Source organism: Emys orbicularis, chromosome 14 (genome assembly GCF_028017835.1).
Source record: "Emys orbicularis isolate rEmyOrb1 chromosome 14, rEmyOrb1.hap1, whole genome shotgun sequence".
Taxonomy (NCBI): domain Eukaryota; kingdom Metazoa; phylum Chordata; order Testudines; family Emydidae; genus Emys; species Emys orbicularis.
This window is the reverse complement of record NC_088696.1, coordinates 38,689,516-38,976,993: the sequence shown is the minus strand read 5'-3', so window position 1 is coordinate 38,976,993 and position 287,478 is coordinate 38,689,516. Positions and strand designations below refer to the sequence as shown.

Here is a 287,478-nt window from a genome sequence, read left to right as displayed (position 1 = left end):
GAGACTGCAACCCACTGCCCCAACACCCATGAGACCGCACCCCATTCTACCCCCCGATACCCCGACCCACTGCCCCAATAACCCCGGGACCCTGACCCACTGCCCCAACACCCGTGAGATCCACAACAACCCTCCCCACACAAGAGCCTAACCCACTGCCCCAACACCCGCAGGAACCCCACCCACCCTTCCCCCCCGAGATCCCCACCCACTGCCCCAACACCCGTGAGACCGCACCCCATTCTACTCCGATACCCTGACCCACTGCCCCATTACCAGCGAGACACCCACCCACCCTACCGAGATCCCCACCCACTGCCCCAACACCCGCGAGAACCCCACACATCCTACCTCCCCCGAGACCCCCATCCACTGCCCCAACACCCTGACCCCCTGAGATCCCCACCCACTGCCCCACCACCCTGACCCCCGACCCACTGCCCCAACACCCGCGAGACCCCTACCCCCCTGAGATCTCCACCCACTGCCCCAACACCCTGACCCCCTGAGATCTCCACCCACTTCCCCAACACCCTGGCCCCCCACCCTTCCCCCCCGACCCAGACCCACTGCCCCAATACCCGCGAGACCCCCACCCACCCTACCCCCCTGAGATCTCCACCCACTGCCCCAACACCCTGACCCCCTGAGATCTCCACCCACTGCCCCACCACCCTGACCCCCCGACCCACTGCCCCAACACCCGTGAGACCCCCACCCACCCTACCCCCCTGAGATCTCCACCCACTGCCCCAACACCCTGACCCCCTGAGATCCCCACCCACTGCCCCAACACCCTGGCCCCGCACCCTTCCCCCCCGACCCCGACCCACTGCCCCAACACCCGCGAGACCCCCACCCACCCTACCCCCCTGAGATCTCCACCCACTGCCCCAACACCCTGACCCCCTGAGATCTCCACCCACTGCTCCACCACCCTGACCCCCCCGACCCAGACCCACTGCCCCAACACCCGCGAGACCCCCACACACCCTACCCCCCCTGAGATCCCAACCTACTGCCCCAACACCCTGACCCCCTGAGATCCCCACCCACTGCCCCACCACCCTGACCCCCCGACCCACTGCCCCAACACCCGCGAGACCCCCACCCACCCTACCCCCCTGAGATCTCCACCCACTGCCCCACCACCCTGACCCCCCGACCCACTGCCCCAACACCCGCGAGACCCCCACCCACCCTACCCCCCTGAGATCTCCACCCACTGCCCCAACACCCTGACCCCCTGAGATCCCCACCCACTTCCCCAACACCCTGGCCCCCCACCCTTCCCCCCCGACCCAGACCCACTGCCCCAACACCCGCGAGACCCCCACACACCCTACCCCCCTGAGACCCCCACCTACTGCCCCAACACCCTGACCCCCTGAGATCTCCACCCACTGCCCCAACATCCTGGCCCCCCCAGCCTTCCCCCCCAACCCAGACCCACTGCCCCAACACCCACGAGACCCCCACACACCCTACCGCCCTGAGATCTCCACCCACTGCCCCAACACCCTGACCCCCTGAGATCTCCACCCACTGCCCCAACACCCTGGCCCCCCCACCCTTCCCCCCCGACCCAGACCCACTGCCCCAACACCCGCGAGACCCCCACACACCCTACCCCCCCGACATCCCCACCCACTGCCCCAACATCCTGATCTCCACTGCCCCAACACCCTGACCCCCCCCACCCTTCCCCCCGACCCAGACCCACTGCCCCAACACCCGCGAGACCCCCACACACCCTACCCCTCCGACATCCCCACCCACTGCCCCAACATCCTGATCTCCACTGCCCCAACACCGTGACCCCCCCCACCCTTCCCCCCGACCCAGACCCACTGCCCCAACACCTGCGAGTCCCCCACCCACCCTACACCCCTGAGATCCCCACCTACTGCCCCAACACCCTGACCCCCTGAGATCTCCACCCACTGCCCCAACATCCTGGCCCCCCTAGCCTTCCCCCCCGACCCAGACCCACTGCCCCAACACCCACGAGACCCCCACACACCCTACCGCCCTGAGATCTCCACCCACTGCCCCAACACCCTGACCCTCGACCCACTGCCCCAACACCCGCAAGACCCCACCCACCCTACCCCCCGAGACCCCCACCCACTGCCCCAACACCCTTCCCCCTGACCCACTTCCCCAACACCTGCGAGACACCCCTCCCACCCTACCCCCCCGAAACTGCAACCCACTGCCCCAACGCCCGTGAGACCGCACCCCATTCTACCCCCCGAGACCCCAACCCACTGCCCCAACACCCTGATCACCTGAGATCTCCACCCACTGCCCCAACACCCTGACCCCAGACCCACTGCCCCAACACCCTGACCTCCTGAGATCTCCAACCACTGTCCCAACACCCTGACCCCAGACCCACTGCCCCAACACCCTGACCCCCCCCACTGCCCCAACACCCGCAGGACTCCTCCCACCCTACCTCCCCCCCCGAGACTGCAACCCACTGCCCCAACACCCATGAGACCGCACCCCATTCTACCCCCCGATACCCCGACCCACTGCCCCAATACCCCCGAGACCCTGACCCACTGCCCCAACACCCATGAGATCCACAACAACCCTCCCCACACAAGACCCTAACCCACTGCCCCAACACCCGCAGGACCCCCACCCACCCTTCCCCCCCGAGATCCCCACCCACTGCCCCAACACCCGTGAGACCGCACCCCATTCTACCCCGATACCCTGACCCACTGCCCCATTACCAGCGAGACCCCCACCCACCCTACCGAGATCCCCACCCACTGCCCCAACACCCGCGAGAACCCCACACATCCTACCTCCCCCGAGACCCCCATCCACTGCCCCAACACCCTGACCCCGACCCACTGCCCCAACACATGCGAGACACCCCCCCACCCACTGCCCCAACACCCTGACCCCCGACCCTCACCCACTGCCCCAACACCCACGACACCCCCACCCACCCTTCCCCCCCGAGACTCTGACCCACTGCCCCAACACCCTGACCCCCGACCCTCACCCACTGCCCCAACACCCACGACACCCCCACGCACCCTTCCCCCCCCGAGACCCTGACCCACTGCCCCCACACCCTGACCCCGACCCACTGCCCCAACAGTAACACCCGTGGGACCCCCCCCCACCCTTTCCCCCCCCGAGACCCCGACCCACTGCCCCAACACCCGCGGGACCCCCACCCACCCTTCCCCTCCGAGACCCCGACCCACTCCTCCAACACCCTGACCCCCACCTACTGCCCCAACAGTAACACCCGCGGGACCCCCACCCACCCTTCCCCCCAGACCCACTGCCCCAACACCCGCAAGACCCCCACCCACCCTACCTCCCTCCCTGAGACTGCAACCCACTGCCCCAAAACCCGTGAGACCACACCCCATTCTACCCCGATATTCCGACCCACTGCACCATTACCTGCGAGACCCCCACCCACCCTACCCCCCCGAGATCCCCACCTACTGCCCCAACACCCACGACACCCCACCCACCCTTCCCCCCAACCCAGACCCACTGCCCCAACACCTATGAGACCCCCACCCACCCTACCCCCCCAAAACCCCAACCCAGTGCCCCGAGACCCCGACCCACTGCCCCAACACCTGTGAGATCCACAACAACCCTCCCCACACGAGACCCTGACCCACTGCCCCAACACCCGTGGGACCCCCACCCACCCTTCCCCCCTGAGATCCCCACCCACTGCCCCAACACCCGTGAGACCACACCCCATTCTACCCTGCGATACCCCGACCCACTGCCCCAATACCCGCGAGACCCCCACCCACCCTACCCCACCTGAGATCCCCACCTACTGCCCCAATACCCGTGAGACCCCCACCCACCCTACCAACCTACTGCCCCAATACCCGCGAGACCCCCACCCACCCTACCCCCCCGAGATCCCCACCTACTACCCCAACATCTGCGAGACCCCCACCCACCCTTCCCCCCCGACACAGACCTACTGCCCCAACATCCGCGAGACCCCCACCCACCCACAGCCCCAGCACCCACGGGACCCCCACCCACCCTACCCCCCTGAGACCCCAACCCACTGCCCCAATACCCCCGAGACCCCGACCCACTGCCCCAACACCCGTGATATCCACAACAACCTTCCCCACACAAGACCCTAACCCACTGCCCCAACACCTGCGGGACCCCCACCCACCCTTCCCCCCCGAGATCCCCACCCACTGCCCCAACACCCAAGACACCCCCACCCACCCACTGCCCCAACACCCACGGGACCCCCACCCACCCTTCCCCCCTGAGATCCCCACCCACTGCCCCAACACCCGTGAGACCGCACCCACCCTACCCTCCCGAGATCCCCACCCACTGCCCCAACACCCAAGACACCCCCACCCACCCACTGCCCCAACACCCACGGGATCCCCACCCACTGCCCCAACACCCGTGAGACCGCACCCCATTCTACCCCGCGATACCCCGACCCACTGCCCCAACATCCGCGAGACCCCCACCCACCCTTCCCCCCGACACAGACCCACTGCCCCAACATCCGCGAGACCCCCACCCACCCACAGCCCCAACAACCACGGGACCCCCACCCACCCACTGCCCCAACACCTGCGAGACCCCAACCCACTGCCCCAATACCCCCGAGACCCCGACCCACTGCCCCAACACCCGTGAGATCCACAACAACCCTCCCCACACAAGACCCTAACCCACTGCCCCAACACCCGCGGGACCCCCACCCACCCTTCCCCCCCGAGATCCCCACCCAATGCCCCAACACCCGCGAGACCCAAACCCACCCTATCCTGCCGAAACCCCCACCCACTGCACCAACACCCGCGAGACCCAAACCCACCCTATCCCCCCGAAACCCCCACCCACTGCCCCAACACCCGCGAGACCCCTACCCACCCTTTCCCCCCGACCCAGACCCACTGCGCCAACACCCGCGAGACCCAAACCCACCCTACCCCGGCCGGGACCCCGACCCACTGCCCCAACACCCGCGAGACACCCACCCACCCTTCCCCCCAAGACCCCGACCCACTGCCCTAACACCCATGAGACCCCCACCCACCCTACCCCCTAAAACCCCGACCCACTGCCCCAACACCCGTGAGACCCCCACCCACCCTACCTCCCCCCCGAGACTGCAACCCACTGCCCCAACACCTTCCCTGGCCTATTATACCCACTGCCCATGGCCCTAGGCAAGGAGCGACTTCGGTGTCCCCCCGCATCCCCCAATTTGTTAAACTTTTGAATATCTTATTTTTATTGCGTTTATAGCCCATTTCACGACTTTGATGCATGATTTGCATGCATGATTTATCCCTGTCAGATAAGATGATTCATTTGCACACTAGGATCTGTCAATCTGTATTTATTCATGCCATATACAACCAAATAAAAAATGGGTTTCCTCTAAGCTTATAGAAACTCTCTCTCTAGGAATAAGCTATACCAATAGAAGCACTTCTCTACTGGTATAGCTGCATCCAGATCAGCGGTGTACTGTTTTAAGGCTATCAGTTTTCAACTGGATTTAGTTAAAGTTAAAGCAAAATACAAACTGGGTGTGGAGCAGCCCTAAGGGGTTTTGTTTAATTTTTAGCCACCAGAGGGTGTTTTCAAACTGTCTGACCCCTAACAAATTATTAATGAGGCAGGGATTTCAGAGAACAAACAGAAGCCTTGGCAAAAGGTAGGGTGACCAGATGTCCCAATTTTATAGGGACAGTCCCGATTTTGGGGTCTTTTTCTTATATAGGATCCTATTACGCCCCACCCCCGTCCCAATTTTTCACACTTGCTGTCTGGTCACCCTAGCAAAAGGCCTCCTGTACGTGATTAGCTGTGGGGGGCTATATGGGAATAGATTGTTACAGAAGCACCTCTGCTCATGAAAACCAGCCTCTGCCTTCCTCATGAGAGATGGTCAGTGATGTGTGAGAGATCTGTGCAGAGAAAGCATCAAGGCCACTTACTGTACCTACACGCATCTATAAAGCTGATTTCCAGCCTTGGTTGGAAAGATTTCAAGGCAGATTCGGAGGGGAATAAAAGCTGACAGGATGTGTGGAAAAATAAAGATACACAAAGCTCTTCCTCAGGGAGCTGAAAAACGGAAGTGGCAAGGATCTGATCATTCACCACTGCCCTGCACCTTGTGTCATTTATACCTGTGAAAAACAAGAGTAGAACAATTCCACTCTGAGCCAGTGGCATTCATAGGCGCCGACTCCGTGGGTGCTCCAGCCCCGGAGCACCCACGGGGAAAAATTGGTGGGTGCTCTGCACCCACCAGCAGCTCCCTGCTCCCCCACCCCAGCTCAACTCCGCCTCCGCCTCCTCCCCTGGGCGCGTCGTGTGCCCGCCTTTTTCCCCCTGGCTCCCAGCGCTTGCGCCGCGAAACAGCTGATTTGCGCAGCAAGCGCTGGGGGGAAGGAGGGGGAACACGGCATGCTCGGGGAAGAGGCGGGGCCGGGGCAGGGATTTGGGGAAGGGGTCCAGTAGGGGCAGGGAGGGGGCGGAGACTTTGGGGAAGGGGTTGGAATGGGGGAGGGTCAGGGGCGGGGAAAGGATGGAATCGGGGCGGGGCCAGGGGTGGGGGGGCCCGAGCACCCACCGGCACTGGGGAAAGTTGGCACCTATGGTGGCATTTTACACTCTGTGCTGGTGTAACGGGTCACATAAGCTGCAGGGGATCAGGCCCAGGGCCAGCTGCAACAGGAAAGGATAGAACAAACAAGAGGGCCAATGCCTGAGAGGTGCTGAGCACTTACCTCTGCCATGGCAGCCAATGGGAAATGCAGATGCTCAGCACTTAGGGCCTAATTCTGCACACATGAATAATTTGACTCGTGTGAGTCATTGCATTAAAGCCAGTGGATGCGTGTGATGAACGTTACATGTTTTAGGGCATGGCTACACTTGCACATGTAGAGCGTTGTGAGTTAAGCCAGCCCTCGGAGAGCGCAGCAGGGAAAGCGCTGCCGTGTGGTCACACTGTCAGCTGCAAGCGCGGTGGCGTGGCCACATTTGCGGCACTGGGAGCGGTGCCTTATGGGCAGCTATCCCACAGAGCGCCTCTTCCCATTCTGGTGCTGTGGCTTGTGGGAAGGGGGCAAGAGGTCGTGGGGCATTCTGGGTCCTGTCCCAACGCCCCGTGATGCATCGCTTCGCATCCCAGCAATCCCTGTGCTTCTGTCCACCTTTGGCGCCATCTTTCAATGTTTTTTGTACTGCGTGCTCTGTCTTCCCTTTCGGTCTGCGGGAATGGATCCTGAACTTGTGAGGAATATGCTCATGGGTCTCGCCAGCATGTCACGAATTGCAGTCAAGTTACTCCTTAAGCTGCAAAGTGACAGTGAGGAGTCCGACGACAGGGCTGGTGCAACCACTAAGCGAACTAGGCCCGCATAGGGCGCCTAGTGGTTGAGGGCGCCTAAAAGCCCGCTCAAGCGAGGAGGTGGAGTGGAGGTGAGCTGGGGCGGGGGGGCGCGGGGAGGGCTGCCCGCAGTAATGGGGGGGGGGTGCACAGGGGAACCACTCCCCGCCCCAGATCACCTCCACTCTGCCTCCTCCGCTGAGCACACAGCCCCTGTTCTAATTCTCCTCCAATCGGCGTCACAAGCCTGGGAGGGGAGGAGAATTAGAGTGGCCCCGGCATGCTCAGCGGAGGAGGCGGAGCGGAGGTGAGCTAGGGCGGGCTCCTCGGTTAGGGTTAGCTTCCGCGGGGGGGGAGGGGGGCTCCCCGGGCGGCGGGCGGGGTTAGCTGCCGTGGAGGGGGGCTCCCCGGGTGTGGCGGGTGGCGGCGGACAGGATTAGCTGCCCCAGGGGGGGGGCGGGCTCCTCTGGTGGGAGGGGCGGGGGGCGTGGTTAGCTGCCACGGGGGGGCAGGGAGTGGGATTAGCTGGGTGGGGGGGTGATGCAAGGTGGAAGTTTCGCCTAGGACGCGAAACTTCCTTGCACCGGCCCCGTCCGACAATAATGTCGACTCGCGTAACGCATACGAACGAGATTGCTTGTGGCATTCACAGACATGCTCACCACAGTGGAATGCCACTTTTGGGCTCGGGAAACAAGCACTGAGTGGTGGGATCACATCGTCATGCAAGTCTGGAATGACGAGCAGTGGCTGCAGAACTTTCGGATGAGGAAAGCCACTTGCATGAGACTGTGTGCTGAGCTTGTCCCCACCCTGCGGCACAAGGACACAAGATTGAGAGCTGCCCTGCTGGTGGAGAAGCGTGTGGCTATTGCAATCTGGAAGCTGGCAACTCCAGACAGCTACCGATTGGTCGCTAACCAGTTTGGAGTGGGAAAGTCGACCATTGGAATCGTGTTGATGCAAGTTTGCAGGGCCATTAATCGTATCCTGCTCAGAAGAACCGTGACTCTGGGCAATGTGCATGACATTGTGGCTGGCTTTGCACAAATGGCTTTCCCTAACTGCGGCACCAGCCCACCTAGCCTCCAAGTACATAAATTGGAAGGGGTATTTCGCTATGGTTCTCCAGGCGCTTGTGGGTCACCTGGGCGTTTCGTGGACATTAACACAGGCTGGTCTGGAAAGGTGCATGACACACGCATCTTTCGGAACACCAGCCTCTTCAGGAAGCTGCAGGCCGGGACTTTCTTCCCAGACCAGAAGATCACCGTAAGGGAAGTCGAAATGCCCATTGTGATCCTTGGAGATCCCGCTTACCCTTTAATGCTGTGGCTCACGAAACCCTACACAGGGAGCCTTGACAGCAGCAAGGAGCGGTTCAACAACAGGCTGAGTCAGTGCAGAATGACTGTTGGGTGTGCTTTTGGCCGTTTAAAGGGCTGCTGGCGCAGTCTGTATGGGAAGCTGGACCTGGCCAATGACAACATCCCCACGGGTATAGACGCGTGCTGTACCCTCCATAACATTTGTGAAGGGAAGGGTGAAAACTTCACTCAGGCATGGACCATGGCGCTTCAACACCTGGAGGCTGAATTTGAACAGCCAGAGAGCAGGGCTATGAGAGGGGCCCAGCACGGGGTTGCAAGGATTAGGGATGCCTTGAGGGAGCAATTTGATGCTGAAAGTCACCAGTAATGTTTAGTGCCCTGCATGGGAGGGCTAGTAGGCATCTGTGTTTGCCACATATGATGCACTGACTTGCAGTGCCTGTTGCTTTCCTGGGCTACGGTATCTTTTACTTAATGCAATAAAGAATGTTTTCAAGGCCAAAAAAAGTTATATATTGAAAAGAAACACAACTGCTTGGGAAACAGAAAGGACATGACACATCTGTGCTGTGTGGGAGGAGGGAAGGGGGCGGGGTGAGGAACGGGACAATCACAGATTTGCGTATGTCCTGTTATCATACTCAGCCTTCCTGTCTAGAGTGCCGTGCAATTAGTGCTGCACTTCAGGCTGGCTAAAACGCATGGTGATGGGGGCTGAGTGCAGTGGGTAAGGGTCATAGTTTGCAGGGCTGGGTGGTGAAGCTACAGGTGTTGGAGGCAGTTGGTGGCGATAAGAAACTAGATGTTGGGGGAAGTGGGTTGGCAGTGACATGGGGGCACAAGGGAAAGAGTTTTGGGACAAGGGCTAGAGGTGGGGCGGGCGAGGATGTGCTCCATCTGCATTGCTACGAGCACCTGTATCGAGTCCGCTTGGCGCTCCATTCTGCTTAGCAGCCGCTCAGTGCTTTGGTGCCGGTGATCTGCATTCTGCTGGCGGAGCCTCCTTTCAGTCTCCCACCACTCCTGCACTTTTTGATTTTCATTAAGGGACTGCTGCACTCTTTGCTGCTTCGGGGACACTTCCTGATTCTTTGGAGTCTTTCGGCCGTTGATAACAAGGACGGCTGGGATCTCAAGGTTGCATCTGTAAAGCCAAAATGCAACACTTAACAGAGGCAGCATTGTTCACACCAGACAGAGCAATGATTCGGCCGTACTTAAAGACAAGCACAGTGTACACAATAGCAGAAATTGCCCGTCCCAAAGCGAGCGCACATGACCCACAGGAGCCCCAAAATGGTGAGTAAGCACAGGGGCAAGGGGGACTGATTGTTTCACGGCCGTACTGTCCTCTGGGGTTCTGTGTCTTGGGGAGAGCCAACAGCTGCAGGGGGCCCCTATACTGAACACTGTCCCCGCATTTTCCACAGGATGAGTTCATCCTGGAAGATATCTCGCTGCTGAGGGTGACCTGGGAAGCAATGGAGGGTCTTCTACTACAATGCGGCTTCCGCCCTGGCCCATATGCAGCTTGCCTGTGTGCAGCAAGGTCCCCCTGCCCCTCACGGCACAGTGGCACGGACATGTTAGCCTTACTGGGACAAGGAGCACAGTAGCTCTGCCAAGGAACCTGCGCAAGCGGATTGCCCAGCTTCTGCATGAGACTTTTGAAGAGATCACTGAGGCGATGTGAAAAAGCACATCACCACCCTATTCCGCATCTAGGCATGCATGCAGCCCTAACCCTCCTCGCCCCAAGAGCCCACACTGAACAACTACCTTCCCAAAATAAAAGCCACTTACTGGGCACTTTCTCTGCTGTTTGTTCTTCCCCAAGCACAATCCACTGGGACTGGCTACCTACCAGGGCCGGCTCCAGGCACCAGCTTAACAAGCAGGTGCTTGGGGCGGGCAAGGGAGAGGGGCGGCACCTGCGGCAATTCGGGGGCGGCAGGTCCCTCACTCCCTCTAGAAGCGAAGGACCTGCCGCTGAACTGCCGCCGCCGATCGCGGCTTTTTTCTTTTTTTCTTTTTCCAATTGCCGCTGCCGATTGCTTGGGGTGGCAGAAATGCTGGAGCTGGCCCTGCTACCTACCTTCCTCCTGGCTTGAAAACAGCTCCTGGCTGCATGCATCTAGAGATGCCAGGCCGTCCTCTGGCTCTGGGCCCCCGTCCTCCTCAGCACCCTCGCTCCCACTGTCCTCCTCCTGTCTTGTTGAACTCTGTGCTGCTACGGTCTCTGAAGTGTCCATGGTGGTCTTCGTAGTGGAGGTGGGGTCGCCCCCAAGTATCACGTCCAGCTCTCTGTAGAAACGGCAGGTCGTGGGGGCATCACTGGAGTGGTGGTTTGCCATTGCCTCCCGCGCTTTGTGGTAGGCGTTCCGCAGCTCCTTCGTTTTAAGTCTGCACTGCAGTGTGTCCCGGTCATGGCCCCTTTCCATCATAGCTCTTGATATCTGCCCCAAGGTATCGTAATTCCTACGGCTGGAGCGCAACTGGGACTGGACAGCTTCCTCCCCCCAAACACTGATGAGGTCCAGCACCTCGCCATTGCTCCATACTGGGGATCGCCTGGCGCGGGGAGGCGTGGTCACCTGGAAAGGTGCGCTGAGAGCACTCCACGCCTGGCTGAGCAAACCGGAAGGGGGATTTCAAAATTCCCAGAGAATTTAAAGTGCAGGTCTGACGGTTGGTCACCTGAGGGCAGGGCAGTAGAGTTCAAAGTGATGACCAGAGTGGCTAGAACAGGCATTGTGGGACACTTCTGGAGCCGATCAGAGCGCATCAATAGACCAGGGTGTCCATACTGGCGCTGCGGTGCTCCAGCCGGGGCGCAGCAAGCGTTATGCTTCTCGTGGAGGTGGATTACCAGAGGCGCTCCAGCCGCGGAGTCTGGGCGCTCTACGTGCCTTGCCAGTGTGGGCATCTCAGGAGTTAGGGCGCCCGGGGCTGACTTAATGTGCTTTAACTTGCAAGCGTAGCCAAGCCCTAAGTGTGTGCAGGGTCAGTTACATATTTAAATATTTTACTTGGTCTGAAAAATAACCATCTTCTCCTCTCTCTCCCTCCCCCTCCCCCCCCCCCCCCCCCGCCGTGCCTCACAGATCAGCCTCTAGGCAAGGTGTTTGTCGGTAAGGAACTGGCCTACGCTAATTAGTCTCTTCCACCTCTGAAGAACCTGATCCTATGAATACAAAGCCCCAGCAAACAACTGTGTGGCAAGATCTGAAACCTGTTTTGCTGTGGTGCCTTGTTTATTGCCCTGGATGGAGGAAGCTAGGTTAGTAAGGTGGAAAACTTTGTACAATTGTGCTGACCTGGTGGGAACCCTCACGGCCTTGAAATGGAGAAGGAAAACCTAAATCTTGCTGAGTGTTAATGCTGGGTTACGAAACAGGAAATTACTCATAGAGGGAGCAAGCAGGCAGGCAGGCAGCTGGGACCCAGCTGTGGCTGGGAGAGAACTACAGTTCCCAGCCTGCTGTGCGCCGGGTGACGCCAGCTGGGTTGCACGTGGTGCTTAATCAGCTGCGTAAGGTGCTCGGAGCCGGTGCTCAGAGGCGGGAGTGGGACCGTGGGAGGCTTTTTGTTCCCGTTCCGCAGGTATGAGTAAGGGGCGGAGGCTGTGCGATTCCGGGGGGGGCTTTGTGGCTGGGCTTGGGGGGGCTGGTGGATTAATGAGCACAGGAGTCCCCGGCCCCAATGGCCAGCAGAGAGGGGTTCGGTGCCCGTATGCACCAACTCCCCGGTATGATAGAGCCCTCCTTTCCCTCCCGCTGCAGAGGTGGGTATCAAAACAGGCTCCCTAGCCCACCCCTTCTTCCCATTCCCTTGTAGGCATCAGTACAGGAGCCCTCAGGGAGTGGCCTCCTCCCCATCTGGGATGACTAAACAGGCTCTCTAGCAGCTATATGTTCATCCGTTCCCTTTCGGTACTGAAATAGAGCCCTGGGAACCCCCCACCCCCCACCCACTTCTGTGGATGCACCCATGTGACCCCTCCGCTGCCATGGATGCTGCTGCAGGGCCCATGGTGGAGCTGCCCGCTGTGGACATTGGATCTTAACCATCCCGGCACCCACCATAAAATGAGGATTACTGTTCCCTGTGAGGTGCTTGGGGCAGGCTCTCTGCTTGCCCTTCCCCATTCTTTTGTCCCCATTTTCTAGGCTAGTGGGTCTGCTCTTTTTTCAGGCTGGTGTGCGAAAGGTGGTTGCCTGAGGAGGTTGTGAAGGCTAGGACTATAACAGCGTTTCAAAGAGAACTGGATAAATTCATGGAGGTTAAGTCCATTAATGGCTATTAGCCAGGACGGGTAAGGAACGGTGTCCCTAGCCTCTGTCTGTCAGAGGGTGGAGATGGATGGCAGGAGAGAGATCACTTGATCATTACCTGTCAGGTTCACTCCCTCTGGGGCACCTGGCATTGACCACTGTCGGTAGACAGGATACTGGGCTAGATGGACCTTTGATCTGACCCGGTATGGCCGTTCTTATGTATGTTTGTGTTTTGCCTGGCTGGAGTTTTCCTACTGCAGGCTGCATGTGGCCTGGCTGTGCTGTGGCTGAGGGTCAGCAGTGGCAGAGGGTAGGGCATGGAGCTAAGAGTCTTTCTCCTGGTTACAGGGTCCCTGCTGTCAGCAGATTTCAGGGTTAGACTCCCCACAAGGAAGCTCTGCAGTGGAAGCAAGGGGTTAAAAGTTTCTGCAGGCAGTGTCGTTCTTCCAGATGGAGTCATAGGAATCATTCTGCGACTAGCCATCTAGGTTCAATGAAGTTTGAGCCTCCTGGCTGTAAGCAGAGACAGATGCCACCTGCTTCATAGAAAGGGCTGATACCCTCTACTACACCTGATGGACTGCGCCATGCTATTTGAGGGTTTAGTGTGAAATAAGTCGGGAATGGAGAACATTTATTCCTGACATTATGAAGTTTGCTGCCAGCATGGATATTGCAGTATGCAAGGCAAGGGAATCTGCTCTGCTAGTTCAACTCACTGGATGACTATTGCAATAACTGGAACCTGGCCCTGGGGGGAAATTTCATCCAGACCCTAGATGGCAATCTGTTTTATACCCATAAATGTTGACTGATAACCCTGTTGACTGATAACCCTTATTACTGCTTCCTAGTTACCCTACCCTGGTTCTTGTCCAGGTATGTATCTAGTTTAATAAGCTTCAGAAGAAAAATATCTATCTCAGTGCTGTCCTGTACATGTGAGTTACACTAGTTAACTACATAGTAGGTTAGAAGTTATTTATGAATTTGGATATGTGTGCCCTCAGCTGGCTTTCACCCTGGAAGGGTGACTTGCTCAGTAATCATACAGAGGTGTTTGACGTCAATCTCAGGACTGTGTGAGGAGATGCTGTTCTCAACCTGCTGCTCAAAAGTGCTCCACGCTGTATGTAGTGTTTGAAGACATCCACTTTCCTTGTTAACCAAGAAAACAATGGGAAGGTCATACAGAGCAACTCATACCTTCCCCCAGGTGTGGCTGCTCCTCAGGCTCCTCCCACAAGAATGCTCAGCCCACAACCAGGATCCTCTTTCCCCATAGAGCCCTTCCCGAGTCACTTATGTGGGTCTAACCTGACTCAGTACTTAACTGCTTCCCCAAGAGATCAGGTTTGAGGCAAATACTGCTGGCCTGTTAATTTTATGGTTTAGGTTTGTTTTCTCTAATCCCGTGCTATAATGCTGATGCTGCATGGCTGAGTTACACTTCGAGTAAGATGCTGGATGACAAAGCTGGTAGCTTATTTTACTAATGCTTGGGTCTTAGTTGATGATCCCATGATAGGGCAAACTCCAGTCTGCTCCTCATTCCTGTCTGCATGTTCCCTGCTTCCTGATCAGCACTAAAATGAGCTGAATAAATATACTGTGGAGCTCTGAATTGCACCAATTGGTGTCATTACTGTTGTGTGGTGGAAGGAGGGAAGTATCTCTTGCCTCATACTATAAGGGTTAATCCAGTAACTGTGCATAGTGGGGCTGATGAAGGACAGTATAAATGCCCTCGTTGCTGGGGAAGGGAGGAAAAATGCAGTCCAACTCCTAATTCAAGCTGCTTCTCTGCATCATGACCAGTTTGTAATTAGTGTAGCTCAGTTGTAAACAGAGCTTTGGGGACAAAGCAACCATTGCAGACATGTGAGTAATACTTCTGTGATTAAAAGTAACCTGGATTTGTGCCCTCTTGATTTTTTTTTTCTTTGTCTTTCCTGCTTTTTAACCCTTGGGGAGTTTTAATTTTTCTTTTCCTTGTTTTTGCTGGAGAGATCTTTGGAGGACCTACAGCAACAGACTGGCAGCTTTCTCAAGCCATGATTCAGGGGTTAGAGAAGTTGCATCTTGAACAAAGATGCCTTTCCTCCCAACTGTGTGTCGGGTATTTGACTTAGCGGTATTGGCGAAACCCAAAAGATTTTAAACAGTCTAAATAAAAATCACTTCCTCTTTCAATGAATCAAGTTTTACTTCCTTGGTACTTGGAGAGGACAAGTTCATAGAATCTTCCAAGAGAAATGGAAAACAAGATCTGCATTTCTAATGGAAAAATAGACCTTTTAGGCCTCCTTTCCTCAGCACACAGAAGCAAACAAGGGCATAATCTCTATTTATTATTCTTTTATTATTGTGAACTGGAGCACCTAGGAGCCCTAGACGTGAACTCAGGCCCCTTTGTGCTGGGTGCTGTACAAACACAGAACAAAAAGATGCTCCCTGCCCCAGAGAGCTTACAGTCTCCTCTCTTACCACTACCTTCTGCGTGTCCCCTTTAAGCACTGGCAGTAGCTCTTAGTGTAAGGGGAGGATTTCATAGACTTGTGCATCTCTGAGCTCCAGAGCTGAGGGTCTTACACAAAAGGGGGGATCCCCAACCTAGCAGTGACTTTGTGGTGTCCTTTTATGATGAGTGTGAGAAGCCATAGACGATGCCTGGGGGAGGGGGGAGGGGGAGCGAAGTGCCCCTCCAGATTTCTGCTTGGCCTGCCAGGGGTGAGGGAGAGGGTGAGTCCCGGGCAGCCGGGGCTAGGCACTTTTCATGCTGGCTGCCCTGGATCACAGCTCTGTTCAGCCTGATGGCTGCCTGAGAGAGAGGCTGGGGTGGGGGGGTGGGGGGGAAAGGGGGTGGCCTGCCCCGCCCCTTCTGCTTCCCACCCTGGCCTGGCTGCTGGGGACAGGGTCTGACTGAGCAGGAAATGTGCCGGGGGGAGGGGGAACTCCAGCTCGCTCTGTCCCTGTACCCAGCAGCCAGGCTCCGGTGGGCCAGGCCACTGCCCCAGCCAGGTGCTCTCTCAGGCCACTGCAGTGCACAGAGTCAGCAACCCGGAGTGGCCAGCTTCAGCCAGCGTGAAAAGTGGCTTCCTCCTGCTCCCTGCCCGGGCCTCGTTGCCAGAGAGAGCAGCCGAACATGCCGTGGGAGAGGCTCAGCGGGAGACGGACAGACCTCACCCCATGCGCCCCCCCCCCCCCCCCCCCCGCAGGTAACTCTGGTGGGGTGGGGAGAGCGCAGCAGCCCTGGGCGGTTGCTGAGCAGAGGAGACACGTGGGGCGTCCTGAGGTGCTCCCTCTGCTTGGTTCTGCGCTCCTGTCATTCCAACTGGCAGCTCTTTAAGTCTTGCCCTGAACTTTGTCCCAAAGGAGGACAAGGGCTTTTGCTGTGTTTGCAGAAATGTGGGTTGGAAATAAGGAAGTTGGCTTTGAAATACAGCCGTGTGTGTGTGTGCGTGCGTGTGTGTTTGAATTCATTTTAGTGACCAGGCACCAGTTTCACAGCCCTGAAGTTCTCTCGAGCCACACGGCGGGTGCAGCATAGACCACGCGAGCAGTGCAAGCGGCTCACCACTGTGCCTCAACTCTGACCTAGAGGGGCCAATTGTTCAGAGACAGGAGCTCTCTTTCTGTCTGTCCCACCCCTGGGTCTGTCAGCTGAGACAAAGATGACCAGTTGTGGTGACGGCGTGCAAAAATCCTTATCACAGGTGACAGTAGAGCTGGGCCGTCTAGCACAGGCAGCAGAAGCTCAAGCTGTAAGAACCGAAGGTCCCAGATTGGGTTCCCACTGCTTACGACCCACCCAGGATGCAGTGTCCTATTTAAATGAGAGGTTAAGTTGTGCAGCAGCAGGTAGAGTACAAGAGGAGTGTTGGTCCAGCAAGCCAGCTGTGTCTAGCCTTGATGGCGGTGTGGATTTGATTTAAATCACTAATCAGGAAGACTCGATTTAATCATGGATTTCTACATAAAAGTACATTTGTGTTGATTGTTATAACCTTGATACATATTCTTCACAACTCAGAGAGAGGTTTCATTTTTAGAAGGTACACCCTATACATTTTTTAAGTGATTTATTTTGAAAACTTTTCAGATTAATTTTACAGCTATATCAGAGAATGAATGATTATTTCATTTACCAAAAATAATTGAAGCAGATAGTTCACCTCCCAATGACTTCATACTTAGCTCCAATTCAACAGGTTAATCATTAATATTTGGAGGATTTTCTTGCCATGGTGTATTAGGAGGAGAACATCACCAGACAGACATTTAAATTGTTTTATTTAACAAAAACAACAACGTTCTGTATTCTGGATTTTTTTTTCTTCAACAGCAAACATATGCTTATTTTGTTAAAGTACTATATGAATTTTTGAATTTAGTTAAACATTCAAGTTTTTTAAAATCAGGTTTGTTTTTGTTAAAATTGTTTTTAACTAAAATAGGTAAATGAAATATTAAAACTTAAAAAAAAAAACCCAGCCATTTTTGCTATTAACAAGCATGTTCTCTCTGGAGACACAAATCCACAGTTTGAGAACTGCAAAACTAAGCATCTCTGATGTTATCTTCTACACTGAGCACTGAGTCCCATTGGGTCGATAGAAAGATTAACCTAAATCTATACAGAAGCCCCCGAAACCCCATAAGATTGGGTCCCTAATCCATGAACTATTGGAACTCATTTACAAAACTTTTCTTAAACATTACATGATACACCTCTACCCCGATATAACCCCCCCAAAATTTTACCGTGTTATAGGTGAAACTGCGTTATATCGAACTTGCTTTGATCCGCCGGAGTGCGCAGCCCCGCCCCCCTGGAGCGCTGCTTTACCGCGTTATATCCGAATTCATGTTATATCGGGCTGCGTTATATCGAGTAGAGGTGTATATTGTCTCGTACTATAGAATTAGAATTTATAATCCCTATTCCAGGATGAGATTCATTCTAGCTCAAAGATACCTTAATTAAAACTATCTTTAGATAGGTTTTTTCCTCAAAAAGCATTTTATCAAAAAAAAATCTGATTATTTATTTGTTTATTTTAATAACTGATTTTTATCCACCCTGCTTGATGGTGATGCTCCTCCTCTGCTCCTCTTCTAGGTGCAGTAAAGTAGCCTGAACTCTGTGCCTGGGGACCCCTGGACAAGGCCACCTGTGCCCGTAGCAGGAATATGGGTCTGCCTGCTTTGTGACCCCTTGGAGGCTGGGGCCGGATGGAGTCGATGTGGGCTGGTGTTTCCTTTGCCTGAGGTCTTGGCCTGGTGATGAGGCACTAGAGAGACGCAGAGAGCGGTCAGCGCGCGGCCGGACGGGGAAATGGCCCAGCACAATGTGGGGATCAACAGGGAGTACGGAGACTGGGACTGGAGCGCGGACGCCGGGGAGCGGGCAAGGCTGCTGCAGAGCCCCAATGTGGAGACCGGGCTGAAGAGCGACGAGGGGCAGAGACCCGGAGCGGGGACCACCTCCACCCTCGGGGCCGTCTTCATTGTGGTGAACGCTGCCCTCGGGGCTGGGCTGCTCAACTTCCCTGCAGCCTTCAGCACTGCGGGCGGCGTGGCCGCAGGGATCGCGCTGCAGATGGTGAGCCGGGCAGCCCTGGGGGAGGGGCTGTGGGGGCCTGGGGTTCCCTGCAGGAGACATCCTAGCAAATGATCCCACTCACTGCTCCAGAGCCAGGTGGTAGGCCCCGGGCTCGGCCTATCTGTCTGGGTGGGCTGGGCCATTGGCTTGAGGCACCAGAGCTCTGACTGCCCTGCTCTGCCCACAGTCCCTGCTGGTGTTCATTATCGGAGGGCTGGTGATCCTGGCTTACTGCTCGCGGGCCAGCAACGAGCGCACGTACCAGGAAGTGGTGTGGGCTGTGTGCGGCAAGGTCCCCGGCGTGCTCTGTGAGGTCGCCATCGCCGTCTACACCTTTGGCACCTGCATCGCCTTCCTCATCATCATCGGGGACCAGCAGGACAAGAGTGAGTGCTCAGGGCTGCCCCGGCCCTGGGCCAGCCCCCTGAGAGGGAGGGGAGGGTGTTACAGCTGGGGGAGGGCGTGGCGCAGAGGGGAGCCTGTTTCTCTGCAGGTGACGGGCATTTTCTGTGCCCCATCCTGGCAGCCTGTGCTGGGCCCGGCAGCCCTCAGGAGCCAGGTGGAGGGGATGCCCTGAATGACTACCACACAGACTTGCAGTCTGTCGGGTTCCTTTCGCTAAACCCTCCAGCGTCCCAGGGCTAGGGCCTCTGAGCTCCCTGCCTCTGATTCAGAGCAGCTTCCATTCCTCTTCCTCCTCCCCGTGTTCCCTGGCCCAGGTTTGAGATCTGCCCTCTAGCGAGAAGTTAGCATTGGGCTTGGTTGTGCCCCAACCACACTGTTCTACCCTTGTCTCCTCACCAGTCATTGCTGCGCTGGTGAAGGATCCCCAGGGGGCAGGGGGCAGCCACTGGTACGCAGACCGCAAGTTCACCATCAGCATCACGGCCTTCCTCCTAATCCTGCCCCTCTCCATCCCAAAGGAGATTGGCTTCCAGAAATACGCCAGGTGGGTGGCTGGGAAAAGCTGAACCGGAACTGTGGGTGGGAGGATGCTAAAGGGACAGGCAGGCAATTGAGCCTGACCAGAGTGTTCAGTTGTGTTCTAAGATGGCAGCAGAGCCCAATGAGTAGGGCACTGGACAGGGATCAAGGAGACCAGGGTTCTAGTCCCTGCTCCGCCAATAAACTCGGTGACATTCGGCAAGTCCCTTCACTGCTCTTTGCCTCGGTTTCCCCACCTGTAACATGGGGTGTAAAGTGCTTTCAGGGCCTCGTATGAAAAGCATTGTATAATTACGTCTCTGAGGCAATATATCACAAGCGCCCCTTTCTCCAGCTCTTCCATACCAAGTCGTAGTAGGAGAATGGGGTGGCGGGAGTGGGTTCCCTGTGTCTCTGGTTTCTCCCTGGGGACAATGAAGATGGTCCCATAGGTAAGCAGGTGTCATATGTCTCTGCTAACACTTTCCTTTGCATGTCACACTGTCCCCAGAGCGAGCAGTGGGAGCACAGGCGTATACAGGCGTCTGCTGCTTTAACCACCAGGTCCTCTAATTGCTTGGAGCAGGGCTAGACAACAGGAGATGTTCTGGTTAGAAAATCAGTGGCCATTGGTGGCTGGCTTATCCTAAGGCTACCACTGGAGGAGCTGGATTGATGGTAGTGGTGGTTGGAGATTGGAAGGAGCCAGGGTCCTGGAGAGAGAATTGGGTGGGGTGTAGTGGGATATCACAGCTGGGTCCCCTGGGAGAACCGTGGGAATGTACCAGGAAAAGGGAGATGCCGTTGGAAGATGTCCCTGTCCAGGCTCACCAGAGTCTCCCCAGCGAGGCTCTGAACAAGGAGTAAGAGTGAGCAGAGGCGAGGCACTGTCATCTGTCCAGTCTTTTCTTTCTTGCAGCTCCCTGAGCGTGATTGGCACCTGGTATGTCACCGCTGTCGTCATCATCAAATACATCTGGCCTGACAAGGAGATCACCCCAGGGCACATCCCCACGCGGTATGCGAAAGCGGCACGCGTGCATGCTTCAAAACCAGGCTGTATCGAGTCCCAAGTTAGATTAGGGAGATAAAGGGGTGGCCCTATACCGGAAATCCCTGCCCCTCCCGTCCCAGAGCAGCTGTCTGATTCTGATCAGCAGTGAAAGGGCTAATGATGCTGAAATGCAAACGGTCATACATTCCCACTCTGAATGAGTTCGGTCTACGTGTCTCCAAGAGCTGCTCTTTTGGTCTGGCTGCAGGCTCAGGCAGACAGTCCACCATTGGGGCTGCTTCTGGAGGGTTTGCTTTGCAACTGGATGGTTAAGAACTCTCTGAATTAAAACTTTTAAATGAATATATTTTAATTGAAGCTTCTTATTCCAATCCCCACAGGGAAATTAAATCCACTTTCATAATGTGTGTAAACGCTGACTCATGCCAGCCAGGTGCCTTCTCTGTCCCACTGTTCTACAGGATGGGAGAGTTGATTAGTTCCCTGTGGGTCTCCCAGTGCATTTTGTCCTGGAGGATTGTAAGATCCTTGGGGCAGGGACTGTGTCCATCTCTGATTTGTACAGCACAGAGCGCATTGTTGGTTCTTAAATGACACAGTCTGCAGAAACGTCCGGTACATCAGACAAGCACTGGCCTTGGGTGCCACCAAGTATCTATCCCCGTTATCACTGCTGCCTTGCTTGTATTTCCCCACTTGAAATCCAGCACAGTCTTTAGCAGTCAGTATTCTAGCTGGGCGATGAATACTTAAACTGGGAAGACGGGTTCTTAGCTGTTATACCCTGGTTCTTGCTCTGACAGCTTTTAAGGCAAGAGGCTAATGAGAATAATGTGGTTTTTGTTTTGTTTTTTTAAAGTCTGGTATCTTATGAGCCATCAGGGCTAGAAAGAGCTGCTATATGTTATGGGGAAGCTGGGATTTCCTCATGGTTAGAGAGGAAACCTTAACATAGTCACTCAGAACAGGCAAAAATATAGGGTGTTTTCCAGGCAGGTCAGCTTTGAATAATCTGGCAATGGACAAAATACCCAACAGGTCTCTTCTATAGTTATAAATCTTATACAACAAATAACATCAAATATCAATAATGAAGGAAAACAATGGAAGTATAATCCATTTGGCTAAAATGAAATGTAATGGATTATATTGTGCTGTACGGGGAGGCAAAGGCTGTTGGCCTTTGTTAAATTTATCTGTAGATACAAAGTGGTGTATTTTATGGCACATTTCTGGGAGAACAAGAGATTTGGTTCACTGGTCTCCAGTAGTGTTTCAAATTAGGTCCTCTTCTCTGCTAACGGGTCACTAGATGGCACTCTGCTCTTTTGAGTCAACGTCACGGCATTGTGTGTTAGAGCACTGTGCCATCTTCTGGATGAGACGTAAAACCGAGGCCTTGATCACTTGTTGCCATTTTAAAAATTCCCTCTCTTTGCAAGTGTCCTGGCCAATTTCATTTTAGGTGATTAAATTCTGTCCACCTCACCCTTGAGTATTCCCCTTTGTATGTGTGCCGCAAAAGAAGGCATCGCTATCCTTTTTATGTTGGTCAAATAATATGATGATTTTCTTATGTAGCATTGCACCCACCATCCATACTGTGGTCAAACAGATTTTAGATCTAGCCTGATAATCTAATCTCCCTTATATTTCCTTAGTACTTTATAGAGAATTTTCAGAACAAACTAAACAGGGATAAGAGGGAAACACAGGCCAAGATTTTCAACAGTAGCTGGTGACTTTCCAAGTACACCTCTACCTTGATATAACGCTGTCCTCAGAAGCCAAAAAAATCTTACCGCGTTATAGGTGAAACCGCGTTATATCGAACTTGCTTTGATCCACCGGAGTGCGCAGCCCTGCCCCCCGGAGCACTGCTTTACCGCGTTATATCCGAATTCGTTTTATATCGGGGTAGAGGTGTATCTCCGTTTTGGGGGTGCCTGACTTGAGATGACTTTTAGAGGGACCTGATTTTTGAGAGGGTGGATGCTCAGCACTTTGTGAAAATCGGGGCCCTTTAAGGTGTCCAGTGGGGCACCCCAAAAATCACTAGTGCCCTTTGAAAACATTGACCACTGCATGTGCGGGGAAGCCTCCAGTCACTGTGCAGAACTGCAGTGAAATGAGCATGCCCTGGTGCACCCCACAAATGCCCTCTGGAGGGTGACTGTACATGTGCTGTTGAGATCTGCTATTAACCCAAGTATCTGCGCTGGCAGCTAGATCTGAACTGGTTGTGATTTCCCTCTCCGCAGCCCCTCCTCCTGGATGGCCGTGTTCAACGCCATGCCCACCATCTGCTTCGGATTCCAGGTACAGCTGCTCCCAGGAAGACCTGGGCCGATGGAGATCTAAGACAAGTTAGGAGCAGGAAATGTCCATCTGTCTCATTTGCTGACCCTCTTTTGGATTCATTTTGGTCCCCCCTCTCCTTTGCTTTAATACCAAGGCTCCTACTGCCCCTGCCGGGGCCTCAGACTGATGTGGGGTAAAGCCCTAAAGTGAAGGATGCCAGCAAAACAACAGAGTCTTAACATGACCATTGAAGCTGAGGACAGAGATGACCTGTTGTGCTCCACTTAGTCCCTTTTTTGAGGCCAGAACTGGCTTGTTCCCTGCAAGACCTTGTCAAGTGTTGTGTCCAGTCTAGTTCTAACTGGCCCAAGTAACAGGATTTCCACCACTTCCTTGGGAGATTGTTCCCCAGCCAGAGAGAGAGATCTCTTGTGCTCAGGGTGTTTCCCTGGGAGTCCCTTTAATTTCACTTCAGTACTCTAAATTATGCCCCTACCTCAGGCTGAATAACACTTCTGAGCGCTCACACCCTTCCAGTGTTTGCAGATTGTTATTCTGTCGCTTAGCCACGCCATCTATATTCGCTGTTCTCCTGTCCTCCTCCATCAGTTCCCTGCCCCATCCCCTGGCCTGTTTTCCTTGCTGGGCAGTGTCATCCATCGGGCTGAGTAGGGAGAGGGATGCTTTCGCCATCCATGACATTTCCCATCATGTCAGTTTCATGGCCAAGCGTTTCCCTGCCAGCACACGGCCTGGCTTTCTGCTGGACGGATCCGGGGTGGGTAAATTAGACTGAACCCAAGGAACAGCTGGGAGGTGGGCTCCCCTTGTCCAGAAACAAATCCAGGTGTCTCTTAACTCAGTTACGGTCTCTGCTTCAGTTGCCTTCCCTGGTAACATGTTCCAGTGTGTGGAGGGGCTGCCTGCCTTTGTGTCCCCTTCCTCTCCCATGATCAGGCTGGTGTCGATGGGTCCCCCCGGAGCACAGAACGCCTGGCCCAGCAGCCCCTTGCATGCTCTCTTTCTCTCTCTGGCAGTGCCACGTGAGCAGCGTGCCCGTCTTCAACAGTATGAAGCGGCCCGAGGTGAAGCCGTGGGGAGCGGTGGTGACAGCAGCCATGGTTATCGCTCTCTCTGTCTACGCAGGGACAGGTAGGAGCAAGGCCCTTGTTCTCTGGCCAGCCCACGGGGCCCAGCCAGCAGCACGTTCTCTTGAAAGACTTTGGTTGGGGAAGCTGCGAGCTTCCCCTCGGGCACAGCTGCTGAGAGAGAGACCCCGCGGCTGGAGCCACTGTAAACTCTCCCGCAGCTACCGCGGCTGAAGAGCTGCTGTCATCTGTGTGCATTCGGCACTCTGACCCCAGGTCCAGCTAGAGCCTGGGCCCCAGGGACAAACCCAGCCACCTCCTCCGTCCAAATCCCTGTGCCCCATCTTTCCCCTAGCCCCTGCTGGCATCCTCCCCTGGCTTTCTCTTCCCCTCCAGGGATCTGCGGGTTCCTGACGTTTGGCGCGAGCGTGGACCAGGATGTGCTGCTGTCCTACCCCTCCGACGATGTCCCCGTTGCCATTGCACGGGCCTTCATCATCCTCTGCGTGCTGACGTCCTACCCCATCCTGCACTTCTGCGGCAGGTGAGAGGCGTGGGAGGTGGCCAGGAGTGGCGGAAGTGCCCTAAAAGTGTGTGTGTGTGTGGGGGGGGGCCATAGGCACTCAAACCGTGGCCCCCTGCTTGCTCGCCCTTACTATTGGTAAAAAATGGGGGGCATGGCCCCCTAGCCTCCCATTCCAGTGCCCCTGGAGGTGGCTCGTGGGGCGCTCCAGACTGAATGGATTGGTTCTTCCCTGGGCTGCCATGGTGTCTTCGAGGGGCAGGCTGGGCTGTGCCCAGGCCACTAGAGATCCTGCTGTTCTGAACGTACCTACGTCCCTGGTAACCGATCAATGGTGAGGGAATCCCGAAGCTGGGATCTGATACATGAGGTCTGGGATCACAGTAGGGAGCCCCCCAATTCTCCCATCTCTCTGCCTCCTGCGCAGGGCCGTGCTAGAGGGGCTCTGGCTACGCTACAAGGGGGAAACGGTGGAGGAAGATGTGGTCCGCGAGAGGCGCCGACGTGTGTTCCAGACAGTCTGCTGGTTTCTCCTGACTCTCCTCCTGGCCTTGTTCATCCCAGATATCGGCAAAGTCATCTCTCTCATCGGGGGCCTGGCTGCCTGCTTCATCTTCGTCTTCCCGGGTACGGCCCCCACTTTCCGTGGGTTGGAATGACACGGCAGCCAATCAGAAAGCAGCCAGCCTGTTGAACAATAAGCACGGCGTTTCATTGGGTGGCTGAATTAGGCCCTGGGGTCACACGTCACAGGAACGCTGGAGGTTTATGTGCCAGGAGTCCGTTCTCCTCCAGATCCGTTCCCACTAGGAGATCAGTACAGGCTGTCTGGCTCCATAGCCCATCCATCTCCATGGCGTGGGCGTGGATCAGAGGCAAGCCTCCCCAAACAGGATGCAGCGCACCTCCCTTTGGAGACCCGCTGGTGAGGTGAGGGGCTGGGGAGGGGGGAGTGAGGGCAGGCCTTGGGGCAGAGTGGGGGCAGGGCCATGGTCCAGGTGCCAATGCACTTCTAGGGAGCTTCAGGCGTTCACATCCAGCCTCCCCAAATCCAGGAGTCACGCGCCGCCCATGCGCCATAGTATGCTGAGCGCCGTACAGCCCCTTTGAGGCAAGGTTCCAGGAAAAGATCTCTCTCACACTCACTCACAGAAAACAAAACATTATCCCCCCCCCTCAAGGACAGGGAGACATCAAGGGCTGAATTCTCAGCAAAGGAGGCCCAAAGTCCATTCACACTGGCTTCCCCCTCTTCTCCCCCCCCCCCCCCCCCCCAAAAAAAAAAACATGGCCCCAAATCATTAGAAGTAGCATAGAGGAAAGGACTGGTCCTGTGCCCATGTGACGTTAACAGTGTACCACACACTGGTAAGTCACCGTGGAGCCAGAGTTGTGATTGTGGAATCTACATGGGGGGAGGGGGAGAGTGTCCTGAACTTAATACACTTGCTGGGTGAGAAAGGTGTGGGAGGAGCACTGAGTGCTCCCCCCCCCCCCCCCCCCTGGTTAGCAGGGCACTTAGCACACCTTTCTAAAGGGGGTGGAACTCTTCCCTTCCTAGGTCCCCTTTGAGAAGGCAATAAAATGCAACATTTTGGGACGGAGGGCAAGGCCTGGTGGTACTGATTGATTGTGCTGTCTCCTGCCATGCAAGGGAATCCGGTTCTTCTTCTTGTGTCATCCATGCTCTCGGACAGGAGAGGCTGCATGCTGAAGGGGGTGCAGAGGGAATTCCTCCATCCCTTTAATTAATTAGCAGAACTGATAGGACAGCTCTTCACAGTGTGGCTGCTCCTCCCAGGCTGGGAGGGTGATGGGTGTCTTATCTTCCCTCTCTCTCACTAGAACAAGTCAAGAAAAAACAGAGGGCTTGTCTGTCTCTCTCTCAAATCCCTGACTCCTCTGCCTTCTGGGTGTGGCTGTTTAATTCTCTACTCGGGAATCTTTTGACTGCTGATCACTACGATTATTCTGATGTTCAATGTTGTTTGCATTCCCTCTCTGCTAGGACTATGCCTGATTCAAGCCAAACTTTCTGAAATCCAGGAAACCAGGTCAACCAGGTAAAAAGCAAATTCGCCGTCCATTTCTCCCTCCCTTTTCGCAAGATGATTCAGACGTTGGTTCCCATTGGCGGGGTTCAGCCAGACACTGTATCAAGGTGGGCTCCCTTGCCTGACATTGCACACTGACCTGTCTTCTCTATTCACAGCTGGTGGGCGCTGGTCAGCTATGGGACGTTTATGGTCACGCTTGGAGCCTTCATCTTTGGACAAACCACTGCCAATGCCATCTTTGTGGATGTGATGGCCTGACTCGTTCCACAGGACTGGTTGATGCTGCCCTCCTTAGAAGTAGCTTTTCCTTTGGGACAGCCCGGGACTGAAGGAAAAAATTGCTTTGGCTTCTGATGTTTCCAAAAAGTTGGTTGGAGGGGAACACATTCCTCTCCTGCTGGGGATTTTGTTAGTCTGTTTCATTGGGAGAGTCCTACAGGGTTGTATGTTCATCGTCTAACGCACCAAGTCAGGGTTTTGTTTTAGCTTCTGGTTCCCAGGCCTTGGGAATTGCAGAGGCTCACTACAGAGAATTCAGACGCTGACCCAGTGGGCGTGCACAGCACGATGCCCTCCTGGAACGAGGTCAGGACGGAGGTCTTTGTGCAGAATGCCCCTGGAGCTCCACGCTGAATTCTTGTTACCCCTTTTGGGGGACAGATCTCTAAAGTGTGTCTGGGATTCACAGCGTGTAATAGGCAGTAGCCCCCCCCCCCCGCCCCAGGGTAGGAGACCATACTACATTGGACTGCATCTCGTCTCTGGCAAACCCTCTCTCCCAAACAAAAGGACCTTAAACTGCCTGTTCTAATAGTGAAATTACTGGTGAGATGTTTGTCGTATAAAGCAAACTGGTAACCTTGCTTTATGAACTTAGGAATTATTCATGTCCAGGTTTTTAGCTTCAGATGATAAAACCACAGGAAATTTTCCCTAAGAAACAATACTTGTATTGATGATCACTCCTTATGGCATGTGTGAGAATGAAGTACTCCATTCTTGCATGATGAGACCATTGTCTCTGTCATGGTAAGAGTGCTTGAAAGGTAAGGGAATAGATATCAGATAAGCTGAAGAAAGGAATGCTTTTTAATACACTTGAGTGCAATTCCTCAATCATGCTTCATGGAGAACTCTAGTAATTGCATTCCTTTCTTTGTACTAGGCTATCAAGTTAGTTTCTATAGAAAAATTTCTGCCATATCACTTTGTTTGGTTTGTTTTGTTTTTAAATGCTGGGCTTTCTTATCTCTCTCTCGCTCTCTCATCTAGTCAGTCTTTTCTGTTCTCACTTACCTCAACCAGGGGATTTCTTAACCTGCCTCTGATTGGTTTACATTTTTACTGGAAGGTGCTGCTGATTGGCTATTTTGTAACATGCACTTTTTTGCTTCTTTGTAATTGGGTGGAAACAGGGCCAGGGAAGAATCTAACAAAGCACATCTGTCCTGACATGCCACTGGGCACCAACAAAGCAGTGTGATGTTTACAAAACCGATGTTTCCCCCTTCATGCATTTGGGGGCTTGATGGCTATTTTGTTAAGGTGCTATGACTCTGTAACAATTTATTTATTGATTCTAGGGTTCAGAGTTTTCAAAGGCTCTTGTCATTTCAAATCCTGTTCTTCCAGGATGGCCGTTTGCTGGACGGGGCTGATAATCTTAGGTTTAAAGGGACACTGTGAGGGCAAAAATCATAACTTAAAAAGCCCTCCAGGTGGATTATATTAAACACCTACAATTATTAAAACTGAGAATTTCTAAATAGCCCAGAGTAAACTAACTACTCTATTCACTGTTTGCATTTCTCTGCACTTGGAGGAGGAGAAACAAGCTGGTCAGTTTCACTTTTGTTTTTAGTCAGTTTCACTCTGATGGCCTTAGAGGTTAGCATAGTATCTGGGTTGCAAACTCTGTAGGGGGGTAGTTAGATCTCAGTGGGAAACTGTTCTCATTGGAATTTAAAAACAAACTTTTCTGTTGGTCTGTTTTGTAAAATAAATAAAATAACTCTGGGTTTATGTTTTACCATAAAACCTAAACATTGAGCCTAAGTTGACTTGACCACTCTTCAATATAGACACATTCTCCATTCAGGGACAGAGGCAGGTCCCTTGTTTGTTCCTACTGCTGGAGAAGCACGTTCCCAGGAACACCAAACTTTACTGACACGGAGATTTGCACAGTGTTACCGACAATGTGGTGGTCAGTATATGAAATGTAACATTCTGTTTTCAATCACGCATTTCTGATCATGTTTCTCTTCTCCTGTGCATAGATGATGTGGGAGGCCTAAGGGGAATCTGTTTAATTCTTCATAAGGTTTGCTCTCTACAAACACTCTTGCCAATAAAACACTACAGTAGCACAGCTTCTGAGCATATCACACCCTTGCTCTGTATGCATGTTATCCTCCCTCCTCCTCCCCCCCCCATTCTGTGATACTAAAAATGTTCAGCTCCCAACGAGGGTGTCATTAAGCCGGTGCGCTCTCTGAACCAAAGTGGATGTGGTGTCAGCTAAATACTAATTTTAGGCACCCTAATTTTACTCTGTGAAATGGCGTGTGCTTTAGTATTGCACAGTATGGCTTTCTAGACTCCTGCATTCCAGTTTGAAAAGCCTCAACTCAGGCCAGGTCTACACCACAAAGTTTTGGTAGCAGAGCTGTGGCGGTCAGGGGTATGGAAAAACCACCTCTGTAGCTGACCCAGCTATGCCAGCAAAAGCCCCGCTGGAGACCCAGCTGTGCTACCAGAGGAGGGCTTCTGTCAGCACCATGAATGTTGTTCAGGGAGGTGGTGTTATTCTGGCTATGTCTACACTTCAACGACTGCAGCCGCCCTGCTGTAGTGCTTGCTACATGCTGTCATTTAGCTCCCGCTTCTCAGGGAGTGGTACCTGATGCCAGAACAAGGAGTAATGGTCTCAAATTGCAGTTGGGGAGGTTTAGGTTGGATATTAGGAAAAACTTTTTCACTAGGAGGGTGGTGAAGCACTGGAATGGGTTCCCTAGGGAGGTGGTGGAATCTCCTTCCTTAGAGGTTTTTAAGGTCAGGCTTGACAAAGCCCTGGCTGGGATGATTTAGGTGGTGTTGGTCCTGCTTTGAGCAGGGGGTTGGACTAGATACCTCCTGAGGTCCCTTCCAACCCTGATATTCTATGCTTAGTTCTTCCGTTCAGCTTAAGTTGGTTTAAGTATGTCACACGGTTGGATTTTTAACACGCTCGAGCGACATAGCTGCATGAATCGACCTAATGTTTTAGTGTCGACTGGCCTATGCTCACAGAAAAACTCCTGCTGTCAGTATAAGGTGCGTCTACAGGAGGGGGCTCTGCTAGGGTAGCTATATCGTACTGCCAAACCACACTCTGTTTCAGCCCAGTTTCTAGGGACCAGGGGCTCCTATCGCTCAAGGCCGCTGCAAATGAGCCCTGATTCTCAGCAGAGTCTCCAAGGGTTAAATAGGGCCTCGAAGTTGAGCTCCCTCCAGCTGAGGTTTGAGGCAGGTAGGTGGGGCTGCACGAGGAGGCCTGCACTGCTCCTAGCTGTGCTCTGCTGGTTTTGCGGCTGATCAAAGGCCATCAGCGTGGCAATCTGGTACCTTCCAGGAGTGCTAACTACATACCTATCCCATGAGTCATCCACTACTGGGCAAATGTTTGGCCCCTGACACACCAGCTGGGAAGTCCCTGGGAATTTTGGGCGACTTCCCCTGCCTGCCCATGGTCTCAGCTAACCCGGGTTAATGGGTCCAGCTGAGTCACATAGAGCTGAGAACTGGGACTGCTGATCATGTGGCAGACTTCAGTGAGTTGTCCATGGTAGTATGGTCGCTGGCCCTTCTGGACCCCAGAGCTGCTACACGCAATACCCTGCCTCAGCATTACAATCAAGCTGGTCCCTTTAGCAAGTCAGCTCTGTGACTGTTGGGAGAAGTGTGGTCTGAGCTCCAGGACTCCCTGACTACCATATCTGGCATTCCCACTTACCAGCTAGGTGACCTTGAGCAAGTTGTTTTGGCTGATATGTTCCAAAAGCCTGAGAGCATTTGTGCCCAAATCCCACAAATGCCTTTGACAGTCCCAGCCTCAATCGCTCTCAGCCTCAGTTTCCCCACTTGTGAAATGGAGATAATTGATTATAAAGTGCGAGAAGGGCTAGCTATTTCATTACAAGGGGGAAATGGTCCAACTCACTTTGTGGCTAATCCCTGGCTCCAAAATCAGACTAATTCAGTCTGGATTCAGGGTGCTGCTGTGTGTCGTGATAGCTCTGACCTTATCTCGACCCTCATTCGCTCACAGAAAAGCCCCACCTGCTCTCTCGCTCTGTTCCCTTTATTTCCATTGCCGAGAAGCATAGTAGAAGTACCTCATGTTTGCGTATCTAGAAGCATAAAGCCAGGTTACGGGTGTCCCAGTCTTTCTTAAGATCACAATGTTCTGGAAAAGTGAGCTGAAGTGAGCTGATCATGCATTGCGTGAGTGCCAGTTTATTCAAATCCCATTCGTGTGTGGCCAGCACTGGTCTGCAACTCATATGAGCCACCGTCTGCTTTCTATCCCTGCACATCCTGGGCCTTCTCTGGCACATCGGGAACCCCAGTGTGCGTCCAGTTCGAAGAACCCTTCCTCCCCGGCCCCACCCACCCTATCCCCACACCTTGAGCTATGGAAACAATGCATCCTGGGGAGAAAGCAGATGGACCGCTGTCTGCTTCTGCCACCCCTCATCCATCACCCCATTAGCATCTGAATCACTGGGCTTGAACAGACCCCCCCTCACTGAAGAACAGTAAAGGCCGAAGTTTCAGAAGTGCTGAGCATCCTCTACCCCCAAGGTCTCAGTGGGAGGTGCTCAGTAGGTGCTCGGTACTTCTCAGAAGCAGGAGCTAAAGGCTTTTGCTAACCACTGCCTGATGCTCTACTGCAGAGGTTCTCAGCCTTTTTCTTTCTGAGGCCCCTGCCACGCATGTGCTATAAAAACTCCACGGCCCACCTTTGCCGCAATAACTGTTTTTCTGCATCTAAAAGCCAGGGCGGGCATTGGGGGGTAGCAAGCAGGGCAATTGCCTGGGGTCCTATGCCACAGGGGCCCTCACAAAGCTACATTGCTCAGGCTTCAGCTTCAGCCCCGGGTGGTGGGGCTCAGGGCCCCAGGCTTCAGCCCCATGTGGTGGGGCTTCGGCTTTCTGCCCTGGGCCCCAGCAAGTAATGCTGGCCTTGCTTGGAGGCCCCACTGAAGCCTGCTTGGGGGCCCCGGAACCCTGGTTGAGAACCACTGGGCTTCTGGTGGGGAGGGGCAGGTCCCTTCTTTAGTACACCCCTCCATGACCCATAAACCAGGAGTTTCTTCTGGAGATGGATCATCTCCACTGCTGAGCCTCCTCCCTGTTAAGCTGCTGCCCCCAGGTCATGATCTCTAAAGGGGGAGTGGGCAGCTGACTGTATTCCACATTGCTGGAGTGTGCGCTGTGGAATGGCCATTTTGCCGTGCTAACAAACCGGGCTGCTGCCAAGTCACATGATCAGTCGGTTCCCCTCCCCAGCCCGGCTGTGGGTAGGTGGGTTGGGAGTAATTTTTAGGTGTTTTTGTTCCTGTCTCTGCCTCCCCTCACCGGGGGGTTTTAATATGGAAGGGTGGGGGGTCCCAAGCAGCAATGGTAGAAGGGAACCAACATGGGCCACTTTTCCAGAGCTGAGTCACGTGTGTTCGAGTGTAATAACAATCTTTGGTGGAGAGGCACCCAGAGTTTGCCCAAACAAGGGCCACCTTGGCCACTAGCCAGGGTTGGAGGGGCACAGACAGCAGCTGCCTCCCACTACAAGCAGGGCCGGCTCCAGGCACCAGCTTAACAAGCAGGTGCTTGGGGCGGCCAAGGGAGAGGGGCGGCACCTGCGGCAATTCGGGGGCGGCAGGTCCCTCACTCCCTCTAGGAGCAAAGGACCTGCCGCCGCCAATCGCGGCTTTTTTTTTTTTTTTTTTTTTTTGCTTGGGGCGGCAGAAATGCTGGAGCCGGCCCTGACTACAAGGAATTGTAGCTGATACCATCTCTAATTCAGAGAGGCAGCCTGGCACTGGAGACTACAGCTCCTTGGCTTGCCAGGAAGCTCAGGTCAAAGTACAGCGTTGAATGCTGGGACATGTAGTCTTTGCAGGACATATCTGTGAATTAAAGATGTGGGCTGTATTGTAGAATCTCCTGGACCATATTAGGGCTTCAAAGTTGACCTTCCCTGCTCCTGGTATAAAGGCTAAAGACTGGAGGCTGCTCTAGTTCTCTTAAAGGGACAGCGTGTTGGTAAAAGCAGACAGGAACACCGTGTCATAGGCCCATGACATAATAAGCATGATGTATCACTTTCCCTTATGCCTTATAATGGGGTGGGGTTTCTTAAAATGAATGTGTACGGATTTTCTATGTACAAAGCAATGAAGGCCTTTAACAACCTGAAGTTGTGTCGCTAGCCTAGGCTGAGTTGTGGCTAGCGTTGGGGGAGAGGTGAGCGCATGCTGCATGTGGCCGACTGCATATGGAAATACCAGCTCAGCCAAGCTCCGAGGACCCACTCGGCACCTGACTGTTTCTGGAGCTCAGTGCTTGGCCCAATGGATTAGGAAGCAGTGACATATGTTTCTTCTCTCTGGACCTGACCCCCTACCCCTTGCCTATGGTGACAGTACAAGGCAATCCTTGGTCCCCCCCACACGCTCCTCTACTCTAATTCCCATCTTCCCCATCTTCCCCACACCTCATCTCACCTCTTGTCCGTTTTCTCTGAGCAGCAGTGGTGCTGGCTGGGATACCATTTAGGAGGCATCCTGGCTGAAGCCCCAGATGCGTTATACACCCAGACAGGGTGGGGTTTGCAAGAGTGATTTAGGAATATAAGTCCCCTTGAAAATCAACAGAATTTATGGTCCTAAATCCCTTAGCCACACTCAAAAACCCAGCTACCTCCTGCTGCTTGGTTCCTGTGGCAGTCCCAGGGAGGCAGTTCCGGGTATACAATGGTGCCATGGAGCCGGGCCCATGCTCAGAAGGGGCCCTGGCCTACTCTGCTTACACTGTGCCCCGAGACCCCGCTGGCTCTCCCCCCGCCCACCACTTGCTCCTCTCGGCCTGCCCGCTGGTTAGCCGAGGGCTCTTCTCCGCCGGCTGGCCTCACCCCCCGCTCTTCTCTGCCCCCTGACCCGACCCCAGTGCACCCTGGCTCCGGGCAGTCTCTGCTTCCTACCACCTGTGGGGCCCTGCCTGTCTCCCTGGAGTTGAGCTGCCTGGGACTGGTGCAGAAGCCTGGCCAGTCTCGGGCAGTCAGGGGGGGATGGGGGACAGTGTGGGGAGCTTGGCTGGGCCCCTCCAGGCAAGTGGGTCCTGAGGGAGCCCGGCTGGGGCAGGCCCTGGCCTGGCTGATCGCGTCACTCCCAAGGGGCAGGAGCAATTCCCCGCCCCGGGACCAGCCCTGGCTGTGCCGGCGGCTCAGCCTGGCAGACACAGTCGCCTCCCAGCAGGACTGGTGAGTGCAGCCGGGAGGCAGGGCGTGGGAGGAGAGTGGGTCTGTGAAGAGCCTGGGGCGGTGCTGGGCTGTGAAGGGGCAGGAAGATGTGTGTGTTGGGGCACTAGGGAGTGGGGGTTCTGTGGGGGGTGCTGGGCAGTTGTGGTGGGGCTGTGAGCAGGGGGGGTGTTGTGCAGGGCGCTGTGCATTTGTGGAAGGGCCTGGGGGGCGCTGGGCATAGCGAGTGTTGCCATAGGGAGTTGGGGGGGGATGTTGGGCGGGGAGGGCTGTGTGGCACGGCATGGGCCCACCCCCGACAAGAAGGGGCGTGCTGACAGCACAGGGCTGGGCAGGATCCTGGCAGCACAGGGCCGAGCAGGACACTGTGCGTGTGACAACTACCGGTTAGTAAATAGTGCCCTCACAGTGGGTGGAGCGGGACCGCTGCTGCCATACCATGGCCCTTGCCCGCCCCTTGCTCTGGGGACCGATCTCCCCACATCATGCTCCATTGCCCCCAAGGGACCCACAAATATGTTTGGTGCTGAGTCCACAAAAGGTTAATCTGGCCCTGGCGGTTAGCAAAACTCCCTATGGGCTGCCACTTCCCCTTTCGGTGCCAGTGGGCGGTGGGAGGCTTTTTAAAATGCATCGCTAGTCCTAAGGGACAGGGGCCCGGTATCAGTGGTCTTACCTGCTTTAACAATGCAACAGCCATTCAAGCTGCAGCTGGATGGGGTGGAAAAGGGCCAAGAGCCTTTAAATTATTCTAAAGGGGGGGGGGGGGTGCAGTACCTTAAGCCAACACAGCCTTCTGGGACTAGAGCAGGGGTTCTCAAAGTGGGGGTTGCGAGGTTATTACAGGGGGGGTCACGAGCTGTCAGCCTCCACCCCAAACCCCGCTTCGCCTCCAGCATTTATAATGGTGTTAAATATATAAAAAAAGTGTTTGTAATGTATAAGGGGGGGTCACACTCAGAGGCTTGCTGTGTGAAAGGGGTCGCCAGGACAAACGTTTGAGAACCCCTGGACTAGAGGCTTTTTCTCGTAACTTACCCATTGCCCAGGGAGAGGGCCAGAGACTCCAGCACTTAGGGACTTTACAGTGAGAAAACAAGTACTTGTCTTCAATAATGCCATTAGCCTATAGATTTAAAGCCTAGAGTGAGCAGCTGCTCTGATTGGTGCATCTAAAACCCACTGGCTTGTCACACGGCTTCACGCGCGTGCCATCACCCTGTTTTCTTTGCCACTAACTTTCCGCTGCAACGTGCCAGCAACAGAACGAAACCAAGATGCCAATGTCTGGTTGCTGCGGCCTGAACAGCAGCATTCAGCTCTGCTTCTGAACTCCCCCAAGCGGCAGGGTCATTCTGATGTCAGAGGCATTGGGCCCGGCCAAGCAGAGGGGGTCATGTGCCTTTGTGTGAACGATGCGAAGCCAAGCCATTGTGAGAGGCTGGCGTGCCCCTTGCTGAGGCCATCTGTTTCCTTGCATTCAGAACAGGGCACCCACCCTGACTGAATGAGCAGGAACCACAGTCATGTGTTGCTGCGACAGAGAATGCAGAGCAGGGGGAAGGGGTGGAGCGTAACTGACAACATTGGACACTCCCAGTCTCTTTCCCCCACTGGGGGCCATTGCGGAATTCCTCCCTGCAATATAGTCCCATAGTGACCAGTCTGTCTGCCAACGGGGCTTTATCACTTCCCTTGGAAGCCATTCCACAGTCAAATGAAGCTCAGTTGTTAGCATATTTTTCCGTCCATCCAGGCTCAATTTACCTTTCATTCCAGGAATGAAGATCTGCATCTAATAATATCCTGCCTGCCTGTAGCACACCATGAGCATTAATATGTGAGGCCTCCCATTCCCTTATGGAAGCAGTACTGTACCATGTTCTTTTTTACAGCTGGGGAGACAGAGACCCAGACACCTCGCTGGCCTGATTTGCAGAAGTATTAAGCCACTTTTGTGAGCATAAGTGGTGGGTGCTCAATACGCCTGACAGCTGTCCCTAAGTGACTGCCCAAGGGCACATGGTAATTGGGTAGCAAGCCTGGGCCTCTGGCATCCTAAGCCATTCCCTGGTGTAACCGCTAGGCAATACTCCCTGACACCATCTGTGCTTACAAATTCTGATTGTAGATTTACATGAAATCCAAGCAGCTCAGACAAGCAGAGGTGGCAGGGATTTTGCTTTGAAGGGGTGGAGAGCAGAGGCACCGGAAGAGGAGCAGGGTGCGCTGCATAGGGAGTGAGGGGAGCCAGGGCTGGCTCTCGGCACCAGCAAACCAAGCATGTGCTTGGGGTGGCACATTTTCAGGGGCGGCATTCCGGCCATCTTTTTTTTTTATTTTTGTGTGTGTGTGCTTCTGGTGGCAAAAGCCTAGAGCTGGCGCTGGCAGCAGCAGCACGGGGGGTGCCCTGGGGCTGCTGCGGTTCCCGCCATGGGGGAGCAGCGCCCGCACCTTGTGGCTGGGCCGGGCAGGCTCTGAGCAGGGGACACTCGGGCTGGGGGCTGCCCCACAGGGCACACGGAGCCGCCTGCAGGTGTCGCAGGGTGGCGCCGAGTGCCGCAGCCGGAGCTGAGCAAAGCGGCCCGAGCTGCCCAGGGACTGCGGAAGGGCGGTCAGAAGCAGCAGCAGCAGCGGGGCCATAGAGGGCGGGGCACTGCCGTGCGGGGCCCGCATCCCACTCTCTGGGGCTCCGCTCCCTCTGGGGCTGCCCTGCCCCGGCTCCTCAACCCCCTGCCGGGGAGGTCCCCCGGCTCTGCCCTCCCGAGTCCCGGCCGGTCCTGAAGGCGGGAGCCCTGGCTGGAGGGACCCTGGGCTGAGGCGCAGCCTGGGAGCCCCGCTGCTTACCCCAACCCTGCCAGCGCTAGACCGGCTGGAGGCAAGGGGGGAGTGGGCGGAGTCAGCGCTGGTGAGGGGGAGACCAGGGCTGGGGCGCTGGGGGTGCAGGGGAGGAGAGAGCCCAGGGCTGGGGCAGCAGGGGGTGCGGGTGGGGGAAGGCACTGGTGGGGGGGGGGGGAGCCCAGGGCTGGGGTTGGGGGCCGGCAAAAAAATATTTTGCTTGGGGCGGCAAAAAACCTAGAGCCGGCCCTGAGGGGAGCTACTGAGACCTGGTGGGGGACATGGGCAGCTGGCTCCAGGCTGGGAAGGTGCGGTCCTGACAGTTCATGTCTCTCTTGCTGTCCACGAGGTGTAGCTGCTCCCAGATCTGGCCTGATCACCCCAGGTCCAACCTACTCCCTGGCCCAATTCCAGGCGCCGCTCTAGCCCCTCTGTGTCCTGCTCTTGCCTCTGCCCCCCAACATGTGCGCACAGTTTATAGGGAACATTAGTTCCCAGAATGTGTAGCAGAACGACCTATGGGAGTAGAAGCATAGATCAGATCTCCCCCTCTCCCCCCGCAGTATTTCTGTTCTGGGGGCACTAGCCCCCATTCCCCAGTTCCACTGCCCCTGCAGAGAAGACAGGGTGTAGTTGCCCAGAAAAAACTGACTGTGGGAGATGAGAAAAGCCGGCAGTAATACAGGAGAGGCAAGGTGGAGTGTGTCAGCCTGGGGCTGGAATAGCCAGGAACTCAGGGAGTTTTTCCTGGGAGGCCAACATATACTCCACCACTGAGTCCCCCTTGGGAGCAGCCGTACCTTCCCACTGCACCCTCATTAAGTCCAACCCCCCCCCAAACCGTCCCCCCACAGAGCAGTTCAAAGGGGACAATGCTGTGGGTTCCTGGGAGCCTCCTTATGGGCCAACAGCAGGTGAGGTAAACATTTAACCCATCCCTGGGGTGCTGGTCCACAAAAGTTTTCAATATTGTTTTAAGGTTCCATGAAATCTCTCAATCAGCCCATCAGCTTGGGGGTGGGAGGGAGACACCCTGACGTGTTGAACCCCACATTTCTCCCATAGCCCCTAGGGCAGACATAAAGTTCCCCCCCGCCCCCGATCAGCCAAAACCACGCAGGACAACCCCACCCCGCTGAATATCGCTAGCAAGGCATCAGCCACCATGTCTGCCTCTACAGAGGACAGCGCTACTGCTTCTGGGTAGCGGGTGGCATAAGCTACTACCAACCAACCAGACATTTTCCCCCCAGCCAGGTAACTTTGCTAAGGGGCCCCATGACGTCCATAGTGACCTCTGAAGAGATTCCTCTGTGATGATTAGCGGGCTCAGGGCAGCCTGGACCTACCTCACCCTCTGGCACGGGTCACAGGCCTTACAGTATTTTGGCATTGTCTCACACACTCCAGGCCAGTAGAAATTCTGGAGCAAGCTCTGTTTAATTTGCTGTATTCCCATGGCTCCTGAGAAGGGTATAACATGGGCCAGGCTGAGAAGCCGAAGTTAGTACTTTGTGGTACCACCAACGGTCTCTGTATTCCCCATGGCTCAGCGTTCCCAGGGAATCCACTCTGTCTAGAGTAGCCCCTGATCCCAGAGAAACCCTCTGGTTTCCTATCTGGGGGCACCTGGGGAGTCAGCTGCAGCTCTAGGTTTTTCTAGGGAAGGGTCAGTCAATTGTTCCTGTCTGAATTCCATAGCGGGAGCTGGGAGACTGAGCTCAGCCAGGGACCTGCTCCCGGCACCCTCCCCAGGTCAGCTCATCAGTTGGACTCTGCTCAGCCCTGGCCATGCAATCAGGGCCGCCTCCCAGCCTGCCCACTGAGGTTAGAGCCAAGGGCTGCTGCTTGCAGCCAAGTGGCTTGGGGCTAGGAGTCTAAGTCATTCCCCAGTGAGACTTCTCCTGGCAGCTGGGAGATAGCACATCCCAACATCCTTAGGCACCTGGGTGTCACCCCATTTTAGATGGATCTGACCATGAGGGAAAGTCCCTAAATGGTCAAGAGTCGATCAGGGATAATTCACGACCCCCAGAGTTCCTTGGGCCCTCCACCCCTGGGCCTTTTTCCATCCACAGCCACTGGGAAACAATGTTTTTGTCGATTCCTCTGCTGGGTCTGAAATGGTCAGGTTTACTGATTGGGCCATCGGGGAAGGATCCGGTTCTACCATTGGTGGGGTCACTGTCACCTGGACCTGCTGTGGGCTACCACTAGCCCTTGGCCTCCCCAGCACCAGGCAGTGCATCACCTTCTGACCTTTCTCATTGCAATAAAAGCATTTCAGATCCCTGGGCTCCTTGCATGGGCCCTGGTTAGGGTTTCCTCCTCACACCAATCTGGATTTGGCCTATTCCCTTCTGGGGAGGTCCTGGTTGGGGATCAGTATTATGCCACTGTCCCTTGAATTTATCAAACCCGATCCAATGATCTGCCTATTGGTCAGCCCATTTCCCAGTTATGGTCATGTCTCTAGGGTCCTTCTCCATTGACCATGATTTTAGGTCAGGGGGCAGAGTTTGTAGAATTGTTCTGAAACCCATTCATTCATAGGCCTCATCAACTGTGGATACCCCATCCCATTCCCCATTTTCTTACCTAACCTCTAATTTGAGTTGACACCTCAACATGGGCCGGATCCCCTGTTTTCTGAACTCCTCAGAACCTCCTACTGTACGCGTCAGGGGTCAATTTCCACTTTTGAAACCATGCTTGTTTGCACGGCCCATAATCTGCATAGTCCTCTCTGGCCATAGGGGTGAAAATGTCTAAGGCCTTTCCCGACAGCAGTGGAGCCAGATTCCCACGTTCTCCTGCCCCACCTTGTTCCATTCATATCTCATTTCAAAATCATTTAGAAACACACCTTGCCTGAAGGGAGGCAATAGCTTGGAGTCTATGCCCTCCACTGGGACAGGTACCTGGGGTCTGACTCCACCTCCCAGGTCAGGTTTTTGCTGACATTGTCCCTCCATATGGAACTGATGTTGATGCTCCCTCTCTCTCCTCTCGCCTCTTGTCCTCCTCTCTCTCCTCAAGCTGGCGCTGCTTCTCCTGGTCTGCTCACTCTTGCTCCTGGTCTGCAAGCAGCTGGGCTTCCAGAGGCAGTCTGGCCCTTCTCCTGCTCTACCAGTAGATCTGTCCACGCTCTCTCTGCAGGGGTGCATTCGGTCTGGATGGAGCATGGTTGCTGCCTCTGTCAACCTCTTCCCTCTAGGGAGGTGTCACCCAGATTTCCCCCACCTGCTGGACTCTCTGCCAGTAGCTGGGTGTTCCCTGCGATTCTGGACCATTGTTCCTTTCCCGGTCCTCAGAGTACAGCAGGTTGGCTAGCTGGGCCGTTGTCCGCTCCTCAGTGTTGAGCTGCCTTTCTCTGCATATCTCAGTTGCTGACTTTTTTTCTAGCTGTTCATAACTCACTTTCCTCTGTCTCTCTCTTCACTCTTCCTTTCGCCAAAAGACTACAAGACTTTTCTCTGTGCTTTGCCCTTCTGCAGCACTTGCTTTCACTGCTGTTGGCACTTCACTGGCCCTAGATTCCACTTCTGCTACCAGCTAGGTCATAGTTTCAGGATTGACTGCATTTTTGCCCTTCCCTCCTGGGCTTCCTTGAGGGCACCCACTTAAAGGTTTGAGACTTCCTAGCCGTCACCTATCTTGGGTGGAGACCCATGTCTCTCTCCCTCCAGACTGGAAGTTTACGCTTGCAGTGCCTCTGTACCTCACTGTGATTTCCCCAGCAGGTCAGATCACGGTCCAGCACCTGTGATTTACCTTTCTCCAGGGGCTACAACAGTGTATGCCAGCCACTAACCAGCCTTCACAAAGCAAACCATATTTTATTCTTCGGGTAAAAGCATTACAGAGAAAACATTTAAAAAACAACACAAGTTCCTATACTCATGCTAAAAGCTCATCAGCGATCACCCATCAGTCTTGTGGGGCCCTCATGGGCCAAAGTCTTGCCAACCCTTCCACAAGGGTTGGGGCTGCCCCTTGGACAGAAGATCCTGTCTGTTTGCTGAATCAAACAGAAGGTCTTGTGCCGTTTTAAACTCAGCCTTTTTATACCAAAAGCCCGTTCTTTGTCTGTTGATCTCTGGAAGACCAAGTTTGAACCAGCATATGCAAGCCTTCTCAGGGTGTGGTTCCTCTTCTAAGTTGTTTACTATTACTAGCCCTAACCACACCTCCCAGCCTCCCACCCACCCACTGTTTTTAATTCCTGGAGGAGCTGCGCTAACCCTTCCCCCATGCAGTGCATACAACACCCGGCCCACAATGATACATAAACTAATCATAAACCTCAAAGCTACTGCAGGCGGCTGCAATATAGATCACAAAAGCTACCTCCAGTAACAGTAGCAGTGACATCATTCACACGAGAGCCATGTGATTGTCTGGCACACCGTGTGCACTGGGAAGGATCCTCTTATGAAGATCTAGACCTTGGCTAGACTACAGATTACTTTGTTAAAAGCAACAGAGGGTCCTGTGGCACCTTTAAGACTAACAGAATTACTAACAGATTACTTTGTTATAATTTGTCGCTCAGGGGTATGAATAATCCACATCCCTGAGCAATGTAAGTTACCCCGACCTAAGCGCTGCTGTAGACGGGAGAGCTTCTCCCACTGACATAGCTACCGCTGCCTGTGGCGCCTTCTTGTTGGCGTAGAGTGTCTCCACCACAAGCGGTGCAGTTGCAAGTGCTATAGTGTAGTTGTAGTCCGACACTGGAATTTCCCCAAATCAGGCACGTGCAAAGGATCAACCAGGAAGGGGGACATTAAATATGTAGGTAGGCCTTTAACACATGGAAGTGGTGCACAGAGGAGACAGGTGATTGGTTTCATATTCCAGAGCGGGGGACTCCGCTTTCAAAAGTTTGGGAAACGCTGCACTACAGTAGTAGTATCATTCATTTACAAGGGTCCAACGTGCCTGGGGCTGTACAATGCGTGTAATAATAAAAAAGAGCCATAGTTTGAGCTCCCTCCTCTTATGGATTCATTGTAATTTGTGCCTGTTTTGTGGCCTTGACAGCACGAGGCCCAGTGGAATGTATTGGCAACTTTATCACAGAAGGATGAGTCAGTCACCAGTGCTAAGTAGTCCATTGCTATTGGATTCCTACTGAGTTACCACCAAACCCTACAATTACTTCTATGGGAACTCCCATGGTCCTGCTTCAGAGAGGTGAATTTCTCCCCCAGAACAGACTGGTAAACTCAAGGGACCCTTAGATCATCTGAATCAGTTTCAGATTCAAATTAAAAACCAGCCAGTTGAAAAAGTCAGCATAGACCACACAGTGGAAGAGTGGGGACTCCTCAGAGCTACGTATCTGAGTATAGGAATAAAACAAGTTTGGGCTTACCCAGCTCTGACTGTTTGAGGACTCTATGATAAAGCCTCACCTGCTGAAAGATCCACATTCTCTGGGCATCTTTTGAAGGGGTCACCATGTGTCAAAGGATCTGTCAGGATACTATCCTCCTCTCCCCCTGTGTGATATACAGGCAGGGGCGGCTCCAGGCACCAGCGCAGGAAGCGCGTGCCTGGGGCGGCAAGCCACAGGGGGTGGCCTGCTGGTCGCTGTGAGGGCGGCAAGCAGGCGGCTTTCGGCGGCGCGCCTGCGGGAGGTCCGCCGGTCTCACGGCTTCGGCGGCAATTCAGCGGCGGGTACGCCAATGGCGTGGCACCGGCAGACCTCCCGCAGGCATGCCGCCGAAAGCCGCCTGCCCGCCGTGCTTGGGGCGGCAAAAAACAGAGCCGCCCCTGCATACAGGGAAGAGCAATAAACATCTGCGCTCATGTGGCCAGGCCAGGCTTCTGTGAGGCCACCCAAGGCAGCAAGTACAGATTGGACAATCTGTGCAGCTATGAAATCTGTCAACAAACGTGCTGGAGCAGCAAAACCAGCCCCATACTGAAGAACACTTCTGTCTGGACAAGAACTGCTAGTGCTCTTTGTTAAGTAGTAGCAGTTTCTGAACGTGCTTTTGAAATCCTCCTTTCCACCACTAAATATAATATTTTGTTCTTGCCTCTCTAATGCACAGGGTGCTGGTCACATGGTTTCACAGGACAAGCCAGGTCAGGCTCAAAGACGTTTGGGTGCTTTCTTTCCAAAACTGCCTATATCTGACCTGCCTTGACCTGATTGGCTCCTTCCTGTCTGCGAGTAAATATAGCAGGAAGAGATGTCGGACAGAGTTGAAGCTGGAGTATCTGCTCTGCTTTGTATTATTCTTTTCAATCATTTTGTAAAACAGTGAAATTGATTTAAGACTTGTATAGATATGAACAAACTTATTGGTGAACAGATCATTGTGTGTTTATGCTTAGTCTCTGCTTAAAGGGGAATCACGCTATTTACTGGCTATCCAATAGGCACTAACCCTCTCTTCCTGTTTGGAGACATCATTCCGCAGTTAAAGGAGTTCATGTTAACAGTAAATGTACATTGGACCTAATCAATAAGCCCAATCAATGCTTTTCAGAAGCTTTGGGCTACTGGCTGAGGCTCAAGGGTGAGTTGAGAGCCATGGGGATTCTCAAAGCTGATGGGTGGTTGTGCCCAAGTTTTCTGAACAAACATTGGCATTAGTGCATCAAGGGGGTGGAGCAGGGGCATGGTTTGGGGATTGGGCACCTGTAACAGGGTGGTCTGCCTCTCTGAGGGCCAGGGAGCAGGTGGTCCTGTTCTGGAGGAAAGCCCAGCAGGCAGGTGCAGGGAAATCAGCCCCCCTACCTGGATAGCAGCTAATGATTCGGTCTGATTCCCATCTGGAGGATATACACGAGGGGCGGCTCCAGCTACGTGGGGAACCTGGGATTGCTGAGTACAGTCACCTCTGGCTGCAGCAGCAACCTGTGACAGGGTGGGCAGGCCCTGCAGACCCCCCTCCCTCCACAGCTGGGGAGGTCCCGACCTTTTAGGATATATCTATGCAGCAATAAAAGACCCATGGCACGGCCCTGGCTGGTCTGGGTCAGCTAACTTGGGCTCACAAGGTTTGAGCTGCATGGGTATAAAATGGCAGTGTAGACAGACTCGGGCTGGAGCTTGGCCTCGGAGACTCCAGGGCTCTTGCCCAAATCTGAACAGCTACCCTGCAATTTTATAGTCCCATGAGCCTGAGACAGCTGACCTGGGCTCTGAGACCTACTTTTAGTTACTGGAGGCCAGCGGGCTCCACAATCTCAGACAAAACCAAGGCTATTGCTTTTGTTTTGTGTTAGAGAATAAACCGAGCCCTGAACTAAGGGCTAGGAATGGAACCGGTGTGGCTGATTGATTGTCCCAGGCTGGTGATCAGGTCCACCAGCCACAGCCCCCAAGCAGTCTTTTCAGAAGGACTGCAAGGTAGTCAAAAGTTAGTCAAATCAGAGGCAGGAAGGGGCGGGTTAAGGGTGTGCAAGCAGCAGCCCCCTCATTGGCTGGTCTGCAACAGGATGTGGAATAAGGATGCTGTCACCCATGCACACTTTTGAGGGAGACGTGACTTATGGAGGGAGTACAGGGATGGAAGAGGAATGGTGGCTGGAAGAGGAGAAGGGTATAATTGTACCAGAGTTTCAGCAGAGGAGGTCACTGGGTAATTAAGGCACAGGATAGGGGACAGCACCGGGGATAGGCTGTGGTACAGCACCTGACCAGATACCACAGTGATGGGCATAGTCTAAGACTGTGAATTGAAGAGGTTATGTGAAATACGGGGCTGGTAGGTAGCTTCCTGTAATGGCCATGCATTCAAAAGCCCCTGTCAATAATAAAAGCAAGGAGCTGGTGGAGAACCCTTATGTAAATGTGACCCAAGTACTACTCATTTCTAAAGCAAACCCTGACAGGCTCAAATGAGAAATGCAATAGATCCACTCTTGCAACAGCTTGAAAGAGTGATTCTGTATTGATGGCCAAAAGCAAAATCCCAGGCACCTCCAAGCAAAAAACGTATTGAGACAACAGAGATCCATTTGCTGAATATGGAGTGGTGCTGTACAAAGACGACTGAGTCCTAATACAGACAGCATGAAGCTGGAAATGCGACGCATAAGCCACGGTGCCTATTGAGACAAGTAAGAACTGGGCTCAAGATGTCCAGGGATGAGTGCTGCTCATAGAGAGATGATAAAGAGAGAGCCCCTCAGTTGTGTTCAGTACGGTGGGTGGGCACAATGGAGCAATCGGGCTGGTTCTGACGCATGTGTTTTACATGGGTGTATTTTTATATGGATATATTTTTATGTACACAACTGTTTGCAAATATCAAACTTCACATGTGTAGAAATTAAGGCCATTAGGCCTTGAGTAAACTGGGGACATTTTCCCAAACATTCAAACTGGTTTACAGATTCCAAGTCTTTTGGAAAACTTGCCCAGTGTAGACAAAGGCGTATGGTTTACAAGAAGAAAAACAGGGCAACATAGGTGTGGCAGTGGAAGTGACAACAGGCAGAAGGTTCCTGCTTAGGACATGAAGCAAGGAATAGAGGCTGGCTGAGGGTCTTTGATCAGAGTTGGCTAGGGAAACTGGGAAGCCTGTGAAACAGCCACAGCTCTTCAGTTTAAAATGTTACACCCATGGCAGGGAAGGCTTTGACTGATGCCCAAGCATTCTCCTACTGGTGCTCAAAGCATTTCAGGAAGCCAAGTGCCTTTTGCGTCACATAAAAACTTTGAGCTCCATGCGTTGGAAGCTGGATTGTCAGTTGAAGCTTGGTCAACTGGGCATGCAGTTGTAAATGAAGGAGATGGAATTATTTAACTCCCCCGCTCCCCAGCTAACCCCTTTCTCCAGATAGTTAACTAGTCTCCAGCCCTGGGTCCTTAGCCGCATGATTACATAGAGGGTCCTGTGGCACCTTTAAGACTAACAGAAGTATTGGGAGCATAAGCTTTCGTGGGTAAGAACCTCACTTCTTCAGATGCAAGTAATGGAAATCTCCAGAGGCAGGTATAAATCAGTATGGAGATAACGAGGTTAGTTCAGTCAGGGAGGGTGAGGTGCTCTGCTAGCAGTTGAGGTGTGAACACCAAGGGAGGAGAAACTGCTTCTGTAGTTTCTCCTGTTACAGAAGCAGTTTCTCCTCCCTTGGTGTTCACACCTCAACTGCTAGCAGAGCACCTCAACCTCCCTGACTGAACTAACCTCGTTATCTCCATACTGATTTATACCTGCCTCTGGAGATTTCCATTACTTGCATCTGAAGAAGTGAGGTTCTTACCCACGAAAGCTTAAGCTCCCAATACTTCTGTTAGTCTTAAAGGTGCCACAGGACCCTCTGTTGCTTTTTACAGATTCAGACTAACACGGCTACCCCTCTGATACATGATTACATATATTAATTAATTTTAAAAAATGTAAGAATTCCCCCCCCAGCAAAAAAACCTCTTAATTAAGACTCAATACAGCACAAACATATTTCTTCATAATGCCTGTGGTAAAGAGCAAGGAAATAATAAGGTAACATTCGCACCCAATACAATACCATTCTCCAAGTGTTAGCCAGCTACTATCAGAACACCTATCTCAGCATGCTTATGCCCTTCAATTCAATGATTCTGCCAACCTCAGTGCACCCATCAAAGGCCCGAAATTCAAACTGCAATGCACTGCATGCTCCCACCTGTTTCTGTTACTTTATTGTATTGCTGATTCCAAATACATATTGTATTTGAGTTGCAGAACTCAGCTTTTTTTCTCCAGGCATTTGAAAATGGGGAGTGTAAAGGTAGACAACTGTTCAGGGGAGGTGGGTATTTAAGCTGCCCAGCTCCCCTGGCTGTGGCTATCTTAACTTGTACTGCTGTACTTCAGCTGTGCAAACTATTTCATGAGCAAATTGGGGCTTGAGGAGTTCAAAATATATCAAAAAGTTCAGAAAATTGAGCATCTCAAAATTACAGCAGGATCAGTGCACAAGATGCAGGATGTTGCCCTACATCAGCTTCTTCGTAGCCTTCAAAGCACTGCAAAGCTATTGTCAACGCACTGAAAGCATTGGAATGTGAAAGGACATCAACTTGTTCTTCATCGACATCACTTTTGTTACGTGATTTCCCCCCCATGAAAAATGGTTCATATAATTGGTTGTTGTTTGTAAGACAGACATGCATAATGTCAAGCTTCTCCTGTATTTGTAAGGCATGTCATGTCATGGGTGTCCTTGGTGGCATTTTGATTACACTATTTTTTTATTGAGGGAAATGTTAACAGGTTTACAAATGCTGGCAGAGTAAATAGAGAAAAAACAATAATCACAACAGTGAGCTTTGTTTGTTCAGAGAAACATTATACAGTAATATAATAAACAGATCTATTTAATAGGGTGTTGCAATATTACAGAGTGAGTACCCACAACATCTTGTTTTTAATGATTTTTTTTTAAATGGACTGAAATCTCTGATTACACATATTTAACAGAAGGGGCATGTCTCTTAAATGTTAATAGTCAAAAAACTGGACATATGTGCTGGGTTTTTTAGATGTGAATATACTTTGTGTGAGTAGTGAATAAATAGCAACAAATTTGTCCTCTATTTTGCTTGGTATGTAATTGGTGACCGCAACCTCCCATATTTTTGAACCATTCCTCTCGTGTTGGACTATTTTTTGTTTTCCTTGTTGGCATTTCCTCAACTAACGGAAAAATGTGACATGGCTGTGTCCAGGCGCCTGACTCTCCCCGGGACACGGGGCTGCCCTGTGCACTCGTTGTGGATCCATAGATGGCTTGGGAGTAGCCATGTTTCTGCCAAGAACAAGCCATGCGTGTCTGTGAACGGGGTAAGCCAGGCGGCAGGAGGTGCTGCTGCCTGCTTGGCTGTGGGCGGTTCTGGTCTCACACTGGTTTGATGGTGGCACATTCCCATTGACTTCAGGAGTGACTCCGTCCTGATTTGCAGAGGTGCAGAGCAGATACCGACTGTCTGATCCAAGCGAGCATCTGCCCTGGCTCACCAGGTCCTCCAGGCCTTTGCCATGTGCAGAGCAAATGGGCTGGGGCGTCATGTGACACTGGGGGGCGGGGCTGGAGCAAGGTGGACTGTACCATTGCATAACACCTCACGGGGAGGGGGTATGAAGAGGAAAAATGCAACTGAGCCATACCACTATGGAACAGTGTGGCGAGGGAGCGTGCGCATGTGTGGGGAAGAAAAGGGGTGGTGGACTGGACTGTACCATTGTGTCGCTGCTCGGGGGGGGGAGAATTCTACCCGTGTACCATTGGGCGCACTGCTTACACGTTACACCATGAAGCAGAGCCTCAAGGAGACGCGTGGACTGCACCATTAGGTAGCACCTGACGGGGGTATCGGGCAGGACATGTTGTCCCTCAAGTTGGGGCTGGGCAGCCCCCTCCCTTTCCAGCCACTCCTCTTCCCCAATGACTCCGCTCTCGCCCTTTGCGGCCGCCTTTACTTCCCCTTCCTCTTCGCACAGCCGCGCTCCTCTTCTATTGGCCGGACCCTGTGAGCTCAGCTGCCTTCACCGAACGCTGATTGGTCACATCTCCTAAGCGCAGGAGCCCTGACCTTTGATTTGCAGACGGGAGGGAGGAAGGCCTCCATCCCATTAACCAATCAGCGTCAAGCCCTTGTTTTGGGGCAGAAACTCAGCGCTCCCATTTCTTCCCCCAATGAATTCCAGTCGCTGATTGGGCGGATCCCACGAGCGCAGGCGCCCGTGCTGCCTGCCTGGATTGTGATTGGCTGGAATCCGCGTACGCAGGGGGGGGAGGGCCGCGGCCCCGCCCTGCGCCTGGCGTGCTGCGAGGGGACTGGGGAGGGGAAAGGCCGCGACGTGAGCGCGCGACCCCGTCCGCCATTTTGTATTGAAACCAGCGGAGGCGAGAAGCTGAGAGAGGATAAAAGCGCAAGAGGCTGAACGAGGCGCCTGCTCTGGCCCCGCGACCCCCAGCCCTGCCGTCTGAGGTGAGAGCCGCGACGGGGGCCTGGGCTGGACACCTGGGAGCAGGCCGCGGGTACTGAGGTCTGGGGCCGGGCACAGTCCTGGGCCTAGGGTATGTGGGGCCCGGAGCCCGGGCGAGCAGGAACCGACCGGAAGGATGAGGCTTGGGGTAGCCCCAGACTTGCGGGGGGCTCGGGGCGGTGCTGAGGCGCTCGGGGCCTAGGCTGGGACGTGACCCGGAATTTGGGGGAGTCGGGAGCCCGGGCCTGTAGAGGGGGCACCCCGCACGTCGGGAGCAGGAAAGCCCGGCACCCGCCCTGAGGGGGAAGCAGGAGCGGCGGCTGGGTTTGGGGTGGTGGGGCCCGTAAGCCCGGCCGGAAGTTCCCGGTAGGGGGAGCCCGAGTGGAGGCCCCGAGGCCCAGCCGTTTCCGGGGGTCGGCTGTGTGCAGGGCTGGGCGATCTGGGCTGGGCCAGTGGCCCTGGCTTCAGGGGCGCGGGCTGGGGCTCTCGGGAGGAGGGGAGTGGCTGGACTCCAGCTCCCTAGTCTTCCGTGGGGGGTGTGTGTCAAACTTATCCTTTCTCCTGGGGTATGGTTCTTTGCGACACCAGGGTTAAGGGGCTTTCTAGGAGGGAGCCCAGGACAACCTGCCTCTTCCCTGTTGGGTGAGGGAGGGATGGACTTAGGCTACCACATCCCCTTGGCCTCCTTTTGGATCCCCATGAGTTACTGGGTTTGAAGTGGGTTGAATCGGGTCTTTGAATACCTGTCCCTCATTGATTGATTCCAGCCAGCAATTACATTTGTTTTCTCCTTGGTAGAATACTTGTGATGTTGGCTAAATGTGGAAATAAAACTAGCTGGTACTCAGTTGCAACTCAAAACACTGAATTATTTTTTTGTCACTTGCCTCTTATGGTAAGTGCCTTATTAAAAAGCAGCTTTATCAAGGACCTTCTCCTCACTTAAACACACTTGAAATACACACATGGTGCTTGTTTATAACTTAGTGCCCTGGTTCTCAACCTGTGGGCTGCTTGTGGCCCAGTCAGCGCACAGCTGTGGCCCATGTGCATCCTCAGGGCCACACAAGTACACCTCTACCCCAATATAACACAAATTTGGATATAACCCGGTAAAGCAGTGCTCCAGGGGGGCGGGGCTGTGCACTCCGGTGGATCAAAGCAAACTTGAGAATGCGGTTTCACCTATAATGCAGTAAGATTTTTTTGGCTCTCGAGGACAGCATTATATCGGGGTAGAGGTGTAGTGTATATATATTGTGTGGATGTGATCCATATAACGCATAGAGAGCTGCATGTGCTGCCCACAATAATTCATAGGTTGAGCACCACTGCCCTAGTGTGAAGTAGAATGAAAGCCTTGAATATCTTAAATATGTCACAATATCCAAAGTGCAGTTCTGGCTTCAGAAAAGTTTTTCTTGGGCAAATTAAGTTAGAATTAAACTAAACCATTGGTCATTCTAAATTGAGGCCAGAATCTGTAGCATTTCCCCCCCTTGCTTCTGCTGTGTAGACTTGCTCAGTCACACTAAAACTTTGAAGATCTCTTGAAAGGCAAAATTGTTTGGAGTTTGCAAACAGAAAAGATGGTGTGCCCTGGGCATAACTTGAGTTTGTAACTCCTATATAGGGTTACCTATAGGCTGTTGGTTAACTTAAAGAGCCTGTTTACTGTCGGTAGGCCTGACCTGACATGGATTCTTGAAAAGCCAAGTAAAAGGTTTTGAAAATCCCAACATTTACAAGACAGGGTTATGTTACCTTGGCTGATGAAAAATAAATACATAAAAATGGAGTACATAGTCACACAGTAAGTACTGTGAAGACATGGTCTTTAATTATGAATTATTTCAGCATACCAGAAGTGGCTGTGCTATTCATTAGCAAGGAAGAAATATTTCTAAATGCTATCCTCCAGTTAACTTGAGTGATGAGCAGTTGCTAGTCTTTTTTAGTTTTTTAGTCCTAACAATAGTTCAAAACTAAAAAACTTAGTGTAATTATAGTAACGTAGTGTAAACTGTTTTTTAAAAATAGCTCTCTTGAAATGGGCATTCATTGCTTGCGTAATAGCCTCCCCTTCCTAGGTCTTGAAACTAAAAGGTGACTGCCAGCTAACTTTAACAAATTGCAAAAGATTTTGTTCGGTGCATACAACTGCAAAAGGAGTCAGAGGCGATGTGCAAGGGCCTTAAATATAATGAACAAATAAAAGTTGATACTGTGACAGACAAATATAGACTTAGTACAGGGAACATGCAACTTAGAGTTTAGAAGTCTCCAGTTTTGTCATGTGATCAGATAATGCAGATGCTTTCTGAGTTCAACTTCAAGGACTCTATGGTGGAAAGCATGAAAAGACAACAGCTGTCAAATCGTTAAGCCGGTAGTGAAATACAGGTATTTCTAAAGAGAACTGTACGACAATTCATTCTTGATACATATAAGTAACTTCAGGAGGCTTCCTGTTTCCAAGGTAACTATACCTTGGATTGAATAAAATGAAGGCAAAATTAGGCTGGATGAGGTAATTGCCTTGTAAACAGGAAGCAGCCTTTGATGGCTGTGCAGAAATGTGCTTTCCATCCCACTCCTGCATCTTGGTTTGGTATTGTCCTCCACTCCATATCCCTATAAATAAGGCTGTCTAATTTTCTGACCCTCATCCTGTTGCCAGACAACCCCAGTCTTGAGTCTCCCCTGTCCTCCTCACTAGAGAGACTTATTTCTGTCCATTCTTCTAGTCAGTATTTACTTTAAAATTATATTTAATATCTGGAGTTGAATAGAAATGAGATACTGAGTTGGCCACGTTTTAGCTATATGGATGGACTGTACTGAAGGGAGTAGAACAGAGATTTTATAACTACTGTTACTGAGGAAAAATAATTAATCAAAACCTTGTACTCTAGTGAATGCCCATCAATAAACCAAAGTGCAGGGGATTCCATAAATGAGAAATGTAGTTTGAGTACAGTATTCCTGTGTTCTAGTGAGATTCAGTTTGTGTTTTCTCAGTGTTACTTATTAACTAAATTGTGTATTCTAATTAATTACTCCAGTTCTCCTTTTAGGCTCTGGCATGTAACACTTATCAATAGTTTTAAACACTTTTTTTAGTAGAAAAAAATTAGTTCTAATCAGTCTTCACTCGTCAGTGAAGGTAGGTCCTACTTATTGTAAACTTAACTACACTGACTAGGGAGAACTTCAAACTGCATTGTTAAATTGGAGACAAATGTGTATCCTGGTTGCCCTACAGCAGTAGTCACCAACAGGTAGATCGTGATCGACTGGTTGATCCTGGAGCCTCTGACAGTCGATCGTGATCTCTGGCTGCTAAAAGTCCAGCGGGGCTAAGGCAGGCTCCTTGCCTGCCCTGGCCCCGCGCTGCCCCCGGAAGTGGCCAGCATGACCGGGAGGGGGAGGGGGCAGGGGTCTCCATGCCGCTCCTGCCTTCCTTCAAGTACTGCCCCTGCAGCTCCCATTGGCTGGGAATGGGGAACTGTCTCTAATGGGAGCTCTGGGGGCGGTGCCACTTCCCCCCTCCCCAGGGGCTGCGCCACCCGAGGTAAGTGCTGCCCGGTGGGAACCTGCACTCCAGCCCTGAGTCCCTCTCCTGGAGCCAGCACCCCCTACCCAAGTCCTGAGCCCCCTCCCAGAGCCAGCACCCCATACCCCTTACTGTACCCGAACACTCTGTCCTAGCCCGGAGCCCCCTCCTGTACCCAAACACCCTCCCAGAGCTTGCACCCCTCACCCCCTCCTGCACCCCAACCCCTTGCCCCAGGCTCAGCCCAGAGCACCCTCCCACACTCTGAACCCCAATCTGCTAACCTCAGCCTGCTGGAAGTGGGTGGGGGAGAGCGAGGGAGGATGGAATGAGTAGGATGGGGCCTTGGGGAAGGGAAGGGGTCTCAGGGAAGGGGCAGGGTAGATCCTGGTTTGCACTTAAATTCAAAAAGTGACCTTGTGCGTAAACAGGTTGAAGACCACTGCTCTACAGTATATACACTACCTAAATGTTTTTCACATTCTTGATTTGTGACACTAGCAAGAGGTGGTACTTGTGTTCCCCAGAGTACTTACCAGCATTCAACACTCGCAATGCAAAAGTGGCTGGAAACTGATATTTTTAACTAGTTATAATGCCCTGTAGCACAAAATTGCAAGGCAATGTATTTAGGAAAGTTTGTGGCTGAAATGTAAGTGTGGGGCTACATGTTGACTACTGAAATCATATTGACTAATTGGAGTTTATAACCTTAAAATAAGGGAAGGATGCCAAAGCTTGTTCAATATCTAATGAAACATTTAGTTGAGTACTGCTATGCCAGTTGAGTTAACAAACTGCTTTCTACAAATTGTTGTTCTCTAAAGTAAACGTAAACTCTTCTTGGAGAGTAGCTGTCTGGGGTTGTGGTGAGAGTTATTAGACAAAATATTAAGCTTGTTCCACGGTGTTTAAATCTCGAGTCAGGAAGACTCGATTTTAATCATGGATTTCTACATAAAAGTGCATTCTTGTTGGTTGTTATAACCTTAATACATATTCTTCACAACTCAGAGATGTCGGTTTCATTTTTAGAAGGTACACCCTATACATTTTTAAGTGATTTATTTCGAAAACTTTTCAGATTAGTTTTACAGCTATAATCAGAAAATGAATGATAGTTTGGTTATTTAATTGACCAAAAGTAATTGAAGCAGATGTTTATGAAGTCACTGGGAGGTGAATTATCTCCAATTCAACAGGTTGACCATTAATATTTGGAGGATTTTCTTGCCAGGCTGTATTAGGGGGAGAACATCACCAGACAGACATTTAAATTGTTTTAGTTAACTAAAACAACTTTATGTATTCTGGATTTTTTTTTCTTCAACAGCAAACATATAGTATTTTAACAAAACAAGCATATGAATTTTTGAATTTAGTTAAACATTCAAGTTTTTAAAATCAGGTTTGTTTTTGTTAAAATTGATTTTAACTCAAATAGTTAAATGAAATATTTAAAAATAAAAACAAAAATTAAATCAACTGTCAGCCAGGTCAACATGAGAAACTTAAAATATTGTCTTCTGCAGCTAACTCAGTCATCTTCACCTTCATTTTCCTGTTTGTTCATAATCTGGAAAAGAAAAGCTTTTTCAGGCCCCAAACGATTTCTCAGTTTGGAATGAATTGGTCCAAAGGAAGAAAATATTATTTCTGCACTGGCTAGGGTGACCAGATGTCCCAATAAAATTGGGACTGGCCCGATTTTAGGTGTCTGTCCCGCGTCCCGATCGATCTCTGCTCCGCCGGCAGCACTCCTCGGGGCCTTTTTTTTTTTTTTGCTCCGCTGGCGGATTCTTCCCCTCCCCCCCAATAGTTTCTTCCTCTCATCTGGTCATCCTGGCAGAAGAAGCTACTGCTGTTAAAAGTGAGATTATCACTTCAGCAGTCTCTGAATCCAGGTGCTTAAGTAACTTCCACCAGTTCACTGGTGTGACTTGCTTTAAAACATCAGCGGCAAACATATTTCTTGAATGGTTCTTATTCATGAACTGGGTCTCTTTTATGGTCTGCTGCCATTATAGGTTTTCCCTTCTAGTGAGAGAATGGTATGGTAGCTTTCACATCAATGAAGGCTACACTCAGACCTCAAGACTTCTGGAATATGCTGCTCAGTTTCACTTTTGTTTCTATTGACTGTCCCTCCCTTCTCACATTTATCTCCAGAATTCTTCTCCTTGTCCAGATCTATTCTGCCCCCTACAATCTTCTATTCATTGAACTTTTTGAAACTTTGCACTTTTAGAGAGAGGTAAGGGTTTGACACTCTACACAAATTTGCAGCGGGACAGTAGGGTTGAGGTCTGTTATTTCTCACCTCTATATATTTATTGAAAAACATTTTTGCGGTTAACAAGCATGTTATCTCTGGAGACACAAATCTACAGTTTGAGAACTGCAAAACTAAGCATCTCTGATGGTATCTTCTAGACTGAGCACTGAGTCCCATTGGGTCGATAGAAAGATTAACCTAAATAATCTATGCAGAAGCCCCTGGAACCCCATAAGATTGGGTCCCTAATCCATGAACTGTTGGAACTCATTTACAAAACTTTTCTTAAACATTACATGAATATATTGTCTCATACTATAGAATTAGAATTTATAATCCCTATTCCATGATGAGATCTCTTTGAGCTATAATGTATCTTAATTAAAACTATCTTTAGATCAGTTTTTTGATAAAATGTTTTGAGGAAAAAACCTTTTTTTTTTTTAAAAAAAATCATTGATTTTTATCCACCCTACTATATTGGAAAGAATGAGTAAAATTTCCCAGTAATGTAATTAAATTGTCATCCATGTGGCTTATGCAGTGAGTTTTCTCTTGCCATAAATGTTTAAGCAGTAACTATCTTGTAGTCTAAATTAGCTTGGAAGCATACCTCCAGTTTCTTCCCTAACTGAGTCTTTTGAGGCACTAGCAGAATGCTTCATAAACTCTACTTATATGTGGCTTTGATGGGAGGACAAGATGAAACTATTCCACCAGAAACTCGTTCAGTAATTTTGCTCTTCACTGTTTCCTTATGCAGTATCTTATAGAACTTGTATTCCTGTAATGGCCTCACATTTTTTGGCTCTGGTAAAATGCTAACATCCAAGTTGGAGGTTAGGTGTTGGTTTACTACTGCTTTTGAAACCCAATGGAAATGCATATCTAACACCTTGAAAAATTCCTAAAAAATTCAAATGAGCCATTTTAAGACCTCTTGTAGAGTCTCTCTTGTTTTGAAGTATTTTAAAGCACCTCAGAAGCATTACTTACACACACACACACACACACACACACACACACACACACACACACACACACACACACACACACACACACTGCCTACTGTATGCAGCTGAAGTGTCACAAAGTAACTGATAGTGCATTTCAATTTATTGGATTTATAGAATAGCTAAACCATTTCAATACTGAATACTAACTAATTTCTGTGGAGAATGAAGTTTTAGCTCTCACTGCTAAACTATTGGATTCTTGCCTAGAATTTTATTCTTGTATTTATAGCCCACCTGAATTCCACAATATTAGAGGCACTTCTGAAGTTGCATAGATTGCCAACTGAAACTTTACCTGCTATAGGAGATCCTTATGATATACCTGTCATTCTCTTTATAAAGTGTAATGATTCCATGCAAGAATTATAAGCAGACTAAAGTGGGTATTCTGTACCACTTGAAATAAAATTATATACTTTGTGTGTGAGTATAGGTAAGTGCTAGTACAGATTAAGGTAATCATTTAAAGGATGACTGAAGGGCTGAATCTGTTATATGAAAGTAGTGCCCCTTGTAACATAGGAACCTATATCTTTATAGAGCCCTGCGTGGATACGAAATTTGCATCTGTATCCGATCCGCAAACATGGCCTGCAGATTTTCAGGGCTCAAACTTTAAATATGCTAATAAAATTGACTTGTATCAAAATGTCTCCTGGGCTGAGCCTGTTTATCTTGAAGTAGACACAAGCAAGGTGTAGTGCATCTGGGATTATTTTAGTTACTGTAGGTGAAGGAGTGCAGTTTAATTGCCCTATTGGGGCACTGAGATTTGCAATGTAACATTCAAGGAGAATGGCTTTCCTTGCCTGTTAAATTCTAGCCAGTCTTGTTTTAAACATTACAGCTGAATAAAAACCACTTTGTCCCTGTTGATTGCTAGCTAAACCAATGCAGTATTCTAGAAGTCCATTCTTCATAACGTTCTGAAACTTTCATGTTTAACAGACTTGTAAGAAGACTGCTAATGAGGAAATTCCAAAACATCATTTGCATCAACGGTGACTTCTAATGCCTTGTTGTTCAGTTGCCATAAAGCTTTCAGCTTCATAGTTTAAAAGGTGTCATACATAATCTAACATGAAATTTACAATCAACAAATCTGACTTTTTTTCTGCCCTGTGAATGATTCTTCACTTTGGAATATGATCACTTCACCTGTGTTAGTCTAATTTGTAGAATAGGCCAAGTAGGTCATATCTGGGCTACAGAAAGAGAAAACTATTGAGACTTTTTTGGAGTGGTGGTGAGGAAAAGGCAGCTTTCCACATGCACTTAAGACCAGGGACTCTTACTGAATTTTTCCTTCTTTAGAAGATAAGGCACTCTTGATTAGTTAAAATGTCGTTTGGAGAACTTGTCTGTATTAGACTAGGATCAAGCTTAATATCTGTTGCCTGAACTCTGACACTTTGAAGTCTTTCAAGTGTGAAAAATTACTGGTTACATACCGTAACTGGTTGACATAATGAAAACCTTCTTTCTTGCTGAGTAAAGTGATGGACTTCTCAGGGTACGTCTTCCCTGCCGAGTTAACATAGGTGACTATCATTGAGATTGGCCTAGCCTGTCCAGGTGTGAGCAGCCATACTTGAGTTACTGTGTCCTGGTGCTGCGTCGCTCATCTGCATGTCAGGACTTCTATGGGCATGTCACAATGGCTCTTTGTGCTGTAGTAAGCTGAGCCACTCTGGTGAATTGTGGAAGAACTTGTCTGTCCTGCTGGGCACATGGGGAGTGGGAGGGATGGTGGGAAGGCATTGGAGGGCTATCAGCACTTGGGTGGCTTATCCTCTGGTCCTCATTGCAAAGTGGTTGGATACCAGCCCAAGTGAAAGCCTTTTGGGTGTTTGTGTACCCTTGGACAGCCCAGCTAGCACAGGTTGAAAGCAACACTAATCTTGGATCGGAGGAGAGTGTAGTGGTGATTGTCTTATGTCATCCACATAGTTGTTGGGGCATTTGATGCTCTGGATGAGCTATACCACATGTTGTGATAAGAATGTGTAGAAACAATGACTCTTAAAACGTGTGCTGTGTGGGGGGAGGGTATCACATGCTTATCACAACATGTGGTATACCTCATCCAGTGCATCAAATGCCCCAGTAACTGTGTGGGTGAAATCAGACCATCGTTATGCTCTCAAAGGAACTTAGTGTTTTTTTCTTCTGTCATATTTCTGTGCATCACCTGTGGGCAAATAATGCGATACCACAATGTGATAACTCCATATCTGATTTTTTTTTTTTTAGTACTCCCCCCCCCCCCCCTCCCCCCAAGGAAACCTGTACAGCACCTTCAAAAGGCAAGCCTGGGAACTTCAATTCATAACTCTGCTAGACACTAAGAGCTATGGACTTGACAGGGACACTAATCTTATGTATAGCTTGTTGCAACTTGTAACACATCTGCACTATCTGCTACCCTTAATCGCCTACTTCAAATCCTTTATGCATAACAATCTGACCCCCAATTGCCCACTTTATTTCAAGTGATGGCTTCCAATACGCATTACCTCTTCTGCTTACCAATCTGTCCCAACTTGTATTTAGTTCAGACACTGCTTTCTTCCCCCAAAGAAGAGTTCTGTGCATCTCTAAAGCTTCCATCAATGGAAGTTGGTCCAGTGAAAGATACTAGCTCACCTACCTTGTCTCAAGAATATACTTGTCTAAAATATCTACTTATTTTCCCCTGGAACTCACTACTACTCAAACTCACCCAAGTTTGATCATTCAGTGAATGGTGCAAGACATGTCAACTTGTGTAAGCTCTTTCCCGAGCACTGCATTAATTTTCCTAATCATCTTATCAACTGTCATTGTCCTTTATAAAGGCATAATGATGAAGGGTTTACAAGGTATTTTCTCAGTTGACATAGTTGTCTTAAAGTTCTCTGTACTGTGCCTTGTAATGGGAATAAGCACAAAAGCTTGTAACAAAAATACAAACCACCCTTCCTTACACATGCTTTATATCTTGATGTGTTTAGAGCACTGAGATGAGGCTCCTTCCTAGAACTGTGTGAGCCATTAGTACTGTATTTCATCCTTGAGCCACAGTATCACCTCAGGCATTTTCAAATCCTGCTGACTTTAAAATGAAAGCCAAATTTGAGATCCTAAGTTTGATTACTATATGGTACTGTCAGATGCTGCTGCTCAAGACTTGCAAGTAGGAATGCTTGTACTGGTGAGTGAGATGTTGGGGAAGGGGGTAAGTTATCAACTTCCGCATAAATTAAGCCCTTGTTTTCCTATTCCTTGTGTTGCTGCTAGCTTTTCTAAGCAGGGGGAAGCTAACAAAGCTGTGGTCAGTTTCACTGCTGTCCTCAGGAACTGCATAGTAGGTGATGAAAGCAAGAACCGTGTCACCTCATAGCTTTCCAAAGAGCAACCTATCCGCAACAGAACTAGTTGCTGGAGCCATGTGGTAAGAGGGCCCAAAAATACAAACTGGGTTTTGGGTGGTGGTGTGGCGACCACGCTACTTCTCACATCAGATACCTTGGCCTGAGGAAGAGTTCCTTTTCACTTTCCACAGGGGGATCTTTCAGATTTCTGTTTGGTACTAGCTACCCAAAAATAGAACCCATGAGCAAAATCTAGGTAGAGTGCTGTTCCTAGACCTTACCATAGCAATCACTGTGGAATCCAAGTATTCTTGTAAAGGGAGGGTGATCATTTCTTACTGGCATCTTGCTGAAGAGCTCGACTTCTTAACAAGGCACTGTGCTGGACCTTGCTGGTGGCCATTCCCTATCTGCTATACATCTACTAGGTTAGTATGAAACTTCTCAAACTGTACAGTTGTTGGGCCAGTAAGCTGCCTCTGTGTGCACAGTGAGAACTTTTGAAGAATATACATTTGACTTGTACAGGAAAACTAGTCATTAAAAAAAAAAATCTTTCAAACACACTACCTTTTTTTAAAGTACATATCTGCTGATGGTCTTTGTGGTCTTAGGTCACCTTTTGTTCCTTTTCTCTGCTGAGTGAAAGACCCCCAAATAAGGTAAATGGATTATACTTCTGTCAAATGCCCACTATAAAACTAAAGGGGCTTCTCTAATCTTTTAGACAGACATGTTAGATGTCTGAAATTTTTCCCTCTGCAGTACAGTTAACTGGCACTTTTATAAGTTGAAAGTCTCTTAGGATTCTGGAATCCTTTTAATTCTAGGGAATTTCTTTCCTCCCAACTTCTGAGCCCCCCTCCCCCCAAATAAATGGTGGCAATTGGGTCATACACACAGGCTTCAGCAATATTTATTTTTGTAGCATAAGGCAGTAGTAAAAATGTGGGCTTTTCTAATACAGCAGAAGAGTAGCTTTAAAAATCCAACAGTCTGTAGGTTGATAAATAACTTGTACAGTTTTTTTCCTCTAGTTAGCTAGTCCAGTTATAAGCTTTTACCAGAATACCAAAAAACTGATCTGTTGAATACAAAAACTAACTCTTTTTGTGAAATGTAATCAGCCCTTTTAATTTTGGGCATCATTGAGAAGCATGTCAGCTTCTTAGTTACGGAAGACTAACTTAGTTTTTGCTGGACAGTTGTTAGCTAGCTAATTGTGTCCCAGGAGCAAATGGGCTGCTTATATGACTAAAACGATCACCTGGTCAAGTCCTTTGGAGTGTCAGCTATCTGTGATACCAGAGAAGCACAAAATGCCTAACCATGTATACTCCTCCCACTCCAAGCATAAAGCCAATGTCAAATAAACATCATACACCTCTACCCCATGTTATATCGAATTTGGATATTGCGCGGTAAAGCAGCTTTCCGGGGGGCGGGGCTGCGCACTCCGGTGGATCAAAGCAAGTTCGATATAACGCGGTTTCACCTATAACGCGGTAAGCTTTTTTTTTTTTTTTGGCTTCCCGAGGACAGCATTATATCAGGGTAGAGGTGTAACTTGTAATCCTAATTGAAGGGGAGGAGATTCCTTTATATAAGTGTGGGAAAATTCTTGGTTAAATTTGAGATGGCAGAGGTGAAGAGCGCAGCTTTTTCAGCTTTGTTGATATTGTTGCCTATTGTCATAACTTTTGTTGAATCCAACTTTAAATTCTTGTGTGGCGGAAAAACCCTTCTGGATAAGGCCACATCTTTTAAAGTGGCTTCCTAAATTGAGTTGCCACAAGTATGGGAGTCAGAATATTAACATTCACCCTGTGTCTGCCCTCTTGGTGCTGAAACATAGCCCATGGAAACATGTCCCAGCATGTATGATCACATTGGTCAGAGTATATTCCTCAGTACCTTGTGGCAATATAATGTTTACTCTGAATAAGGTGAAGTCTTCCGATTCCTGGCAAGTTGCCAGCTTGTTTTCTGTTTTGTGTACTTTGGACAGATGGCATTTCAGTACAGTGACTCTCAAGAGCTAGAATGGTGCTTATTGATTACAATGTCTTTTATCAGTATAGCTTTCAATTTCCTATTTGTCTTAAAGAGCTAGAAGACTCTTCAGTATACATTCTTGTTTTGGGATGCAATTTTATCCCACTGGCAATCCTTAACTTGACAATCCAGATTTCATATTAAGTAAGATTTCATACTGTCATAGTAACTTGTTAAACTGTCAAGCTTTGCTTTTGTGGTTGGAAAGCTGGTTTATAGAAAATTTTAGGGTTAGTTTATTGCAGATCCTTGTATTTACTGTTTACAATTGCTTGGTGTGATCTATATGGCAAAGTAAGATTGCACACTGCAAAAACTTTCAAATAGTGAATTGTCCCCAAAACTGTTCTTGCTCTCTGTGGTATCTCATGTGTTATGTGTATCATTCCCCTTGTCTCTAGCACTGCTGACAGATTAGAGTTGTTGAAATATCTGCAGTGTCGCCTTTGTCTATTTTGAGCTTTTTTTTTTTTTTTTTCCTTTCTCTTCAAAGGTTGCTGGAGAGCTGCATAAACAAGGTTGGGTTGGGAGAAAATCTGTAACAGAACTTCCTTCTGTGGACACTACACTCTATTGGCACATGCACATAGGCTACCATGAGAAATGATCTAAACAATGTTCCATATATTATGCTAGGCCTTTACATCAAAGGGAAGCTATCAAGAAATCATAAAATTCCTTGTTACCAGTACCTCAGACTGTAAAACCTGGTTACTGATTCCTTTTCACCATTTATATTGCATTTCACTCGTCTTGGACAAAAACTAAATTGCCTTCTGGTTCTTATGCTGTCATAATGCTGAACTTCCATCACTGCAGGAAAATATATTTTCCCAACTCTGGTTTTAATAGAAATACCTAAAAACAAAAATGCAGGAAAACTTTTTTGTTAAGCTTGGTAGAGTTTTGGATGAACATTTACACTTGAAGTGATTCAGAAACTCTGTGAAACTTACAAGGCTAGTTAAATACTATACTAGTTTCAATGATAGACTTAAGTGAATTTCAGAAATCTCTAGAAGATATTTGTAAACTAAAACAAATTGAATCTAATGCAATGCTATTTTGTCTTCTAGGTGCCATGTTTCAGAACAGAATAAGACCACTTGGAAAGAAGAGCTGAAGAAATAGCACAGAACAGATATAGGCTAATTGGAAAAAAAATTAACCTGTCTCTGAGGTGACTAAAGGGGAATAATGGTGATTTTGCGCCGGGCTCGGCCGCCTGCTTCCGCCCCAACCAGCAATGAATCTTGACTCGCTCTCGCTGGCCTTGTCTCAAATCAGCTACCTGGTGGACAATTTAACCAAGAAAAACTACCGAGCCAGCCAGCAGGAAATACAGCATGTAAGTAAACTAACAGAAGAGAGTGCTGCAAAGGAAACTTTGAATGGAAGGATAGAAGCATAAAATGGGGTCTCTCCCTTTGAGTTATACCTCACAGCATTCATAGCATATTTCTACACATTTACTAACTTCTTTCTTCCCCCCACAAGATCCAGAATTGTAGCTCTAACCTTCTTGGAAACAAGTCTCATTGGAACTGTCACTCAGTGATAAGGCAATTCTCTTCTCTTATTCTATTCCCCAACTGTTAGCAGAGTCTGTTACTAACTTCAATTTTTTTTATAGCTACTGATTAGTTGTTCTAACAGCTTCTCTTGAGAGAATCTACTACACAAATAATTCTACCTAAATTCCTTCATATCAGGACCCTTAAGTTTATGTACCATTGTTAACTTACAAGGCTACTTGCCTGACACTTCCTGTTCAAAATGTCTCACTGAAACCTTGGATGTAATAAAAGATGGTAACTGTAATTCTAGAGTCACTGTTCAATTTCCTGGCAAAATCTAAACACTCCTTTAAATTTAAAATTGTAAGATTCAAGGAAAGTTAGAAGTATTTAAAATGTTAGTCCTTTTAATTAGCTAACTGTTTGATGCTTGTATAACATGAAAAATAAATCAAGTTCACTTTCTGGTTCTGGGTTGCCGATAACAGTGGACATTTTAAGCTTCCCTGTCTTAACACTTTTTTTTAATTTTTGAAATGTTTTGACAATTGTTAAGATTCAGGCTACGTCTTGAGTTCATAGCATTCTATTGTAAAGGGAGCCGTTGGGCTGAAAAGCCTTGTCCACCGTGGATTGCTGAGGAGGGAACACATGTTACTGAACCAGTTTCTAGAACTGGTTCGCCTAAAGCAACTGGTCTTCCAGACTTGTATGAAACCAGTTTAGTTAGTTCAGTTCCCAGCAGGCAGATGACCACATCAGTCTGCACTAGTCAGCCAGTTGAGCAATGTCAACAGAAAACCAAAGGATTGAATGAGTGTGGAGACAGAACTAACCTGTCACCTATAGAGGGCACATTCTAAGTCAGGGTTGAGACACAGTGGCAAAGCATAGTGGGTACTGTTGCCTTCTGTGAAGTCCTGCTTTTGTGGAAAACTTCATCCCCCCCCCCCCCGACCCCCCCCCCCGTTCTGTCAGCATGGTACCTTTTTGAGCAGTAAACTAAAATCTTTTCACAATTTTAGTGCAAATATTTAAGGAAACTTTTTTAGATAAGTACTTTGTTTTCATTTGAATCTGATTATATCTAGGCCATTGGCTGAAATGGAATGGCTTTAGTAAATCTGAGCAAATGAAAACTGATTGGAATTGGCTTTCAGAAACACCTAGGGTACAAATCTTACATCTTCCTTGCTACTGCTCTTGCCTATAGATCCTAACAAATAGGGCTGTTTCTCAGTTTGTCTAATGGCTAGATGTTTTGCATAAGTGTTAAATGTAGAAAGACCACTCCCTTTAAAAAACAAAAACAAAACCTGTATCTTGCCTCTAACTTATTTAGTCCAGGATATGGTTATTACCTTTCCAGTGAAGCTCCTTAAAGATGTCAGATTCATTTAAACATAAATCTTAGGCTGTTAAACACTTTGAAATCGAATCTTCTAATCCAAATTTCTATGGGACAACTTTATTTAATCCCTCTCCATTCTGATTTTTATGCAGTAGCACAGTACTGTTCTGGTTTACATCATTACAGGGGAATAGTTCTATTGACATGAAGGATGTTATCAGCTTAACTATTTTGAAATTGACAAACTTCAGTTTCTGATAACCCCTCCAAATTTTGTCATGAATTTTTTTAATGCATCTTAAATTATTTCTGCTCCTTGATCAGGATTTCTCTTCAAGAGTGGCTATGTAGGGGGTTCAGTGAAACTTAATTTAGAATACTATCACGAACAAGGTAAACTGAATATTTTGCAGCTTTTAGCTACAATAATCTTGTAACTAGTGGATAAAACACTTTCAGTCAAATGGCTTTCATGTTGATTTCTCACTAAAGACTAAATCCTTGAACCTCAACTGAAGCAGACCTGGCAGTTGCCTATAATTTCTAGTCTACTGGATTCCATAAAATTAGAGACCCATTTTAATCAGGTTTCAGAGTAGTGGCCGTGTTAGTCTGTATCCGCAAAAAGAACAGGAGTACTTGTGGCACCTTAGAGACTAACAAATTTATTTGAGCCCACGAAAGCTTATGCTCAAATAAATTTGTTAGTCTCTAAGGTGCCACAAGTACTCCTGTTCCATTTTAATCGCTCTTCAGATCAATTCTTGACTCGCCAACAAACTTGTTTTATGGCACTAAACCCATTAGCAGACTGTTTACTCTTTTATTCTTTATACACCTCTAACCCGATAAAACACAAATTTGGATATAACGTGGTAAAGCAGTGCTCCGGGGGGGTGGGGCTGCGCGCTCCGGCTGATCAAAGCAAGTTCGATATAACACGGTTTCACCTATAACGCTGTGAGATTTTGGGGGGGGGGGGCTCCGGAGGACAGCGTTCTTTTGGGGTAGAGGTGTACTTAACTTCTTACAAATCTCTCATGAAAAGCATTTGTGTGTGTGTGTGGTTGGAAGGGGGTCGGGGGAAAGGTATTCAACTACTTGGTCCGTTCAGGAGATGTGGATAATCTGCCTCTGAATTGACCTACAGTTCACTTTGTTTTGAATGCATCTCATGTTTGACTGGAGAGTCTTTAAGATTTGGATTGTGGTGGGGTGGTGAACCATTTTACAGGAGTTGTCTGGATTATGTAGATTGCAGTTTATTTGGGGCTATGAACATCCTACTTGAAAATCTAGTCTTGGAATCCTAACTCCGGTGATATCCAATGTTATGTCCAACACAAACTAATTTAGTATTACTTTACAGATGTGAGTGTTCAACACTGTTTCCTTCAATACAGCAGAGGGTAACTACATCCACGTGGTTTAGCAACTTTTTAATCTTGTAATATGCTGCTTGGTAAACTTCGTATTCAGACTTAGGAAGTTATCTAGTTATCTCACTTAGCAGCTACATCTAAATGTGTAGAGGATATTTGAAAAGTACACTGTTGTAGCTGTTTGTTCTTGTATTCAAAACTGGTTACCTAAAGTGTTCTGTAATACTGATTAAAACCTGCTTTAATTTAACCTGTTTTTCTATCTCTTGCAGCTGTTGTATTATGCCACACAAATGCATTCACAAACATAACTTTAGCAGTTCTTAAGCAATGGGTAGCCTTTCTGCTTTTGAACTTTAACATGTCTTTATGCCATTTAATAACACAAGAAACTTTCTTAAGACTTTGTCTCGAAAACTGGGAACTTATGTTGAGGCTTCCTGAACATCTCTCTCAAAGCTGAAATCTAGAGCACAGGCTCTGTGTGAGGTTGCAGTCAGGTATAAGGTGTTTCTGGCTGCCTGGCCAGTATTGTTAAAGGGAAGGGGGTCCTAGCTAGATGAGACCTTGATATGGGAAATTGAGATCCACTGAGTTAGGGGAACAAGGCGTTATCATCTTAATCTAGAAAAGGAAAATTACTCTTGACATACACTCAGTTTTCTCATAAGACACACAAATATATGTTATGATAACTGTTATCAGCAAACACTATATCATACTCCTGAAGAAAAGTATGTATGACAATATTCAAATAGAGTCAGTTGTCAAAACACTTCTGCACTGCACGATAAACTACAGTGGTGACTTTGAAAACACAAAAGCTTGCTAAGTTGCTGCTAGTCTAAAACTTCGATTTTTATCTAGGGGGCCTGTCTTTCATGTACTCAAATATTCATCAAGTGGTTTTTAAGGTTCCACCATAAACAACACCTTCTGTTTAATTGATATGAAAATGTGGTGCTACCAATCCTATTTCTAATGCAGATCACTTTAATTTTTCAAGCTGCATGCCACAAAGGAAAGCCTTTGAACTATTGAATGTGTCTGTGATCATTGTCCCTGGGATAGCTGGCTCCTAGAACATAGCTGTAGTGTTAAATTTTGGATTTTGCCAAAAAAGTGATTGTAATAACAATCTTAATGTTTCATATAACTTCCTTCAAATTCACCCAAATTAAATGTTGCTGTTACTTAAACAGTGCCCACCTCTTTTCCTGAAAATCCATCTGTAATCTGATTTAATGTCTACTTAGATATTTTTATTGCTGAACTATTTGTATAAGATGCTACAAAACAAAGCTCTACTCTAACCTATGTTGCTGAGTAGGCAGTAGTGAACTTGCCGCTGGCAGTCAGCCAGGCAGATACTTGATGTAGTACAGTGGTCTTCTGTTTTTATAAATTCACTGTATGAACAAGTAGACTGACTCTCTACTATAAATTGTCCTGTAACAGGAATCATTGACCCAAACTGGCAATTATTCTAAATTCTTTCTTGAGGAAAAATTTAAGTGAATGTAGTCCTGGTTGAAAGGTACTAGAATGCATTTAAGTCAGAGTTCTTCTCTCCATAGGCCGACACGGGGGGAGAAAGGAGAATAAATTTTCCTTTACCCTGCACAGAAATGTACCTCACAGTAGGAAATACAACATCTAAATGAGGGAACAGCCTAATTCTCATGCTGTCAGTTCATGGATGCTAGTTAGTATAGTGGTGAAATTGTAATGGTGACTTTAATATGGATACTCATAGGAAAAGCCAATCTTTAGTAACTCAGTTGAGTCCACAGGTTTATTTGGTATAGCACACTGAAGAGCCAGGGGATAGTAACTGCCTTCAAGTCTGGGACAGAGGCGTGGTAGCTATGGCCTTGGCTACACTGGCAATTCACAGCGCTGCACTTGCTGCGCTCAGGGGTGTGAAAAAACACCCCCCCTGAGTGCAGCGCTGTAAAGCGCCAGTGTAATCAGCGCCTGCAGCGCTGCACGCTCCCTCGCAGCGCTGCAAGCTATTCCCCTCGGAGAGATGGAGTACTTGCAGCGCTGCGAGAGAGCTCTCGCAGCGCTGGCGGCGCGACTACACTCGCGGATTCACAGCGCTGTGAATCCGCGACTGTAGCCAAGGCCTAAGTCTGAGTACCAATACTTAAGTGATTTGGATTGCCCAAAGTTCTAGATGCATTCTGAAGCCTGGATTGACCGATTCACTCTCAACAATTCATCTGAGGCTTTTGGTGTACTGTAAACACATCTGGACTTCTAATTCTCCTGTGTGAGCGTGACCTGCTGGGAGGTCCTCACAGTCATGGAGTGGGGTAATTACTCTTGAATAGATGGCAGTACTACTCTGTCCTATTGCATAAACAAAGAAACCTATTAAAAGAGAAGCATGTGGAAATAAGTAAAATGGGAGGGTAAGGAAATAGACCATGGAAACTGAGTAGGCTAGACTACTGAAATGTATTTATACACTATTTCTCTTTCATAATTTAGTGCTTGGAGGTAATGACAGGGTGATGGTGGTAGCAGATTCTGCTCATTCTATTACTGACTGGGCTTGTAATGGGGCAGGTGACTTTAGATAACTATGCCACTTTTTTTTTTAAACTTGGGGAAGGAAATAGTTATAAGTAGCAATAGCTAACAAATTATGTGTAAAAGAAGCTCAAGGTAGTTAAAACAGCAAGGGCCTGGACTTGAGCTGTTTAGTAGCCAAGACCTTAGAAACACAAGACAAGAGTAAGGTGGGCTTTAAAGACCGTATACCACAACCTTACTAAGTTGCTGTGATGGCTAGGAGACCTGTTGCAAAGTAGCTAATGAATTGATTATGATAATGAATGAACTATTGATGCTGTGCTTTTTGACAAATTTCAGAGTAGCAGCCGTGTTAGTCTGTATCCGCAAAAATAACAGGAGTACTTGTGGCACCTTAGAGACTAACAAATTTATTAGAGCATAAGCTTTCGTGGGCTACAACCCACTTCTTCGGATGCATATAGAGTGAACCATATATTGAGGAGATATATATACACACACATACAGAGAGCATGAACAGGTGGGAGTTGTCTTACCAACTCTGAGAGGCCAATTAAGTAAGAGAAAAAAAAAAAATCTTTTGAAGTGATAATCAAGATGGCTCAGTACAGACAGTTTGATAAGAAGCAAGTGTGCACTTGCACTTGCTTCTTATCAAACTGTCTGTACTGAGCCATCTTGATTATCACTTCAAAAGATTTTTTTTTTCTCTTACTTAATTGGCCTCTCAGAGTTGGTAAGACAACTCCCACCTGTTCATGCTCTCTGTATGTGTGTGTATATATATCTCCTCAATATATGGTTCACTCTATATGCATCCGAAGAAGTGGGTTGTAGCCCACGAAAGCTTATGCTCTAATAAATTTGTTAGTCTCTAAGGTGCCACAAGTACTCCTGTTCTTTTTGACAAACTAGTTTTAATTCTTCAGTTTAGGTATAAATGGATTAATATTGGAGGGGGAAATGTTGGTGCAGAGACCTCTGCCACAGCTGTCTGATATAAAATCTATGCCGAAAAGCTTGCTGATCAGTGAGAGCCTAACTCAGATTACAGAAAACCCTAGTATGTAGGGGTTTATTAAGGTAGTAGGGAGAACAGTGGGGCACTGATAACTTACACTCGTTCCAGTCTGTGTGTAGTTCAACACCATAGATATGGGTGTGTAGTGATAGTGAATCCAGAAGGGCTTTTGATCGGAAGGATGTGGTGCAGCATGCTGGCTTTATGGAGCTCAGTATATGGCTAGTAGTGCAAGGGCAGAGTTGACACTACAGAACTGTCCCTCTGTATGACTGTGCTGAGGGGAAGAGGCTAGAAGCTTGAACAGGTGTCAAGACAGCTGCAGTTTTATGGGATGTGGGGGTAAAGTGGGATGTAAGTGAGAGCTGAATCCCCAAGATTCCTCTTAACCCTGTGCTTTTAGATAGATTTCTTCTGTGTGTTATATAGATAATTCCCAAGTTAGTTTAAACTAAGGCCATGACTACACTTGCAGCTGTGGAGCGCTTTGGGTTAAACCCGCCTTCGGAGAGTGCACTACGGACAGCGCTCCAGTCTGTCCACACTGACAGCTGCAAGCGCACTGGCATGGCCACATTTGCAGCGCATTGGGAGCAGTGCATTATGGGCAGCTATTCCAGCGTTCAAGTGGCTGCAACACGCTTTTCAAATGAGGGGATGGGGTGAAGTGTGTTTGTATGTGGGGGGGGGAGAGGGTTTTTGGGGTGCTGAGTGTCAGCACGCTGTTTTGTAAGTTCAGATGCCCCTAGCCCCCCTGCCTTTCTCTCTCTCTCTCACTCCTTAAGCATTTGCTTTGCCCTGCTGCAGCAGCCATTGTCTGAAACGGAGCTCTGAAAAGGCACTTCCGCATTCCTCAGCTGATTTCACAACGAAGAGAAGAGAGGCCACTTGACTTAAGGGGATTATGGGACGTTTCTGGAGGTCGGTCAGTCAACGCTGTAACTTAACTCCCTGTTTACACTGGCCTTGGGGCGTCTCAGCCAATACACAACAGCTGTTATCCCTCTCCTGGAGGTGGAGTACCAGGAGCCCTCTAGCCAGGGAGTCAGAGTGCTCTGTGCCTTGCCAGTGTGGACGGGGAGTAAGGTAGAGCGCTCTGGGAGGCTTTATTGCGGTATAAAGTGCCGGTGTAGCCAAGCCCTAAGCTATTTAAAACAGGATGTGCAAAAGACCATGCTGAATGAGTATTTCCACGGTTTTAAGAACTATAGCAAGAAAAATAGTGGACTAGACTGAAGGACATGTCAAAGATCTGATGCTTGTTTACTTTCAAAATGGCCTATAATCTTGGCACCCTATCTTAATGAGTCAAAAATTCATTTTAGCACTTCCTGGAGTTAAGACTCTTACTTTGTTTCCTTGCTCCCTTGTATACTCCCTTTACCCTGATTTCCCCCTTCTTCCAAATAAAAGAATTGAGGTACTAGTGCATTGTCACAGGTTGGGGACCTCCTAGTGTTAACGGTCAAACCAGGTCAAATCTGGCTCTAGCATGCTACTAGATGAAACATTACAATTTAGGTGGGTCACTGACTGTCAAAAGTTCAATTAATTTGTAAAACAATCTTTTTGGTTTCCTGTGTTGGTATCTGACAGAATAAATATATGGAGATATACCTAGCTCATAGAGCTGGAAGGGACCCTGAAAGGTCATCGAGTCCAGCCCCCTGCCTTCACTAGCAGGACCAAGTACTGATTTTGCCCCAGACCCCTAAGTGGCCCCCTCCAGGATGGAACTCACAACCCTCGGTTTAGCAGGCTAATGCTCAAACCACTGAGCTATCCCTCTAAGTGCCAGAACACTTTTCAGTTCTGCAGACTGTCTAGATAACTGTAGAGATTCTCCCATGTGTTGGCGCTGAAACACTGCTCTCACCACCTTGGCTCTCCCAACTGTCACTTGGCACAGTGCAGATTAGTGGCATCAGGATAACTAAATACACCTCTACCCCGATATAACATGCATTCGGATATAACGCGGTAAAGCAGTGCTCCGGGGGGGCGGGGCTGTGCACTCCAGCGGATCAAAGCAAGTTCAATATAACTCAGTTTCACCTATAACGTGGTAAAAAATTTTGGCTCCCAAGGACAGCATTCTATCGGGGTAGAGGTTTTGGCACATTAGGATGTTAAGGGAATTCCCAGGGTGGATTTGATTTTAAATCATGATTTAAATCACTAGTCAGGAAGACTCGATTTAATCATGGATTTCTAAATAAAAGTGCATTCTTGTTTGTTATAACCTTAATACATATTCTTCACAAGATGTAGATTTCATTTTTAGAAGGTACACACTATACATTTTTAAAGTGATTTATTTTGAAAACTTTTCAGATTAGTTTTACAGCTATAATCAGAAAATGAATGATTTTGGTAAATGAAATAACCAAATAAGTAATTGAAGCAGATGTTTACGAAGTCATTCTGAGGTGAACTATCTCCAATTCAACAGGTTAATATTAATATTTGGAGGATTTTCTTGCCATGCTGTACTGGGAGGTGAACATCACCAGACAGACATTTAAATGGTTTTTTTTAACTAAAACAACATTATTATGTATTCTGGATTTTTTTCTTCATCAGCAAACATATTATTTTAACAAAACAAGCATATGAATTTTTGAATTTAGTTAAACTTTCAAGTTTTTAGAACTTTCAAGATTTGTTTTTGGTAAAATTGTTTTAACTCAAATAGTTAAATGAAATATTTTTAAAAAAACCCTAAAAATTAAATAGACTGTCAGCCAGGTCAACATGAGAAACTTAAAATACTGGCTTTTGCAGCTAACTCCGTCATCTTCACCTTCCTTTTCCTGTTTGTTCATAATCTGGAAAAGAAAAACAAGCTTTCCTGCTTTTTCAGGTCCCAAACGATTTCTCAATTTGGAATGAATTAGTCCAAAAGAAGAAAATATTCTTTCTGCTCTGGCAGAAGAAACTACTGCTGTTAAAAGTGAGATTATCACTTCAACAGTCTCTGAATCCAAGTGCTTACGTGACTTCCACCAGCTCACTGGTGTGACTTTCTTTGAAACATCAGCAAACATATATTTCTTGAACGGTTCACCCTTAGCGCTGAAGTTTATTATAGTTGGCATTATGGAGGGGTGATGGCTAGGATATGGACATCCAGCAAAGTCCTCTTCTTCAGCAGTTAAGGTTTGACCCTGGTACCGAGTATTGAGAATATTTGCAAGAAAATGAACTGGAGATGGTGCTTGTCTCATTCGTTCTTTTAATGCTTGTAATTTAATTGTCATTGCATATTTCTCTTTTTAAGATCTCACTCAGTTCCTTCCAAATTTCAACAGCGTCCGCAATAAAACAGTTATTTCCCTGCATTTTGTTCAACGCTACAGAAATAGGCTTCAGGGTACTCAGCATGTGTTCAACATTTCTCTGAAGCCCAATGTTGAGAACTTTGGCTATGACAGTGCAGTCTATTTTTTCATGATTTTGTTCACAAACTGTCATCAGATTAGGCCAGTTCTTGATATAGTTCTCAAAACAGTCCACAACTGAGTTCCATCGCACATCTTGTGGGAGAGTTAGCTTGGTTCCTCCCACTTTTTTTAGAGCAGCTGCTGCAGAGTGGTTGTTACAGAAGTATTTTGCAATTTCAACATTAGCCTTTATTTCTGGAACACTGAAGTCTTTGGCTAGGAGGTGGATCAAATGAGCACTGCAACCGTATGTTAGCTTGGGACTCTTCTAAATTTCTTCTCATCTTGGATACGTTTGCAACATTGTCTGTGACCAAGCTGCTTACTAGACATTTGCATTTTCCCCCAGTTTAAGGCTTTTACTGCTTCTACTTGTAAGTATTCTGCTGTGTGCATTTCCTGATGTCTTCCTTACAGAAACAAGAGATACATTCCCTTCCTCTGTCACACAAGCACATACAACAGGATCATTGTGTGACATTGCTCCACCCATCATGACTCAGGTTAACAATTTCACCCTCTAGACCTTTTGCACACTGCTCAATTTCTCTTTCATACACTTTATCCAGCAATTTGCCTGTGACATCTGCTCTGTTGGGTGGACTGTATCCTGGTCTTAATGACTGAACCATGTTAATGAAGTGTGGGTTCTCAGTCATACGGAAAGGAGAGTTTGTTGCATAAACAAACTGGGCAATTTTTTTCATCAATTACCTCTTTTTGTAATCTGCTGGTTCTTATCACAAACTTATCTATGGTTGTTTCTGGATGATGGAGACTTTTTTTCTTTTTGCTACAGGTGATATACTGTGGCTGTCAAGGCTCCTTCCCCACTCTGAACTTTAGGGTACAGATGTGGGGGCCTGCATGAAAACTTCTAAGCTTAACTACCAGCTTAGATCTGGTCCGCTGCCACCACTCCCAATGTGCTAATTCCCTTCCCTGGGTAGCCTTGAGAGACTCTTCACCAATTCCCTGGTGAATACAGATCCAAACCCCTTGGATCTTAAAACAAGGAGAAATTAACCATCCCCCCTCCTCTCTCCTACCAACTCCTGGTGGATCAAGATCCAACCCCCTTTGATTTTCCCTGTTTTTTAGATCCATCAGGTTCTTAAAAAGAAGGCTTTTAATTAAAGAAAAAGGTAAAAATCATCTCTGTAAAATCAGGATGGAAAATAACTTTATAGGGTAATCAAACTTAAAGAGCCCAGAGGACCCCCCTCTAGCCTTAGGTTCAAAGTTACAGCAAACAGAGGTAAACACCCTAGTAAAAGGTACATTTACAAGTTGAGAAAACAAAGATAAAACTACCACGCCTTGCCTGGCTGTACTTACAAGTTTGAAATAGGAGAGACTTGTTCAGAAAGATTTGGAGAGGCTGGATTGATGTCTGGTCCCTCTTAGTCCCAAGAGCGAACTCCACCAAAACAAAGAGCACAAACAAAAGCCTCCCCCCCCCCCCAAGATTTGAAAGTATCTTGTCCCCTTATTGGTCCTTTGGGTCGTGTGTCCGCCAGGTTACCTGAGCTTCTTAACCCTTTACAGGTAAAAGGATTTTGGAGTCTCTGGCCAGGAGGGATTTTATAGTATTGTACACAGGAGGGCTGTTACCCTTCCCTTTATAGTTATGACAGTGACTCAGTGACATACATGATGTGACTGAAACACTATCATTGGTGGATAACTCTGAAACTATAGAAAATGATGGTGACCTTGAAGGTGGATAGTCTTCAGAATCCTGTATGTAGAGGATGGATTCTCCTAAACAAAATAAGTCAATGCAGTTACTTAATTATTACCATACTGCTCATTTAGTATTACTCATTGCATTCATTGACACTCAGTACTACTTTAAAGGTGCTATTGTAAAAAGATCTGCGTATTTCAGCTATTTATTTTTATCACAACTGCATCTAAAATGGTAGTATCATAGAGTAACAACTATATATATATATTTTTTTTGTTCATGAGAATTCAAGAATAGTCCAGAAGGAAGACAGGCAGTCCTTAAGAAAGAAGTATGAAATAAAAAAGTTTACCAACCTGAAGATCCTGCATGTTCAGACATGTTCCTTTCATCATCTTCAATGCAGCTTCCTCCTGAGAAGGAACACTTCTCATGATGTTTCATTCGGGCAACCAGGCCTTGCATTTCTTGCATTGTTTGCATTTTGAACACATGCCTGTCTTACCCACAGGTAGAGGAACTTCATTAAAATATTCCCAAACTGGGTCTCTTTTATGGCCTGCTGCCATTATAGGTTTTCCCTTCGAGTGAGAGAATGGTATGGTAGATTTCAAATCAATGAAGGCTACACTCAGAAAGACCTCAAGACTTTTGGAATATGCTGCTCAAACAGTTTCACTTTTGTTTCTACTGCCTGTCCCTCCCGTCTCACATTTATCTCCAGACTTCTTCTCCTTGTCCAGATCTATTCTGCCTCAACAATCTTCTAAATCTATACAGAACCCCCTGGAACCCCATAAATTTGGGTCCCTAATCCATGAACTGTTGGAACTCATTTACAAAACTTTTCTTAACCATTACATGAATATATTGTTTCATACTATAGAATTAGAATTTATAATCCCTATTCCATGATGAGATACATTATAGCTCAAATATCTTAATTAAAACTATCTTTAGATAGATTCCGCCCCCCCCCAAAGCATTTTATCAAAAAAATCAAATTTAAATCAAAATCATTATCCACCACCCTGGGAATTCCCTTATGTACCGGTTCCTTTCTCAAAAACAAACAAGTTGAGTGCTTAAACTAGTGTGCCTTAATGTGGGCAGAAGCATGATCAAAGACTACAACTTGGAGTTAAGAGATTGGGGTTCTGTTCCTGTCATGATTTTACTGCTTTGATTCGGTCTTTCCATCCCCAATGGGGTTAACCCTTACTTCACGGGGTATTGAGAATTAATTACTAAACTCTTGGATCCTCTGCCTCCTATTTGAACTTGAGTATTCCGTTGTACAAAGTAGTGAAATTACTACAGTAACCAAAGTACTGGTGCCCCATCATTGTGTGACAACTTTCCATCAAAATTGTTGGATGTTTTCTAGATGGTTTGTTCTTGGTCTTTCAGATTGTGAATCGGCACGGTCCCGAGGCAGACAGGCATTTACTACGCTGTCTATTCTCGCATGTGGATTTCAGTGGCGATGGTAAAAGCAGTGGCAAAGATTTCCATCAGGTAAATTCTGCACTTGGACAATCACTAATTATACTTTTAATTGGCTTATTGCAAAGCTCTCAGGCCATTTTAAGCACAAAGGCAGGGTACAGGTTATAGTCTTCAGTTAATTGGTGGAAAATATCCATGCAGAGTTTTTGAATTACAGCTCCTTTTGTTGGCTCTCTAAACTAGCAAGAAGGTGGAATTACTGAGTGTCTCTTTTAAAGAATTGACTTAGAAAACCTGCTACTAAAGTGTGTTGTCCCCACTCTCTTTTTTTTTGCCCCAGGCAGTACCTTCTTAAAACATCCCTTACTTTTTTAAAGCTTAGTCCAAGCTAGTAATACAATGAGCAACTATCTTACACACTTCCAAACTATTTAGACTTTTGGGGCACACCTATTTCCTGGCTTAACCTCCATTCTTTTCTAAAATCTCTTGAGAAACATTGCTTAATTTAGCATACTATGCTCCTATTTGTTGTGCATACAGACACTATCTATGCTAACATCTGTAGGAGCCTAAGACAAGTGAAATAAAGTACCAGACTTGCACATCAAGTTTACTTTGCCAGGTGACTGAGAAACTGTGTTTGGCTAGCTTGTCTAGTCTGGCAAATATTAAAACCTAAACTTTAATGACAAGGAAACCGTCAAATTCTGATGGACACTAGTCTGTCCCCTTCTGTTTCTTGGTACAAAATACTGAATTCAAAATCTGAAGCACTCTAAAATCTGACTGGGTTATTGCTACTGTGGCTGTGGAGTGAAAAGTAAAGTGATAACTTAAATACAGATGCAATATGTCAAAGCAATAGCAGATTTACAGTTGCCTTGTTCTTTTCAGACTCAGTTTCTGATCCAGGAGTGTGCGTCGCTGATTACAAAGCCAAACTTTATCTCGACGCTGTCCTACGCCATTGACAATCCATTGCACTATCAGAAGGTTTGTATACCCTGTTTTAAAAGGGTCAGTCATGGAAAAATAAGTCTCTATTTTATTGTGGAATTATGTAGAATGTTTTCAATGAGTTATATTTAAAATGGCTTTTGAAACAGGAAAACTTGTCAAACAAGGCAGTAGCATTCATTCAGTGTGTAACTGCACTAGCAGACTAAAAATCCAGCACAAGAGGAGTGTGACAGAGGTTTTGCTAGAGTTGGAGGGGAAATGGATTAACCCATAGAAAGGAAATTATCTACTTTTACCCTTCAGGAGCTGCTATTTTCTAGACTTTGATGGGTGCTCGTGCACAAGGATTGAGGACAGTTTTTTAGCTTCAAGAACAGGATCCTTAACCAGAGTAGGACATGACATGCTTCCCTTGTTGCCTGAAATCCTCATTGGCCTTGCTTTTTTTATAGTTGTTTATACCCTCCGTGTTTGTATTTACTGGGATTTAATCTCTTAAAACAAACTCTTGTCTTTTCTAGTACCAAGAATTTTAAAAACTGAATAGTCTTACTCTCATCTATTGTCACTCCCTGTACTTCACTTAAGCTTCCACAATAAATATAAATTAGTCAATTTCAGCTTCTTACACATTCCATAATACAGCAATGTTTGGATTGCAAACACTTGATGGGAATACTTAAAACCAAGCAAGACTCATACCTCTACTTTCATGAAAAAATATTTACTGAGTTTAAGCCTTTCTTTATAAACCCTAAGGTTGGGTCTAAACTGTATTCCCTTGTGTTATGTATTCCCTTATGTGATATTAGCTAATGCTAGTTGTCCATGTGGAAGTCTGGGATTGCACTGTCTGCTATATCTAACTTTATTCTCATACTGCTCATCTCACTTTTCACAGAAGCACTGTAGTAGTGTCCAAGCCACTTTAGAAAGGGCCTTTCTCTTGATTAAACTAAGCTGGTTTAATAGTGTTAAACTTTTGTGATTTTGAACATTTTGTGTTAGACCTCAAAACAATCAAAATACAAAATAGGTCCCTAGTGCTTCTATATTTATGTTGACATGGGGGAGGTCCTGAGAACAACGGCTTAGTAACTGAACTAGTGGTAACTTGTGAGAAGTATGTGTGGATTTAATCTTTCTACCAAGCATGGGTCACCTTAATATGAACTCCTGAAAATGGCAGCTTTTGCTTGTGTGTGTGTGTGTGTGTGTGTGTGTGTGTGGTTTTTTTTTTTTTTTTTTTTTTTTTGACTGCCCTGTTCAGGCTTTGTGAGCTAGTCTACTGCAAAATGGCTTCCCTTCCTGCAAATAAATTTCCCTCTCCTGCAGGCTGTCTTTCACACTACAAGCTAGACCATCCGTATAAATAATTCATACTTTATTCTGTTTCAGAGTCTAAAGCCTTCACCCCATTTATTTGCCCAGCTGAGTAAAGTTATCAAATTAAGCAAAGTTCAAGAGGTGGGTAAACATTTGTTTCCCAAACTAGCTGGTTAAGTCTGTACAATACAAAGCTTGACTGAAATTAAATGCATGATAGACTCTTACTTTCCTCTCATTTGTTCACAGGTGATTTTTGGTCTTGCTTTACTGAACTCCTTCAGCTCAGATCTACGAGGTTTTGGTAAGTGAGGAGTTTGCAAAATACTACAGCAAAGACTTGTCAAACTTAAGAACAATCCTGACAATGCTTTAGGGTCTGGGTTACTTGAGTTTGCTTCTGCAGTTGAAATCAATAGGCACTGGAGCAGGAGTTGTTCCTCCCCCATTTCCCCAGTTCTGATTCACTATAGCCGTGTCTGTTCCAGACATACTGCAAAGTCTTTCTTGCCTACTAAAGGTGGGGCTGAGGGGTACAGAGCATGAAAAGGATATTGTTGTCTATCAATGGTAGACAACTATTTAGGTGGTGTGGTGTGTGTGTGTGTGTGTGTGTGTGTGTGTGTGTGTGTGTGTGTGTGTGTGTGTGTGTTAAATATGCCCAGAGCAATGGATGACCAACAGAACCAAATTAAGTCTTTGACTAAGGTACATTTTTACAGTAACTTTCAGGGCTTTAACTGTAGCCTCTCTTCTCCTCTTACAGCTGCCCAGTTTATCAAACAGAAACTTCCAGATCTGCTGCGTTCTTACATTGACGCAGACGTCAGTGGAAATCAAGAAGGTGGCTTCCAAGATATTGCAATAGAGGTCCTGCACCTCCTCCTCTCCCATCTCCTTTTTGGGCAGAAAGGAGCTTTTGGGGTTGGACAGGAACAGATTGACGCTTTCCTCAAAACATTACGTAGAGGTGAGTAGAACATCACCATTCAGGAAGCCTGTTTGAGTGCCTGTCATAATGTACCAGCAGCCTGTCATTCCAGTGGCAGCAGTGTGGTGGTGTAATAGGCTGCTTAGTGCATAAGGTTTCATGAGGCTAATTCCACTGAGAACAAATACTCTGTTGCAGTGTACCACTTAATAGTGCTGGTTTGAAATAGTTGGAATCTTCTTTCCATTGGTATGTGGTAACATAGTATTGCACTATACTAAAAAGAATCTGCAGAATTTGAGGGGTATGCAGCCTTTCTTTAGGGATACCCAAATGAACAGGCTTTAGATAGTGGAGAACTTCTGTCCTGTTGCAAAAGTTCATTTGTTGTATATTTTTCTTCTATTTGTAGCTTTGAACATCCATAGTACATGATCTTTCTAAAACAGGGAATTTTTCAGAATGCTAAATGAGGGGAAACTGGATTGACGGGATATAGTTAAGGCTTCACAATATTTACGTTAAATCAATGTCTGTTGCTGCAAGTCCTAGAATACATAAGTTCCAGGAACAAGTTTAGGGGAACTTTCATGGGAACTTTCAGGGAACATAGCTTTGTATATGAACTTTTTATTGATGCCATGTATGTTGTGGAGACTACCTCTTTCTGTGTGACGCTATGGCAGTTGAAATAATGTAGTATATGAAATAACATTTCCCTTGTCTTCAGTGGGTGAGGTCGTTTCTGGCAAAATATTCTTAATAAAGGGGCCATGCATTCCTGACTTGAACTCCTTTAATCTCCTCTTCTTCCCGGCCTTCCTCACTCCTCCTTAGTTTTAAGAAGAACTAGATATACAGTGTGTATAAACAGATAAATAGAGCAAGACAGCTGCTTTTTTTGCATTATAGTTTATGCTCTTAAGTATTGTCTGTTCTAGAGAATTTGTTCCCTTAATCAAGCCAATAACTTGCCCCACATGCTCCCAAAAGTACACAAGCAGTCAAACTAACTTGTTTTGAGGGAAGGCTAACCCCTAGGTGGCTCCCACTGGGCTAATCTGTCCTATTGTGGATGGGTTGCTGGCATAATAGCCCAAAACATAAAATTCGTCCTTCTCTTGTCCCATGGTGCATCTGTCTCTTGAAACCTGTCCCTGCTAGAATGGAGAGGAGCACCTCACACTGATCCCCCTATTCCCAATACTTTCTGGTGGAAGGGGACAGCTGCTCTCTCCTACTGTATTCTTCTTCAACCTGTGCTTTTTGGTTGGTTGTCCCCTCAGGAATAATTCTAGCACCTGTTTCTGCTGCAGTTAGTAGCTTTCCCAAGCCGCTGCAGTGAAACTGTAGAAGTCTTGTCAATTTCATGCTGCTCCTGCAGTTTGGGGAAGCTGTAAACAGCAATAGAGGACCTGGAGCTATGTTGGTAGGCTAGATGCAGTGATTTTTCTCAGCTTACATTTGGTAGCTTTTCTTTGCAACTGTAGTGGCTAAAAATTTAAAAGCTTCAATTCTTCAGGAATTGGAAGCTTTCCTGAGGGAGGCTCAAAGCCTTCATTTTACAGGGGCAATGTGTAATAGTATTTTTCAAGACAATCTTCATTTGAACATAAGCACTTAGAAACACAGAATCCTAATGGTCATTTGTGACTGGAAGTAGTATTGTAGAATTTCCTGTTTATTAGGCCATTATAATGCATCTTAATACATGCTCTTCATTCTCATTTTTAGATTTTCCCCAGGAGCGTTGCCCCGTGGTGCTTGCACCACTTCTATACCCTGAAAAACGGGACATCCTAATGGATAGGATCCTGCCTGATTCTGGAGGGATAGCCAAAACAATGATGGAGAGCTCTCTGGCAGACTTCATGCAAGAAGTAGGCTACGGCTTTTGTACAAGGTTTGTAGGAAAACTGTGTGTGGAGAGAGAGCGCGTGCACATCAGTCCTCTTGCCTGGGAATAGTCCCTTTTTCCCTGAGGTAAAGGAAAAGAGGGAGACCTAAAGTAACTACACTAATCTTTGTACACCAAGTAGTAACATAAGATCGCTTGTTCTTGGTTTATGGTATGTTGTGTATTTTCTGATTGTAAATGTAAACTACCTTCTGTTGAACATTCCCATCTAAGCAGTAGAGGTAAACTATTCACTTATCAATCCAGACGTATTTTCTTATTACAGAAAATACATAGATAATGCACTTTCTTCTAGTTCTTTGCTTCCAGTTCCACACATAGAGCCAGGTAGGCAGGCAGAGCTTCAGAGTCGCAATGCGTGGATGAGATGATGTTGTAGAGAGTAGGGGTTTAGATTTATTAGGAACTGGGGAAACTTTTGGGATGGGGGGAGCCTATACAGGAGAGATGGGCTCCACCTAAACCAAAGTGGATCCAGACTGCTGGCACTAAACATTAAAAAGGTTGCAGAACAGTTTTTAAACTAAGAGATGGAGGAAAGCCAATTGCTGCAGAGGAGCACGTGGATCGGACAGAGACTTCTCTTAGAGGAGAATCTATTGATAGAGAATCTCCAGGTTTTAGTCTCTGAGAGGATGGAAGAGGATAAAGGTTGGGCCAGATCAGACGAGAAATATTCACATAAAGAATCTGACACATCAGAAAAGGGCAGACAAATAAACAGTTACAAGTTTTTAAAGTGCTTGTAAACAAATGCTAGAAGTCTAAATAATATGGGTGAACTAGAGTGCCTCCTGTTAAAGGAGGATATTGATATAGTAGGCATCACAGAAACCTGGTGGAGTGTGGACAAGCAATGGAACAGTCATTCCGGGATACAAAATATATTGGAAGGACAGAACAGGTCATGCAGGGGCGGGGGGATGATTGGCACTGAATGTGAAAGAAAATGTAGAATCAAGTGAAGTAAAAATCTTAAGTGAATCCACGTGTTCTATGGAATCTCTATGGATGGTAATTCCATGCTCTAATAGAATATAACAGTAGGGATCTATTATTGACCACCTGACCAGGACAATGATAGTGACAATGAAATGCTAAGGGAGATTAGAGAGGCTATCAAAATAAAGAACTCAATAATAGTGGGGGATTTCAGTTATCCCCATATTGACTGGGAACATGTCACCTCAGGACGAAATGCAGAGAATTTCTCGATACTTTAACTGCTGCTTGGAGCAGCTGGTACAGGAACCCACAAGGAGAGAGGCAGTTCTCGATTTAGTCCTGAGTGGAGTGCAGGATCTGGTCCAAGAGGTAACTATAACAGGACCACTTGGAAATAGTGACCATAATAACATTTGACATTCCTGTGGTGGGAAGCATACCTCAACAGCCCAACACTGTGGCATTTAATTTCAGAAAGGGGAACTATGCAAAAATGAGGAGGTTAGTTAAACAAATTAAAAGGTACAGTGACTAGAGTGAAATCCCTGCAAGCTGCATGGACACTTTTCAAAGACCCAATAATAGAGGCCCAACTTAAATGTATTCCCCAAATTAAAAAACACAGTAAAAGAACTAAAGAGCCACCGTGGCTTAACAGCCATGTAAAAGAAGCAGTGAGAGATAGTCATCTTTTAAAAAGTGGAAGTCAAATCCTAGTGAGGTAAATAGAAAGGAGCATAAGCACTGCCAAATTAAGTGTAAAAATGTAATAAAGCCAAAAAGGAGTTTGAACAGCTAGCCAAAAACTCAAAGGGTGGTAATGTTTAAGTACATCAGAAGCAGGAAGCCTGCTAAACAACCAGTGGGCCCCTGGACGATCGAGGTACAAAAGGAGCACTTAAAGACGATAGTCATTGTGGAGAAACTAAATGAATTCTTTGCCTCAGTCTTCATGGCTGAAGATGTTAGGGAGATTCCCAAACCTGAGCTGTCCTTTGTAGGTGACACATCTGAAGGAATTGTCACAGTTTGAAGGGTCACTAGAGGTGGTTTTGGAATTAATTGATAAACTTAACAGTAACAAGTCACCGGGACCAGATGGCATTCACCCAAGAGTTCTGAAAGAACTCAAATATGAAATTGTGGAACTATTAACTATGGTTTGTAAACTGTCCTTTAAATCGTCTTCTGTACCCAATGACTGGAAGGTAGTTAATGTAACGCCAATATTTAAAAAGGGCTCGAGAGGTGATCCCAGCACTTAGACTGGTAAGTCTAAGGTCAGTATTGGGCAAATTAGTTGAAACAATAGTAAAGAATAAAATTGTCAGACACATAGAAGAACATAAATTGTTGGGCAAAAGTCAACATGATTTCTGTAAAGGGAAATCATGTCTTACTAATCTATTGGAGTTCTTTGAAGGGGTCAACAAACATGTGGACAAAGGGGATCTAGTGGACGTAGTGTACTTAGATTTCCAGAAAGCCTTTGACAAGGTCCCTCACCAAAGGCTCTTACGTAAATTTAAGTTGTCATGGGATAAGAGGGAAGGTCCTTCCATGGATTGAGAACTGATTTAAAAGACAGGGAACAAAGGGTAGGAATAAATGGTAAATTTTCAGAATGAAGAGGGGTGACTAGTGGTGTTCCCCAAGGGTCAGTCCTAGGACCAATCCTATTCAACTTATTCATAAATGATCTGGAGAAAGGGGGTAAACAGTGAGGTGGCAAAGTTTGCAGATGATACTAAACTGCTCAAGATAGTTAAGACCAAAGCAGACTGTGAAGAACTTCAAAAAGATCTCACAAAACTAAGTGATTGTGCAACAAAATGGCAAATGAAATTTAATGTGGATAAATGTAAAGTAATGCACATTTGGAAAAAATAACCCCAACTATACATATAATATGATTGGGGGGGGGGGGAGACCTAATTTAGCTACAACTAATCAGGAAAGAGATCTTGGAGTCATCGTGGATAGTTCTCTGAAGACGTCCACAGAGCGTGCAGCGGCAGTCAAAAAAGCAAACAGGATGTTAGGGATCATTAAAAAAGGGATAGAAAATAAGATCATGATTTAAAGACTTCAAGTCGCAGAGAATCCTCCAGCAAGCGACCCCTGCCCCATGCTGCGGAGGAAGGCGAAAAACCTCCAGGGCCTCTGCCAATCTACCCTGGAGGAAAATTCCTTCCCGACCCCAAATATGGCGATCAGCTGAACCCCGAGCATGCGAGCAAGATTCTCCAGCCAGACCCTCCGGAAAAAAGTTCTCTGTAGTAACTTTTAATATCCCATCATTGACCATTGTTACTAATTACCAGCGATGGCACGTTATTGACCTATTGGGAGAGAATTATTCCAGGAGTGGGTGGGTCAGCTTTTGTGGCCTGCATCATGCGGGAGGTCAGACTAGATGATCATAATGGTCCCTTCTGACCTTAAAGTCTATGAGTCTGAGTCTAAGATGGAGAATATCTTATTGCCCTTATATAAATCCATGGTACGCCCACATCTTGAATGTGGTCTCGTATATCTTTTTTTGAGATGACTGGCATTAGAAAAGGTTCAGAGAAGGGCAACTAAAATGATTAGGGGTTTGGAACGGGTCCCATATAAGGAGAGATTAAAGAGGCTAGGACTCTTCAGCTTGGAAAAGAGGAGACTAAGGGGGGATATGATAGAAGTATATAAAACCATGAATGGTGTGGAGAAAGTGAATAAGGAAAAGTTATTTACTTGTTCCCATAATACAAGAACTAGGGGCCATCAAATGAAATTAATGGGCAGCAGGTTTAAAACAAATAAAAGGAAGTTCTTCACACAGCGCAGTCAACCTGTGGAACTCCTTGCCTGAGGAGGCTGTGAAGGCTAGTACTATAACAGGGTTTAAAAGAGAACTGGATAAATTCATGGAGGTTAAGTCCATTAATGGCTATTAGCCAGGATGGGTAAGGAATGGTGTCCCTAGCCTCTGTTTGTCAGAGGGTGGAGATGGATGGCAGGAGAGAGATCACTTGATCATTACCTGTTAGGTTCACTCCCTCTGGGACACCTGGCATTGGTCACTGTCAGTAGACAGGACACTGGGCTGGATGGACCTTTGGTCTGACCCAGTATGGCCATTCTTATGTTCTTAGGTTTTTAGAATTTCCCTTTCATGCAAGTTGTCAAGCTTTAAACACAGGTGAGTGTTCAAATGAAGATCGGTATTGAAGATCGGTATTGAGTTTTAGAATGCTGGGCAGGAAGAGCTTCACAAACAGTTTAACTTGCTGCATGCATCAAGCTTTTAGTCATGCAACATTGTGAGCAGTAGTGTCAAGGAGTGGACTGTTTGACTATACTGCAGAACTTACTCAGCTTCCCTGCCAATACCTTATAGCATGATTATCCTTATAGCTGCCCCAGAACCAAGTACCTGCCAGGCTTCTTGTTTCTTACTGTAAGTGAAGAACTTGTATGGTCAATACTTGCTCTTGCCTTCAATTAACACATTAATGTGCCATACTTCACTTATGAACAAGTTCTGAGGGTACATCTGCATGGCAAGCAGAAAGTCTGAGTCCTGTTCTACAGACTTGGGCTCTCTACAGCACTTAAAAAATAGCTGTGTAGATGTTCAGGCTTGGGCTCTGAATCTCAGGGGTGGGATTGAGTCCAAGTTCTAGCTCACACCCAAGTGTCTACACAGCAATTTTTAGCACTATAGCATGAGCCCAGGTCTGTAGACTGTCTCTGAGACTTGCTGCTATGGGTTTCTGCTTGCTGTATAGACACACCCTAAGAGTCTGCCTGTGGTTCTTAGCCAGAAGTGGAACCTGCAGTTCTGATAATTAGAAACTCCAGAAGAACAGGTCAAAAGATTTGGTGAACCCACCCCAGAGGTGATGTAAGGTACACTGAAGATCTGTGTGTACAGCATCTAGTACAGTGCTGCTCCTCAGTGGTACTGTAATACAAATAACCCACCTAACCCCTCACCAGGAAGGTGGAAGAAGCAATTGGGATCTAGTTTGAAGTCTGTCAGATTTGAATGCTAAGTCTTTCTGTTCTCCTCCCTTACCATTATCTGTGCTCACTCACTTCAGTTTTTAAACCCATATTATTGCAGGATGGAAGATAGTGTGCAGTGATTACATGGGAGCCTGCAAATAACTTCAGCAAGATGGCCACTACCAGCAGTGTTCTCAAATGCCAGTTTTAAAGGGACACTTAGATTTGGCTCAGTCCAAATTTAATGTGTGGTTAGATGTTGATAAAAAGCCATAAGGCTCATATGATTCCACACCTAAGTTCCCTGTAAGCTGTATGGCTGCACAGCAGCCTATTCAGTGCTGCGCAGGCACTCAGGGAACCCGCCCAACCAGCCTGCTGGAGGAGGGGCATGCCATAGGTACCGACTTCCCCTCTAGCTGGGTGGGGGTGGGGGTGTGCGCACTAGAAACAGCTGTTTGTAGCAGGCGGGAGGCACTAGGGAGGAGGAGGAGTTGGTCAGCAGGTGAGAGGTGGTGGGTGGAGCTTGGCTGCCGGTAGGTGCTGCTCAGCAGCACCTGCTAATCTCTCTGTGGGTGCTCTAGCCCTGGAGCACCCACGGGGTCGGCACCTATGGGGGTGCCCCTCCCCGGGCCCCAACTCAGCCCTGGACTGGCTGGGGGAGGGGCAGCCCCAATTCAGCCCCAGACAGGACCTATCACAGCCCCAGCCCTGGAGCTGCTGCAGCAGGGAGAGGCGCCTTCCCCTCCCCCCCCTCCCCCCCCAAGCCCAGATGTTGCTGCGGGGGGAGAGAGCTGGGGGAGTCCTCTCTCCCCACTGGAGCATCCTCCTGCACCCCAAACCCCTGATCCCTGGCCCCACCCCAGAGCCTGCATCCCCAGCCGGAGCCCTCACACCCCTGCACACCAACCCTCTGCACCAGCCCTGAGCCCCCTCCCCATGCTGAACCCCTTGGCCCCACCCCCACCGCATGAATTTTATGTGCACCAATGTGAAGGTGATGTGTCACACCACTACCTTATTGGTGCACATAACAAAATTCATTCTGCACATGTGTGGGGGAAAAATTAGAGGGAACACCGTTCTACACTTTAAAAATTTCTTCTGAATACCTTAAACACCTCTCCGCAGTGTTTGAAACCCAGAGATGGGTGAAAATAACTTTGGTTTAAAAATACCTTAGTTTTAATAATTTAGATAAACTGCATAAATATAAGTATTTTCCCAGTTCAGATAAAAATCAAAGGTATTCATAGAGTCAGTCATAGATTAAAGATTTTCACTTGTGCTCCTATACACTAAGTAACTGTCTAAATTTTCACAGAGTAAAATGAACTTTGAAGGATATAAAGACCTGAGCTGTAGGAAACCATTTAATTTGCCTTTTGTATTTGGTTCCTGAAGTTAGGTCAACTGCTAAAATATTTCATGAGTTGAAATTCCATTGTGTAGTTATATTAAGATGATCTTGGTCTAATTGAGGAAAATTTGACAACTATAGAGTGAATTTATACATGTTAATTTCTCACAAAGCATGTAGTCATGGTCTCAAATACCCCTTGCAGATGGGTGGTACTTAACGAAGTTTCTGTAACGGTTGAGTACTCCAACTATGTCAGAACCTAAGATGGTGTTCATGAGTAATCTACCTGTAGTCTTTTGACCCCTTTCCTGTCTAATGGAGAGCTGAGAGTAGCAAAATCCTACAGTTTAATTTGCATGAATTATATGCAGTGGTCAAATACAGGTCACATGGTTATTACTTAGTGGAGATCTATGGTTTTGAGTTGAATATATGGCAATTTCCCAAAATATGTTTATGTATAAACTTACATAGAAATCCAGTGTTTGCAAGAGTCCTCTTGGCCTAACATAAATATAGACACTCCCCGGCAAGACCCGATTTACACAAATCCACACTTACGGAAAAAGTCCCATAAGCTAGAAATAGGAGGGGTTTTTTTCGTAATGGTCGGAGATACATTTCCGACTTATGCAAAATTCGAGTTACAGAAGGCGTTCCGGAACGGAACGCTTGTGTAAGTCGGGGAGTGTCTGTAGTGCGAATTAGAAAGCCAGAACCCTTCTAACTGAAAACATTGCAAAGCCAAGCAGTCTCGTACTCCTTATTGTAAGCTATTTCAACCTGATTTTGCAAACTTTTTGTCTCAATGTTTGTTACCTTTAATCAGAATATCGCACTCAAGTCCCTCTTGTGTTATGCTGGTTGTCATGGTGAAACCTGCTTTGGTACTGTGATCAATGTCTATTTCTTCTGGTTATATTTTTAGTGTTGAAGAATGTCGCAACATAATCATGCAGTTTGGTGTTCGGGAGGTCACAGCTGCCCAGGTTGCCAGGGTTTTGGGAATGATGGCTCGAACTCATTCGGGGTTGACAGAGGGTATTCCATTACAAGTGAGTAGTCTTATTGAAGAGTGGTAGTAAACAGTGTACATTTACATTTTAGTGAGAGGAGTGAACTTGTCACTAAAGCTGGGGACACTGGGAGTTGGTGCTCCAGGATTCCATTTCTGGCTCTGCCACTACTGTTACCTTAAGCAAATCACTTAACTTGTATTCTTCACTTCACATTTCATTCCTATTCTGCAGAGGGGTATTGCATCACAGTGAGGCATGTCTGTAAAATGCTTTGATTCTTAGGTGAAAGGTGCTATTAAAAGTGCAGAGCTCTTTCTTCCTAGCTTACTTAACGGCTTGATTTTGCTCATAATGCAGGATGTTCTGAAGCTGTGGTTTCTGGCGCTTGTTTAAGTTTAACTAGTATCTGATCAGATGCATTTAATTTGCAGTCTATTTCGGCTCCTGGCAGTGGGATCTGGAGTGATGGGAAAGATAAAAGCGATGGAACGCAAGCCCATACCTGGAATGTGGAGGTCTTGATTGATGTTCTTAAAGAGCTGGTAAGTTTGTGACTTCTTGCTTGTAATATATCAATATAGACTATTTGTAATTAGTATTCAGAGCAACCAGTAGTCAATTCTGGGATACTCTCCTCAGGAGTAGAATACCAGCATTTCTGAACTGAAATGTCTTTATTGCTTCACTTGAATAAAAATGTCTCAAAATAATACCACAGGAAACTAAAGGTGCAAAAATGGCTAACTTGAGTGTTTTTTTTTGTTTTTTTTTAAAAGACAATTCCATGCTGTTTATTCCGATCTTCCACACATCCTAATATGCCCTATTCCTCATCACAGAAACCTTTATAAGCACTTTTGCCTCAAGGACTATGCACCTTGCATGGAAGAGAGGAGCACCTAGCCAGAATTCAGAGCCTGTAATCTTTTCTGGTTCCGATGTCACTAGTTAAGTTTGTCTAACACTCTGTTGTAAGATCCTATTTTTAGTTAAATTACAGCTCAGCCAAACTATTAACTATTTGTGCTGAAATTTTTCCATTGAAATGCACTAATGATCATTGATGGCCTGGTGCACTTGGAGAAAGTATTGAGGAATGTTTATGGATGTTATCTTGATGCTGGGTAACCTGTTTTACTGGTTGCAGAATCCTAGCTTGAACTTCAAGGAAGTAACCTATGAACTGGACCACCCTGGGTTTCAACTTCGTGACAGCAAGGGTCTGCAGATTGTGGTGTACGGTATCCAAAGAGGGCTCGGCATGGAAGTCTTCCCAGTTGATCTCATATACAGACCTTGGAAACATGCCGAGGGCCAGGTAGGCTTATTTTGGAGCTGTTGCCAAATTAATTGTACTGGGCAGTTTATGTGCTTAACAGTTACAATTGTACTGGCTTAATATCTTTGTGTAGTAAGGAACATCATTCAGTAGTGAAACTAACGTAAATAGACTAATCCCAGAACTAAGAATGAATTTGCAAGACTGTCTGGGAGTGACTGCAGACCCCGAGCACACATCTTAAGTATAGTATAGTCTAGTCAACTGTATAACTGGTTTATCTGAAGGCTTAAGGGATATTAAAGCACATTGAGTTGAAGGGCACCACACATCCTTGTTCGGGAAAACAGTTACCAACACTATTCCTGTTTGTAGTCTAGATGGAACTGGAACTATGTTCAATAACTGTGTAGTGCCAAGGCTTTAACCTGGTTACACAATAAGATTAAAGTCCTGGATACAGTACAAACTGAGGTGCAAAACACACGCACTAACTTTTGAGCCCCTTCTGAAAATCTCTCTCCTGGTGGTTGAGGAAGAAAGAAGGTATGTAACTTTTGCTGAAGATCTAACCTGATTTTTCTGAACACTTGTTCTAGCTCTCCTTCATCCAGCATTCCCTCATAAACCCGGAGATCTTCTGTTTTGCTGACTATCCCTGTCACGCTGTTGCCACAGACATCCTGAAAGCACCACCAGAGGATGACAATCGAGAAATTGCCACATGGTAAACCTGGTCACATAGTTGGATTTATGTTCTCATAAGTGGAGGATAAGACTAATTTGACAGTTAAATGTGGGTTTTTCAAATGACTTGAGTTTTTAGCTGCGCACATATTTTAGCAGATGAGCCATTCAGTATCTTGTGTATAATTAGTGCTTGGTTCTTGCATTATCAGAGCACTTCCCACGTATGCCCATAGTAACACTTGTAAAGCATGCTGCCAGTTGATCCTTCCACTGGTGTCCTTAGCTGTCTGGGAGAGTTCCTACTAATGTGTTTTGGGAGTGCTTTTTCACTTCTAAAAATATATAGGTATTCTATTCAAGAACAGGGTTCTATGATGCAGTTCGGTGTGTTCTACAGAAGTAGAAATATCTGGGAAACACTAGACACAAATGCTGAGAGCCGACTACAGGCAATGGAGGAGATATATAATTTTCAGCTCTTCTTCTTTTCTTCTCTCTCTCCCCCCCCCCCCCCCCCCCGGACACTGGAGGAGCTTGCTCCAGGTACCTGAAATAAAACACGAGTTTTTAAAGTGTATACATATAGCCACAGTTTTCAGTTGTATATTCAACCTGAAATATCTCAGTTGGAGGTGGAGGTTTTTAATTCCTCTTCACCACAAGAGTAGTTGACTCTGACCTTTTTGAGCCTTTTATTAAATGCAGAGTTTAAATATTTAATGAAAATCAGATAGGAATATTCTCATTGCAGGCTCAATTGGGTTCAACAAAGCTGTAAAAGTTGTATGAAGTTTGCTTATTTAAAATTGGCATTTTAATAATGCTTAGCATTGCCTGCAGACCAGAATCCTGTTAGTCATCTAGTGTGTAACTTTGTGTTTTTGTTAGGAAGAGCCTGGATTTGATTGAGTCTCTGTTGCGGTTGGCAGAAGTGGGGCAGTATGAGCAAGTTAAGCAGCTCTTCAGTTTCCCTATCAAGCACTGCCCAGATATGTTGGTATTGGCCTTATTACAGATCAACACTTCCTGGCATACCTTGCGCCATGAACTCATCTCTACACTGATGCCAATTTTCCTTGGCAACCATCCCAACTCTGCCATCATTTTGCACTATGCGTGGCATGGACAGGTAAGTGTTTCAATTGAGTACTCAAAAGCTTTGATTACTTTTATTTTAGAAGCTTGTGTTGGATTGATTTGGCAGCTGGAACAGCAAAGCGTTGAAATGTCTTCATTTATGACCAGGGTAGTATAAAAACGCAATACTTTCTACGAAATATTGCAATTCACTGGTGATTGCTTACCACTCGGATCTTAAGGCAAACTGCTGAGACTTGGTCTCTCTTTTGCATTGTGTAAATAAGTACTCTTTAACAACAGATCAGCTTAGGAAACTCAAACTTGAATATAGGCTCAATCTAAGACCTTGTAAAACTGAAGTCTTGCTGGTTGGTACATGGAGTGTTTAAAACAAAACAAAAAATCTTCTATTACTCTGTCCCCTGTAAGAAGTACATTATCTTGGGATATAAACTGTCAGGTTCAGGCATAAGCCCAATTGTTAACTAGAGATTGGCTATTCCATAACTGTACATCCTGGGCTGAAGTATCTGTACGGCAGTATACTTGACAGATGTCACACTTGTCTGATGCAATACTACAATTCCTGTATTTGTTAAACTGAGAGCTGTCATGAAGTGGCTGCCTGTGTATCCTTTTAGTGTATGCAAATATGAGGCTTATGTACTCATTTAGCACAGGCTGTTTTGGGGTTACGTGCTGCCCTCTCCATGCTATAGCTTTCACCATTGCTACCAGTGATGGAGCTACCCAAATGGGAGAGGTAAGGAAAAGATGGCTGTAGTTGAGACCTGTGTCTTTTGGCTTATCTGCTTTAGAAGAATCTTGTTGTGCTCAAGTACATCTGAACAGTGAAGTTCAATGATACAAAACTGACCTGGTCCTGGTCTAAACTGACTGTGAAGTCATGGTCATTCAGCACTGTCATTCATTTCAAGCTCTCCCAGTTGTGTTGTGGTGGTTTTGTTTACATTAGGAAAATCTCTTAAATTGAAGGGTAGGGTTGTCTTTATTGCTTGATTGGAGAAAGCCTTCCGCAACAAAGCATGAGTTGAGTAAAGATCTTAACTGCAAGATCTGAAGTTTTCCACTGGCCCAGGTTGTGGCATAAATGCAGAACATTGATCTATCTTTCATGATGCAGTTCCATCAGCTGGTAAAATTAAGTGCTCCCAAGATGTGAACAGCTAGACTTTAAGACCCTTGATACCAATGAAAAGCTGAATTCTGTTTGTTTTTGGGATCTCACTCCCATTCTGTCTCCAAGAACATGTATTAAGCCATGAGATGTGGTATTCCATTACATAAGTGTAGATGGCATGCTACAATAGTTTATTCCAATCTCCATTCCTATGTGAATGGGAAAAGAATTAGACCGGTTTACTGGTGGAATAACATGGGATGTGAACTCAACTTGTTTTTCCATTAAAAGGAAATTCAAAGATGTAGAATCATTTCTAAGTGGTGATTTTAGGTTCTTACAGTAGATTATCTGAGTGAAATATAACTGGTATTAACTACAGAACTTGCATATAAACACCATTAAAACTGTGGCGTATAGGTGAAACATCCTGCATAAGTGTGTGAGCGAGCTATTCCAAATGTAAACTTCTGTAACAACCTAAAGTGCGGTGTTTTTTTAAAGGCAGCTCTGTACAAAGTGAAATCACAATTTAACTTTCCCTAGGGCCAGTCTCCTTCAATACGCCAACTTATCATGCATGCAATGGCTGAATGGTACATGAGAGGGGAGCAGTATGACCAGGCAAAATTGTCACGCATTCTCGATGTTGCCCAAGACTTGAAGGTGAGTTCTTTGAGAGGCATTTGTCACTTACTTAGTGTGTTGTGTATGAACTTCATGTTCCTTTTTATAAGGGAAACTAAACTAGCAAGTGATAGAAAGCTAGTAAGAACTGTATTGCTAGAATGTCTGGATTCAGATGTTGGCATAAGTGGGTATCAAGACTATAAAAATGATCTAGAACTAGAAGAATAGTTTCAACAGACTTACTTTTTTTGAAGATGCTGGAAGTGGGAGCATAAGAAACTTACTCTAGAAAATTAAACTTGTTTAAAGATAGCACCGTTGTACTTAAGTATGTTAAACAAGTGACAATAGTTCAGTAACTTTCCATACTAGTCCACTGAAATTGTATGTGCTGTACAGTTTCAGCTGACTTATTTTTGAGGTATTTATCACCTTTTTGAGGTATCTGTCACCTGTTAAAGTGGATGTAACAAATTTGGGGTGTCATTTGGTATAGCTGGACAGACTGCCTTCTGAAAAAAAATTTCTGTGCATCAACTACTGTTGACCATGAGGCACATTCAGAATGGATGTGAAATACTCCTGTGTTGTGCTCAGGGAGTGATGAGAGATTTTTGATTTGATTTCTGTGGTGTTGCGATAGAAACAGAGTAACTTTTTTTTTTATTATTCTGCCACTTATTGGTAAGGCTTCATATTAAGACTGTAAAAGCCCAAGCACAAGGTCAAGTCTAGTTGAAGGTAGTGTCATGCTTTCAGATCTAGAACCACTTGCTTAGTCTTATAAGCAAGACATAACTATGAAGCTAATAGTACCAAATTTTTTTGTTGACCAAGAAAGCAGTAGCAGCATGTTGTAGCAAAACTCGTCCAAAAAGTAGGTGGGGAGCAGAGATCGTGAAAGAATGGGCAGGGTAACCTGATATTTTGACTAGTAGTCTTATTTTTTTTTCTTTAGGCCTTGTCAATGCTGCTAAATGGTACTCCATTTGCCTTTGTTATTGACCTTGCTGCACTTGCCTCTCGACGGGAATACCTCAAACTTGACAAATGGCTCACAGATAAAATTCGGGAGCATGGGGTAAAGCAGGATTTTTATTTCATTTCTGCATTTTATTTTTGGTGACTTAAGTCACTATAATAGTTTTAAGTAGTATTGAAGTTGTGGAAAACTTCTTTAGTCTGTCAGTTCAGTGAAAATGTTGAACTATGTAATAGCTTAGTGCAATTCTTTCCACCTTGCAATTGCTAAATTTGAAATCATGGCTGATATGCAGTCTAAATAGAGATTAAAAGAATTTCTCTTCCCCAGGAGCCCTTCATCCAGGCCTGTATGACCTTCTTAAAGAGACGATGCCCATCTATTTTGGGGGGCCTTGCCCCAGAGAAAGACCAGCCCAAAAGTGCTCAGCTTCCTCCAGAAACACTGGCAACTATGCTGGCCTGCCTACAAGCTTGTGCTGGGTAAGAAAATTGCACGCTTATGGTAACTGCATATGCTTGAAGACTCAGCTGCAAGTGTCCTAGTTGCAAAACGATCTTAAAACTGAGGTTTGGAGTCCCTTGGTGCATATGAAACATGGGGCTGTACCATCTAGAGCCAGTCCTAGACTGAACACATGATTGGCTCTATCTTATTGCTAAACTCCTCTTGACAGTACTCGCAAGTATTAGGCATAAGCTATTAAAATCTTCTTTATCTCTGGATTTAGAAAGCTTTAGTCTGCATAGTGGTCACTAAGAACAAGCAATAACTTGGCTGTGCTCTGAACCCTGATGTTCCCTGGGGTGGAGAACTAGAAGGTCCAGAACAATCTTCTCAATCCTTTGTTACTTCCTCTTAATTTTTATCTAAGAATCTGAACCATTTGCACACTTTCAGCAAAATTACTAACGGAGACTAGATTGAGAAGAAAAGAGTCTTGTGTGCAGGCTTTCTTAATCACAATCACAGGTCTAAAATCTTGGATTTCAGCCCTATTTAGAAACAAGCATTTTAGTCAACTTTCTGGCTAGAAGTTAAGTTCAGATTTATTGTAATTTTATGGGGGAAGTTGTTTCCCGGTCATTTTACCTTGAAATTGCACCATGGTGCATCATGTATTTAGGAAGATACACCAGCACTTTAGTTATAGGGATGTCTAATTTCAACACATGATGTGCCAGGAACTTCTAGTGATGCTAGAAATGTCCTGGAAATCTTTGTTTGACCAAACCACTTTGTCCTTATGCTAGTAAACACAGCAATCTTGCTCTATAGCAATAAGTTTTAAACAGCTGTTTACTCTGAAGAACAGTTTGCAATGAAGTCAGATGAGCGTAGACACTGAAATCTGTTTAACTGCTAAGTGTCTGATAAACTCACAGACCACTAAGTTACTTGAAGGGGGGTGGGGAATCCTCTACTCAAGGAATATGTATGCAATGGGTCAAGTTGGTGGTAGCACCTTTTTTAAAGTACTTGTATTTATAGGGGTTTCATGACCCTAAAAAGCTGCCACAAGTGTCCCTCTAGGTGCAGTCACTGGGATGAAATAGATGTGCATGTTCTTTTCCCCCCCCCCCCGTGCTCCCAAACATACCTTCCCTGCTCTGTGTAGAGGGATAAAAATGGAAAAGGTTTCTTCTTTTTCCTCTTAATTCTCCCAAGACCACATCATTTTCTCTCTCCCTTACCCTTAGTTCCTGTTGGTGCTGACTCGCTCCTGAATCATTGTATCTGGCAGAGCCAGTGGGGGGAGGAGGAAGAACAGATATTGCCTCACTTCCTCCTCCTGCTCTACAACAGTTCCCATTCTCTGAGCAGGGCTAGACTCATCTTGAGGTTGAAGGGGCAAAGTAAGTGGAAGAACAAGAAGTGCAAGTGTGGGAATCAAAGGGCTTGGAGAGCGAATGGCCGCCTTTGTGCAAATGTAGGGGAAGGAACTACTGAGACTAGAGTAGAGAACAGAGGAGGAGGAGAGGCTGCTTGTGTGGGTGGGCATAAGGGAGTTGGGACATGCTTGGCACATGATACACAGACTGCCTATTTGAGCTTCTGGGAAGCTGCATGAGAGTGAATGTTTCTTGGGGTGGGGGGGAAGAAGGCGGAGGGTTCTCAATGTCTGTACACATGCTTGATTTTCGAGGAGAGGATGGTAGTGTTTGGACTTCAGAGGTATGAGGCTGGCTGGTGAACTTATGTCCTGGGAAGAAGTATAGGAGACAGTTTGGGGCGGGGGGGGGGGGGGTGGAAAGAGGAATGGAGATTTGGGAGAGTGTGGAGACTGAATAGTGAACACAGGAAAGGAGTGATAATGTGGAAAGGGGTAAACACAACATGGGAAAAGAGGACAAGAGGGAGAATATAGAAAAATGAGTGGAGGAGAGGAGAATTGAGTCAAGGAAAAGAGTAAATAGGTTTCACTTACTGGAAGGAATGATACCTAAATTTTTTTTTAAAAAAGTGTTACTGTATTTAACCGGTGGGGTCGAATGTTTATGGAGCCATACCTAACTGGCAATGCAGCCTCTCCTAATATTTTTTTATATTGATGAACAAAATTTTATGATCCTCTTTTCCTGTAGTTGCAGAGTAAGTAGGTGGGGCATCTTCCTGTATTTCTCAATAGGGCTGCTACGTTAAAAGCAAATGGGCTTCCATGTTTGTCATACCAATTCTAAATGATCCTTTGCAAAGTTAACATATGCAGAGATACTTAAATTTTAAACCTAGAATTTGTTACGTAATGTACTTCTGGGGGCAGTCTGCACCAAAACATTAAAAATTCCGCACACAATATTTAAGTTCTGCAAATTTTATTCGTCAAAATAACACACTGTATAATCATGCCAGTTTCAATTATTTTGGTAATTTATTTCAAAATACCTGTCAGCAAGTGTCTGTAACGATACAGAGACACACACAAAAATTTCCCCAGGAGTAGTTACAGAAATCCCTATCACAACCTAGTTCCTGTTTCTCTGCCCCCTTTGCCTCCCCCTCCTCCCCCAAGAGTCTAGCCACACGTGCCCCCCATATCCCACCTTAAGCCTAGGGATCTGGAGGGAGAAACTGCCTGATGCTCAATCCCAGGCTTGCACAGAGTTTTCTGTCCGCTGCCCTCTCCTTTTCTCAGGGCATGCTGGCAGCTGCCAGCTGCCAGGAATCTGCTGGGTCCAGTGGCGGCTAGCAGCACTGCAGCCCATTTCTGTGGGGGAAAGAAAATTCCACATGCACATTAATTTCCTCAAAATTCTGCATTGCGCAGTGGTGCAGAATTCCCCAAGGAGTAGTAATGTTATAAGATGAAAAATCGGAGTCTTCAATTTTTACCTATTTTGAGGTATATCCATTCTTTTTGCTGCCTAGATGTCAGGACATTAGTATGAGAGATTCTTGTAGAATTCATGGCATATTAGGTTAACATTGGAGTTTTCAAACAGGGTGTATTGACTTCAAATCACCATTAATAGGATTTAAATCAGCAAGTAGGAATCATTAATTGATTTTAATCATGTTTTGCACTTGTATTTTTTAGTTATTTTCCTAAAGAGAGGTTGATCCTCATTGGTTGATAGCCATTAAAACAGATTTAGTTACAAATTAACATAACGTTATGCTAACCCGGAGGATACATCATAACTGTACCCATTATTCAAGCCATTAAACCGCTTAATTGACACTTATTCAGTTTCTTAATTTGAAGTCTTTTAGTATTTTAGAAAATGGTGGATGATGCATTTCTCTTAGATAATTTTTTTGCTTGTGATTTGTCTATTTGTATTTCCATCTAAACTTAATTTTATTAAATAAAATTAAATGTGCTAGAAACGTACATGTTTCACTAAACTTTTTTTGCATTTAAAACTGATTAATGAGTAAAGGAACTATTCACTAGTTAGTGATCAGAAATCAGTTCAATTTACTGTGTCCTTCAAGATTATGGAACTAGTAGATCTCATCCTTGCATCTAGTGTGTATACATGTTTTTTCTTTTCCAATCTAAGTTTTCCTGCTTTTTTCCCCAACTCCCAATTGGCTCACCTTAGAAGGAATTAGTCATTGACCTGAAGTAGTTGAATAAACTGAAATGAAGAAAATATTCTCTACAGCTGCTTTAGCACTTCAACAAATTCTAGTTCCAGGTGGTTAACTAGTGACGTCCACCAATTCAGTTATTTGACTTTCTTTAAGACTTGGCATCAAATGTACTGCTTAATATTTTTTGTATTTCATTTAAATTATTTTAATCATTTAAGGCCTTAACATAGGGTGTCAACTTCGAATTTAATCTTAAATGGGTTTATTTTTTAAAAGAACCTGTATTTAATTTCAATAAAATATGAATTCTTTTTAGTTTTTATCCAAGCTGGCTTCAAACTTTCATAAGTGTGAGCCTTATTTAAATAGACTCCATAACGAACAATCTCATCCTCACATCCACATAGTATCCATGTAGCAATTACAGCAATGGCTTTCTTAAAAAGGATTGCTCAGAAAGCATTTAATGTAACTGACTCTCTTGATGTGACTTAACTGCTACAAATGAGTGCATAAGGAAGGATGGTCTAGTGGTTAGAATCATAGAATATCAGGGTTGGAAGGGACCTCAGGAGGTCATCTAGTCCAACCCCCTGCTCAAAGCAGGACCAATCCCCAAACAGACTTTTGCCCCAGTTCCCTACATGGCCACCTCAAGGATTGAACTCTCAACCCTGGGTTTAGCAGGCCAATGCTCAAACCATTGAGCTATCCCTCCCCCCTCTTAGCGGGGTTAGCCTCAGACTCTGGAGACTTAACAGAGTGGGGACTTGAACCCAGTTTACTTTGTGACCTTGAGCAAATCACTGTCTCTTTTCCTCAGTTCATCATCTGTAAAATGGGGATAATAGCACTTTCCCTACCACTTGGGTGGTGTGAGGATAAATATAGTAGGGATTGTGAGGTGCTCCTCCTACAGTAATAGCTGGTTACAGATGTACTATAGATGGAGAATAGGCAATACTTTGGGCTTGCCTACATGGGGGACATCCAGGAAAATTAATCCAAATTAACTAAAGGTGTGAATTGGAAGTGGATTAGTTGAACTGCGTGAAATCCCTGTGTGGATGCTTCTGTTCAGAATTGAAGTGACCATAATTCAGTTTAGTTTAATTAGTGAATTAAGAAACTGCATTAAGGCCACTTTAATTCTGATCAGTCTGTGGAAGGGGGGAGAAAGCACTCCTCCTACAAAATTCTGAGGTCTGCTTACTGGGTAGCTGCTCACTTTTCACAAAATGTGGGTGCTATAGCTAATGTAGAACAAGGGATTCTTTTTATAAAGACTTGTCTTAAGAGGCAAATGACAAGTCTAGCCTTGGATCTATTTCTATATGAGAAGGCCAGTTGTAATATTTCAGAGGATAACAAATTAATAGTTTTATCTTCTGACTACTTACTACTGTGTAAGGTCTAAGAGCCCACTGAAAGATGCCCTCATCTTGGGCAGCATGCACTTCTGACATTTACTTAAGGCTTTCTGAAGCAGTACAGCCCTTTTTGTTTTTTAGAGATCCCCGTGCCAAGAAATAGACTAGGGCTTCCTAGGAGTCTGTTCTTTTTTAACTCTGTTGTGGCAAAGATGCATATTCTGTTTTTAGGCGACCCAGTGTGTCTTAATCCTTGAAGTTATTCAGTAGTGTATCTAAGACATGAGTATTGACACAGGATAATAAAGTCTGGAAAACTAATTTCCCTATCAAGACTGTCCTTTTCCTATGTATGGAATGGAAATCAAATAAAATGTAGCTAAGATTCAATATAGTACAGTTACTTATGAGGAACGGCACTTATGAATTGATACCCTGATTTGACTTTACGACGCTCGGTCCTGCAATGTAGTGGATTGCAGTTCCAAGTTACGATGTTTCGACTTAAACGCGGTTTTCAGGAACCAGTTGTCGTAAGTGCGAAGACTGCCTGTACACCAGAGGGGGCAGGGTTTTGTTGCTTGCTTAGAGCTATAAGGTACTACTGATAATTACTCCTTATGTTCCAGTGCCTGATGAACTGTGGATCTGAAAACAAGCATCTTCTTAGCATGAGGGGGATAAGCATATTGACTTAACAATGTAACTTTTCACTAAAGATTGTATCTACAGTCACTCAGCCATCTGCTTTGGGTTTAAGGTCTAGCGTAAGTCTTTTAGAAAGACACGCTGCAGTTCGTAGGTTCTAGAAGTCTCTGGAGTGCTTCTCAAGTCACTTCTTAGTGAGTCTAACGAAGAGATACAACAGTAGGGATAGTCAAATTATTGTAAAGTAATTGCAAAATCTTAACTTTTATCTACTTCTCCAAAGCCACACTTATTGCCTGTCTTGAAATACATGGTCCTGCTTGCTAAAGAGAAACTGAACAGGCTGGATTGGCCAGCCTCAGGAATGCCATATGGCTTATCACCTAACTCTTCTCTGCTCAGGAGCGTTTCTCAGGAGCTGTCAGAGACCATCCTCACTATGGTAGCCAATTGCAGTAATGTCATGAACAAGGCTAGACAGCCACCACCTGGAGTCATGCCAAAGGGACGTCCACCAAGTGCTAGCAGCTTGGATGCCATCTCTCCTGTACAGGTAGATAAATGACATGCTACAGTTTCAGAACAGTGATAATTGGTATTTGTGTTTGCTGCATAAACTGAACTCTGGTAACGGAACTAAATAATATGTCAGTTGGCTCCCTTAAACTACTTGTACATGCATGTCTACATAATTTGCTTGTGTTTTAACTACAAAATAGTGTGTAATGGGTTTAGTTCAGAGCTAACTTTCACTTCTGGAATGTTTGTAACAAGTAACTGATGCTTAGAATGGGAGCAGTAAAAAGTGAAATACAAATTTGGCTTAATTAAAAATATAGTGAAGGTTTCTTTAAAGTGGTAAAGAATTTACTGAGACTTTTGAGGAATAAGCACTGCCTTTGAACCTGATGTGTCTTGTTTGTAGTTTCACGGGCCAAGCAACAGTGCTAGAGCATAAGGACTTGTTATAACTGGGGCTCTTCAGCTCTCAACTGAACTGCTCTTTTAAAAACAAGGTACATTTAAGTTACTCCCTGCCGCTCACCACCCCTTCCTCCTCTGGGAGCAACACATTCCAGACAGATTTTGCTTCTAGCAACTACATTCAATGGCACATTGAAATGTTAAGAAATTAACTTTTTCCCTATAAACTAGTGGCACTTCAGTATTTCTATAGATGTCAAAGGCATCAATATTTTGCAGGCTAAAGAAGTAAAGCAGTTTAACAGCTCTCAGAAGAGGTTTATCTAAGGAGTAGTTTTCCCAATTAAATAATATCCTGGGAACAATACAAACTTCTATTGTGAGCAATTAGAGCAGCAGAATGTTTTAGATAACTAGTCTGTAGCCTGGCCATCTTCTGGATAGATGGTGCAGTTCTAGAACTCTCACCTCCTAGAGTCAGGTTTCAGAGTGGTAGCCGTGTTAGTCTGTATCAGCAAAAAGAATGAGGAGTACTTGTGGCATGTTAGAGACTAACAAATGTATTTGAGCATAAGCTTTCGTGGGCTAGAACCCACTTCATCGGATGCATGCAGTGGAAAATATAGTAGGAAGATGCGCGCGCACACGAACAACATGAAAAAATGGGTGTTGCCATACCAACTATAATGGGAGGGATCAATTAAGGTGGGTTGTTATCAGCAGGAGGAAAAAAACTTTTGTAGTGATAATAGGGATAGCCCATTTCCAACAGTTGACAAGGTGTGAGTACAGAAGTTTGTTTTTTTTCTCCTGCTGATAATAGCCCACCTTAATTGATCACTCTCCTTATAGTTGGTGTGGCAACACCCATTTTTTTCATGGGTGTGTGTGTGTGTGTGTGTGTGTGTGTGCGCGCGCGCACACACCTTCCTACTGTATTTTCCATTGCATGCATCCGATGAAGTGGGTTTTAGCCCACGAAAGCTTATGCTCAAATAAATTTTAGTCTCTAAGGTGTCACAAGTACTCCTCGTTCTTTCTCCTAGAGTCAGCATCTCTAATAGTTGCTAATATTGTGGGATCTCTGAAGGCCTATGCAAAAGATCATGTTCCAGTTTTCTCTTAAAATTGGACACAATGGGATCCCTTATACAATGAGATCTATAAATAGTGTTGATCATGAAATTTCACTGCAGCCAATAACTTTTAATGTGACCTAAAACTGAAAGTCATAAGTTGCTGTAATAGCAGATATCTAAGTATTGGTTTTTAATCCAATTTTTGTTGTTCGAAGTCAAATGTGTAATACTAAGGTCTTGAATCTCCAAAAGCTTTTAATAGACTTGAATTTTACATCTCTAGGGTTGTAGCAGTCTTAGGTTAAATCTAAAAATGTGCTAAATGTCTAACATTTTGTAGATAAACAGGATCTTGTTGGGGTGACCTGTATGATGTCATAGGCTAAAGTTGCACCTATGTGTTAAAAATAGTCCCTAAGAAACTATTGGAGTGGTGTCTGTCAGTTATTGCTAAGAAGAGCTGATAAGTGTATATGGCTGTTTATAATCTGCATTTCTTTATTCAGATTGACCCGCTTGCTGGGATGGCATCTCTTAGTTTAGGTGGTTCAGCTGTTCCACATACCCCGAGTATGCAAGGCTTCCCTCCAAATTTGGGTTCTGCTTTCAGTACACCTCAGTCACCAGCAAAAGTATTTCCTCCCCTTTCCACCCAAAATCAGACAACTGCTTTCAGTGGCATTGGAGGACTCTCTTCACAACTTCCAGGTACTACTTGTTTGCATTTTGAGGTAACAGAATTGTTCAAGTACTGCTACAGTTGCCTTGGTCAGAGGTATTGGGCAAGAACAGCAGTATGCTTATATTTGCTAGGATTTAATTAAAATTACATAACCTTTGCTCCCACTTCCACACCAAAGTGCTCAGTGCAGCATAACAAATCAATATAATGTACTTCAATAAAGGGAGGGTCCCATTTAAAAAATAAAAATAAAAAATTGTGGGTATGCAGTTCTGACCTCCTTGGAATGTTTTGCCCATTGAAGACCATCTGAAGTATATTAAAGTGCTGCATTTGAATAAAAGGATGACATTTTGATTGGGAACAATCTGAGCCTTTTGACAGACTTCAGTAGACCGCTGGTAGTAGCGTAATATGGACTAAAAAGTTGCATATGAAATTGGATAACATGGGGATAGTTATTACGTGACCTAGCTGGTCAAGTTTGTGGGAATAAGCATTTTTTCTTACTACATGCAAGTAGCTGAGTACAAATGAGATGCCTGATACCTTGTTTGGCCCCAGTAGGTGGTCTTACTACGGGTAGCCTAACTGGTATAGGGACTGGGGCCCTTGGCCTCCCTGCAGTGAACAATGATCCATTCGCGCAAAGGAAACTGAGTACATCTGGACTGAACCAGCCTACATTCCAGCAGAGTAAGATGAAACCTTGTAAGTGGTAGTGTTGTCTGTGACTGAAGTGTGACTGTGGTCTGCAGTTAACCTGCATTTCCTCCAGGGCAGGCTTGTGGCCAGGAGACGGCAGAGCCCAGAAACGTGGCTCTGGTTTTCACTCTGCACCGTGAAACCGGCTACTTTAAAACTGCTGGCAGTAGAAGCTTGCCGAGTAGCCCTGAGGGAGTAGAAAGAAGCAGTTTTGTAGTAAAGTAAATAACTCCATGAAATGTTATAAACCCGCATGAACAGGGTTGCTCTGCTTCTTTTTTCTGCTGTATATGAACAAAATATGCCCCGTCTTTTTATAAGGGGGTTTATATATGTATGTGTGAGAGATATTAGTGTTACAAAAATGAAATTCTGTAGAGAACTAATAAACCAGAGGTGCTTTGAGTGGGATATTAGCAGTCAGAGGATTTAATAAAGGGAGGAAGTGGTGAATTAGAATGCTAAAACTGGGAAGAAAAATTAATTCAGGCTAGTTTGTTTCGGAGAATGGAATATTTGGTCTCCCCAGTCCAGCCAAGAGTCTAACTGGCACAGCTGTATCTCTTGACTGTGCATACAGTCAAATTTCACACTGTTTGCTTTGGTGACTAAGAGGTGCAATTGGATATTAAACCTTTCAGACATCAGTAAGTCCACTATCTGGCAGCTTGTCCATAAAACTGAATGTGTGAAAAGCTAAACTAATAGGTCCCCAGTGAACGTACAGCTGGAGGTTGATTTGACCCTCTGCAGTTTGGGCTGAGCATTCAGTGACTTGGCTTGAAGTGCACTGGTTGACCTGAAAGAGCTTGTGTGAAAGACTGTCTGCATGTTAGTGTTGTGTAGCATGCTCTTTTTATGTTCATTTGCACATTGGGTTAGGCCTCAATATAATAAACTTTAGAGGTGAAATTTATTCTAGGAGCACTAGCTTAACATTCAGTTTGTTTCAGATTGATCACTGTTGGCAAAACACAAATCTTACTAAGTTAACAGACCTGTGGTTTTAAATAAAACTTGTGCTCATTAAATGAACAAAAACTACTTAAAAGCATTTCAGCCCTGTCAAGAGAACTATGTAGGTTCTACATATGTTTGAACAGATATCTGAAAATGAATTGAAAAGAACAAGGAAAAAGGTCATTTGCTAATGAATTAACTCAAATGTTACTCTTTGTCCATTTTCCCAACAGCTGACTTATCTCAGGTGTGGCCAGAGGCAAATCAGCACTTTAGTAAAGAAATAGATGATGAAGCGAACAGCTACTTTCAGCGCATTTATAATCATCCACCACACCCCACCATGTCTGTAGATGAGGTGAGTTTCCTTCTGCAATGATCACATCACTTGTCCAGAGACCTGTTTTATGGTTGAAAGTAATTCTCCTTAATGTCTTTAATAAATATTGAGGCAATAGCAACATTGCTTTTTGTTTGGTTGCAGTTTGAGGAAGTAAATTGAGTGCACAAATTTTCAAGAACCTGTTTGTTGTACACAGGGTAAAAACACCCAGTTGCACTTGTGCATTAAGTGCAGTTTTAAGTTCTAGCTGCTGAAAACGTTAAATTGGGTGGACCTAGTCATGTGAAATCCAAGCACAAGTATTTAACATTGGTGCCAAAGCTTAAAGGGACACCGTTAACTTAATTCTTTTCAGATAAAAATATAATTTAACCTATGCAATTAACACCTAAAATTACTATAAATGACAAGTGAAAAATACTCTCTTCAGTTTTAGCGTATACCCTTGACAGTACTGTGTAGTGGTTTGGTTTACTTCTCCTGTCACTAGTCAATTTCACCTTTCTTGGGTGTCTCGCACAACAGGGAGAAGAAAACACTTTATTATCAAATTTTCTTTTTTTTTTAAGAGACAAAAATATCAGGGAGACTCAGTGGCAAGTATAATCCTGAGGCCAAGTTCAGTTTGCTTGTTGAAATAGACTATTTCAAGTTAACGATGTCCCTCTAAATATATTTGCACACTTACGGATTATTGAAAAGCACTGTTTAATGATCTCTACTTCCTGTATTTCAGAATCAAATTTAGGAGCAGTACAAAGAAAATTCTCATTTGACGACCATTGCAAATAAATCTGACAAATTTATAAATATAAACATGGCCTTTAATATTTGATAAAGGAAAAAATGAAATTATGAGCAATACTCTAGCAGGTCTAATCTACAGCAAATATTCTTGGGAACCTTCCCCCAATCAATTACTTCACAGTCCAAATACTGTGTAAAAAAAAAAAAAAAAATCTGGTGCTGAATTTCCAATTACTTCATGTATATTGAAGTGGGGGAAAATTAGAATGAAAGTATTTACTCTGCTAAAATGACATTCAAGGGATTGTCTTAACTCAGAAGCAAGCATGTCGGAAGTATTGATCTGACAAACTAGAATGTCTGAGGATTTTGAAGAAAATTGATAAACTGTCCATTTGACCTGAGTAAAATAGGATTTTGCTTATTTATTCCTTTCGCCAAGGCCATAGGTTTGAAGAAAAACTGCCTTTTTAAAAGCAGTTTACATGCATATGAGAGTACAGCTTAAGACAGTCTGACATTTTATTTGCACAGATGGGCATAATTGGAGTTATTGCTCAGGTGCACAATTGGTATGTAAAATACTTGCACACTCGTTCCTTACTGTGTGCTTGAAACCCTCCTGTTGTGAAGCCTTGAATGTTACTTTCATAACTATTTAGAGATTCCTGGGGAAGATTTAAAACTATTATACCAATTAAAATGACTTCTTGGGATTCCATGTTTTGATCAAACTCAATCAGTTTTACAGCTAAAGATCTGTATAACTGCCAGTCCTACAAACTCAACCTTAGAATGAAATTCAAATGAGGGGTGTGTGACTTGTGTATTATCCTAATGATTCTGCAATCAGAATTTACTCTGAACCAAATAAAATCTAGCTTTCTTTCTCATTTGTTAGCTGTACTGTGCTAACAAGAGATCTTTCTTAAAATAAGGCCTAAAGCAGACATCAGCTGGGATATGCGGAGAGCAGATCTGAGTGAGAGGTAGTGGGTGTTTTTTTAAACATGGTCCCTTTTCTGACCATAATTGCACTTTTCAGTGCTTTAAAAATGAATACTTTTGGGCTGATACTATGTACATAAACTTAGCCCAATTTGAATATGTACAGCTAAGATGAAGCCACATGACCTGTAAATGTAGCAGTGCTATCAGATTGACAAACTACTCAAAAGCTTTTGCAAAAAAGATACTGACCTGAACAATTGTAAGACAGCTACAGTACGAACAGATGAAGTTTCTAGCATCCACAGAATCTGTGGAACAGCTACACTAAAGCTAGTTGTCCTGCCATCTCTTGACAAGACTTTAAATAATAAAAAAAAGTTTGAGTTTTACATATAGATCCCTGCCCTCAGGTTTGGCAGTTTTGCACTGGGAATTGGGTTTTCCCAGTGCAATTTACATTAGTGACTAGTTGCAGGTGCTCTTGAACCCACTGGTGTGAAAGGGCTGAGATGAAATCAGTCTCTTGGTAACAGTTTCTATTTCTTTGCAGGTATTAGAAATGCTACAGAGGTTTAAGGACTCCAACATTAAGCGGGAACGAGAAGTGTTTAACTGTATGCTGAGGAACTTGTTTGAGGAGTACCGTTTTTTCCCCCAATACCCAGACAAAGAGCTGCACATAACAGCCTGCCTCTTTGGTGGGATAATAGAGAAAGGACTGGTTACTTACATGGCATTGGGCCTGGCCCTGCGCTATGTTCTTGAAGCCTTACGAAAGCCTTTTGCATCCAAAATGTACTATTTTGGTATTGCTGCACTAGATAGATTTAAAAATAGGTGAGTGATTTTTGTAATCTTTTTAAAAGAAAAAAATGCATGGGATATCTTATTAAACTTATGTCTGCTCTAGTCATATGCTTAGTAGTAGCAATACAGGATTAATGGTATGTCATCATACTTGCACATCTCACAACTGGAACATAATTAACCAATTCCAAGCTCACATATAAAACCCACCTAAGATAATCAGTTTTTGTGTTAAATATAGTCAACATGGGTTGAAACTACATTCAAACATCTCTACCTCTAAAATTCAACTGACCATATTTTATTAAATCTAATTCAGTCAAGTGTTAAGGCTTGACTTAATGGTATTTCAGTACTTTAGAGACTAAACTGGTAAAGCTTGATCCCCGGTTAAGAATTTTCTACATGTGCATCCTTATTCAAGAGTAACTTAAGTTACTTCTTAAATGTGAGATTGGTCAGACACTAAGTGCTGCTATAGAACACAAATTTTAGTCCCTCACTAAAGTGTTAAATCTTCTTGGATGAGCCATGTTGTGGAATGTTCTTCTTAACTGGCTATCTGTAGGGTTACAAGAAATACCCCTGTAGTAATACAGAGAAAATCTCCAAACTTCACTATTTGCATACGTTTCAGCTAGCAGATGCTTAATTTTTCCTCTTTCCACAAAATGCCTATGAAATATTGCCAGTGAGACCATTTCCTCAGACACTTGGAGACTTTCCCAGATATTTGGGGCAAGGAATATAGGCTGTTTGCAAATGGGGAAACTGTTCAGATAGTCTGGCTCTATTAGAAGTATCACTGGAGACACAAGGGAAAAGTCTTCCTTATGTTTAAGAAGACTTCCTTAATTAAAAGGTGCCAATTTAGCACCTTTAAATGTATGCTCTGAAAACATGATTCTACCTGAGATGCTCCTGCCCTTATTCTTCAATTTCTTCATCATCTTATCCAGCCTTGGAATATTTCAGGCTACATTTAAGATACAAACAGCTGTTTATTTTATATGGCTGGATGTCTTGTTACAGCTATTAACATTCTATAGCCTAGCAGGATAAAATGGCACTGTCAGGACTGACATACCCAATCCTTTAGCAGCCTCTGTTACTTCTCTCTTGGTAAAATGCACATACCATTATACATGGGATTTTAAAACTTAGTTTTCATCAATTTTAGTAGTGCTCTATCTTGCATTCGCAAATGCACAGAATAAAACCACTGTACATACAGGGAGAGGCTTCATTGTCAGGTATAGGGGTAGTTCTAAACATTAAACTAGAAGTATAATCAAGCTGCCATTGCTGCAAACACAAAATTTAGCATCTAGTAAGGTTGTTGCCTTGCTAAATAGTAAACTGTCTAGGTGTTAAATATTTGGGAATAGATGGGTTAATAGGACTTAATAGGAGTGCGATGCAAGGGTAACTGCTCTCAAATTATTTTGCAACAAATCCTCTTACAAAAATCACTTGTGTAGCACAGCTGGAAAGTTTAGAAGCAACTTTGATGTGTTAAGGGAGCAACATAGCCAGTAACCAGTTTATATTGCTCTGTGGTATGTTCTTGATCAGGGCTCTTGCTTTCTCTCTGACTAATGGATAGTTTTACTGTTGACAGATTGAAGGACTATCCCCAGTATTGTCAGCACTTGGCTTCTATTAGTCACTTTATACAGTTCCCTCATCACCTACAGGAGGTGAGTGTTTAAAAATGATAGAACTAATTCATTAATTTGAGAAACAATCGATTGAGTTGATTTCTATTTGCATTAAAAATGGCCTAAACCTTCATAAGTTTTGTATGACCGTACAAGTCCATAAAAACAAAATACAAACAATTTTTAATGTTTTGTGTGAGCAAATTCTAGACTTGAATGCATTTTCCTTGGGTTTGGGGGAATGGCAGTAGGGGTAGGGACCAGTGCCTTCCATTTTTCTGTAAGTTTATTTGGCTTGCTCGTTTGGAAAGAAGTGCCTAACCTATGTAGCCATGTGGCCATCCAGGGCATATTGCCACTTCAAAAGTGCTGTCATGTATTAATGTCTAAGATTTTATCCTTGCCATGAATCTTCTCTGGGTTTATATTCCTGTCTCCTTCAGAATTTTGGGCTTCCCTATTGAATAAATGCCCCTCTTCTGTGGTTAATGATCAAATTATGTGTTCAGACCTGCTAAAAGTAATCCAAACAAGGGACAGAAGAACTAGGTTCCTGAAGGTCTGATCAAAATAATGGGAATGCACTGTAGTCCAAACAGTAAAAGCAATGTTGATTATGGGTTTGTCTCAATGATCCTTCTGTTGGGGTGGGGGGAGGAATGCACAGAAGGTTATCCTAAGGCCACACTTTTGAATGTTTAGTTGTAGCTCAGTAAAAATAAAGGTCTGCCATGACATCAAGTAGACAATACCTTTACTCCACAAATAAAGCAAAATCTTGTAGCTGTCTCAACTATTTGATTATTGGTTTAAGTGATGTATCTGGCATCTGTGTACTTTTTGACCCGTGCATTGTAAATATCTAGGCCGTGGTTCTCAAACACTTGTATTGGTGACCCCTTTCACACAGCAAGCCTCTGAGTGTGACCCGCTTATAAATTAATAACACTTTAAAAATATTTAACACTATTATAAATGCTGGAGGCAAAGTGGGATTTGGGGTGGAGGCTGACAGCTCCTGACCCCCCACATAATAATCTTGAGACCCCTTGAGGGGTTGTGACCCCCAGTTTGAGAACCACTGATCTAGGCAAATGCACCACTATGGAAAGAAAATGTTAACCATTGCAGAATTACTTCTGTGGGTGCAGAAATTTAAGACTGATTATTGGAACTGGCTTTTTCCTTGATCACTGCATAGTTCAGCCTTCCTCTATCTTTATAGTGTCATTGAAGTCTTTGGGGAAGACTTTCTTGTCCACTCTGCATAGCAGGTCTTTTGATGTTCGCACATTCCCCTTATATTTTTCTCACTCCGCAGGCCAGCAGTGTGGGGAATGCTGTCTGTCTGTGGACTTGGAAGGGAGTCAAGCCTTGTGGCACTCAGCAGCAGCCTCTCTAGCTTGGGGATAGCATTCATGCCTTTGAAGGCCATACCATCCAGTCCTCCTTTACCATTAAATAAACAGGGACTGAAAAGAGGCTTCTCTGGTAGAACTTCTCTTAACAGGGAGTTCATCTCTAGGTTTTGCAAGTGAATTTACAAATGTCATACATCATACGGAGTGACTTAATTCTGGTTCTGCAATTACCCAGAAACTCTCCTACAAAATTTCCAGACTGCAACTTTCTGTAAAATTCGATGTGGTGAACTAGAGTTGGGAGGACTCGAGTATTAGGATGCAGTTTCATTGCTACCTGTGTGAATTTCAGTACGTCTCTTGTCTGCCTTACTCTAGTACATTGAATATGGACAGCAATCCAGAGATCCTCCTGTGAAGATGCAGGGTTCAATCACCACCCCTGGAAGTATTGCACTTGCCCAGGCTCAGGCCCAGGCCCAGGCCCCAGCAAAAGCTCCTCTTGCTGGCCAAGTCAGCACTATAGTAACCACCTCCACCACCACCACCACTGTGGCAAAAACCATTACAATCACCCGACCAACTGGAGTCAGCTTCAAAAAGGATGTGCCGGTAAGTTACCCCATCGCTTCATAGGGCTCTTATTGGGAGATCAACAGAATTATGGGAACGGCTGACTCTCAATGAGTACCTAGGGGTTAACCAGTCACGAGAAGTTCTTTATTTTAGGTTGTCAAGTTGTGATCCTGTTCATATTCATATTTGTAACTTAAAGCATTTCGTCTCTTACAAGCTTTTTTGATTGGTAGTAAGTAACCTTGTTCTTCGCAGGCCAGCCTTTTGCCAATGAGTCTTTGGCTAATTTTGCTTTTTGGCTAGAAAATATTAAGGGGGGGGGGTGTAACATGGCTTTTATGTTGCAGGTTCCCTCTTTAAAAAAGGCACCTATAGACCTAATGAATGGGGATTGGGTTGAATATTCACACTTCATAAACACTGCTTCTTTCCACTCTTTAGGTCACCTTTCTCAATAGAAGATCAAAGTGCTAACTTTACTATTAAACTGAACAAAAGTCCTCCTTGACCTTTTGCCTCTTAGTACTGTCCCTGTTTGCAATATGTTTTTCTTAATTGTCATTATCTTCCTACAGCCTTCCATTAATACTACCAACATCGATACCTTGCTAGTGGCAACAGATCAAACTGAGAGAATTGTGGAGCCCCCAGAAAATGTTCAGGAAAAAATTGCTTTCATATTCAATAATCTGTCTCAATCAAATATGACACAGAAGGCAAGTGTGGCAGAATGTTACCTTGTTTCATTTTATTACCTATTTGTAGCAGGAAGTAATCTGTTCTAATGTCATGGATGATGAAGGTGAATAGAAACTGTTGAAAAAACAAACCTTGTAGATCTTAACTACAACTATATTTTGTAAGAATATTAACTAATTTCTTCTCATCTCAGTCTGAGTTAGTAGCTCTTCTACTGTGGGACTAGAAGATGTATATTCCTACAGCACTGCATTGAATAATTCCCTCTTTTCTCCCCCCCCTTTAGGGGGATGTACTTGAAATCTCATTGCTTAATTTTTTTGGTCTTCTAAAAAATAGTTTTGGGTGCTACATCTGATGTACGGGGTTGGTCTGTCACACAGCAACACACTTCGTTTAAAAAAAAAAAAAATTGATGGCAAGTTCAGGGACCGCTCTAGTACTTGAAATCTAGTCCATTTAAAAAAGTTTCAAGTGTGCCCTTCTAAAAGAGATTCTTTGCATGCTATTTTCAACAATTCGCCCAAAGATAAGAGTAGCAAGATGAAATAGTAATGACCATGTTAGTGTTGCTATATTTCACATCAAAGAAATGTGGTATCCAGTAATCTTTGAATAGTTAACTGCTCTTGTTCAATGATGCTGCTTCATTCTCTTCACAAAGCAACATCCTTTGTCTAAACTAGAACTGTGTATTGTCACATTCTATTCCCCTCTGGTTTCAGGGGAACACTTCCTAGTAGGTAGCTGCTATAATAAAGAAGTTTTGTACTAGTCATATCACTGTTTGGACAATACTTTGATGGCTGTTTTTGGTGTGATCTAGACAAGTATTCACACTGCAGAAAACCCAACCACAACTGGTATCTGTTTGATAATCAGAGCTAAGGATTGTATAGTCAGAGATTAAGCTGCTCTCCTCTTCCACTAGAGTTTCTAGGTTAGAGTTTAGGTTCACACGAACAGTAGAAACCTGCTCCGGGACTGCCACCCATGGTCTCTGTTCTGTGAACAGACACCTTCAATGTCCAGGGCTGTCCTTCAGTAAATTATACTAAACTCTTTAATGATCTGTAATGCAGTAAATATCCAGCATTTCACAAAAGGTGGGGTTACTGCACTCAAGTGCTTGAAACAGTTTTAAGTTGATTCATTGGCTAAAGTAATCCTTGAATGACCAAAATGGTTCTGGAATCACTCAGTCAAAACAAACACTAAAATATTTAGTAAAATTTATCTCTACTAGTCAAATCATTTCCCCCCCCCCCATCTGTTTTCATCCTAATTTCTGTGACTTTGTTTTGTGGTGGAGCCAGGTTGAGGAGCTGAAGGAAACTGTGAAAGAAGAGTTCATGCCTTGGGTTTCACAATATCTTGTGATGAAGAGAGTCAGTATTGAGCCAAATTTTCACAGCCTATATTCAAATTTCCTTGACACTCTTAAGAATCCAGAGTTTAACAAGATGGTTCTGAATGAAACCTACAGAAATATCAAGGTGAGTAGTATGTTGCTTTTTCTTCTGACACTTAATTGCAGTTTTCAATAATAGACACTGCACTGCTATCCAAATATGGTGTGAAACTTCTAAATTATCCATAATTTACCAAGTTGACAAACAGGTTTTTATCATAATTTGGGTAGGAAAAGTGCCTTGAGTACTGTAATTGGCCTTTAGATAGTCCTTTCTAAACCTTGAGTAGGTTTGGTATCTACCTGTGCTACTTGCATCTGGAGAATACCTACCAGGGCTTTGGAGCGGAGCCCAGAGCTGGAGCGCGGAGCCGCTCCAGAGCAGTAGAACTACAGGTTTTTGCCTGGAGCTGAAGCGGAGCCGGAGCACAGCTCCAAAACCCCGCTAAAAACTTGTGAAAGATTAGAGGGGAAAATGTTTACATTTGACAGCATTCCGTATAGGTAACTTCTGTGTGTGGGAGGGGGAGTTCTTTATTTCAAACAGTAGCACAGGAAAGATTATTTCTTTAAAAGGAAAATGGGGCTATAAAACCAACAGCTTGGGAGACTCCAGGGCAGGTGTAGTGTTTTCAACTGCTGTTTACTTGTTTTTCTATAGACTAGTTAACTGTTTTGATAACATAGATAAATCCAGCAAAATTTGAAAAATGCTTTCTGAAACATTTGTATTAAATCTTTATATTAAACCATTCAGAATTACATATAAAATGGGAAGACCGTGTCCAAATGGTCATGATTTTAAAATCATAACTTTATAGAAAGGGGAGCAATCCCTTAATTTTATTAGTTCATTTAGAGTAAGTTTTTGACAGGACTACTAAATTCCAAAAAGTATGGTTCAGCAGACCTGGGGTAACTGAGCTTATGTCAGGAAATAGGATATATCTATCAACATTTTTTGGCTGCTAGTTATCTATTACGTTAGTTACAAACCTGTTTAGTAGTATAACAACGCTTTAGGTTTAGATAACTAGGTTTTGAATCTGACAACTAAGACTTCAGTGTGTAAATTGACTGGCTTGATATCAGCGTGGTGCCACTTTTTTTCCCCTCTATCAGTGACTTGTTAATTTTCAACTTCTTATAGTAATATTCTTGCAGTTGGGATAGACTTTAAATACTTGTGCTTGCAGACTGTAGTGAATGGTCAGATGAAATACTGTATCTATTTGTACCAAGAATCAGAGTTGCAGATAGAGCCTTCTTGAATGCATATCCAAGAAAATGTTGACCAGTTAATAGATGTCTTACAGATGTCATTCATTGTAATAAATTGAAGAAATGAAATTGTCCTGTTAGAACGGACTAGTTCACTATGTAGGATTTGTGAAACAAAACACACTAGTGCCAGAGTCCTTTTTAAATAAGACATGCAGTGACATGATGAATCTAGCAAGCTTCTAATAAAATTTATGAATTTGAGGGTTTGGGGAATACCATGTGCGTGTACAGTGCCCTACAAAACCATAGGGGTGTCAGTCCTTGATCCTACAGTTTACACCATTGAAGGACTTGTCTAAATGGCAAGAGTTCTGGCTGGTTTAAATTGTGATTAGAAATCAACTCACTTGTACTAGTGAAAAGGTTGTGTGGATGCTCTTGTTTTAAATCAGGCTTATTTTTGATTTAGCTTAAGTTGATTGGTATATGTTGAAGCTAAACTTGATAGTCTTAAACAGAAGTAAGTATCCACACAGAGGTTTGCAGTGGTTTAACTGTACCCTTGTAAATTGGTGTAGACAACCCCCTGAATTAAATGGGCAAAGCCACACAGATACACCTCTACCCCGATATAACTCAACCCAATATAACACACATTCAGATATAACGCGGTAAAGCAGTGCTCCAGGGGGGCGGGGCTGCACACTCCGGTGGATCAAAGCAAGTTCGATATAACGCGGTTTCACCTATAATGCGGTAAGATTCTTTTTTTGGCTCCCGAAGACAGCATTATATCGGGGTAGAGGTGTACATAGTATACTAGCATACTGCTGGATAAACTTAATCTCAAGGCAATCGTGGTTTTAAAAATGTCATCTTCTGCAAAGTATTTCATTGTTAATCCACAAGTCACATGCCTTAATTTTAAGGGTTTTCATGAATGATAGTGGCCATTTTTCTCAGAGGATTCTCAAGTGGAAAAGATTGCATGGATGGTGTGAAGGCAGTAGGAAAATACTGAAGGAGCACTTAAAGGCAGCTTGAGGGAAGCGTAGTCTGTGTACTGCTTTGGCAACAGAAGTATGAGGGAGAACAAAAGAACGGCCATACTGGGTCAGACCAAAGATCCATCTAGCCCAGTATCCGTTCTTCCGACAGTGGCCAATGCCAGGTGCTTCAGAGGGAATGAACAGAACAGGGAATAACCGTGTGATCCATCCCCTGTCGCCCATTCCCAGCTTCTGGCAAACAGGCTAGGAACACTATCCCTGCCCATCCTGGCTAATAGCCATTGACGGACCTATCCTCTTATCTAGTTCCTTTTTGAATCCTGTTAGTCTTGGCCTTCACAACATCCTCTGGCAAAGAGTTCTACAGTTTGACTGTGTGTTGTCTGAAGAAATACTTCCTTTTGTTTTAAACCTGCTGTCTATTAATTTCATTTGCTGACCCCTAGTTAGAAGGAAGTTAAAAATGAAAGTAGAAGTGCAGGCATGGGAAGATTAAATCCCAATTTTAACATAAGGAATTTTGTAGAAATGGCAAGGGGAAAATGAAAAACAGGAGTGAATTACCAGTATATGTCAATTAGCACTATTTTTTAAACCTGTGGATGGGATTTCTCTCCACTATAGGTTACGCTGTAGTGCAAAATAATTCCTTGGCACTCTTCTGAGCACAACTGACCACCTACCATTTGGTTGATGCTACTATAAGCTAAGGAACAGAACTACATGTTTAAAAGGTCTTCAGAGACCAGAACTGACTCGAACTATTTGGGAAACTAACTACTTATGCTTCACTGCTGATGGTTTACATGCCGTTATATGGGAGGTATGCAGTGTTTTTTGTAGCTGTTGTGTCCCAGGATATGAGACACACAAGGTGGGTGAAGTAATACCCTTTTTATTGGATAGACTTCTGTTGGTGAGAGAGACAAGCTTTCGAGGGCTTACACAGGGCTTCTTCACAGCTAGGAAATGTGCTCAGTGTCACAGCTAAATATGAAGTGAAACAAATTGTTAATCATAAGAAGCTAAGGCACATTTCCAGGGACCATTGAAGGTGGTGTTAACAGGCCACTTCACCTTGAATGGTCCCTGGAAATGTGCATTAGCTACTTACGCTAAACAATCCTTTTCACCTTGTATTTAGTGGTGACACCTAAGCTGCCTGGTGTAGACCAGCCCTTAACTCAACCTAACTGCATTTGCATCGACCTAGATGCCAAAGTGACTTCACTTAAACTTGTCTCCTCCAACAGAAGTGCCCCTCTACACTGATTTAGTAATACCACTCCCTGAGTGGCATAGAGTCACGGTTGATGTAATTAGGTCAACACAGTCTCAGTGTAGATACTGCATTGCTTATGTCAACTTGTTGGCCTCCAGGAGCCGTCCCACAATGCCCCACACTGACACAACAGCTAGAAATCCCTCCTATCTAGTGAGACGGGGTGTGGGTGAGGTGATATCTATTTTTATTAGGTCAGCTTCTGTTGGGGAGACACACAAGCTTCGAGCTTACAGAAAGCTCTTCAGGCCTGGGAAGAGTACTCGGGCCATGTCTGCACTACAAAATTACATTGACCTAACTTATGTCAGCATTGAGACATTAGTCAAACCACTTGTATGCACACTTGGCTCCTTGTAGTGTAGACATGGCCCGAGTACTCTTCCCAGGCCTGAAGAGCTTTCTGTAAGCTCGAAGCTTGTGTGTCTCCAACAGAAGTTGACCTAATAAAAATAGGTATCACCTCACCCATACCCCGTCTCACTAGATAGGAGGGATTTCTAGCTGTTGTGTGGAATTCTGGATTGCTGATTTTCAAGATACATAGGTGTGGTAGTCCTGGCATGGAGTTGTACTTTTCTGGATTTTGTCAGTTTACATTTTAAGGCTCCTTGAAGGAGAAGAACTTATTGTAGTTCTTCTTACAGGCTAGTAGGGGACTGTTCCTAGAAACTTGACAAACCATAGTTTCAGTGTATTAAAGTCAAAGGACTGTCTCCTTCATGGTTAAAGTGCAGCTAAATACTTCAGTGTTCTAGAACTCAAGACTTTCTAAAGTCCGTGTGTATTAAATGCTTAAATTGGCTTTGGATGTTTATCTCCTAGTTCTTTGTCTAAGTTGTTCTCCTTTTTAATCATCCATTAGGTGCTACTGACATCAGATAAAGCTGCAGCCAACTTCTCTGACCGTTCCCTTCTGAAGAACCTTGGCCACTGGTTGGGAATGATCACGTTGGCTAAAAATAAACCCATCTTGCACACGGTGAGCTCACATTTAATCTGTCCCAAAAAACCTGTTAAGCTTGTGACAGATTTGAAGTCCAGAAATTCAGCTGAACTTTAGCCTGGAACCTCTTACCTTTTGTACAATAAGCTTGCTGAAGTACAAAAATCTGATTCTGTGGTTTAAAAGTCTTATGAACATTTTAATACCTTATTTATCAAAGGTTCCAAAATCCATACTTTTGCGAGATTTAAGTAACTTTGTCCCCATAAATCCACATATTAGGTACATTTTGCAATGTTTACTATTTTGTGTGCAAAGTAATTTTGGGGGGAGGGATAGCTCAGTGGTTTGAGCATTGGCCTGCTAAACCCAGGGTTGTGAGTTCAATCCTTGAGGAGGCCACTTAGGGATCTGGGGCAAAATCAGTACTTGGTCCTGCTAGTGAAGGCAGGGGGCTGGACTCGATGACCTTTCAAGGTCCCTTCCAGTTCTAGGAGATGGGATATCTCCATTTAAAAAAAATAAAAATAAATAAAAAATAATTACTTCCCAGAAAAAGTAGCAGCTCCATAAAATTCTAAGACGGTTTTGATTCAGCAAATGTCAATGCTATAATGAAACTGTAGCCCTACAAGAAATAGGAGTGTGTATCTCGCCCCACACCCAAGTTTAATTGACACATTTTTGTGTTTTAGGATTTGGATGTGAAATCGTTACTTCTAGAGGCTTATGTTAAGGGGCAACAGGAGTTGCTTTATGTAGTACCATTTGTTGCCAAAGTCTTAGAATCCAGTGTCAGAAGTGTGGTAAGTGAACTCAAATCTGCTAACTGAGATGTAACTATTGAAGTGGCTCTCCAAACTAACTAGCAAATAAATATTGTAATGTAACAAATGTAAACGAACTGGATTTTTTTTAAACTATTCATTCAAAACTAAATATCTTATGTCAGGTGATTGGGAAGGAAATGCATGGAAACAAGGTGTGTAAAGAGATTGTGACCTGGGGAAAAGAGATCTTGTAGATGTTGCACTTTGTTCTGGAAGAATGGTTTGCTTGGAATATATGCTTAAACAGCTGTACATTGTTCCTCGGTTTGCCCACAAATGGGGAAGTCCCAGAGCCCAGTTTTCTTCTAAACCTCATTAGCTTTGTGTCCTTCTCCTTCCTGGATCAGCTTTTCTGTCTCCCCAGTTCTACTTCTGCAATGGCACTGTTGATCTGGCAAATGAAAACCACAATGAACTGGCTCCTTCTAATGTTCCAGTTTGGAATTAACGTCTCATTAAATTTTCTTTAATGCTAACCTGAGGTCTTCCCCCCCCAAACATACTGCTGGGGTAGGATATTGCTGTACTGTACATAAACACCATTATTGAAAAATGTCATCACTCTTTCACAGCCATACAAATGCAAATTGCTGTTAATGTGTTTTATGGTTTTAAAGTACATTTGTGCTGAGTTTTAATTTACACCTTTTGGAAAGGAATTGCTTTGTCTCACACCTCTCTCCAATTCTCTGGTAGGTTTTCAGGCCTCCAAACCCCTGGACGATGGCAATCATGAACGTTTTAGCTGAGCTGCATCAAGAACATGACTTAAAAGTAAGTTGCTTTTAACTTTTTTTTCTACACTTACTGAACATTAGTGGATTTTCTTGACTGATCAGTTTAGCAAAATGTAATGCAGGAATACTGTTGGACTTCCAAACTTCAGTCCTCAACTCCATTTTTAAAGTATTGCTGAATTTGCTGAATTTAGATGCCTCAGTTAGTCATGGTGCTAACTTCGGTGCTTCTAGACAGTCCCCTTACAGAATATTGGTCTAATGCCTTGAGTCTTAAGATATGAGGTAGAATGGGAAACATAGAGGGGTTCCCTTATTAGTGTAACCTAAAATGATCATCCTGGAATTTTGTGCAGCTAAATCTGAAATTTGAGATTGAGGTGCTCTGCAAGAACCTTGCACTAGACATCAATGAGCTGAAACCTGGAAACCTCCTGAAAGACAAGGATCGGTTGAAAAATTTGGATGAACAGCTGTCTGCTCCAAAGAAGGATGTAAAACAGCCGGAGGAGCTACCACCAATCACAACAACCAGTAAGTAGTTGAAGTTTCAGCTGTATTGCAAAAATACAATCTGCTGCTTTTGAAGTTAAAGTGAGGCTTGCTAAATTATTATAGCAGCAGTTTTTAGTGAGAGTTTATATTTGGCGAGAGCCCAGAATTTGGAGAAGGAATTGATTAGAAAGTTTCTAGACATGTTTGCATGTACCAAAAACGGAGTCCTTCCTGCATTGTCAGATATCACTTAGGGGACAAATAAGGCTCCCGTATTTGTCATGCTGGTTGCCAGAATGGCGCTCTCAATTTTTTTACAAGGATATGTTGTTTAGCCTATTCCCCCAATCTGGAGGACCAGTGGACTGCTTTTCATCTGGTCCCTATCCTTTGACCTATCTGACTTGGATGGCCCTACCAGGAGGTAAAACTCCCACTGGTAGAGCGCTTGGGTCATTCACATGTCATGGTGTCAAGGTGCAGTCCCCAGTGAAGGATGTACCAAAACTGTCCACGTACTCTGTGTCTGTACACACAATGGCTTTAAACTAAAAAGCAGGATAGTGAGGATTACTTATTGAGCTGCAGGATTGTTAAACTCTTCATATGTGTAATAGCATAAGCTACACAGGACTGCTTACTTTATCTCACAAAAGAATCTGATGATGTGGGGCTTGAATGAAAAGTGTACAATTACAAAGTCTCAGTGCTTGAACACAGACTGGGACATCACTGAAGTGAGAAGCCTAAACTATTGAAAAAGGTAAGTAATTTAGTCTAAAGAAATGAGTGGAAATGATGCTGTGGACTGTTCTTGCATGGAAAACCTGTAAATACTGAATGCTGGGGAGGGTGGCAAGGTGCACTTGCAGAAAGGCAGCCAAGGATTGCTATAATTGTGCATGACACAGTAAATAATGCTGTCTTTCTACAAACTAAGGTGGAGAGATGGTGTAAGCTGTTACTGGCTTATCACCCTGCTTTTTCAGAAGCGTTGCAATTAAATGGTAAACATTTTTCAAATGATGTACTCGCCAAGTGTATGAGGCAAACATAGAAGTTTAGTTTCTCAGTGAATTAGTTTTGAGTAAAGAAGCAACTCTAAAGAATTCTTACAACTTCTATGTTCTACAGCTGCTTCTACAACCCCAGCTACTAACACCACTTGTACAGCATCCGTCCCTCCACAACCTCAGTACAGTTACCATGACATCAACGTCTACTCTCTGGGAGGGCTGGCTCCGCACATTACTCTAAATCCCACTGTAAGTACTAGAGCTCATTGTGGTTTGTTACAGAAAGGTTTTGTAGTCCCAGAATAGACAATGGCCTGTAGGGACTCTCACTTTCACCAAAAAGCACTCTTCTGAAATTGAGGAACTAGTTAATGTTAACTGGAGTTAAGCACAATGTATACAGGTGGTCTGCTCTTTCACACAAGTATGTCAGTCCTCATATGTCCTGCCAGAACTGTTGTTTCTGCACTAAGCTACTCCTATGAGTGGTGTCAAATTGCCTTGAAACTTTTGTAGCCTACAGGACTCCAACGTGTGTGTGTGTATGTATAAAAAATTTTTCCGTTTATTGTAATAGGTGTATAGATTTATATTTAAAGTAAGTTTGGCTGTAATGCAAGAGATCTACAGGCCATATCCTGTACGTTAAGCTGAAGCATATCTATATTAAGACCTTTTACTCAGAAAGCAAAGTTGACCTATAGCTTGTTATCTAAATAGATGAGTACCCACGCCTATGTCTGACCTTTTATCTAGACCAATAGACAATGGCATAGGGGGCTTTTCAATGTTGTACCCACAGGCTTAACAAGTACACCACAAGAGACTGATGTGTGTACATACCTGTCATCAATACGCACATACATACTAGCCTATGGGGTAAGTGTACCCTAACATTTCTGTGGGTGAGGAATGAAATTTGGGCATAAGAGGAAGGATTTCCGGCATTTGCCCTATAAGAGGTAACCCACCTCAATAGAGCACTCCAGTTCTCACTTACTTCCTCCACTCTATCTATTCTATCTACGATGACTGCTACTATTCGTAGGCTATACTTGTTCTTCTTAAACTTTAAGTTTCAAAGGAACTAGGCTAAGCTCGGTTTCCCTAAGTTTTATTCTTAGTTTGTTTGTTAGGTTTTGGTTTAAGTTAGTCAAGTAAACCCTAGTCAGCTTTGATAGCTCTTAGCATTTTCTAAGCACTGCATCCCTTACTCAAGAATTGAGAAACCTGAACCACAAGGCTGGTCCTGTGTCTCTTGCCACCAGGTTACCAAGGAAAGGTGTCAGTATGTTAACTAAAGCTTTGTTGCATATAATACTATATTATCATATGTATCTTTTGAATAGCAGTAATGCAATTGTAACTTTGTAACTCTGGGTATTTTACCATTTACTTACTATTAATTTTAATAAGTCTTTAAGGCTATATCTGTCTCAGTGTGAGCTTCCTGTCATATCCCCGAGGGTCCTTTATAAATTCTGTGGAGCCTGATTCAGGACAAGAACTTTTATCTTCTGATCAAACAGATTGGCGAGCTTAAAACCCATACTAATTATTATTATTGTTAAAATCAAATAAAATTAAAGTAATAAACTAAATTCCCATATTATTCAAATTAATATTATCAGTACACCCTAAATCAGGCTACACTTTTTAGGCTAGCATCTACTAGAAACCAGAATGAGACCCACCCATCTGTACCTTGTGACTTGAACCAAATTTGAAATTGATTTTGTAGTAAGGGAGTGCAGTTGGCACCTCCGCATCTACTGGAGTAAGTCCAATCTGTGGTAAAGAGATTCAGTCTTTTACTTCTGAATGCCTGGTTGCTCTTCAGTTCCAGGTAGCAGCAGTAACTAAGAATGCTTTTCTGTTATTCGCTAGTAGTTATAGTCTAACCTTGCTAATGTAGAAGAGATGATGACATTTTTATCCACCACCAGGAACGACTATTGCAATAGGCTATATTTTATCCCACGCTTAAAGATCCTTTCAAAACTTCTGGCTCAGTAGAATGCAATCGATTAGAGTAAACACAATTTACAGAAGTACACAAAGCACAGGTGTGCCTAAAATTTTTTAGGTACAGTTTGAGTTCCTTTAATGTAGAAAGTCAATATAGTTTAGGATGGATTGATTGCATAAAAACCTCAGTTGTCATAACAGTAGTAACGCGATCAGCTGAGGCTGCTTAGCTGACTCAAGCTGCACCCTGCTTCTAGTCAAGAATGAACATGTGGGGTCTGTGAGCATAGAATTTACTCCATCAGGATGCTAACTTTCACTGATATGCAGAATCAGTCTCTTCAGCCAAACCTCTGTGGAATGGGTCAAAACTAAAATGTTCTGTGTTGTTAGAAGTGATACTTTTCTGTTGTCCACCAAATGCCACAGAAATTTGGTGAACTAAATGGAGTTACCTAAACAATTGTCTGTAGGAGTACCTCAATGCTAAGTCCTGAATAGATGCTTTCCCTGTACCTATCTGTGTGCACTAGACGAGAATTTAGAATGCTGGTATTGAATACTTAATTTCATATAATTTTCATCTGTATGTGAAGCTCTGCTTGAGAGGTTTAGTATTTTAAACTAACTGGTGGTGATGTCATGAATGAGGAGTGGACACCTGAACCTTTTTCAGTTAGCCTACGGTAAATTTTGGTTGCTTCACTTCTCTCAATTCCAAGGAGGAAGCTTTTTTGTAACCTCTTGTTTTAAGATTCCAGTTGATTCCACCAGCAATCTGACTGAAAGCTGTCCAGAACAAAGCCTGTTGAAGAATTTGTAGCTCTCATTTCACTCTTGTGCACACTGGAATGTGGGTGGACAACGGCACCAACAAAAATATTTTAAGGAGACTTAGTTTCTTTCAGTTAGTCTTGGGTTTTGCAAGTAACACTAGGAGGTTTAAAACAAACAAAAAAACCCACCTTAGAGCATTTTCTATTTTTGTGCATTGGGATAGCACTGCCGATCTTCCCTTTTGTATGGGTTTTTCAGAGCAACAGGTCAAAATCCGAGTTCGCAGGGGACTCAAAAGAAGGTGTACTACCTGATACTAACTTTCATTTTTAATCCAACTTTATTTTAAATTCCTTCAAGGGATGCCCTTTTGCAAGGTAAAATTGCAGCTTTTGTAGTTTTGCTGCCCTATCTCCTATATACCTCCCAGTTTTTGCCTCTTTGCCTCTTACCCTTTTTAATTGGCTTTCTGTTCATTTCCAGATTGTTTTTCGCTAGTTCTTTTTGGAAGGATTACTTCTGTTCTCTTGTAGCCAAAAGCACTCTGCTGCCAGTGCTGTCAAACAAGTATCTGTTGGCTGGCTGAGGAGTGTCTTGTGAGCTGAAAAGCTGTAATTCACAGTTAAAGCTGCTAATGTTTCTTGGCAATCCACATCTGATCTCTTTTTTTTTTTTTTTTTTTTTTTTTTTAAACAGAACTACGATTTTACTATTTTTTTTTTTTTTTAAAGTAGATGTAGGAGTACTTGTTCTTTGACCCTTCTGTTGCCTAATCACATAAAGTTGTTTTAATTTTCCCCTGTAGATTCCACTGTTCCAGGCCCACCCACAGCTAAAGCAGTGTGTGCGTCAAGCTATAGAGCGTGCAGTGCAAGAGCTTGTCCATCCAGTGGTAGACCGGTCCATTAAGATTGCCATGACTACCTGTGAACAGATAGTCAGAAAGGACTTTGCACTGGATTCAGAGGAGTCACGCATGCGTGTAGCGGCACACCACATGATGCGGAACCTGACTGCTGGTATGGCCATGATTACCTGCAGGGAACCTCTGATGATGAGCATTGCTACCAACTTGAAGAACAGTTTTGCTACTGCACTGCGGGTAAGATGGTGCAACTTATTGAACTCCACTCATTAGCATTGACTTCCTAATTAATTGCATTGCCATAAACTGAGTACTTGTCTATTGGAGTTATCTGGAATCATGAATATGGGGGTAGAGGATCTTAGGGACAAGAAATCTTTGTATGATTGGTGTGACAATATGGTTAGCTGAAGCGGAACTAAGTTTGCCTTAAAATAGTAGAGGAGGAGTTAGCCTTCAGTCTTTACAGACCGTTGAGATGCATCTTCTGGTGTCTTTGTATCATACTTCATAGAACCAAAACTTCCTGATTGCCTTCACCTTTCCTGTACTTGGAGTGCATGGGCCTGTTACCTTTAAAATAGAATCCAAAAGCAATGGGAGATTAGCCCTTAGTACTGAAAATTAAATTTCCTTGCAAAATATACAAGTTTGTCTTTGTATATGTGTGTATATGCTTCAGACCATCTATTCCATTCACTTAATTGTTCCATTAGCAAGTATAAAATTGAGAGATTATTCTGTACAATTAAACTGCTTGATTTATTGGCTTTTCTAGAGGCTGTTGTCAAGTCTTCTAACACATTATTTTAAAGCTTCTCCTGTGACTTTTCTCCATTGGCTAAACTAATGTAAAGATAATACAATTTTGTTTTTAAACAATTTATGAACTGCAAGCCCTTAACAAATCGTTTAGTAGATCATTATCCAGAAAACTTACAATACTCACCACCAGCACTCAAGTATATGAACCATTTTGGGTAGATATGAGGGTTGAAGCATCATGCAAGTTCAAGGTATAGCTGTTTTGAGGGGTAAAATTAGGGCTCCAGAAGAAATCTGTTTACATCTTGGTTAAGGGCAATCCCTTCCCCTTTTTCTATGGCTGAGAGGGGTCATGTTGTAATGGACTGACTCCATTGCATGGTAATGGGCTCAAGGCAAGATTTTGAGGATTGCAGGGAATATGAAAGGGTTAGTAAAGCTGACACCCAGCTCTCCATCGCATTTGACCTCTTGGGTGCAATGATATAGATTCTTTCTAAGACTGAAGACCAGGAGGAGAGTCAGTTGGCTGAGGCTCTTGCCATAGAGAGGAATGATGGTAGCTGGAGGGGGAGCAACAAGCCGCACCCGTTCATGTTGCGCCTCTGCTGAGAGAGGATTTCTCCTATTGATAGCATAGCTTCACAACTTCAGATTCTTATTTAGCTGCAAAGATGTTCAAGCAGTAACCTGTCTGCCTGGCAAGGATGAGCTGTGTAATCACTTCTCGGGTGTGAACTTCTGCTATAGTTACCCATAGCTCTGCCATCCTGATGGACTAATTTACTGTAATGCACTTTCCTTGAGGCTATTTCTTGAGACCTGGAAGCCTAAAGTAGTGCCAGATATAACTGCCTTCTTAATGATCAGAGCTTCATGTTGAGAACACTCAAAACCAGTGCGGCATGTTGGTTTGTAAGTGGTAGTTATTGGGGACGTGTGTGAGAATTTCTAAATCGTTGCATATAGGGGCCTGGTAATCTCAGACCACTGCTCCACGCAGTAGCTCAGCATTTAAGACCACCCGAGGTGCTTGAGCCCCCGGTTTAATTTGAGGGAACTGCTGGCACAGCTGCTTGACTCTGGAACTCCCCAATTCATCTGCGAGGGCTGAGGGGCATAGAGGGTAGATCAGACCTATTACTGCAGTGGGTGACAGAGGCATTAGTCAGTTAGATGTAATTGTCTTGATACGGTTTAAGCACTCAGAGCAATGGATGGAGGCTTCTACCTATCAGAAGAATCTGTTAAAATATACTAACGTAGACTACCACCTTGTATTTTTCCATTTCTGTTCTAACACAGCTTTAGCAGCTGAGATCTCATCAACTGATGGCATTGATGATAAAACACTCAGTGTAACTAGAAAAGCTTAGTGCATATCTACCATTGCAAATTTCTAGTCCTGGCAGCTCATGAAACTGTGACTAGGGGTCTCATTATAGCACTGTCTTGATGATGATGCATCCAGGACTGGATAGCAAATTTATAGCTAGTGTACTGTTTGACCTCTTGTCTCTTCTTTACTTACAGTACTATAATGGATTTTTATTTTGTTCTCTTCAAATGAACAGTGACGACATCTTAGGATCACACTGTCACCAAAATGCAGTCTGAATGTTGATCTAAGATGCCTGATCCTGTAAATCATTTGACAGATTTTTTGTTTTCCATTTCAGCAGTATGTGTAGAAACCCTGTTGCCAGGCCAAGGAGGACTGTGCAGTCCTCTTTTAGGGTGTTCATACGAAACCAGGAAAGCATTTTCAAAAATTTAGTGCTTTAGTTCTCTAACTAAAACAGAGTGAATACCCCTTTTGGCCTGGCATTTGTAGTTCAAAGGAATTTTGTCAGCCCATCACAAACAACATTTTGCTTCATCATAAATTGGCTTGAAGTGGCTTTGTGGAGGTAGGTAGGCATAGCACAGATCCTGTGCTATGCCCCAGCTTTTAAACAGTCCTTTGGAGGAACCCTTTCAGTGTGCCAGACCCCCAAGGGATCCCATTCTTAAAGGTAAGCCAAATGGCTTCAGCATCTCGAGACAGAGTCTCTGGGCTCCAGCACTCCTGTTTCACTCCATGAGCTCTGTCCAGCAAGTCCAAATAAGACTTCTGTTCCTAGACTTTTTTGTCTTCTTCAGGGATTAGTGCACCTCAGCAAGTATTTGCAGTGACACCAGGCAGCCTTTTCAAAACAGTAGGGTTTATTAGTCAACTGGAACACAGCATTGGGAAAGTCCTCAAGATAGAATAAAAAAGTAAAGGTGAAGACAATTCTGACTGGCCAACATCAGGGTTGTACCCAGCCAAGCTACTGAAGAATCCATTTTGGCTCTCTCCCCCTCTTGGCCTCTTTGACAGTCCTGGGTGAGATCCCTGTGTCTCTCAAAAAGCTGTTGCTTCTCCTAACCTTTGGTCAGCTCTTGATCCATTGTCTTGGTCCTCTTGCAGGACCCCTGCTCAATTTACATGTTCTGCCTGCCACAGTTTCCTACTGTTAGGTATCAGTTGTCCAGTTCTTGGGGCTCCCTAGTCTTTCTAGATTCTCCACTATTATGGGCATTTTCAGCCAGTCCTTAACCCATTTATACCTTTAGAGTCACATGACCTAAACACCACCCATCTCCTGCTTTACTCCAGGAGCAGCATTTTAACCCTACTAGTCTCACTAGGTAGCAATTCCTAGTCAAATAAATCACCTGCCATACATATCATTCATAAAAATATTACAGAAAATTCCCACTTCATCACAGAGGGAGTGAGCTTCTGTGCTTTGATTTCAGGCAAGATGCATTGTTAGAGGTAGAGAAACTTCACACAAAGGGTTGTGACGGGCTGTTGTCTTGTACAGCACCAGGCAGTGTCAGTCAGCTTTTAAATGTATAGCAAAATCTCCCTTGACAGCAAGTGGTCCATCCTTGTGATTCTTCAAGTGCTGGTCCCTATGGGCATTTGCTGTGGGTTCACATGAGTTCTGGTCATCTGAGACCAGAAGATTCTTCAATGCAGTGTCTGTTGGTCAGTGCCAGTGCACTATACCTTCCATGCTCTGAATTGAGGGCATGAGGGGTGGCATGGATTGACCGCCTCTCTAGTTCCTTTCTACCACTTTGAGTCTGCGACTGAACCCTTCTGTGATTGCTGCCTTCTCAGCATTCCTACTTGAACTGGCTCTGTAAATAGTCTTTGTAAGTAGCTTATCTTAGATATTTAGCTTAGTAAGCCTAGTTGGATAGTTCAGGGCGGTCCCCCAGTGCCTACTTTTCCAGGCATTAAGGATAGCCAAGATTCCAGGCTTCAGGCTCTGTGTGCTTTTTTCCAGGTCTTCCCAGTTAGTGACCCACTCGAGAGCTGCCTGTGCTGCATCAGGGGATTGCACCTTCCTTCAAAGTGTGACTGCCATTACTTCCCCCTCATACTAGGTATTCTCAGTAGTTGAGGCTCGTACACAATTAAAGGAACGCTCCATGAGGTCCCAGTGTGATCCTGGATCATCCTCCTCCTCCCCATCTTGTCAACCTGAGCCTCTAGGTAGTGCCATTCTGGCACCAGCGTGCTCTAGCTCAGAATCCTCTCCCTCTTGGCCCCAAGTGAGATGGTGTGCCCAGGGCTGGGTGCACCAAGAGCTCATGGGGAACAGCACCACTGCTATTGGGAAGTGCTACTGCTCCACAACTCTCTGAAAGGGACAGGACTGACCCCTGCACCACACCTGGATAGAGGGAGTGTTCATCCTCGGAACACACCATAAGAAAATTGCTGTGCCAAAACTCACACCAGTGGCTCCACCTGTACCCAAGACTCTCTCCAGCTCTCCTATTAGGCCAGTGGTTCTCAAACTTTTGTATTGGTGACTCCTTTCACACAGCAAGCCGGAGTGGCCCCCCCCCCCTGTAAATTAAAACCACTTTTAAAAAATATTTAGCATTATTATAAATGCTGGAGGTGAAGCGGGGCTTGGGGTGGAGCCTGGCAGCTCGCGATCACCCATGTAATAACCTCGCAACCCTCTGAGGGGTCCTGACCCCCAGTTTGAGAACCACTGTATTAGGCCTTAATATGCTCTTCCCGAGGACCTGGCAATTTTACACTGATCCCGAGTCGCTGATCCTTTCAGACCGGATAGTATCGAGGGACATCCCTAAATCATTAGCACATCATTTGCCAGTCCCAAGCACCAGCCATGCTGTGGGCACTTGGACGCTGTCAGTGCACTATTTGCTGATTACTCTGACAGTTTGGGTGGTCGCAAGATGCACACAGTACCTCTGGCTCCGCCAATAGTTGGATAACTCCTATTCCTCAGACGAGCACAAAGGGATACCAGTGGTTCCCCTGGGTGCTCGGAGTCCAGACATCAGCCCAGACAGAGCTTCCAGAGGCTCCTAGTTGCCTTCACCCCCTCGTGATCTGCAATGCTGGGCTAGTGACCAGTAGTACCCTCCTTGGGAACTGACTCGTATCCTTATGATTCCACCATTTGGGCTCCTGAGGTCTGTACTTTTGAGTCCCTGACTGAGGGCACTGGGACGTGATCTTTGACACTGGTGCCCAGAGAGGAGCCTCAGTCCTTCCCAGATTGCTTTGTTGAGCAGGAACAGCCAGTACAGCTGGACCTGTCGGCAGCACTTTCTTCCTCTCCAGATGAGGTGGTGGCATTGGCCTCTCCCTCGCAACTGGATGATCATAGGCAGTATCGGGACCTATTGCGGAGGATCACAAACTCTCCAGAACCCACTAGAAAAGGTTCAAGATCTTACTCATAAACTCCTGGATAGTCTCCAGACTGCAGCTCCTTCCAAATTGGCACTCCCTACAAATGAGGCCTGATTGGAGCCCACTAAGATGTGTTGGCATATACCAGCTACCTGTGCCTCAACCCCATTTTGTTCTTTCCAAGGGGGCAGAATATTTGTTTTCCTACCCTACCCAAGCTCCAGGCAGTCAGGGAGCAAACAGGATGCACTAGCCTAGGTCCACCCCTTTGGACAAAGATGCAAGGAGACTGGATCTCTTTGGCAAAAGAACTTTTCATCAGACAGCTTACTGTTCTGCATAGCAAATGTTCAGACATTAATGTCCAAATAAAATATTAATTACAATAAACTGTCAGAATTAGCTTGCTAATAAGCTAACACAGAAATGTAGGCCCCAATTCCAGGCCATCCTGGACAAAGGGAGACTAGTTGCCAGATCATCTCTCCGGGCATCACCCGATGCAGTGGATTTGGCTTTCTGCCCAATGGCCACCAGTGGTTGAGGCAAGCTTCTTGGTTGCAGTTGTCAGAATTCCCAAGGCGATCCAAGGAACAGTAGAGGATCTCCCCTTCAAGGGTAACAACCTATTTAGCAAGAAGACAGATGAGTAGCTTCACTCCCTCAAGGACTCACGCCACCCTCTGCTCTTCGAGAATATATACCCCGGCACTCCATAGGAAATGTTGCAGGCTGTCTTCTCATCGGTACCACCCAGCCCTATAGCCTGTGAGCCCCCTAGGAAGCACTAGAGGATATAGCAGAACAGAAGCTACAACCACTGCCTTCCCCTCTTCAGACTCACCTGCCTCCCGGGAAGGCAGTTACCACTACCCCCTTAGATGGCTGCCTGACACATTTCTCCTAATGTGGCAGCATATCACATTGGACAGATTACTGTTAGATGTTATATCAACTGGCTACCTGATAGAATTCCTTGCTGCTCCTTCTCCAAACCTCCCACCCCCATCTCTCTTCAAGGATCCCCTCTCATGAGAGCATTCTCAGACAAGAGGTGGACTCCCTAATCCAGTTAGGGGCAGGAGAGCCTGTACCACCCCCACATAGGGGGAAGAGCTTTTATTCCAAACATTTCTTCATCCCTAAAAAGAAGGGGGGCTGGAGAGCCATCCTGGACCTTGCAGCTAAATTCTTCTTTCGTCGTTCAAAATTTAGGATGACTACACTGGCCACTAATCCCCTCCCTGAGCAAAGGCATTCGGTATGTGCCTCTTGATTTGAAGGATGCTTATTTTCATGTAGACCTTCACCCCGCACACAGGAACTTCCTGTGCTTTAGTGGGCTTAGAGCACTTCCAACAGCGTGCCCATTCAGTCTCAAGTGATTGGCTGCTCATGGGACAGTCATATGAGAAAGCACGAGTGCCAGTTGCCTCCTTACTCAGCCTCTTTCCTTCCTTGGGATTTCAGGTAAATCCAGAGAAGTCTCCTTTAATCCCTGCACAAGTTATAGAATTTGTAAGAGCAAACCTGAATGTGCAAGCAGCCAAAGCTTGCTTACCTTGGGACAGAGGCCCAACTTTGGCTCAGCCCCCAGATGACAGTCCAATTCTACCTGGTCCTGGTATGCTATATGGCCTCATGCACCTACATGACCCCCTTTGCAAGGCTTCACTTATGGTGTCATCAGGCATGGTTGCAGGCAGTCCACACTTCGAGCAGGGTCTCCCTGGACAAATGAGTCTTGCTGCCGCAGAGCATCTGGCCATCACTCACCTGATCGGAAATGAAGGGCAGTGTCTGTGTAGGGGTTCACTTTGTTCTCACATCACTCATTACAGATGCCTCCCTGATGAGATAGGGAATACACACACATGACCAAACTGATCAGGGTCTCCAAACTCTGCGATAGTCCTGATTACATATCAGTTTTCTCAAGCTTCAGGCAATGCATAAAGTGTGCAAGATATTCCTACCCTTCATATGGTCCACGTGTGTCCAGATCAGGTGGGACAACATGACTGTTTTTATATAATAAACAAGGGGGAGTGAATTCTGCCCCACTCTGCCAGGAGGCAATCAAGCTCTGGAACTGGTGCATCACGAGTGGGAGCTGAACTCTTCAGGAGTGTTGTATAATTTTCAGCAGTAGGGATTCCCATCCTGGGACCTCTTTGCAACCCAAAGTAATACTTATGCAGCCTATTGCTCTCAAGCTGCCCAGAGGCACAATTCCAGAGGGGATGCCTTCCTGGTACAGTGGTTGGACTCAGGAAAATCAGGCAGGAAAAGGCAACAGTAATCTTGGTGGTGGCCAAGCCAGTTCTAGTTCACCACTGTCCTATAGATGATCTCTTGCCCATACATGCACCTAGTGCCCCAGAACAGAAACATCCATCCCATCCCAGCCTCTGTCCATCTGGAAGACTGGTTTTTGTACGTACAACAAATTTTTAGAGAGCATGTTCACAAGTACAGGCCATCCTCCGTGACAGCAGGAAACCCTCAACAAGGAAGGGCTATGCCGCCACGTGGAATGATTTTTCCATTTGGTATCAGCAGCCTCACTTATCTCCTGTGAGGAGTCTGCGGTGCCTCTTATCCTGGTGTATCTTCTCTCCTTGAAGACATTGGCTGTGTCCATTAGTTCATTACTTAGCAGCTATTAATGCCTTTCCTGCTTCAGTGGACTACTGCTTGGTTTTCATCATCCCACAACTGTGAAATTCCTAAAAGACATTATTAGAACATTCTCCCCGGTATTAAAACCTGGTGCTCTTGGCCCATATTGAACCTTCAGTTTGAACCCCTTCTCAGAGATTTGCAGGGCAGCATCTTGGGGCTCCATTCACACTTTTAGTAAGCATTTTTGTCCTAGTGCAAGCTTCTTCCAAGGATGCTTCCTTTGTTTCAGCATTCCCGCAATTGTGGTGTGGGAAATTTCCTCGAACCCTCCTCTATGAGCACTGTTTGGGAGTTCACCCACAGTGCCGGCCCAGCATGTGAAGGAAGGAAGGTTACTGCTCTTATTGTAATTGTAGTTCTTCAAGATGTGTGGTCCCTGTGGGTATTCACATCCCATCCTCCTTTTCCCTCTGCTCAGATTCTCACTTGATTCATGCTAGAGTAGGAACTGGAGAGGCAGTTGGTCTGCACCACCCTTTATACCCTCGGTTCAGAGCTTGGGGTGTAGGGCATAGGTGCGGGCCAACTTAATACTCTTCCGGTCTTAAATGCATAGAGCGTATGCCCGTGTACAGTGTGTCCCATGGGGACCACACATCTTGAAGATCTCCAGTTACTATAAGGTAAGTGATCTTCCTTTTCTGACAGTCTAGCCTTCTTAGAGGTGAGATCATCAATTTCTGTAGACTTGAGTCATAGAAAATTGGATATGATGCAAACATCCACCTTGAGTTTCATGCTTAAAATAGATGCATTGGATTTTTGCCTGCAGATGCTGACAACTCCCTTTTTGGGAGACTAACTACGTCAATCATGGCTAAAGCTATGATTATCAAAATAACATGAGCTGGAAAAAAGGATTAATAATCTCAGAATTTGTGGCAGTTTCCCAAAGAGTCAGAAGCAGGTAAATCTCTGCGTTTACATGGTTTTCTGAATTAAGGGACAGCCAAGGATTATTTCAGTTTTGCAGAGGCTTGCTGCTTATGCGACACTTTGTACTATCCTTGTTTGTAGAAATCTAAAAACAGCAGGGATTTCTCTACCCTTGAAGCTACAGGGTATTAAAGTAGAATTTTCCTGGATTACAAACTAGCTTTACTGTAAAGTTACGCTGTTAAAAAGATAATGCTGCAGAGAAAAAGGTACTGCAGAAGGTGAACCTTAAATCAGTTGTTAAATCCAGCTTGTGTCCCTAGAATGGGTTAATAAATACCAATTTTAATATCTACAAGAGGCAATCTGGTTTTCGGAAAATAATGGTAAAAAAGGAGTAGACTCTGATTGGGGGAGGGAAGACTAATGGTTCTGATAGCTTTGACATCTTGTGTGTGCTCCTAAAACACTGTTCCAAAATGTCTGGATTCATAATGCCTTTTTCTGTCTTTCTTGTCTGTCTCTGAATGTAGCATAGATTGTGCTGTTGCTGCACACTTCCCTTTGTAAATGCTAAGGGAAAAATACTGGCATTCTAGTTAAGGCTATATTGTATACGAAAATTTGACTGAACCATATTGACATGGTTTTCTGAGGTACTGGGCACCCACATCCTATTACTGCAATGCAAGTTCTGTACCCCTGAAAATAGGTCTGTCTGACCTGTATTTCCCATCAGGACTCATTTCCTAAAGTAGAGCAGTGGTCACGCAGTCTTTCTGGAGATGGAAGCTGTTGACAGATTTACTTGGAAGAAGTTTTTAGGGTCAGTGTTTGACATGCCATTGGAATAAATAGAGCAACTTACTCTGCTAGCTGCAGATGACTTTTCTTAGTTTGTGTGGGCCATAGACTGTTTAACATGAAGCTTGTTTTCTCCTGCATAGGAACCGACTGCTCTGTCAGCCTAGTACTGATGGGCTTTCTTCCTTAATTCCGCACACTGGAGGTACAGGAGATCCCTCTTGATTTTATTTCTTGATCAAGTTGCTTGTTAGCTCCCCTACCTGCATGGTTTACTGAAAGTTTTTGATATCAAATATAAAACATAAAGCATTTAACTTCATGCAAAGTGACTCATGTTCATGAGAACATCCCTGTTTGATACTGGCATTATGTATAGTCAGTGGCTCAGATTTCAAGATTAACTGATGCATTTTACAGTGGAAACTTACAGCCTTCATTAATATACTGTTTTTTAATAGGCAGCATCCCCACAGCAGAGGGAGATGATGGAGCAGGCAGCTGCACAGTTAGCTCAGGATAACTGTGAATTAGCATGTTGCTTCATTCAGAAGACAGCTGTGGAAAAAGCAGGCCCTGAAATGGACAAGAGGCTGGCAACTGTAAGTATAGAAGTGTCTATCCCTAGCCTCTGTCTGTCAGAGGGTGGAGATGGATGGCAGGAGAGAGATCACTTGATCATTGCCTGTTAGGTTCACTCCTCTGGGGCACCTGGCATTGGCCACTGTCAGTAGACAGGATACTGGGCTAGATGGACCTTTGGTCTGACCCGGTACGGCCTTTCTTATGTTCTTAGAGCAGGGGTAGGCAACCTATGGCACATGTGCCGAAGGCGGCACGCGAGTTGATTTTCAGTGGCAGTCACACTGCCCGGGTCCTGGCCACTGGTCCGGGGGGCTCTGCATTTTAATGTAATTTTAAATGAAGCTTCTTAAACATTTTAAAACCCTTATTTACTTTACATACAACAATAGTTTAGTTCTATATTATAGACTTATAGAAAGAGACCTTCTAAAAATGTTTAAATGTATTACTGGCACACGAAACCTTGAATTAGAGTGAATAAATGTAGACTCGGCACACCACTTCTGAAAGGTTGCCGACCCCTGTTCTAGAGGCTTCACATAAACAATACCTAGTGACAACTTCTCTATATTGCTTTTGCAGGAATTTGAGCTCAGAAAGCATGCTAGACAAGAGGGTCGTCGGTACTGTGATCCTGTTGTATTAACTTACCAGGCTGAACGGATGCCAGAGCAGATCAGATTGAAGGTGAGAACAGACTTGCTGAATTTTAATTTTTGGTGATGTTGTCTTCTCCCTCTCTTCCTAATCTTAAAACTGCAGGAGGAGGTGGCAACACTTAGCAGATGAGTATTTCTTTGCCTTGGTCTCATGGCTAATAATCCAGCTGCTTAGTAGCTGAAACATATACAACTTTGCTTGTGAAATAAGCTATTCAATGCTCCTCTTCCCTTCCTCTCAACTCTGAGGATATTGTATGTTCCTTCTAGAGCTTGTCTACAGTACTCCTTCAGTGGTGGTGGAGGAGGGTCACTAGAGTGTCTTCCATCTTTCTAATCTATTTTTGCTTCTCATCACCTTCTAAGGTGACATCTGCTTCACTAAAGCTGCAGACAATTTTCAGTGGCAGAAAGAAATCGATAGGCTGCATACTTAAGTGCAGCAGCATAGACTGTGGGATTTTCCTGCTTTGCAGTTAAGTAGGGTGTGGGGAATATAGGATTCCCGCCAACCCTGCACTGAACTCATACCCGGATGTGTACAGCTTTGAGTTTATGCTCTATAGGTCAGTGGCTCTCAACCTTCCAGATTACTGTAGCCCTTTCAGGAGTCTGATTTGTCTTGCATACCCCAAGTTTCACCTCACTTAAAAACTACTTGCTCACAAAATCAGACATAAAAATAGTGTCACAGCACACTAGCTGAAAAATTGCTTACTTTCTCATTTTTACCATACAATTATAAATCAATTGGAATATAAATATTGTACTTATTTCAGTATAAAGAGCAGTATAAAATTTTAGTTTGTACTGATTTCGCTAGTCCTTTTTATGTAGCCTGTTGTAAATCTAGGCAAATACCTAGATGAGTTGATGTACCCCCCGGAAGACCTGTGTACCCCCAGGGGTACGCATACTCTTGGTTGAGAACTATTGCTATAGGTCACTTATTAGAACTAATTGCACAACTTGCCCTTTAGTTTTTTCTTCACTGTCAGTGCCAAATAAAGGACGTGCCACTTTTTTTTCATTATAAAGGTTGGTGGTGTGGACCCAAAACAGCTGGCTGTTTATGAAGAGTTTGCACGCAATGTCCCCGGCTTCTTGCCTACCAATGACTTAACCCAGCCCACAGGATTCTTGGCTCAGCCTATGAAGGTACAGATTTCTGTAACTGTGTGTTGGCTTGAAAATATCAAAGCCATTTTGATGAACCTTGCAGAGTTTCACATAGAATACCAGTGGGTAATCAGGCTTTAATGGCACTCAGAAAACTATTTTTTTGAGGGATGTCGGTGGCCTCTACAGCCAGATTGAAGGAGACTTAACACCATCCTCGCATCGTGTATATTTTTGTGTTGAATTCTGAAGTGCTACTCATGGATCTGAGAGGACTAGATATGTAAACTTTTGAGAATGAAATGGATAACAATGCTGGTATTTCTGGGAGCTTGTTAATGGACCAACTTGTAACTAAAGTGGGATATTTGGATGGCCTCTGCCAATTACACAACTTAGTATGCTACCAATATCTGACTGTACATTCAAGTAAAATATCACTAATCAAGCATTAGCATTTGAGTTAAGAGTCTTCTTTACGATGCATTTTTCTGGTGCCAGAGGTTCTGCTGCAGTCAAAAGATTAATTGGTATTTAATGAATTCTACATACTTGTTTTACTCTTTAACACCCCTCCCCCCCCCACACACAATAATTTATAATTAATCCTTGCCAAGTCTTACTAAACACATACTTTTTTTTAAAACAGCAAGCTTGGGCTACAGATGATGTAGCACAGATCTATGATAAATGTATGACAGAACTGGAACAACACCTACAATCCATACCACATACCCTGGCCATGAACCCACAAGCTCAAGCCTTACGCAGCCTGTTGGAGGCTGTAGTAGTGGCTCGTAACTCCCGTGATGCCATAGCCGCGCTTGGACTGCTCCAGAAGGTTAGTGTCAAGTTCTCCTGTGTCAGCTCATATGCAGTTCAGTTTGCTTTTACTACTCCTTTTGCCAGTAGATTGCCTATTAGCTGGCAGATGCATAGTTAGAATTGAACAAATATTGTGGGGAACTACTCAGTGAATTGTATTGAAGGACCACTACTGCCTTTTTCAGATGTTAAGAAATGAAAGAAGCAAAAACAGATTACACACAAGATGCAGACACTTGGCATCATGCACTCTAGGATGCCAAACTTAGGCAAGTCACCAAGGGGAACAAATTTCAACACTATAGAGGTTCCTCACTGAGACCCTGTAGCTGGGAGAATTAAGTCTGTTGAACATAGTTAAGATCAACTGGGATGCTCTTGCACTTAAAGTGCAAGAGCCAGTCTCTTAATGTGCTTCCAGATCAACTTGGATTCCTTTAAATATGCTCATCAGTACCTTTGAATTGCACCTGGAAGTAGACAGAACTAATAGTGCTGAGCACAGGGGCTATACTGCAGTAATTGAAACATCAAGGATAACACGAAGTAGAGCATATTACAATACTCTTAACCTAGGGTCTGAGCATGGTATGTATGGCTTTATAGTGATGAGTGTCTAGAGATGACAAATGCAGAAGAATCTTGCAAGCTCTGTGAGGAAACTAGTATTAAGACACTCAAGTGCCACTGCTCTCTTACAATACAGGAACAATGATAGAGCCAAAAGTGCTAAAAGCTGAAAACCAGTCGTGAAAATAGTTTTACATCCTCAGTAGACGGTGTGGACACCCTCTACTGGTTTTGTCTTGACTAGGTCTTGGCAGGAGCCTAGACTGCACCTTGATCAGCTAAATTGATCTATAAGCTGATTGCCCTCCTAGTGTAATGCAGGGTAAGTTTCTTTTTTTAGTTCTGGCTTAGCTGCCATGTGTTAAGCCTCACCTGAACTGGCCACTTCTACTAATGTAGACTGTCTGTCTGAATGCTTACTTCTATCAACAGGGGTATCTTCTCACCCAGTTTATTTTCATCCATGTTCTTATCTGAGCCAGACATAGAATTAGACTCTAGAACCTGAGTTTGATGAAAAGACATTGGCTTATTGATGTTGCAGCCCAAAGAATTGCAATTTTTTTTCTTGCTGTTTAGTGATTTTATATAAAATCACTAAGATGTGGTAGAGACCTGCAGAATACTTTGTTAAAACCTTTGTGGAGCATGAGCAGTTAGCTAGATGCCCTCTCTGTGGTAAACTTATACAAGACCTTTCTGGATATTATGGCATTATGAGCTGAGATCACAGGTTTTTGGATAATATTGCAGCTGCCACATTTTAAGGTTAACAACTGCTTTTGGAGAAGTACTTAAAGTTCATTGATTTTTCAGGAGGCAGTAGTGGAGGACTGGGTTTTCCATGTGTGCTGACCAGCTGCTTCTCTTCTAGGCTGTTGAGGGCTTACTGGATGCCACCAGTGGTGCAGATGCTGACCTCCTGCTCCGCTACCGTGAGTGTCACCTACTTGTACTGAAAGCTCTGCAGGATGGCCGTGCCTATGGGTCTCCATGGTGTAACAAGCAGATCACCAGGTCAGTAATGGGAGGAAGAGAACGCTTGTTTGAATACCTCATACCTTGTCCTCTAGTCTTGTTGAGTTACCATTTGTGATTCCAGAACACTTGTGTGTAAAATGGTATAACTGTACAAAAGACTAACTCCTACATAATTTTTCACTTCCAGTTTGTCTTGTATATGATGAACTAAAACTAGGTGACTAAGTATTGCTCCTTTGCCCTAGAGTTTGATAGGAAGCTACTTTTAATAAAAGGTTTAAACATACCTCAGGCGTGACAGTTTTGTCACTTTTTAAATAGAGAATCTAGTTTGAATAAGTCTCTCCTGCATGTTGATGTGTTGATTCTACTAGAGACTGATTCCAGGAGTGCTTGGTAGGTAGACGTGCCACTTTCCATGCTTTGGAAATAGAGCTTCATCGATTCAGTGTAAAAAGCCTTTAAAAAGGACTGATGACCAGAGCTAAGATTTGGTGAAGCTTTAGACTGCTCTGGGATGCAGTTGACTATTCTTAAGATCAAACACTGACTTGGTGAACCCTGTAGAGGATATCTCTGTTAGAGCTGAACAATAAATCAATGTCTCAAGTCTATAGCCTTCTTGAGGCATCAAATTTTTCTAACCAGTCCAGCTAGGCTAAACAAGCACGTATAAAAAGGTGTCTAATTTTTCTAGATGCTTGATTGAATGCCGGGATGAGTATAAGTACAATGTAGAAGCTGTGGAGCTGCTAATCCGCAATCACCTTGTTACCATGCAGCAGTACGATCTTCATTTGGCACAGGTGAGAGTTTACCTTTTGAATATACTTCATATAATCAGTTCATTAAAGAGTTTATACTTCATATTCTTGACTACATTTTCCATCTTGGCAGTCAATGGAGAATGGCTTGAACTACATGGCCGTGGCATTTGCCATGCAGTTGGTGAGGATCTTGTTGGTGGATGAGAGGAGTGTAGCCCATGTAACAGAGGCAGATCTGTTCCACACCATTGAAACTCTGATGAGGATTAATGCTCACTCCAGAGGGAATGCTCCAGAAGGGTGAGACTGAAATACTGGTCAATGAACTTCTCTAAGGTGCTCAATAGTGATCTGATTTAAAATGGCTTAAAACTGTATTCTTTTTGCATATTCTGACTTAAATTTCCTGTCAGACACATTTCTGCACTAGATTCCTCTAGTTCTGTCTTGATATCAATGATGTAGTTCTCCCCACCTGAAACTCTCTTCTATATTTAAAACTTTTGCACATATACCTGTGTGCACTTTGGAAAAGCAACTGCAATAAGGCTTGCTTTCTTTGGGGTAGAAAAAGCTCTGCTATGCACTATATTCCAACACCAGGATATCAAAAAGATTCTCTTAGTATCTCACTCAGCCATTTTAGGTTTGTCTAGATTGGACAGAGACTGGTAGAGAATAAACCTGTATTAGCTAACATGTGGTTTCTAACCCAACTTAACTTTTTTTATCCTTAACAACCTTTCTGTTGCTGCTGCCAAGTATCTCTTGACTTGCTCTGATGGTCTGAGATCTTACATAAGGAACACTTTCAGTGCAGTCTACTCTACGATCACAGATCTGGCTACTAGGCAGTGGCATCTGTCACTGGTCCCTCTCCTCCTAAGGGCCCCACTAATCCATAGGAAGTGATGCTTTCATCCTGTGATGGGAAGGATGGCTCTGCCAAAACACTCACTTTCAGGGACTAGGGCTGGGCTTCAAAATTTGACTTTCCCTATGAATGAGTTGGTAATTTCAATTGTATAGGGAAGCTCCTTCCAGAGCATTGTATTACATATAGCACAATGAGACTAATGTAAGGTATCAGAAGGGCAGTTGCTAAGTGGCTTGAAATAGGCTTTTAATTTATTCTCAGTAGCTTCACATTTACGCACTGTTCCCAAAAATAAAAATGTATAGGACTAATTCTTAATTTGGGTCTGTTGCACTAGATTACCCCAGTTGATGGAAGTGGTCCGATCCAACTATGAAGCAATGATTGACCGTGCTCATGGAGGCCCTAACTTCATGATGCATTCTGGGATCTCCCAAGCCTCTGAGTATGATGATCCACCAGGCCTGAGGGAGAAGGCAGAGTATCTACTGAGGGAATGGGTGAATCTCTACCATTCAGCTGCAGCTGGCCGTGACAGTACCAAAGCTTTCTCTGCGTTTGTTGGACAGGTAGAGCTTTTGGAAAGAAAGGTGCTTTTTATTCGACATAAGTAGGGTGTGATGCCCTCAATGTTAAAGCACAGTGTTATGTATCAGTGTTAAACATCCTTTTGAAGTTTTCATGAGTATGACCGCTATCAAAATTCTGTCTAGCTTATGTGCTACGGCATATGTTTTTCCTCATCACTGATGATAGAGACTTTAGTGGAAAATCTCTCCTCCCTTCAGTGAGTGCTGTTCCAATTCAGTTACTACAGCAACAAATTGTCAGTGCAGGTTGTGAGTCTATTGGGTAAATCTAGTAGCAGGAGAGCTTCTATTGAGACAGATCTTGGTAATAGCTCTGACAGTTCTGTCAAACGAAATTTGGCTTAACATTGCTTCTCCCCTACACTTAGCAGAAACTGTGTGGCAAAGTCAGTCTAGAGAAACCAATGTCTGGTGGGTGGAAGTGCATCTGATTGCTTTGTCCTACCTGAACAGGAAATGCCTTCAATTTTTATCCATTTGTTTTTGGAGGAAACTATTAAACTGGATGGGTTAAAATGGTTTCTAAACTTAGATAGTATAAACGATGCCATTCCTCTTGCTTCTACTTTGACATACATGACTACAGGGTTGCCTGAAGAGTTGGAACTCCACCCGCTTGGGTGGGAGTAGATGGGGATTGCAGTGAAGAGAAGTGAGATTTAAGTAGGCCAGTGTTTCTACTGACTTTCACTCTTTTTGGATATGGACAAAAATGCAACCGTTTGACATATGTTGTAAACCGGCAGCAAGACTTATGCTAAAACAGAATTTGCAGTTACAGCTGCACTTGCTACAAAGTCAATTTAGCCATGGCTGCAAGGAGAGGAAGTTCCCAATTTACTCTGTAGATTGACTGCTGATGTCACTTCCCACTTCAAAACTAAGCAGTGAGAACCTAGATATTCCACAGAAGACTGACCAGCCACAAAGCAACAGCTATATGAAACCTAAACTGGAGTTCAGGTGTCTCACTGAGAGGCCAGGGCAAGCGGAATGGAGTCCAGCTAAGGGGTATTGCTTTCTTTAGCCATCTATTTGGGTCAGCTCTAACTAGAAGCCCCCACACCCTTTCTTAATATGAATAATCTAGTTTGTAACCTTTTCACTTGAGAGGCTGACCAGCATTGCCAGAGTTGCCGCTCTCAAACTTCCTGTACTCTCTTCAGTCTGGCTTCAGGCCAGGTCACGGCACAGATGTCCCTAGTTTAAATAGTCAATGTTTTCCTCGTGATGGATGGGAACTAAATTCATACTCACTATCTGATCAGCTGCTTTGGCTACGGATACCTGTGAAGTATTGCTGACGTGGCGATGAACTCTGACCGACATAAAAGGATTGCTTATGTGGCTCCTTTTTTTGTATGAGGGGACCAAGAAACTAGTGTTGTGCTTTGCTCTTTTTCCCTGAGTGCTTTTATGTGGCATATAGAGGTACCTACTTTTCATGGCTTGTGTGGGGCTATTGAAAATGCAGCTCAATCACATAACTATCTTCACTTTGTCAGCTCCATGTCTCCTTTTTATAGGCTCCAGGTGGTGGGGCCTCTTTGCTTCCCTGGTTTCTATAAGAGATTGGGGGCTGTATGAGCACTAGGAGGTTGAAACTGTCAGGTAGCTCCTGGCAGGCCCTTGACTGTAAGATTCTATTCTCTGTGCTGGTCTAACGCAACAAGAATTTTTAATCTTCTCTTTCCTTGAGGTGGTGGTGCAGTATGGGTAAAAACAAATCTTGCACAACCTGGGCTACTCCATACACCCTCTATGGAAGGGACTTTACTACCCTACCTGCAGCCTAGAAGATCCCCTTTCCCTGTGCCAAAACATGTTTGTTTGAGTGAGGCAGATAACCCTCTGTAAAAACACACTCTAGTCCATAAAAGAGAGCATCTATGTAGTTTATGCTAACGTCTCACTTTCTGGCTGGCTGTAAATGCTATATGGTGATGCTCTTTATAAAGATAGATATTGTATATGTTACAACTTGCACCATATTGATTTTTGTTTTTGTTTAACTTGTGCTGCCTTGCCATCACATTCGGTCTTTACAGAGTAACTTATGTTGTGTACGCTCTTTCTGCCTCTTGGCATGTAACAGCCCTTCATGGGTCTTGTACATAACTCTTTGTAGCATGTTTCTCTACCTCTTGTTTATCTCCACTCTGCATGAGCTATTTCAGTCCCACTTCTGCCCCCTCAATGAACAATAAGAAAACGGCTTTGGTGAAATTTTGGGCTACTTTACACTCTGAACAAATTTCATTAGTGCTGCTATATATTTCATAAGACTTTATTTGGAAAGGCTTGAAATAACTGGAATGCTTTGCCGTAGTCTTGACTTTTTCCTTAAGTTACATGAGACTCTTTTTTAAAAAAAGAAGCTCTGGTAACAATTGGACAAGGGGATAGGGCTCAAAACAGTCTGTTGGTTGCTTTCATTAAATACTATCACCTCTTCCCCAACGCTTCCTTAAATCAAGGAGCACGTGTCTTACAACAAAGCAGGCATGTACCTGCACTTTTCAAAAGCCACTTCATAAGTTCTAGACGCTTCCCCTGAAAGCTTGACATGGCTACTCATGCCAGCTTCACTGCAGTAGAATTTCTGCTGCTTTTAAGTGTAACAGCTATGCTGTCAGTGTAACTTCCAAAAAGGTGGTTTGTCCAAGAACTGCAAAGTTGGTGTCCACTACTAATCTGAATTAATAGCTTACTCCTGTTTAACCTTGTACTTTGGTAACACACTCAAGATACTTTTATCTAGAGATACAGGCACTGGCCATTGAAACTATGCAGAGTCTAGCGTTCCTTTTGGCATGTTATGTTCCTATGAAAAAATTGTTCTTAACAGTGAAGTACAGTATCCAACTATGAGTTAACAAGTAGATTTGTAGCACTATAGTCCAACAAGGCATCAGGCAAACTTTACCACCCCCAATAACTCTGATGCAATCTGTGGGCTCCTAAAAGTGGGGCAACTTGAACTCTTGCCTCTACTTCTCCTCCTTCCAAGGCTTAAGCCACCAGTAGCAGAGGAAGGATACTGCTGCACTGATATTGAACCACACTTCATTAGCTCTGATGGTTGAAAGTAGGATCACATGATATTTTTCTCCTTTAGAAGCAGGTGCCATTGATAAAGTACTTTTATGTAGGAGCACAGCTTTAACTCTCTAGCTGTTCCCATCTGTTTTTGGGAGTAAATGGAGGAGGTAATCTCATAGCTACCTCTCTGTAAAAAGAAACAGGCAGTAGTTACATCCATGTTGCATGGCAGATGAATTATCATAAAACTGTTACTTGTTTGCTTCAGTATAACAGTGACTTTTTTTTTTTAAAATTACCGTATTCTGTAGTTCTGAGGGTTTTTCTTGTCCTCGTAATAGATGCACCAGCAAGGAATCCTGAAAACGGATGACCTGATAACTCGGTTCTTTCGTCTTTGCACTGAAATGTGTGTTGAAATCAGCTATCGTGCTCAGGCCGAGCAGCAGCACAATCCAGCCGCCAATCCCACCATGATCAGAGCCAAATGCTACCACAACCTGGATGCCTTCGTGCGGCTTATTGCACTGCTAGTGAAGCACTCGGGGGAGGCAACCAACACGGTCACAAAGATCAACCTACTGAACAAGGTTGGAAATCCTCCCTCTTCCAAGCAGTACTTGACATTCCTAGAGTACATCACCTGATGTATTTCTGCTTATGAGCTAAAACATGGGCCTTAACTTGGGGTGGGGCAGACTGTCTGAGATGGGAACTAAAACTTTCAGAGGACTCTTAAAATGGGGTATAGGCAGGGCTGCAGGCTAAGCTAGGTAGCTTTCTCTGTGATATGGAACCTTTGACCAATTTCAAACATGGTATCGAACTTCCTCCTTTGTTGCTGAAAAGGCCAATGCGGTCAGATTTTAAAAATATAAAAACAGCTTAAGGCTGAAACCCCCAACAAACCCCATTGGCTGGGTGGGAACTCAGATCTGTTTGTGAGGCTGAGCTGCACACTTAATGGACAATCAATATGGTGCACTCCGGTTACCAAAATGGCGTTCAGCTCTTCCTTAGTACTCGGAATGCAGGCTTTGATTAGTGAAATGGTTTCTACAATCGACATGTCAAAAACAGTGACGCTTGTTCGTTCATTGCTTTAGGTTCTTGGTATAGTGGTGGGAGTTCTGCTCCAGGACCATGATGTTCGGCAGAGTGAGTTTCAGCAGCTTCCTTACCACCGCATTTTCATCATGTTGCTGTTAGAATTAAATGCTCCTGAACATGTGCTGGAGACCATCAACTTCCAGACCCTTACAGCCTTCTGGTACGTACTTCTGAGTGAATGGCTGTTGCCGAGAACTTACGCTTTCTAATAGGGTGAGGACTTGGATTTACAAGTAACTTGATCGCTCCATAGTGGCAGCTCTGATCATTTTTGTAACCATAGTATTGTGTATTGTCTAATTCATTATTAGTGGAGGTCATTAGTAAAACGTAGATGCTAATGTCTCTTACTAGGTACATTCTCTCACAACATTTGTGAAAACCAGTGTTACCCCTGTGCTCTTAATCCGCGTTAACTTTTCTTTCAGTAACACGTTTCACATCCTGAGGCCTACGAAAGCTCCGGGTTTTGTTTATGCCTGGCTGGAACTGATCTCCCATCGGATATTTATTGCGAGGATGCTGGCGCACACACCACAGCAGAAGGTGTGGCTGCAGTTTATCTTCTATACGTGATAAAACGCTGACTGAGAAGGGCGCCAAAATGATTTGATGCTGTTTCACAGCTTATTTTTTTTTGACATGCATTAGTAGCATGTCTTCACGTGTCGTTTTCTGTATTCACAGTAACTAACAACTGTGTGGAGGGGTGACCCTGTTTCAATAAACTGTCAAGCTTTGGGTAACTGGGGAATTTTGTAAATAAGGGTTTCCACTGTAAACCAAATCATCAAATTTACCCATAAGCTTTCTGTCACGGTCAGAGGTTGTACTGTTCATTGCTTTCCATGTCAGTTAAGCGGGGAGGGATAGCTCAGTGGTTTGAGCATTGACCTGCTGAACCCAGGGTTGAGTTCAATCCTTGAGGCGGCCATTTAGGGATCTGGGGCAAAAATCTGTCGGGATTGGGCCTGCTTCAAGCAGGGGGTGGGACTAGATGACCTCCTGAGGTCCCTTCCAACCCTGATATTCTATAGAGGAAGACTTTTTTAAATATACATTCCAGGTAACCCTGAGACCCTCAGAAAACTGGAGCTGTACTGTAGTCATTGACTAGTCCTAGTGCAAATAATCATTTCAAACTGGGGATAAGTCTAAACATGATGTATCTCTATTTTACTCTTCTTTTTACCAAACTGTAATAATCTAGGTTTAATTGCTTTTGTTTATACATTACTTATGTGATGTTTTTCTCTTGGCAGGGTTGGCCTATGTATGCCCAGCTGCTAATTGATCTCTTCAAATACTTGGCTCCTTTCCTTAGAAATGTGGAACTCACTAAACCTATGCAAATTCTCTACAAGGTAAACAGTACTGGCTGATGCAGGTATTTTCCAGGAAAGCACTTTGAAGATGGGTTAGAGTGCACTGGAAAGTAACTTGTTTTTGTTAGCTGAATATAAACATTTAACTTTTTTATTTAAATCATCTATCTTTTGTGAGTTAGAGGTTAATTTAAGTACAGTTTAGGTATTGACACTGGTCAGGAGATCAGTACTTGCACTATTAATCACAGGTAACTGATCAGAGTTTGATAGTAAGCTGAAACTTTGCTGTAAGACACTGGAGACCAGGGAATGGATTTGTCTGCTAGACGCTGCCTTATTAAATTCATTACCAGGAAGAAGAAACTTTGATTACATGATGCATCAGGAAGAAAAAGGTCTCCTCTTCCCTTTTTGCTTGTTTGGCTGTGCTACAGTTGCTGTTGGGGGAAAGCTCAGAACCTGCTAATTACATGCCCCATTCTCTTTTTCTTTTGTAGGGCACTCTGCGTGTGTTGCTGGTCTTATTGCATGATTTCCCAGAATTCCTTTGTGACTACCACTATGGGTTCTGTGATGTGATCCCACCAAACTGTATCCAACTAAGGAATCTGATCCTGAGTGCCTTCCCACGTAACATGAGGCTTCCAGACCCTTTCACTCCCAACCTAAAAGTAGGTAGCATGCCCTCTCAAACTATCACACACGGAAACAATGGGAAACTTGATTGCATGGTTTCTTTTAAATACAATATGGAAGGGCGTGAAACTTCAGAAACAAAGTCCTATTTTGATAAACACAACAACCTAGAAGTTCCTAAAGTATTTAACACTTTGGATATGCAGTTCATCATTGGAATTAATTAAATAGCCTGTTATAATTATAACTTGGTATAAAAGCGTTTAATTGATATTGCTGTAGGACTCAATGTGCTAGAGACTTTCCAAAGAGAGACTCAGTCCTCATCCTGTAGAACATAAAAGTCCAAGTCCCTAGCCCTGCAGTCTGATCCACATGGACAGACATTTGCACCTGTGGCGCTTCACTGATGCCAGTGGATCTTTGCATGGCTGCAGGGGTCTGCCTGTACGGATCCAATTGCTGGATCAGGTCCTTTGGCTTTCTGAGCTCAGCTGAGGAGCATTAAATAGGAAATCCGGTTTCTCACAGTAAAATACCATAAGGGTTTTGGGTATGAAAATCTGAAGCAAATAGAGGCTTTCTTGATCGTGCTTGACTACTAAACACTGGAGCAAAGATGTTGAGGCCACACTAACCAGTGGAGGTATGATACTGGGATTAGTGCTCCCTTCTCTAGCATTCCAGGTGTGTGTACTACACTAGTTTACCTCCTGTTCGCTTATGTGTGAAACCACTGACTACTTTGGAAGTCTTCCATGTTGGTTCAGTATGCTCTTTTTCTTAAAGGAAGAAAGTCGGTTAAACAGAGCTCAACTGACAACTTGCACTTCATTTCTTGCTCTGGTTTCTAGAAGTTGGAGGTGTACAGTACATTTCATCCACCCTGGTGTATGCTTGGCTGGAATCCAGTTGAGCAACCAGTGAGAAGAGCAATTGTCCACTTCATTTTTTTTGATCCAGTAGAGAGCTCTCTCTGCATGGTGTACTTATGACTCTCTTCTCAGAATACACATTAGTTGCTTCCTGTCTCCAGTTATAATTTTTTTTAGATCAGCCATTCTGAAGTGTCAGTAAATTTTAATAGAATTACTGCTTTGACCTATTTAAATCGTGAAGACCATAGTCTTCTAATCCACATAATGTGGGGAAGCTCACACTGCTGCAGCTGTACCCAAGCCCCAACATGTCATCCCTTACTGCATGAACCACCTCTAGAAGTGGCAAGAGTGATGATTTTTAATGGCCCACTTCGTTTTAGTCTTCCTTGCTGGGGCTGCAGAAAAGAGAACCGAATGTGGGTGGCAGTTTTTTGATGTGACTCATTCTCTGGGAGCTAGAATAAGACTTCCAATTCCACTTCACACAGATATCCGTCACTATCTTTGAATGCTACCAATCTGGGCTGATTTCAAACAGTTGATTTAGAGAGGTCAGACTGGTAATGGGATACACAGCCTGATGTATCCACTCTTCAGCAATTTATAAGTGACATCAGATTAAGAAACCAGCTATTTTGAAGTCTGAAAACAAAGATCAAGAGCTCCAGCAGTGCACCAGGGGAATTGAATTTCATGTTATACCTTCTGGTATAAAAATGTATAGATAGGAGTGGCTGGTATGATGAACTCAAACTTCCTTTCCTTAGGAAGTCTTGCAACCATAATTTTGGTTTTAAATAGCAGGAATTAGCTAAAGGATTACTAATGGAGTTTTTCTTTGGCAGGTGGACATGTTAAGTGAGATTAATATTGCACCACGAATACTCACCAACTTTACTGGAGTGATGCCACCTCAGTTCAAAAAAGATTTGGATTCCTATCTCAAAACTCGCTCGCCTGTCACTTTCCTGTCTGACTTGCGCAGCAATCTACAGGTTAGTGGATCCATCCCTGAAAATGTTTTTAGAGTCTGAGGCTGAAAACCATGTAGGAAGTGAGATAATGTGACTCAACAGGTATAAAATACTGTGATGTACTGTTTGGAAGATGTGACGGGGATAAGAGCCTCCAAAAATGCTCTTTCCTGCTAGATACTCAGTGCGTTTCCCAATGCACAACAAATAGAAATCTTGGCTAATTTAGTATCACCAAAGATGATGTGGTGTTTTGACAGCGGGAGTGTTAATGCAGTGATTCTCAAGCGATGTAGCTTTGAGAAGAGTCCATCTTAGTCCTGTAGAAAAATAGGACTTCACTTGCCATTCAGGGTACCATAAACTCCTCCTCCTGAAACTGCTTCAGTGCATAAATTGGCAAAAATTCCCCAAACAGTGTGTTCTGATGGCTTTCTCCTGCAGTGAGAGCCCCTGGTACCAGATGGCTTAGGAGGTGTCCATGTCAGCTGTCTTTTCAGCAGTTCTCAAATCAGCTTAGCGCTTTTAACCTGGACATCCTGTTCATTGCTTTCCATGTCAGTTAAGTATAGGGCGAGGGATAGCTCAGTGGTTTGAGCATTGGCCTGCTAAACCCAAGGTTGTGAGTTCAATCCTTGAGGGGGCTATTTAGGGATTGGGGGTAAAAATGTGTCTGGGGACTGGTCCTGCTTTGAGCAGGTGGACTAGATGACCTCCTGAGGTCCCTTCCAACCCTGATATTCTATGATCTTTGAGACTCTCACCAGACTTTATTGAATTCACCTCAGCTAATCAGTTTCTAAAACCAATTAAACAAGTTCAAGTCAGAAGTTGCTTTTGAGTCACTTGTTAATGGAAACTCCTTTTTATTTGTGTAATTATATATTCAGATTGGTACATGGTTTCAGGCAATTGCAAATGTTACATGTATACACAAACACTTTTGAAAAGGAGGCCATGGAAGCTAAAGCCCACTTCAGTGTATGTTAAATGTGAATTCAGTAACTGCAAAGCTTGACTTGCAACAGAATTGGGTACTAAAAGTTGGATATTAAGACCTAGTTTAGGCTGTAATTTAATATAGTGTCTGTCTCTCTTTCGTGTAGAGAGGTATTGGCAAGCACTATCTACAAAGTAAGAAACCCAAATTTCAGACTTTAGATTTATAATTAGACATTGCTTTCTGCATAAAGCAGATATTTGAATGCTGACAATCTCTCCAAATCATTCCCTTCACACAGTCCCTAAGAACTCTGAAGGATTGTAAAAAGCTAACCTTTTTCTTGTGCTGTGCCCACCAGGTATCCAATGAACCTGGCAATCGCTACAACATCCAGCTGATTAATGCACTGGTGCTCTACGTAGGCACTCAGGCTATTGCACATATTCACAACAAAGGCAGCACACCCTCTATGAGCACTATCACCCATTCAGCTCACATGGACATTTTCCAGAACTTGGCTGTGGATCTGGACACAGAAGGTAAGCAGAACTTCTCTGGATCACTTGTTTGCTTCTAGCCTGAAATGGTTCTTGAAGCCTTCTTAGTTAAGAGAGCAGATTAGCTCTGGGTACTATGGAAAAAACTGAAATACCACTTAACTGCTAGTGGTTTTGTATTAAGCAACACTGCATTACAATAGAGTTCTGAATACACTAAAAATATTTTATTGGAACTAAACTTATCTGAAACACATTGACTATTCGCGAAGTATAAAAAGTTAATTTTGGAGTGAACTAGATTTTGACTCTCTTCTTAGAGAAATATTGATTCTTTCCTCTACTGGAGACTTATTTAATGTGCTGAGATCAGCTAGTCACCCTCCCACCCCCTTTACGCAGTATAATCCTTAAGTGCAATGAGCTTTGCTTCAAGATAGAGACAAGCGTCACGTTCTCTAGAGTCTGGAGTAATCGACACTAAAACTGGTATCTCTGTTCTGGGAGGATTTAATAAATAGCATCCATCCAAGATAAGTAGTAGAGGGTAAGATTGCAAAAGAGTTAGTTACACCTGCTTGGCTTGTGAAATATAAGAAGTGTTAGAACAGGATAATACTTGGCATGTAACACTTCACTTTGAAACTTTCATCTCCAAAGTGTGTTATGAATATTAATTAATGTAATAGAAGATTCTAAATTTGGTGTAGGAATGTTGCTTTGGCTGAGAATTTTGAATCCGTACAATGAAAGAATCTTGTTCAGCCCTTCTGGGACAGCTGCAAACCTGAGGGGGTGTACTGCTTTGCAACAAATGTCATGAAGAGGAAGCCCAAATTCTTGGTACAAGAACTCCAGCTGGGATCAATGTTGTGAAGCACCCTAATTTTTTTAGCTTTTTACTGAAGTTTCTTTAAACTGTGTAGTGCAGAACCATACATCTGAATCCTTAAGCAGTGCTAGGGTGCTTCCTTGTTCCATTATGTCAGGGGTAGGCAACCTATGGCACGCGTGCCAAAGGCGGCACGCGAGCTGATTTTCAGTGGCACTCACACTGCCTGGGTCCTGGCCACTGGTCCGGGGGGCTCTGCATTTTAATTTAACTATAAATGAAGCTTCTTAAACATTTTAAAATCCTTATTTACTTTACATACAACAGTAGTTTAGTTATATATTCTAGACTTGTAGAAAGAGACCTTCTAAAAACGTTTAAATGTATGACTGGCACGCGAAACCTTAAATTAGAGTGAATAAATGAAGACTCGGCACACCACTTCTGAAAGGTTGCCGACTCCTGCATTATGTTGTGTAAGGGAAACTAATTACTTCCTATTAAACACCTACTTTCTCTTTCCAGGTCGGTACCTCTTCTTGAATGCAATTGCCAATCAGCTGCGGTACCCAAACAGCCATACACACTATTTCAGTTGTACCATGCTTTACCTATTTGCAGAGGCCAATACTGAGGCTATCCAGGAACAGATCACTAGGTGAGGAGGGGCAGTTACATTCACAATCTTTATAGTTCAACTCTTCACTTTGCTGGAAATTAAATGACTTCTAGTCTTGGAGGCAGGTGTTGCGTTGAGTTGTATAATGTTACTGTCTAGTGCTATAGAACAAGAACACCTAGTGCAATTTGATGCTGCTTGCAAGAGCAAATGTGTTCTCTTCACTGTGCTGTGTTGTAAATATCAGTGTCTTGTAGGAGATCTGTGTTGAGCCTTCCCTGTTTTCTTTTTTTTTCTTTGTGTACTTCAGGGTACTGTTGGAACGACTGATTGTAAATAGACCTCACCCATGGGGTCTCCTCATTACCTTCATTGAGCTGATAAAAAATCCAGCATTTAAATTCTGGAACCATGAGTTTGTTCACTGTGCTCCGGAAATTGAGAAGTGAGTAGATAACTTTGTTTTGTATGGTTTAATTGCAAACTCATGCTCACCTTGGTTTATTCAGTCACATAATGGAAATATTAGTGGTGATATTCCATTTCATACTAAGCTGACACAGCCCCATTGGATAAAATAGGTGACAATAAATATTACTACTTTGGCCTTGTAAAATGCTTTACATGGATAGATATCGAAGTGCATCCATGAAGCAGGTGAAATAATTGCATTTTACAGATTATGGGGAATGAAGCACAATGTCAGAATATGCTGGCAGAAGTGAGCCTAGAACTTGTCCTACTCCTAGGACACTGTCCACTTGACTCTGGTGCCTCTGTTTACATGTTTGATTGCATAACCCCATGATATCAAATTACATGGGAACATGCTATTTCATAAATCTCTGATAAATGCTGTGTTCAGTAGTGGAGGGTAGCTTTCTTTTTGAAATCTCAAATCAATGTATTCCTGTCTGAAAGCGCTATAAATCAAACTGGGAAAAGGACTATCCATTATGCCACAGCTTCCGTGACTGCTACTTTAGAATAGCATCTCAAAATCCAGCTTGGTGCTAGGTGGATTGTGAGCTCTTGCATTCCTATGTTTACAGGAAATCCCAGTGTTGAAGGTGTCTCAAAATGAAGATTTTTACTGAACTATATAGCTCTGTCCCTCAACTTTTTTGCTCTTCTGTCCATGTTTAGGTTGTTTCAGTCAGTTGCACAGTGCTGCATGGGGCAGAAGCAGGCACAGCAAGTGATGGAAGGCACTGGTGCCAGTTAGATGAACTGCATCTTGTATTGTAAGCGTGCCAGCCTGGAGGTCCCCTTCCCATCAAACTGACAGAAGAATCCTTAAAGCTCTTCCTGACCTTCCCAGCCCCTCGATTTGGGTACACACAACAAGCCTTTGGGTGAAAGTCTGTGTGGGCATGTTCCAAAGTTTAAAGCAAAATTTTGACTCTTGGCCAAAATTTAGAAGATGCTGTGAATATCATTTTGAACTAGTGTAAATACATGGAACCGAAACGTTTGTCTGGACTTCTTGGGTTTGTGCAAATTGTGTTAAAGGCAGGTGGATAACTGGTGCCTGTCCAGCTTGTAATAAAGGGGCAGCTGCTGATGCCAAGCACTTGTCTAGGGCAGACCTCCTTGTCCTGACATTCCCGGACTCCCAAAGAATATTGAAAAGCCAGTTTTAAATATTATGTAACTTATTTTTTTTCTTTGTGGATGGGGGACCTTTAAATCACTAAGTTGTTTAAAAAAAAAAAAGTGGATGTGTTGGGATATGGGAATACTATGGAATGTGGGAGGGAGGGGTTGGGTTTAAGGTCTAGTGTTGCTTCTCCCTCCTGCCCCCCAATCAACTGCTGACAGTGGGGGGAGGTAGCCTTCAGAGCCCGCCTCCTTTCTGTTGGATAAGATAAACTTCAGGCCCTTCGGGAGAGGGTCAGCTGTTTTTAGTAGAGAGACCTGGCCTATAGCTTTTTTTTCTTTTTTTCCTGACACTTGTAAATTTTGGAAGGGGGGAGCTAAATCTAGAACTGTCCCCCTGTGGCCACACAGCATAAGTTTGTAAAAAGAACAAAGGACCAATACAGCCCATTTTGTAAGGATTTTGAATGTTTTGTAAATGTATTGGTCCATGTGTTGTATTTTGTAGCCTTTCTAGTTCTTGGGCTTTAGTTCTCCCACTTCTTGTATGTATGCATACTGTAGTTACACATTAAAGTCATGACATGCAGCAAGTGCAGCTCTGCTTATTCTCGGCAGTACCATTCTACTGGGTTTTCAAAGTTCTATAGTACAATACTACCTGGGCCAGGCCCATTAGACACGTTTTGAACTTGAGCTAATGCTGAGAAAATTCAAGTAAACGTCATGTTTGGAACTCTAATCTCAAGGTAGAGGATGGTAGTGTAACACTAGTGAGGCTCTTTAGGTTAATCACAAATTCACATGCACAAATGATGCCATTAGCAGGTTGTCAAAGCATCCAAACATGAGCTTTGGCTATTTTCCTGGCTAGATTAGCCTCTGATGGAGAGGCTGTGTGTTAATATAGCATTATGGGAGAAGAGAGAAAGTGGATAATGCAGTAAATTGTAGCTCAGTTGTCTTAACTCTTGGTGATCAAATGCATATAATTCCTGCATAAATCTCCTTGAAGGAATCTGATCTTATTAATGTGTAGCTGACTTTTAATTACTGACACTGAATAGGTTGGCTTTCAGCCATCAAGGTTCAGTTTGACAACTTCACCTCTCCAGAGGCAGGGCCTGCATGCTTCAAAGGCAAATAATCTCAAATCCTAAAAGGTGCTAAGACTTAAAGGCTTTTTATCTTTCTTTATATATAAGGGAGAAAGCTCATGAAAGTTGCATGTTTGCTTGTCTCATAGCAAAATTTACCTGCAAAGGTAAGGTGCCCATTTATTCTTTAAAAATTATGAAAGGCTGGACATGAACAGCAGCACCAGCCCTTCAAATGAATATTGATAAAGCTCTGTGGCCATTTCCCTGTTCTGAAAGGACCTTCATGTAAAAATGCCCACTTCCCTTTAAAAAATCCGCCACTCAATAGCCTGCAAACAAGTACATGTTCACCTCAATGTTGTCTCCCTTGGCAACACAGAAATAGAGCCAAGGATCCAACCCTGGTGAACTCTGGCACCCCAAACTGCCTCTGACCAGTGTTTTGTACAGCACCTCTCTACAATACTTCAAAGGCAGTTGGACAAAACCTAAGCAGTTCTGGCAGGCAGGCCGCCACTTGCACTGAACTCCAGCTGAATGTGATGAGGCCTTACTAGTGATTAGCAGGGATCCTAGTTTATGAAGAAGAAAATCCATTTTTCCATGATTAAAATGAAACCTGACAGCAGATGCCCTCCCACATTGTGTTCCCCATGGTAAATGAATTTCTAGGATACCAGATACCAACAAAAAGCCTGGCTTCCCTTTTTCTTTCCTAGCTTGGTCTGCAGTAGGGTTGTGGATAACTGCACCTATGCTGCTGGTATCAACTAACTTAGTTATGCAGTTCAGCTGTAGCAGCCCATATCAAGAACTGAACTAAATAGTCACTGACGGGACAGGCCAATGCCATTCAGCATAACTAATACTAGCTGTTCTAGCATGTATGGTTTCTCTCAAGCAATGCCTCAAAAGGCTGAGCCTGTTCCTACAAAATTGCTTAAAGCTGGCAAAGCAGAATGAGGGAGAGGGTCATAGCCAGCACCCCCAACTTCACTGCAACCAGGCAAAAGGCTGACTGATGCCTTCCCTCTAGTAGGCACACATATTAGGGTCCTGCCATGCAGTGAATTCTAGGTGTGGGTGAAGGAAGCAGGCCTGTGGCTAGAGCCAGGCCAATGCAACCATGGCTTAAGACCAGCACCACAAGCTACCTGCTAGCCAGTAGCTGAGGTCAAAAGCAACAGTGTGCACACACCCTGTGGCCAATCTTATAGGAGTATTTCAGGTCACTCAAGGTGAAAGAAAAGCTCACTGCCCCAAATCATCAACTGCTGCAACACTTTCAATTGGTGGGAGAAATGCAAACCTATCCTCCATCCCCTGCCTACTTAGAAGAGGCTGCTTCTACTGCAGTGGTGAATAAGAGGAAATCAAGGACCCAGCTGTCAACTGGACAAGTACAAGTGATTGACTAAAACAGGTCAGCAACCTCTGGCACACTGGGCCAGTTTGTTTACCTGCTGTTTGCAGGTTTGGTTGATCACGACTTCCAGTGGCCGTGCTTTGCTGATCCCGGCCAATGGGGGGGGCGGGAAGCGGTGCAGGCCGAAGGAGGTGCTGGCTGCCCTTCCCGCAGCCCCCATTGGCCTGGAGCGGTGAACTGTGGCCAGTGGGAGCCATGATCAGCCAAACCTGCAGATGCGGCAGGTAAACAAACTGGCCTGGCCTGCCAGGGTGCTTACCCAGGGGAGCTGCGTGCCAGAGGTAGCCGATCCCTGGACTAAAAGGAAACCAGAAATACCCACTGAAAAGAAGACTGCAGAAGATACACGCAAAAGCTCTGGTAAGTAAATCTCACTTCCCTGTGCCACTTCTGTCATACCTTTATTTTAGCAAGCAGAAAACTACACTTCCCCCTCAGCCTGCAGCACCACCAGAGCAGAGGCTAAGGAACAGGGAATAGAGTCCAGCTCAAACTGGTGTACAAATTCCTTTGCTTTCATGAAGGGCATAATTGGGCCTGCACAGCCTTTAGTATTAATAGGCAAGGGAAAAAATCCATTTCACTAAGGAATCGGAGCCCTTTTAACTTAAGAAAACGCCATTGACAAAGAGCTGCACCATTTTTAGTCGTTCAGAGAAAAAGATGTGGCCTAGTTATTTGTATTCCTAGAGATGTGCCTACCTTAACCTAGGGAATTCCATGCTGTCTCTTCCTGACCAGGCTGTAGAATTGTAGGACCTTAAGATTCTGGCAGTGACCATCCAGGCCTCTAGAAAGTGGAGCAATTCCTAAAGACAACTTGTGTTGCCAAGCATCCCTTACCTACTGCATGGCAGAGATGGCACGGCACAAATCACTTATCTGCCTTCCTCCTTAGACTGTCCGCAGAGAGCAGCCAAGCAAAGTAGCCACCCCTCCTCACTGTTGGGGACTGAGCTCTAATACCACAGAGGAATTGTTGCCATCTCAAAAGCAGGTAAAAAATCCTGTCACGTACTGGCCAAAAAAGTGCATAACGCTAATAGCACTAAAAGCCCATGTTCGTCTCAGTTGCACCCCCAAACACCTCAGGCTTTACCTACGGCAAAACTGAGTAACAATATGATGCTAGCTGATAGCTCTGTCTCATGGCGTGTTGCTTGACCGTATGCAGAATGAAGTCCAAGGGAGAGAATTGAGCCAACTGTAGCAGATCCAGGGTTCTGAAATGTACTACCTTTAGTCTGAAGCTTGGGAAAAATCTGCAGCCCTACTCAGGCTTTGAACAAGTTACTAGCAGGGCAGGGCTGCAGGCACAGCTGCTTACAGAGTTTGAAGGCTGTTTCTACTAATGGAAAACTCCCTGGTGACTAGAGTGAGCATTTTCTTAGATGCTTGTAACAGTGAATGAGAATCACTTCAAGATGTCATCCTTGCATGTATAAAATCAGTGTTCTGTGATAATTAGTGGCCGAGGGGTGGGCCACTGCCTCAATCAAAGTTAGCATGGCTAGACTGGGTTCTTGAACACGGGGAACCCTCCTGCATGTCACGCTTAAGGCTGAAATTTAAGGAACAGACTTTTCCCTCCCCAGTAAGACAGGTATGTAATTTATAGAAAAGTCAAGAGGTAGATGAAAAGCCAATACAGAAATATCAGGAGTAAGTGGGTCCAAATCAACTCTCATCCTCTGTTCTTCCTGAATACAAGTGGCCACCCCATCCATCCCACCAGTGGGGGAGAGAGTGCAAGGTGTGCTTTATACAAGGGCTGCAATTCCCAGTTCAGCCTCTGCTAGCTTGTCAGCTCCAGCAATTGCTGCAAGATCCTCTTCTGCCCATAGCGCACTTGCAAGGCCCGCTGCTCTCTCGGGCTTAGTTTGCCATAAGCCACCTTGTCATTGAGCAAGTCCTGCTCTGCTTTCAGGTCTGAGCTGTAAGACTCCAGCGTCAGCAGCGCACTGTCACGGAGAAGCTTCTTCCATGAGGCTTTGAGTCTGGGTATTGTCTCGTTAGACAAAGTAAAGCTCTCTTCATCCTCTGTGTCTTCTTCCCAGCCCTCATGCTCTTTAAACTCTTTGAATTCTTCTGCAGCCATACACAGCACCTGCAACCAACCACACGGATACCTAGTCATTATCTCAGGCAGTGACGCATGACTAAGGTTGAGTAGAATCAAGGTCCCAATTTTCAGCTACTGAACACTAGTTCGGGGGGAAAAGTCTCTACCGCAGCTAGCACAACACAATCCTCCTGGACTCTCACAGATCTGCAGTGGGAAGGGGCACCAAGGAGGTAGTGAATAACCCATCCACAGGCTATCAAATCAGCTAGTTGGTTTAGTGGGGGCGTTTGGCCAAGACACATGCTGAGCATGCTTTCTTCAGTACAGGATCTGATCTTCAGGGGCCTTAGTTTCCCAGCAGTACTTAGTTTTATTGCAACACTGTCATAGGCCTGAGGGGGGAAGGCTGGTGTGTTTCTTAAAATTCCCTGGGCCGGCACCCTTCACATGAAAACAGATTCTCATCTGATAAGAGATTAAATGTTAGTCAACTGTACTGTGAAAGCTTTAAAAAAGCAAGCAAATAAAGCAGCTCAACATTTAAGATCCTGATTTTCAGGGGTCTGCTTCCTAGTTTCAGTGCTGCTAGCGCACAGCTGGGGCGTGAAGGGGCCTTTTGGCAGGGTGTTAAATACTTTCCCCTTCCCAGCTAGCTTCAGGAGGGCTGTCACAAGCATAGACCCTCCAAGACAGTAACTCCTCACTTACCGTTGTAGATCTGTTCCTGAAAAATGCAACTTTAAGCAAAACAATGTTAAGTGAATCCAATTTCCCCATAAGAATTAATGTAAAGGGGGGGAAGGGGGTTTAGGTTCCAGGGAAATTTTTTTCACCAGACAAAAAACTATATTATATAGATATACACACAGAATATGTTTTAAACAAACAATTTAATACTGTTCACAGCTATGATGGTGAAGCTTGGTTGAGGTGGCGAAGTTAGAGGGTGGGATATTTCCTAGGGAATGCCTTGCTGCTAAATCAGTGGTTCTCAAACTTTTGTACTGGTGACCCCTTTCACATAGCAAGCCTCTGAGTGCGACCCCCCCCCCTTATACATTAAAAATACTTTTTAAATATTTAACACCATTATAAATGCTGGAGACAAAGCAGGGTGGAGGTTGACAGCTCGTGATCCCCCATGTAATAACCCCCTGAGGGGTCACAACCCCCAGTTTGAGAACCTCTGTGCTAAATGATGAACTAGCACTCGGCTGAGCCCTCAAGGGTTAACACATTGTTGCTAATGTAGCCTCTCACACTACAAGACAGCAGGAATGGCAGCAGTGGGGGGAGGGACAGCTGCAATTGATAGCCTGCTGGGTGGCTGCTGCACAGGGAACTTAGGGGAGTGGGGAACTGATAGCGGGGCTGCCAGTCCACCCTGGTTCCAAGCCCCCACCAGCTAGCTGCAACGGGCTGCTCTTCCTGCAAGCAGTGGACAAAGCCAACGTTAGAAGGGAGCATTGCACAACTTTAAACGAGCATGTGCCCTAACTGATCAGCAACTTAACATCGAAACAACGTTAACCGGGACGACTTTAAGTGAGGAGTTACTGTATTGATAGCCTGTGACTGCGCTCTCAGCTTCCTGGACAGTTTCTCCCTGCTACAAAATGGAGCTCTCAGCCACACTGAAGGTTACATTCCAAATGGATGTTGAAATACAGCATGGCATTAACAATATAATTAAATGCCACATGGACACATCCCCTAATCTGTCACAGTGCTTCTCCCTCTTGAAGAGGATCAGAGCACGGAGACTCAACTACCCTAGGAAGCTCACACATCTCCTTCACACTAGACTCTAACTTGACCTCCATATAATCCCAGAGCACCAGACTCCATCTGTGCAAGTGGACCCTTTCCAGAGGGGATCATGCTCCTCACCAGTTCTGAGTAAAGCTATAATCACAGGAAGGCAAAATTTCCCCATCCCCTTTATTCTTACAGCAAAAAATCCCTGTAACAGGTCAACATACAGTATTTATAAACTCTTCCAGAGCAGCTCCATTCTCTTGAGGCAGAGATTCTACCTGTAACCCCACACTGAAGGTACAACAGCACAAGTCAGCCAAGCCTTTGGAGAACAAGACTCCATGGGGCAGGATCAGTGCAGCCATCAGACATCTTTGTCACCTAGCGCTGAAATCCCTTCCACCGGAGCACCACGCACCTTCAATGTCATGGACAGCTCTTCCTCTGTCAACACTTCCTCCCAGCCAATCACAAAGGCTCCTTCTTCCCCCACCATCTCCAGCTGGCAAAGGAAATCCCACTGCTCAGAGACCAGCTGCCGCTCCGCTTCAGTGCTGGCACCTGGTTGAGGACGACAGGAGAGACAAGTCAACCACGCCCACTACACATTGGGGGGGGGGGGGGGACAAAACTCTGTAGAGCGAGACACAGGCCAAGACTTTCAAAAGCCACTATCGAATTTGTACCCCAATGTGCAATGCCTTAGAGGCCTGATTGCCAGGAAGTGCTGAGCACTTAAAACCCAGAGGCAAACGGCAGTTTCAGGGACTGTTTCTAAAGCAGAGGCAGATGTTGATTGTGGCTGCCTTGAAGCCAAATGTGGGTGCCCCACGATGAGCTGGCTACTACACGCTTTGTTTAAAGGGCTGCAGATATGGCCTATAGTCTCCATCTACCAGAGTCATTTAGAATTAAGTTACCCTCCCTCCAAATGCTACAAGCCACTCACCCTGCAGGGCAGCCCTGCGCACCGTCACCATCTGGATGTCGGCAGTGTCGTCCGTGTTGCCGGGGTACGGCTCAGCAAAGCCGTACATGTGCATGAGTTGCCAGTTGGCCATCTGGCCGTAGGTATTGAAGATCTCGTGGCCTTTGCTGATGGGCTGCGTGGTGACCATTTTCAAACACTCCTGTAGGCAGAGGGACGGAACAGGCACGCAGGTGAAGGCAGCGTCACGATCCTCCGAGTAAGAGACTCCGTCCTTATGGGGCAAGTCTGGCCAAGTTCCCCCTGCCACGACTGCAAGGGAACCACGCCTTGCTGGCTCCCCACACCGGCCCGTGCGCAGGAGAGAAAGTGATTCTGGGACACACCAGGAAATCCTATTGCCTGGCAAACCCAGGCGGGTTTCTCTGTGTCCCATCCAATACTTTGTGCAATAGGCTGACCTGGGGGAGTCAGTCAGTCCCTGGCAAACACAGAGGTGAGTGTAACATTAGCTGCTACCTCTCAGTCTCCGGTCCTGCTCCTGTCACATACGAGTACCTTGGTGGCCCACCAAGCCCTTTCCCCGCCCGAGTCGCTGGGGTGGGAGCGTTTGCATTGCCATTGCCCGTGCTCGTTCTATGGCAAACAGGGACATCAGGCTTCAAAGAGGGCAAACCAGGCCAGCATCATTCCCTCCAGGAAAACATACTTCCCAGTGCTCAGGCCCTCGGCATGTCCTAGAGCCAGGCCCCCATCTCCCAACGTGGAGGCACCAACGCCCCCCCTCGCAATCAGATTGGCAAAGGCGCACCCTGCTGCCCCTGCAGAACCCCCCTGGGCTTCACCCGGGCAGATCTGGTCCTTGCATTGGGGGCCAGGAGCGTGGAATCCCCTAGGGCTACTGTCGCCGAGCATTACCTCCGCCAAGCAGGAGCAATCCAGGCCGCCAGTCCTGGAGCTCAGGCCCGGGTAAGAGGTGAGGTGCTGTGGGCTGTGGCAGGCAGGGCAGCAGACTGGATGATTTAACAGCCCCCCACCTGGCTCTGGAATCGATGAGTCTCAATGGAGAGCCAGGGCTGGGCTTCTCCTCCAGCACCCCATCAAAGGCCAGAGGGGAACCACACCGTGGCTGGTCGTGATCAGATAGAACCAGCTGGATGAGTAATGAGTCATGGCCAATGCCTAGGGATACATACACTCTCCATTCCCGCGGCTCCCCACCTACTCACCAGGGAATATTCCAGGTTGGCATTGTGATTGGCCACGTGATTCAAAATGTCAGCCATGGGCACCATCATGGGCGGGTTGGGCTCCTTCTCATCCTCGTCTTCCTCATCCAGGGGCTCCTGGAAGCTATTTGGGAGAAGAGGTGAGGACAAGCCGATTCCCAGCCTTGCGAAATGAAGCTGTGGCCCTTAGCCCACCCTGGGCCCGTGACTGCCAGGGGCCGGCTGGCTCCCTCGGAGGGCACAGAGACGTGTACGCAGTGTGCCCAGGCGGTGGCAGCGCCAGAGCCACCTCCTGCCAGGAGAAGCCTGGTGAGCTGCAATCTAGCCCTCACGTCTGACTCCCCAAAGAGATTCCTTCAGCCCCTCTGGATGCAGAGACGTCTGCTGCGGAACTGCACCTCCCCATCTCACCTGTAGGCCATGACGAATGCCACCAGCCTCCGGTACAGCTCCGGCGTGTGCAGCTTGGGGTCAAAGAGGTCCAGGTGGGACTCCATGAAGGGCAGGATGATGGAGGTGTACTCCAGCTGGATGTTGGCCAGGTCTTTGTCCACCGCTTCGAGGATGCCAGTGCCTTGTAGGAGCCTCACCCTCTCTTCTTCAGGCCTGTATCAAGGGGCAGGCGTGGCAGAGACGATCCCCACCACCACCCAGGAAGGGATTGAATTAATATAGTTACCCCTGAGTCAAGTCTCCTGGATCCTCAATGGCCTCCCACTCCACTGCTGTCTGCATCTAGTTAGCCCAGACCCCAAGTTCAACCCACCGTAAACCCTGGCTAGCATTTAGGATGGGCAGCCACCTAGGCTGCTAACGTATCTAACAGAACCAAGCGACATCCATGCCTAGCCCCAGTGCTGCTGACCCTTGGGGAAACAGCCAAAGAGGGCAGGAGGCACATAGCCAGGAACAGAACTGAGGCCAGACCAGGGCTTTATCCCCGGGAGCTCACCGACTCCCAAGAGCCAGCACCCCAGTGGCAGGAGGGACCCAATGCCCAGGACCGAGTCTCGCGCAGGCGGCTGGATTTCTGCAGCCTGACGCTAGCGTGTGGTATAATCTTACCAGAACATGGGGTGATCCAGGCTGCTGAAGTCAGGCCAGAGCGAGAAGTAGGGACGCCAGTGGGAGTTGCTGGCCGTGTATTCATGCAGCAAAGACAGAAGGAGAGGCACCCAGCCAGACTGACTCTCCAGCGACGCTTGGTCTAGGGAGCCAGACACAGAGGAGACAGGAAGGAGAGGAGGGGAGGAACATGCTGAGATCCCAGGTCCTATTATTCCTTCACCGAGAGCCAGTGCCATTGGCTGTTAAGGACCAAAATCACTGCACTGCTCCAGGCTCCCCGGCAGAAGGGGTGGGGTTGAGTTGGGGACTCCAGACTTGCTACTCCCAGGATGGCGGGGAGACAGGAGGGTGGGGGTGGCTCTTCCACCAACAATCCCTTACCCCACTTGTTCATTTAGAAGCTCTGCAAACCACTGCCCTCTCCAGCTCTAGCTCAGACAACTCCCCCTCCCCATGAGATTCCCCCAGGCTACAGGCTGCCTGAAGCAGACAAGAGCACGTTGGCCATTGACTAAGGCCCCATTTGCTGCCCCTGAAATTCTCCAGACTCCTGCATATTAATCACTGGTCTACCCACAGCAGGCGCGACCATAACATTTTATCCGATCTCCCTTTTTCCTGCCTCGGCTGGAAGAGAAAATGGGGGCCAACATGGTGACAGAGCAGCCAAGGGAACAGGAGAATCAAAGAGAACCAGGTTAGAAAAACTCCCGACTTCCAAGAACTTTGTTCCAACGTGGCAGCCAGTTGAAGTCAGCTGCAGGGCTCCTTAGCTCTACGCCCCGTGTCCTGCTCTCGTACCTTTTTCCAAGAGGGACCGGATGGAGGTGGTGTGCTGGGACAGGAGCGCGGCTCTTGGAATGGTGAAGAGGACTTCTCCGTTCTGGAGGTCCTCTCTGGCCAACAGGCCGTAGTCTGACACCGTGCCCTCTTTGCTCACGTAGACCTAGGAGAGAGGTGCCTGTCAGGGCCTGTGGGGACCCCAGTGAAAACCTGCCTCTGATGGGACAGCCGTGAAGGGTTGCAAGGGAAATGAAGCCAAGAGGTCAGGAGAATAAATCCAAGCAGCATCCATGGAAGTCCAGACAGCTAGACTCATCCCTCACGGAGGGATTTCCTACCAATGTAAACAGGAGGTTGGTTTTTAAATAACAAACCTATAGCCAACCCGACGGCTGCACCCTTGCACTAGTGCACGTGCGAAGTAACTGGAGATCACCACCTCGTAAGCCCTCGCACTCAGCCTCGCTGCTTCCCTGCCCACCACTCCAAACCCCCCCCCCCCCCGAATGTCCACGGATGAGTGATCACCCTGCCCTTGGGAAGCCAGTCTTGCCCTATCAGCCCGACGGGTTGCAGATACCCATACACCACACTCAGCCTGAGACCTCTGAACACTGGGACTCACACCTGGGTGAGGGTCACTCGATACCCGGCTTCCATCATCCGGATCCTCCTACCTTTGGGCTGAGCTCCAACCCGACCTTCTCACACCAATCCAGGAAGCCAGAAAGGGCGTCAGCTCTGCCATCCTCTGCAGGGCTGCCCCCTGCAGCCACCTGCTAACAGAAATAGGGGGCAAGCTTAGGGAACAAGGACAGCTCAGGCACTAGAGAGATCTCATGGCAGAGGACGGAGGGTAACCCTGGAGGCCTCGCTGAGTTCCAACTTGGGTAAATTACACCACAGAGGGAAGCACTAGGCTCCAGGGGACGGAACAACAGATCAGACGTTAGGAGACCTGGGTGCTATTTCCAGCAAAGCCAGGCTCACTCTGGCATTGGGCAAATCATTTCATTTCGCCTGGGCCTCAGTTTCTCCACCTCAAACAGGGTGAGGCGGCTGCCTACCCATCTTTGTAAACTGCTCTGAAGTCTATGGACGGACAGAGTATTACTACTAGCTCTCCCTATAGCTTCAATTGGATACCCTAGTTCCTTCACTTCCTGTCTTATACGGCTGCAGTTCAAGGTTACACATCGGTTGTGTTTCTGGACAAAGATGGCCGCATTCCTGCGGTGAGTGAAGTGCTTTGGGATGAAAGGGGATATTTATGTATGCGAGATCATCATCAGAAGACAGGCCAGTCATGCTTCTTGAAGGGTTAAAATCCATGTGCATGTTATATAACAACCTGGTATATGGATTGTGCCAGCTCTTTCTCAGACCCAAAGTCCAGAGTTTAGTCTGGAGACCAGAGGCCTAGCTAATAATGATCAGCTAAGAGAAAGCTGGGGTAAACAAAATAACATTGCCTTTGCTAAGATCTGCTTGGTCAGTAGAAATGCCAGATGTTGAAGCAATAACTGAATAATTATGTTTCATCCAATGTTTCAAATTGAACAAAGGATCCCTGTTCCTATTGTGTTTCTCCTGAAGGGAAAACAGTCTTCCCACAGATCCAACCTTGAGTTTATGAAATATTGGCACATGTCACTATAATGATATGGAGTCTGGTGGCACCTTAAAGACTAAGAGATTTATTTGGGCATAAGCTTTCGTGAGTAAAAACCTCACTTCTTCGGATGCATAGAGTGAAAGTTACAGATGCAGGCATTATATACTGACACAGGGAGAGCAGGGAGTTACTTCGCAAGTGGTAATGATATGGCATCCTTCCACCTCCCTTCCAAGGGACCAATGCCCTGCCTTAAGACATAAAGGATACAATCTCTATTTTCATATGCTTTCACTGTTTCTTTGCTTTATCCCCTAGACATGTACCTGTCGGACAATCAAAGGAGTTACTCCATTCCTATGGACCCCAAATCAGAATTCAACATATATATTTTATACTAATAACATTTTATCAAAGTATTAATCAAATGTTAATTTGTTAACTTGAGACCATGGGCGGAGACATTGTGTAACCTTTTAACCATTGGCTATTGTGCTATCTTGTCTTGCTGCAAAACCTATCCCGGGGTGTGGAACTGCCTACCCCGTCACTTTCCCCCGCCCATGGAAAATCTATATATTTCATTGTAATCAATTGATTGACAGTGTCTCTGAGCCTAATAAGCCAGGTGACACTCCGCCAGCGCTGTGTGTAATAAACCCCTATGCTTTGACCTCTACACGGTGTGGATTTATGTCCTTCACTTCTCTCTCCCAACATAGGCCCTTGCTGCAGCGAAGAAAGGAAGAATGACAGAAGACGGCTGTTCTCTGCCATGACCAGAAGATTTGAACTGGAAGGTAAAAGATCTCAGAACCGTTTACAACAGGTTTAGTCACTTCTTCGGGTAGGTCGTCCGTTCTGTGGCACGTGCACAGGCAGAAGATTATTTGCCATTGCTCTTAGATTCAACAGGATCTAGCATTCTTCCAAACTGTAATAGTTACTGTTACCTTTACCTGACATGGCAGCTCCCCCTGCCACTAGTGAGTCTGTGCCCAAAGGGAATAAAAACCCATCTCCCTCCCATGTACTGTTGGTTGAATTGTCTGCCTGGTCAGACCAAGCCAGCCAGACCATGGAGGTTAAGTCCGTTAATGGCTATTAGCCAGGATAGGTAAGGAATGGTGTCCCTAGCCTCTGTTTGTCAGAGGGTGGAGATGGATGGCAGGAGAGAGATCACTTGATCATTACCTGTTAGGTTCACTCCCTCTGGGGCACCTGGCATTGGCCACTGTCGGTAGACAGGATACTGGGCTGGATGGACCTTTGGTCTGACCCAGTCTGGCCGTTCTTATGTTCTAAGCTTACATTAGAGGAAAATGGCAAAAATTACCAAAGTATCATTGAAAGATAGCATTTGAAACTGGATTGTTAATGAAAAGGTGAGCCAAGTAGCAGGGAAAACACAACGATCTGGGATTTCCCCCCCCTCGATCAGAACACAGAGCTCCATTTGCAAGGATTTGGGGGGCCATTATCGTCAATCACAATCACTCGGCTAGCCCGTGCAGGTGTCTAATCCTTCGCTAATCCCAAATGTTTCAAATTGCAGGGTGATCATTCCAGTCCAAAAGTTCATCCTAGAAGAGTGTGACAAAGGGCCTGTCTACACTACCGCTTACGTCAATGTCACTTGTGTTCCACACCCCTGAGCGACGTAAGTTCCATCGCCGTAAGCGGTAGTGTAGACAAGCTCAAAGCGTCACTTACCCAATGAGGGAGCAGAAACAAGACTGCACGGCCATTCATACAACGCAAAACAGCCAATGGTCAAAGTGGGCGGTCTGCAAACAACCCATAGGGTAAAAATTCTGTAACAAGTATTAGACAAATAGATTTGCAGAAATCAGGGCTGGTTCGTGACTAAACTGCTAATTAACGGGAGCTACTTTCCTAGTGAAAATTATTTAAAACCGTTTGACTAGCTCCAATGAAAAGATTCCACCTAAAACCTGTATTTGTGCCCTCTAGAGTCAAGTTGCTTTGTTCAGGTGTTTTTCTGACTCGTTATTCCTGCATATTTGTTGCTAATGTGAGCAAGGTGAAAAGGTCGGTCTGATTTCATTTTCAGATTTTAATCTTCGGCCTGGTCTACACTATGAGTTTAATTCGAATTTATCAGCGTTAAATCGAATTAGCCCTGCACCCATCCACACAACGAAGCCATTTATTTCGAAATAAAGGGCTCTTAAAATTGATTTCTGTACTCCTCCCCGACGAGGGGAGTAGCGCTGAAATCGATATTGCCATTTCGAATTAGGGTTAGTGTGGCCGCAATTCGACGGTATTGACCTCCGGGAGCTATCCCACAGTGCACCATTCTGACCGCTCTGGACAGCAATCTGAACTTAGATGCACTGGCCAGGTAGACAGGAAAAGCCCCGCGAACTTTTGAATTTTATTTCCTGTTTGCCCAGCGTGGAGAGCACAGGTGACCATGCAGAGCTCATCAGCACAGGTAACCATGCAGTCCGAGAATCGAAAAAGAGCACCAGCATGGACCGTACGGGAGGTACTGGATCTGATCGCTATATGGGGAGAGGATTCAGTGCTAGCAGAACTACATTCGAAAAGACGAAATGCCAAAACTTTTGAAAAAATCTCCAAGGGCATGATGGAGAGAGGCCACAGTAGGGACTCACTACAGTGCCGCGTGAAAGTCAAGGAGCTCAGACAAGCCTATCAAAAAACCAAGGAGGCAAACGGTCACTCCGGGTCAGAGCCACAGACATGCCACTTCTACGCTGAGCTGCAGGCAATTCTAGGGGGGGCAGCCACCACTACCCCACCTGTGACCGTGGATTCCGGGTCGGGGATAGTCTCATCAGCTACACCTGAGGATTCTGCGGATGGGGAAGAGGAGGAAGAGGAGGAGGACGACGAGCTTGCGGAGAGCACACAGCACTCCGTTCTCCCCAACAGCCAGGATCTTTTTCTCAGCCTGACTGAAGTACCCTCCCAAGCCAGTATCCAAGACCATGACCCAATGGAAGGGACCTCAGGTGAGTTTACCTTTTAAAATATAAAACATGGTTTAAAAGCAAGCGTTTTTTAATGATTAATTTGCCCTGAGGACTTGGGATGCATTCGCGACCAGTACAGCTACTGGAAAAGTCTGTTAACGTGTCTGGGGATGGAGCGGAAATCCTCCAGGGACATCTCCATGAAGCTCTCCTGGAGGTACTCCAAAAGCCTTTCCACAAGGTTTCTGGGCAGTGCAGCCTTATTCCGTCCTCCATGATAGGGCACTTGACCACGCCATGCTAGTAGCAAGTAATCTGGTATCATTGCATGACAAAGCCTGGCAGCGTATGGTCCCGGTGTTTGCTGGCATTCAAGCAACATCCGTTCTTTATCTCGCTGTGTAATCCTCAGGAGAGTGATATCGCTCATGGTAACCTGGTTGAAATATGGGAATTTAATTAAGGGGACAGAGGTGGCCCTTCCTACTGGGCTGTTTGCCTGTGGCTGAAAAGAAATCCTTCCCTGTAGTAAGCCAAGCCTGGGGGGGGGGGGGGGGGGGATTGGCGCTGAGCTTCTCTCGTGTGGCTAGCAGGGATCTTCCCTGATACCAGCCATGCAGTGGGGGGAGGGATAAAGCGATCATCCCAGAGAATTGGAGGGGGGGGGGTTAGTTTGTTTTCTGCTGCTGCAGGTTAACAGGAAAACCACAGCACTCAACGGGCTTTGCTTGGTATGTGGGAAAGGAGGGCGCAGAAGCCAAAAGACAATGGCTTACCATGGCCGCATGCAAGCCGAATTCTGTTGCCCGGACCTGTGTCTGTGATCTCTAACAGCAAAGCCACAGGCACTCAATATTAAGATGCAAAATGCGACCGTGCACAGAAATCACATGTGCTATGTAATGTGAATAGCGTTGTTCACCGTGAAAGAGTATAAGCATTGTTCTGTAAAATGTATCTTTTTAAATACTTCTCTCCCTTTTTTCCCTCCCTCCCTCCAGCAGCTGCAAATTTTTCAAGCCTCCCTCCTCCGTCCCGAAGGCTATCTCAGATAAGGCGTCGGAAAAAGAGGACGCGAGACGAGATGTTCGCGGAAATCATGGAATCCACCCGCAATGAAAGAGCTCATCTGAATGAGTGGAAGGACACGGTATCAAAGTACAGGAAAGATGCCAGTGAACGTGAGGACAGGAGGGACCAACATGAGGAGAGGAGAGACGCTCGAGATGAGAGGTGGCAGCAGGAAGATCAGAGGAGGCAGGATGCAACGCTGGGGCTGCTGCGTGAGCAGACATGCTCCGGCGTCTGGTGGAGCTTCAGGAACGGCAGCAGGATCACAGACTGCCGCTGCAGCCCCTGTATAACCACCCTCCCCCCGCACCATGTTCCATAGCCTCCTCACCCAGACGTGTAAGAACGCGGGGGGGGAGGCTCCGTGCACCCTCCCACTCCACCCCAGTGGACAGCCCAAGCAAAAGGCTGTCATTATTTTAACCTCTTTTTAGTGGCCTTTTCCTTCCCTCCGATCCTCCTCCCAAACTCCACCCGGGCTACCTTGTCAGTTCTCTCCCTCTTTTTATAATCAGTTAATAAAGAATACATGATTTTTAAACGATAGTGACTTTATTTCCTTTGAAAGCAAGTTGTGATCGAAGGGGGAGGGTGGGTTGCTTACAGAGAATGAGTCAATAAAGGGGGCGGGTTTTCATCAAGGAGAAAAACAGAAATTTCACACTGTAGCCTGGCCAGTCATGAAACTGGTTTTCAAAGCTTCTCTGATGCGCCGCGCTTCCTGGTGTGCTCTTCTAATCGCCCTGGTGTCTGGCTGCGCGTAATCAGCAGCCAGGCGATTTGCTCAGCCTCCCACCCCGCCATAAAGGTCTCCCCCTTACTTTCACAGAGATTGTGGAGCACACAGCAAGCAGCAATAACAATGGGGATACTGGTTTGGCTGAGGTCTGAGCGAGCCAGTAACGTGCGCCAGCGACCTTTTAAACGGCCAAATGCACATTCCACCACCATTCTGCACTTGCTCAGCCTGTAGTTGAACAGCTCCTGACTCCTGTCCAGGCTGCCTGTGTATGGCTTCATGAGCCATGGCATTAAGGGGTAGGCTGGGTCCCCAAGGATAACTATAGGCATTTCAACATCCCCAACGGTTATTTTCTGGTCCGGGAAGTAAGTCCCTTGCTGCAGCCATTTAAACAGAGTAGTGTTCCTGAAGACGCGAGCATCATGAACCCTTCCCGGCCAGCCCACGTTGATGTTGGTGAAACGTCCCTTGTGATCCACCAGTGCTTGCAGCACCATTGAAAAGTACCCCTTGCGGTTTATGTATTGGGTACCCTGGTGCTCCGGTGCCAAGATAGGGATATGGGTTCCATATCGCCCCACCACAGTTAGGGAATCGCATTGTAGCAAAGCCATCCACTATGACCTGCACATTTCCCAGAGTCACTACCTTTCGTAGCAGCAGCTCAGTGATTGCTTTGGCTACTTGCATGACAGCAGCCCCCACACTAGATTTGCCCACTCCAAATTGATTCCCAACTGACCGGTAGCTGTCTGGGCGTTGCAAGCTTCCACAGGGCTATCGCCACTCGCTTCTCAACTGTAAGGGCTGCTCTCATCTTGGTATTCTGGTGCTTCAGGGCAGGGGAAAGCAAGTCACAAAGTTCCATGAAAGTGCCCTTACGCATGCGAAAGTTTCGCAGCCACTGGGAATCGTCCCATACCTGCAACACTATGCGGTCCCACCAGTCTGTGCTTGTTTCCCGGGCCCAGAATCGGCGTTCCACGGACAGAACCTGCCCCATCAACAACATGATCTCCAAAGCGCCGGGGCCCGCGGTTTGAGAGAATTCTGTGTCCATGTCCATGTCCTCATCACTCTCGTCGCTGCGCTGCCGTCGCCGCCTCCTCCTTGCCTCGTTTTTCTGGTCCTGGTTCAGCATAAACTACACGATAATGCGCGAGGTGTTTACAATGTTCATGACTGCTGTCTTGAGCTGAGCGGGCTCCATGCTTGCCATGGTATGGCGTCTGCAGTGTTCACCCAGGAAAAAAGGCGCGAAACGGTTGTCTGCTGTTGCTTTCATGGAGGGAGGGGTGAGGCTGTACCCAGAACCACCTGCAACAATGGTTTTTGCCCCATCAGGCACTGGGATCTCAACCCAGAATTCCAATGGGCGGGGGAGACTGCGGGAACTATGGGATAGCTATGCGATAACTACCCACAGTGCAACGCTCCGGAAATCGACGCTAGCCCCGGTACATGGACGCACACCGCCGAATTAATGTGCTTAGTGTGGCCGCATACATTCGACTTTATACAATCTGTTTCCAAAATTCGAATTCTGTAAATTCGGATTAATCCCATAGTGTAGACATACCCTTCATAAGACCAGCCATACTGGGTCAGACCAATGGACCAGCTAGCCCAGTATCCTGTCTTTCGACAGCAGCAATGCCAGGTGCTTCCGAGGGAATGAACAGAACAGGGCAATTATTGAGTGATCCATCCCCAGTCGCCCATTCCAAGCTTCTGGCAAACAGAGGGTTAGGTACACCCAGAACACTAAACTGGGAAGAGTGGTAGATACGCTGGAGGGTAGGGATGGGATACAGAGGGACCTAGACAAATTAGAGGACTGGGCCAAAAGAAATCTGATGAGGTTCAACAAGGACAAGTGCAGAGTCCTGCACTTAGGACGGAAGAATCCCATGCACTGCTACAGACTAGGGACAGAATGGCTAGGCAGCAGTTCTGCAGAAAAGGACCTAGGGGTTACAGTGGACGAGAAGCTGGATATGAGTCGACAGTGTGCCCTTGTTGCCAAGAAGGCTAATGGCATTTTGGGCTGTATAAGTAGGAGCATTGCCAGCAGATTGAGGGACGTGATCATTCCCCTCTATTCAACATTGGTGAGGCCTCATCTGGAGTACTGTGTCCAGTTTTGGGCCCCACACTACAAGAAGGATGTGGAAAAATTGGAAAGAGTCCAGCGGAGGGCAACAAAAATGATTAGGGGGCTGGAGCACATGATTTATGAGAAGAGGCTGAAGGAACTCGGATTGTTTAATCTGCAGAAGAGAAGAATGAGGGGGGATTTGATAGCTGCTTTCATCTACCTGAAGGGGGGTTCCAAAGAGGCTGGATCTTGGCTGTTCTCAGTGGTGGCAGATGACAGAACAAGGAGCAATGGTCTCAAGTTGCAGTGGGGGAGGTCTAGGTTGGATATTAGGAAACACTATTTCACTAGGAGGGTGGTGAAGCACTGGAATGGGTTCCCTAGGGAGGTGGTGGAATCTCCTTCCTTAGAGGTTTTTAAGGTCAGGCTTGACAAAGCCCTGGCTGGGATGATTTAGCTGGGGATTGGTCCTGCTTTGAGCGGGGGTTGGACTAGACGACCTCCTGAAGTCCCTTCCAACCCTGAAATTCTATGATTCTAACACGGGGTTGTGTCCCTGATCATCTTGGCCAATAGCCATTGCTGGACCTGTCCTCTGTGAACTTATCTAATTATTTTTTGAACCCACTTATACTTTTGGCTGTCACAGCATCCCCTGCCAACAAGTCCCACAGGTTGACTGTGCATTGTGTGAAGAAATACTTCCTTTTGTTTGTTTTAAACCTGCTGCCTATTGATTTAATTGGGTGACTCCTAGTTCTTGTGTTGTGAGAAGGGGTAAATAACACTTACTTATGTACTTTCTCCAGACCAGTCATGATTTTATAGACATCCATCATATTCCCCCTGAACTCTCTCTTTTCCAAGCTGAACAGTCCCAGTCTTTATAATCTCTCCTCATAAGCCGTTCCATACCCCTCATCACTTTTGTTGCCCTTCTCTGTGAGTTTTCCAATTCTAATCTATCTTTTTTGAGATAAGTCAATCAGAACTGTGCACAGTATTCAAGATGTGGGTGTACCATGGATTTATACAGAGGCAATGTGATATTTTCTGTCTTATTATCGATACTTTCCTAATGATTCCTAACCCATTCTGTTTGCTTTTTTGACTGCCGCTGCACATTGAGCAGATGTTTTTAGAGAACTAACCACGGTGACTCCAAGATCTTTCTTGAGTGGTAACAGCTAATTCAGACCCCATCATTGTATATGTATAGTTGGGATTATGTTTCCCAATGTGCATTACTTGGCATTTATCAACACCGAATTCCATCTGCCATTTCCTTGCCCAGTCACCCAGTTCTGCGAGATCCCTTTGTATCTAGTCTCAGTCTGCTTTGGACTTAACTATCTTGAGTAATTTAGTAGCATCTGCAAACTTTGCCACCCCACTGCCCACCATCCATCTCAGATCTTAGAGTCAGACTTTAACCCACTTGAAGAACGTTTTAATTGAAGTAGATTTTAAGTTAATAAATACAGGGGCTGACTCTTCGCTCTCACCCCTGGCCCTGATAACAGTGACCAGCTGTTGGGCTAGTAAGTGTCAATATAAAGATTGAGAGACAAGGCCCCCTACCCGAGTCAGAACCCGTTTCTGATAGAGATGGATTCAAATACCCGGGGGGGAGGGGAGGGGAGGTATTTCCCCAGCCAGGCTCACACCAGGCTGCAGCTGAGTCCGCAGCTCCCTCCTCGGCCCTGCCCAGGCGAGCCTGGGAGATCCGCTTCTTCCTCACTCCGGTGTAAACGCGTCTCACTCCGGCAGTGGCCCCAGACCGAGCCGAGCCCTGGGAGGAGCATGTGGGGCAGGCACCTGCCCCTTTCACCGCTACCTGGGGAACCGGGACCGCCCCGCCCCGCCCCGGGGCTTTTCCTCCAGCAGGAGTCCCCGGCATCGCTCGGGGGGGGTCCTCCCCCTGCCCCCGCAGCTCGCTCGCTCCGCCACCCCCCCAGTGCTGGAGCCGCCATGGGGGGGCAGGGTCCCGAGCCCCCCGAGGCGTCGCCGCCCGCTCCCCCGGCCCGCTACCTTGGGCCTCTTCGCCGCCGTCGCCATGCCCGGCCTTGGGGGTGGGACAGAGCCGCGTCCGCAGCGCAGAAAACAGGCGGCGGTCGCCGCTTCCACGTGGTTCCCCAGCACCCGGAGCCGCCTTCCGGGCTGGGGCAGGCCACGCCCCCTTCGCGTACGGGGGCCGAGATGGGCCTACAGCTGCAGGTCTCCCCCCCCGCCCGCCTGCCCCAGGGGCTGCATGGGGACGAGAGGGCGGGGCTGCCCATGACCCAGCAGGGGGCTGGGTGTGTGGCAAGGGCTGGAGGCGGGCGCCAGGAGGGGTGGCTGGGAGAATGGGGCCAGGATCACCTCCCACCAGTGAAGTGGGGCCTCCCCCGGGGGGCAGCAGCAGCAGCCAGAGGCAGCCCCAAGCCCTGGGGAGTGGGGTCATTCCGGCGGGGCAAACCCTTCCAGTGCTGGGGTCGGTGGGGTCCATGCGCAGGCCGTGGGGCCTTGGCGCGTAGGGCTCCCATGGGAGGCTCTCCCAAAACAAAGGGCGCACAGTGCTTTGGGAATGCAGCAAGGGGGGGGAGTGATTGGGGGGAGTGGGGAGAAGAGATGCCCAAAGGATCCTGTTTCCCAGAGAGCAGGTGTTCAAGGCGGTCCAGCCGCTGGTCCCATTGGAAACACTTGGCCTCAGTGTTCTGGTTTCAGAAGTTTCCAGTTGCATTAAAATTCAAACCCTTTGTTGCTGCTGTTTGCAGTAAGAAGTGGGTGAAGTGAGCTAAATCTGTTCTCAGAGGGGGTGGTTACGAGAGCAGCCCAGCCGGCAGGGGAATGCCTAGTGTGTGACTCCTACCAGAGCATGTCAGGAGTGAGGTGGCTTTGCGTATGCCCGGCCCGCTGGCAGCAATGTAGGCACCTGTAGGGTTAGATGGGAGCTGATCAGGGTTTTGAGGAAGCCTGCGGAGAAGAGAACTACAAAATCCTAGTGTGGCACCCTAACCACTAGCCCATCCTTCCTCTACCGTCCCACCTTCCTTTGGAGGTGTCAGCGGGAACTGCGACCTACTGCAGCACGCCGAATGTCAGACACTAACTCAGGCTTCTAGTGACATTGGAGAAAATAGCGCCCGGGCCATCCGTAAGGAATATACATACCTGAGAACTGTCCTACTTGTCTCTGCCCGGCCTTTCAATCTGACACGGGCGCTGGAAAAGCCACACACCCCATCACATAAGGGTACAGTACAATAAGGCTACTGAGACCAAGTTTCCCAATCCCATTCAACCCCTTATGACCCTGCCCCCCTTTATAGCATACATGTTGCTAAAATTGAGCCTTATTCTGATGTAGCCCTTTTAGAGGGAAGTTGATGATTAGACCACTCCCCAAAGCTCTCTGAAGGGACCCCCCCCGCCTCCCCCTGGCTCCCTGCGGGAAAACTCCAGGGCAGACAGAAGAGAACAAGGTTTCCTGTTTGTTCTGAAAGGCTCCTAGCCAAACTCATTGCCAGTTTGGTTTTGGAGATACACAGGAACATGCAGCATTTCCCCCCTTTCGCTTCCCAACCCAACGTGCTTGCGAAGGGCCAGATTCTGCTGCTGGGAATTCAGTGCCATTGATTTCCGTGGAACCAGGATTAAGCCAGATTTTAGAGAAGTGCCACAAGCTCTTTCTTTGTCTCTTGGGCCTCTTGCAGAAATCATCTGCAAACACTTGGAAGGTGGTAAGGTGATAGGGAATAGCCAGCATGGATTTGTAAAGAACAAATCGTGTCAAACCAATCTGATCGCTTTCTTTGATAGGATAACGAGCCTTGTGGATAAGGGAGAAGCGGTGGATGTGGTATAACTAGACTTTAGTAAGGCATTTGATACGGTCTCGCATGATATTCTTATCGATAAACTAGGCAAATACAATTTAGATGGGGCTACTATAAGATGGGTGCATAACTGGCTGGATAACCGTACTCAGAGAGTTGTTATTAATGGTTCCCAATCCTGCTGGAAAGGCATAACGAGTGGGGGTTCCGCAGGGGTCTGTTTTGGGACCAGCTCTGTTCAATATCTTCATCAACGACTTAGATATTGGCATAGAAAGGACGCTTATTAAGTTTGCAGATGATACCAAACTGGGAGGGATTGCAACTGCTTTGGAGGACAGGGTCATAATTCAAAATGATCTGGACAAATTGGAGAAATGGTCTGAGGTAAACAGGATGAAGTTTAACAAAGACAAATGTAAAGTGCTCCACTTAGGAAGAAAAAATCAGTTTCACACATACAGAATGGGAAGAGACTGTCTAGGAAGGAGTACGGCAGAAAGGGATCTAGGGGTTATAGTGGACCACAAGCTAAATATGAGTCAACAGTGTGATGCTGTTGCAAAAAAAGCAAACATGATTCTGGGATGTATTAACAGGTGTGTTGTGAGCAAAACACGAGAAGTCATTCTCCCGCTCTACTCTGCTCTGGTTAGGCCTCAGCTGGAGTATTGTGTCCAGTTCTGGGCACCGCATTTCAAGAAAGATGTGGAGAAATTGGAGAGGGTCCAGAGAAGAGCAACAAGAATGATTAAAGGTCTTGAGAACATGACCTATGAAGGAAGGCTGAAAGAATTGGGTTTGTTTAGTTTGGAAAAGAGAAGACTGAGAGGGGCCATGATAGCAGTTTTCAGGTATCTAAAAGGGTGTCATAAGGAGGAGGGAGAAAACTTGTTCACCTTAGCCTCTCAGGATAGAACAGGAAGCAATGGGCTTAAACTGCAGCAAGGGAGGTTTAGGTTGGACATTAGGAAAAAGTTCCTAACTGTCAGGGTGGTTAAACACTGGAATAAATTGCCTAGGGAGGTTGTGGAATCTCCATCTCTGGAGATATTTAAGAGTAGGTTAGATAAATGTCTATCAGGGATGGTCTAGAATAGACAGTATTTGGTCCTGCCATGAGGGCAGGGGACTGGACTCAATGACCTCTCGAGGTCCCTTCCAGTCCTAGAATGTATGAATCTATGAATAAAACCCAGTCTGACCAGTCTAGATACTTCTCCAGAGTTGTTTACCTGCCCTGCAGTAATCACCCCCCTCCACCTCGCATTTTGGTCCCTGGGAGAAGGTTAGTACCCCCCACCCGCCACACACACAAAAATACACATAACACTGATAAATACAAATGCAGGAGAGTCTGCTAGGTTCTTCTTAATGTCTTTATTAGTTTTCGACACAGTAATCCTTTCTACATCAACCATTTTTTCTTCCATTTTACATTTTTGTAGTCGTCTGTAAATACCATGGCATCAATGCAACTTTCTGAGCATCAACCATCTTAATGCACAAAAATATAAGGATTCACCTCATACAGAAGTCTGAAATTCAGTAAATTCCACCTTAACCAGGAAAAAAGAAAAAACTCAAAAACAAACCCAGAACAAAATTACAGACAGAACACCTTAAATGTTAAAACCACACATTTGTTACCAGTTGCTACAAGAACGAAAGAAAGAGGGGGGGGGGAAAATCCAATATATATATTATGTATAGGTATTTATATATATATTATCTGAAAGGACACACTAAAAAAAAAAAACAAGAAAAGTTGCAGCAGTATCTACAGTAAAAAGAATTCCTACTAGCTTTCAAACATTCACATTTAATGTTCAGAAGGAAGCACACGGAAAAACAGAGTCTGGGACAAACTAATACACAACAGAGAGTTTCTAGAATGCTTGTGGTGATGTCATACCATTTAAATGCACTATGTGTGTGTGTGTGTGGCGTGTGTGTTCTGTATTTATCCAGAGACGCACACTCTCCTAGATAGCAGATGCGTGAAAGAGACAGTGTGTCTGGAACACCATGGGATGTTGAATGCTGTCTCTCTTTTTATCTCTAATAGAATTTCTTCTTGCTGCTAGTATGATCAGCTTTGGATCTGTTCCCTCCAGCTCCTAGTGTGGCAAGCCAGGCAGCTGAGGTGCCCTGTAGGGGCTGTGTGGTCACAAAGGACGAGAATGGAAGTTGGGTGTGTCAAGGGGACTGGAGACCCAGCATCTGAGATGGTGCATGCTCAATACCTCATTAACTGGCTCTGCAGCTTTCCAGTGCAGTGAGCTGGCATTCACTGGCTGAAATGGCACAGAATGCCACTGGATGTGTTCCTCATGGGCTTCTGTAGTCCCTTGGACTTCATCTTATGGTCCATTTCCCCCTCCTCTGGCCCAGGGGCAATGCAACAGGAAGGGGAGGGTTCTCATCCTGACATAAAAAATATGGCACTCCCATGCGGGCGTGGCTCACGCCTGGCCCACTGGTTTGTGGCCTCCCTTGGCGACTCACTTTTGCCTGGGACATGGTGGAAGGAGACAGTGGCTGATCCCGGGAATGTCTTGCATACATGTCAGCTCTTGTTTCTCTCCCTGCCCCCCAGGGCTGGTGCAAAAGGAACTGTTCTAGAGCCATGCAGAGGAACTGCACGCGGGCTGTACCCAGATGATGCTGGGATGGTGTTTTGGGGGCAGATCCCCACAGCCAGGTGACCCTGCGGGGCTAATATGAAGTTTAGGCAGCCCTTACATACAAAGTACATGATAACGTAGCTCCCCTTACCCCAGACACCCTCCCAAGCACTCCTCACCCTCTACATACAAGGCGCTGACAACCATGGGAATCCCATTGACGGGTGAGACTAGGGAAATTGCCACTCCCAACACACCAACTAGTAAACCCTGGAACAAACTGGCTAACAAGCCATTTACCGGATGGAATCAAAAATGCTCAGCTGCATGTCATGGGCCCTGTACTGCTAACAGCTCACAGAGATTCTCCTTTAGCTCGAGTGGGTAGGGCTGGGCTTTTGGAACAACAGGATCTGTGTTCAGTTCCCCGCTGTCGCCAGGACATTCTGAGCAGCCATACAGCACAGAGACATGGATTTGTTACAATGCAATTTGCATTCACATCCTGTGCACCAGACCCAAACCACTCTGAGCCCCAGCTCCTCGGGACGGATCACAGACATGCAGGAACCTCACCAACTTGGAATGGATCCAGCCACAACACTGAGGAAGAACCAAGCCCTGGACAGCCGCTCAGCATGGAACGCCAAGCGACAAATGAGTCCGACACAATGAGAATGGGGCGTGTGGGGAGAGGTGTTGGCTCTGGGGGTTTCCCACCAGAATCTGGGGAGCAAAACACTGACTGATGCAGACTCACATATCCCCGGGAAAGCTGGTACCCACTTGCCCTGAGTCCACTGTGCCAACCACAGCAACACTGGCACGAAGCCAAGAAACCAGGCCTCACGCCTGCGTAGCAGTGGGCATAGGATGCCAAGTTCAAAGCCCAACTCACCTAGACTAACAGTAAACAAAACAAGCTGGGACAAATTACTGACTTCATTCAGCTAGTAAAGGACACACAGTCAGTGGGAGAGACGCATTTCTGGAGTCCAGGCCGCCCGCTTGTGGTATGCACACAACACCCAACGAAGGCATGGCCCAATCACGTAAAGATGCCTCACCCATTCGCTAGAACTTAGCCCGGTTGTGGTAGGTGCTGTACAAACCACCTGGAAGAGGCTTTTGTCCAGTGCTTAATTTGTGATGAAAGAGGTACCAGGGCTCAAGCAATGTTTTTACTTTCATAACGGACGTGGCAAGCCCAGAAGTGCCGGGGCTCTGAACTGCCAAGCCTAGAGGTGCCGGGAATCAGCCCTGGCGAGCTCTGGCACAAATTAAGCCCTGCTTTTGTCCCTTGGGCGGGCTAGCCCCATCACATGGCCTGTAAATACGACAATCGTCCACCAACAGAGCACAAAGCAGGAACAGAACAAGAGCAGCTGCCCCGGCAGCCTCTGGACCCTTCCTATAGGTTCCTGGAGCGTTTGCTTCTAACAGCCTTTCTGGAGAGCAGAAACAGAGCTCACGTTAAGGGAGGGAGAAAGACCCTGCACAGGCAGCAGCCCTGTCCTGGAAATCACCACCACCCGCCCCTGCATAAGTGTCCTCCATTCTCTGGCCCCAACATCCTGCTCCGGGCAGCACTGCCGGGCGCCGGGAAGGAGCTTTTCCCTTGTGAACCTTGGCTCGGTATGGGAGGGAGGGGGAGGCGCAGAGACTGCCGAGGAGTTTAGTCTGGTTTTGGTTACTGTCGTTGATTGTCCTTCTTGCAAAAAAGAATTGTACAGGGGACGTGTGTGTGCACAAGTCACAAACGCACGCATGGGCTCCGTACTGCCACGGAGCACCTGGGAGCTTAGTTTATAGCACTGGCTCACGCGCAACTATTCATTGCTTCAAAATGCGTTCGGGGCAAATTTAAGATCCTGTGACTTGGGCGCTTTATCGGCACCAGAAAGGGCAGAGATCGCCAGGTCTCACTGAGTGTAGGTATTTCTTGGGGCATTGTTATTTTTATTATATGTTTTTACAGATCTCACCCCGGCAGCATTTGGGTGTTGGTGTCTTGTAGGGGAGGGGCTAATGCCCAGTCCTCATGACATGTCACTTCCTGCCTTAAAACAATTCTACTTCCTGTTTTGGATGGACAGGCCAGAGGGCAAGGAAGGAAGGCCCCAGGGAGCCATTCTGCAGAGCAGCTACCTTCCGTATTGCTCTTTCCATGGCTAGGCAAATGCTTAGTTTTCAGCATGACCAGGATTAAATCCCAGGGGGCAGCGACATTTTAAAACCCGGATTTCTCAAGCCCTTTTTGTTTCTTCCTCCCCATCTCCCACATTAACCCAATGATGCATGGACCCCACCCTGGGTACCGCTACCAGTGACACTCAACAACATGGAGTGTTTAACCCATGTAAATGCTGTGTGGGGCTCTAGTGGCCGAACCATTTATAGCAGTTTAGGAGTGTACTATGGCTAATTGAGGTGGTCTTTTTAGCTCAAGTGGTAGGGATTCATGCTTTTGGCTCTTGGGATCCTAGGTTCAATTCTCCCGGGGGCAGGTCAATCGGAGAAGAAAAAAAAAAGACGGTGGTGATCACTGGAAGGGGGGCCATGCTACATTGAACTCTTAGCAGTTTATTTAAACAAACCAACCCAGATTGTTATGAACACCCCACCTCAGGTGAAAGAATTGTGATGAGCCTTTCGGTGACTATGGACACGTACGGGATTACGTGCTTGCTTGAGCTTTCCTGCCGCTGGCCAATTCGCGGACACTTCCCCCTGGTGACCTTAGGAACCTGAGCCTTCGGCTAACGCTACATAAGTGGCGGGGCCGAAGAACCCTACGGACCTGACCAATGGAGAGATTTGTTACTGCTTGACTGACAACAGGATAACGTCACTAATTCAAAGTTGCAGCTATAGCTAGAGGTGGACTGAACCGTCGGTCTTACAATGGTGCTTCCCCTCTCCCCTTTTTTATGTAATATTAAAAGGGGGAAAAAAAAAAACCCGACGAGAAAGAAAATGAACCCCCGACACGGTAACTGTTGGAAGCCGAACAGGATGGCCGTTTGGATGGTGACTCGATGCAGAACGATGCTAAATGTCTCCGGCGGAGGAGGAAGAGGAGGAAGAGGAGACAGCGGAGGGACCAAAGACCTCAGCACGATACCTCCATGGTGTGATTGATCTGCCCCATGGCCTCGCTGCTTTCCGAGTGGGTGCAGGCCCGGGGGTGGTTGCCATCCACCGAGCTGGCGCTGGTGAGGGAGGCAGTGCGGGAGCGGGCCAGCCGGGTCATGCTGGCCGAGGGCACTGGGGAGGGAGGGGAGATAGGGGGGAAGAGGACAGAGGGAGAAAAAGATGGTTAGGGATTTCACCCGGGGCCTGCAAGGAGGACTCGAGCAGACACAACACACAAGCAAAGCCGACACTGGTGAAGTGACGGGCTCTCCAGCCCGCCGAGTGAAGCGCCATTCTCTCAGCCTCTGCATACTGAGATGCCAGCTTCCAACTGCTCAAGCTCGAGGCATGCGGTGTTACAAGAGACGAGCTGCTACCGGCCTGGGATGGAGGGCAGCGGGGGTCCATGAATCCATCTGTCACTGGGATGGGGGGGTGGGGGGAGACGACTCCTGCTGCTAAGCCCAGATACCTTTGGAGTTGAGCACTCTGGACTGTGTGAGAACAGACTATTAGAGGGGCTGCAGCCCAGCCTCCAATTCCTGGTAGGAGTTTGCACGAGAGGTTTTAACACGTGATCTTTTGCCCCTTTGGGCAGTCGGGTGTCCTAAAGACTGAGGCTCTGGGCCTTAACACCCAACTGGTTCGCTAGCTGGTCTGTGTGCAGAGCCTCTGATATGGCCGTGAAAATCCCCACGCACAAGAACGCTGGCATGCCACCGTGCACTCACCATGATCGGGGCTTCGGTGAAACGTACCCCTCCTAGTGCAACGCACAAGGGGTGGTGACTTGTCTTGTGCCTTAAATGCAGGGGCAAGGAGGTCTCAGCCTTCTGCACTGCTCCACCCAGCTTTTCAATCACTGTGCGGTGCCATTTTGCCCTATAGGGCGTATTATCCACAATGGGGACCCTGGGGGTTCTGCCTGGCACTGCGGGAGGGGAACAGTGACTTGGAGCTGCTCCCTACAGAGAGAGTATAATAGGGGAGACCGTTCAGTGCTAAATGGACATGGGAAATGGGATCCTTCCTGTCCCCATCCTGTCAGACTGGGACCCCCCCACTGCTACTAGAACTCCCCCCAGAGCAGATGTCAGGAAGGAGACACCCCCGCAGCAATGAACCAGTGCAGCTACATTTTGTGAATGCGGCTTATTCCCAATGGATGTGGGAGTAAGAGCCAAAGTGGGATGGAAGCAACATTAGCCCACCTGTGCCATTTCTCTACATCCGGGGGGCCATGAAAGCAGGCTGGTCTCTCTCTGGCTCTCATGCACTAGCCCGCTGCTGGATTTCAGAGTCCCAACCCCACGGGGGAAAGCTGTAAGCCCACCACTCCCCCAACATCCGGCAGACACTCTTATGCCGTGATGCTGTTCTGAGATTCCCATCTGCATCAGGTTTGGAAAGACCCTACATGTGCGGCCAAGAAAAGCAGCTAATTATTCTCATGGTGGTGTTTCCATAGTCCCCAGCGCACCATCAGGTGGGCTCTGAATGCACTTTACCAGGACAGGACATCCCTAAATCTTCCCTGAAATAGGAGGCATGTTCGCCAGGACCCCCTGCTGCAGCTGAGTCGGCGTCCTGGGCCGCAGAGCAGCCAGGAGGCAAAGGACCCAATTCAGTGCAGCAGAGCCAGGGGAGGAGATCGTCAGAGAACTGATTCACTGCTCCAGTCCTGGCCTTTAGAGCAGCCAAGGGGTCTCCTCCCTGGTTTGGGGTCCCAGGTTAAGCAGCCTTCTCCTGCCACCCTGGGAGGGGATGGAGAAGTGGCACAGGAATAGTCCCAGGCCACAGGAATCATCCCCTCCCCTCCCCTCCCCTCCCCACTAACACCTCTCCAGCCTTTGCAAGCAGCTCAGGGTGGGTGTCAGGCAGGCAAGCGAGGGGCTCTTGGAAGCGAGGGGCAGTAGCCCTGGGACCCCTCGAGCCAGCCCACCTGCTAGGCTGCTTCTCCAATCTAGGTGGGGGCAGCAGCCTGGACCCAGCCGGGGAAACATGGAGCAGCCCTGAGCTTCCCAGCCGGGCTCCCACCCTTACTATCAACACGCACAAGCAAAATCCACAGCTGGCCGCTAGCCCTGGCGAACGGAGCACCCAGCGGCACCAGCCACGGCCAGCAGCAGGAGTGGAGGATGCTGCCATGAACAGGTGCCCCTTAATGCCTATTCCCAGCTGCGGGTAGAGATCCCAAGGGCTCGGATTCCAAGCAGGGAGGGTGCTCCCCACCCTGCCTGCCTCCCCCAGCAGCTATTCCCCTGCCCCCGCCCCCACCGCCTAGTCCCGTCCCCATCCCTGGCTTGGCCTCTTCCACAGCTTGCCTGAGACTTTTCCACTCTGGGAAGCCTCTGCAGCTCTTTCTGCCACCGCTCCTCTCCTGGAGAGGGTGGGACTGGAGGGCGGCTGGGGGTGGGCACGGGAGCACAGCCCCCCCTGCAGCGATGCACATGGAGTTGGGGGACGGGGGCGCATGCAGCGGATGGGGAGGAGGGTGAGCAGCAGTGACAGGGGTACCTGCTCCTCCACTCAGCCTCCGATCCTTCAAGTACGCAACTAAGGGAGAGACAGAGAGCGGAGGGGTAGGGGGAGACAAGAAACGTTGGGAGAGAAAGAGAGCGTCAGCATTCGATCTGCCCCAAAACCAAACAACTGGGACGGCAACCACAACACGGAGAGAGCGGGAGGGAGAGAGACAGATGGCAGGAAGGATTACGCACACACACATCCCGTCTACACACACACACCCCATCTACACACACACACACCCACACACACACCATCTCTACGCATCCACACACCCCATCTACACACACATGCACATACCCACCCTATCTCTACACACACACACCCACACACCCACACACCCACACACACCCCATCTCTACACATCCACACACCCACATACCGTCTACAACGCCCCCCCCCCACACACACCCCATCTACACAGACACGCACACCCTGTCTACACCCCCAGGCCCCCTGTCTACACCCCCACACACACACCGTCTACACCCACACCCACATACACACCCATCCCCCATCTATACACCCCCCCAACTACCCCCTCTATCTATACTCACACACGCTCGCTCTCTCCTGGGGGCTAGCCCAGGGATGTGCACAAGGCAAGGAAAGTCGCAATCTGACTGGACAACGCTTACCCCCACGTCTCTGCCTGTCTCCCAGAACCACCCAAGGGACCGCACGGGTCTCCGCTAGGGGCAGCCAGAATGAAGCGATGCTGGTTCCTGGCCACGCCCCGGAGACCCCAGAGCGGCCAAGGCCTGAGAGAGCAGAGGGGTCAGGGGAATCTCAGTTCAGTCCCATCCTCCTCCATTCCCCCATTGTGGAATCAGAGCTGGCTCTGACACCCCCCAGTGCCAGGCCGGATCCTGTGTACAGGCCCCTTTGTCCTGCTCGAAGGTGGCAGCAGTGTTGGTGGCAAGGGGGCTGCTGGGCAGCAGGCAGGGTAGTGCTGGGCCCGGGACAGCCCCCTCCCCGCATTCCCCCACTACCTGCACTGCTTCGCAAGGAAGTTCTGATGCCCTTTGCTGTGGGGCCTGATCCTGAGGTGCCCGCAGCTCCCACCAGTCAGTGAGAGCTCAGCACCCAGGGAGACCAGGCCCCTTGGGCTGGGACTGGCTTTTTAAGGGCTCTCTGCCCTCCTGCCTCCCTCCAAGGGACTACCTGCCGCCCCTGTCCCCGGAGAGCAGAGCAACGCTAATTAATCTGCAAAGAGCAGGGACTGAGCGCGGTGCCCAGAGAGCCCATGGGGAGGCAGCCATGTTGTCTCACTGATCTGTGCTTTTCACACGCACCCCCTGAGCGCCGAAAACCAGCTTGGTTCTCCCCGCTCCTGGGTTCCCTCGGCCCAGGAGCCTAGCAGGGGCTTCCGGCCCAGGGCACACGCTCACACAACGGGCGGTGACTCTACGCAGGCAGGACAGGGGGCAACTTAATCGAACAGCCGTGCTGTCAGCACAGCGCCGTGGGGGCAGAGCGCTGGCGTGCTGGGGGCTCCGGGCACCGCACCGTGCCAGGCTGAGTGTCGCACACACACAGAGATGGGTACCCCCCTCCCCCACAAGCATGTGCCCATCCACCCACCTGTGCCCTTACACACACAGTGCAGTGGGAAAGACAACTACACACACCGGCATGCACAAACGTTTACACACAGGCCCATGTGTAGGGCACATTCCCACCACCCTGCGCACACCCGTCCCCCCCAGGCATATCCACACTCACACCCACACACACCTGGCACCTGCACTTACTGTAACCCATCCCTTGCAGGAAGTACTTAAAGGCTTCGGTCAGTTTTCCGGGCTGTTGGAGGGGAAGAGAAGAAAAACAAGGCTGAAAGGGCAGGAGAAGACGCTGGCTGCTGCGGAGACACAGACTGAAGCCCTCCCTCACCAAACCCAGGCCAAGAGACCCCATCCCCGGCAGTCCCTCCCCGGTAACCCCCCTTCCCAGGCCACGAGGAGGCTGGGGGTGGATTTCCCCCTCTCCTGGGCAGCAGGGATGCCCCCGCCCCCCAGGCCGGGCTTAGCTTTGTCTCTGGCCAGCCAGGTGGACTCTGCACATGTCCCTCCCCCACTATTAGACAGGGCCAGGGGCCACCCCATGGCAGCAGAGCAGAGGCCTCTGCAGGGCCTGGGCAGAGCAGTGGGGGCAGCTCACTGAGCCCCTTGGCCCCCTCCAGCCCCACACACACACAGACACCTCTGCCTGCTGCTCCAGGAGCGGCACACAGCCAGGTGGTGTGGGGCTGAGGACCGGGGTGGGGGGAGGGAGGAGAAAGAGCGGGGGCGGGGGGCTGGAGGACTCACCTGTGTGACTTGTGGGAGCCCCCCAGAGTCGGACATCTGGAGGGGAAAACAGAACTCTGTTAGCGGAGGGCCCCAGGGACACCTCTACCGGCACCCAGGCTCAGAGTCCAGCTCCCCACCCCCAACCCACCCGCTGCATGGACATTTCGGTGGCTGCCGGGGCAGTCTGCAGGGACCCTCTTCCAACCTGGCTGCGCAGGGGGCACCCAGCGAGGTGGGCATGGGCGCTCAGGAGTGGCGGGGGGATGGACAAGGTGCCCAAAGAGCCCTTTCCCTGCTAGAACACCCCAGTCATCTGTGTGCGGGGGACAGGCCGCAGGGACACGGCGGGGCCATTTACTGCAGACCACTCCTGCGAGAGGTCAGCCGTGTCCATGGAGGGACAGCTAGCAAGTCCTGATCCCTGAGTCCAGCTAGCAGAGCTGTTGGGGGAGGGGCGGGCAGGAGAGATTTGGCATAAGGGGGGGAGGGGGAGCTGTAGGGCGGGACTGAGGGGCGTTGGCAGAGCTGGAGTGGGGGCAGGGTTGGTGTAGCAGGGGGGCTGCAGGTAGGGTGACCAGATGTCCCAATTTTATAGCGACAGTCCCGATTTTTGGGTCTTTTTCTTATATAGGCTCCTATTACCCCCCACCCCCTGTCCCAATTTTTCACACTTGCTGTCTGGTCACCCTAGCTGCAGGGCAGGATTAAGGGGCGTTGGCAGAACTGGGGGGGGGGGCAGGGGTTGGTGTAGCAGGGGACTCCAGGGCGGGACTGAGGGGTTTGAACGGAGCTGGGGGGGGGGCAGGGCTGGTGTAGCGGGGGACTGTAGGGCGGGACTGAGGGGCATTGGCAGTGCTGGGGGGGGGCAGGGTTGGTGTAGCAGGGGACTCCAGGGGTTTGAGGGGACTGAAGGGTTTGAACGGAGCTGTGGGGGGGCACAGGGCTGGTGTAGCAGGGGGACTGTAGGGCAGGACTGAGGGGTGTTGGCAGAGCTGGGGTGGGGGGGCCGGGCCTGGTGTAGCAGGGAGACTGCAGGGCAGGATTAAGGGGCGTTGGCAGAGCGAGGGGACGCAGGCTGGTGTAGCAGGGGACTCCAGGGCGGGACTGAGGGGTGTTGGCAGAGCTGGGTGGAGGGCCAGGTCTGGTGTAGCGGGAGGACTGCAGGGCAGGATTAAGGGGCGTTGGCAGAGCGAGGGGGGGCAGGCTGGTGTAGCAGGGGACTCCAGGGCGGGACTGAGGGGTGTTGGCAGAGCTGGGTGGAGGGCCAGGTCTGGTGTAGCGGGAGGACTGCAGGGCAGGATTAAGGGGCGTTGGCAGAGCTGGGGGGGGCAGGGCTGGTGTAGCAGGGGGACTGTAGGGCAGGACTGAGGGGTGTTGGCAGAGCTGTGGGGGGCAGGGTTGGTGTAGCAGGGGACTCCAGGGCAGGACTGAGGGGTCTGAACGGAGCTGTGGGGGAGGGGGGGCAGGGCTGGTGTAGCAGGGGGACTGTAGGGCGGGACTGAGGGGCATTGGCAGAGCTGCGGGGGGCAGGGTTGGTGTAGCAGGGGACTCCAGGGGTTTGAACGGAGCTGTGGGGGGGCGCAGGGCTGGTGTAGCAGGGAGGACTGCAGGGCAGGATTAAGGGGCGTTGGGAGAGCTGGGTGGGGGGCCAGGTCTGGTGTAGCAGGAGGACTGCAGGGCGGGACTGAGGGGCGTTGGCAGAGCTGGGGGGGGTTTCGGGAGAGGAATAGCAAGGCAGGCCAAGAGGCACTGGCAGAAATCAGAGGGAGAAGTCTGCACCACTCTCATCCCCGGCTGATGGCCAGCCCCCCCCTCCCCCCCCCCCAGTGGGCAGACAGCTGACGGACCCAGATTACCTTCAAGAATGTGGTGTTGATTGGATCCAGCTTGGAGTTACACTCCACCTGTCAAGGAGAAGAGCAGAGCTGAGGAAGGTCAGAGAGCAGAGCGCTGGGGATTCCCGCCACACCTCCACGGCAAACGTTTTTAACCATTGGAACTATTTACCAGGGGTCGTGATGGATTCTCCAGCACTGGCAACTTTAAATCAAGACTGTCTGGTTTTCTAAAAGATCTGCTCTGGGAATTAGGTTGGGGAAAGTCTCTGGCCTTGGAATCTATGAATCGAAGGCTGCCCCACCCTCTGACTCTGTCCCAGACTGGCCTCGCTCTCTGTGCGCCCAGAGCTAATTCTCCTTCCTGGGGCAAGAAAGCAAGACAGAGAGAGCCAGAAAGTAGCTGAGGGATTCCTCCATTGGCCTTTGCAGTTGGGTTCTCCGAGACACAACGCCCTGTGGCTGCAGCATCCATGCCAGGCGGGGCTCGGCTCGGGGTGAATCTGGGATGCAGGCAGAGGCTGGGACTTGGAGAGAGCAGCCCTGCCTGCAGAAAGTGTCCTGCAGGGTGCGGCAACGGCCCCCCAGTGTCCGTAGGGAAGGACTGACTTACTCTGTGTCTGCCTGCAACGGGGAGAGAGCAGGGGGCGGAGAAGGGAAAGTGGCAGGGATGGGGGCATGCAAGGGTGCTGGGGGGAAACCCTGTGGAAAACAGGAATTCATTCTGCAAAAAACCGGGAGAGCAGGGAGGAGAGAGAGATGCTGAGAGAGAGGGAGAAGAAAGGGACGTACAACAAAGGAAAAAGAAAATCAAAACATCGACAAATTTTGTTTTTCAACCCGCTCGAGAAGAAACCGACTCTCAGGGAGCGAGGGAATGAGAAACCGCTCAGTGGAGAAGAGAGAGCAGGGGTGCAGCAGGGGGAGAGAATCTGGAGTCCTGCCTTAGTCTGGGGAGCCGGTTTAAATCTCCCTAGTGTGAAGGCTGGTGTATTGGAACAGCCTGAAAGTGGCACAGGATGCCGAGGGTCTGGGCAGGACACGACAGCGCCCTAGGAATGCCCGCTCCTGCCAGGAGGAGAAGGTGTGCTGGTGGCAGGCTGGGGAGGGGTGTCTCTTGTCTGTGTCTGGGCATCCGGTGACCCTCCTAGCAGGCAGCATGGGGTTTAACCCTTTACTCACCACCCCATCTTCGGCAGGCGCGTTGTCCCCCACCACCAGCATGACGGGGCAGCTGGAAACACCAAGAGGAGGAGAGTGGTCAGAGGCTTGGTCTTTAACACCCGGCTGCAATTCAGCCCCACTGGGACCAGCGTGCGACTTACCGAAGTGTTTTCGCATTGGGGACAGTCCCGGGCCGGTTAATGTCCAGGTCTCTGCGGCTGAGGGGGAGAGAGGGGGACCAGAGGTTAATGCCCCAGAGCAAAATGGCAGAGCTCCCAGAATACCCATAGACAAAGCACGCCGGCAGCTTCCCCGGCCTGAAAGCGCCTCTCCGTCCGGACACAAGAGGGCAGCAGAACCCAGCCCAACTCATGGAAACGTGGAGTGATGGTCTCCGAACCCCAGCACATACCACAATGGCAAAGTCTTGGCACAAGCGCTGAGTTCCCAAGGTCAGAGGGGTTAACGAGACTCTTGGCCGTCTTCCTCCTGTCATTGCAACCATGCATACCCCACATGGCCCCAGGCCTGCGGCAGGGCCAAACCACTTGCCTGACACCCGCTGCCCAGAATGGGGCTGACCGGTTTGGCCCACCACCCCCTGCCCAAAGCAGGGCTGGCTCACATGCCCCACCATTCCCCAGCCCAGAGCATAGAATCACAGAAGGGTGGGCCTGGAAGAGACTTCAACAGGGCATCTAGTCCAGTCCCCTGCACTGAACGCAGGACGACATAATAACTAGACCATCCCTGACAGGTGTTTGTCCAACCTGTTCTTAAAAACCTCCAATGATGGAGATTCCACAGCCTCCCTAGGCAATTTATCCCAGTGCTTAACCACCCTGACAGTGAGGAAGTTTTTCCTAATGTACAACCTAAACCTCCCTTGCTGCAATTTAACCCCGTTGCTTCTTGTCCCATCCTCAGAGGTTAGAGAGAACAATTTTTCTCCCTCCTTGTAACAACCTTTTATGTACTTTATCGTGTCCCCTCTCAGTCTTCCCTTCTCCAGACTAAACAAACCCAATTCTTTCAACCTTCCCTCATAGGTCATGTTTTCTAGACCTTTAATCATTTTTGTTGCTCTTCTCTGGACTTGCTCCAATTTGTCCACATCTTTCCTGAAATGTGGCATCCTGAACTGGACACACTACTCCAGCTGAGGCCTTATCAGCGCGGTGTAGAGCGGAAGAATTACTTCTCGCGTCTTGCTTACAGCGCTCCTACTAATACATCCCAGAATGATGTTCGCTTTTTTTGCAACAGTGTTACACTGTTGACTCACATTTAGCTTGTGATCCACTATAACCCCCAGATCCCTTTCCGCAGTACTCCCTCCTAGGCAGTCATTTCCCATTTTGAATGTGTGCAACTGATTGTTCCTTCCTAAGTGGAGGACTTTGCATTTGTCCTTATTGAATTTAATCCTATTTACTTCAGACCCTTTCTCCAGTTTCTCCAGATCGTTTTGAATTTTAATCCTATCTTCCAAAGCACCTGCAAGCTCCCATCTTGGTATTGTCCACAAACTTTATAAGCGTTCTCTCAATGCCATGAAGATATTGAACAGAACCTGACCCAGAACTGATCCCTGAGGGACCCCACTCGTTATGCCCTTCCAGCTTGACTGTGAACCACTGATAACTACTCTCTGGGAACGGTTTTCCAACCAGTTCTGCATCCACCTTATAGTAGCTGCATCTAGGTTGCATTTCCCTAGTTTGTTTATGAGGTCATGCGAGACAGTATCAAAAGCCTTACTAACGTCAAGATATACCACATCTACCGCTTCCCTCCATCCACAAGGCTTGTTACCCTGTCAAAAACAGCATTTAGGTTGATTTGACATGATTTGGTCTTGAGAAATCCATGCTGAATGTAATTTGTCACCTTCTAGGTGTTTGCAAATTGATTGCTGGATTATTTGTCCCATTATCTTTCTGGTACTGAAGTTAAGCTGACTGGCCTGTGATTCCCCGGGTTGTCCTTTCCCCCTTTTTATAGATGGGCACTAGATTTGCCCTCTTCTACTCCTCTGGAATCTCTCCCGTCTTCCAGGAGTTTTTGGAGATAATCGCTAATGGCTCAGATATCGCCTCAGTCAGCTTCTGGAGTATTCTGGGATGTATTTAATCAGGCCCTGGTGACTTGAAGACATCTAACTTGTCTAAATAATTTTTAACTTGTTCTTTGCCTATTTTAGCCTCAGATTCTACTTCATTTTCACTAGCGTTCACTATGTGAGACGTCCATTCGCTACTAACCTTCTTGGTGAAAACTGAAACAAAAATGGCATTTAGCACTTTCGTCATTTCCACATTTTCTGTTATTGTTCCTCCCCCATCCTCATTGAGTAATGGGCCTACCCTGTCCTTGGTCTTCCTCTTGCTGCTAATGTATTTGTAGAATGTTTTCTTGTTACCGTTTAGGTCTCTAGCTAGTTTAATCTCGTTTTGTGCGTTGGCCTTTCTAATTTTGTCCCTACATACTTGTGTTATTTGTTTATATTCATCCTTCATCATTTGACCAAGTTTCCACTTTTTGTAGGACTCTTTTTTGAGTTTCAGATCATTGAAGAGCTCCTGGTTAAGCCAGCCTGGTCTCTTGCCGTACTTCCTATCTTTCCTACGCAGGGGGATAATTTGCTCTTGTGCCCTTAATTATGTCTCTTTGAAAAACTGCCAATAATTGATTTTCCCTTTAGACTTGCTTCCCATGGCTCAGATCCCTGAGTTTGCTAAAGTCTGCCTTTTTGAAATCCATTATCTTTATTGTGCTGTTTTCCCTCCTACCGTTCCTTAGAATCATGCACTCTACCATTTCACCATCATTTTCACCCACACTGCCTCCACTTTCACATTCTCAACCAGTTCCTCCCTATTTGGCAAAATCAAATCTAGATCAGCCTTTCCCCTGATGGCTTTCTTCACCTTCTGAAATAAAAAATGGTCTCCGGTGCATTCCTAGAACATGTTGGATAATCTGTGCCCTGCTGTGTTATTTTCCCAACAGATGTCTGGGTAGTTGAAGTCTCCCATCACCACCAAGTCATGTGCTTTGGATGTTTAAAAAAAGCCTCATCCACCTCTTCTTCCTGGTAAGATGGTCTATCATAGAGTCCAGCCATAACATCACCCTTGTTTACACCCTACCCACATGTCCCACTGCCCAGAGAGGGGCCAGTCCACGTGCCCCCACCGCCCCACTGCTTGCAGCATGGCCTGTGTGCCCCACTGCCCCCTGCCCAGAGAGGGGCCAGCCTACATGCCCCCACCACGCCCTAGCCCGAAGCAGGCCTGGTACGCATGCCTCCTACCACCCCCCTGCCCGGAGCATGGCTTATCCAGATGTTGCAACTCCCCCCTGCCCAGAGTGGGGCCAGCCAGCACACCGCACCACTCCCCTGCCAGAGTGGGGCCCAGCCCATGTGCCCATTGCTCCCCTACCCAGAGTGGGGCTGGCCCGTGCCCCTGCCATCCCACCTGCCCAGAGCAGGGCTACTCCCCTGCTGGGAGCATGGCCTATCTGTGTGTCCCACTGCCCAGAGCACACGAGCGCAGTGACAACCTCCCCCAGGACCTCGGGCACCAGGTTCGCCGTTTGTTCCCTTCAAAGCTGGGTTTTCGGTGATGCTCAACCCAGCTGCAATTTGATTACCGCCCCAAGAGCCCCTAAGCAATGGGGGTGCCCAGCTCAGGACCTGCCTCTTGCAGGCAAACAGCCCCACTCCGGCCATGGTTCCGTTGGGAGTGGGTGGTGGCCAAGCTAGAAAGGCCAGACATGCTGGGGGCTATTTCCCATGCCTCTGGCTGCTGTTCACCAAAGCCTGGGTCTGGGAGGGTGCCGGGTGCGAATCCTGCTCTGCCTATCTGGCTGGGGGCAACACGCCATGTACCACCCTGGCTCTCAGAGCGTGGCCTCCTGCACCTCGTCCCTAGGGGGCCAGAAAGCAGCAGGGCTCTATGGCTACCCTCATGGGGTCTCGTGCTCCTCGACCAATGAGCTGCACACAATGGTCTTGGGCTCTTCGTGGCACCAGTGGAATCCTCAGCTCCACTGCCTGCCATCTCCAAAAGCTGCCACCCTCCCATTCCCGCCCTGGTGCCCATCGCCCTGCCCCACCCAGGCCCCAGCTAACAGTGGCCATTAGCCACGAGGCACAATAGGGTCACCCCGTGAGGTCCTCACCCTCTGCCTGGTCTGCCCAACAGGGGACGCGTGCCACTGCGGAGAGGTGAGGGGGCCAGTTACCTGTTGTACATGTTCCAGAACAGCTGCAAGTTGTATTGGTTCACCACACTCCCGATCTGCTGCCGATAGCTCTGCACCAGCTCCGTGTTGCTCACCAGCTCTTCCTGTGCAGAAGGGGCGAGAGAAACGAGAGCTCAGCTGGCCCGCGGCAGGGAGGAAGGGCTCGGCATGTGTGGTATGCAGGAGGGACAGGCTGGGGGGACATGGGGACTGATCTGAGTGCAACAGGGGTAAAAAGACCCAGTTTCCCCCAGGATCACCGGGGTTGGGGGGCCCCTAAGTCCTAGGCCCTCAGCCCGCAGAGCATTCACACCCTGCAGGGCTGTATTTGCGGGTGGGGAGTGCTAGTAACTAATTCCCGAGATTGGCCTCTGGCTGCCGCCAGGAGACGGACTGAAGCTGCAGACCTGGGATCTGGAGTCTGAACACGGCCCAGTGCCTGGGTCCAGGACAGGGGTTCAGCCCGCTGTAAAGGTGAGGCCACTTGAGACACCGGGAGTCAGATCTGGCTTCAGTTTTCCAAGAGTTGGGGCTGGCTCCGGTTCTGACCCATCCCGGTAACTAGTTTGTGCTGAAGAGGCTGTAGTCTGGGAGAGGGGTGCCAGCCAAGGGAGCAGAACATGCATCACCTATGGACTGTGGGGCCCTCCAGCTCTGCATCCTGGGGGAGACGCCCCACGTTGTGCCCTACAAATCCAGTTGTCGATGGGCCCCTCCAATCCATCCTGGGCACAAGCGGGCAAAGCACTCACATCTGTGCTGTCTTCGGGGGCCTGCATCTCATGGCAGCCCTGCAGCTCTCCTCCCCCCATGGCAGGGGCAGGGACACAGCCCAGCTACAGACAGGACCAGAGAGGGAGGCATCTCTTGGCCTGTTCTTCCCCCATAAGTCACAGCAGCATGGCCAGGAGACAGCAAAGCAGCCCCAGTTGCTGATCCAGTCCAGCCGTTAGCTGGCTGACTCTCTGTCTGGACTGGGCACTGGCCCTCTCTCCACCAGGGCAGCTGTGAACGTGTCCAGTGCTCTCCCCCTTACCTGGCTGAACAGGTGAGATAACACGGTGTCAGGCAAAGAGCTGGTCAGGCCAGAAAGCTGCAGACAGAGAACACCAGAAGCGTTACGCTGATGCCAGGCACCACTCACTCCCACCCCTGCACCTTCGCCACGGGACCCCTCCTCGCGATGTTCACGGGAGACAGGCAGGCGTCACTGGAGCCCAGAACCTGTTGAGCCGGCGGGGAAGAGCAAACAGCGGCTCGGGCTCAGACCAATCGGAGCAGAAAGGGAAGAGGATGCTCTGGAGCTCAGAAAAATCTGCTGCTCAGCAAGTGAAGAGGAAGGGTCAGAGACCATCCTGTAGCCCAGGGCTGGGTCAGGGAAGAGCCAGATGATGGTATCTGCGGTGAGGTGATCGCCCATGCCTGGAGCTTCTGCACCCTGGACTACCCAGGTCCATGTCCCCCAAGGGCTGATCTCCTTGGGGATGCTGACTTCTTTAACCCCTAGGGCAGAGGTCCCCAAACCTTTTTGTCTGTGCCTCCCTCCCCCACCTTACCTGGTCCATGCCCTCCTGGGAGCCACAGTCGGGGCTAGGGGCTATGGTTGGGAGTGGGGCCAGTGCTGCAGCTGGGGCATCGGCCAGGAGCGGGGCAGCAGTCAGGGCTGGGAGCCAGGGGCCACGTCCAGGAGCAGGCTCGCAATCAGGGCTGGGGGCTGCAGCCAGAAGCGGGGCCGGGAGCTACGGCTGGGAGTGGGGTTGGGGCCAAGGCCGGACCTGCAACTGGGGCTGGGGGCAGGGCCGGAATGGAGCTGGGGCCAGAGCGGGACTGGGTGGCGCTCCCTCCCTGCCCCCAGTTGGGGCTGGCCGGGCCCCACCGCACCGCACACTCCCCCCAGGGGGGCACGCCCCAGAGTTTGGGGACCACTGCACTAGGGGAAGCAGGCACGGCCCCTGCACACTCCCAGGGCAGCTTCATGGGTGGATCTGCAGGCAGGATTCGGCCACGGGAGACTATTTTAAACCCAATGATCCGCGTTATTCCTTCCCACTCCCAGCTCCCTCCTCTCCTGAGCACGGAGGCCTCAGTCAAGGCCGTGCCTGAGGAAGACACTGTGTGGTGAGACCAGGCAACACGGGCTGTGGTTAGTCTGCAAGCTGGGGAGCCAGACAGAACCACAGGGTCTGTGTGTCCCCAGTGGCCTCATGAACGAATTCCCTTTATATTCATTACAGCCGAGCCCCGGCTCTCCCCTGCCCCTGGAGACCCTGCCAGTGCCTACGCCCGCTCCAAGCGATTTCAGCCCAGTGCATCCCAGCTGGCATCTGAGAGGTGGACGCTGCTCACCTTGGTGGCTGCCCAGTCAATCCAGCCTTTGCCGTTGGGGTCGATGTTCATCAGGACGAGCCCTTCCACCAGATCCGGGAAGATCAGCTGCAGCCAAGCAGACACAGAGCTATTGCTCACGGCCGTGGTGCGACGGGAGAGGCCTATGCTAGGGGGGGCAGTTAGCAGATGTGTGGAGATCCTTTACTGACAGCGACGCCCTTCTCTGGGGGCAAGGGATGGGTGGGAGACCACGTCCTCGGACGGACCCTCCCACCACCTTACGTCACGAAACAGGCCAACCAGTGCCAACGAGGTAAAGGCTTTGCACACCACGGCTCTGCCCCTCTGCCCACAGAGAATCTAGAAGAAGGCAGCCAGGATCCCTCCCAGCAGGGCATGGTACTGAGATGGCTCTGGTAGATAACTGCCCGCTGCCGCCAAACAAGGGGAGGGCATCCACGCTGCGCCTGTTGCACCTCCCCGCACTCTTTGACACCAAGGAACTGCAGGGATAGAAGGAACTGCCCTGAAATGGCAGAGGCCCTTCCTGTCGGCCTGAACCCAGAGGGCTGTCGCAGGCAGCTCCAGGACCCAGACCCAGCCTCTCGTCCATGTGACTCATTAGTGCCTACAAGATACCCCCAGCTCTATGGCTCCCGAACATCCAACGTGAACAGCACCATCTCCAGCTCTCTCAGCGCCCAGCCAAAATCACCCCCTGGATGAAGAGCAGCTGGCTAAAGCCGAGCTCTGGCGAGATGCTGGTTGGATGCGGGACGCACTTTGAAGCACTTGTCTCCTCTCTCAGATTCCCCACTCCTAAGAGAATCTGGTACCCCAAGGCTATGGGCTGACATTGCTGGGGGCTCCTCAATGCTATTGGATACTCAAATAGCCACAGTGGCAAAATACACCCACTTTGATTGGCCAGGAGGTTGTGTTCCATCCTATCAGAAACAGCCGTGGCTACAGTGATCCTCACATTGATGACCTCCTTTCAGGCTTGATTACTGCAACTCCTTCCATCCAGGAACGAGCCCCATGCCCTGAGAAAGCTCCCGCTGGTGCAAACGGAGCAGCTCTCCCTCTGCCCCGTGACCTCCCTCGGAAGTGGGTCACACCTGCCCTGCTCTATCGGATCCTGGGTCACTGCAGAACACTCCCAGCCAGGGCTCACTTACAGCAAACTTGGCCAGGACATAGGCTCCTGCTCCCACGCCGATTCCGATCACGTACTTGAACCTGAGAAACAGAGACAGAAGTGTCCCTGTGCAGCTCCCAATAGTCCTTGCTAGGCCAGTCTGGCTTTTTAAGGAGCCTCTAGGTAAGCCACCCGGAGCAGCAGAGAGAGAGGGAAATGGGGCCGAGGCAAGAGGAGGCGGTACCCATAGGGCCCTGGCTGGGTCTCCACATCCTGGGCTCCTTTCCTGGCTCTCAAGCCCTGTGCAAACAGAGTTCCTCGTAGCGTATAGGAATTGGGTAGCATCCCTTTAAATAGGTTGCGAGCCCTCTGATAGTGCTCACCATGTTCTGTGTCTTAGAAGCTGCCAGAAACAGCTATACACGACATTCCTTCTCGTCTGTTAATAAACCTGCCGCCCGTCTTCCCTCTCTCGCTTTAATGGCAGCGTCTGACTAACAGAGCCCGTAAAATCAAGGCCAGACGGGTAGGGAATATGAGCATCCTGTGACTGTCACCGCAGCGTCGTCCTGAGCCGCGAAATCCAGCCTGAGGGCTGGCACTGCACCTCGGAGCGAGAAGGCTGCTGCCCACGGAACCTGGCCAACTGCCGTGCTAACCCCCTCACACACTGCTCCGCCAACGTGCCCCTCACCTCGGGGGGAGACAGGCGTTCAGTCCCCTTGGCTATTCCCTGATGAGTGGGGCCCTGAAGGAAGCCACCAGCTAGAGCCAGACGTCAGGGTGGCTTTGGTGAGGTGGGAACTGGAGACCTCCCAATTTGTTCCCCACAGGGCACCGATCAGCTGCTTACTACTGACCTGGGCTGGATTCAGACCCATGGGCCAGAGGGGACAGGCCCTGGGGTGCATTTCCAGGCCCCTGAAATGGAGGAAGCAGCTTCCCTTATTCCATGCCATGAAGGTGACAGCACAAACCACTAGCAGGGGACAAAGAGCGTGAGTCTCTTTTGGCTCTGAGGTGACTCCGCACGGCTCTCCCAGGGCGTGGAGGGGATTGATCTGTCTCACCAGGGGGTCGCCGAGCCATGGCCGAAGCGCTGACTGTTCTCAGCTCCAGCCAAGTGGACAGAGCAGGAGAGCAGGGAACAGGCTGTGAAGCCTGGAACCCCTAGTGACCCGGTGTTCTTAGGTCAGTGGTGCAGTGCGGGCGTGGGTGCTTTGATCCCCGTTTTTCAGCCAGGCCCAACCCTGCATCGCTTGTGCATCCCAAATGCCACATTATGGTTTCTACCTCCCTACGCCCCCTGCCTGCCCCTGGCATTTTTCTTGGCATCCCACCCCTCCCTGCTGGCCCCACGCCACGAGGTCACAGGCCCCTGACACTTACCCGAAATGCTGGACCACACTAGGGAGCATGGCAGCCAACTGGTCCATGGATGGAAACTGGTACCTGGGGGCATGACGGACACACAGTGAGAAAAGCAGGGTTGGGGCAAGGCCTCAAAGTGCCCATACAGGGGGAGCCCAGGTCTTGGGGCCAGGAGAGCCCAGGCCAGGGCTGGGAGAGGCTCTGGGCACCTACACAGCTCTCCAGGGAGGGACAGCTCTTCCCCTCCCACTCCGCACTGCCTGGCCCCTCCCTCCCAGAGCAGGGCACAGCCCAGCCCTTTCCTTCCCCCCTCCGGGACAGACACAGCCATCCCCTTCCTATTCCTCCCCTCCCAGGGTGTGGGCCATGCCCAGGAACCCACCGGTCCCCCTTCCAGCCCCTCGGCCTGGCACAGCCCTCTTCCTATGGCTACGCTAGGAGCAGTGCTGATGTGCTTGGGAGGAGGATGTCCCCATGATCCCGGCCCTTCTAGGGGGTGAGGAACCTGACTCCCCTTCAGAAACGGGATGCTCTGCTGGGCCCAGGATGAGGGAGGCAGAGTCCCAAGTGCGTTGCTCTGCAGCGCCTCCTAGCAGCTGGTACAGGCTGGACGTTCCCGGCAGGAGAACCCACCTTATGAACCAGGGAAAGGAGCCGGAAAATCAGACCGAGACCCTGAGCATGAAGAGCTGGGCTCCTCCATGAGCAGCATCCCAGACAGGCTGGCAGGGCTCGGGTACCTACCCCTGTGGGAACTGCGACGCTCCGGCCTGCTGCCCTGGTGCATCCACGTGACACACCACAAAGTGCTTGGTGATCTCCTGCATGTCCTCGAAGTTGAAGAATGTGTTGAAGCACAGCTTGTCTGCACACGGTCAGGGGGGAGGAAGGGGTCAGAGTCCAAAGGACAAAGGGGAAAAAAGATCAGAGGCAAAACATCAGCAACCCTTTAATTAGGCATGGAATGATTAAATTTTTAGCAGTAAATGCCGGTAAACCGTCCATTTCACCGTACATGCACAAACCAATGAAAATATTCCCGTCCATCCTGATAGAAATTTACAGACTGGCAAAGTGAGAAAAATGCTGCCTGCGAACAGGACATTTACACTTGGGATATTTTGACGTGTTACTGTAATGAATTGTCTGACCCCCCCTATTGTTCAGCCCATCCATAATTTCCTGCAACGGTGACAATGTAAATCAAAAAATATGTTTAAAAATGCTTAAGAATAAACATCGACACTATCCGTCAAAATGATAAAACCATAAAAATGGCATTCTGCCAACCCGACATTTAATCAAGATGAAGGCTAAAGAAAACAAACACATGGAGAGACAAACGCTGAGAGACAAATCCTGGCCATCCGCTGCTGCTCTCAATATCTAGCCAGGCTCTGAGATGCAGAGCAGATGTGGTATCCCAGATATCTGACTCCTGGATGGGCCTGACTCACCTTTCACACCTGCCCCACACTAACACTGCTGACATCAAGGGTGTTACTCCTGATTCACACTGGGGTAAACGAGATCAGAATCAGGCCTGTTCTCTTCTCAACATCTCGTGTGGCTTTCCCTGCTATGCTTTACTCACCCATCGCTAGGGGAGACAATGTGGTCTAGTGGTTAGCACACAGGTCTGAGAGTCAGGATTCCTGGTTTCTACTCACGGCTCTGCCACTGACTTCCCATGTGGACTTGGGCAAGTCAGCAAGGCCAACATGTTCAGACTTGGGGGCCAAAAATCAGGCACCTACATAAATGGCCTGATTTTCAGAGCGGCTGAGCATCTGCAGAGCTTCGTGGCCCTGAGACTCAAACCACTCTTCGTGGGGTCTGTCTAGTCATTTGGGTGTCTAATTACAGGCACGCACATTTCAAAACTGGGCCCGTGGCATGGGATTTTCCAAAGCATCTAAGTGACTTAGGCGCACATGTCCCACCTAAATGCTATTGGGCTGAGCTTGTGCTCCTAACACCCCTGGGCTCTTTCAAAACTCTCATCCCCTAACTGTTGTAAGCCTCATTTACCTGGCCACTGGGAATGCCCATCTCACAGGGGCTGGTTAAGCTTGTTCCCATCCCTCCCTCTCTCTGCATGCTCTCTCTGCATGCTGTTCCCCTCCCCCCTCTGCAGTGCTTCCAAGGTGACCTTCCCGCAGCAGCAGCTTGCCTCCAGCCTGCGATCAGGTGATATCCATTCTGCTCCCATCCAGTCCTCCTCCCTCCACACAGCCCCAGCCAGCTTCTGGGAAAGAGCAGGGGCTGCTTTCATACCCAGGCAGGCCTTCAGTGAATGCCCCATCCCGAGGGGAAGCCACTGGGAAGGTCCCAAAGCCCCCATCACTTAGGAACTCTTCCCTCCTCTCACTGTGCCCAGGAGAGCCCAGCCTTGGGCTCCTTGTCACAGCTGAGCAAGGAGGACAGGAAAGACGCCCTTCTCTGGGCAGGGCTCCCTTTGGATCCCATCAATGTTCCCCTCTCAGTTCCAGGGTGAGCGATAGAAGGTCCCTCCTTTGCTCCCAGCTCTCGCCTGTCTGAGGAGAAAGTCTGATTCAAACCAGAGCTGGCTTGCTGTGCCCGGGCCCACAGCTTAGGGTTACCATATTTCAACACTGAAAAAAGAGGACACTCCATGGGGGCCCTGGCCCTGCCCCAACTCCGCCCCTTCCCCACCCCCGGCCCCACCCCTTCCCCGCCCCCATTCCAACCCCTTCCCCAAAGTCCCTGCCCCAACTCTGCCCCCTCCTCTGAGCACCCCGCATTCCCCCTCCTCCCTCCCGCTCTGATCTTGGTTGGGGGTTGCTAAGTGCTTCCCTGCTCCCCACTCGCCCTGCAGCCCCTGCACCCCTCCTTTGCCCTGCAGCCTCTGTGACCCCTGCTCCCCACTCGCCCTGCAGCCCCTGCACCCCTCCTTTGCCCTGCAGCCTCTGTGACCCCTGCTCCCCACTCGCCCCCCCACCGCCCCTGCAGCCTCTGCGCCCCCCGCCTGCCCTGCCCCTGCGCCCCCTGCCCCTGCAGCCTCTGCGCCCCCCTGCCCCTGCTCCTCCTCGCCCTGCAGCCTCTGCGCCCCCCGCCTGCCCTGCTCCCCCGCTCACCCAGCAGCCTCTGCCTGGCGGGGCCTTCGGAGGCTCAGCGGCGACCGGGGCGGCGCAGGTCCCTGCAGCCCCGGCACACGCCGCCTCCTTCCTGCCGCCGTCGAGCACGTTCCCCGGCCTGTCCCCGCTGGAACAGCTCCCACGGCGCCGGGTTCCGAGCCGCGCAGGGCGACGGGGCCGCAGGAAGGATCCCCCAGTGGCCGGGGGGTCCCCGCCCGCGAGGGAAGCCCGAGCCGCTGGCTGGGCCCGGCCTCCCCGTGGTCCTGCGGGCTCAGCTGGGGCGCGCGGTCCGCCCGGCCTGCGGAGGCAGCAGCGGCCCCTCCGCCGCCTTCTGCGGCTGCGCCCCCCCTTCCCTCCCCTCCCCGCCCGAGCTCGCTACAACGTAGCCGGGGTGACTGGGCTGCGCAGCGGACCCGGCGGGTCGTGCTGGGGCCGGGCGGACCCTGGCTTATGCCTCTCTATTTCCCCGGACATGTCCGGCTTTTTGAAAATTCCCCCCGGACGGGGATTTGAGCACCAAAAAGCCAGACATGTCCAGGGAAATTCGGATGTATGGTAACCCTACCACAGCTGCTTAGGGAGGCCTTGCCAGGCCACAGAACTGAACACAACCCACCAATGCCCCTGAAAACATTCACACCGGGATCCCAGGGGGAAAGAACAAACCTCTGGGCTCCTCCAAGCAGCTGGGGTGGAGCGGACGGGACGGGCAGCGAACACCACGGCCTCCAGCTCTAGGCCAGTGGTTTGAACATGACCCAGGCTGCCGCGAACCCAAGGCTATTCCGACCTACTGGCTGTTCCACTGCTTTCGGGAGAGGCCAGTCTCAGGCTAGCTCGGAGGCCACAGCTGCGTATACTGGGATTGCCATCTCAGCAGCCTGGCCAAGAACCAAATGGGTCATGGAGACTCTCCCACATTCTCCCCAGAGGGTCAGGACTCCACTCCCCAACCCAGTGCTCTTTGCCGGCACTGAATTCACAGCTGACCAACCGTCCAGCTCCCCTCCGGCAACCCAGCAGCATTGGGCGTTGGGCTGGTTTGCATTTGCTGGCTGCCTGCGTCCCACTGTCCTTTCGCCCGGCCCATCTGCTGTGCTGGTGTGGGCGCCCCGGGCAGGGGATCGCTTTTGGTGCTAGGCTGCTCACAAGACTGGAGTGGGCGGGGAGGAGAAGGGAAAGAGAGTGTGATGCGCGCATGGGCCCCACAAGCCAAGACGCAGGCTGGCAGGGCTGATCTCGACCGGGTCCCTTTGTCTGCCCTCGAATCCCCCACTGCTTGGGCCTGGGAGGGGCAAACGCTTTTAAACACTAGCAGGCTGATTCGGCACAGCCTTGTTCCTCATGCCTCATGGTCACATCAAACCATGTTTGCCAGCTCTGCGCTGTTGTACTGGGCAAAAAACGAGGCAGGCGTATCAGACCTCCCTCCACCTCTCCTCTAACCTCCTCCCTGTTGTAGTCCGCAGGCTGGAGGCAGGCATTGCTTTCTGCAAGCTGTGGGACTGTGTTAGTATGGGAGAAGTACTACTGATTTACACCCATAGAAGTGGTAGCAGAATCGGAACCGTTTCAAACTAGCTGGCACATCCCGTCCCGGAAGGCAGCATTCACCACACTGCAGCCACCAGCAAGTCTAGATAGAAGAGGGCATGGAGGAGTTTAATATCAATATTCACTTGCTTCCAATTAACTGCAGTGTGAAATTCCCTTTGTCAAAGCAGGGCTCTCTCAACAGCCGTTTCATTTAGGATGAACAACAGATTTATTATAAGGTAAGGAAAATGCCATGTGATTACTCAACAGCTGCATGCTGTGGTTTAAACGACCATTTCTACGCCATTCTTAGTTGAATATATTTTGAAGAAGCCAGATGGTGATTTTTAAATATACAAGTGTCTCACATAATCCAATATGAATGTGCTCAGAGATTTTGGATTTTATAATCCTACACAAAACGTCATCTGCCAGTTTGGGATTTGGGCTCCTCTGTACTCGGCCTATCGCAATCACCACGTACTATTTTATTTTAACAGCAACTTTGGAGGGTCTTCACTGTCTAGGAGGCAATAATTCTATCCTGGGTTAATTCTGAAGTAGAGCCGGGCAAGATTTTTCAACCAAAACTTTTTTTCAGCAAAAAAATGCAGATTCAGTGGCACCAAAATGTTTCACAGATTTGTGTTGGATTTGCCAAATGGTTTCAGCTGAACCCCCCCGCCCTACCCCCAAAGTGTGGAAAAACCAAAAAGGCTAGTTTCAACATTTTTAAAAACAAAACTTCTTGATTTTAAAAATGTTTTAAAAGGGTCAATACTGAAATGTGCAAAACATTTTGTTTGGACAAAATCAAAACTCTCTGACCCCGAAAAAAATGGCTTTCAACTTTCTGATTCGGCAAGCATTTCAAAAAAGTTTGGTTTTGGTTCAATCCGCAACAAAATTTCTCCCCCCCCGGGGTTTCGAAAGTGCCAGAGAACTGAAAATCTATTAAGCACCCAACCCTACTTTGAAATCCTCAGGGCTCCCTACCCAGATATGATTATTGCTGAGTCATTATTATACTCAGCAAGGCTTACCCTCCCCAGAATGGATGCAACCCTTTGGTGTTGCTACTTTGTTTCACAATGGAATTGGATGGGAAGGGCTTGGATTCTCTCGGAAGGTAAAAAACAGCAGCTGTTGTAGGGACAGGAGCTGTGGCATGAGGGTCTAAATCGGGGTAGGCAACCTATGGCACGCGTGCCAAAGGCGGCACGCGAGCTGATTTTCAGTGGCACTCACACTGCCTGGGTCCTGGCCACCGATCCGGGGGGCTCTGCATTTTAATGTAATTTTAAATGAACATTCTTAAACATTTTAAAAACCTTATTTACTTTACATACAACAATCGTTTAGTTCTATATTATAGACTTATAGAAAGAGACCTTCTAAAAACGTTTAAATGTATTACTGGCACGCGAAACCTTAAATTAGAGTGAATAAATGAAGACTCGGCACACCACTTCTGAAAGGTTGCCGACCCCTGGTCTAAATCCTGCAGCCTCTGACCTCACTGGCAAAGCTCCCATGGATGTCAGTGTGAGAGGAGAAAATCAATCTGAGCTGAGCTGGCATCCCTGGTGCCAGCTGCAGCTTGGAAGATCTCAGTTACATATTCACAGTTTGAGAAACCACTGTATGGTGCTTATGCAAATCCATGTAATCTGATTGATTAATCACAGCTGCCAATCAGACTACAGCCATTCACATAGTCAGTGGATACTGCTCGATAGCCATACAGTGATGATGCTGGCCCCACTGTAGTCAATGGCAAAACTCCCATTGACTTCAATGGAACCTGGATTTCACACACACTCCAGTACGGGGAATTGCGTTAATACAATTTTGTATCAGAAACTGTGTACTGGAGACAATTCCATCTTGGTGTAATCAAAAATAATCAAGTATCAGAGGGGTAGCCGTGTTAGTCTGGATCTGTAAAAAGTGACAAAGAGTCCTGTGGCACCTTATAGACTAACAGACGTATTGGAGCATAAACTTTCGTGGGTGAATACCCACTTCGTCAGACGCATGCAAAAATAATCAATTCACCAGGAGACGGCGATGGGATAGGAAGGACAGGTTAGTGGGTAGGGGGCTGGATTGGGACTCAAAAGACCATGTCTCAGCCAGACTCTTTGGCTGCGTATATGCTGCAAACCTCCCCACCCCCCCCTGCACGGCAGCAAGTCTCACAACCCAGATTAACTGACTCAGGTCCTGAGACTCACACTACGGAGCTAAAAATAGCAGTGTAGACGTTCCCACTAGGGTGCTGAAACCGGCGAAGGAGGTGGGTCTCAGAGCCCGGGCTCCAGCCCCAGTGGGAATGTCCATGCTGCTATTTTTAGCCCTATAGCGTGAGTGCGAGTCAGCTGATCCAGGCTCAGACTCACTGCCATGGGTGATTTTTGCAGCGTAGACGTACCCTTTGTGTGACCTTAGGCAAGTCACTTAATAATTATAGCTAGTTCTGATATGGCACTTTTCATCTATAGATCTCAAAGCATTTTACAAAGGAGGTCTCATTATGCCCATTTCACAGATGGGGAAAGGGAGGCACACACAGGGGAAAGTGACTTGCCCAAAATCACCCAGCAGGCCAGTGGCAGAGTTGGGAACCCAACCCAGGTCTCCCAACTCCCATTCCAGTGCTTTAACCCCTAGGCAATACCACTGTGACTTGGTCCCTACTCTGCAAAATGGGGATAAAGCCCTTCCCTACCTCACAGGAGTGTTGTGAGGATAAAATCTATTCAGGATTGAGAGGTGCTCAGCTATTGCAGGGCTGAGGACCATATACATACCTAGATAGATAGATAATAAGTAAAATACATGCTTTCCCTTTCATCCCAGGTGCTTTACGACCATTCACTTGGACTCACAGCTACAGTCTTGGCCCTTTAAAATTCCTCTGTTCAGTTTTTTGAACAGGAACTCAGTGTTATTCAATGGAATTCACCCTTGCACGGCAGGCAGGGCCAGGGTTGAGGGCTGTACAAAATATTTGCAATAAAATCTGAAATCCTCAAAAGTAGACTTGTGTAAAAAAAAAAAAAAAAAAACAGATTTTACAAAACTGTCCAAAATTTTACAAAGCGCCTGGGAAAGGTGGGGGTTTGCTATAAATAAATACAAAGAATTTTCACTCTCAAATTGTTGCTTCCGTTTTAAGGCAAATAGTTAAAGGTTTTTCAAAAGTCACCGTGTCACTTCCTCCAAAATCAGTTTTTCTCATCCAAATATGTGAAATTTTGAAATGTAAAAAACTTCAATTTTGAAAGGGGGGGGGGGAGAGAAACCATTTCAAATAAAAGAAATGTTGGGGCCATAAAATGATCTAGAATGAAAGTGCAAATAATTTCTTCTCAAACATCAAAATAAAAATAACAACACCCTTGCGAGACAAAAATGGGAACAATAATCTTAACTTAAGAACATAAGAATGGCTATACTGGGTCAGACCAAAGGTCCATCCAGCCCAGTATCCTGTCTGCCGACAGTGGCCAATGCCAGGTGCCCCAGAGGGAGTGAACCTAACAGGCAATGATCAAGTGATCTCTCTCCTGCCATCCATCTCCATCCTCTGACAAACAGAGGCTAGGGACACCATTCCTTACCCATCCTGGCTTATAGCCATTAATGGACTTAACCTCCATGAATTTATCCAGTTCTCTTTTAAACCCTGTTATAGTCCTAGCCTTCACAACCTCCTCAGGCAAGGAGTTCCACAAGTTGACTGTGCGCTGTGTGAAGAAGAACTTCCTTTTATTAGTTTTAAACCTGCACCCATGAATGTCATTTGGTGGCCCCTAGTTCTTATATTATGGGAACAAGTAAATAACTTTTCCTTATTCACTTTCTCCACATCACTCATGATTTTACTTCAGGTGGGAAAACTCAAACAGAGAGAGTAAATGGGCCTTTCCCAGTGCCACACAGAGTCAGTGGCAGAACTGACCCAGAAGTCCTCACTCCCAGTCCCCATCCTCTAACCACTCCATTCTGTTCTGTCCCAGTGTCACTCACAGAACCCATCTGTGCTGGTTCTCGGACCCTAAGCCAAGAATACAGACTGCAGCTTGATTCCAGAGGTGAAATCCTGGGCCCAGTGAAGTCAGTGACAAAACTCCCATTGACTTCACCGACGTTAGGATTTCAACCCAGGTGCAGAATTTCTGGAGGACTTCAGTCGGAAGCCAATTGGGCCACCGGTGGTGACTGTGCCATCACCCATCATCACTGGCTAATAAAGTGCCTGGCTCCAGTTCATCTGGGTTTGCTCTGAGATCAGAGAGGAGTGGCTGTCTCAGACCCACACAGCCAGCAACCCCAACTCTGACAGCAACGGGCAAGGAGCCCCTCAGCTAGACTCTCCAGTCTCTCCTGGACTCGGATTAGTTTCTCCTGCCCTTCTTTTGTGGGTGGCAGCCTGACTCAGAGATTGCTTCTAATCCCCCTCACTTTCCGCTTCCACAGAACCTCGCTGCGCTCCGCTGTGGCTGTGCTCAGAAAACCTACATGGTAGCAGCCGGTGGCCAGGATGGAAGGGTGGCACTTACGGTTGAGTCCAACATCATGGTAGGTCAGGATGGCCGGGCGATTTCCCTTTGGGGACCCCCGAATGACCACATGCAGCAGCCCGTATGGGGTCTCGATATCATGCTCCTGGAAGAGAGAGAGAAGAGACAGGGTTACATGTCGCCCCTCCCTGGGGTCACCCTATTACCCAGAAAGGAGGAGACCAATAACAAAGTTCTACCGGGCAACGCCTGCCCTCACCAGCTCTCCCACTAGCAGAGCCATGCAAGCCTGGCCATGAATCATGCTGGGATGAAAATAACCAGTGACAGCAATCACTAGAGACACACTCTGCCTGCAACAGATACACACCTGTCACTGACAGCATCACACGTGTGTACGCTGCCATGCACACAAGTCTTTTCACACACACAGCACACATGTTCACTCTCACGCACTGACACGCAGCACGCTAGCACACTTCTGGTGCCCACTCTGCCAAACAGGTGTACCCTCACACATATACCAATGCATGTGCTCACACGCACGCTCCTGTCAACTCTTCCCTCCTACAGACGTTCCCCAAACTGACTCCCATAAATGCTCATAAACTTTCCAACCATTTTCATGGCATTGGAGCTGATGGACACAAATGTCCCCCACATCCTTCCCAAAGATAGAAAAGGGGAGATGGATTTTTAACAGCCACGTCCCAAATCCACCACCTCATCTGCATACGTGACTCACACCCAAATCACCAATTGGAAACACACGCGGTCATTTACATGCACAAATACCCAACTGGCGTGAGCAATGGGACAGACAAAGTATCCAAAACCATGCCAGATATCCCCCACTGGCAGGAGGCTCTGGATTATAGCAACACGGATTTGCTTTGTCATTTTGCATTTTTAAAAGGCCAGATGTGGATCTAGAGCAGATTAGACAGGGCTGTCCTGCTGTCTTCCAGACCCAGGAAGGTCTTGAAGTATGCCCCAAAGATTAGGAGCCAATGAATTGCCAGACTGGAGCAGACCTGAGGTATCTAGCCTAGTGTTCTGTCTCTGACAGCGGACAGAACCCGATACTTCAGAGGAAGGCACAAGAATCTTGCAGTGAAGAGATGTGGGATAATCTGCCCCCGCACATTGGTCTCTAATAATTAGAGCCTGAATGAAGCTCTGAAGAACAAGGTTTAATCCCTTCCACCATGTGTATCATCATTAATTCTGATAACTCTGACTATTCTCGTTATCTATACAACTGTTCAATCCCTTTTTGGAATCTTGCTAAATTCTCGGCCTCAATGACATCCAGTGGCAGTGAATTCCACAGGCTACTTGTGTGTTGTGTGAAAAAGGATTTCCTTTCATCAGATTTGAATTTGCCACCTTTAATTACACACACACACACACACACACACACACACACACACAAATCTCTGCATTTCACCCGCTCCTCTATTATTTAACTATACGACGCCATCAGGATACAGGGACCGGTCATTCTCATTGACTTAAATAGCAGCAGGCCCATAATATGTATGAAAGAGGCTAACCAAAAATAATCCTTTGCCATTCTAGGGTCTATTCCATCCAAGGACGTCAAAGCTCTTGAGAAACATTAGGGTGATGTTTGCCCCATGGTGAAGGCTGGCCACAAAACCACCTGAACCATTTAAATCCTACTAAATCCCTACTTAAACCCCCTCTGCACGGGGTGCCTTTCCCCGATTTGTGAATTAAGCTTTACAACACCTCAATGAGGCAATCATCATGATCTCTTTACAGATGGGGAAACTGAGGCTCAGCAAGGGACAGTGACTTGCCCATGGTCACACAGTAAGTCCGTGGCAGCTCCTGGCACCCATAAAATGCACAATCCTTCCTGTAAATGTCAACTTCATTAGGCTCTTATTAGCACAGATTTCTTGACACTCCAGAGAGTAGCGGCAGCTTCACCTAAATTAATCACCTAACTAATTAATCAACCCTCCTTCCTAAACCATCAGAGAGTTAAAGGCATGACAAGGCAGCCTTGGGACACCAATGTCGGTCTCTATGCTGCAGTTCTAGCATTTACCAGAAGCCCTAATGAAATGGGAAGATCCGAAGTGGGTACACAGGGAAATGTCGTCCTGCCCCATTAAGCTTCTTGAATTGGCAGCTCAACAGTCGCAGAGAAACAGGGCCCAAATCCTCAGACGGTGGAAATCACCATAGGTTAATTTACATCAGCTGAGAATCCGGCGAAGGGAGGTTCATCACAGCAATGCTGAGACACACACACCAAATTGCAGACAAGCAAATCTAGCGCCAATTCACTAGCTTCACAGCAGGTACAAGAGATCTGGGAAGATGACAGGGACTGGACTCGGAGTGGTTTTTAGTGACAATAACGGAACAATTGTCCAGACAATTATAGCTGACTCAACAGCATGATATCCACGTGCCTGACAAGTTAAAGACCCCAAAGGGTCTGATGTGACCCAGGAACCTCTTAATGCCAACCAGCAAGCAGCACCAAAGGGGTGCAGAGAAGTTGCCGGGATCTCTTGGGTCGGGTATGTACGTTATAGTTCACCAATAAACGTCACGTGACGTCTCAAATGAAAGCCGATGTCACACTGGTCACCAACATTGCCGCGAAACGCACATACAGAGGCTGTGTAAGGAGTTACGGATGTATACTGAAAATTGTGTTCTTGGAGTGTGTCTGGGGTCTGGTCTCCAGCAAAAGTGAAAAGCAGGCTCTCTTTCAGATAAGAAATATTTATCTAGCTGGCTCTTGACGTATAAATTAAGTATTGTATGTTTCACAATGGTTCTCCTCTCACCTGTCTGAACCGACCGGTAATGAAGGATTGTAAGAATTTCAAAGCGAGAAAATTACAAGTAAACACTGCAGGGGGTGGGGGAGAGGGCTTTTCTTGAGGTACACATCCAAGGTTTGCTCTAGAGTATCTGAGGAACAAAGACGACAACCTGTCCTCCTTCTCCTAGCAAGTAAATGGGCAGCGGGTTTTACTTCATGAAAGAGGAGTCTCAACTAGGCATGGCTGAGAATGCTGAAGAGAACTTTGGGTCAATAAATAGACAGGGGAGAACTGGTTAGTTAAGTTTCGGCTCTAGAAAGCATGTTATGATTTTGTTCTGTATGTAACCACTTGTTCCCAATGTTCTTACTCACTATCACGTGAATCTCTGTGCTTCGATGATAAATTTATTCTTGTTTTCGCTATATCTCAGTGCTGTAGGGTTAAGCCAAGTGCTGGTCCTGAGATGTGTTCCTTTGGGAAGAGCAGGCCTGGTAGTTCTGTGAGTGTCCAGTGGATAAGGGGCTGGACTATACAGGGAACACGCGAACACTCAGGGGTTGATGTGTGCCTCTTGCTACCTGCACAGAGACGGAGAGGCCTGCAAAGAGGCTGCTGGTGTCAGGGAGCTGACCCAGAGCAGGCACAGACAAGACTTCCTGTTGCTCAGGGCAGGTGGTGGTGAGGTGCCGCCCAACCCTGGGTAACGTCACAGTCACTCCTTTCCTGCCCCATTGATAGGGATGTTTCTGTTGCTGAGGGAAGGCTGGGCCGTTGCGCTAGGAAGGTGCTATGTGTCGTGATCATTCTAATCTCCACCACTAGGGAGTCCCACGGTGCTGAGCTGGGGGCTGGGACAGCCCCGTTTCCTGCTCCCTCATGTCTCACGCTGGAGGTTGACAGTTCCCTCATTCCAGTGGGAGGTCACGGTGCAGGGTGAGGAGGATCCTAAAGTCATGGCGGACATAGAGGCCTCCGAAGAGAGGAACCAACACTGGGAGATGAGCTGCTCAGATACTATAGTGATGATGAGCACAGAGTTAGGAGAGAGAGAGAGAGAGAGCGCGCGCGATTACGGGGCCCTTTATCCCTAGGTCACTACTTCAATCCAGGCCTAAATCAGCCATCACGATCACTCAGGTTTCTGCTGTGGAATGAGCTGGGGAATCTCAGTCGAGCTTAGGTGTCCATCTCACAGACCCCATGACGCCTGGCACACTGTCTGTCTCAACTGAATGGGCTATGGCGTCCTGTAGCGGGGTGGTTACCCGCTCCTGCCCTGAGGGGTTTAAAACAGCCCTGGAAGAGGGCTGTGGAAGGGCAAGAGGCCTGGGTTGATTGGGAGGAAGCAGGCTCAGCTGGGGCCACGCCCCAATCAGGGCCCAGCTGGCCCTATAAAGGCTTGAGCCAGGAGCTCAAGAAGAAGGAGTCTCACTCTGCGTTCAGAGAGAGAAGGTTCTGGCTGCAGGGAGCTAGAGACAGGGTACCTGAGTGGAGCAGGGCTGGGGAAAGGCTGAGGAGCTGGGGAGCTCCAGCCTGGAAAGCCCCAGGCTGCGGCCTAGCAGAAGGCCAAGGGGGTACTGGGAGGTTGCAGAGGGCAGCCCAGGGGTAGGCCAAGGCAGCAAGTCCAAACCCAACCTTGCCAGTGATGAGTAGGCTGATACTGCAGTCTGCCCCAGGGTGTGGGGCTAGATGATGACTGACAGTAGCCTTATACTGAGGCAAGGTGGGGATAGTGGGTGGGGGTTCCCTGGGGAGGGGAGACCCTAAGACTGAGGGGTTACTGCCAGGGGGCAGCACCCAGAGAACAGGGCACTGGGTCCGGGAGGGACATGGGGGCCAAGCGACGAGCGGGACACCGGCCTGCAGAGGGCGCTCCTGGGTCGAAGAGCTAATTCCCGGAGACGACCAGCAGGAGGCGCCGCAGGGGTGAGTCCCACAACGCTACACGTCTGAAATGCCCTTTCGCATGGAGACTGCCAGACCGGGTCACAGCCCTGCTCAGCTCCACCCACTCCAGCCCTCCCCCCGCCCCCCCCCCCCCCCCATCTCCAGCAGTGGCCACAGCCAGCTGCTCCTGAGGAAGGCACAAGAATCCCCACAGCAGCAGTTACGGGCCCACCTGCCCCAGGGAACACTTCTCCCCATTCGTTAGAGGTTGGCTTATGCTCCTGCCTAGCGGTGGTCCCTCTGGGCTGGCATTAAGCTGGTCAGGGCTGCCACTTCCCTTGCCCTTGAAAATTGCCAATCGCACCTGCACCGTGATCTCCTTGCCAGCCAATCAAAACACTCCATTCCTGCCTATTGGAGGAGGAGGATACTGTAAGCAGCCAATCGCAGACAGCCTCTGTTGTTATTGGCTGGAACAGGCAGGTCTTTCAGCACCTTCCTTCAGCTCCCGCTCCCCCGTCGGTACCCAGTGCTATAACCAGAGAGGCGGCAGCACTGGCAGGAGGACAGATTCAGTGCAGCCACGCCAAGCCTCTCTGGGTTTTTGGGTCACAGGCACATGTCCGGAAACAACGTCGAGACAGCACGTGCCGGGGCTGCAAACTGGCCACGGCAGGGGTTTTCCCAGAGCGCCTGTCGGGAGGACTGGAACGCTGCCAGATTCCAGAGCAGGATGCCGGGCTCAGGACATCAATGTTCCCTTTTAACGAAAACTAGGGCAATTAGTGAACAGGATCTGCAGCCAGAATCAGCAAGAACTTTAGTGTTCGAGAAAATCATTCTCACTAGAGACAATGGAGCCTGCTAGGAAGAAAGAATCATTCCTAGCACTGGACGGGGGTGAGTGGGTGGGAGGATGGGACTGGAATAGCACAACACGGACTGTGGGGTTAAAACAGGAAGCTACATCCCAATAAGCCACGATGCTAAAAGATGCAGTGAGCCCTGGCCCCGCTCAATCGCAATCAGGAGGAGCTAGAGACACTCTAATTCCAGGTTCTCCCTCAGAAAGAGCCCTTGACCCTAATCTGTCTTGCTGTGGAGGGGGAGCCCTTGTCAGACAAAGAGTCACTTGAATGGCTTACAAGCCAGACGACACCCTGAGCTTTTCATACTGCACCATCTGCTGCTCCGTCTCCCAGCTCCGCTGCACGGCTGCTGAAATGGCTGAATCCTACTCCTCCGAACAAAGCTGGCCTTGTCCTTCCCAGGACCGCAGCAGCGAGGGGACAGCGTCCCAGACATGCCGCTCTGTTCTCCTTCTCCACCCCCTAAGCTGCCTGGCCTCCCTGCTCAGCATTCGTTCCAGTTCCCGGCCCAGTCAGATCCAGGGCACAGACCCAGTTGGGTCTGCTTGCCAGCTCCCACTTGCCCTGTTAGGAGCCATGTTCCAGCTGCCTGCTCTGATGGGATTGCTTTCTTGACTGGAGTATTGATTCGGGGCAGGGATTAATGGAGGCTTGGCAGTACTGCAGCATGCACCAAAAGGGAGCGGGAGCTCGGAGCTCTGCAATGCGCTGGAACAAACAGGAGGGAGGCAACCAGCCCCAGGATTTTGATCTACGGCGTTCGCTTCTTTAGTTTAGTCCCCAGTAAAGTGCATCAGAGAGGCGCACAATTCGAGGGGTAAACGAGGGTGCATAAGGGAGCTTTGTCCACAGCAGCGGAAAGTGAGGACATCTCTGGCCAAACCTTCATCCGCTGTATCAGAGCTATTCTGCTGCTGTGCCGTCGGACCCATCTTCCCGGGGAACCTGATCTTTTCCATGATGCCTTTCCTTTTTGTAGGGGAGAATGGTGCTAATTCCCCCACTGCTGAGAACCATCCCCTTGCACAGCTCCAGTGTCTGATTGGTGAACGCCCTCTAGCACCGAGCACTCACATATAATAGGATTAAAGAGGGGACCCAAGCCAACACCCACACCACACCCAGCGTCGGGGGGGGGGGGGGGTCGAAACCTCAGTCCAAATCTGGATCTGGACTTTCCAGTTCTAGTGGGTTGACCTGAAATCTAAGGTCCACTCGGGACTTCGCTGCTGCTGTTGATTTTACAGCTCCGCGCTGACGGGCAGCAGTATAAAACCCTAAGACAGATCGATCAGAAGTCCCCAGACTTCAGGGCTCCCTCTTCCATTCTCCGTGAACCCCCCGTACATTCTCACTCCCATCAGTGAGGGGGTAGGGATGCCACCGTATTAGGCCGAGGGCGTTACATCCCCAGCTTGAGTCCCCCTCTGGGCACCTGCCCGTGATCCCAGCCATGTGGGTATCGCCATGCAGAAGATCCCGACTGCACAGTGCGCCTGGCCGGGTGAGAATCATTGGCTGCATTCCAGGGAATGCAGGCCTGGGCTCCGGGACGGACACGGGGAGCCTTCTTGACGGAGCCAGCCTTTCATTGCTGCTTCAAGCGCGGCCATGCTGCCCAGACCTGCCCTTTGGGGCTCAGAGAGCAACAGTTAAAAAGAATCAGGCTCTGGCGGCTTCCCAGGACTGGTCGAGTCACTCAGCCGGGGTGAGGGGCATTGGGCGCAAGGGGAGGAGTTTCAACTAATCATTCCACAACATCTCTCTCTCTGATCCTTGCTTCCACCCCATGCCCAGTGTTACAGGTCTGCCCGCCCCTCTGTCACGAAGCTCTGGGGTGGAGGGGTTTGCCCCTTTTGTCAACAGAGCCTGAGCCTACTCTTAATCTCAGCCAAGGGGTCACTCCCTACAGCGAGGAGATTTCAACATCTTCAAAGCGGGGGACTGTGTGTTTGTACAGCACCTAGTGCCAGGAGGTCTCAGTCCTGACTTGGACTTCTGGCACTGCCACAGTACTTCAGCACCCGTCGACTTTGACTGGGGTGGTGGGTGTTCAGCACCTCGAAAACTAGGCACCAGAGCAGAGGAAAATTGGGCCCATGGTATTTCTTTGCCCTTGGGTATTTCCCCCCGAAATGTGTATTTTGCCTCACAAAGGAGTCACAAAAGTATCTCCCAAATCAGTGATCTAAGATATATCACATCATCGCCATTCCTTTAAAAGCACAGGGGCCAGGGCTTGCTGGATGTCCTCCCCCACCACAGCCCCCTCCACACCCTCCCTCCCACTCATGGCTGCCATTTTGGATTCACTCTGCCCAAAGTGGCCACGTTCCCATGGTTACTTGGAAGGGAAGAAAAGCTCCACCAGGCCCAGGGTCTTAAAAGCTTATGAGAAATGAGGGTTTCCAGAACGGCAGCTGCAACGGGGCGGGTCACATGTGCGGGGCTGGAAAACGATGCCCGGAGACCCAGGCCTGCTGGTTTAAAGCAGCAGCGCTATGCTTACAGCAGTGTGCTTGCAAAAATCCCCCACCACAAAAACCTGCGGGCCCCGGGGTGCATGCCCAGCCCCGCAGGAGCAGAGCCACAGACGGTTCCATCCAGCAACTTTCCAAGGTTCCAGCTTTCTCAGCCAAATCGCATTCGGCTTATGGAAGGGTTTGCTTTAATTCCAATCGGTTAAATACATAAAAACTAGGAGACGGGAACGTTAATGGGAATTTTGCCACCGAGGCTTAGTGGGAACAGGACAGGGCAGGATGCTTGGGCACCCTTGGCTTGCCACATGGGAGTCTCAGCACCCCAGTGGGTGTGTAGCGTCACGCTACGGTGTGACTTACGGGTCAGAAGGCCTCTCTGGAGATGAGCTTCTGGGCTTTGCTCAGTGTTAGAGAATGGGGACGGGGAGGTGGCATGGACACCTTACCCACAGCTGCTCTCAAGCTGTGACCTCTGACTCAGAGCTTAGCTAGGAGGATGAAGAGGAACAGCCAGAGTATGTATGCAGCACCCAGAACAACGGGGCCCTGATCAGACTAGGACCTCTAGGTGCCACAAAACTTTGTTTGGGGCATTGAGAACACCCCTCCTGCAGCCACCTCTTGGCCCCGCTTTCTTACACTGTTTTGAGAGCATGTGTGCAATAGTGCACTCCCACATGCAAAACACCTGATCTGTACGCGCAAGCCAGGGCCATCCACGCAGACGCGTCTGCAAGGCAATCCCCTCCTTGCTCAAGCATGCCAGGTGTTTTGCACATGCAGCTTACATGTCCCCTAGCAATACCGGCCTGGATTGCTAGTGTGCTCTCTGCTTGACCTCTCGGCTTTGTGCAGTGCTTTGGCTGGAGACTCTGCATTTCTCCAACACACTTCACAGTGACCCTGTGCTTTTCTACCGAGCCCTTTGGCAAGGATCTCCAAGGACTTTATACGCTCTAATAAGCTACACTTCACGGCTTCCCCCGCCCCCGTTAGGTAAAAAGAATCATTCTCGCTAGGGAAACTGAGGTACACAGAAGTTAAGTGATTTGTCCAAGGTGTCCCAAGAGTTCAGTGGCAGGATTGGCAACAGGATCCAGAAGTCCTGACTCCCAGTCGTCTGCTCTAACCCTGTAAAAAACACTCCCTCTTCAGCTGTTCCTGACAACATTCCAGCTGCAACAAAGAAAAAAACCAACCCCTCAAACGGTTCTCCGGCTGTTTTGTTAACGGGTGGCTTTGGGATGCAGTTTCAGCTCTGACTGGCTCTCAGTGATGTCATCCCCCTGCCTGTGTTCTCAAGGACGTACTCAGGTTAGGGACTGCGCCTTACTTTTGTCCATTTTTTAGAGCTGTGCCTTTCGGACAAGTCCCCTCCCAGTGAGTTAAAGGCCCTTTGGCTCCTAATCTGGACTCCCGGCCAGTGCAGGACTGGCCAGATTCACCAGCGGTGTCACTTTGCTGGCTTTAATAGAAATACACCCCGGGGGGAGGCTGGCCAGGTGTGCCTTTTGCTTTAACGCAAGGGACCCGATCCTGTCCTCCCTGGTGTCCATGCACTCACTGACGCTGCATAAGGATAACTCACGGTTGACCTGGACCCAGTGTCTGTCTGGCTAGGAAAGCTCTCTGCCATCACCTTAACCAAACTGCTGTGCTCTCTGGCTCAGCCAGTACGTCCCCCTTCCCAGCCGGTCACCTTGGGCTTCGCCTGCTCCTCCTGGCTCTGGGGCAAGGATCACAGCTGGCTTGCCCTCCCCGTGCCAAGGCAGAACGCATCTCTTCCCAAAGGGGCAGAGGGGAGTTCGGTGTTACACGCAAAGCCATCTACACACAGACGGACCATGGCTCTGGAAGGGAGGAAAAGGGGAATCCGAACCATCAGCCACAGAGGGCGAGATGCTCAGGATCCCTGCTCCAAGGTTGGCCCGTCCTCCAAAGGAGGCTGATCAGCTCCAGCCAGCTGCTCAAGGTCTCAATGGGGCCAGAGGACGGTGCTGAGCCTCCAGCTCATGAGTGCCCCCTGCACATCCCGTCCTGACCACCCGCTTGTCTCTGTCCAAGTGTCATTTGTCCTGAGTCCTCTTGACCCCTCCAGGAGGCAAGTACATATCATCCCCACTTCCGTCCCTACTTCCGCTCAGCAATTATATTCCACTTCTCAGCCACAGATCTCCCAGGAGGATCATGATCCCCCTTTTACAGACAGGGAAACTGAGGCACAAAGCAAAGAAGGGACTTGTCCAAGGTCACAGAACAGGGCAGAGCAAGGAGTCGAACCCAGGTGTCCTGACACTCAGCTCTGAGACCTACCTGCCAGCCCACCTGTGCCTCGCTATCCCTAGCTCGTCACTAAGAGTTAGCACATATGCTAGTAGCACTCATCCCCCACCTTATGGATCGAAAATAGGAAGCTACCGCTGCACCTTCCTCTCCAGCCACGTGGTTCCCTAGTGCCAGACATTTCTACCTCGGCCCGGCTCCTTCCAGCGCAGCGTCAATAGCGCAGAACTTCCCTGCCCCTTCCCCAGCGTCCCCCTGCAGCTTCATGCACACGCCACCCTGCCTAGCAACACTGCTGCGTACCTGAGCCCAAAGCCCCAGGTCCCCCTGCATCCCCCTGGGCTGAGCAGAAGGGCCCCTTCGCATGCTGCTTCCCTACATGGTCGGGGTGGGGGAGACCGTAGCTCCTCACGAATTAGCCCAACATAGGTGCTCGGATGCTGTTGCGACGGGGAGAGAGACCGAGACCGGGTGGGCGATATGGGGAGCACCATCCAGGCACTGGCTGTGCAGGGCAAACATCATGGACCATGGGTCTCATCATGGAACGCCACGTATGTTTGCTGGTCACAGGGATGATCCATCACACTGCGGCGGAGCACGTCAAGCCCAGCCCTGCGCATCTCTCCTCTCGCCTCGATGTTCCAGCCTGCACAAGGTTAGCCACAAAACCCGCTCCAGTGCTGAGCCCCTCTCCCCCGCCTGCTGCTCACCCCCCTCCAGCAGCGCCTGTTGTTGTCATTTGCTACTGCAGTCCCTGCAGTGTGGGCTCGGCTTTGATGGCTGCTGATACGCGCAACAAGACATGCAATGCCCTCAGTCACCCTCCAGCCATCCCGCCCACCTCTCAGGACACAGGCATCCCAGCTGGGAAGGACACAGGCATGGCTCTCCCCGGGATCCCAGGCATGCTTCCCTACACCAGATCTCTCGAGCTGGAGAAAGACACACATGCCCATCCCTGCTGTAGCTCCTGCATTCATTTTCCTTCCCTCAGGGCTGCAAGGACCAAGGTGGCTCTCTGCAGCACCTGAGCCCAGTGGGGACGAAGACGCTGGGGACTGGGCACCCCTGCAATCTGCTTGTGATTCGGGGGGGGGGAATGGGGAAATGCACGCGTTAGAAAGCAGACGAGATTTCTTTGGCCCCACTGCCTGTGCTGGCTTGTGAAAGGCAGCCCTGGCTGGTGCAAAGATCTTGTGTGGATCGTGGGGGCTATCGCTTGGGAAAGCCCTGCCTGACACCGGGGAGAGGTGGGGGCTGTACCTACCCCGTCCCAGCACTCTGGCATCGTGAGGAGCTTGTCCGGCGCAGATTCCTCAGGGGAGAGAAGGTAGCACTGGTGCCAGTGGCCCACCTCCTGATTCCCCGTCCTGAGTGCGGAGAGCTGACAGGCTGGGTATGAAGTCAGCCTCTCGGCTTTGATTTATAAATCAGCTCCATCCCCTTTATTAGCCCCTCCCATTGCCCCCTTCTCCCTCCACCAGCTCTGGCTTGGGAATTTTTCCTTCTTTTTTATTGCAGGCAGTTGTTGAAATGGAGCCCAGGAGCTTAGCGATTGGCTGCTGAGAAAATTATTCATGCTCCAATTGGCTCAAAATACCCGTTTATGGCGGGGGGGGGGAGGGGGACAACATCATTGCAGATCATCACTACGCCCTCCATCTTCCTTGCCATGACAGAGAGAGACTCACACAAAAGGACATGTGCTAACATGCATGCACACAGAAACACACAAACACAGAGATGGAAACATGCACAAGCATGTATACAGACCCACATAAAGGGAGGTACATTAACATGCATGCACGCATCAGAATGCCCACAGAGATGCAGATCCACAAGGTCATGAACATGCCTACATGCAAACAGACACACACATGCCCACAGAGACATGAAAAACGTGCTCACGCACAAACCCACACAGGTAAGGACACCCGTGCACTGCTTCTTTAGCACACAGAGCATTTTTAATAGGCCTCTCTCTGTTTGCTGTGACAGTGCAGAGTAGTACCTGCTCTCATCTAAAGCAATGGCTCTCAACCTTTCCAGACGACTGTCCCCCTTTCCGCAGTCTGATTTGTCTTGAGTACCCCCAAGTTTCAACTTACTTAAAAACTACTTGCTTACAAAATCAAACATCAAAATACAAAAGTTTCACAGCCCACTAATACTGAAAAATGGCCCACTTTCTCACTGTTACCATATAAATAGCAAAATAAATCAACTGGAATATAACTATTGTACTTGCATTCCAGTGTATCGTATATAGAGCAGTATAAACAAGTCATCGTCTGTATGAAATGTTAGTTTGGACTGACTTCGCTAGTGCTTTTTACGGAGCCTGTTGTAAAACTAGGCAAATCTCTGGATGAATTGATGTATCCCCTGGAAGACCTCTGCGTACCCCTGCTTAAGACCACTGCTCTAGAGGGACTGGTTCAACCTGCTGAAACATCAGGAGGGCAGAGCTGTTAAAATCCAGTGGATTCAAGTACTTTGCAGGAGTGGAGGTGGGAGGGGGCGGGGGGTAAGATCACCAAAAGAAGGGACCAACCAAAGGATCAACCTGGAAAAGAGGCCACAAAAATCTAGGATTCTTAAGGGGCCTTTGCATACTGGCTCACTGGCACCTCCGCTCCCCCTCCCTCAGTGCTCAGCTCAGCATCTCTGTCAGCATCAGACCCTGCTCCTTGCCCAGTTCATTCTCTGCTGGGCTTCCACTCTTGACTGCAGGGCAAGAATTGCTTAGCCTGACAAGGGGGCTGCTTTGGCCAGGGAGTCCGAGTGCGAGCCCGTGACTCAACATCACAGTGGGTGGCCGCGACATTACCCAGGATACCATCTGGATTGCTGAACAGCTGAGCCCTATCGGTTCTCCAACCCAGCGTGCCTTTCACACTGCTTCACTGTGAGAACCACCACTCCTGGTCTGTTCACACACAGCCCCCAGCGTGCAAAATCACTCCCAGCTGAATGATACGAGTGCTTCTAGCCAGCCACTCCTGAATTATATTACAGAGCGACACCAGCAAATTCTCAGTCCCAGACTTGGCCCCAGGAATGTGCATCTTGTATTGTCCTGCTCTTTCCTTCTGGACAATACAAGCTCACAGAAAGTCCGTCATTTCATTAACAGAAAGTGATATGCACAAACCCTGTTCTCTCAAATGGAGTTTCCCCCCACACTTCAATCCGAACACATGCTGGTTCAGATAAAACAATAATACAAGTTGATTAACTACAGAGAGATCAATTTTAAGTGATTACAAGTAATGAGGCATAAAAGTCAGAATTGGTTGCAAAGAAATAAAAGCTAAAACGCAAACTACTACCTAAGTGAACTTGAAGCACAAAGGTTTTTCTCACCACATGCTCACAGCAGACAGGACCTCTTCCCCAATTCAATGATGCTTCCTTTGTCTTTCAACCATTGTTGATGCCGTGAATAGAGATAAGGGAGAGCAGTGATTTAGGGCCTCTGTTCCTCATTTTTATATCTTTTCCTTCTCTTTGAGAATCGTCTCCAACTGGGGTTCAGGCAACAGCCAGTCTGTTTACATGGGAACCTCCAGCTGTTCCACTGCCAAAAATGTAAATTTCTCACCCCCCCCCCCCCGCCAAAGAATGGCCACTTAACCAGGTGATAGTCCATTTGATTGTGTTGACGCCCGGCTGAGGCGCCAGTTTGCCTTTTGTCTCTGAGGAACTGGTCTATATCTGCTTTTCTAAACTTGGAGCATGTCTCAGTAAAATCATACAATAGAATTTTATAACTTTGCATACAAATTTGCCACACATCTTGTACCAGGACAATAATGATCAGCCAATTATGAGTTTTCAAATGATATCTCACAAGGCATACTTTGTACAAGATTGATCATAGTTTTGTAAAAGTGGTGAACGTAAGGCTACAGACGGTCACAGTGGGAGGAAGGGTTGTCAATGAACTCCTTGGGAGCCGTCATTTTGGACAGCCCACTCCAGTCGGAGAGCTCTCTGAAGGGGGTGCTGGCTTTGACATGGACTCCCACTGGGAATTATCCAGAGATCTCCAAACGCTTTGCACGTGTGACGCAAGTGAGATTTTATCCCTGGTCTCCATTGGCACAAGGCTAGTGAACTGCATTAGCAGGTCCCCTCCTTTCCTTCACCACCTCCTCTCCTCTGCAATGCACTGGCAAGCGGGTGATCTTAGCGAGGTTAGTGCCAGGTAACAGAGCCAGGAGAAAACTGCAAGCTGGCAGCTTTGAGTGTCTCAGTGGTGCTGATCCTGGCTCAACTCCTGGCCTTCCCCCTTCCCTTCCTAGCTAAAGCGTGGGAGAAGGAGACTGATTGAGTGAAGAAAACCCTGATAAAGAATATTCAGGATGCTATGAGATTAGGGTATGCATCAGAGCGGGCTACATAACTGATGAGAATCTGGATTTCCATGGGAAAGTCATGTGAGGGGGCGGGATCAATATCCCTAGCCTTTCCTGCCTAAAAATCCATTGGAGACACCAGGTGGGTGAGGGAACCTCTTTTACTGGACCAACTTCTACATATAAAAATCAATCGCACATTCTCCTCCCCCTGACAGAGCTGCAGGGCCTGGGTGAGGATTCTTGCTGTCCTAGGCAGATGCCTGGCCCTCCCAGCCCTGTCGTCACACACGCGAGGAGCAGCATCTCCCTTGTTGCCGCCTTGGATGTTTTGCTGCCTATGTGTTAGAGAGGAGCCTGCTGCGCCCGCTTGGGGAAGAGAAGCGGTGCCATTCCTTTGCAGCGCACAGCAACATGGGAATCATTTTCAGAGGGGCACCCTGCAAACACTGACCTGCTTTCAGGGGAAGACCAGCCAGTCTTTCAGGGACAGAGGCAAGCACAGCTCTGCTAACACACCTTAGCCTTGAGCTACAGCACCACACGCTGTTCCAGACCCGGCTTCCCCAGCCCTGCCAATGCTCCTCCATCCTGACCTGTAACTGCCCCTGCCAGGCTAGCCACCAGCCCAAATACAGACCTGCCGACACACCCAGCTCCCAAGGGGTCAGGGCCCAAATGCCAGGCTCTGGAATGCCAACCCCCTGTTCAGCCACTGTACTGACATTCCAAACCCTGGAGAGCGCCCGCTTGCATGGGAGAACATCCCTCATCACACCACCACCTCGGTACAGCTGTAGCCAATCATTTTAGGTTATTGGTCATTTATGGTGTGATGTTACAATTAACTAACATGCCATGTCCCATGTGACAGGTTCAGTCACAGAGTCCTCCTTGGGACTGTCACCTGATGTGCTGAATTTATCTCTGAGCCCATTTTCCCTGCCAGCTTGGGACTCCAGAACCCGGTCTTGTTGAGCCAGACACGCTAGCCTGCTGCAACACAGACCCAGGTCTGGTCCACGCCCCCAAAGCTGCAGGCTTTAACCAAAAACTGCTCAGCAGGCTACCTTCTCCAGCACCCAGACAACCAGCCCCCAATGGGATCCAAACCCCAAATAAATCTGTTTTACTCTGTATAAAGCTTATACAGGATAAACTCATAAATTATCCACCCTCTATAACACTGATAGAAAGATAGGCACATCTGTTTGCTCCCCCAGGTATTAATCACTTACTTTGGGTTTACTAATAAACAAAAGTGATTTTATGAAGTATAAAAAGTAGGATTTAAGTGGTTCCAAGTAATAACAGACAGAACAAAGTAAATTACCAAGCAAAATAAAACAAAACACGCAAGTCTAAGCCTAATACATTAAGAAATTGATTACAGGTAAATCTCACCCTCAGAGATGTTCCATTAAGCTTCTTTCACAGACTAAACTCCTTCCTAGTCTGGGCCCAATCCTTTCCTGGTACAGTCCTTCTTAGTTTCAGCAGGCATCTTAGGTGAAAAGCAGGGGCTTTCTCATGACTGGGACCTCCTTTGTCTTGTTCCACCCCCTTTTATATCTTTGGCACAAGGCAGAAATCTTTTGTCTCTTGGGGTTCCCACCCCTCCTTCTAAATGGAAAAGCACCAGGTTTAAGATGGATTCCAGTATCATGTGACATGTTCACATGTCCTGTGAGACCCCCTCCATTCTTCCAGGGCTGGTCCCCACTACACAGGCCGGCTTGCAGGTAAATAATCCATTTACAACCAATTGTCCTAGTCAATGGGAGCCATCAAGATTCTAAACCACCATTAATGGCCCACACGTCGCATAATTACAATAGGACCACAGAGTTATACTTCATATTCCTAGTTTCAGATACAAGAATGATACATTCATACAAATAGGACGAACACACTCAGTAGATCATAAGCTTTGTAATGATACCTTACAAGAGACCTTTTGCATAAAGCATATTCCAGTTACAGCTTATTCACACTTATAAACATATTTTTATAAAGCGTATGGAGTGCAACGTCACATCATATTTAATCATTGTATGCTAAATAGAGTTAAATTGTTGGATTATAGAAGTATGAGATTGATCAGTAGTCAGAAAGATTAAGTATGTATTAGGTATCTAAGTAAGTAGGGCTGAACGCAAGGCCTGTAAGATTTTAGATTAGCCATACTAGGCCATAGACTTAAGAAAATGCTTGACATATGTAAGTGACCAAAAATGATCCTATGCCACATGATTATGGGAAAAGATGTACCAGTGGGTGATACTGTTAATTTTTTAACAGTAAGAGTAATGTTTTGCTTACAAGATACCCGGTAGTCACATTTTTCTAACACATGCCATCACCGTGGGGTGCAATATGTGCATACATGCTAATGAGGTATAGTCAGAATCACATTATAAAAAGAGGGTGCCCAGAGTAGGACAATTGAGCTCTCTATGGGAAACTTCAGCAGGAACGATCCCTCTACTGATGATCAAACCATGAGAGACCCATCAGACCCTAATGGTATCCAGAAGGATGTGAGTAACTTGTGCACAGGACTTGACCCATGCATATACAAATTCTATCACCATAACTTTAACTGTAACTTTAATAAAACTTGTAAAGCAGAATAGACCTTGTACTTGTAAATGAACGGGTGGTCACTATCCTTGGGCTTAGGTCTTCCAAATCTGAAGCAAGTAGCAGAGATGACTTTCCCTCTGTTGAGGTTGAAACTGTAGCTACCAGAGCCGAACCCACGGTGGTGTAATACAGCATACTAAATTCACTGTAAATACAACACAAGGCTACACAGCGAGGCTGGAAGTACTAGAATAGGCTGGTCTCATGGTATTCCTGCCTCAGTGGAAGTCAGAAAACCAGCAAGAAACGCCTGTCATCGACATCAGAGATCTGGAGAACTGCCTCTCTGTGGGTTCTTATCCCAACCTCCTGAGCTTCACCCATCATCGGCCAGCACACATGGAGAAATAAACAAGGTGGCTGTAATTCAGTTTTGCTCCCTCCCAACGGAGAGAGGGAAGAAAGTGTGTTTTGATCTCACCCCACCACCCCCAGAGACCCAGCTCCAGATACTCAAGGGAACACATTCACAGCAGTGAAGACTGTAAGCCCATGAGCAGATTTTGCAGATGACTATATGCCAGAATCGAGACACTTATGAGTTGACTGCAACACCCTGAACATTATTAATGATTATCCCTTACATCTGGGTAGCACATACCGTGCTGAAGCACCTTGCAAATTATCCTTTCACAGGAATCTATTCATCCACCACTGAAATGCAGCCATCTCTGGGGTGGAACAGGGCAGATGTCTCACAGAGCAGAACACCACAGTACATGAAGGATGAGAATTTCTTTTGGACAGGAAGTGAAGATGATTATCACATCCAACTGAAACTACAAGGGGAATTTACGGAGGCAAAACAAAATTACCCATGTTTAATTTCTCCAGCCTAGTGCCATGCAATCTGTAATGACCGGAAGTGTTCCTGATCTTGATTATACACCTCATCCAAATGATAAACCACTCAATGGCATCTAACACCCAGCAAGAAACAACTGGCCCATGAATCCTTGCTGATCTTAAACACAAAAAAGAAGCTTACAAGAAGTGGAAGATTGGACAAATGACCAGGGAGGAGTATAAAAATATTGCTCAGGCATGCAGGAATGAAATCAGGAAGGCCAAATTACACTTGGAGTTGCAGCTAGCAAAGAGATGTTAAAAGTAACAAGAAGGGTTTCTTCAGGTATGTTAGCAACAAGAAGAAAGTGAAGGAAAGTGTGGGCCCCTTACTGAATGAGGGAGGCAACCTAGTGACAGAGGATATGGAAAAAGCTAATGTACTCAATGTTTTTTTTGCCTCTGTCTTCACAGACAAGGTCAGTTCCCAGACTACTGCACTGGGCAGCACAGTATGGGGAGGAGGTGACCAGCCCTCTGGGGAGAAAGAGGTGGTTCAGGACTATTTAGAAAAGCTGGACGAGCACAAGTCCATGGAGCCGGATGCGCTGCATCCGAGGGTGCTAAACGAGTTGGCGGATGTGATTGCAGAGCCATTGGCCATTATCTTTGAAAACTCATGGTGATCGGGGGAGGTCCCGGATGACTGGAAAAAGGCTAATGTAGTGCCCATCTTTAAAAAAGGGAAGAAGGAGGATCTGGGGAACTACAGGCCAGTCAGCCTCACCTCAGTCCCTGGAAAAATCATGGAGCAGGTGCTCAAGGAATCAATTCTGAAGCACTTAAAGGAGAGGAAAGTGATCAGGAACAGTCAGCATGGATTCACCAAGGGCAAGTCATGCCTGACTAACCTAATTGCCTTCTATGAGGAGATAACTGGCTCTGTGGATGAGGGGAAAGCAGTGGACGTGTTATTCCTTGACTTTAGCAAAGCTTTTGATACAGTCTCCCACAGTATTCTTGCCAGCAAGTTGAAGAAGTATGGGCTGGATGAATGGACTATAAGGTGGATAGAAAGCTGGCTAGATCGTCAGGCTCAACGGGTAGTGATCAATGGCTCCATGTCTAGTTGGCAGCCGGTATCAAGCGGAGTGCCCCAAGGGTCGGTCCTGGGGCTGGTTTTGTTCAATATCTTCATTAATGATCTGGAGGATAGCGTGGACTGCACCCTCAGCAAGTTTGCAGATGACACTACACCAGGAGGAGTGGAGATACGCTGGAGGGTAGGGATAGGGTCCAGAGGGACCTAGACAAATTAGAGGATTGGGCCAAAAGAAATCGGATGAGGTTCAACAAGGACAAGTGCAGAGTCCTGCACGTAGGACGGAAGAATCCCATGCACTGCTACAGACTAGGGACCGAATGGCTAGGAAGCAGTTCTGCAGAAAAGGACCTAGGGGTTACAGTGGACGAGAAGCTGGATATGAGTCAAGTGTGCCCTGTTGCTAAGAAGGCTAACGACATATGGGGCTGTATAAATAGGGGCATTGCCAGCAGATCGAGGGACGTGATCGTTCCCCTCTATTCGACATCAGTGAGGCCTCATCTGGAGTACTGTGTCCAGTTTTGGGCCCCACACTACAAGAAGGATGTGGAAAAATTGGAAAGAGTCCAACAGAGGGCAACAAAAATGATTAGGGGGCTGGAGCACATGACTTATGAGGAGAGGCTGAGGGAACTGGGATTGTTTAGTCTGCAGAAAAGAAGAATGAGGGGGGATTTGATAGCTGCTTTCAACTACCTGAAAGGGGGTTCCAAAGAGGATGGATCTAGACTGTTCTCAGTGGTAGCAGATGACAGAACAAGGAGCAATGGTCTCAAGTTGCAGTGGGGGAGGTTTAGGTTGGATATTAGGAAAAACTTTTTCACGAGGAGGGTGGTGAAGCACTGCGATGGGTTACCTAGGGAGGTGGTGGAATCTCCTTCCTTAGAGGTTTTTAAGGTCAGGCTTGACAAAGCCCTGGCTGGGATGATTTAGTTGGGGATTGGTCCTGCTTTGAGCAGGGGGTGGGACTAGATGACCTCCTGAGGTCCCTTCCAACCCTGATATTCTATGATTTCTATGAATGAGAGGGGGACATCTTCACACTACATCACCACTTCATGCAGGACCTGCCTTTCCCCTGGAGATCTCCCACAAGTACTGATGAGCCACAAACTTGCTTAGCTTAGGTAACAAGAACACAGGCCAAAGCAGTACGGCTGCAAGGACATTAGTGCTAGAGCAAGAGGCAGAGAGAGAGATTCGGTAAACCACAACATAACGCCATAAATAAATGCAACTTCCCTCGCTTGGGGAGGCTTTCAAAGTTTTCTCAACTTTTCCACTGAAATCACTAGGATAGCATGGCTAAGGACAACAATGCTTTGTGGGTGGGGTTAAAAGCAAAGAACAGTTTGGGGGAGTGGTCTCAGTAGAAAAGGACTTGTGTGATTGGCCACTGATAGCTTCAAGAACAAATTCTCATTGGGTATCCTTTAGGGGTGTTCCGGCCAAATGATTTATTATTCATGCTGCCCCTGTCATGGCTCAGGCTGATCCCAACTCTGGTGCTTCAGAAAACAGGAGCTTTCCAAAACATCTGGGAGGCATTTGTTGCCCTCCAAGTGTGGAGTGTCACTACCTAGATAGATCTGAAGGGGTAGCGTCCCCTGAGTCCCAGCCATCTGGGTAGCAACACACAGTAAAATCACTGCCTGGGACGGTGGGGGGGGATTCCTTGGCTTTGGGGACCCTGGCTCTGTCCTAGTGCTTTGGCATGAGGTCACCTCCGACTCCTGTCAGCCCAGCTTCACCTTGTAACGGAAAGAGAAACACAATGGCCTCTCCCCATAAGAGGGACAGACACCGCCACTGGGGCTACATCCTCACCCCCTCCTCCCCATGCCAAGATCTGGATCCCTCACTGGGCTGCGTTAGCGTTTAACTCCCAGCTAAGCCGGATCCCTGGCAACAAGGCATTTACTGCACTAATTTGCCTTTGAATTTGGCATCAACCACCCACCCATTGAACAGCGTTCCTGAAACTCCCTGAGCTGGGGGCTCAGCGGCAGGGGAATGGGGGAGACAAGCAGGCACGGAACAGCGCCAAAAGAAAGGAGAGATCACAGGAGGAGGTGGAAGTGTCCACCCAAACAATGCAGGGAGTACGGAGGGGGGAGGGAATTGGGAAAAATAATCCCAAGGAGGAGGAGCAAGAGGGAATGAGAGACAGAAAAAGCCAAGGAGAAAAGGAGTGAAGGGTAAAAAAGCAGAAGAGAAGGGAAAGAAAAACCAGGGCAAGCTGGAAACGAATGAATGAAAAAAGGCGAGGAAGCACGGAGGGGAAGCAAGGAGCCAAGAGCGCCTGCCTTAGCTAAAAGGGCAGCGCCCTCTCGCAGCTGGCAGGCTGATCCCACTAATGCCGCTGCCTCTCCCAGTCTGTCCCCTCTGCCCCGTTTGCTCACGCGAGACAGGACCTCTGGGCAGATCCCTGTAAAGTTTTCTGCAAGCTGAGGGCTACGGATTTATGCTGCTCCCAGAGAGGGTACAAAAGCAGTGCAGTGAGTGCAGCCTCCCACAGCAGATCCTTGTGTGCCAGGGCCCCCCGTCCCCCTTTGTGGGAAGGCTCAGCAGTGAGACTTCACCCCTGGCTAACATGGCGTATCCCCCACGGGACTCTCAGGAGGTTCATGCCTCTGCTGACCATGGTCCTGAATGGAACACTGGCCTCACCGACAGGCTGCTGCGGGCTGCCTGAGGCGGGGCTGGGGAGGGATTTGGGTTTGATCCGGTTCAGAGCAAAGTCCCGTAGCGGCCCGTGGTTCCACCTCCCACCGGGGTCCGTTAGCACCGCTGAAATCCTGCCATGGCGGCTGGCGGCAAAGCTCACCTTGGGAAAGCTTTATGGGGTGCCTTCAACCCCCGGAACACCCCCAAGGACACAAGAGCTACAAGGGGCCTGACAGAGCCCAGCAAACAGTGCTGGCCTGAGAGCTTTCTGCCCAAGGAAGATCAAAGGCTTCGGAGGGCTCAGAGAATGCACGGGGACGGTGGGACACTTACGGGAAAGTCCTATAGAACTGAAGGGGAAAATGATACTTTTCTGTATGATGAGGATTTATCATTTGTATTGCATTGGCATCTAGGAAGCACTCATGGGCCAGGCGCCCATTGCGCCAGGCGCTGTACACACCCAGAACAAAGACTGCCCCAAAGCTCTTCCAATCTCGATGTTTCTGGACCATCCTTTTATAGACTTAGGTTTTAATGAATGGCAGGGCTGCTAGGGTTTTTGGGTAGCACTTTTTTTATTTGTGAGAAAAGAAACCTAACACATTTTATTAATGCTTGGCAGTGTTTTGCAGATTTTATAGTTGCTTGGGCACATTTAGGCCCCCCCTTTTTTTGGTTGTTAGCTAAGTTTTAGCTGTAGCAGTGTCCTTGAATGGGGCCAGCGTTTTATTTTTGGATTGAGCTTGCTAGCTATTTTTTTGTTGTTAATTTTTTTGGGGGGCTTTTTTTAATTTATAAAGGAAACTTTTATTTTTTATTTATATACTTTTTTTTAAAATAATGAATACATACATATTGCTATTATACAGTATGTTAGTTTTATTATTTAATGTATGCTATATACATCCTTTTAGTAAAATAACTTATATACAGAGCTTTGGAGCAACAAACCAGCATAAGCACACCTACTTTTGAGGAGTTTATTTGGTACATCTTTTGGTGTTTAATAGCTTTTTTTTTTTTTTTTTTTTGGGCTAGAAATTTGAGATAGCTAGAAGGATTCCATGTGCAATATGGGGAGTGGGTTAACTTTTTATGCTTTTGCTTTTAAAGACTGTTGGTATGCAAATTTTAACAACAATTTTTTAATGAAAAGATTTGGCTAATGAAGTTTTTTTTTATTTAAGCAAATGTATTAGACTTTAGTATATTACATTTTTTTGATTTATTTAAACATTTTGTATTTTAAGTTGAATAAAACAAGTATTTGCTTTTTGATTTAACTTTTTTATTTAATTTTGAACTAGATTGTTTTATAAAAATATTAAACATAACAATTTTGGCCACAAGACAAATATCACAAGACAGGACATAGAACACAAAAATAATTTTTATTGTACCAGTAAATGCATGGTACGTTGAATGCTGTTTAGCTGGAATTTATTTATTTTTTGATGATTTGAAAGACAAAAGAACAGAGGTTTACCTTTTTTGGGTAGTTAGTTATTGCTTAAAATATTTTTTTTATATACAAATACTTTTATTGATTTTAGGCAAAACAGAGAAATTATTTCATTTTTTTTGTATTTGTTTTATAGGCAGCCCAGGTTTTAGTGGCTTTTACCTTATTAGTTAGATAATTGCATTAATACAGTTGCTTTTTGGCTTGTTTTTAGATTTAAAGCTATTTACAGCTTAAAGATTTTTATTTAATAAAAGGACACCATTAATTTTTTTAGACTTTTGATTGCTTTTTATTTTTAATTTTTGCTTTTAAATACACAGTGATTTGAAAAAGACAACACAGCTTATATTGGTAGGTTTGCATTTTTTTTACCTTTGCTACAATATATATTGCACATGTTTTGGGGAAAATGCACATTTTTTTACAATTTAATTTTTATAACATTAGCCACATCAATTTTTACACAAGGTGTAACTATTTTTTTGTGCTTACAAAATTTTTACGCACCTCTAGTAAAGTGACAGCTCGACCACACAGAGCCAGGGGCACTGGTTTTTTTTTTTTATTAGATTTTTTATTTGCTATTTTGTTATTTAAAAACAAATTTACATTTTTTATTTTTTTGGCTTTGACTATTTTGCTGCAGCCACAACTTTTGGCTTTTAGTTAAAACATTTTAAATTTTGTAAAGCATTGTTACTTTAAGGATTAAATGCTAAATAAAGAATACTAGTTGTTTGTGTTTGGCCAAAGTATTTTTAGTTTTGCAACTTTAAAACAATACCAATTTATTTTAAACTTATAAAACACAGATTGTACACAGCAGGAGTGTTTTTTAGCAAATTAGACTAATGTATTTATAGTTGAATAATTTTATTTAAATAACCTTTTGCTTGGATTACTTACAGACATTTTTACCAAGTTTTACTGCTTGATTTTTTTTAGCAACTACAGAGTTAACTTTTTACTTTTTTTTTTTATTATGCCCTTAAAGTTTTTAGCATGTTCAAAAATTTAAAATTTCCTAAATAACCAGCTAATAGCCATTCAAAATAATCTAAAGCATCAGGCTTGGCCCACTGCCCTTACAAACACATCAAAAGTACCATCTAATCTGTGGCCATAAAAACATACTTAAAAACTTTCTGGGTAAAAGTGCAAACGTTCTCAGTGCTCCTTCCAAGCATATAAACCGGTTGGGGGGGTATAAGCTCCCACATACCAAATCCTGCCGGGTCCATACAAAAAATGCATATAAAATTAAGTAATTCACCAAAACATCTAAAAAATTAAACTACCTGGTATGCCCAATCAATTTTTAGTCAGTGCTCCTAAAATTACATCTAACATTTAAATGGGGTTAAAAAGTCAATAAACATTTTGGCCGTTAAAACCCCACAGCTTCAATGTATCCATAAACTAAAGCCAAAAAAAGTTGTTACTCTTCATAACTACGTTTGCTAAAAAAATAAAAAACAAAAAACTACCCTAACAAAACACTTACTTTTTCAAGCTAATAATAGCTGTGTGCATGTTAAAGCCACCACATTGCAAAACATACATTTTAATCTCATTACCACTGCAAGCAATCATATTATTTACTAGCCTGCAAATAAAATTTTGCAAGTAGCCCTTAGGTTCCAAATACCCTTTAATTAAACTAGTTTAGTGCCTAAGCAATTTCAAGATTTGCTTTCACTGTTATCAAAAAATCTCTAAAATACAAAAACAAATTGACATGCTTCAAAATATATATCAAGTTAAAAAGTTAAAAAATATACTTATAAAGTATCTACTTTATGTACTAAGTATAATGTATTTGTACTTTGGGCGTCTTTCGGTAACTTTTAATTTACACTGGTGTATACATACACACACACCAAGGCCTTTATTTTTAAATACCACAATGAATTTATACCTTATGTTTGGACTTAATACACTATGAGGCGGTAACAACCCCTTTTGAGGCGGTAAAAACCCCTCAGCACTGGTGCATACCTAGGCATTTTTTTTTAATGCAGATGGGGGCGGCTAAACTAACAGTTCCCCAGAACCGCATACAACTACCTTATTGGGGGCGGCAAAACAATTTTTCAGAACCGCTTTGCATTTGATTTTGCTGTACAGTTAATAAGTTCGGATGGCGTGAGCCCAACAGGGACTGACGGCCCCATGGACAGTCCTTTTTCGACACCCCAATAGAGATTTTAAAAGGTTTTTTACTTTTATTGTGGTGCCATGGGGTTCGAAGGGGAACGATTTGTAGCAGCTGCCAGTGCCTTTGCGGGTGTTGCCATCCCGGACGAGCCCCCAAATTGTCGGAGAATAACAGAGTTTTTACTTTTTGTTTGGGTACAGCAAGTTAGATACTTTATTTTTTAAGCAATTGTGTAGAGGGAGAGAGCTAAACAGGTTTTTTAACAGGTAAACAATTACAGCAAACCTTTATACCTTTCATTACAGACAATAATGAGCAACAGCTGCATTTTGTTTATACATAGGTTATTTTGATATTTTGTTTTGCTCACTAATGTAGACTTTTAGTCTACATTCCATATTATTTACACATTATTTACACAAGGTCGCAACTTTTTACATCTTTTTTTTTTACTTGCCTTATATATTTTTTGCTTTTACAAATTTTGCGTTATTAGGGTTACAGTTAGCCTGACTTTTGCTAACGAACTGTCATGCATTGCAATTTTTTTTTTGTTAGTTTTTTTTTTTGCTTTTACAGCATCTAAGGCCTGGTCTACACTGGGGGGGGGGGGGAAATCGATCTAAGATACGCAACTTCAGCTACGAGAATAGCGTAGCTGAAGTCGACGCATCTTAGATCGACTTACCTCCCGTCCTCACGGCGCGGGATTGACGGCCGCGGCTCCCCTGTCGACTCTGCTTCCACCTCTCGCCCTGGTGGAGTTCCGGAGTCGACGGGGAGTGCGTTCGGGGATCGATTTATCGCGTCTAGACGAGACGCAATAAATCAATCCCTGATAGATCGATCGCTACCCGCCGATCAGGCAGGTAGTGTGGACGTACCCTAAGAGAATTCTGTCCCTGCTCTAAGGTGCTCAGAAAGCCTAAAGAAAGGGGCTCATTCCCTAATTTGATTCCAGAGGTTTTCAAAGGAATATCTATAGAATCCTACTGCATTTCTATACGGCCCTACTGATTTCATTCCTATTAAATTCTACAGGACTTTTCCACGAGGGAAGGAGCTGGTTGGATTGGGTGGGGAAGGTGTGTGATCCTAGTGGCCTGAGCACAGGACTGGAGTCAGGAACTCATGGGAGCTGCTCCACTTTGGCCCCTGACTTGCTCTGTGACACTCAGCCTCTCTGGGTATGTCTACACAGTGAAGGAAAACCCGTGGCTGCCCTGTGCCAGGCGACTCGGGCTCACAGGGCTCGGGCTGCAGGGCTGTTTCATTGCTGTGTAGACTTCCGGGCTCAGGCTGGAGCCCGGGCTTTAGGAGCCTGCGAGGCGGGTACACTGCTGGAGCCGGCCTCTCAGTGCAGAAGGATCCACACCCCACAGCACCAGTGCTGGGATTCACACCACCAACCTCCAAGCGCTAGTGCCCAAAATCTGACTCCTGGCCTCCGAGCAGAACCTGAGGAGACGCATGTGAGCTAACGTCCTACTCCAGCCAGTCTTCCCCACTCATCCACAGCCCAGTTTCCTTGGCTCAAAATATATGGATCTCCTCTTCCAGAATAGAATCAGGATTAAGCAGTCAGTAATGAACAGGCAAGTGTTTCGGTGCCACTGCCCTCTCCTGGATGGTATCGGAATGGCAGTATTTGTGTCACAGCCCCGGTACTACTAACACTCACTGGCGATTCACCTTTAGCTGAAGCGGTAAAGGCCCATGCTTTTGGAGCAGGAGAGCCTGAGTTCTACCTCTGCTGGCTTAAAGAGGCCATGAGTGGCTGTGGTCTGTAACCTAATGACAACTAGGAAGGCCAAAGGGGTGAGGGGTTGATTTTTGCTTAACCATTCTTTTATTTGCTGCAGCTGTTTAGGGGACAATAGATACCCCCAAAGAATCTCTAACCTGCACATCCTGTGGCTCCTAGGTACTGCCCATGGTTTACTGCATATTTTATTTCTTAGACGGCTCATTTAAATTAATTGTAACTCAAACAATTAACAGATTTGCTTGAAAATGCTCAGAAAATGGATTCTGTCTTCAAAGAGCCAGCGCTGGAAGGTTGGAGAGGACCCAGTGTAGCATCCACGCTAACACAGAGGCTGCAAAACTCAACTCGGCTTTAATTATAGATTCATAGAGGTTCAGGACAGAAAGTACCATTGTAATCATCTAGTCTTACCTACTGCGTAAGAAGTGTTTAAGGCCCTTTTTCCTTCCGTCTCCACTAAAAAGATCATTTTAACACAATTAATATTAACCAGGGAGAAGGCTCTCGGGCCAGAATAGGGAAAGAACAGGTTAAAGAATACTTAGATAAGTTCCATCTATTCAAGTCGGCAGGGCCTGATGAAATTGACCCTAGAGTCAATTAAGAGACGAGCTGAAGCAACCTCTGAATCATTAATCATCTCTGAGAACTCCTGGAAGATGGGGGAGGGCCCAGAGGACTGCAGAAGGACAAACACAGCACCTATCTTCAAAAAGCGGGGAGAGGGGGACCCCAGGAATGATAGAGCAGGCAGCCCAACTTCAATACCCAGAAAAAGACTGGAACAAAGTATTAACCAATCAGTTTGGTCAAAGGTGGAGAATAATGAGGTGATAAGGAACAGCCAGCATGGATTTGTCAAGAACAAACCATTCCAAGCCAACCTAATTTCCTTCTCTGACGGGGTAACCAGCCTAATGGATGGGGGAGAAGCAGTAGAGGTGGTACAGTGGGAGTTCAGATTAAGCCTTTTGGCACAGCCTCGCATGATCGTCTCATACACAAACGAGGGAAATGGGATGTAGATGAAATCACTAGGAGGTGGATGCACAGCTTTACCATACTCCAAAAGTCACGGTCAAACTGGGAGGATGGATCGAGTGGGCTCTGGGATGAGGTTTGCAACCCCTTGCTAAGGCTGGGAGAGGCTGGAGCAGCACTGGGCCAGGAAAGCTCTGCCCCGCTGGCACTGCCAAGCTTGCTCTGGGGGAAGGGGCAGCATAACGAGAGCTCAGCAGCCCAGGCCGGAGTGGGGAGGACAGAAACCATTTCCAGGAGCAGCAGGAGCTCTTACTGAGGAGGCCTGACTGAGTCTTTTCCCCCTCCTTGGAGGCCGCCCCAGAGATATAGAGAACCACGTGCAGGGCACAAGAGGGTCCCTGCATCAGCACTGAGATCCTGGGGGTTTGGAGCAAAGAACTATAATCAAACAGCAGCCACGCCTGAAATGGAGACATCAGGTGGGACAGGAAGAGGCCCAGGGGAAGGTGAACAGGAGGTGGGCCAAGCGTAGGCCAGCCTGCACGGTCACATCTTCAGAGCCCCAACCTAGTAAGGCCTAGGTCCTCCTACCCATCCCAGATTCCTCTACGCCTAGCCCTGGGATGGGCAGGACTAGAGAGCTACCCACAAGAAAGCTGATCCAGCTGAACCTCGTCCAGGGGATGCCTGACACATTGAATGGACAGACTAGAGCAGCAGGCCCTGACCACTAGGCCTGCTGACCAGACAGCCCACCCCACTACAGGATCCCATAGGAATCTGTCTTGGGACTGGTATTAGTCAAGATTTTTAATTCATGGCTCGGATAATGGAGTGGAGATAATGCTTATAAAATCTGCAAATGACATCAAACTGGGAGGGTTTGCTACCACTTCGGAGGACAGGATTAGAATTCAGAACAATCTTGATAAATTGGAAGAATTGGTCTGAAATCAGCAAGATGAATTTCAATAAAGACAAGAGCAAAGTACTACACTTGGGAAGGAAAAAATCAAATGCTCAACTACAAAATGGTGTAACTGGCTAGGCAGTAGTACTGATGAAAAGCACCCGGAGGTTATAATGGATCACAAACTGAATACACATCAACTATGTGCTGCAGCAGTGAAAAAGGCTAATATCTTTCTGGGATGTATTAACAGGAGTGATGTATGTAAGACACAGAAGTTGATTGTTCCACTCTACCCAGCACTGGTGAGGTCTCAGCTGGAGTAGTGTGTCCAGTTTTCAGCACCACACTTTACGAAAGATGTGAACAAACTGGAGAGAGTCCAGGGGAGAGCAACAGAAATAAGAGGTTTGGAAAACGTGACCTACAAGGAAAGATTGAAAGAACTGGGCATGTTTAGTCTAGAGAAGAGGCGGGTGAGGGGGGACTTAATAACAGTCCTCAAATATGTATAAGGCTGTTATAAAGAGGACAGTGATGACTTGTTCTCCATCTGCACCGAGGAAAAGACAAAAGGTTGAGTCTGCAACAAGGGAGATTCAGGTTAGATATCAGGAAAAACTTTTAAAACTGTAATGATAGTTAAGCGCCAGAACCACTTACCTGGAGAGATTGTGGAATCCCAGTTATTGGTGGCTTTTAAGAACAAGTTTGACAAATGCCTGCCAGGGATGGTCTAGGTTTCCTTGGGCCTGCCTTCGCGCATGGGCGGATGGATTAGATGGTGCCGTCTCTTTCAGCTTATGTTTCTAGGATTCTGCGATGCAAGTCAGAGGATCTCCCCCAGAAATTCCTGCATTATACCCAGAGCTTCTGTTTGAGCTAGAGCAGGTCTTTTAGGAAGAGATCCAGACTTGATTTAAAGGCTTCAAGTGATGGAGAATCCACCACATCCCTGGGTAGTGTTCCAATGGCTAATTACCCTCACTGGGGGACATGGATCAGTGTTCCCGTTGCATTCCCCGTCAATACCAGGCCTGGGCAGCTAATGATCCAACCAGCAGACCCAATTGGGTGAGGAATCCTGGTCACGTGCCACCCGAGGCATGTTGCGCATACACTAAGATTACCCTCTCTAGTAAAAATTTGCACCTTGTTTCTAGTCTGAATTTGTCTAGCTTCAGCTTCCAACCATTGGATCTTGTTCCATCTTTTACTGGTAGATTAAAAGACCCCTCTGCTGTCAGAAATCTTCTCCACATGAAGGTACCCGCAGACTGTGATCTAATCACCTCCTCCCCTTCTCTTTGTTAAAAGAAGCTCAGTGAATTCAGTTTAAGTCTTTCACTGTAAGGCCGGTTTTCCAAACTGTTATTGGAACTCTTTCCCAATCGGTCAGTATCGCTTTCAAAGTGTGGACCCCAGACCTGGATACTTTATTCTGCTAACGGTCTCACTAATGCCATATACAGTGGCAATACCCCTTTCTACTTGATATTCCCCTATTTATATATCCAAAGATTGGAATTGCTCTTTTAGCCACCGCATTTTGCTGTGGGTCCACGTTCAGCTGGTGATCAACCCTGACTCCCAAGTCCTATTCGGAGTCACCACTTTCCAAAATACAGCCCCTCCTCTTACAAGTGGGACCTGCAACAGCTCTTGCAACTGCACGCAATCTATTTGGGGTCCATGTTGCATTAGTTCTATGAATGGGTTATGTATGATTATGTTCCACTCCATGGGTGAAGGGGGTTCTGACAGCTCTTCCAGGCACTAAAAACAGTAGGGAGTGATGAAGATGAATCCCTGAGACTGAACAACCCTAGAGAGGTACTGCTCCCTGGAGTGGTTTGCAGAGACTGGTTCAAGCTGGTTTTCCAGAGATGAGGAGACAAAGAAAGGGCTTTTGGGTATAAAAGGATGAGCATGTACTGAGACAGGGCCTGGCACACGGCAATGCTGATCCAGCAAATGGACAGACCTTCTGTCCAAAGGGGGCCCCCAACCCTGGCGGAAGGGTTGGAAAGTCTTTGGTTGACGAGAGTCCCATAAGAGTGACCTCCAGTGAGCTTTAAGCATACTTCTATAAACAATATATGTTCCTATCGGTTTTCTCTGTAGTGCTTTTACCCTAAGAATAAAGGTGCTTGCTCAAAAGGAGCTGTGGGGTAACTGTAATTGCTGGCAATTCACTGCCTGTGGAGAGAGAAAGCAAAGCACAGGAGCTGGCCTTTAGGCAAACTAGCTGGCTGAGGCTATCACAGTTTCACGGTATTCCCCCTCCAATTAAGGTTTCTGCCTCCCAGCCATCCCCTCTCCTGGGTGGAGACCCTCATCTCCCTCCCTCCTGACTGGGGGTTTTAAGGCTGCTCAGCTCCCTGCCTTACACTGCTGATAGTCCCAGAATGCCAGTCTGCCTAAAGGAGAGGCCTCGTGCTTAGCTTTTTCTCCACGAGCTAGGAACAGCATATTGCCAGCAGTTACAACCACAAACTTTACCGTCAATGATATTATGTTTTCCTACACATCATGGATCAAGATATTGAATAGCACTGGGCATGGAACAGATCCCTGTGGGATGCCATTAGCAATGTCCCCATTGGATGAGGATTCTCCATTTACCGTTACTCTCAGTTCTATCAGGTAGCCAGGTTTTAATCCATTTAATACATGCTGCACTGATTTGTATACTGCTAATTTTTCATTCAGAATGTCATGTGGTACAAAGTCAAATGCCTTACAGAAGTCTAAGCATATTATATCACAGTTACCTCTGTCAACCAAACCTGTATTTTCATCAAAACATATCAAGTTTGTTTGATACGACCTATTTCCCATATGACCATGTTGACTGATATTAATTATGCTGCCATCTTTTAATTCTTTACTGATTGCATCCCATATCAGAGTTCCCACGATTTTCCTAGGGATCGAAGTCAAGCTAACCAACTTATAGTTAACTAGGTTATCCCAATTGCCTTTTTCATATATTGGAACACACCTAGTTTTTTTTTTTTTCAGTCCTCTGGGATAGCCCCTGCACTCCAAGCACTGCTAAATATCAATATCAGTGTCACAGAGAGCTCCTCGGCCAAGTCTTTTAAAATTCTTGGGCGCCAGTTATCCAGTCCTGCAGATGTGAAAAAGTTTAGTTTTAGCATTTGCTGTGTAATATCCTCCCCAGTTACTGCCAGAATAGAAAGTACTACAACCAGTTTCTCTATGAGCATGCACAAGTAAAATCCCTGGAGCCTAACCTGGTGCTGAAGAGGCACTCAGACTACCATACCATGCCACAAGAAGGTCCCACCAGTTCCTTGTCTCAGGCTGCAAGAACTCTTGCTCATGCATTCTAGCTGGTTACTGCCTTCGTGCTATGTTATGGCCAACACCTGGTCCGTCCACTTCTGGAGGGCAGGAGAATGGGCTCAGAATTGGGACTCGTTTGGTCCCGTCAGGCTGATTGCGGAGCACGTGAAACTCTTCCTCTTTCACCACCACCGTACACGCGAGGACAGAGGGACAGCTGCTGACGGACTGATCTAGAGTCCAATACGCTAGCCAGATTCCCGGAGAGGAGAGTGCTAATTGCAGCAGGCTGCTGCTGCATTGCATTCAGCGATCACAGGCAGGGCAATCATTGTCAGTTTCACAGCTCTTCGGAGTGACACGGCCGCTTCTTCCCATTTGTGCTAATTCTCAGAGAAAGCAGAACACCCAGCAGAAACCCTCCCCCCAGGAGCAGCAGCTCACGGCCGAGGAACCTCACGCTGGAGCATGGATTTCAGTGCAATGGCAGCTGGTGCCAGACTGACTCCCCCTCAAGACCTATGGGAGAGGATACTCCCGCACGCAGAGCCATGCCACTCCTGGGGGAAGAACTTGTTCCCTCCATTCCTGGGGCACGGGGAGCTGCTGTCCCTGAAAGCCTCTGAGGTCACTGCCTTGTTATCCATTCACTCTCCTGAGGATGATGTGACGCAGCTGATTAATGCTCTATGCACCGTATCTCATCCCCTGCAGCGCCCGATTCCCCAGACAGCAAGGCCTGCACTCAGGGAATCTGGACTACAGCACCCTGCTCGAGGGCAAAGCGAGACGGGGGCAGATTCTCCTCTCACCCTCGTGAAACTAGTGCCTTAGTGGACTTGCTCCTGATTTACACCAGTGTCAGTGAGAGGCTAATCAGGCCCAGAGAGCGCTTGCCTGCATGGAAGGGACCTTAACAATGAGCCCAGGATGGGAGGACAGCACTGCTGAGCAATGGATATGCTGATTACGTCTCTCCTCGTCCGGCCTCAGCCCATCACCCTAGTCCACTTTCCTCCGCCAGTGTCCCCACTCCATCCCACACAGGCCCCAGGATCAGAGTGTTTGAGTGCCCCCTGCTGGTTACCTGCCATTAGTGATTGTTCACAGCATCCAAGCCGGGAAAAGCACTATACAGCACAAAGAGACAGACCCATTCTCTGCCTCAAGGCACTTGTGTGATGGCCACCATGTTGGCCAAGACACCAAGGACTGAACTGGGGACCCCCAGAGCTTAACGCATGAGCTGCCACAGCCTGAACTCCAGAGCCAGCTCTCTGTAAGAGGGCTGTAGCAGACTCACCCCCCCACACGGATCAGGCGCAGAGGGGGACCTGACACGCACACACCAGTGGGTTACACCTGCAGCCCGATTCTAAAGGGGTGTTACAAGTGTGGACAGCAAATGAGCACGCAGAGCGACACTCAACTCCCTGCGACGCTTCCCAACTCACGGTCAATGCTGCAGCAGCCAGCGCCCTACCCAGAGACAGTTCAGCCACCCAGCTGTTGGGTATTCTAAGCAGCAGGGGGTGGTGCCCCAGGCTATGGAGAAGGGGCGGTCATCTGGGTGTGGGGAGGGGCTGGTGGTATGTGAAGAGGGTTCTAAAGAGCAGGTGAAGAAGACGCAAATGCTAATTTGAGGGACAGGGATGGCGACAGAAAAAGTCACCTCTCTGGTTTTCCAATGTGTTTCAGCTTTAGATGTGCTGCTAAAAAGAACAAACAGGTGGGGAGAATCTAAGCTAGTGGCTGTTGGATGCCTGCTGCTCTATGCCGTGGTCTGGCTGTGCTGGCACGTTCTAGATCTACACATAAGGGTAGAAAGCGGCGCAGCAACTTGAGCCAGACAAAAGGGAAAGGCAGCTTTTCACGAGGATGCTAAATTTGGGGCTAGGCTGCACTAGTCTGGAATAAGCAACGCTCTGAACCGCAAGTGCTGTAGGCATTCAGGAGAACTCCACGTATGGACACTCTTATTCCAGAATAGTGTGGTTCAGCTTAAACTACTTCCGAAGTGTTTAGAAGAGTGTCTATACAGGGAGCTATTTGGGTCAATTTCCCCATGTAGACAAGCCCTTAGGTTTGGTCCAAACTGAAAGAATGGCTCACAGGGTTGAAATCAAGTTTTAACAGGGTTTAACCCTGTAAACACCGGAGCCAGCCCGGTCTCTGTTAAAGCCAATAGAAGCTGTGTCACTAGCTTCACTGGGAGCTGGGACTAGAGTCCTCTAGGACATTGTTTCCTCAACCTTGTTGATAGCTTGCTGCCTTCCTAAACTGCGCCAGGGAGATCTCCGGGACCGGCACCAGTCCACAGACAGCTCATTGAGAAACGCTGCTCTAGGATCAGGGAGTGGCATTGCTGTGATGGATTCATGGGAACTGGATTTGGAAAGACAACACCAGCAGCTACTTCTCCTAACTGTGTGTGTCGGGGGCAAGGCGCACCCAGTTCTCTAGGTCAGAACAGTGGCAGGGTTTTTTGCTTCTAGAGGACCAGAGGGGCTTATTTTTAAACCGTGCCCCGGGCTGAGTCCATGCAGAGGACAGGGGCCTTTGAGGAGTAGAAACAAAGCTGGTTTAGAAATCAAGTTATAATCACATCCTGCTTCTCTAGCATCGCCCAGCAAGGCCAACCCCACTCCTGCGGAGTGCAGTGCAAGCAGGGTTAGGCCCCGGGAGTCAGATTCAGATCGGACAGACACAGGTGAGAGTCACCCCTGAAGTCACAATTTCACAGGTGCAAGACTGGTGAGAGCAAAATTTGGCCTTAAGTTCTAACAACATAGTGCAGTGCAGCGATCCTGCAACATGCATGCTCACTACGTGTGCGTACACACACACACACACTACCAGCACCAGGCTACATTCACAGTTAGTCTTTGCAGAATGCCAAAAACGTGATGTCTCCGGACTTTAAACTCTGCAGCATCAAATAACCCAGTTAGCCCCTTGCCCTTGTATTGAGAAGCTCTGAGCTCTTTACCAGCCTCAGAACATCGCTGTGGCGTAGGCAAGAATCATCCCCATCTTACAAATCGGGGAAACTGAGGCAAGTTGGCCAAGGTCACCCAGCGAGGCAGTGACAGAGCTGGGAACAGATGTCAAGAGTTCTGTGCATCAACCACAGGCCTGTTCTTCCCCTTTATATAGTAAATAAACACATTTTAAAATGGTTGCCCCCTGCAGCAGGGTTTGAAGCCAGGACCCACAGCCAGTCAGCACCAAATGCATCCCCAAGCCCACTCTGTGCCTGTTAACTTGGTATCACTGCACTCTGCAGCCATCATGGTATTGCTCTTCAGTGTCTTGCTGGGAGGGTGGAAACTGTCAGTCACCCAACAGTCACAATCCATGGGCCTGGACCCCACTATACACAAACATGGTTTAGAATGGGGATCAGCAGTCTTGGGTTCTATCCCTAGCTCCGGCACCCATGTGCTGTGTGACCTTGGGATAATCAAGCAGCACAGAGTGGCTGGGGGGGCGGGGGATGTGAGAAGTAATTCATTGCTATGTTTGTACAACTTTGGCATTGTCAGGTGAGAGGTGACAGAGGTAGAAAGTATTGTAATGAACTGGGCTTGGGGCAGGAGGAGGAGTGAGACACGCTGCTGCCAGAATCTGACGTGTGTGTCATAGCCCTGATACTGTCTCTTTCTCCTTCAGAAAGATCCAAGTTCCCTGAGCACCGTCAGCGCGTAGTTCCAAGTGACTCCATTGAGAATACATTGCTCTTCTACACAGCCAGTCTCATCAGTAGATCTCAAAGCACTTTTAGAAAGAGGTCAATATCATTATCCTCGTTTTACATATGGGGAAACTGAGGCACAGAAGCGACTTGGGCAACAGAGTGACAAGTCCTACAGAGATCACAGAGTTGTTAGCGTCTGTATTATAATGAGATTCACACATACACCAGTCATTCCTTTGCATGCTCCAGTTCAGTTTAGCTGTGTGGATGATGTTAGCTGGGAGAGCAGCTCTCCCAGCTAACGCCAGACTCAGCAGGACCCAGACAGCCTAACACAATTCGATAATAGCTCTTCACGCAGTACCCTGCTGAGACGCGGGCTGGAGGAAATGGGCTTGTTCTTTGTGGTCTCTGTAAGGGAGATGCACTGAAATCTCTGCAGCGCAAGGAGGGGTTCCTGGATCTCTGAGCGAAAGCAAAGCAGCAGCTTCCTAGGGCCGAAAGCCCTCAAAGGAAGAGGGAGAGTTGCAGGCTTTGCACAAAACCCAGGGTGGAGTTGCCCAGGCGACTGTCACCATGGAAACAGCAGCTATTTCTGAAAGTCGGCTTGGTTTTTATTGGAGGAAATTGCTAGTTTTAACAGCCTCCCCCAACTCCCCTTCAGCCGATCAACACCTGCCCCACAGCGATGCCTGGTGGGAGTTCCTGGGAGTGCCCCACAGCCAGAGCTCCTGCCTCGCTCCCTACAGCAAGTCCTGAGAGACATTTGGGGGGTGGGGTGAAGCAAACAGGAACCCCCCCGCACCTGGCCAGGGCTACTACTCCATCCCCTACAGCGCCTCCTGCTGGAACACGCTGGGAGCTCCCCTCGGGGCTGTCAGTTCAGAGGGCCCCTCTCGGCTCTCACTGAAGAAGGGAGAGACTGGGCCAGCCTGTGAGCTGTCGAGATCCCCAAGCAGTTGTGTGTGTGGCTCACGCTTCAGGCCAATGCTGGCACCGCACCAGCCAGTGCTCCAGAGACTAGGAAAAGGGAGCTGGCGAGGGGGACCAGGCGTCCGGTTTTCGACCAGGTGTCCTGTCAGCGGAGCTAAGGCAGGCTAGTGCCAACCGGTCCTGGCACTGCGCTGCGCCCCAGAAGCAGCCAGCAGGTCCGGCTCCTCACCGAGGGGCAGAGGAGGAGGAGGAGGGGAGGGCAGAAGGCTCTGCGGCGTGTGCTGCCCTCACCCCAAGCACCGGCTCCGCACTCCCATTGGCCAGGAACCAGCAAATGGGAGCTGGGGGGGGGGGCGGTACCTGCGGGTGAGAGGGAGCCTCCTGCCCTGCCCCCCCACCCAGGAGCCGGACCTGCTGGCCGCTTCCGGGGTGCAGTGTGGTGTCCCAGGACAGGCAGGCAGCCTGCCTTAGCCCCCCCGCTGCGCCGCTGACCGGGAGCTGCCCGAGGTAAGCCCGTGCCCCAACCCTGAGCCTCCTCCCCCAGCCCTGAGCCCCCCCCAAACCCAGAGCCCTCTCCTGCACCCCAGAGCCCACACCCCCACCATCTCAACCCCCTGCCCCAGCCCAGAGCCCCCTTCCACACCCTGAACCCCTCATCCCTGGCCCCACGCGCTAGCCTGGAGCCCCCTCCTGCACCCCAAACCCCTCATCCCTGGCCCCACCCCAGAGCCAGCATCCCCCAGGCCAGAGCCCTCATCCTTCCCACCCACCAACCCCCTGCTTCAACCTGCAGCCCCCTCCCAAACCCCTCATCCCCGGCCCCACCCCAGAGCCAGAACCCTCAGCCCAGAGCCCTCTCCCCCCCACCCCAACTCTCTGCCTCAGCCTGGAGCCCACTCCCACACCCTGAACCCCTCATTTCTGGCCCCATCCTGGAGCCTGCACCCCCATTTAGAGCCCTCACTCCCTCCTGCACCCAGGCCAGTGAAAGTGAGTGAGGGTGTGGGAGAGTGAGCCACCGAGGGAGGGGGAATGTAGTGAGTGGGGGGTGGGGCCTCGTGGAAGGGGTGGGGCTAGGGTGTTCGGTTTTGTGCCAATAGAAAGTTGACAACACTAGTGCTTGCAGCGACGCCATTCCCCATAGCGCCCCCTTCTGGGAGACGTGAGGGATTGCAGTAATGATCCCCCACCAGACCCAGCGTTCCTGCCGAATTCCACAGCACTTCCTGCGGGAGGAGGCAGAGCTCCACAGCCTGCGCTCCTATTCCACCCCTACTCCTGGGGGGAGTCGGTTTTCCAGAAGGCCAGCCTGCTGATTCCACCTCTCCCACCACGAGGGAGCATATGTGCCAGGAGAAGCCGGGGGACTGGGGAGGCATAGGCATGAGGAGAGATTTCCTGGCTTTGTTTTGGTATAAATGGAAAATGATATTTAATAAGATTCAGCCTCCCACGCTGCCTCATGAAAGAGGAAAGGAGACGGAAGATGTGCCAATGTGTCCCCTACAGGGCCCATAAACCCCACACATGCCACTCTCCATAGCAGTGTGACCATCAGGGGCAATGCTGACAGCAGCAGTTACGCTCTTACACCAGGGCTGAATTTGGCCCCAGCCATTTAATTGCATTGGGGCGGGGGATTTTATTGCTGATCTGGATATTCTGTACTCCAATAGCGTATTCTCTTTCAACTTCCGGCCCCCAACCGTAGCAGTGCCATTAACCAGCTGCCAGGATACACCGCAGAGGTGGATGCACTTCAGTGGTGGGTGTAGTGACTAGAATATATCAAGATGGGCGATTTCAAAACTGAACTATTTTAACAAATCCAAGGCCAGCCACAACATCATGGCTGTCCCTATACCACATGCCACCGCCCCTTGCAATGTCACTGTGACAGTGGGGCTAAACCTGCTCTGTCTCCACCACTTGAGCTAATGGAGGATCTCCATTAGAGGTTAGCAATATAGGGCCAATGTCACACAGTGTAGCAGTTCCAATTCCCTCCACCAGAAGACAGCAATGCAAACACACAAATTTGCGCTGTAATACTGTAATGTGCTAACTAGCTGCCACTGTGAAGCTCATGGCTTCAGTCCCGTTGATTGTTAGGTGCACAGAGACCTTTAGCATTGGAGAGACGCAGACCCTCAGGCTGGGAACCAGGCTGAATCCCCCACATCAGTCACCCACACTCAGGGGATGTGCCCACAAGCCATTTTGTCCCCCTCACCCCTGAAGATCAGGCAAGCGCACCAGCAAGGGAGGACCGAACGGCAGCTGCTCGGCAGCATTCCCTCCTCTCCGTCGGCCAGCTGAGGAGAGCCCGGTAGCACTGGTCAGGGAGCAGGGGAGTCCATTGCTGGAACCGCGCGGCCAATCGGCAGAACACGACCACCCCACCCAGGTCCCAGAGAACGGGCAGAGGGGCTGGACAGTCAGAGGAGGGGCCTTACCTTCCAGTCCGTGTCCACCGCGGAATGGAACGTATCTGAATGCTCCTGGAGGGGAAACAGACCAGAAAGAACCATCAGAGCTCATACAGGCGCCACCGTGAAGCAGTAATACAGACACCTGGCTATCGCCTCATCCCTACCCCCTCGCCGCCGCCACCTGCCCTCCAGTCACCCGCTGAGAGCGCTGATGAGCCTCTGCACAGCCGCCTCCTCCTCCATTAATACCCCAGGAAGGAATTCACGCCCACTCTAAGCTGGGAAGGATCTCGGGGACCTCAGCAAAGAGCCCAGTCAAGACTGCCGGCCCGAAGGCCGTTGAGATCAGAGAGGCAGAGGGCTGCTGGTCCCCAGGGCCGCCCAAAGGATTCAGGGGGCCTGGGGTCTTCGGCGGCGGGGGGCCCCCACCGCCGAATTGCCGCCGAAGACCTGGAGCGGAAGAAGCTCCGGGGTGCCGGGCCCCACGAGTTTTCCGGGGTCCCCGGAGCAAGTGAAGGACCCCACTCCAGGGGCCCTAAAAAACTCTCGTGGGGGCCCCTGCGGGGCCCGGGGCAAATTGCCCCACTTGCCCCCCCCCCCCCCCCCCGGGCAGCCTTGCTGGTCCCAGTGGACAACTGACCCGAGAAGCGTTAAGAGAGCAAAGCCCTGTGCTGGGCGGCTCATCCCCTGCCGCTGCCGCTGGCCTCAGGGTGCGATCTCTGCCACAACCAGCTCTAGAAATGCTGTCAGGGGGGTTTACGGAACTGAGCCCTGGCAGCTGTGCCCGCCAGGGTTTGCGAGCCCACCCCTCTGGACATGCCCAGCTGCCACCATCTTGGCCAACACACAGGGGACCGAACTGGGGACCTTCAGAGCTAAAAGCATAATCCGCGCTGGCCTGAGCTAAAGCTCCCTAGCTGGGGCTGTAACACTCCTATTGCCGATGGATCAGGCCCAGAGCGGGACACACTCACCAGGGGTTACACCAGCATCCCACATCAGCACCTGGGCTTGTGTCTGTTCAGCAGCGGCTGGGCCGCCCTCTGCGGGCGGGCGAGCCCTTGTCTGGGTGCGGGGCCCGTGCCCTGGATCAGCATCCGCACACGGGCATTAGAGATGCCGCCTGGGTTGCGTTTCGGCTGTAGGACCGTGCGTCCTTACGACGCAATGGCATTCGGTGCTGACGCACGGATCAGAGCGTAATGGGGACTCCAGGCAGCCCACCCGGCATGCCTGAGGGCTGCAGGACAAGCCTGGCTGGGAATGTCAGGACAGGCAGCCTGCCCCAGGGGCCCCCTGAAAGTCATCCGGACAAACAGCAGGAGAGGAGACAGCTGCCCTGTCTAGCTCCACAACGGGCTGTCAGGGAACACTCAGGAGCACAAGGAGGGGGGACAGGCCGGAACAAGATTCCTCCCACCGGCGTCTCAAGTGGTTCCTGGCTTTTTGAGTGGCTGGGGGAGCCTCCTGTTGCATGCTTTGCTAGATGGCGGGAGATTCTCCCCATGGAAAACAAAGCAGAGCTCTGCTCAGTGTCAGCAGTTGGCCCCCATCCCCCAGGGCCTCCAGCAGCTGGGAGCCGGATCACAGCTTTGTGCATCAGCTGGTGGCACCAACTTGGGAGGAGGCATGATGGGATGGGACGCAGCAGCCTCTAGAGGCCTGAGCCTGGCAGAAGCCTCAGAGCATCCGTCCCTGGACATGGCACGAGTCCCCCACGCCCATGCAAGCGCTTGGAGCTCCTGTCCGTCCCTTCCCCAGCACCACAACCAGGAATCAGTGTGTGTGGGGGGGGTTGGGGGGTGGACGACACACTATTTGGATTCCTAGAGCCTTGAGATCTCAATATTAGGGAGCCCAGGATGGAACAAAAACTCAGCATGAACGTGCCTCTCCCCCATCCAGACTTCAGGGTGCGTTTGCAGAGACCCAGAGGCTGGAGTCACCTGAGACCCAGACGCACCAGATAGCTGGGACGCCTCTTCCTGGGCACAGGCTTCCTGCTCTGATCTCTGCAGCGATTATCTCCCCTGCACAGTTCCAGGGCCGCAGCCTGCCATCGCTGACCCCTGCGCCCTCCCCTATCACCACCAAGGAGCTCGTGTTCTTCCCCTCCCCTCCGTGCCAGGGTGAACTGGCTGGGTTGGCAGAGTGCCTCTGTCTTCACTGGCCACCTGCCCAGCTCCAGCAGCCTGGCACCTCCGGCTGATAGAGCCAGGCCTCGCCACCCCCCACCCCCCGCTGCCTTCTTTTCCCCAGCCTGTCATTCAAGTAGATCAATAAAGTTCTCTTAACGCTCTCGCGCTCCTAGCAGGTTCGGTCTCCTGGCATCAGTGACGTGGCCCTAGCTTTACCGCTCCTCTGGGGGACCAGGCACAGAGACGGGATCCTGGGGGGAGTGGAAGACAAGGAAGAGTCCCATTTTTGATAGAGGAACACTACCACCCCCAGGCTGGGGGCTCCAGCGCCCAATCCTTGGCTGTACAGAAGCGGACACCCAGACACCAAGGTGAGAACGTACTGGCCTAAAGTTAGGTGCCCACTTTTCAGAAGTGCTGAGCACACAACTCCTGTTAGCTTGGAAATCCGGGGGGGGGGGGGGGGGGGGCACACCAGATAATTATTTGGGGGCTTAATATAGCAGGGTGAAAAGCGTATGAGGCAACAGTCTAGCAGAAAAATGCTGGTGTGCTGAAATCAAAATGTTTTACAGGAACGTGTCGATTTCAACAGAAACGTTTCCAGGCAAGTTGTTTGGACTTTCTGGCTTTGTTCCCTTTAAAAGTAAATACAATTACAATAAAAGTCTACAGAAGAATGCTTTGACAAAATGAAACGTTTTGAGAAGGCCGGCTCAGTGTTTCTGAATTTAAATATTTGGGGATTTCTGTTCCGAGATCATTTCAGCTCTGTCCCGATTCGAAATGAAACGAAGTTTCAAGATGTCGGGATTTCCTGCGGGACAGAAATCCCATTCTCCAAGCAGCTCTAGTGCCCACGTTGGAAAATCTAGCGGAATGCATCTCTGCTGTAGCAGCTTTCGCTGGAGACAGAACAGCAGATCTATCTCCCCCTGCCCCTGGCAGGAGTTCTGATCCAGATCTGACTTGTGTCTCTCAGGCCTGTCTGTAACAGGCTAGACCAGAACGCTGCCTTCCCCCGTGTGGGACTGGTTTTTACCAGTGCAATTAGCACCAATCAGAATGGCAGCAGCCGAGCCCCATGTTGCTAGGGTGACCAGATGTCCCGATTTTATAGGAACAGTCCTGATTTTGGGTCTATTTCTTAGATAGGCTCCTATTACCCCCCCACCCCCTGTCCTGATTTTTCACACTTGCTATCTGGTCACCCTACATGTTGCACAGGTGTAAGTAATTCCACAAGGGGAAAGGCAGAGGAGAATCCAGCTCAAATGTACAGACTTTGCGGGAGTTTGGGATCAGATCAGATTCCGGATCCAAACCTCAGGCTGAAAGGATGGTCCCGAGTTGCAAAGGGTCCCAGAGCACTTTACAAGCCACACACTGAGGCCCTGAAATGCAGACAGCTCTGGGGTGGGGGGCAGCCACCAGCATAAAGCACTAGGAGTGGAAGATTTTGACCATGGACACGTGGGCAAACACCTTCCCTTATGAGATTTCCAATGAGCAGGATGTGACCTCCTCTGCAGCATCCCCACAGAGCAAATATCCGCCTCCGAAAGGTGGGAGGGGCCAAGTCAAACCTCTTCAGACTCCAGAGTCCTGGCATCAGAGAGGATGCTGGGATACTAAGACAGTCCCCAAAGCAGCAGTGCTGGAGGACAGGGCTTCAAGGGCACGTCCAGAGATGCAGTCTCCGGTTCAAAACCACATCTGGTTCTCTGGGAGCCCTTTGTTATGCCTGACCCGGCCACACACCATGCCTGGGCACCACTGCAGAGCCCAGTGGCACGTCCCAGTGCAGCTCCAAAGCAAATGAACGTTTCCAGGCTCCAAGGACAGGCAGCCCTGCCCACCACATACCCAGTCCTCCGGCTCCTGGTCTTGGATTTACGAGGCCAGCGAGATGAGCACAGGCACGCGGGCGGTGACACACCCAGCTTGGCAGGTCCGTGCTCACACGCTGGCTTTGCAAAGCAGCCTTTCAACTCCTGGGATCAGGTAGGATGCTGGAGACCGGCTCAGCGAGAGGGGCCCAACCCCCTCTCACCGCTGGGGATCGCCTTTCGACCAGAGAGAGCCAAGCCAGGGTTCAGCAGGCTGGACAGTGTCTGATGTGCCTGCAGTAGTAGGGAGTGCCGCAGGCCAGGCTGGAGGTGCACTGGCATAGCTGGGGACAGCAAGGTAGGATGGTGCAATGATGGAGGCACCGTCTCAGTGAATGCTGCAGTCTGCAGTTCTCATCTGGAATCTGATCTCCCATGAGCGTGGCTTGGGGAACCCAGGAAACCAGCAGAGACCAAGCTGGGCCCTTCGAGGTCAGCATTCGGACAGAGAGGAGGGCGCGCTGGAGCTCTCATCCTCATGGTGGATTAGGGAAGGGACATTAGAAGGCCATAGGAGATAGTAGGAGCGGGAGGAACAAGCCCACCCAAACCCAGCTAGTGAGAGTCGTTCCAACCCCCACCCCCCACCATCAACCCAGCTCCACCAGGCCTATCTCTTGCACCCACCCACTCCTGAGAGGCCTCGGGAAGATGTCCGTGGGTTCTCCCCTCCCCCCAGGCCTCAGAGACTGTGCTGGGGGCATTGCTCTTTGGGCTGGCTGCGTCTCCCCCACACTTTCTAGCCTGCAGGAAGAAGTCAGCTTGTTGATGTTCATCAACTCCTCCCCGCTTGCTTGCCAGACGCAGCCGCCCTCCCACTCCGCTCTCACACGATAGGCGGCAAATGGGAGCTTAGCCAGAGACGGATACCTACTAAGGTCTGATCACGGGGGCGGGGGGTAGTCCCTGTGAGTCGTCCCTGGCTCCCAGGCCTGGCAGGGGCATTCAGTCAGATAACCTCCTGCAGCTGAGCTAGGAGCAAGACGCCAGATGGGACATGGGCTGCCATGAAAGGAGCCTTTGAGGAACAGGAAGTGGTGGGGGAAGCCAGAGCACCCTCATCTCCTGCCGTTGTATGGTCCACCATCCCATCTGCTTCAGAACCTGCTGCCCAGCTGGGCGCTGCCCGTCACTGCAGCCAGCCTGCACTCCTGGCCGAGCCGAGGGGAGCAGTGGAGACATTGGGAACAGTCAAGCGCTTGATCCTTGGCCGCCATCTCCACAGGGACCCAGCTGCTACCAGACGCTCAGATGCTTGCATGGTGCAAGCTGCCATTCTTCAGTTGGGCCACATGGTGGCACCCTCGCTGCTCACAAAGCCAGCTACGCCGTTAGCGGAAATCCAGCGGAACGAGTCCAGCCTACAATGGTTTCTCTTCAGCGTGGACCAACACTGCAGCTACTTTCAGCTCAGACGCTCCTCCTAGCTGCATCCCAATGTGGAAGTTATCCAAAAGCCCGTGCTCCTAGTAACGCCTCTTTGGGACAGATGCATGTCCCAGAATGCACTGGTAGATTCACGGTTATAGGACAAGGTGTGTGAAGAGGATAACAGAGTCAGGACTAGATCCCTTGCATTTGAGCTAAAGGAGAGCTCCCCTAGCTGGTGGCAATGGTAGGTCCCTTATCCACCCTGCCAGCTGAGCCACTAGAGGGCAGCGTAACTCACACACAAAAACAGGACATTACAGACACCTGGTGCTGCTGGGTGAACAGCTCCAACTGAGGCTAGGGCAAAGCAAGGCAGGCAGCCATTCCATACAATCAACACCGCCTCGCGTGTTGGGAATGAAGGAGGCGGACAGGTGGGATGTACGGGGGGGAAAGAAGGCAACTCACAAGCTCGGTATCCTGGCCTCGCAGCAGTGGCTTCTCCTCGGTGAATCGCAGCTCGTGCAGCCCTGCCATGGTCACTTCCTGCAGCAGCAGCCCTGCAGGGGGAAATAAAACCAGCACACAGGTCAGCTGCCTGGCAGCCAGCCTCCTGGCACTGCCCACAGACCTTCAGCCTGAGCTCTGGGCTGCAGCTGGCGAGGGCCAGCTGCAGAGGGGAGCAGCCAGATCTCTGCTGTGTGGGCCCCAAGGATCAGCTCTCCGATATAGGTCCATCTGGGGTGGCATCAGGATGGGACAGATGTGCCCAGCACATGGTGGCTATCAGAGCGGGCAGTAGCTGGTCCCCCTGTGGGCAGCCATGGCAGAGGGGCCAGGGACTGACTGGGCTGTGGAGACTGACCCTCGTCATGCCTGGGGCGGGGGGGGGAGGGGACATTGGTGGGGTGGGTAAAGCTGGCGCTATCGCTGCCCATGCTATACATGTTCGGGGAGGGGGAGAGGGCACCCTGGGGCGCAGCCTGCGAGACCCTCCCACGTGGGAAGGGAGGATCCTGCGTGTCGCTGGGTGACAAGACGCTCCCTGGGAGGAGGAATCGCACCCCAGCTCCTTGCTTCAGCCACAAGCCCGTTACCCGAAAGAGGGGCGTGTCCCTCACCGTTCCAGGAGCCCTGGGGTTTAACCTCAGTGCCTTCGCCCTCGTGCACCCCGCTGAGCTGGCTGGCCCATGGGGAGCCTTTGGGCTGAAGCCCGCAAGCACTGACAAACTTGTGAGCAGCATCCGCCCGGGCCGGCTCAGCAGGGCTGGAGCCTCCACGTGGTCATCGAGGGCAGGGAGCCAGCCTGGGACGTGGGAGAGCTGGGTTCAAATCTGTGCTCTGCCACAGATGTCCTGGGTGACCTTGGCCAAGTCACTTAGGCCTGGATTTTTAAAAGTATTTAGGCAGTGCACCACTCCTGTCCTAAGTCACTTCAGCATTGTAAAGCTAAATCCCACTGAAAGGGGCCCAGGCTCCTTTGTCACTCAGGCCAAGATCTGCAAAGGTATTTAGGTTCCTATTTCCATTGAAGTTAGGAGCCTAAGGACCTTTGTGGAGCTGGATCTTGGGCCTTGCAACGCTGAGCAGAGCGGTGCCTAAAGACATCTTTGGCCTCGGTCTCTCTGTGCCTCCACTCCCGCTCAATACCACGGGGAGAACAGGGGTGTTGTGAGGAGAAATGCCTTAGCACTTGTGAGGGGTGTCAGGTGAGTACCCCAGACAGCTCAATCTAGAATCAGGGCCGTCAGCTCTGCAGGCTTTGGAGCTGTCGCCCCCTAATAGCCAGGAGTTTGAGACGTCCAAGCCCCTGGAATAAATCGAGATGATCTATGGAACTGCAGGGCACAGTGTTAGAGCTGCATAAACCTCAGGCCTTTCAGATCGGGCTGTGGGGAGTGTCACAAAAATCCTTCCTTCTGCTCTGTGTCCACACGCAAAGCTGCACCAGTTTCAACGAAAGGTGCAACTGAAAGTGGAGTCAGTTGAACTGATGCAAAAAGCGGTGGGGATGCGCTTAAATCCACAGAAACCTGGCTGATTCGGTTTAGCTCCCGCCGATTAGGAACAGGGCTAAGCTAAATTGAAAGAAGCTGCTCTTAACTAAGCGTCCATGCAGGAGTTTGCACCAGATTAACCAGATCAGTGCCCGCGAGTGCATGGACAAAGCCCCAGCTTGTCTGAGTCTCAGGGGCAGGGCCGCCCAGAGGATTCAGGGGGCCTGGGGCAAAGCAATTTCGGGGGCCCCTGCCATAAAAAAAAGTTGCAATACTATCTCGTGGGGGCCCCTGTGGGGCCCAGGGCCTGGGGAAAATTGCCCCCTCCCCCCCCGGGCGGCCCTGCTCAGGGGTGAGGGAAAACCTCAGCTGGAAAGGCCCAGGTTTGCTGGTTTGGAATCTGAGCCGTGGGGAACTGTTGACTCTTAACAGATACACATGGGACCCAAGCAAGCCAGCGCTCAGGTGGCTCGAACGGTTTGGGACATCAGGAAACAGGGCCCAAGCTCCTGATTGGCAACAAGACGAGAGTTTCCCTTTCTTTGCTCAGCTCCACCAAGTTCGTGCTTAACTCCATCCTGGGAGCAGATCGCTGGTGCTGAGCAGCGGTTACCTTCCGACCCATAGCCGAGTAATCTGCGAGAGCATTATCGTTAGGGCCCTACCAAATTCACCGTCCATTCTGGTCAATTTCATGGTCATGGGATTTAAAAAATCGTCAATGTCACGATTTCAGCTATTTAAATCTGAAATTTCAGTGTTGTAAACTGTAGGGATCCCAACCCAAAAAGGAGTTGGGGGGGTCGCAAGGTTATTGTAGGGGGTACCCTTATTTCTGCGCTGCTGCTGCTGGTGGTGCTGCCTTCAGAGCTGGGCAGCTGGAGAGCAGCAGCTGCAGGCCGGGAGCCCAGCTCTGAAGGCAGAGCTGCCGCCAGCAGCAGCGCAGATGTAAGGGTGGCCTGGTATGGTATTGTAATCCTTACTTCTGCACTGCTGCCTTCAGAGCTGGGCCCTCAGTCAGCAGCCACCGCTCTCCAGCAGCCCAGCTCCGAAGGCAGCGCAGAAGTAAGGGTGGCAATACCACCCCCCCCCCAAAATAACCTTGTGACCCCCCTGCTAATCCCTTTGGGGTCAGGACCCCCAATTTGAGAAAGGCTGGTCTCCCTGTGAAATCTGTATAGCATAAGGTAAAGACACACAAAAGACCAGATTTCACAGGGGAAGACCAGATTTCACGGTCCGTGATGCATTTTTCATGGCCGGGAATTTGGTAGGGCCTCAATTCTCATTTATTATTTGTATTACCACAGCGCTTAGGAGTCCTAGACACGACCCAGGACCCCGGCTTGCTAGGGGCTGTACAATCACAGACCTAAAAGACCATCCCTGCCCCCAGAGAGCTTCCAATCTAAGTTGGATGGCTTTAAACAGAGATTTCAACTGTGCAAATGATCTTGGAAGGGGGGAAAAGAGCCTCCCATGTAAACCCTGGAGGTGAGGGAGACACAGTAGGGAGATGCTGCCGGTAAGTTTAATCTCTCAGCTGCACATAGCACTTCTCTTCCCAAAGCAGTTTCACCCACCACAGCTACCTCTGGGGTGCAATATTCCACTGCACAACAGTTTACAATGGACTTGAAGGAGACTGCATCGAACTGACCGAGCAGCGGGGCGTTCAGCATGTAGAGTCCACGCTGGAATTTCAGGCTAACTCTCCGGCATCTGTAGAAAGAGCCACAGGATTGTGACCACACGTGGCCAACCTACCGTGAAACGTGGCACCAGCCCAGCAGCACCACCCTCAGCTCAGGGCCAGCCCCGCTCGGCTTGGGACGTGTCAGGATTGCCGGAGCCCAAGGAGGCTGCACACGCAGTGATACAACTGGGGGCTGGAACGAAAGCCTGCCCTCAAGGGGAGCGCCCACACCTGAATGCTGCAAAGAATACGGAGGGCGGCGCTTGGTGTGGGGCCCCCCAAGAGAGAACAGAGCCCCTCCAGCCACACAACAGCGAGAGCCTGGAGTAATACCCATGGGTCTGAACTTCTGTTACCCCATCTGCTGAGCTAATCCCCAGGCTTGAAACACACGCGAGCCTACCTAGGAGACATCACAGCCCCTCCGCACTGTCATAGAGGTTGCTCGATGCCTCCACTGCTTTGTACTCTCCGCCCTCTACATATTGCCTGAGCCAAAACATCCTCTGGCTCTCACTTCCCCAGAGGTGTCAGGCAGCTGAGATTAATTAACTCCCTTGCAGACAACGCTGGGTTAGAGGGTAGGGCAGCAGCGTGAGGATGCCATCGATTGCCGATTACAAGGCATTTGCTCATTACCCTCCCACTGCATTTCTGCACTGGGCTCCTTAGCTCAGCGCTGAGCGGGAGGGGGCACTCCCGCTCCGGAGCGGCTGGCAGTCGGGTCCCGTCCCAGCGTCCGGGCTCTGAAGTGGAGCAATGAGAACCACTGCCCTGGAGAGTGCAGGGTCGGCGTCCTAAGTAAGGGCTTGTCTACCGGGCAAGTGTTCCCAGTTACACCAGTGTAACTAAACCACGATAGTTATGCTTGTGTGACTACCCACATGGACCCTCTTTTTCCAGCACAGCAGTGGCATTAGGCAGATTAACTCACTCTGCTTTGGAAGGGGTTGAGTTAAACCAAAACAAAGCTGCTTTTTGACTGGAGTAAGCATCCACATGGGGAGTTCTGCCAGTAGTCACACCTCCTTAGCATAAAGCAGGACGACGTGCCCGTGTAGACAAGCCCTAAGAGGGTTTGGAGACTTCAGCAGGGCTACCGAGTCTTATCCTGCCCCTAAGACAGCTGTGCATACCACCGGCCACACTACTGGGCAGGACTGGGGAACTTCTGCTCAAGGGAGGCCCATGGGTGTGACAGCAGAGGAGTTGTGGCCCATGGGCCAAAATTCAGAATTTAAGTAAGTGCAACTACACTGACTTTGGTGGAGTCACTTTCTGAGCCACAGTTAGAAGCCCTAGTCTCGTTAGACAGACGTGTGCGTGCTACCCTGCGGCATTCAGGAGACCCCTAAGCTGGCACCCCAGGAGATGCCCCGTGGCACAGCGTGTGAGCAGGGGAGGGAACTGCAGCCTGTTGCTGCATGTCCCCTGAGAGATAGAAGGTACTGATGTGAGGGCACATGCTGATTACAGAGAGAGGGGCAGATCCTCTGCTCGTGTCAATGGCCACAGCTCCACTGACAGCCAGCCCCAGAACAGGAAACGCCTGCAAACTGCAACGTGCGGGGTAGGAGATGAGCTGAATTATTCAGATCAGGGGTCTGTGTTCATGTCCCCACCCGCTGCTGCTCACTACCAGTCTCAGTTGTCGCTTTCCCCAGGACCCTCAGATCGCTTGTCAGCCGCTTGCCGTTCATCGTTCCTTTCTAGTAGGGTGCAATTGGACGCTCATTGAGCATGCTATCATTTCTGCTCCCTGATTGGACGACCACAGGCTGTGAATCACACAGGCTGTGAATACCACCAAAGCAAACTCCTGGTGTTTCCTCTAAAGAATCCGTGCAAACTGTCTTGTGCTATTCGCCCGTCTTTAAGACCGTACCAGGCTTCTCATGGGAGAGAGATTTCATTATCCTGAAAAAAGAACAGGAGTACTTGTGGCACCTTAGAGACTAACAAATTTATTTCAGCATAAGCTTTCGTGGGCTGCAGCCCACTTCTTCGGATGCATAGAGTGGAACACACAGACAGAAGATATTTATACATACAGAGAACATGAAAAGGTGGAAGTACGCATATCAATTGTAAGAGGCCAATCAATTGAGATGAGCTATCAGTAGCAGCAGAAGAAAAAACTTTGAAGTGATAATCGAGATGACCCATAGAAGGTGTGAGGAGAACTTAACATGGGGGGAAAAAAATTCAATTAGTGTAATGACCCAACCATTCCCAGTCTCTGTTTAGACCTAAGTTAATTGTGTCTAATTTGCATATTAATTCGAGTTCAGCAGTCTCTCTTTGGAGTCTGTTTTTGAAGGTTTTTTGTTGCAAAACTGACACCTTCAAGTCTGTCACTGAGTGATTAGAGAGGTTGAAGTGTTCTCCCACTGGTTTTTGAATGTCATTATCCTGGTTATCTTAAAAATGATAGGACCGAGGCTCAAGTCTGAGCAGAGCTAAAGATGAAATCCCAACTCTCAGCATCTCTGAAATAGAATTAAGTGAAGGGAGAATCTCTCTGTTCCTTCCTCCTGTTCTGGGGCAGCCATGTGAGGGTAAGAGGAAGCCTGATTCACCTCTCCCATTCCCTGCTGTATGTCAGGAGTGACCCTGGAGTCACATCAGTGCAGAACTGGTGCAAGTCAGAGGACAGTCAAGCCCTTTGAACTGAGGGACAAAAGGGAGACAAACTGTAAGACCAAGGGCCAAAGTCTGCCCTAAGCTACATCCATGCAACCCCACTGAGGTTATGGGTGCTCCAGAGGAGTAACCGAGGGCCAAATCTACTCACCTGGAGTACAACAGAATTTCAATATCCCCCTACCAAGGAGGGGTCGATCTCAGGGGAGAAGTACTAGCCCCACTGAAGACCATGGCCGTTCCACCACTGACTTCAGTGGGGCCAGCCTAGAAGCCAAGAGGACGGAAGGGCTAGAAGCCTGGGCCAGTGGAGAAGTGCAGGCCCAAGCTGCCAAAAGCCTGACCGGGGGCGGGGAAGTTTCCCCAGGTGGGGATGTGTTGAGCGGAGATGGAGGAAAGAAGCACCAGTCAAGAAAGCCAGAGCCCAGGGACCCTGATGAGCTTGGTATGATCGGAGTGGCTCTGAAAGTGGCAAAGTAGCGTGGGCCTCTTTCACAGGACCCGTCCAGGTGCCTGGCATTACAGCTGTACGTCACAGGCGTATTCGCTTGTGCCTGACAGGACCAGAGATTCGAGGAGAATAATACTTAGGCCCCTGTTATGCACCCACAGGGAAAGAAGGACCCAGGAAATTGTGCCAGGTTGCAGAGGAAGCAGGGGGATGGTACTTGCATCCCAAGGTGACAGACGCCTTAGAAACCCCCTGGCTTAGAGTCAATTCTGATCTCACTGATGCCAGCGTCAATCAGCTGTAACCACCATTGTAATCTATGGGGATTCAATGCTGCAAAATGGGTGTACCTCCATGGACATCAGTGGATTCATTATTCACCCAGCCATGATATGAGAGTCAGGTGCAGAGCCCTCAAAACCCACACATCCCAGAAGCATGTTTGGCCCCATGGATCTGGTGCACTAGGCAGCAATGAAGTGGTTGATGGATACCTCCGGCTTAGGCCTCATTTCCTCTTCCCAGTGGAAATCTTTTCTATTTCGATTTCTTTTGACAACCCTGGGCTCCCAGGCAAGCGCTGGTAGGTCTCTACTGATTCCCACACCATCCCCTCCTGGGTCCGTGCAGGAGGCGAGCGGGGGTACCGGAGAGTCACACTGATTGCTAGCCGGTGCCAGCTGGTTTCCTGGGTGTTCCCGGCAGCATGCGGCTCAGTAACCCCACATCATTTATAGGGAGAAGCACCTGGCTTCGTCAGCGCACCAGGACTGCACTGGGGACAGATCGTTCCTGTCCCATCCAAGCCCCTGACCACACACAGTCTGTGGCTCAGCTGTATCCATGGAAACGGGAGGACCCAATGCAGACGGGATGTATTTTTAGATGCCAAATCTCTCCCCAGCTGTTCTGACGCGGGGCTTCACGTGCAGCCATTGCGCACCACGCACAGCAGAGGGCGCTGCCTGGTAAAGCTCCCTGCCCTCTCCTTTATAGAGCACTCCCTGAGTGACGTGGGGGGGCATGCGGGGGCATGTATCCTCCCTCCCCCCCCCCCCGATTTGCTGCTTGGCTTGTACTGAGCATGCTCACACAGACGGTGCATGCTCAGTAACACTGCTGAAGCCAGTTGCCCTCACTCTGCCCTCCCCCCATCGGTATGCACAGGTTGTCTCTGCTCCACTGGTACCTTGGCGCAACCCCTTGCCACTCAGCTCCCCAGAGGAGAAGGCTATAAAAAGGATGCAACGGAGGCAGCGGCATGTGGAGGGATGGACTGAAATAGGAAGGAACTGGAGTGAGAGAAAATGAGAGCTGACAAGGGAGTGTTCATCTGCTCCAAATGCTCTTGTAAATAGAGCTTCCGGCTAAGGCAGGTCGAACATTTTCTGTCAAAACTGTTGTTGGTTTTTTTTAATGCAAAATTGGGTTTTCAACCAGAAAACGTTTTTGGGTGGAAATGTCTGCACTCTCCTTTTTGTTGTTGTTGAAGAAGTGAATGCCCAACCCAGAAATACTTTGAGGGTGAAATGTTGTTGTGGTGCCTCATGGGAGTTGTAGTGTAAGTGCTTTGTGCTCCCACTCTTCTCTAGGGACTGGGATTCCCCAACTGAACTTCTTCTCCCATGATGCACTGCAGCCACGCAACTGCACCACTTCCCCTCACCAAGAGGGTAGACTGTTGCATCATGGGAGATGTAGTCTGACCAGGGAGCCTGGCGTATAAAGAGGCTGAAGGCAGAAGCACCCAAACTACAACTCCCATGAGGCACCATGGTGGCATTTCAGAGTATTTTGAGTTTGAATTTTGCACTGAAAACTCTAAATTTTTCGGATAAGCTCTAGTTCCAGCACTGGCAACTCAGAACAGAAAGTCCCCAGCTCATAGGAGGCTTTGGGCATGACTGCGATGGTCACCCTTTACAGAAATGTCCTGGGGAATTTAATAGAGAAGACGACATTAACAGGGTTCTATAGGAGATACTTTATCTAGGGCTACCATACGTCCGGATTTCCCCGGACATGTCCGGCTTTTTGGTCTATAAATAGCCGTCCGGGGGGATTTTTAAAAATCTAAAAATGTCCGGGATTTCCCCCCGGTCGGCTATTTATAGATAGAAAAGTGGCGGCCAAGCGCCGCTGGGCACCCAAAGCCCCTTCCCGGCTCCCCCCATCCCCTGCAGCCTTACCATGCTGTCCGGCCCCGCAGCTGTCTTCCCCCTCCTCCCCTCCCCTCCCCTGAACGCTCCGCCCCCCTGCTCCTCCCCCTCCCCTGCTTCCCGCGAATCAGATCTTTGCGGGAAGTCTGAAAAGAAGCAGGGGCAAGTGGGAGGCAGCAGCAGGTAAGCTGGGGCGGAGGGGCGCGAGGAGGAGAGCTCCGGGGAGGCGCGGCCCTGGCCGAGCGGCTCCCTCCGGCCCGGGGCGAGCGGCGCCCGGCTGCCCCAGCGGCTCCGGCCCAGCTCAGGCCCCAGCACCCCCAGCCTGGACCCGGCCCGGCTCGGGCCCCAGCAGCGCCAGCCCGGCTCGGGCCCCAGCACCCCCAGCCCGGACCCGACCCGGCTCGGGCCCCAGCAGCGCCAGCCCGGACCCGACCCGGCTCGGGCCCCAGTAGCGCCGGCCCGGCTCGGGCCCCAGCACCCCAAGCCCGGACCCGGCCTGGCTCGGGCCCCAGCAGCGCCGGCCCAGCTCGGGCCCCAGCACCCCCAGCCCGGACCCGGCCCGGGCCCCAGCAGCGCCGGTCCAGCTCGGGCCCCAGCACCCCCAGCCCGGACCCGGCCCGGCTCGGGCCCCAGCAGCGCCGGCCCGGCTCGGGCCCCAGCACCCCCGGCCCGGACCCGGCCCGGGCCCCAGCACCCCCGGCCCGGCTCGGGCCCCAGCACCCCCGGCCCGGCTCGGGCCCGGCCCCAAGCCCCGCAACCCCGGCCGGAGCGCAGCCCGATTCCTGGGCTCTTTAAAGCCGGCCCTGGTCAGAGGACAGGGAGGGGGGGTTGGATGGGTCGGGAGTTTGGGGGGGGGGCTGTCAGGGGGGCAAGGGTGTGGAGAGGGGTTGGGACAGTCAGGGACAGGGAGCGGGTGGGTTAGATGGATCTGGGGTGGCTGTCAGGGGGGCAGAGGTGTGGAGAGGGGTTGGGACAGTCAGGGACAGGGAGCAGGGGGGGTTAGATGGGTCTGGGGTTCTGGGGGGGCTGTCAGGGGGCAGGGGTGTGGAGAGGGGTCGAGGCAGGCAGGTAGCAGAGGGGGTTGGATGGGTCAGGAGTTCTGGGGGTCCTGTCGGGGGCGGGGAGCAGTTGGATAGAGCATGGGAGTCCCCGGGGGTCTGTCTGGGGGCGGGGGTGTGAATATGGGGTGGGGGTGTGGATAAGGGTCGGGGCAGTCAGGGGACAGGTAGGGTCGTAGGGCGTTCTCAGGAGGGGGCAGTCAGGGGACAAGAAGCAGGGCGGCTTAGATAAGCGGTGGGGTTCTAGGGGGCAGTTAGTGGCAGGGGTCCCAGGAGGGGGCAGTCAGGGGACAAGGAGCGGGGGGGGGGGGTTGGGGGTTCTGAGGGGGGCAATCAGGGGGTAGGAAGTGGGAGGGAGTGGATGGGGGTGGGGCAGGGGCGGGCTAGAGCGGGACTGCTCCCCCCCAGTGTCCTCTTTTTTGCTTGTGGAAATATGGTAACCCTAGTTTATCAACCTCTGGAATTTGACAGGGAATGAGCCCCTGCTACAGAATTCCATGGGTTGTCCAGGAGGGAGAGTTCTCTGTTCAGTTCTGCAGACCTTTTCCATAAGGGTGACCCCAATAATGAGGTGGTTAATGCCTCAATAAAGCAAGAAGGAGCTAATGCTGTACAGTGTGGTGAGCAAACTGTGCCACAAATGGAGCCGCAGGCCCAGTAAATTCAGCCCTGCCAACAAGGTCGGGGGCTGCATTTCCCAAGCAGCGCATGCAGCCATCTGTCAATGAGATTTCTGTGCTGAGCCCCTGTAACGTTGCACTCCATAATGTTTTATGAAAATATGCTTATGAGTATAAATATGATGCAACTGAAATATGCTTTATGCAAAAGGTCTCTTGTAAGGTATCGTTACAAAGCTTATGATCTACTGAGTGTGCTCATCCCATTTATTTGCATGTATTATGTCTATTTCTGGAGTTAGGAGAATAAGATATAAACTTGTATTACTGATGTAAACATGTTAAGTAGAAGCCATTAAGGGTGCTTCAGAATCAATCACCTATAAATGGCTCTGTTTACTTGCAAGCCTTCCTGCATTCCTGAGAGTCAGGCTGGGAAAAATGGAGGCTTGGGGTCTCACAGGACATGTGAACATGTCACATGATACTGAAATCCATCTTAAACCTGGTGCTTTTCCATTTAGAAGGAGGGGAGGGGATCCAGAGAGACAAAAGATTCCTGCCTTGTGCCAAAGCTATAAAAGGGGGTGGAACAGAACAAAGGGGGCTGCCAGTCATGAGAAATCCCCTAGTTACCACCTGAGCTGGAACTAACAAGGACTGTACCGGGGTAAGGATTGGGCCCAGACTAGGAAGGAATCTAGTCTGTGAAAGAAGCTTATTGGAACATCTCTGAGGGAGAGATATTATCTGTAATCAGTTTCTTAATATATTAGGCTTAGACTTGCATGTTTTGTTTTATTTTGCTTGGTAACTTACTTTGTTCTGTCTGTTATTACTTGGAACCACTTAAATCCTACTTTTTATACTTAATAAAATCACTTTTGTTTATTGATAAACCCAGAGTAAGTGATTAATACCTGAGGGAGCAAAGAGCTGTGCATATCTCTCTATCAGTGTTATAGAGGGCGGACAATTTCTGAGTTTACCTTGTATAAGCTTTATACAGAATAAAACGGATTTATTTGGGGTTTGAATCCCATTGGAAATTGGGCGCCTGGGTGCTGGAAACGGGAGTACTTGCTGAGCTGTTTTCACTTAAACCCTGCAGCTTTGGGGGCGTGGTCCAGACCCTGGGTCTGTGTTGCAGCCGGCTAGCATGTCTGGCTCAACAAGACAGGGTTCTGGAGTCCCAAGCTGGCAGGGAAAATAGGCTCAGAGGTAAATTCAGCACATCAGTGACAGTCCCAAGGGGGTCTCTGTGACCAAACCACGTCACAGCCCCCGTGAAGACCCACACATGCCCAGCACAGATCCAGGGGTTTTCTATTCTAGTCTAAGTAATTCTAATCTAAGGAATTATCCCAAGTGAGGGAGCATCCAGGAGGCATGCAACACACAGATCGTCGGTTAACCCAAAGAGTGGTGGTGCAGACCTTTCTCCGATCACTATCCCCCATCACCATCACTGGGCACAAGGATGGCTTTAACCCCTTTGACACACTTGAGCATGCAGCACAGGCAGCGGCAGCAGCAGCATGGGAAGCAGACCACAGCTGCACAACAGCAGCAATGACAGCGCCACGTCCATGGAAGGGTTAAAAAAAAGAAAAAAAATCTCCCCGATAGCTCAATATGGAACAATCTGGCACCTTCGACCCAGCTGGGGAATTTTCATCCAGCCCCAGTTCACGTCGGCATCATTAATGACATCACAGAGGCAGCTGATCTATCATACAGCAGCAGGGCAAGGTCGGGTTGGCTGGGCAAGCAGTTAACGCCTAGTTAATGGGCAAACCTTGTCTCCAGGATCTCATAGTATCTCAGCACATTGTGAATGCAGCCAGCCAGCACCCCCAGGAAGTAAGGAATGAGCATCCCCATTTCACAGCTGGGGAAACGGAGGCACACAGCAGCAAAGCAGCTTGCCCAGGCTCATGCAGCGAGTCAGTGGCAGATCTAGGACCAAGCCCAGGAGTAATAAGGCTTGTGAAAGCCATATTCTCGCCCTGCCTAGGTCAAGTCCACAACAAGTGCAAGAGCCCCAACCCAGACAGCCTCATGGCTTAATACATGGCAGCCTCCCTACACACGAGAGCTCACCTAAGTCTCCATGCAAACAGCGGAGTGCATGCACTGTGGAACAGCCCAGCCCAGGTGCCAGCCTGGGTCAGCTGCTTGCCGGGTCTCCTTCTCTCTAGCAGTGCATAGCAAAAATTATTTAAGTACATCAGAAGCAGGAAGTCTGCCAAACAATCAGTGGGGCCACTGGAGGATCAAGGTGCTAAAGGAGCACTCAAGGAAGACAAGGCCATTGCGAAGAAGCTAAATGAATTCTATGCATCAGTCTTCACTGCAGAGGAAGTGAGGGAGATTCCCACACCTGAGCCATTCTTTTTAGGTGGCTAATCTGAAGAACTGTCCTAGAATGAGGTGTCAGAGGTGGTTTTGGAACAAACTGATAAATTAAACAGTAATAAATCACCAAGACCAGACAGTATTCATCTAAGAGTTCTGAAGGAACTCAAATATGAAATTGCAGAACTACTAAATGTGGTATGTAACCTATCACTTAAATCAGCGTCTGTATCAGATGACTGGAGGATAGCTAGTGTAACACCAATTGTTTAAAAAGGCTCCAGAGGCGATCCTGACAGTTACAGGCTGGTAAGCCTAACTTCAGTACCAGGCAAACTGGGTGAAACTATAGTAAAGAACAGAATTATCAGACACAAAGATTAACATGATTTGTTGGGGGAAGCGCTAACATGGGTTTTGTAAAGGAAAATCATGCCTCGCTAATCTATTAGAATTCTTTGAGGGGGCCAATAAATGTGGACAAGGGTAAACCACTGGATATAGTGTACTTGGACTTTCAGAAAGCCTTTGACAAGGTCCCTCACCAAAGGCTCTTAGGCAAAGTAAGCAATTATGGGATAAGAGGGAAGGTCTTCTCATGGATCAGAAACTGGTTAAAAAGATAGGACTAAATGGTCAGTTTTCAGAATGGAGAGAAGAAAATAGCGGTCTCCCCCAGGGATCTGTACTGGGACCACTGCTGTTCAACATAATCATAAATGATCTGGAAAAAGGCATAAGCAGTGAGGCGGCAAAGTTTACAGATGATACAAAATTACTCAAGATAGTTAAGTCCAAAGCAGACTGTGAAGAGTTACAAAGGGATCTCACAAAACTGGATGACTGGGCAACAAAATGGCAGATGAAATTCAATGTTGATAAATGCAAAATAGTGCACATTGGAAAACATAATCCCAACTATACATACAAAACGATGGGGTCTAAATTAGCTATTACCACTCAAGAAAGATCTTAGAATCATTGTGGATAGTTCTCTGAAATCATCTGTTCAATGTGCAGCGGCAGTCAAAAAGGCAAACAGAATGTTGGGAACCATTAGGAATGCGATAGATAATAAGACAGTAAATATCATAATGCAGCTATATAAATCCGTGGTACGCCCACACCTTGCATGCTGGCTATCATTTTATGGAAGACAATCATCCTCAAACTCCAATGGATTGATGACAACGATGATGCGCAGTTCTGGTCGCCCCATCTCAAAGAAAGATATATTTTAAAATTATTACGGGGATGGAACAGCTTCCATATGAGGAGAGATTAAAAAGACTGGGACTGTTTAGTCTGGAAAAGAGACAAGTAAGGGGGGATATGATCCAGGTCTATAAATCATGAATGGTGTGAAGAAACAAGTGTTATTTACCCATTCACATAACACAAGAACCAGGGGTCACCCAATGAAATTAATAGGCAGCAGGTTTAAAACAAACACAAGGAAGTACTTCTTCAGGCAGCGCACAGCCAGTCTGTGAAACTCGTTGCCAGGGGATGGTGTGAAGGCCAAAAGTATAACCGGGTTCAGAAAAGAACTAGATAAGCTCATGGAGGACAGGTCCACCAATGGCTATTGGCCAAGATGGTCAGAGATGCAACCCCATGGCCTGGGTGTCCCTAAGCTGCGAGATGTGGGGTCTGGACAGCATGGGATGAATCACTTGATAACTGTCCTGTTCATTCCCTTTGAAGCATCTCACATGGGCCACTGTCAGAAGACAGGACACTGGGCTAGATAGACGATTAGTCTGACCCACTGTGGCCATTCTTGTATTTATGTGGTCACTAGACCAGCTCCCCATCAATAGCTCTCAAGACGCTCTCCCGCAGCTCCCTGTACACACCACGGGCCAGATAGGGTCTTCAGGTTTCTCCCCATACCAATACACATCCAACCGCTCCATGAACCCACACAGACAGTGCAGTCACAAAAAGCTTGAAGTATTTGCAGCTTGCCTACTGGGGTAGGGCACCTGACTGGGAATCAGAAGTTCTGGATTCTATTCCTGGCTCTGCCGTGGATTAGCTATGTAGCCTTGGGCAAATAACTTGGCCATTCCATGCCTCGGTTTCCCCATCTGTAAAACAGAAATAGTTACACTGGCCCTCCTTTGTAAATCCCTGAGATCTAGGGATAACCGTGTCTGGTATGGCTGTGTACTGGAGGTAGAGCTGACTCATTGCAAGGTGTTTCTGAAGTCCGGGCCCTGCATCGATCACTGTGGAGTACACACCAAGGCAACATGCTTAATTCAAATGGCAGCCACTTAACTAGCTCTCTCCCTGCCTGATTGGGACAATGGCTGGAGGCAGAGATTCAGTGCAATATCTTTCAATGGCTCTGAACAATGGATTATAGGTGTTCCTTGCCTGTTTAATTGGCACAGGAGGTGGTACATGCAGCCAGTTTATATAGCTAACAGGAGCAAATCACAGTTTGCTAGCACGTGTTTCCCACTCCACTGTCCTCATCACGCTGCTTCCCTGCTCTGTTACGGCTGCTAAATAAGCTCCTCTTACCCTCATGTGGTTTCTCTAGCCTTTTCATGCTTTTTACACCGCAAGCCATGCAATTCAAACAAATCTTGCCCTGTGAACCTCTGAGGACCGGGGGCATCGCTTAACAGGTGCTTTTTCCCCCTTCTGTCAGGATCTGTGCCAACCAAGGGGATTCTACCATACTAAATAATAAGGCCACCCAAAACTGCACTGATCAAGGGGATGTTACGGGTGAGACTTCAAGCCACAGATGCGAAGATGTTCAGAGCTGAAGGGGGATCTGCACATCTGCACCCTGGAAGCTCAAACAGCATCACTGCAGCATGTGAATGGCCCAGACACCAGGGTAAGAATGGAGGGTAGCACATTCGGTAGCTTTTCTGCCGGTCTGCAAAGTCCACGCATTCGACACTCAATGGGATGCCCCTAGCGTGGGCTCTGCTTGGGACATCTCACCTCCCGCTGAGCCCCTGAAATGGCCTCCAAGATCCCATCTGTGGTGGGATACAACCCTGCCCCAGTGTTTAAACCCAGCTGTGAACCATGGCTATGGGCCAACCGTATTCTGATATGGCTCCTTCCTGCCTGCGTGAATAGAAAGTAGTGACTCATGTTCTCCCCCGGCTGAAAAACACTAGGAGTAAGACTCTACTGCAACAGCCGCCTTGCTGGGGGATCATCCAGTTATAACAAAGTTCTCCCCTGAGATAGTTTTATCTTGGATTGACTGACACCTGAGGGGACCCATCTACAGAGCAGGGCTCTAGCCCAATTTAAGCAGTTAGTTCTCAAAATAAAAACATGATTTAAACAGTGTCAAAGGACACTCACGGTGTCAACAGGACGCCCTGGCAGAGCTACCCTCGCAGAGACGCGATCCAGGACATGGTTCCTTCGCTTGACAATGAGAAGCCCTGTTATAACGCAGCTGGGCCCTGACCACGTTTCATAGCAGCAATTAGACAGCTATTCAGATCGAGTGGGCAGGGCTTTAAGAAGAGATGGGCTCAGCGTTAGCTGTGAGTTCCCAGCACGCAGCATGCTGGGGGCGCTAGAATACGCACAAGACAACAATCTACCTGCCTGAAAACTTGCTGACTGGCCCCCTTCCCCAGTGACTGGTGGGCACTCAACACGGCCTACCAGTGCTGACGCATTGTATTCACGGAGGGGACTGCCCTTTAGCGCCTAGCCTTGTGCCGTAATCTCACGGCCAGGCAGAGGTATCGCGGGGTCTGAGAATGGTGATGACTGTGCGTAACACGCAGTACGTACACTAGGACCAGTGCACATGAAGAACAGTGCTACACAATCAATTTTATCTTGACTCTCAATTTTCAGGCTTTTTGGACGTTTGAGGCAGACAAAAGGACTTGAAGGAGAATGGAAAAGCATTGTCCCTTTTAGCTGCTTAAGATCGCAGACCAGAAATAAAACCGCTTTATATTGAAAGTTGCAAACCAACAATCAGAAGGTCCATTCCCCCGTGCAGGGCTCTGGGGTTCCCGGCAATGGCAGGTAACTTCCCCAACTCCTCAAGCAAAGCAGCTTTCTGTGTTTCTGGCATTTCTCCAGGCACTCAGCCAGCCACACAGCAGCTGGGGGAACACGCAGTCCTGCCAGGAGATTAAGCGGAGGAGAAACTCTTGGGTGGCTCAGCGTATTGGGGCTGGCGATTACGTTCTGCCAGCAATTTGGATTCTCAGAAGATGGAGTAGTTGAAATGGTTTGGACCACAGTCAGCACTGCCATAAGGAGGTGCATTTCTCTACCCCATTCCTCAACAACTGGTCAGAGGAGCAACACCATTCCACCAAGAACAGAGTCCCTGCCAATCTCTGTCGTCAGCCCCTCAACTCAGGATCCATTCCACCAAGAACAGAGTCCCTGCCAATCTCTGTCGTCAGCCCCTCAACTCAGGATCCATTCCACCAAGAACAGAGTCCCTGCCAATCTCTGTCGTCAGCCCCTCAACTCAGGATCCATTCCACCAAGAACAGAGTCCCTGCCAATCTCTGTCGTCAGCCCCTCAACTCAGGATCCATTCCACCAAGAACAGAGTCCCTGCCAATCTCTGTCGTCAGCCCCTCAACTCAGGATCCATTCCACCAAGAACAGAGTCCCTGCCAATCTCTGTCGTCAGCCCCTCAACTCAGGATTCAGACCTGGCCCCAGCACAGAGGCTGTTTGAGCAGCATTTGTGGTCAGACTTCTGTGCTCTTTCTATCAACAGCCTACAACACACCAGACAGTGCTACTGACCTGCTCTCATGAGCAGGCAGGATGGGCAGCCTACTGCTAACCTAGGTCATCACATCTCCCCAGCAGATCTCCATAGTGATGCTCCTCCTAGGTGAAATCCTGCAGAGGCCAAGCCAAGCCTGCCCCCTCTTCTGTTCGACAGATACACGAGACTCCTGGGGAATTCAGCAGGCACCGCAGGCTCCTCTGCCACTGGTGTGCTGATGCCATCCTGCCTTACGCGTCTGTCTCAGCAAACCGCCCCGCTGTGTGCTCACGCACGTCAGTGCTGGCCACCGACAGACACCTGGATGAAAACAGCTGACTGAAGCTCCGCCCAGAGGGGCGCTGGAAAGGGAAACCATCTGAGGAGCCAGCGACCATCCCCTCAACTCCTTGATGCGTCCTATTGCAAAGCCGCACGGCAGTATTGGACTTACCCCTGCTCTTGGATAACCAGGTAGAGACCGACCAGGAAAAACGTCTTTCCAACTTACCAGGAGACCACTCCCTGTCCTCCAAGGCCTGGCAACCGTAACCCACCATGCATCACTGAGGCTTACCCACTGTAACTCCCACTACATGGGGCTAACAGCCAAGGCCACCCAAATTCCGCCTTGCCCAACATTTATCTGCCCACCTCCTGAGAAGGCCTGGTCATGGGAAGAACATCACACCCGCACTCCAACTCAAGGCCTGTGTGCTAATCGTAGTGGGTTAGGACCAAACCGTGTTATAACCTGGTCAGGGCACTGAGATCCCCTGGCACAGCAGACCTGCCTCTGTAGATGGGGCCCCCACGTGTTGCCATCTTTCCATCCACAACCCTCCAATCCAGCACCACAGGTCTGAGACACAAACAAGGAACGGCTACGGTAGGACTACTGGGAGTGGGAAACAGGGCGTTTTCTGTGCGAGATCGGAGGTTGTGGAACACTCCCATGGAAAGTGTAACACTGTGCTGTCACCTGGCCACGTTCAGAGCCCAGGGCAAATCCCGCCGGAGTGCAATAGCCTCACCACACTACCCGGGGAGGAGCTATAAAGCAAAAGCCAAGTGACTGAACCCCAGGGGAGCCCAAGCAGAACCCATGTGTGCTTGTCGCTTATGCCTCTTATTTTGCTGTACTTCAGTCTTTAGATTCTGCAATGACTGGCTCTCTCTTACCACAACAAAGAGAACCTGCACTGAAGCATAGAGGAGACACACCCACTTGTGCCAGGGCTCAATTTAACTCCATGTAACACAGCCGGAGAGTCTGCTTCCAGGGGCTAGCTCTCCCCTCCGCCCACTGCAGAAAGAAAAGCCTCCTCGAATCTCCCTCTGTGTGTGTCAGGAAGAGAGTGCTGATGAATGGGCTGGCTACTGTTTGCATTATCGTAGCCCTTACAGGCTGCAGCTATGATCAGGCCCCATTGCGCCAGGCACTGTACGAACAAAGTGAGAGCCAGCCCTGGCCCCAATGAGCTAGCAGAATAATGGAGCACGCCCTGCCTCTGCTCCCAGAGAGACCCTCTCCTGCAGACACCAGAAGCAAACAAAAGGCAGCCATGTTGGGCTTTCGCTGCACCGGCGAACCACAGCCAAACAGAACGCCTGCCTACTGGAGAAGGAATAAACTGTACGTCAGGGAGGGACTATTTATTATGAAGCTTCGGGAAGGGTTCTAAGAACGGGAGAGTGAAAGAGCAGGGGAGGCTATAAAGAGCATTGTCCCTGTAAGGGCAGCGCATACAGATCACGCCATTACGCTCATGAATTACGACGCTGCGCTGGGGATCTTTGAGCTAACAGAACGGCTTGTTGGCTCTCCGCCGGTTCCGCCTGCCACACACGCAGGCACTGCCTGCCGGCACGGCGGCTAATATGTCTGCACGCCTCCTTGGTGCCGGCCCCCTCTCCTTAGGAGTCCTGTCACGGAGTCTTTGGCCTAATAGAGCAATCCTTGATCGATGGGGAGAAACAAAACCAGCTCCCGGAAGAGCCAGGCCTGGCCCGGCGCCAGGTGGAGGAGCGAAGGAGAGTTGGAGCAATGGGAGGAGGAGGGAGGCAAGGGAAGCATTCAGGAGGAGACCCCGAATCAAGAGAGTCTAGAACAAGGCCGCAGCAAAATAGGAGGCAAGGAAGTTTCGCCTCCATCCATGGCCAGTTGGGGATGGGGAGGTTGGGGGGAGAAAGCTTACATCAGAGCTTCACAGTCTAACCTGGAGTCCCTGAGGAGGGGAGGGAGGGGGGCACCACTGGTTTAATGTCAATACCAAGGGAAAGCATCCTCATACAATTCATCTTGGTCCCTTGCAGAGCAAATTTTTCCCAATAGGGTCTGCTCTGCTCCCCTGCCCACCCTAGGAAAGGCCAAATCCCCCCCCCCACACACACACACACTGCACCCCCGTTTGGACAGATCACAGGGCAAGGGACTCGGCATCATTCTCCAGCATCCCTCCAGTCCCTACCCCAAGAAGCCCAGGCCTGAAGGCCACCCAGCTGGCGCCAACATTCTCGCTGCGTTCACAGTGCCTTAGAAGCCAGAGGCGGGAGAGTCCCATGCCAACGGAGGATCGCTCCCTACTGCTCAACAAGAGAGCAGCGCGTTCCATGCGGGGCACGGGCCCAGACACGAGGGGACGTGCGCACTTTCACGTCCACTCCGTCACGTTGAAGGCTGAGGTCTGGTTCAGTCTAGTCTGTGTCGATGGAACCATGTTACGGATTCCTGTTACAGCCCTGATCTTTCCTGATACTGTGGCACAGTTTGGTCCCCAAAGACTAAACCTTCTTAGACATACATCACGCAGCTGGGTAGGTGCTATTGTGAGCTAATGAGATCCCCAAGCACAGCAGCCTTGACTGTGAAGATGGGCCCTTTATTTACCGACTGTCTACATGGGCTGCAGCTATAGCTGAGTGTAACCTGTTCTCCACCCCCAATCCCCAGAGCTCAGAGCCGGAAAGAAAAAAGGCAGCCAGACAGCGCAGGAGGGTTTGGAGCAAGAAAGAAAATAGACAGTACCCATGCCTATTCCAGCACCTTCCCTGCAGCAGCACCTCTATCCTGCCATAAGAGGGACCCTGGCGTCAGCCACGTCTCCTTACTCCCTTGGTGACACTCCAACAAGGTGGGTGCTCATAAAATCAGCAGATTATGCACCCCAGGTCAGCTTCCAGATAGCCTGTCTGGGTCCCCCACCAGTTAGTCATGGCTTCTCTGATAACAGACTGGGCTGCCTCCTCGCCCAGCTCCAGCCCTTACTGGGGTGCAAGGGATTAGCCTCTGGAGGAGACCCAGGCTCGCTTCAGGTCTGAGATGCAGGAGTGCTGGATTCTATTGACCAGAGCAAGTCCTGGTCCCACTCTGTGCCTCAGTTTCCCTATCTGTAAAGCGCAGATAATGACACTGCCCTCCTTTGTAAAGTGTGTTGAGATCTACTGATCAAAAGTGCTATAGAAGAGCTAGGGATTATTAAAGCAAAAAGATCCTACCGGAATAACTCCATATCCTCCCGTTGGGGGCGATTACTGCAGAGTACTGCAGTAAAACCAAGAGTTAAGAGTTGTTCTTCGGATATACTTTGTAAGGTTGTGAATCCTGCCCCTCAAACATGGTGAGGCGCTGCCGGCTAACTCGGAGCCCCAAACATATTTGGGCTAAATACAGACCCTTTTCTTTGCCACCTCACAGCCCTATCACAGGTCTGGCGCCCCAAACACACAGTGCCCCCATCGCAGGGACCCACTGCCATAGTATACCCTGAACTGCCCAGTCACAGCATCTTGGCAGATGCCTGGGCTGTCAGCAACCAAAAGCAACACAGGGAAAAAGCCAAGCGAGATCCCCAGGTACTGTGGGCAGGCAGTGGGGCCCTTATGCAGCAGGGGAAATCATGACTCTCCAGTGCCTCTTCCTCTCCCATCCTGTCTGAGGAACCCCGAAGCGGTATGGGGGTGCTGACACACACACACACACACACTAGAGTTTGGGATCAACGACTGGTCCTGTGGAGGAGGAGGCAGAAAGCATCCTGCGTCACAGAGGGCATAACTGGAGTGCCTTGCATGGAGAAATGGCCCCCTTCTCCATTCCTTAACAACCCCCTCCCCACAGCAACAGGCAGATTACCGAGCAGGATGGAGGTCAATACCCCAGAAAAAGCTGCTGCCAGCTGACTGGCTGCAGGGAATTTGCTTGTCACTGAGGAAAAACATAAACTAGACTTACATGGCACTTTATGTTTCCAAGCACTGCACAAACACTAACTCGCTAAGGAGAAAAACCGCCCAAAAAAGTGAAAGATACCCAGGCTCTGAACTAACCTGGAATCCTGCAGCCAGCCGACCCATCCCACCGCCTCCTATTCAGGATTCAATGCATAAGAACTCTCCACCACTGCTATGTTCTTGCAGAAAGCAATATCCCACCCTCTCCTCTAGACAGGCAGCTGACCGAGGGCTCAAGCCAGCATCTGATGATGTCTGCGACTGGGGATTTCCCCGACTCGCAGGATTTTGCCCCAAGTCATTATGCCATCGCAGTGACACTGAAACTAGCTGCATCAATTTAAGAATCTTTGCTTGGGCTAGAAATAGGAAAACCCATTTGACTCTAGCTTGGAAAGTAACTCGGCCATCAGCCCAGCGGACGGAACAGTGCCTTTGGAACGGTGTGAAAAAAATATATATAAGTTACCTGTTAATAATTCTATCTTATGTCCCAGAACCTTCATTGTGATTCGTATTCTCCCAACAGGTGAAAATGGCAAGGGGGGGGGGAAAGCTCTTGGAGACAGTCAGTAGGGAAAATCCACTAGCGAGGGATGATCGGAGTCCTCTGAGCTCAAAGCAGCTTGGATCAGGAATGAGACAGGGCGCCTGGATGGAGTGGGAAGTGCAACATGGAGCATATGTGTGTGTGTGAGAGAGAGAAAGAGACTGGCTGTTCAATGCAGGTAGGTAGGAGCTTCACCCGTTTCACAAAACAAGAAAAAAAAAAACCCAAAACCCCTCACTTACACTGCAAAAATGCCAGGCACTAAAAAAGTCGCTAGCCTGGCACGGCAAGGCTGGGTGAATCCAGGCACAGATGGACCGCCAACCCAGGCTGTGGGCTTGGAGACTAAACACCAGCCCCCCACTTCTCGAACAAAAGAGCAAAGCTTTCTCTCGCTACACAATGTCTGCAAAGCGGGGGGGAGTCCTGCTGGCAAGCCTGCAGCACCAAGGCGCGCCGGGAAAGCAGGGCTGCGTCCCAGCACCCAAGATGGACACCCCCCCCCCTTAAAGGCGAGGCTATCGGGGTGATGAAATGCAGCCAGATTTTACCTTGGAGCGGGAGAAAAACAAGGCCCCGTTTTTAGGGCCACACCTGGGAAGCTCCTGCCTGGACCAAGCAGGGGCAGAAGAGCCAAGAACGGATACCCACCCCCCCCCCCTTGCGTTTCCAACTCCCTAGGTCCGATCTGGGCAGAAAGGCTTTACTGGGGGAGGGGGGCGCCTCGGGGGGTGACTTCCAGCCAGGAGGTGGGGGGGGGGGGCACACAGGGGGGGGGGGCGCGCCCGCGAGACTCACCGGATCAGTGCGATGCAGGGCGGGGGTCTCCGGTTCCCCTCTGCGCCTCTATCTTTGCAGTCTCCTGCTCCCCGGGCGGTAAGTCCCCACGCGCGGGCAGGCAGCGACCCCGCCCCACTCCCCGGAGGAGGAGCAGCAGCAGCACCGAGTCGCCCCCAGTCTCCTTCCCGGGGCGAGGGGGGGGCAGGCAGCTGGCCGGAGCCGGGGTGTAAATCAACCCACGTGCGTGGGCTTGTCTGGCTCGGGTCGGCGGGCGGCTGCGGCTGCTGGCGGCGCCGGGTTTGCAGCCAGGGGGAGGGAGCGGCTGGGCTCCCCCGGTTTAAATGGGAGATGCACCACTGCGTCAGGGAGGCGAGGGGGGGCGAGGAGGGCTCGAGACGAGGCGCGCGCAGCAGCGGCGCAGGAAGCGGGCACCGTGCGCGCAGGGGGGGGCACCTGCCTGCTCCGCGGCGCGGACAGGACCTGGCTTCGGGCCACGCCGACACGCTCCCGCGTGGCCAAGGAGGGGGCTGCGTGGGTGGGAGCGATCAGCCCAGCCCCTGCTGCGCCCTGGCCGCTGGGGACTAGGGATGCAGCTGGAGCCGGGACCGGGTGGGTGGGTAATGCAGCGTGCACTGCTTGGGCATGGAGGGGAGAAACCTGGGGGCATCCAGACCCACACCGGCACCTCGTGTCTCTTACCCCCTAGAGATGATGGGGAGCCCCGGGCTAGGGCGCAGCCCCTCTGCTCCGAGCGAGCTCCGCCGGAGCTGACCCTGCTCAGGTGCTAGTCAGGGGAGAGTGGCTAGTCGGTGCATCCTGCTGCCCTCTCCTGCGCCAGCCTCTATCCTAGGCCCGATACCAGCGTGCAGCCAAAGGAGCTTTGTTTTCTAGCCTCGGTGGCAGGGGCCTGGGCTTTCGGAGCAGGGGGATCTGTGTTCTGTCCTGACGGGAGCTGGGCAGTGACACCCATTACACAGCAGCCCAATCAACCCCCTGTTCCGCCCTAAAACCCAGCACTCAGGGGACCCAGTTGAACATTTTCAACAGGAATTCCCAGCAGGGATGGAAACGTTTCTGCATTACACGGTGGTTGCAAAAGCCACCCACCGACACTGATTTATACATGATTTTTAAGCATCTCGTTTATTTCCCAGCATACATAAGCCACGGTTTTGGCCTAAGATCTGTTGGGTGCGCTTCCTCTGAGCAACAAGGAAGTTCTAGGCCCAAAGCTAGCAGTATGTTCAGTGCCGTGTTTAGGCTGAGATTATAAAGGGCAAATGCTGCCCTCCGCGTGTGGCATGACCTGGACATAGCAGTAGTGGTGCAGTTACGCTGCGCATGGAGGCAGGATTTAGGGATGCTGTGCTGGGGATCTGCAACTCTACCATACCACAAAGCTCCATGCAGGCTCTCTGTGTGCTATCAATATCTCCTGCTCACACTGGAGCCAATGGGAGCTCAAGGTTCACATTACCTCTGAAGGAATCAAATTAACCACTCACAGAGTAACAAAGGCATAATGAAGCCGAGACGCAGGAGCCCTGATGATCATGATTTTATAAATTTTAAGGCCAGAAGGGACCTTTCTGATCATCTGGTCTGACCTCCTGCACAACGCAGGCCAGAGAACCTCACCCAGTAATTTCGGCATGAAGCCCATAACTTCTGTTGGAGCTATAGCGTAATTTAGAGAAAGAGATCCAGACTTGACTGCAAGCGATGGGGATTCCCTTGCTAAGTTCTTGCTTACAGCTGTGACGTTAAAGTCGCAACCTTAACAGCTTTTTGCTTAGAATGTATTTCCATATATTTAGGGTTTGCCATGTGACCTCAGGTCATTTGGTTGTAGTGAGCTGGTGGTTCAGAAAATTACTAATGAATGACACCTCTACCCTGATATAACACTGTCCTCGGGAGCCAAAAAAATCTTACCACGTTGTAGGTGAAACCGCGTTATATCGAACTTGCTTTGATCTGCCAGAGTGCGCAGCCCCGCCCGCCCCCCAAGCACTGCTTTACCACGTTATATCTGAATTCGTGTTATATCGGGGTAGAGGTGTAGTTCACTTTCCTTGCACCAGATTCTGATCTCATTCACACTGGTGTAACTCTGTAGTAACAGCATTGACTCCACTAGAGTTACCCTGAATTTACCTGGGGATTAGAATCTGACCTCTTGTCATAAAAATCCCAGGACTCAAAAGACCTTTTGGGACAAAGTTTGATAGAGATGTACGTAGACAGAAGCCACAAGCTTCACCCTGTTCTCTCTTTAGCTGACCAACAAGGTTGCTCTAATACCAATTTATTGTGCAATGTCTTAAAATTACAAACGTACATCCCTGCAATGGGGAAACCTGTAGGCTGCTGCGTAGATTCATTCAAGGATGGGTCATAACTTCTGATAGCTCCCATTATTCTCACCACTCTAGTGAAATAAATGGCTGATGAGACACAAACTATTGATATAAACATTTAATTCCATACTTGGTGCATCATCACTCATCTATTTTAATACTTTGTGTGTCACTGGTAGCCCCTTTTAATTTTAATTCAGCCCTTCTGCCGTATGAACAGAACATCTAATAGCTAAGTATCGGGTATAGCATTAATCTTCGCTTATCAGTGAGAACTCCTGAGAGAACATGAAAACACAGAGTGCATTTAACCCCCCAACTTACTGCCAGACAAGTCGCCAGCAGTCACATGGCCTTAAAGTCTGCACTCTACGGTCTGTCATCTCACCATGGCTGGGTGTGAATGTCCTGCTGCTTCCCTAAGTCACGGGGGAAAGATGAGCAAGGAGAGAAAATACAGAACTCAGTGGTTTATGTGAATTTCTGCTATGGGAATAAAATGGACCAGTTTTCAGTCTCATTTACACTAATGTAAACCTGGACTAACTCAACCGACTTCCAGGGACTTATACCCGTGTAAATAAAATCAGAATCTGGCCATCATCTCTGCACCAACTCAAGCCTTATTGAATAGTAGAATAAAGGCTTTTAGACGGATACCCATTAAGAAGAACAGCCTGTGTGCCAGAAATAAATTACAATATTAATTAGACCTCCAGAAGCACGGGCTTTCTGTACAGTAAGCCAGAGAATGTAGAACAACACAGTTTGACAGCTACTTCAGAAACAGAGCTTGTGAAAAGAACACATCTGTTGGAAGGACAAATGTGTTGTGCACGGAAGTTGTGTGTTTAAAGAGGGAGAAGATGTGGTTCTGCAGTATGGATTTTTCCACATTGCTTTTCAATTCAGGTCAACATAGCTTTTTCCACATTGCTTTTCATTGTGCTTTTAGTTCAGCCAGGCAAAGCTAAGAGGGTTGAATATTGGTTGGGCTCTAGAAGGAAGATCAGGAAGGCCAAGGTTCTAAAATGTGGATCCCAAGAAGACCTAGGCTTGAGGAGACAGATGAAGCCTGTCCCCATCTTGCAGGATTGGTTTCTAGAGGCCCAAGAAGTTTGAGTTCCAAAAGACAATGCTCCAGCTCCCAAAGAAAAGCCTTGGCTTGATTTGTCCAAGTCAATTCCTAGGAAGTTTGAGTTCTAGAAGTTAAGACCACCTGGAAGCTTTTCATTACAGGATTAGGACCTCCCAGAAGGCCCACCCACTAGAAATTAATGCCTGCTACTTATGGCTTGAGTTTTAGACGTTTGAACCCATCTCAAGAAGTTTTGAGTTCCAGAAAGATTGAGCTCCAGAGTCCCTGGGAAAGGTTTTAAGTTCTAGTATTTATACCCACAGGGACTTGGGTTCTACACACCTTGAAGGGCTGGCGTCTAGTGACTGATCCCTAGAAGCAGTAACCGTTTTGTGCCGTGGGCTAAGCCACTGTACACTAAGCAACTCTATTATCCACAGAAAGCCCCTTGCCAGGAACCTGAAATAAATGGCAATTTTAGACCAGACTGAGTGCATCTTAAGAGAAAGGACTTCAATGAGGCTGTGGAAACAAAGCCAAGCAGTGTTGTGGATGTGAAAATGGGGTGGGATGTCTGGAGCCAGTCGTGGGAGAAACATTCACGCGTTCCACGACAACACTCACCAGTGCTCCAGGCTAACGGATGGGCTTGATTGCAAGGCGCTGAGGAGATGGTGGCCTCCTAGGATCAGTGTTAAACCTGTTGGGCTCCTTGGAACCTCCTCGGATTTGACCTGGACCTCAGTGGCATAGGCACCAGGGGCCCTATTCTGATCTCATTTACAGCAGGGTAAATCTGGATTGACCCTGGTGTATCTGAGAGCAGAATCTGGAGCAAAGACACCCACAGGCCAAAACATTGATTAAATCCTGTCCCCACTGAAGTCAATGGGGATTTTGATTGACTTTAATGGGACCAGATTTTGGCCCAGGGAAACAAAAACAAAAAGAGAGTTGCATAGAAAACATCCAGCCTTTGGCATTCAGGGACTTCCTGCAGGAATACAGGCCTGATTCCCACCCCCACCCCCTGAGTATGTACCCAGAGGGCCAGGTGGGATTGTACTTGGGCAGAGAGCCCGAGCTGCCGCCCATGTCACCATGGCCACACTGCTATTTTAGTATGTGTAGATCTACCTGAGCTGGGAATCACACCTCTCAGTTGCTGTTTAGACAGCCCGTCTTTACTGTAGGTGAGATCAGAATTAGACCCACTGGCTTGGCTATACCATAACCCACCAATGAGCCAGCCAGTCTGATATCCTGTTGCCCATGGGGGCGAACGCAAATGATTTGGAAGAAGGGGCAAAACCCCTAAAAAGAACATAATTGTGCCGGCTTTTTGAACAGTAGAACAGGGTGAAATTTCTCCTTGATCCCAGCTCGCGACCAGCTTTGTGTCTTGAAGCCTGACAACTGACGGGTCTTCTAATTTTGTCTGTGCTAGAGGTTTCTTTGCAGAAACAATCAATCAAGAGATGTTCCTCCTTGCCAGAACATTGGCATGGTGCCCAAAAGCTGCATTCCAGCCCTTTCCAATACTCAGTCTCCCAACTGCTCCTTAATTCTTCTCCGAAACAGCGCAATGGGGTTGAGCTGTCTGGGGGGCGTCACGGAAGTCAGGTGCAGGGAACAAGACATCCAGAGGCTCCCACTTGATTCACACACACTTTAGATGGAGGGATGTCAGCTCAGCCCCACTAAGAAAGTAACACCTGCACAGACGCTCCAAAACAATGCTCATCGCCTCCCCGGCAGCTGAGCAAAACCTACGGCCCAGCTCCCATTCCACTGAGATCCTCACACCGGGGCTGGCCCAGTTCCGGATGAACCCTGCAAAGTCACACACAGATCAGATCCAGTTTGGTTCCATTGTCAGCAGGAAATTGTCCATCCCCGGTTTGTCTGGTTGTTCTCCCACCTTGCAGTGAAAGCCAGAGGGGGAGGAGGAAGGGAAGGCAGCCAGGTGAGTCAGGGCTTGGTCACGCTCCATTGACTCAGCAGTCCAGGGAAGGCTGGGCTCCTGCCATAATGGCAGTGTCATCTGCCAAAGCCATCTTTAAACCTTTGCCAGGCAATAGGTTGAATGTATTAGACTCAAGGATCCGCAGGACAGAAATAAAAGGCAGCATCATTAACCCCCTCATTCCCAAATGCACATCACTGATTCTCCCCACCACACCCCTGCGAACAATCGCGACAGCAATGGCCCATGCAGCTGCAGAGATGCTGTCTTAAGCCATAGTCAGGGGCGGCTCCAGGCACCAGCGCACCAAGCGCGTGCCTGGGGCGGCAAGCCGTGGGGGGCGGCGTGTCGGTCGCCATGAGGGCGGCAATCAGGCTGCCTTCAGCGGCATGCCTGCGGGAGGCCCGCCGGTCCCGCGGCTTCGGTGGCGGGTACGCCGAAGGCGCGGGACCGGCGGACCTCCCACAGGCATGCTGCCGAATCCGCGTGACCAGCGGACCTCCCGCAGGCATGCTGCCGAAAGCCACCTGACTGCCATGCTTGGGGCGGCAAAATACCTAGATAAAATTTGTTAGTCTCTAAGGTGCCACAAGTACTCCTGTTATTTTTGAAAATACCTAGAGCCGCCCCTGGCCATAGTGTTGGGGAACTAGGCCCCGGCCTGTAGAATACTGCTGTAGTTTGTTTTACAATGGTATAACCCAGGGCTACATCATTTACCAGGCTTTCAACACGTATCATTCACCACCTCCATAGACAGGCCCCTTTAATTTTCCAGGGTACTCCGAGTGCCAACACCCACACACAGCTACAACAGGGAGTACTGGAATGGTCTTTCATTGACGCGAAAGCAGCAGCAGGCTCTGTCCATCCCATGAATGACTTTTGTAAGAGCTCTGTATTGGTCAGATGCTACTGTGTCCAGGGATGTGCAAAGAGTGAGTTAGCTGCATGCCAGCGAGTGCATGGACCAAATCCAGACCTGGTGCAAGCTGGAGAGATTTAGTTGAAGTCCAGGGAGTTGCAATCACTTACACTAGGCCTGCATGTTACAGCCTGTGTACATGTAGCCTTAGAACGAACGTTACCGTCAGCTGTAGTAGTTTGCACTTACGTCCAAGGATCTCAAAGCACTTTACGAAGATCAGTTAATTTTCCCAACATTCCTGCAAGCTAACTTTTATCAGCCCCATTTCGTAAACTGAGGCCCAGAGAGGCTGAGTCCACGGTTGCCGATTAGGAGGAATGAGCTGTAGGTCTCGGAGCCTTAACCAAAGGACCATCCTGCTTCCCTCAAAGTGGCCGCTGTTCCACAAGTTGTGTTGCCTATCTGTGCTCCGAGGGCACGGGGCACCGGGGAGTTGGGGTCTGATCAGGACAGAGAATCTGATAGAGAAGTTAGAATCTCCTGACTTCTGAGTACTTAATTCCTCAACCCTGACATGCATCAACATTCACGATTAGTTTCTCCTTTATTTAAGAAAAACAAAGGAAAGAAAATGTAAGAAAAGCAAAACAAAGTCCATCAATCCCTACCTAATAGGTGTTGATTGGCTTTTGTCATTAGGCCACTGCCAGGGTCAACCCACTTCCCAAGTCCAATGCATTTAGGGGCCCAGTTTGGAGGCTTGCTCCCCAGAATCTCCAGGGGTATCCAGCCTGCCCTCTCCCCTGACCAGTGCTGTCCCCCACCATCTCCTCTAGGCCTCGTTTACACTCCACGCAGTATTCGCCTCAGTATTTTCATGACTATGCTGTTTCTTAATTATCAGACTCTCTCTCAAGGCGAGAGGCCTCCTTCCTGCACATTCACTTTCCTTCCTCTCGGCCGTCTGCTTCTGTGACGGTTGCGTGGTGGTTGCCGGAGAAACCAAGACAGGCGCAAAGGTGATTGACGGTACCCTTGGTGCCCCGGGCAGAGTTCTTCCAGCGAGGTTCGCGTCTGAGGTAGAAAGCCAGGGAGCTCTTTCAAAAGGAATGGACCATCCCGCAGTGAGACGGAGAAAATTACCTTAAATACAGGGAGAGGAGAGGACATAGTGCATTGCTCTGGGACAGTGATTGCTAGCCCAGAAGGGGACACAGACCAGTTCTCATAGACTTTAAGGTCAGACAGGACCATCGTGATCATCTAGTCTGACCTCCTGCACGTTGCAGGCCACAGAATCTCACCCACCCACTCCTGTAATAGACCCCTAATCACTGGCTGAGTTCCTGAAATCCTCACATCATGATTTACAGACTTTACGTTACAAAGAATCCACCATTTACACTAGCTTAAACCTGCAAATGACCCGTGCCCCAGGCTGTAGAGGAAGGCGAAATAACCCCAGGGTCTCTGCCAATCTGATCCAGTGGAAAATTCCTTCCTGACCCCAAAAGTGGCGATCAGTTAGACCCTGAGCACGTGGGCAAGACTCACCGGCAGATACCCGGGAAAGAATTCTCTGCAGTAACTCAGAGCCCTGAGCAGGCATTTTCAAATCTGCTGTGGGGGGTTTCCAGTGAGGCACATGATACAGAAAATATTCCAAGCTGCCCAGTAGTGGGCAATTATCAACAGCATCCCCCTCTGTTCATCCATCTTGAGAGTGTTTGCAAAGGCAACTAGGCTGAAGAATAGGGCTCTCAGCTGCCTGGGAAGAGGAAACTCCGTATCAAGCTGGAGCTAGATTGTAGTCATGCATGAGCAACGAAGGGAGGGGAGAGAGGGGGCTCAAGAAGCTACTCGATCACTGGTGGCCTACCAACAGCCACCAGCACTAGCACGAGACCTCCCAAAGGGGGCAGGTGCTTTTCTATGGAGAACAAGAATAGCCAGAGTTACTAACTTTCCCTGTGGGCAGGTTATTCCATGCCTGGTTTCTTACAGCTTCTCCTCTGAAGCTGGTACTGGTCACTGCTAGAGACAGGACCATTGGTCTGACCCAGCCTGGCAATTCCTATGTTCCATATAGGCAGCCCGGGCAGACCCCAGGGCACTGGTGTCGTGCTGCCAGCAAGGTGCAAGGCTCAATCAGAGGGCTGCCCTGTTCGGTGACAGCTTCGGATTCCAAGTTGTTTCAAGGTGTAGCCCCCCGTGGAGTAGGACATTGCAGGGATCTGATCTTGAGGGGACAGTCACAGTCTTGAGGCAACTGCACCTAACCCCTATATGGCTTCTTTAAGGGCTCCCACTTTGATCTCGGGCCTCCAGCCATCACCTTTCTCAGGACAGGATCCCGCAGTCTGCTCCTTCTAGCCCTGGGCCTTAGGCTGCAGGCTCCTGCGATTATCTCAGCAGGTCTGATTCCTTTCAGCATCAGCAGTTCTGTTCTCTCAGGGGCAATGACAGGGAGAATCAGTGACCAGCCAGCTCTCCTGAAGCAAAGGACAGATGACAATTTATTCAGAACAAAAGCATTTCAGAGAAAACCTATCTCAAGAACAACAAAGAGCTTGCTACAGCTAGCTTACCGGGCCATCCCCATCTTCCCTATGGAGACCCTGGTAGGAACAAAGGAATTCAAGCCCTCTCACAGGATCTGTCTCTCTTGGTCCCAGTCTCATGTCAGTTCTTGGATCGAGTGAGTGACGCTCCCCTCTGTCCAGGGCTGATACTTTATACAGTCTTTTATTCAAGTCTTTTGTCTTCCCAGTCTCTTGAACCAGGTCAAACCAGTCTAGGCTGGAGGCATACTTTCGACCTGCAATAATTATCCTCCAGGGACTTTAGTTCCTGCCAGAAGCATTCATTGGCTCATCACTGAGCCAGGAATACAATCGCTAGCCAGTCCACAACGGTACATACAACAGTATAACATTAGTACAATAGTCTGAACAGTCCACGTTTCCAACGCGTCCATCACATCTCAGTATAATAGCCTGAATTTTCCCAGTTTCCAAAGCATCACGTCTGTCACCGTGATGTAGACATGGACTATCGCAGCAAAATGCCCATCTTGCAATGATGGCAATCTCCAGTCCAGACACAGATCAGAAACGCCATCCGGCTGCTGCCACAGGATTGTACAGCAACAGGTGGAGAGACAACAACTCTAGGCTGCAAACTCTCAAAACAAATGGTGCGTGTGCGCACACAACACACTCACAGTTAAAGGGACAGATACAATTCTCACAACATCTTCCAGTTGCTTCCCTCACCCTCCACTCAGCATACCTGGATTGACCTTCTGCCAGTTCATTTTCCTCCATGCTCCAGTCATCACCTAGCCACGCACTCGATCTGCTGGGCTGGCTGGGACAGCAGAACAGAGTCGAATGTTATCAGCACACTGAAAACACTGTAGCACGTGCCGCCTCACTAAGGCATTGACCCAGTGCCTACTGGATTCAATGGGAATCTTTCCTAACAGTGCCATGTACACAGTGAAAGGGGAATTGGGGCATAGAGAGCTCTAGGGCCTGAAAAGCAATTGCTCCAAACTACTCTCACAGGGATCTTTCCCATAGAGAAAAATGAAGCTACTGCAGGGAAGCCCAGTCTACTCCTGCTTCAGTTGGCAAGTGAGTCAGCAACACCTCATGGCCAGGCGTATCGCTGGTCAGGACAGAGAGAAAGAGACCCCAGAACAGCCAATTGCTCACTCACTCTCATTTTTCATGAAAAAAAATGTTGGGAGGTCTCCGTTTTTGTCCCAATTCAGAACAGGAAAAAGTTTTGAAATCTTAATTTTTTTTCACAGGACGGGAAAACCATTTCCTGCCCAGCTTAATTAACACCTGCCTGGATACCTGATCTCCATCCAACTCTAGGAGTCCATCATCTACTAACGCAACCAGTGCCCGGCTTTGTACCCAGATTGGCTAGGCTCAAGGCGGTTAAAAGCAGTCCGATCCTCAGACTCGTCTCACTGCAACCTTCTTCTCCGTCATCTTAGCCAGGAATGGAAGATTAAATACTGGGGGAGGGGTATTCCTTCCTGCCCTCTGCTCTGCTCCGTTTATGTCCTGAAGCATGAGGCTGGATTCAGGCTGTACAGCTACAAGTGTTATTACTGGCCATGGGAAGATGCAGAACAGCTTGCAGTTCTGAAAAACATCCATGTGAGAACAGATCTGACATCCATTCTCTTGCATTTATTTGTATCTACAGATAGAAGCGTTTTCCAATATATCAGCCTATGAGAGCCCTGCAAACAGTACCTTACTCTGCTCCCACATATTGGTCTATGGTATATAAATAGATATCAACATAGATACAGAGCAATGAGGGGGTGTCTGTAAAAGAGGAAAAGGGGCGCATAGAGACAGATGACAATCCACCAATTCCGTGTGAAGGTCATTCTATATAAGGTGCAGCTGGTTTTCAGTGAAGCTGATCTGTCTATATTGCAGTGCTTCAGAAACATATGTCACACTGAGGTACGTTCCTTCCTGCTATAAAGCATATTGGAGGAGAAGAAATCAGCTGATCATCAGTGACTAGCTGGCCTGTGCTTTCCTACCTTGAATGTCTGATGGTCTGTTTTGGTTTGGATTTAAGGGATTGGCAATTCTGGAAGCTTTGTCTCTTGGGTTCCCAACCCGAGACACCTTAAAGGGGGCGGATTTTCAAAAAAATGCTCAGCCCCCACACAGTAAAAATCAGGGCTGGTCTCCCTAGAAAGTTGTATCACTTTCACTATAATGGTCTATTTAAAGCTGTACACCTGGACTACTATGGCTGTGATTACACAGGCAGTTCGTTTCTTCAGTAGCTCTCCAAGCACTTTACAGAGGAGATCAGTATGGGTGAAGCTGTCCCTGTGGGGAAGGAGAATAAGCTATATGGGTATGAGGCACTTTTATACCAGTATAACTGCAGGCATAGTAGGGCTTGTACTGGGATAGCAGTAAAAAAAACATAGCCCCTAACTGAAATAGTTATGCCAGGACAAAACCTGTGTGTCCAGCAGGCCTCAGGGTCCTTTAAGGCATCTCAAGCCAGACACCCGAAAGAAGGAGGCACCCAAAATCACTATCACTTCTGAAAAGCTTGTCCAGATGCCTCAATAGAGACCATTTTTGTCAACTTTGGGTACGTCTACACTGGGGAAAAAACAAAAACACAGCAGCTAGTCTCAAACCCCAGTTCAGCTGACTCGGGCTGCGGCTGTGGGGCTATAAAACAGCAGTGTAGACGTTCAGGCGTGGGCTGGAGCCCAGGCTCAGAGCCCCTCGCCACCCACTGGGTTTCAGAGCCCGGGCTGCAGCC

General features: G+C 48.3%; 4 protein-coding genes and 2 non-coding genes across 8 annotated transcripts; 4 read left to right on the top strand and 2 right to left on the bottom strand.

Annotated features, from left to right (window-relative positions):
- Positions 1–18,345: 18,345 nt before the first annotated feature.
- SLC38A7 (solute carrier family 38 member 7) lies at positions 18,346–26,916 on the top strand. The gene is made up of 10 exons (XM_065416550.1): positions 18,346–18,612; positions 18,800–18,998; positions 19,417–19,561; positions 20,456–20,554; positions 22,813–22,870; positions 23,890–24,004; positions 24,337–24,484; positions 24,891–25,090; positions 26,472–26,526; positions 26,676–26,916. Exons 1-10 carry the CDS (start codon positions 18,346–18,348, stop codon positions 26,776–26,778), a joined length of 1,389 nt encoding a protein of 462 aa, XP_065272622.1. The 3' UTR covers positions 26,779–26,916.
- A 21,765-nt stretch (positions 26,917–48,681) lies between these two features.
- Positions 48,682–153,720, top strand: CNOT1 (CCR4-NOT transcription complex subunit 1). Its single transcript, XM_065416675.1, has 49 exons — positions 48,682–48,821; positions 62,151–62,422; positions 75,430–75,537; positions 76,366–76,464; positions 77,830–77,898; positions 78,007–78,061; positions 78,524–78,727; positions 80,423–80,591; positions 87,839–87,965; positions 88,361–88,471; positions 89,077–89,247; positions 89,808–89,935; positions 90,787–91,027; positions 92,666–92,785; positions 93,708–93,830; positions 94,062–94,213; positions 100,193–100,343; positions 102,300–102,501; positions 103,043–103,186; positions 104,374–104,498; positions 106,732–107,018; positions 108,610–108,688; positions 110,389–110,622; positions 111,162–111,302; positions 112,602–112,781; positions 117,078–117,194; positions 117,854–117,964; positions 118,685–118,762; positions 119,082–119,259; positions 120,355–120,485; positions 123,787–124,083; positions 134,155–134,295; positions 134,861–134,965; positions 135,976–136,095; positions 136,706–136,897; positions 138,326–138,468; positions 139,130–139,238; positions 139,330–139,499; positions 140,414–140,645; positions 144,050–144,298; positions 144,815–144,978; positions 145,247–145,364; positions 146,081–146,182; positions 146,644–146,817; positions 148,509–148,658; positions 149,939–150,119; positions 151,435–151,567; positions 151,839–151,973; positions 152,675–153,720. The coding sequence occupies exons 2-49, from the start codon at positions 62,321–62,323 to the stop codon at positions 152,751–152,753; spliced, it is 7,131 nt and encodes a 2,376-aa protein (XP_065272747.1). The 5' UTR covers positions 48,682–48,821; positions 62,151–62,320; the 3' UTR covers positions 152,754–153,720.
- On the top strand, positions 100,679–100,814 carry LOC135889073 (small nucleolar RNA SNORA50). The gene has a single exon (XR_010561915.1). It is a non-coding gene; the product is annotated as a small nucleolar RNA SNORA50 (small nucleolar RNA).
- LOC135889072 (small nucleolar RNA SNORA46) lies at positions 115,510–115,649 on the top strand. The gene has a single exon (XR_010561914.1). It is a non-coding gene; the product is annotated as a small nucleolar RNA SNORA46 (small nucleolar RNA).
- Positions 153,721–157,250: 3,530 nt separating the features above from the next.
- On the bottom strand, positions 157,251–162,767 carry SETD6 (SET domain containing 6, protein lysine methyltransferase). The gene is made up of 6 exons (XM_065416627.1): positions 162,699–162,767; positions 162,045–162,239; positions 161,634–161,757; positions 160,426–160,606; positions 159,895–160,037; positions 157,251–157,760 (listed from the first exon to the last, which is right to left on the bottom strand). The coding sequence occupies exons 1-6, from the start codon at positions 162,704–162,706 to the stop codon at positions 157,449–157,451; spliced, it is 963 nt and encodes a 320-aa protein (XP_065272699.1). The 5' UTR covers positions 162,707–162,767; the 3' UTR covers positions 157,251–157,448.
- An 18,766-nt stretch (positions 162,768–181,533) lies between these two features.
- On the bottom strand, positions 181,534–253,147 carry NDRG4 (NDRG family member 4). Of its 3 annotated transcripts, XM_065416318.1 has the most exons (16): positions 253,061–253,147; positions 247,219–247,263; positions 207,669–207,774; positions 199,211–199,331; positions 198,485–198,547; positions 197,136–197,196; positions 195,973–196,059; positions 194,663–194,719; positions 193,627–193,730; positions 189,537–189,593; positions 189,394–189,445; positions 188,233–188,280; positions 186,395–186,430; positions 185,837–185,888; positions 184,074–184,112; positions 181,534–181,688 (listed from the first exon to the last, which is right to left on the bottom strand). In XM_065416318.1, the coding sequence occupies exons 1-16, from the start codon at positions 253,127–253,129 to the stop codon at positions 181,534–181,536; spliced, it is 1,152 nt and encodes a 383-aa protein (XP_065272390.1). In that variant the 5' UTR covers positions 253,130–253,147. The 3 variants fall into 3 exon arrangements, with proteins under 3 accessions (XP_065272390.1, XP_065272391.1, XP_065272392.1); XM_065416319.1 differs by lacking the exon at positions 184,074–184,112; XM_065416320.1 differs by lacking the exons at positions 184,074–184,112; positions 247,219–247,263; positions 253,061–253,147 and having other exon boundaries at positions 199,211–199,360; positions 207,644–207,768.
- Positions 253,148–287,478: the final 34,331 nt, after the last annotated feature.

What these genes read in the sequence shown, in the direction of transcription:
- NDRG4 (XM_065416318.1), bottom strand. Translation starts at nt 253,129, where the DNA reads ATGGCAGGGCTGCACGAGCTGCGATTCACCGAGGAGAAGCCACTGCTG. An exon ending in CCATGATGTTGGACTCAACC is followed by an intron (nt 199,332 to 207,668) that starts GTAAGTGCCACC and finishes GACCGTGTGCAG; the next exon opens with ACAAGCTGTGCTTCAACACA. An exon ending in TATCTCACCTGTTCAGCCAG is followed by an intron (nt 193,731 to 194,662) that starts GTAAGGGGGAGA and finishes CCTTCTGCACAG; the next exon opens with GAAGAGCTGGTGAGCAACAC.
- SLC38A7 (XM_065416550.1), top strand. Translation starts at nt 18,346, where the DNA reads ATGGCCCAGCACAATGTGGGGATCAACAGGGAGTACGGAGACTGGGAC. An exon ending in GGCTTCCAGAAATACGCCAG is followed by an intron (nt 19,562 to 20,455) that starts GTGGGTGGCTGG and finishes TCTTTCTTGCAG; the next exon opens with CTCCCTGAGCGTGATTGGCA. An exon ending in CTCTGTCTACGCAGGGACAG is followed by an intron (nt 24,005 to 24,336) that starts GTAGGAGCAAGG and finishes CTTCCCCTCCAG; the next exon opens with GGATCTGCGGGTTCCTGACG.
- CNOT1 (XM_065416675.1), top strand. Translation starts at nt 62,321, where the DNA reads ATGAATCTTGACTCGCTCTCGCTGGCCTTGTCTCAAATCAGCTACCTG. An exon ending in ATAAACCCATCTTGCACACG is followed by an intron (nt 117,195 to 117,853) that starts GTGAGCTCACAT and finishes TTTGTGTTTTAG; the next exon opens with GATTTGGATGTGAAATCGTT. An exon ending in CTTTCACTCCCAACCTAAAA is followed by an intron (nt 146,818 to 148,508) that starts GTAGGTAGCATG and finishes TTTCTTTGGCAG; the next exon opens with GTGGACATGTTAAGTGAGAT.
- SETD6 (XM_065416627.1), bottom strand. An exon ending in CCAACCTGGAATATTCCCTG is followed by an intron (nt 160,607 to 161,633) that starts GTGAGTAGGTGG and finishes CTCTGCCTACAG; the next exon opens with GAGTGTTTGAAAATGGTCAC. An exon ending in AGCTGTCCATGACATTGAAG is followed by an intron (nt 157,761 to 159,894) that starts GTGCGTGGTGCT and finishes GGTTGGTTGCAG; the next exon opens with GTGCTGTGTATGGCTGCAGA.